Genomic DNA, 249,725 nt, shown 5'->3' on the forward strand with positions numbered 1-249,725 from the left:
TCAACCCAAAGAAGAAGGAGAAGGCTAGTACTAGATCTAGATCTAGTCGTGTGGGAAAGGGCGAGTCGAGCACAGCTAGCAGCTCGGCACCGACATACACCGCGGCCTGGCATTGCCCTGGCCCACCGGCGCGGCGGCTTAATTGAGTCGAGAGCCCTAGACCGAAGGCCTGCATGGGCCGCGGCCGCAGACAGGTGAACCTGAAGTCAAGCAAATTTTGGGCACCTTATTTTACATATCATAGACAGTACATTTACGATAATCATGATAGTTGCCTGATAATATTTACTACTACTATATTATTATTAGAATATAAATGTGTATTCTTACCAGTAAATGTGCGTACAACTGACTAAAAAAGCATGACAATTCAATAGAAATTCTACTTTTTCGTAACTCGGGCCCGCAGTTCTATTATGGTGGAGTGTACGATTGTTGTGAGAAAACAGAACAGGAAAAAACATTGAAGATCGAGCGCGGCGTGCAGGTTGATTTAACAGAAATTGGCTTCCTGACAATACGATGTATTTATATTTTGATGAAGAATCTCAATAATGTATTCGAAGTAATTAATTCGAAGTATTAAAGGAATTGGGTAACTTTGTTTCAGATTCTGAAACATAATTCTGGATTTAGCTCATGCTGCAATGATAATTATAAACCTTTATAGGTCAGTCATGAACCCCACGAGCTGACTTTTACAAGCCGATCGCCTGTCTAGATATTTATGATTGGAAATCAAAATCAAATTTGCGTTTTCCTGACGGTTTTCATAACACTACAGTCTATTTGGGCAAACGAGTATGGTAACAACACGGTCACTCAAAGATTCTTACTTTTTTTGAGGGACTTCATGATCATTTTGAAGCGCAATTCTTTTAGGGCTAATATCACGACAATAACAATAGGGCCATGCAACCCAGATTTAACATTGTTAAACGATGCCTTTAATCAATCATCATTCATTATCTGCAATATAGAATCTTTGACAAAATTAACATACTGGTACCCCCCCCCCCCCCTCCCCAACCCCCTAAGTCCAGTGTGTAAAGTCAATAGGCCTACAGGCCGATTTTTGTGTGTGTATTACCAGCCGGACATAATTGTTGCGTGAAAAGTACCCCTTTACCAGAGATTTTGGGAACATCATGAATGAGGTTCCTCAATTCCCGGAGTGGGGGGGGGGGCGCCAAAGGCATCAACGCCTTTGGCGACAGAGCTCCCTGGAGTTAACCCTATAACACAAGCTAAATTTGACTTGCCTTAGCTAGCGCTATATATTTTAATCAGGATCATTTCCGCATTATTAATGATTTCACCATCTGTTCAGTATATTTTTAGGGAAGTTTGAACCCCCCCCCCCCCCCCCAAGTAAAAGAAAAGAAGAAAAAAAAGGATTCCAGTGTGGCCCATGTAGAAAATTAATGCAAGAACCTCCAAGGCGCCTAAATTATTTTGAAGCTATGCTCGTATCTTTTTTATACAGCATCTCAATTTCTTTACATAACAATTGAATAAATTTAAGGGGATCGAATAAAAACAAAACAAAAACATAAAATAAAGTCATTATATAGGATCTACTTCCCCTTGCCGTACTACACACAACCAACCAAACATAGCTTCTAACAGACTACCGGTAATTATAACACACTAATTCAATGCAACATGCGCTAAATAAAATGTTGTATCAATAATCTTTATTAACATTCTCTGAAACAGAATTATATCTGTATAAATCTGAATTATACAAGCCTTTTACACCATGTGGATTATATCCATATACTATCACAAATTCAAAAATGTAACAATGAAATCCAGATTACCATGAACATAAAAACAAGCTGTCTATTAAATCCAATGACCAGAAGATCATCATCAACAGTGGGTTTGTTGTACAACATTCAGAAAATATAATTAATGAGATTTTACAATTTCAATATATGTCCCAATTGACATATTAAACGGTCATCCCCCTAATTTTATCATACTTGTTCAATTCATTCCATTCGAGATTTCATGCCTCGTTGAGACAACTGAATGTTCATATATTGGGATGAGACACAAGCCTATGATATGGTCTGTTTGGGGCCAGAATGGCATTAACTCTGTGTTACAGTATATGATGTAATGCCCTTCTTGCTTCAATTAAGCGGACAATACATGAACTGTATTATCATCTTGAAAGGGGGAACCTTATCCATCTCTTTTTTCCCTCAACCACACCCCCCCCCCCCCCAACCTTGAGTAAAAAAAAAAAGAGTACCGAAGCTGTGACATCATAAAAATATATTTTTAGAATTTCTTTTTCTTCATTTTCCAAAAGAGCATAAAAAATGATGTCCAAATGTCGAAAACCAATTGAATATGTTAAGTATTGGCCGAGATATGACCATCTGAATAAATAATAATAATAATAATAACAATATTTATAAAGCGCAACATATCCATCTCTAGAGATGCTGGTAATCATAGAAAATAAATTCTCTCAGAATCCAACAAAACTGACAATGAATGTTCAAGATTACAAATAAATGATATGTGCCAAACGATTTTGGCAGAAATGTATAGAGGCCGAGGAATGAGCAAACAAAGATAAGAAAACCAAGATAATTAGGGCCTGAAACCATGTGCTTATATACAACACAGGTAACTATGTGCAAATGAGAGTTGTGGTTTTTAAAGAAGATGATTTGCAGCAAGTTTGTTTCTATTTAACTGGTTCAAACAATCCATCTACTGCAGGATAAACAATCCAGAATTAATTATAGCCAAGTTCTCTCGACATATGACTCCCATACCAGAGCTCAAGATTAGCTTTAACATGTATTCTGAAATATGTATGAAAGAATGAAGACAAAGTGAAGAAGAAAGTATTAATGCAGCACACAAGGAAATCACATAGCATTAAAGGGCAAGCAAAGAATACTGTTCAAATCTTGGCAATTTACTGCCAAAATAAAAGTGACAGAGACTAAATACTGACCAGCATAAATAAATAAAATAAATATTTCAGTCTTCAAAACTCTTTGCTAGATGAGTTGAAAAAATAGTGAGTAGATATATGTGCACTTATATTTTTCATTTTCCTTTCTTTCTTTCTTTACAAATTTGGCACAAGACACAAAGAGCTGGGTTGAAAAATAACCATACAAAGCAACCTAATACATCAATTCTACTGCATGAATAGCATTAAAAGAATCTGGGCTAACTGGGACTTCGGGCAAACTCGATCGGCCTCGCTTTTTTGGTCATTTTACCTTAAAGGGATAGATGAGTTCTGTTTTCAGACCTCAAATGCCTTCAAAGTGCATGATTATTGCTCTTATTCTTATCTATGACATTTGTTGTGCCCTTTTAGAACCTAAAATTGCTATGAAGGTAATTTTAGACCCCAAAATGTGTGAAATGTAGCCAATACGATCATACCAATTCAGCTCCACTTTTAAAAAAAACATGGTGACCTAATTGCAACCCTGAAGCCTAACCGTCTTTCTTTGGTGACAAAAAGACCAAGGCAAATGTTGTCTTATTGTGAGGTCATCATGCACGACTGTCCCTGATTTGAAGCTAAAGGTTTACATTGCCTGACAATTTAACTTTCCATCTACACCAATCATCAGATTTCAAATTTTTTGAAATTTAAACACGGATACAAGTTTCCTATCCAAATCTGTTCAAATATGGGGCATATAGTATGCAGAAGGCTTTATATAAGGACACATATCTTGTATCACTTCTACAACAACTTTCATTATCTAATTCTAAGATCATTGAAACAACGAAACTTGGTGGACATACTTGATGATTACATAACAAACATTTAAAACAAGTCCAAATTACTTTATAATATGAATTTAGAACACCATTACAACTGTCCCAGAATATTGGCTTCCATAACTAAATGTCTTTTTAAGCTTCAAAAGAGAATGGCATTTACCAGCCAGTGACAAGAGTATCAAGCTTGCAAACTAAGAAGTATTTATGATAAATTACCTCATACCGCACAGGGTAATCAATTTCTTTATAGATAAATACTGAATTATCTTTTTACTGTGTTGATCATTATCAACACTTAGGGTGGTATTCTCGAAAGCGGACTAACTTAAGTCCATGGTTTAATCCACAGACTAGGTATGTTATACCAATTGTCCATATGAACATATTTTTGAATAATTTGATATGTCCCTAAAATACAATAACATAATTATATCATAGTTATATTGTTGTTTACTAATTATGTTATTACATTTTATTTTAATTAGTGACAGTTCAAAATAAATTCTAAAACATATTCATATGGACACTTGGCATTCCATACTTAGTCGGTGGATGGATTAACTATGGACTAAAGTTAGTCCGCTTTCGAGAATACCACCCTTAGGAGCTTTAAAATGAATAATTGAACTGACATTCCAATACTGCATAAAATAATGATTTAAACCTAAATAATATGGCAGCTATGAAGACAACATATTTAATGCTTTGAGGTGTAGTGGTCTAGTGGATAAGTCACCAGACTGCAGATCACAAGGTACCGGTTTCAAATTCAAGCCCAACACTAATGTCCTTTGGCAAGACGTTTATCTACATTTGCCACTCTCCATCCATGTGTTAAATGGGTACCCGGTAGGATATGACAGATAATGTAGTTTGCTCAGTACTGTGAGCGTCTGTAAAATGACACCTGGCTGGAATGCTCCCCAGGGAGTGGAGAATGTGCATACATTGTGTGCGGGCAAGCCTGAATCCAATGACAGTGGTAAAAATATATCTGTAAAGCAAAAGAGGCATTGTTGATGTATTAAGCGCTACATAACAGCGGAATATTATGGTATTAACCAATGGCTATTTCATTCTAATCAACATTTTGGCCCTAATTCACAAAGGAGGTTTGTCGACAAATGCGTTTTGACACGTTTTTACAAACCTTGGTCATATGACGCACATAAACTTAGGTTTGTTGAAAACCTCCTTTGTGAATTTGGGCTTATGGATTTGATTTTTTTTTTTTCTGACAAAGTCAAATATATCCTACATAGTATATTTGCATCATGCTGTTACCATTAAACTGTCCTAATGAAGTAGATGAACACCACCAGATATTCTATTCAGTCATAATATTCAAACTATTATTGAATATTTTTGTCAAATACAAATATTTCATATGTCAAAATATCTATTTCTCTCTTTGTGTACAAGTGAGATGTGATATATGTACAAAAATATTGATATTCCTTCAGTGGGGTGTTTCACAAAGATCCTAAGTTGAACTTAACTCTAAGTTGGACTTAAAAATTATGGAGAGCCATTTGTAGCCTTAAAATAAAATATATTTGAAATATATGCGAAAATTCAAGTATTTTAGACTTTTTATAAATTCCACATCAAGAACATGAAATCTCCTTGATAATAGAAAATATGAATGATTTAAATCAACTTGTCATGCCTTTTAAAATAACTTTTTCAAAATATTTTCAAAGATGCTAATGGCTTTCCATAAATGTTAAGTCCAACTTAGGATCTTTGTGAAACACCCCCAGCTCTGCTACATATATAATGTTATCTTATTGCTAGTCTATGGCACATTAATTCAACGATGGTGCAATGCAGTGAAAAGAAGTCATTTCAGTTCATATAAATATATACAGTCTATACAAGTAAAATGGAAATTTGTTTTGTAAAAACAGAGTAAATAGGAATAGTTACGGTAAATACAAACAAAAGATCTGTAAAGTCTTTAAGACATAATATTTTAATATGGAATGATGTAGACCCTTTTCATTCTTTCGTTCGCCATGAATGAAAAAAACACAAAAATGAATGGGATCTACATCACTTCTTGGAAAGAAAGTAATCTCAAAAAGAGTTTTCCAATTTCTATTCTTCATCACCACATTAAGAGTACGGCAATAAAATAAATACCTCTCTACGTGTCTCTCTAAAAATGCATTCGTACAGGCCCTTTCACCATATTTGGAGCACACCTAATCTTTCAAGATGAAGTCAAAGAATTTAACTTCTGAAAGAAGATTTAAACAATGGAATTTATTGCTCTTTAGGCGACAATAATTGTGGAGATAAGAAACTAATAACACCGCTGGCTGATTTCAAATTCACAAATAAAATGGCAATATATCCCAGAAATTATTACATTGGCAAGATAAACTTATGAGGTTTCTACATCTTTGATAAACAACAATGACAAATTGAGATTGTGGTCTTATGAAAATACATCAATACATAACCACATTATAGCCCTCATTCACTCTAACATGACGGGGGACTTATCTAAACACCAGCCAAAACAAAACACATGTCCTATCCATAGCAGGTCTCACATTTGTGTATCGGATTGCTTTGGAGCCTTTGTTGCATACATAGCTACCGGTACCTTATTTTTGTATTCCTGCTTTAAAGAGAAGGTTGAGTTCTGGGAAGAGGTGAAAAATAATTTGTGAGCGTTATCATTCTTATTATGCAAGTGTGGAAGAACATCAGATAAGACATGTTCCCTGAAAAGCATGGCTCTTCAAATGCCTTCATATTCTAAATATGTCATGTAACATCGTAAAAATCCAGGGTAGGATTTTTACGCCATGTGTTTGTGTAGTCCCATACGCATCTTTCTGTGTACAGTGTTTGTAACTTTACCAAGACTTGGCCAAATTTCTTATCATTTTGATGATTCCAGAACCTTGCAATACACACAAATTCTTATATGCTAGATGATCAACCTTTTCTGGTCGATTCCACACCGTTTCTTTCACAATGCAATCGCATGACCAGAACTCAACTTCATCTTTAAAAACCAATCATTTGAAAACATAAAATGGTTTTACTGTGCCACTGTCATTTTTGTTACTAATTAATGTTCAAGTTTTAAAGCCCCTTTTCATAAGATTCAGAGCACAGGAAACAAAAATACCGATAAAAACAAAGAAAGAAATAAAACAGTATCATATAAACCTTTACATTATTTACAAACAAAGAGGTATATTACTTAATAGAAAAGATATATTTTCAGACACTTCTTGAATGCTGTGAGAGTATTGGAAATCCTTTAATACAAGGAGTAAAAAGTTCCAGGTTTTGAGGGCAATAATTGAGGCTTTGTTTACAGTGTCATGTTTGAGTGAGGCTCAACTGCGGCATTCACTTTCATTGACAATGAATGATGTCATTCATGTCCTTACCATTGTATATTACTCACAACAAAATTGTATGGTGGAAACTCATTACAACAAGGCCCTTGGGACCAAGGAAATTACCTTGTTATATCAGGAATATTATTATATCAGGGTAAAAAAACAAAAGAATATACACAGCTGGGACTAGCAAAATCACCTTGTTATAACAGATACCGGTGTGTTGGCTCAGTCAGTAGAGCGTCGGCCTCACAACCGGGAGGTCATGGGTTCGAACCCTGGCCGCGTCATACCAAAAGGCGTTAAAGACGGGAGTAGCTGCTACCTTGTTTGGCGTTCCAACAATAAGGGATAGAGCAACGTCGATCTGGCGCTGCTCAGTGGCTGCCGGGCCCACGATCAATTAGGCAAAAAGAATTTCCATTTTTGGTTTAATAAAATTTGGAGTGGACTTTAAAAGATTATTATTATTATTATTATTATTATTATTAAGTTATCAGAGCTCTTTATACCGAGGTGTAATTTATCCATTCCAGTGCTTCTCATTTGTCACAACAAAAACGAGAGGACGTGAGTGTGTTTGAGGAATCAATCATTTTGTCTCCAGATGCAACATCCCTTAGGCTTCCAATGGTTTGGAAGGTTTCAAAGAACTACTAGCAGATGATAACATACCGGTAGTTGATTGGCTATCTACTAGTCTTCCCGTAAGACTGATCTTTACTCCAGTTGGAAACCACACAAACTATAATAAAGCATCTGCACCTGATCTCCACATCTGTGTTGTTTTCATAATCTTACAGCATGAACCTGGGCAGAATCTTTTCACTGTGACAATGACGCTGTCATTGTGACGTTGAATTAGGAGACTGTGACATTGACGCTGTCATTGTGACGTTGAGTTAGGAGACTGTGACATTGACGCTGTTAGGAGTCTGTGACATTGACGCTGTCATTGTGACGTTCAGTTAGGAGACTGTGACATTGACGCTGTCATTGTGACGTTGAGTTAGGAGACTGTGACATTGACGCTGTCATTGTGACGTTGAGTTAGGAGACTGTGACAGTGATGCTGTCATTGTGACGTTGAGTCAGGAGACTGTGACATTGATGCTGTCATTGTGACGTTGAGTTAGGAGACTGTGACATTGACGCTGTCATTGTGACGTTGAGTTAGGAGACTGTGACATTGACGCTGTCATTGTGACGTTGTGCTAGGAGACTGTGACAGTGACGCTGTCATTGTGACGTTGAGTTAGGAGACTGTGACTGCCGAAAGACAGAGGTTGGGTCTCTCAATGTGAGAACCAGGAGTACATGTTGTGCTTGCAGAGCTGTAGCAAAACAAAAATCAAATTGAACAAAATTTTCAGTGTGACAAAATATTTTTTTCAATACCTCCCATATGATTTACATACTCCTTCCTATTACTTGCAAGTATTGAAGGGTTTTCAATGGGACACAACACAGCATAAAGAGTTGCGGGCAATGAATTTTTTGGAGTGAAAGCAAGATTTGTCTTGTTTCGAGTTGATAAGTTGATTTATCTAGACAGTTCAAAATTGCATGTACATGTATAATTCTATTGTGATTTTTACTGCTATAATAGGTAGCAAGATAAATCACTGCATAGTTGAAATTAATTGCTTTGAGCCTTTAGTTCATTATTTACAATATTTCTGGAAAATGTCATTCAAATATCTGCATGTACAGTACATTGCAAACTACAGTGGGAATAAGCTAAGGTAAACTACAAAACAAGAATCATTTACTGTTTAAAAAACAGTTTCTGCATGTACCGTTTTTTAAGAAGCTCCTTTGTAAAATACTCTGGACTTCCTTCTTTTCAAGAAACAAACTGTAAAAGAATCTTTCAGATAGCGGATTGTGTACTCCAAAAAGCACCCTTAATATTTGATTCAAAGATGTTTTAGCTAAACGTCTCCTACTAACTATCCTGGGTTAGTAGATAAAATGTGTTTATTGATCTTTAACGATCCCATTTTCAGCAGAATTTGGAAGAGTCAGGGTACAAATTATGTTGCATTGCCTGTCAAGGAGATTCTCATGCAAAAAGTTGAAATCTCCTCAGGCAAAATTTGCAATAAAGTGTACATTACGTGCTTTTATACAGATTTGTCAAAAATAAGAATTTAAAGTCCATAAAAGTAGAAATCAATCCTCAAAAATATAATTGTGAGTGAACTTCCCAGGGAATAAATCATCTAAGCTTGTTTTCAAAGACCAAAGCATTAAGCAGATAGGACGCAGTTAACCACAGCATTTCTTACATTATTATAGGTTATAAGATAATGACTTGGATCCTAATCAAATGATTGGTTGAAAGCATACACGTGACCAGGCATTTATTTTTGCCTAACGCGTAATTTGGATAATGACCAGTCATTATCCAATTCTAATAACCAGTCATTATCCAAATGATGTTATAAAACATCATTTTATAAAACAAATAAAACCTAATCTTATAAAACAAATAATACACAGCATTTTGTTCGGGCATTAGTCAAATTACCCACACTTGATACCTTCAAAACAGTCCAGACACCCTTAGCTATGACCTCAGGCATGTTGGACTGTTCCAAATGTACCTTGTGTGGATAATTCTTACTAATGCCCACACTGCAGAGCATTATTTGTATAATAATACACTTCACAATTCTGCATCTTATAACACAGAGCTAGCTGAATATGCATTGGACCTTTGTTGCGTACAGTTGCCATTCATAAACACATTACAAACACATGGTACTTGATTGCGGTGTTTTACGGCGTCATATTTGAACGAGCCTCAAGGTGACCTTTACCTGCATGGTTTGAGCTCCATGGAAGCGACCTCTGCAAGGTCAGATAGGGTGAAGGGTTGGGGGTCACTCTTTGACCTCTTGACCTTAGATCCTATTACTATGTTATCTGTATGAGCTGATGGTGATGACTGCATTGGGCTGGTAGTGCTGAGAGAATCTACGAGAAAGAAAAAAAAACCTCTTCTTAGAAACTTTATTCATTTGAGGATGATTAACGATGATGTGGGATACTAGTTATGCACGGAAGGATCCTATACTAGCTTAAAGGTCATGTACAGTTTGGGTGGGCTCTAAAATACTGTGAATTAGATTTCTTTACCTTAAAGGCATTGTTTAACAATGCCAAATCTGAGATGCACAGCCCTACGTGTTAATATCAGGGTCTGTGATGTGGTGTAATATTGAAGCCCTAAAAAAAAACATGCTTCAAAATTATCAAGAAGTGCCTCAAAAAAGTAAAAATCTGTGAGTGACGGTTTTACCATACTCGTTTTCCCCAATAGACTGTAGTGTTTAAAATCCGTTTGGCAACATTTTTTAGCAGAACCTGACCTTTTAAGAATACAAACCTTTAGTTGGAAGGAGATCGTAAGAGAGAAATTGATGACTTTAGTAAATGATTATAATAATGATGTTAATGATAATGATAAAGCTAAGTAATTGTTTCCCTTCTTAACAGAACTCAACCTTTTCAGGATATAGAACTTTAGTTGGAAGGAGATCGTAAGAGAGAAATTGATGAATTTACTAAATAATGATAATAATGATGTTAATGATAATGATAAAGCTAAGTAATTGTTTCACTTTTTAACAGAACTCAACCTTTTCAGGATACAGACCTTTCGTTGGAAGGAGATCATAAGAGAGAAATTGATGAGTTTAGTAAATGATGATAAGGATAAAGCTAAGAAATTGTTTCCCTTTTTAACAGAACTCAACCTTTTTAGGATACAAACCTTTAGTTGGAAGGAGATCGTAAGACAGAAATTGATGAGTTTACTAAATAATGATAATAATGATGTTAATGATAATGATAAAGCTAAGTAATTGTTTCACTTTTTAACAGAACTCAACCTTTTCAGGATACAGACCTTTAGTTGGAAGGAGATCGTAAGACAGAAATTGATGAATTTACTAAATAATGATAATAATGATGTTAATGATAATGATAAAGCTAAGTAATTGTTTCACTTTTTAACAGAACTCAACCTTTTCAGGATACAGACCTTTAGTTGGAAGGAGATCGTAAGACAGAAATTGATGAATTTACTAAATAATGATAATAATGATGTTAATGATAATGATAAAGCTAAGTAATTGTTTCACTTTTTAACAGAACTCAACCTTTTCAGGATACAGACCTTTCGTTGGAAGGAGATCATAAGAGAGAAATTGATGAGTTTAGTAAATGATGATAAGGATAAAGCTAAGAAATTGTTTCCCTTTTTAACAGAACTCAACCTTTTAAGAATACAAACCTTTAGTTGGAAGGAGATCGTAAGACAGAAATTGATGTCTTTTAATTAGTAAATGATGATAATGATAAAGCTAAGTAACCGTTTCCCTTTTTAGCAGAACTCAACCTTTTCAGGATACAGACCTTTAGTTGGAAGGAGATCGTAAGACAGAAATTGATGAGTTTAGTAAATGATGATAATGATGTCAATGATAATGATAAAGCCAAGTAATCGTTTCCCTTTCTAGCAGAACTCGACCTTTTCAGGATACAGACCTTTAGTTGGAAGGAGGTGCATGATGGATGATTTCCTTGCCTTTCTCTTCCCGCTACCGCTGATAGTCATCTCAGTGGAAGACAACGACCTAATCACTTTGCTCTTTCCTTCAAATCAAAACAAACATAACTCTAAAAAGTGAGGTTTACATACATCACAGTCATTCACACACTTCACAATCCAAATATATTGAGATCTGGGGAATGTTGGTGGTGGTGGTGATTATTTTTACCTGACTGCTAAGAAAGCATAAATGCTTGTAAGTAAGCAACCAGATGGTCGACAGCTTTAGGTCCTCTCCCAGGGACCTGGTAATGAGGATTAATGCCTTACCAAAGGGCATTAGCGCATCACCTTCGTTTTGAAACCGGGTCACTGAGCTATCGCGCCTCCTTTGTGTTTCACAAAGACTAAGATCAACTTAAGTTATCACTTGAACTATGGCAGGCCGCTGATGCCGATATTTCCTCTTAACCATTCCTGGCATTGGTTTCTCAAGGGATGTATGGATCATGGTCACAAATCTACAAAATTTACATCTTTTGATAGTTCATTATTGAACGAAAAGATATTATCTAAAGATCATTATTGAGAGACCAATGGTGAGTGAGAGCAACCAGTGGAATGAATGGCCTGCCATAGTTCAAGTCCAACTTCAGTCGATCTTAGTCTTTGTGAAACACTCCCCTGTATAGAAAGGCAACTAAAGGAAGACAAAAAAAATGGTCTTTATAGGAAGCTAGTTTTTCATAAGCAGATTCCTTTAAACTATATTTCGTTGGAAATCACGATGAATTTAAATGAAACAATAATAAAATGTGGTCTTTATTGACAGATGGTCATTCTATACCAGTATTCACTAAAGTAGGTTTGATCGTATAACAGAATCCAGTAGATGTGGGTAAACTGGGATTATCATAATTTATGCAAATCATATCATCAATATACATGGTTCCTTTTTTTGGTCAAACACTTTGAACGACTGTTACAAGATTCAATTTAACACTGTTCGACTCAAAAACATCATGCAAGACTATTGTGCACATTGTTGTCATCAGTGATCTGTAACAATATAAAAATACAGTCATCTAGGTTTGTTCAAATGTATTTCTTTATTAGCAGAGCTCTGTAAGCTCTGTAAGCTCTGTAATTATTAGGATCTCTGTCCAGTTGTGCCATGTTTGTGCCATCGAACTGGATCGACCAAATCAATTGATTCATAATATATATATATATACATAATATTTTTTCCCGTAACATGAGAGTAATTTTAATAGTCTCATACTATTAATTAAATGTAATGTTAACTGTTTTTGTATAATTGTTTAAAATGGGGGCACGCTACAAGAGTCCTATCTCGCATCCGGGGCAACATGTCTGACACGGCCGGTTGTAGCAACTACTCCGAAGATCAAGATACATTAATCTTCATCTAAAGAGACACGAACGGACGATTAGCAGAACAATTCTGGATCTATAGAGCAATTAAATAATCATAAGAAATATTTTTTTTATAGTGCACATATCCACCACGCTGGGTGTACAATACGCTAAAGTGTTCTCTAGCTAGGCTACCAATTTTGGTGCTCACAGCATTCACAGAATCCCCCTCTACCAATACCAATTTATCACCTGAGTGGAGCACTGAAAATTAATATCTTGCTCTGCCAGTTTGAACCCTGGACCTTCAAATCTCAATTTGAAGTTTAATGACCTCAATAATTAAAGGATTATTGTGTCATTTCTTTGGTAACAAAGTAATTTGTTTGCTGTATTTGCTGTTTTTGCTATTTTTTGCATGTTTCACGTTGTATATCATCTTATGTCAAGGCCTTCTTGCCCACCTATTATTATTGTTACGTCCTTCACCATTAAAGCCAGGGTAATTATGCTGCATTATTGTAGAGCGCTTTATAGAGACTTCTGATAAAGTAAGTGTTAGGTGCTATATAAGCAAGGATAATTATTATTATACAATCAAATGTTAGTTTTATTTATGGGAACCTATAATCTACAAGCTGAGCTTTTTAATAGGTTCCTCACATTTCACACTGTATAACCTACTATTGAATACAATTAATTTCGATGTCTTTTCAAAGAATTAATTATATAATGTGACACTTTTAGTATATTTCATATTATGTTCTAATCTTGTCAATTATGTGAATTCTTTTTTGTGAAATGTGAAACAAATAAATTTGAACTTGAACTTGAACCATATCATGAAGCATACCCTGAGTTAATTGCTTACTCCTCTCTTTGATAAACTTAGCATTCTTGTAAATGTCTGATGTCTTCTTATATTTCAAGCCGGTTTTGACTAGAGGTTTAACAGAATTGGAAATATCTGTGATGTTACAACATTATTTTAAACTATATTTCATTGGAAATCAAAATGAATTTAAATGAAACAAAAATCAAATGTGGTCTTTATTGACATGTGGTCTTTCTATACAAGTGTTCACTAAAGTAGGTTTGAATGTTTAACAGAGTTTAGAACATGTGGGTTAATTACTTACCCCTCTCTTTGATAAACTTAGCATTCTTGTAGATGTCTGATGTCTTCTTAGACTTCAAGCCAGAGTTCTTCTTTGTTCTGAATTGTTCTGGGGCATACTGAGGCAGTGTGGCTAGTCTAGCTTCAACGTTGATCTCACCATAGTCACTGTTATGATAAGAGAATAGACGCAGATATATAAGAAATCATTCTAATCATCATCACTACCATCATCATCATCATCATCATCATCATCATCACTACCATCATCATCATCATCATCATCATCATCACTACCATCATCATCATCATCATCATCATCATCACCATCACCATCATCATCATCATCTTCATATCATCACCATCATCTTCATCACCACCATCATCATCATCATCATCATCATCATCACCATCACCATCAGCACCACCACCACCACCATCACCGTCATCAAACACATTCCTTTAATTCATGGTTGCATATCAAATTCTATAAAAATAATAACATTAAGCCTATAAATAGCCAGATAAAATGTATATATCGAGGGGTTCGTGACACAAAGACAAAAACTCCATTTTGCCCATGTTGAGAAAAAGTGGTTTATGTGTCACTGGGCACTTGGGCATCAAGGAGTTAAGTCTATTTTTCACTAGCCATTGACTTCAATGAGGTGTTCGGTGGAGTTAAGTCTTTGTGTTTCCAAAACATTTTGATATCAAATACCCATTTTGGCACAATGTGGAGTTACGACTTTGTCCTAGTCTGCAAGCACAGACCCTAATTTGAAACTTTATCAAAAAATCATTGTGCCTTGAGAGAAGCCTATCCCAGATACCTACTGGTTGTGTGTCAGGAGCAGCTTTAGTACATGGCCTATGGTAGTCTTATAGTGCAGACTGTCTTTTACGACTGACCAGGGTTTGTGCCTGCAAACTAAGGTTATCCCTAGATAAAAGAATATTACTGAGCTGAAAAGAATAGACTACATGTATATTCATTTGGTGTGTGAGATACTACTTACAAATCTGAGCATGTAAGACTAGATCCACTGTTTGTTCTTTTCCTTGGTCTTCTAGTCTTCTTCCCATCCTCAGGTTGGAATACTTCATCCTCAGCATCGCTGAAACCACTCATTCCCTCGTTACTATGACGCCAAGCTTTCTTGCAGTTGAATGGTCTCTCAGGCCGTTGCAATGACTCCAGCATTCCCTGGGAAATGAAAAGAAAAGAAATATTCATCTGAACAGGATTCAGTTGTGGAAGAAATTTAAATGAACTTGTGCATGATCATTAACAAATGCAACATTAAGCATTATAACATGGGTTTCAGAATGTACTGCATGTCTGTTTACGAGGACACTGCTCCCGCCATCGTCTGTGTACACACGTTATTTGTTATGAAAGTTGCAAGTTTACAGTGTTATCGCCTTGCTAAGAATCGATAGTAGACCCACAAATACACGGGTTTGCGTTCATGACGTTATCGGCGCTATTCAGGTATTCACAATGGCACAACATACCATAGTGAATACCCTCATGTGCCGCATTGCCATAACGCACTCACACCTGTGTATTATTTGTATACCGGTAATAGCACTTTTATTATCTTGTTTCTCTATTTTAACACTTTGTCCACTTTGGTGAGAGCAAAAAGTGCCATATTTAAAGTCGATCTTAGTCTTTGTGAAAATTCCCATACCAGGGGGGTGTTTCGTAAAGCTGTTCGTAAAGTTACGCATGACTTCATGAATGACTTATATATGAAAAGCAAAATGGGATGCTCAATCGTTATTAACTGCATCAACTAAAGTTTAACAGTGCAGATGTAGACTAACATTCTTATAATAACATTCATTTTTTAATGCAAAGTATATTTCTTTGCCATAATTTAATTGAGGTTATTGGAAATATAGTCACACAAGCATCAGGAAAAAATGTTAGCGTCCTATCTGGTATTTCATATACAAGTCGTTTCTAAAGTCATGCGTAACTGTACGAACAGTTTTATGAAACACCCCCATAGCTTAAAGATATAGTTGAGTTCTGGTCATGCGATTACAGGTTCATCATTTAGCATATGTATTGATGTGTACTGCAAGGTTCTGGAATCGTCAAAATTTTAAGAAATTTGGCCCAGTCTAGTTAGGTACAGTTATAAGCACTGTACACAGAAAAATGTATATGGGACTACACGAACATGTGGCATAAAAATCTGTCCAGATTTTACGTTGTTACATGCCATATTTAGAATATTAAGGCATTTGAAGAGCTTTTCAAGGAACATTTTTAATCTGATGTTCTTCCACACTTGCATATAAAAATGGAAACGCTCACAACTTATTTGTCTCCTCTTCCCAGAACTCAACGTTTAAGGTTAGCTTTAACTCTAAACCATCAGTACCTGATCAACAAGCTTGCGATAAAGCTGACCCTTGCATGACCTCCTAGACTTTCTCTGTCCTGAAGACTTTGATTCCTCACCATCGGTCAAGCAACTCTCCTTCTCCTTCTCGCCATCCTCCTCCTTCTCTCCATCTTTCCTCGGACTCTCTGTCTTGAGCGCACCCTTTAAAGCACCAGGCCAGCTAAGAGATAAAGCTTTACTAGAATCATTGCTCTTCAAGACCTTCTTCTTCTTCTTCTTCTTTTTCTTGGAGCTCTTCTCACTTTTCCTCTTTTTGTTATTCATCTTTATTTTGGTCATTCCTTCCTCCTTCTCTTCCTCCTTCTCTTCCTCCTTCTCCTCGTCTTTCGCCTCCCCCTTCTCCTCCTTCTCCCCCTCCTCCCCCTTCTCATTCCTGAAACCCACTTGCATAGTCATCTCATCTTCAGCCTTTATATCAGTCCTGTTAATCACGGATCCATTCGATCTGTCCGATGTTGGTTTGCCAGAGGTAATCCTGACGTGCATCTTACTGTTGAAAGGGATTGTATTATTATTGATAATAGAGGCATCCATTGCATTGTCCTTTGAGAAGATGCTTGTATGCTTGACAGGGATCGTCTGATTGCAGAGGTTTATTGAATCAGACGTATCAGATTTGTATTCAGGTTTCATGGCAGATTGATCGGAGCACATCTAAAAAATAAAAAGATATCACAGTTTTACCTTTGCAATCTTACAAATCTATGTTTCCCTTTACTGTATTGGGCTATTTTGAGCTCCCCAAAGATGTCGGCCATCGAATGTCCGATGAACACAAAATTTAGCATGTTTGTAGATATTCACGTAAGGAACAAGATGGTACAATTATTTATCCGAATATGCAAATTCTTGTTGTTAGAGCCTAATTAATTATGCAAAATGCTAACGTTATGCATTTTACAGAAAACTCTACATATTTGTCTTTAAACTTGTGAAGTATCTTAAAATTGTATTGAATAAATGTTTCTTTATTTCAAATTCATGAAGTTTCGTTATTTTTTCATAAATTTTTGTGTAAATTTGCATAAATTATGATTATTATTTTTTTTAAAGTATGTTTAGTACTGTAAGCGAAGCCAAAAACAATAATTTCACCCTCTTTTTCACTGTAGAATAATATTTCTCCCATCTGCATATCACTGCTCATATCTGAAGAAAAATAGTTTGAAATTCATCATTTTATTTTCTTATGTATGTTATTGTTTTTCATTTCTTATTATATCTAATGTTTTATTTCTAATGTATTGTTTTGTTCTGGAATACATCAAGTTACTCTGAGAAACATGTAAAAGCAATTCGATATTAATTTATATCTCCCACTTATGAAGAAGTACATCTAAACCTGTATTCACATTTCTGCTTGTACACAAATATTATACAGTTATTGACCGGCAGGGGGTGTAATATAACATTATTTGGACCGCTGAAGGGAGTAATATTTCCCAAGTGGTTATATTTTCCTGAAGCGCGCAGCGCTGAGGGAAAATATAATTCCCTTCAGGTCCAAAGAATTTTACACTGTATATACCCCCTGTCAGTCAATAACTGTTATATTAGATAGCCTTGGTCCATATTTTATTTTGCCCAAAATTTTAATTTTTTTTTCGGGGACAATCAAAATTACGGAAAAATAATCTGTCGAGATAGTACAAGAAAGAAAAAACCTTACAACAACAACAAAAAATTGGAAAAAAAAAAAAATTCTTTCCTAAAAAAGCATTTTTTGGGAGAAAAAAAAATTACCCAAAAAAGCATTTTTGGGGAAAAAAAGAAAATGTGGAAAAAATAATTTCAAGGGAAAAAAAAATTCATGAAAACAAAATTTCGAAAAAATAAAATGGCCCTCGGTAATGGTGTAATGTGTGTAATTGGTGACATATAGTCCTCAAGAGGGCGACATGCATTGATTAAAAATATATTCATTTCATCAGCCGGTAAAATATAACCAACCAGGAAAATATAACAATTTGGATCCTCGCAATTGATATCACGTGACGAGCTCTGGACCAATAACATCTCGGTATCTGTCTAAGCTATCTAATATATGCATTTATAGCACATTTTTATAACATGCGCATACTAATTGATATGTAACACCTAATACAGGTACACAATTTCGACGAAAATGGTATCAAAATGTGTGTAAGACTTGAGGGGAAAAAGTCATGAAACAACAATTTAAAATTCCAAGTGATTGCAGCAAAATCCAAGGGTTAACCCCCCCCCCCCCAAAAAAAAATAAAATAAATAAATTTAAAAAAAATCACAAAACAAAACAGTTTCCCTCTAGCATATCCAATTAACAAAGAAAACTAAACTCTGAGAATATGTGTCTAAATACACCTACCAACCCTCTCCCTTTCCAAAGAAAAAAAAATGAGAAGAGGTAATACACAAAACAATACATAACAAATTTTGACACTGGTTTATAGCCTGCAAAGTACTTGATATTTTCAACACACACTTTCCATAGAGTCTAGCGTAAGATATCCAAGTTAAACTGGAGTTGAGAGACCATGTCATTTGTGCCAGCAGTGGCAGCTGCCATCAGTGACTCAGTGACTTATTTCAAGTCAGAAATATGCTTCAAACTAACTTTAAAAAACAAAACAAATATTTAGACTCAAACCATGAGAGCGAACTAACCTCTGCAAACTGGAATAATTTTGATTTAATGCTGTCATCATCATCTTCTTCTTCTTCTTCATCATTAGCTGCTGGCTCAGAATTACTTCTACGCACTGTCTTGTGTTGGTCATGAGAGGGAGCTAGACGTTTTTTGCCAGTGTCTTGCTGGCCTGCTAGTAATAGAAGACTTAAACCTCCCATCTGAGATGGATCTGAAAGAAAAATAAAGGTTTTAAAGATAATGGATCAACTTTGAGAGAAGGATAAACCATATCTGATATAAGATGGCTAGTAAAGGGGGGGGGTTGTGATCCAGATGTTCTCTCCATCATTCTCTTCACCTAGTGTAGAATAAATCAGAGTCCAAACCCAACAAAGAGACGTTTCAATTACTACTAAACAGCTAGCTTCCCAAAAGATACGAACCAGTTAACTTATCCATAGTTTCTAATTTGCTCATTTATCAAGAGTCATTAAACTGCTACTTTACCATTAGTCACTAAATAGCTGCTAGTTTACTACTCATAGTTATTTACCCCTGATTGACTGATAATAACTAATCTATTGATTGACCACCAGTTACTAACTACTAGTTTACCAATAGTTACTAACATGCTAGTTTACCAATAGTTACTAACCTGCTAGCTTACCAATGGTTACTAAACTGCTAGTTTACCAATGTTTACTAACCTGCCTGTTTACCAATGGTTACTAACCTGCCAGTTTACCAATAGTTACTAACTTGCTGGTTTACCAATATTTACTAACCTGCCAGTTTACCAATGGTTACTAACCTGCTAGTTTACCAATAGTTACTAACCTGCTAGTTTACCTATATCTACTAACCTGCTAGTTTAACCAAAAGTTACTAACCTGCTTGTTTACCAATAGCTACTAACCTGCTAGTTTACCAATAGTTACTAAAATGCTAGTCTACCAATAGTTACTAACCTGCTAGCTTACCAATGGTTACTAACCTGCTAGTTTACCAATAGTTACTAACCTGCTTGTTTACCAATAGTTACTAACCTGCTTGTTTACCAATAGTTACTAACCTGCTTGTTTTCCAATAGTTACTAACCTGCTAGTTTAACAATGGTTACTAACCTGCCAGTTTACCAATAGTTACTAAAATGCTAGTCTACCAATAGTTACTAACCTGCTAGTTTACCAATAGTTACTAACCTGCTAGTTTAACAATGGTTACTAACCTGCCAGTTTACCAATGGTTACTAACCTGCTAGTTTACCAATAGTTACTAACCTGCTAGTTTACCAATATCTACTAACCTGCTAGTTTAACCAAAAGTTACTAACCTGCCAGTTTAACAATAGTTACTAACCTGCTAGTTTACCAATAGTTACAAACCTGCTAGTTTACCAATAGTTACTAACCTGCTAGTTTACCAATAGTTACTAACCTGCTAGTTTACCAATAGTGATACCAGCCTTGCTCTCCTCTGTGCCTGTGACATGAGGGCGTGTCATGATTTTACCAGGATTGGTCACCTTCCCCCCGCCATGCCGATGAGGACCACTCCATCTATAGCCAGGATGAGCTTTCATGAAGGCTGCCTTACACTGTCAAAGTCAAACACAAAACAAGAATCCAATATTAAGGCTTATCTGTACTAGTTTACAGGAGGGATTAGTCTGCCCTGCAAGGTCACTTGACAGGTGGTTATCTCATCAACTCAGCTCTCAATTAACATAAGAAAAAGAGGATCATGGGGGACCAATGGTCACCGATTAGGCATTGTTTGTTATATAGAGGGCGCAAGGAGCTATAAGTAGTGCAGTGGGCCTTTAAAAAAATTGTGTGAGACGACAGGGCTTGATACTTGGGTGCCCAAAATGTACTTCAACACTCCATAATTGAGAATTGTTTCCACAGAGGCTAATAAATATTGATTCTAAAAAGTTCATTTCTGACCCCCTTCAAAAAAAGGTTAGTGAGGAGCCCTGATAACCATCTTTGTTTTACTAAACCCCTTTACACAATTTGGTAAGACGTATTTTTATTTTTTCATAATTGTTTACATTGTCACCAAATCCCCCACACATTTTGAATTTCAGACAAGGGTTAAATATCCTTGAAAACTATAAGATCAACAGGACGGAGGCAAAGTTAAGAGCAAAGTGGAGACAGTGAGACAGGCAAGGAGTTGCCCGCAAACATAGATTTTAGTTTGAGAAAAATAGAATCTGTGACAAAATATCCCTTTGGCCTGATCATAAGCCTTTTTGGCACTTTAAAATTGTCAAATAAGGGGCAGGTACAATACAGGGCTGATCCATGGAAAGTATATTGTCTATGATTTGTGCCTGATATTTAGAGGGAGAAAGAGGCAGAGAGGGAGGGACAGAGAGCGGGAAAGGGGAATAATCCCACCCCCCCCCCCCACTCAGTGTTATTTAGGGTACGCATATATATGCACGTTCCCTCTCTTTATAAACACCCCCCCCCCCCCCAAGTCTGGTGTGTTAAGTCAATACGGGCCAATTGTTTTTTGTATTACGAGCCAGACTTTGTTGCGTGAAAAGTACCCCTTTACCAGAGATTTTGGGAACATAAAATGAGGTCCCTCCGTTCCCGGAGTGGGGGAGGGGAATAATGCCTTACCTCTCTAGCAAGCAGAGAGGGGGACAGAGAGGGGAGAGGGGAATAATGCCTTACCTCTCTAGCGAACAGAGAGGGAGGGACAGAGGGGGGGGGGGGGGGGGGATAATGCCTTACCACTCTAGCCAGCAGAGAGGGAGGAACAGAGATGGGGGAATAATGCCTTACCTCTCTAGCCAGCAGAGAGGGAGGAACAGAGATGGGGGAATAATGCCTTACCTCTCTAGCCAGCAGAGAGGGAGGAACAGAGATGGGGGAATAATGCCTTACCTCTCTAGCCAGCAGAGAGGGAGGCACAGAGATGGGGGAATAATGCCTTACCTCTCTAGCAAGCAGAGAGGGAGGGACAGAGAGGGGAGAGGGGAATAATGCCTTACCTCTCTAGCAAACAGAGAGGGAGAGACAGAGGGGGGGGGGGGGGGGGGTGAGGGGAATAATGTCTTACCTCTCTAGCAAGCAGAGGGGGCGGGACAGAGAGGGGGAGAGGGGAATAATGTCTTACCTCTCTAGCGAACAGAGAGGGAGGGACAGAGAGGGGGAGAGGGGAATAATGTCTTACCTCTCTAGCGAACAGAGAGGGAGGGACAGAGAGGGGGAGAGGGGAATAATGCCTTACCTCTCTAGCCAGCTGCAGATATTTCTCCTTCTCCTCTCCATCCAGTGCACCCCACATATCAGCTAGCATCTTTGTACAAGCCCTGTTATCTAGCCAGGGGTGCCTAGTTCGCACCACCTGACGGTGTCGTTTACAGAAGAGAAGGAAAGCGTTCATAGGCCTGCGCAGCTGATTGTCATCGTGTGTGAATGACTCCGCAAACAGATCATCAGACTCAAGATGGGCATTAGTGATAGTCGTCGATGAGGAGGAGGATGAAGAGTGCTTCCCTAACAGATTCTCCTTTTATATCCAAACACGTTATTAAGAGGAATGAGAAAAGGATTAAAATAGTAAAAACTTCTTTTTAAAGATAATTCTGGGGGTTGACTTGATGGTATGTTTTATTCCATTTACAAATATGGATGATGATGACGAGTGCTTCACTAGCAGATTCTCCTATTATATCCAAACACGTCATTTAAAGTTATGAGAAAAGGACTAACAATTCATTTTCAAAAGATAATTCTGGGGTTTACTTGTTTGTATGTTTTATTCCATTAATAACCACTTTAAAACAGTGTGATCAAGTACATAGTTTTAAAAAAGATAACATCAATAACATAATGATATATAATATATACATATTTTTTGTTTTGTTACATTGCCCGAAACAGGATATTGGGTTCAGAGTCCAGACTCTGAGGTATAGCACTATAAGTGAAATCCGCTTTTACCTTCAACTTCTTCAAAGGGCTCTTGAAGTCACTGCTCTTTGGCATTTTGGCGATTTATGTTTTTACCTGTAGAAAAAACAATGAAATATTATAATGATTAATTACATGATATCCGCCACTATGACTTAGTATCATTAGTATCAATCATTTATTTATTCATTAATTGATGTAAAAATACTGACCAGCAGCACATGCTGAAAAGAAGCAGAAAGAAATTTTTACATTAAAATTATAAAATTATGAATAGACCTATTTAGACCTAAAGAAAATTATGTAATATAGTCATAAAAGTATAATGATAACAATCCATAATTATGAGATGAAATCCTGCAGAGTGCAGACGTAGACCCTGGACTGGAGTCTAGATCTACTTCTGTTGTGATTTCATTTTCTCCTTTCTTAATTAATTCTTCATCTAGACGTCTATATCCTAGTAAACACTGCTTCTTTATTTGTCTTCCTGTCCAGGTGTCCAATTCAAGTCTTACTCCTTTTTCTGCTCGATTGCCTGATCCTTCAAATTTTTTATTTTCTTCATTTTCAAATCTAAAATTTAAAAATTAAAAGCTCCTTGTGAATTGTGCTCCTGATCGAGTCTTGTCTTCTCAAGTTCTTCTCAAGTTCTTGATTTTGTCTCGATTTAGATTTTAAAATAGTCTAGAAGGCAGAAGAAAAAAGAAACAAAATGGGAGATCATTTCATAAAAAACAAAGAAATGATAATTGACAGATAAAAAGTCTCCCAAGTCAGCCCTGTTCCATAAGACATTCTACCGAATCTATCTCAGTCTCGGCTCATCTCATCATCAACTCTCAAATGTTGTGCTCTCGCCATCTCGGCTTCGCGCACTGCCTGCCAGCTACCCACACGAAACTGCAACGTCCCCAGCCATGCACACACACGAAGCCTAGCCTACGCACACGGGCAGCCGAGCGACTTCTCGACCGCTCAACACCACAATTCGACTACCATATCAAACATGTTTTCCTCTCAAATTCCACTCAAAAACAAAATATATTTGCGATAGAATGGGATACCATTCCCACTAACACACTAATGATCAAAATCTCTCAGACTTTAATATCAATCATCACTTACCTCATTCAATAAAAAACGATGTTCAAAGTCATGTTTCGGAGACGGGATCCAGGCAAGTCAACGCAATCCAGCCAATTTGCATATTTCATATACTTGACCTGAGTTGACCTTTCAGCTAGCTGCTGTCAGCTACTATGCGAACGAGCTCAGGAGATCGAGCTAGGCATCCAGGGATGCACCAACATCTACCTGCTACTGGTAGCTGGGGGGGGGGGGCGACCATGCAGGCACCGCTAGGATGGGGGGGGGAGATGACTGTGGGCCCCCTCCCTACTATAATATGAATCTTCAATTCATGTTTCTTCCCCTTTTTTTTTTATAGATCAAGTTTAATTATTTAGAACTATGACCCCCGTAAAAATAGTATGGCCGGCATGCATGCATCCAAGCCCCTGCTCTCCATTCTTGTTTTAATCCTTGGGTATACGTCTTTACGGGAGTTATCTTTATAGTTACTGTAGGTGTTAATTGCACTCATGTTGGTTTTGAAAGGCTACCTTTCATGGGCAAAATTTGATTTTATTCAAGCAGGTCTGTACAGGTAGTGGGACATTCTTGATTGCCACAAGTAAGATTTTTCAGAATTTAAAAATTAACAGCGCCCCCCCCCCCCCCCCCCAAAAAAAAAAAAAAACAAGTAAAGAAAAAACGAGAAGTGAGAAATATAGGCCTATAATATATAGACGATATTTCAGCTGGCGTAGCATGCATACTGGGTAAAATCTGGAGGGGCGTGATCAGGGGTCATTCTGATTCCCTCCCCCCCCCCCCCCCACTCTCTTCTCTACTCCTCTCTCTCTCTCTCTCTTCCTCTGTTATGATCTTTCTTTGATCTAGATTATATCTCTCTTCCTGAAACACAAAGACTTGCAAACACTACAATTCCATCTTACATAATCAGAATCGGATTTCTGTAGCCAAGACATATATTGAAGGGTACTGAAATTGTCCTAGAGTTGATTTCATGAAAGCCTTTGTGATAAGGCCTATAAATGTTTTCTATAGTGAATTGATTTTCATATTAGTATTTGAAATTAGATGAATATTAATTTGATATAATTTAGGTGTGATGCAACTAATGATATGCTCATGCAGGGCATAATAAAAGGGTTACAACCCCCTCCCCTTATTTCAACTGCAAACAGATGACAAGAGAGAGAGAGAGAGGGGGGGCAAAGAAAGTAGGGAGAACGGGAGAGAGAGAGAAGGAGAGAGAGAGGGGGGAGAGGGAGAGTAGGGGGAGATAGAGAGTAGGGGAGAGAGAGAGGGGGAGAGAGAGTAGGGAGAGAAAGAGAGGGGAGAGAGAGGAGAGGGAGAGAGAGGGAGTGAGAGAGAGAGGGGGAGAGAGGAGAGAGTAGGGGAGAGCGGGGAGAGAGAGAGAGAGAGGGAGAGAGGGAGAGAGAGATTAGGGGAGAGCGGGGAGAGAGAGAGAGAGGGGGAGAGAGGGAGAGAGGGAGAGAGAGATTAGGGGAGAGCGGGGAGAGAGAGAGGGGGAGAGAGGGAGAGAGGGAGAGAGAGATTAGGGGAGAGTGGGGAGAGAGAGAGGAGAGGGTTGAGAGAGAGAGGGAAGAGAGAGAAGGAGAGGGAGAGAGAGAAGGAGAGGGAGAGAGAGAAGGAGAGGGAGAGAGAGGGGAGAGAGAGAGGAGAGAGAGGGGAGAGAGAGAGAGGGGGGAGAGAGGGGAGAGAGAAAGGGGAGAGAGAGGGGGAGAGAGGGGGAGAGAGAAAGGGGGAGAGAGAGAGGGGGAGAGGGGGGAGAGAGAGAGAGGGGGCGAGAGAGTAGGGAGAGAAAGAGAGGGGAGAGAGAGAGATGGAGAGGGAGAGAGAGGGGGAGAGCGGGAAGGTAAGAAATATGCTATACAGTATGCACTGATGGCCGTGTTATCTCACATTTCATTCATCTATAGTAGCTTCTTCAAATGCCTTAATATTCTAAATATGGCATGTAACGGGATAAAAATCGGGACAGAATTTTACACAACATTTTCGTGTAGTCCCATGTACGTATTTCTGTGTACAGTACTTAGACTGGGCCAAATTTCTTATCATTTTGAGGCTTCCAGAACCTTGCAATACACACAAATACTTCTATGCTAGATGATCAACCTTTTCTGGTCGATTCCGCACCGTTTCTTTCACAATGCAATCGCGTGACCATAACTGGTCTTTATCTTTTATACTACATTTATTACCTGATTAGAAAACTGGTAACAGCAGTTTCAACAGGCAGAGTCAAGATGGTTTCAACCATTCTAAGGTGGAGTTTAAAATTAACCAGTTGACTACAGAATTATTTAATTGCCATAGACTTAATCCAGGTTCCAGTAAGCAATGGGTTGAAATAGATTATCACCACAATCAAATAGAGGTTCACATATAGTGACAAGCTAGTCCATACATCACAATATAAATCAAGGGATAATCCATATACAGGGGAAATGAAATTTTCAAAATGACATTTATTAGTATCGTCCATGACAGAAGATAGCTGTCAATGATGCTGCAGAACAACCAAGTATAATATGCAGGTAACCCTGTCCCTAGTGTCCACCTGTTATGGTCAGTGGTCACATGTGCTATCTTTCTCTCTCTCTCTCTCTCTCTATGTTGAGAAACTTTCTACAAAGACCACATGTTTACATGTAAATTGGAAGATTTTTTTGCTATTTCTCTCGAGTGGATTTCATGGACAGGTTTGACTGTATCTCATACTATCAGATCATTATGTACCAGGCAAATACATAAATGTGTTAAAATTGCCTTAAAAACAAATTAATAGATGCTTTTCTGGGGTGGTATTCTGAACATTGTTGTAAGTTTTGTGTTATCTTGTGTTGTATCTTCCAGAGATAACACAGCGCTAATATTGTTGTAAGTTGGTATTCTGAACATCATTTTATCCCTGTGTTATCTCTTGAAGGACTGCCTCTATCTTATCTTTGACCACTGTTGACACGCCCATTGCTATGGACCCTACCAATATAAGCATAAGTAGGTCAACCAATAGGAATACTTTATGCCATATCTGAAGATGCACCTAGCGCATATTAATCTTGGGCGTAATTAGTTATTTGAGCACTTATTACGCACGTCATCATTATGCGCTGTTGAATGTGGATCATGAAGACAAATCACGCTTTCACTATATTGGTTCAGATGAGAGCATTATAATCATCATATCCTAGCATGTAATTTCTTAGAAAGTTCTCATCTGTGATGTTTCCGGTCAACACAAAATCTTCTTTTAACTCGTTTATTGACACAAAGTTGGTTCTGGGCAAGAAATATTGCCGCCATTATGTCACCACGAAAGATACAACAACCCCCTACCTGTTGTAAATATTGTTATAAATACCATGCAAGATAAGATAAGATAAAAGATACAACAACTTTCAGAATAACAATTACCTCGACATATTATCTCTCGTGCGCATATTCAAATGAGGATTAAACGCCACTTTATTAATAATACGCACAATTACAAGCGCACTAAACTATGAGCGCAGGCGCGGCCAATGAGATGAGAGAAAAGATACAACAAAAGATAACACAAAAGTTACAACAATGTTCAGAATACCAACTTTATCTTATCTCCAAAGATACATCAATATTAGAGATAACACAGGGTTCAGAATACCGCCCCTGGTTGTTTTGACATTAGCTAAATTAGGCCATTTCTGTAAAGTAATCAAATTTAATTTATATACATCTTCGTTGCCAGCAACAAAAAATTTCATTCATCTGTAGAATAATTGTATTTCAATATTTAGAATTACCTGTTGCTAGGTAGGGCAAGCCATAATGTGTGTCCAACCTAGCAATAACTGGAATATGCAATTTCGTTTTGATTATTGAATTACAATGATGAATACAGGTGAATGTAATAGCTTATTGATAGGTTAACATGTATGAATTGAAATACATTTTGAAAATGGTCTATAGCTTCAGGTTATTTTTAATCAAAGATGGGGTTAGGGTTCTAATAGAGTACCGAAGTGTGACGTCATATTAGCCTAGTTGTCGAGATTGCTGGTTCCAAACAATTTAGTCCTAAACAATGGCATGGTGAGCACACCAGCGCCAAACATCCGTTGCTTGAATGATGTCGCGGTGAACCTCATGCCTAGACTTAGTTGTTTGGAACCTGTAAATTGAACGATGAGCGAATATGACGTTAGCATCATTCTCTATAGGCCATTTTTTGTAATGTCACCAAATTTATGCATACCGGTATGCCTTTGTGAAGCGCCTCGATATAAATTATTTCATTTACCTAAATAAAGCTAAGCTTTGTATCAGGGGGCCTACATGTACATGTAGGCGTCGTTATTTTCTTAAAGGACTATAAAGGTATTGATGAACATCCCGGGGCCCCCCCCCCCCCACTCCGTGAACGGAGGGATACCATGCGTGTTACCAAAATGTCCGGTAAAGGGGTACTTTTCACGCACCAAAGTCCGACTCGTACATACATGTACACAAAAAAAAATTTACACACCGGACTTAGGGGGTGTTTTCAAAAGGAGGGAACATGCATATGCGTACCCTAAATAACACTGAGTGGATCGAGGGGCCGGGTGTACGTCATTGTACGAGTCAAAGTGTACCAGTCACCAAAACATGTTTTGCTCTTGATGTAAGGGCCCTAGGGCTAATCAGGGGTTCCATGTTGCTACACTCTTATTCAAACTATGAGCTTGAAATATTAATTCTACAAAGAGTTTTAAATTGCAGTTAAAACGTCATGTTGAGTAGAAAACTTAAAGGGATAGTTGAGTTCTGTTGCAGAGGGCGCTTCACAAAATATTTTTTTGTGAGATGATGAAAAAACAGAGTGTCAATTTGAAAGATTATACAAATTAAATGACAAAATCATCTTTGTTTGATCAAAATCAGTTCAGAGACGGCTGAAATATCCATAAATATAACTGTTTCTAATATTTGTGGTGCCCCACAAATATTCAGTAATTTTGAAGCAGCCGTTAAAAAACGAGATAGCGCTTTAAACATCGGCTTTTTGTTGGCTTCTTCGTATTTGTTATAATACGCACAAATAGCCGGCCCGTGTATTATTATTATTATTAATTCATTATCGGTCACCATATTTTTTTTAAAGTGGAGCTGAATTGGTATGATATTATTCAACCTAAATTCACACATTTTGGGGTCTAAAATTACCTTCATAGCAATTTTAGGTTCTAAAAGGGCACTAGAAATGTGCAAGAGCAATAAACATGCACTTTGAAGACATTTGCGGTCTTAAACAAGAACTCCACTATCTTTTTAACGCAAGCTAAATCATTCACACAGAATAGGACTCGCACTGAAAACCCAAGTCCGCCTACCCAAGTCCATCTTGGGTGCAAGCCCTATATGCAGGGTTTTATTTTACGCTTTATTTTCTTTATACTCCTTAACCGTTCACTTTGGCATTCTATAATAAAGAATGCCAGGTAAAAATTGTTAAGGTTGATTTTACACATTCTAACACACCATAAATCATTTTTTCAGGTGATTGGTACACTTCAAATTCAAGGCCATCATTTTCATCAAAATGCAATGCCTGGATGATGTTTTCTATCAACAAATAAAATTTAAAAAAATAGAATATCATCATTTTTCTTTTACAAATAAAAGATGTACAGAATTGAATACAAGAAGTCCATAGCTCAAAACTCTGCAGTGCATGCAGCGCACATGCAGTGACAATATCACTTTTTTCTTTAAAGATCTGTATTATTTAGTAGTTCAAAGTTTTTTCATCAAATCTGCTCAGTCAGTCATCAACTTATGAGATTTAAAAGAAGTTTGCTTCTCCCAGCTCGATAATCATCTTCATCAACATTGACTAAGAGTTTGATGGCTTCGTCTCCTACGGCCGCTCGGAGCGAGTCGGTGATGAAGACATCCTTGAGCGCCGCTAGAAGCGAACCGTTGATGTAGTCTCGCCAGAACGCATCCAAGTACGTTAACTCTGAAAACTTGATGTCGCACACTATGGATCCCAGGTCACGTGATTTCAAGATAGCGCTGGCTTGTGAGAAAAGCTCTAAATGTCGCATCAGTGGATCGCGTTCATTGGAGTGAAGTTGACCTACGAGGGCGCTATCATGACAGCAGTATTCAGCACGTACCCGTAGCCTAATGTCTGTGAGGTAAGAAATATAATAACAGTATTAAAGATAAAGGTGAGTTCTGGTCATGCGATTTCATTGTGAAAGAATAGGTGTGGAATGGATCAGAAAAAGTTGATCAAGAAGCATGTAAGTATTGGTGTGTACTGCAGGTTCTGGAGTCATCAAAATCATATTAAATTTGGCCCAGTCTTGGTAAAGTAACAATCACTGTACACAGAAAGATGTATATGGGACTACACAAAGGGTGTCTGGGCTACTAACCTTGATTTCCTACTCTTTCTATGCTAATTACTCAGCCAGCATACATTTTCTACCAAAATTGTTTGGCAAATGACATTTATTTGTAATCTTGAACATTCAGTGTACGTTTTGTTTGATTCTGTGAGAATTAATTTCCTTTATTTTACCAGAACTCACCTTTATCTTTAATAACAGTATTACAGGCAGGAAGGGCTCAACACTAACGAGCCCAGGACACAAGGACACCTAATATCTTTAATAGTCTTGGGGGGTGTTTCACAAAGATCCTAAATAAGCCAGTTCGTAAATAGCTTAGGAACGCATGACCCCCAAATTACACGATGGATACGTCCGGTCCCATTTGTGCATTTTAGAATAATCACTGCCGAAGTGATTGAGGTGCTTCATGAATACCTTTTGTTTGCCTCTTGAGAAGAATAGATTCTTCTCTTGAGAAGAATACTTCCACCTGTGTATCAGATGAATGTACTGTCGGTGCATAAGAGAGTACTGATTACATAGCTTTCATGAGCCCGATACCAGCATTCGTCTCGCTGGTTTTACTATTTGGGAACGTTTGACCTTTATCTGCCCATGTGCAAATCCTAATTACGAACTCACTTATTGAACATATCTCTAAGTTGGACTGAACAATTATGGAAAGCTGTTAGCATCTATGAAAATATTTTGTAAAAATTATTTTAAAAGGCATAAAATGTTGAATCAAATTATTCATATTTTCTTTTATCAAGGAGGTTTCATGTTCTTGATGTGGAATTTATAAAAAGTAAAAAATACTTGATTTTTTGCTTTTGAGCATATTTTATTTTAAGGCTACTAATGGCACTCCATAATGTTTAAGTCCAACTTAGGGTTAAGTTTGACTTAGGATCTTTGTGAAACACCCCTACCCCCACCTTTCCAAAAAAGTAAGTGTAGAGCCCATATCAGAACAGATAACCTGGGTATTCACTGTTCAAAGCACTGAAAATAATTTCAATATACAGTAACTCTACAGAGGCCTGAATTCACAAAGGAGGTTTAGATTTAACCACGGTTTAAACCCTCATTTACATAACCCATGATTTAAAAATTAGCGCAAAATAAGCGTACATGTACCTTGGACCTCTGACTTGTGTCGTGCTTATTTTGCGCTTATTTTAAACCATGGGTTATGTAAATGAGGCTTTAAAGTAACCATGGGTTAAATCTAAACATCCTTAGTGAATTCGGGCCAGAGAGTTCTACATTATTCTACAAGTATTTATTCAGACTGTTTCCATTATCTGTGATCAATGTAGGTCACTCAATGTTCAAACTATGCCCAGTTCAAACTGGAAATGGTAATTGTTTGTTTGATGTATCTGAGCTCATAAAAATCAATTTAATTTCAAAGTACCATGGTCTAGATCCATTGTTTTACTTTTTACTGGTCAGTTTGTAACTTCATAGAGATTATTTACTGTGTTTTTTTTAATTTGTACGAAATTCTGCAATTTTGTTAGTTGGCCACAATTTTTTGTTTAAATAAATCATTACTACTACATGTATACATACAATTCATTTCATCACCATACACAAATTCTGTAGATGATTGTAAATACTTCCAGGTGTGGTATTCTGAAACTATCTTGTAGTTGTATGTTCAAATTAGGATCAGGTGTGTAGCTTTGTACAAAGAACACATGTGAACAATTTGGTCAACATATCTTTAACTATAATAAGAGGGGGAAAAAACATAATTTTCAGAATACCATACCTGAAACAAAACAAGTTCAAGTTCAAGTTCAAGTTCAGTATTTATTTAATTCCATAGTAAAAAAAAAAACAGTGACATCAAAATATTACTTTTACATAAATATGATTAACATAGTACAATATTGACAGTAAAAACAAACAAATAGGAATTAGGTTGCTGTATAAAAACCCTAGAGGGTTTGTCTGGACAGCCACCAGAAGAAAAACAGTATAGGAATCATACAAATGATATATGGTATTTGAATAAACAATAACAAAAAACAACAAAACAAAACAAATCAAAGTAGAACATAACTAAAAATTTCAGAGTATTATTTACCACATGTATGCTTGGGTCTCTCCCTGGGTAGTCCTCTTGCTTCCGGTGAAATCCCAACTGTTCTCCGACACCTGGTTGTCGTGGCAACAGCTCTAGTGTGCGCGTTACAATCGTTGGGGTCCGCCTCTGCTTCTTGATGAAGCATAGGACAGTGTGTTGCATGGGGTGTCTGGTTACAGCTACATGTGTGTGACGACGATGATGATGAGCCCACTGGCCCCAACGCTGGTGATGATGATGGCGATGATGATGATGATGAGGAGGAGGATGAGGAGGAGGATGATGATAACAGGTGTCCTGCTGTTTGGTCTGATGAAGGAGGAGGAGGAGGTCCTGATGCAGAGGTACATTGATCAAGGTACTTATCTACAGGATCTTCAACGGCTGTTGAGAAAAGGAGAAACAATATTTCTTGTTAAAGGCATCGTTTAACAATGTTAAATCTGAGATCAATGTCTGTGATATGGTGTATTATATACCTCACTTAAGAAATCCAGCCATCTGATTGGTCGAATTGCATTCATAAACTTCAACTGTTCCTGTAAAATTCTCGGTAACCATGCATAAAACATTTCAATATTTTTAATAACCATGGTTATTAAAAAAAGTTGGTCAGCCTCCATGGTTACCCCATAGGTTTACATGTTAAAAAATGGTTTGAGCGATGGAGGATGCCGTATGTGTGCGAAGGATTGGTCGGTAATTTCAATACAATTGAATCTCGATCGATCTTACCGACAATTTTATCTTGCATTGTTGACATGAAGACGAAAATAAACTTCCAAAAACAAAAAAACAACATCTGCCGATAGATCTTGATCTAAGTTCGTGCCAATATGCATTGCAAAAGTAAAAGAAGAGTCCGTATATGGAGCTTTTGCGAAGCATTCATCACACGCGAAGCCGGTTTCAATCCATTTTAATGTATATATTGGAGAAAACTGCCAAGCATGTTAACGGCGGGCCATAGCCGAGTGGTCTAAGCGTTGGTTTTCGGTACACCTCTTGTTGTACGCAAGAGTTCGAATCCCGTCTTCGACAAAAATGATAAATATTTTTAATTTTTCATTTTTTAGTCTATTTTTTTTCGGCATATAAAAGTATTAATGACTGCTTTAATATTCGAGAAATAGTTGTTTTCATACGCTCTCGGGAAGGTTAGAATTGGGCTATTCCCCTCGGCAAGCCTCGGGAATAGCACAATTCTAACCTTCCCTTGAGCGTAATAAAACAACTATTTCTCTCAAAGCAGTCATTAATACTATAATATTGAAGCCCTAAAAAAATTGCGCTTCAAAATGATCAAGAAGTTCCTCAAAAAAGTAAAAAATCTTTGATTGACCGATTTTACCATACTCGTTTTCTCCAATAGACTGTAGTGTAAGAAAAACGTTTAGCAAACGGTTTTCAAAATTTGAAAATCCAATCACAAATATCTTGATAATCAGACAGGCGATCGGCTTGTAAAAGTCATGGAGTTCCTGACTGACCTAAAGATTTATAATTATGATTGCAACATGAGCTAAATCCAGGATTTTGTTTCAGAATCTGAGACAAAGTTACCGGATCCCTTTAAAGATAAGCTTGAGTTCTGGTAATGATAGAGAATAAATTCTCACAGAATTCAACAAAACTTACACTGAATATTCAAGATTACAAATAAATGAAATGTGCCAAACAATTTTGGTAGAGGGCTGTATAGGGGCTGAGTAATGGAAAGATAAGGAAAAGATAAGGAAAAGGGTATTAAGTAGGCCCAACACCATGTGCTTACACAGGTCACTACATGTATGTGCAAATGAGGGTTGTGTTTTTTATTGAAGATGATTTCCAGCAAGTTTTTGTGAGTGTATTTTTATTTTACTAGTTCAAACAATCAATTCACTGCTGGGTGAACAATCCAGAATGAATTATAGCCATGTTCTCTCAACATACGATTCCCATACCAGGGCTCAAGATTAGCTTTAATGGGTGGTATTCTCATAAGTTAAGCCAGGACTAAGTCCAGACTAAACAAGAGTTTTAGTTCACACTTCTATGGAATGCTAGGTTTCACCTTCCTCCTTCAATATTCATGATAAAGATAATCTACCAAAGACTTTGTTGAAATTCACTTCATACTCATAATATCTTTTTCATCCCATTTCATTCCAAAATTAATTTTTTTGGACACTTTTCATTGAAGGATTAAAATAATCTGTACAGGGTAAATTAGTTTGCAACAGGCACTCCATAAAAGTATGAACTAACTTAAGTATGTGCTAACTTAGTACGCGCTACCGGAATACCACCCAATTTTATTATTTACTTGTATGTATCTACATGTACATGTACTCTAACAATAAGAACTTTTACAAACTTTATCAACATTGACCTACATTGTACTGTAGGTAAATAATCCATTTGCATGTGGTGGAAATCACAGGTGACCTTTACAATCATTTCTCATAATTCTGTAACTTCTGTATACAGGTACATACTGTCAAACCTGTCTATAGCGACCGCCCAAGGGAGACCAAGAAAAGGGGTCTTTACAGACAGGTAGTCTTTAAGTACAGGTTCCTTTAGTAAATGTTTCAATAAAAAAACATTTTCAAGGTAACAAAAAAGGTGGTCTTTGTAGACAGGTGGTCACTAAAGCAGGTTTGACTGAACATGTACATGTAAATGTATGCACTAAATGATTACCATAAGTACAGGGGAACGTTTCACAGAACTTATCATTAGTGACAAATGACCATTTTTTTGTTATAAGCTACTGAAATCCTTGCTTCTGATTGGTTATCATCAGCTTTGTCACTGATTTTGTCATGTGTCATTGAAAAAAGGGATATCAATATTAAGCCCCTGTTCTTCGACTTCTTCGACTGTTCTTCGACTTACATTTGCTGAGCCTTCGTTAGTTTAAGTTCAAGTTTTCTTATTCTTTACTTATTCATCACTCATTAATGGTTGACATCCATCCATCATGATCCATTGAATGTCAGGAAAACAATATTTAGCCCCCTGCTGTTCTTGATATATGTCAATGATCTACCTGACTCAATTGGATCGGGAATCAAGCTTTTTGCAGATGACACTAAACTCTATGCTAGATGCGACTCCATGGTTGAAGCTCAAAATCTGCAAAATGACCTAGATAAATTGCAGGAATGGGCAAAGAAATGGCAGCTCAAATTCCACCCTGACAAATGCATTGTGTTGAAGATTGGCAAGTCTCCATCAAGCCACGGCTACTACATTGAGAACAACAATGTAAGGGTCTTCCTCAAACAAGTGGATGTAGAAAGGGATCTTGGAGTATTACTGGATGCAAAACTCTCCTTCAAGGACCAGATCTCTAATGTTGTCTCCAAAGCTAATAAGATACTGTGTCTGATTCGCAGATCTTTTGTCATTATTGATGAGGAAACCCTTAAACTTCTCTTCAAAGGACTTATTAGACCAATCCTGGAATACAGTCAATCAGCATGGTCACCATATCAGCTAGGAGATCAGAGAAGACTTAAAACAGTACAGAGAAGAGCCACTAAGATGGTACCAAGCCTGAAGAACTTGTCTTACCCACAACGACTGAGAAAACTGAAGTTGCCATCCCTTGACCATCGCAGAAGGAGAGGAGACATGATCAAAGTCTATAAGTATTTGCATGACTTATACAATGCTGGTGCAGAATTCCTACATCTTCACAGAGGAGAAAGAACAAGAGGTCATTCACTAAAGCTGGAAAAATCATTCACACGCCTGGATGTGAGAAAATTCTTCTTCTCTCACAGAGTGGTTGACTCGTGGAATGATCCACCAGAAGAGGTAGTTTCAGCTCCTTCAGTAAACTCCTTCAAAAACAGACTAGACAAACACTGGAAGAATCTACCTACCGTCTTTGACCCCGAAGGAGAGAAATATTCAAATTGAGAACTGATTCTGCTCCATGCACACACATCACTATCCAGTTTAAACATACATGTATGTATGAAAGACAAATGATAAAAATTACGCACGAAGAGAGATGGAAATGATTTTAACCCGATGATCAATGAACAGGCATTGCCCTTCAAGCATCGATGGATTAAAGTAAAGCAAGTAAGTAAGAAATTATAGGAACATTAACTGATCAAACTTAAAGCTGATTAACCAGTCATTATTCAATTAACATGAATAGACCCTAGACCTAATTCTTAAAATTCCACTGAAACTAAATTGTGTAGAATCTGAATGTAGACCTAGATCTAGATTATAGATAGATGATCGATAGATCTAGATATTGCTGGCTCTAGCTCCTTGACCTTGTTCGCTGATACCAATAGCTACTTTACCGACTGCCGCCTGGTTCAACTCAAGTACGTTACACATATTTTCTATTGTTAATCCCCTAAAATTAATAAAACGCCCCACCCCTTTTTAAACATTCCCCCGCCATTATTTAATTCTGATAAAATTGAAACTCCAAATCATTCATGATTCACTGACTGATCATCAGGTGATCATCTGATGCAAATTGATCATTATCGACTTATTTTTTTCACTCGATTCTCATGAGAGATCTTCCTATTTCTGGCCGTCACTTTCATTACCTCGTTTTCTCTTCCTTCTCGTCACAAATGGCATCAAATCATGTCTTGTTATCAATCTTAAGAAGTTCAAAATCTCTTTAAAGTTCGAAGAGTCGCATAATCCTGATCTTTCCATTGCGAAGAAAAGGTCGGAAGGAGAGTTGATTCTTCCACGATCGTCGTTCACAGAACTCCCGATATAAAGAGCTTTAAGGACCTCAAAATCATCTAGTGTTAAATGGCTAGAAACCACACAAAACATTTCATGAAGAGAAAAAAGTTCCGTTTCTTTGCTTTCTGATGCAGACATGATGGGACGTTTCATTTTCACACGTTTTTCAGTCAAAGATGAAGATAAAAAATCGGAAGATTCCAAATTCTTCGCCATCTCTGCAAATCTGACGTCCTATGGTATCTTAAAACTGGCAAAATTGAACAAAATTAAATCTGTACTCGCATGACTCCCCTAGGCCTATGAGCTGTGGTAGTCCGATTCCCCTGCCAAATTTGCGAGTTCCATTTCATTAAAATTAATTTTTCTTGCGTTCGAATTCGACGGTTTTACTTTGAGTGCTGTCAGGTATCAGGCGCGGATCCAGGATTTTATTTATTTATTTTTGTTTTATTTTTTTTATTTTTTTATTTTATTTTTTTTATTTATTTATTTTTTTATTTTTTTTTTTTTTTTTTTTTATTTTTTATTTTTTTTTGGGGGGGACCCATATTTGAAATTATGCGAGCCAAATATTGGTACGTAATGCATGGTGACCAGCAGTGATGGAGTGCAATGAGCAAAAACTTGTCTTTTTTGGGGGGGAGGGGCAGAAAAAACATCCGCATCACCCCCACTCTTACATTCAAATTCATATTTAGACTTTATTGATTTCAATCCAAACAGATAGGATCATTCTCAAGTTGTGTACATTGGATAACAAATTTTAAAGTTATAGCGTAACATCACGTGTAAGAGATAACAATAATCAGGAGAGACACAAATTAGCATACTATTTACAGCATGTCTCACCTAAAATATTAATATAGGGATGAGAATAAATTATGTTACTCGTAATACTTTATACAATTTGTCCCTTTTTTCAAATAAAAGGAAGAAAACAAAACATAAATATATATATACGACATGATAGTTAGACAATATGTTTCATGATAACCAAATTTAGCTGATCCTGAAGGACCGGCTAAACGTTTTTCAAAGTGGATGAGGAGAGGGGCGGGGGGGGGGCTGGGCTAAAGTATTTACGATCATGTAGAGCGTAGCGTCAATTGGTATTGAGTCTAGGGGCAAAGCCCTGGCGGGGGTCAAAGGGCGTAAGCTCAGGGAGTATGGGCCGTGCTAAAGCCAGGGTAATAATCGGGAGCGCCAGGAGGGTCAAATCTGACTGACATAAGCGCTATACAAGAACCCACTATTTGGGTTGTTAACCCACTATTTTTCAAATAAAAGGAAGAAAACAAAACATAAATATATATATACGACATGATAGTTAGACAATATGTTTCATGATAACCAAATTTAGCTGATCCTGAAGGACCGGCTAAACGTTTTTCAAAGTGGATAGGGAGAGGGGGGGGGGGGGGGGGGCTGAGCTAAAGTATTTACGATCATGTAGAGCGTAGCGTCAATTGGTATTGAGTCTAGGGGCAAAGCCCTGGCGGGGGTCAAAGGGCGTAAGCTCAGGGAGTATGGGCCGTGCTAAAGCCAGGGTAATAATCGGGAGCGCCAGGAGGGTCAAATCTGACTGACATAAGCGCTATACAAGAACCCACTATTATTATTATTATTATTTAATTACGGTCAGATATTGATATTGATATTGTTATTGATATTGATTTAAGTTCGTCCACAATGTGAAAATATGCTTTCCACCATCATTGAAATAATACAAGAAACAGAGTACAATAATGAAACATGCAAAATAATTATAATAAGCAACCAATTTAAAAACAGAAGAAAATCGCGTCATATTTCACAGAAATAATGTTTACGCCATCCAAATTCCTTTCTGATTAGATGATTCAAATATATCTCCACTGCAACGGGCTATCGGATCAATGAGCATATCATATTTTGATACCTTATTCATATGACATTGGCAGGTCACTAGTTGGCGTGGGGTCCAGGGGTGGAGCCCCGGAAGCTCAGGGGTTTTAGGCATTAAATTATTTTCAGATGAGCATTTAGGGGCCCGCCTTAGGGCCCAATGAGGGGTCCAGGGAGCAGGCCCGGGACTCGCTCAGGGGTTTTAGGCATTTAATCACGGTCAGATGAGCATATTTTGATACCTCATTATTTTGTGACACTGGCAGGACACTAATTGGCGAGGGGGTCCAGGGGGGGGGCCTCAGAAGCTTAGGGGTTTTAGGCATTAAATTACCTTCAGATGAGCATCCACGGGCCCGCCTTAGGGGCTATGTGGAATCCAGCCGGGGTAGAGCCCGCGAAAGCTCAGGGGTTTAGGCATTTAATCACGGTCAGATGAGCATGATATTTTAATACCTCCTTATTAATTTTTTGAAACTAGTAGGTCACTATTTTTTTCTTTCTTTCTCCCTGTTTCTTTCTATTTCTCATTAATATACTTTTTCAAAAAGTGGGGGAGGGGGGACTTGAGGCCTACGAGCCCCGCTGTTCCGCGGGCCCTGATATATAGGCCTCTAACAGTGGCGGATCCAGGGTGGGCACAGGGGGCACGTACCCCCCCCCCCTCCCCCGACCAAAAAAAAATGTTGAAACCAGCCCCAAATTCGCCAAAAATGTACTGGCAAAAAGCAAAACTACAAGAGAGAGAAGGAAGGGAAGGGAAAGAGAAAGAGGAGAGAAATAGGAAAAGAAACAGAAAAGAAAGAAGAAAAGTAGGGGAGATCAGTTGCGATTTTCCCGCAAACAAGGTATAGATCGCGGGGCCCACTGGCGTACTGATGAGGGGGGGGGGGCTATAAATCAAAGAGAAAGAGAGAGAGAGAGAGAGAGAGAGAAAGAAAGAGAGAGAGAGATGGGGTTAAGAGCCTGAGAGAGGAAGGGTGTAAGTAAAAGAGAGAGGGGGTTGTTGGATGGAAACGTCTTGTCTAGGGAGAAAGATACGCATAGATAATGTTGCTGTGTCGGGTCGGCTGTGTCGGTATTCTTGCTCGATCCTCGTTTGAAGTTTGAAGTATTTAAGATGTATAATGTTGGTCCCCTACAAACTGTGGCTTTTTATCCCTTGTGACAACTTCGAGAGAGACTAAAACTATGATACTTGTATTTTCTCGAAGTTTGATCTTCCTAAAATATCAGCAAAAGAAATCTGAGGTTTAAAATTTTCGGGGAAACTGAATTCAGAGAAGGATTAAGAGTCGAGAATGGTACAACAAATCGCCTTCTTTCTCTATACTTTAAAGGTAGGCCTACTATGTCCCTTTTGCAGCCAACCTCAAATTCTGTAGAAATTTGCAGAAATAATGAATATATCATGTATGTTCTATTTGTGAAATTTAAACGTTAACAGTGTCTTAACATTCAAATTATGCAAGGAAACCTGTTTACTTGCTAGACTTCACTGTCAGACACTATTGAGTGACTGACTGGCTTTTTTTCTTCTTTGGTAATAACATACATAAAATTTCGGGACCCCCCCCCCTCCCAAAAAAAAGTGTCCTCATACCCCCCCCCCCCCCTCCCCTTGAAAAATCCTGCGTACGCCACTGAAGAACGGTATGTACGACGATTTGTTTTCTGTCTCTAATAATTTAATGAAACGTCTAGACTTCTGCGCTTCGCGCGGGAGGGGGAAAACTTATTTCAGACAAAGATTTAGAGTCGAGAACGGGACAACAAATCGTCTTCTTTCTCTAATAATCATAATGAAACGTCTAAGCTTACGCGTTTCGCGCGCGAGAGAGAGAGAAAGAGAGAGAGGGGGAGGGGGACGATGCATTCAGACAAAAATAAAGAGTGAGAACAACTTGAATAAACATATTTCGAATACGATTGCCAGGAGTTAATTTAAATGAAAAAAATGACGCCTCGGCAAAAAGTGAAGAAAAATTGTTTCTATTTTGTATTTGTTTGTTTTATTAAATCAAAACTAATATAAAAATATTTACAGGTTATCAATAATGATTGTTCAACAAAAAAAGATAAATATAAAAAAAAAAATTAAAAGGGACAAGAAATACAAGATATATTGAAATCATTAACATATATAATATAATGCGCAAAACGAAGCCACAGAGAGGAATACTGTTCATTATTATCAGGCACGGGGGGGGGGGGGAGGCACGTGCCCCAAAAATTTTACAAGACGGTTTAACTTTTTTAGACCCCTTTTTTACCTCGATCGATTACAATTATGTGCCCCCCCCCCCCAAACATCAAACATCAAACTCTGGCTACGGGCCTGATTATGAATGGGGAGTCCCCCTAGCTGTCAAAACCAAATTCGTCCTGTCAATTGGCCACCGAAGCCTGGACACACTCCACCAAACCACACGATCTGCACGAGTTCAATATTAAATACCACATTGAATGCTCACGGTTGAGCAGTTTCTGAATTGGACAGATCTATGAGACCCTTCTAACCCCCCTCCCCTCATTTAAAAAATAAAATAAGATTGAATAGATAAATAAAAATTGTACTAATGGGTGACCAAAAAAAAGGTGACCTTACCCCCCCCCCCCCCCCTCCCCTCCCCCCATTTGAACGAAATATCTGCCGGCCAATTTTCCAATTTTCAGGACCAAAAAAAAAATGTGCTCCTTATTCCCCCCCCCCCCCCCCCCCCCCCCCCCCCCCGCTTATTCACCGGCTGGCTGAGTCGTTGCGAAATTTTTCATAAAATCCTTGACAAAAAAAAAAAAAAAAATGTGCTCTTATACCCCCTCCCTTATTAATTCAGCGGCTGGCTGAGTCGCCCCTGAACAGAAGAAAGCAATTTTCTCCGTATCAACCGGCCTAACAATTCTTTCTTGATCTATAATAATTAATACTAGTGATGCATTTGCATTGACTGAAGAAAAAAAAGAGTTCATAATAAAGAGCAATAATATACAAAGATCAAAAGAACTCGGAGGCATGCAGGCTTAAAGTAATTATGATCCTGAGAAAATTGCTTACTTCAGTTGCATGATATGATATAGGGTCTAGGCCTTGTCTTTAGGGTTTTTTAAAATTAAAATGAATGTAGGCCTACGTCATGGTTGTCACCAAGACGGTAATTATGACAATTATGAGTTTTCAATCTTCCTTGCCCTTTTTTTATAAGGCACCCAATTTTGTTGTCTCTCTAATTTATTTATTTTTTTTTTTTTTGTCTTCTATACTGTTGACGCGATCGAAAGACAGATTCACTTCTCGAGAAAAAATATGTGAGTACCAAATTCTGTTTTATTCATCGTATTTAACCCACTAAGTTGTTCCGAATTCTCAATTTATTTGCTAATTATTATTGACATAGTAGTATCTTGATAGAATAAGGAATAATAGGAGATGAGCTGACTGCAAAAGGAGCAATTTAAGCTCGGTTCTGTTGTGACCTCTGCTCGATCTGCTACACTGGCACTGCCAGCGCCAGGCCAGGGTACCCCACACACAGCCACAGGGACGCTCAGCTTGAGGCGTACCAGCGCCCAGCGCGCCGTGTGATCCGTACTGAGCTGAGCCTTAGCTGATGACAGAGACAGTTGATTTCAAACAGTAATGTGAAGATGTTTACAAGCAATATTTCATGAATATTTATTTAAAAAAGGACAAATATTCATGGTGGGTAGTGCATTACTCCCATAATTTAATTAGTGCCATTTGTCTTGATGAATATTTTTCATTCAATTATCAAAAACATGAATTCCAGACAACTCGCCACAGAGGCAACCCGCCCCAAGACAACCCGCCCCAAGAGGCCAAGACAACCCGCCACAATACCCTTGACATCTCGCCACACGGCGAGTTGTCCAGGGTGGGGTGCCTTTTCGGACAACTCGCCATACTTTTTTCCCCTCATGATTTCTAGATCTAAAATCCCTCATATTCATCTTAGATCTAGATGAAATTGTCATTTTATAAACACAGTCATTAGACTACTCTAGATCTACAAAGAATAAAGAATAAAGCTGATTTCCCTTGCAACAATAATATAATTTTGACAAACCGAAGGCGTACGATCGCCAGATCATTGGGAAAACTTCTCGGTATTTAGATCTAGAGGTCTATGGCAGCTGCATTTTTCTGTCTCAGAAATTGTTTAATGGTAGGATACTGGAAGCACTGGCATACTGATGGGAGGGGGGGGGGGGGGGGGTGGTTATTTGACCCGCGAAATAAAATTGAAATGCGATTTATTTCTAGATTTTCTGTGTTAGTTTCGTCAGAGGCGGCATTCTTCATTGGGGGGGGGGGGGACACTGTGCCCCCACTTTTTCAGGTTCCCCTAAAGTGCCCCCTTTATCCTTTGTACATGTCCTTTTCCCTTCTGATAATTTTTAATGGTAGGAATTCATGAAAGGGTACTGGAAGCACTGGCGTCCTGATAGGGGAGGGGGCAGTTGACCTGCGAAATAAAATTGAAATGTGGTTTATTTCTAGATTTTCTAGGTTAGTTTTGCACAGTCCAAAATAGATTCTTGTTGCGGGTCTTGTTGCAAGCGCCAGGAAAATCATCTTTATTCTTTAGAACAGCTCTCAAAATACTCACAATTTCCATGTTTCCTGTCATGACTGTGTTTATAAAAGAATAATGAATACATAAAATGACAATTTCATCTAAGATCATGAAGATGAGGGATTTTAGATCTAGAAATCATGAAGGGAAAAAAGTCTGGCGAGTTGTCTGAAAAGGCACCCCACCCTGGACAACTCGCCACAGGCGAGTTGTCCAGGGTATTGTGGCGAGATGTCCAGGGTATTGTGGCGGGTTGTCTTGGGGCAGGTTGTCTTTGTGGCGAGTTGTCTGGACCCCAAAAACATGATCAAAGACAAAGTCAATTGAATCATGAGTAATGATAATGTGATTGTCAAGGCAAAAGAGAAGGCGCTAGTGTACTGTCGTATCCATTTCCGTGGAGATAGCTTACTAAAACATACCAAAAATCATCAATTGTTCAAATAATGGTCATGATATAGACTCTAAAGTCGTTATTTGTCTAACCCCTTTCGTGTCTTGGATACTAAAGTACATTAGCAGCAAAGAGAAGTATGTTTTGTTTGTTTAGTGTCCAGAAACCCACCTCCCTGTCAAACTGTCATTACTAAAAAAGTAAACTAATGATTTACTTTTGCACCTGGTGGGCGTGTGCTTCATTCCGTCACACCCAATTCATGTGTAGAATCAATTGAGTGGCAATGAGGAAACCAATGTGTGTGACAGAATGAAGCATGCACAGTGGCAGTGCGAAAGTATATTATCAGCACCAAATGTGACAGCTTTACAATTTTGTTAAAGGGAAAGTCCACCCTGAAATTAAGTTAGTTTTAATAGGAGTAGAAAAATGAGAGAAACAAGTCAGTGAAAGTTTGAGCAAATTCCGATTAAAAATAAGGAAGTTAGGATTTTTGAAGTTGTGATCAATCAAACACAAATTGGCAACTCTATGACGTATCATGCGAGCTCAACTTCCATTTGCTCAGTACTAAAAAAATCTAAAATTTTCATTTTTTCTCAAGAAAAATTTCAACCATACATGCACCCTAAATATAATAATTTCAAATATGTTTCTATACTCCCCCTGCAAGGAACAAATATATATTCCGTCATCAATAACGAAGAAAACATGATTTTATGGAATATTATGCACAAAGCAAATTAAGGAGAGCTCGTATGGTAAGTCACAGAGTTGCCAATTTGTATTTGATTGATCACAACTTCAATAATTCCAAACTTTCTTATTTTCATTCAGAATTTGCTCAAACTTTCACTCACCTGATTTTCTTATTATTCTGCCTCTATCGAAACAAACTTATTTTGGGGGTGGACTTTCCCTTTAATGTTAATGCAATCCAAACACACAATCCCTTGTCCTACACTACTCTAGGTTGATAGACCTCTATACGTGCATGTACAAATGTGAAATGGTGTTAATAAGAGGAAACAAGAAATGTGGTCTGTATATAAACTTACATTGAGATGGTCTTTTGAGAACTTAAAATACTAAGTTCAGGTTTGATTGTATTAAAACACAGGTGTGAGGTGTACCGAGGCCTGAAGCAACATGGACTACCGCTACGTAGACCAGCAAGGGTCACATAGAACCGGGTCACATGAAGATCAGCAGGGTGGTTTGACACATCATCAGCAACATCTACAACATCTACCACACTTCAGTCATCAGCACTCTCTGCAACCTCCACCACATCAACATATGCACCATGTGTCTCAACCTGTGTTTGTTGCTGCTCCTCATGGCAGCAGGGAAGTTGCTTACAACAGCAGGAGACAGAGCGGGCAAGATCTACAGTCTATCCTAGAAGGTAAGGAGAGTTCATGACCTTCGGAGAGAGGAGATGTGTAGGAGGGGGGAGGGGGGTGGGGTAAGAGGGATGACAGGGAGGCAAGAGATGAGGGGGGGGGGGGTTAAAAGAATATACATGTACATGTAGGTCATCAACCAAGATAGGAATATGCCCCTGCAGGAAATGTGAACACATTCACCCTTGTCTGAAATTGAGTGAAGACAGTCACAACTATACTAAGACTGCTTCTGGTGTTCTTTATGCTACGGTCACAAAGCTTCGTACGAACGATAATTTTGTACGAATCTCCCTGTTTTTCCATTGTCTTCCTAAATTTCCATTGTCTGCAAATTGTTTGTACGGAGTTCGTAGCAGTTTGTAATAGCATTTGTGACCGAGGCTTTAGGTACAGATTGGCATGAGAAACATTTGTTAGTGATACCTAAATCGTGGTTGTTATTGACACGGTGGTCACTATTAACAGCAAAGTGGGTCTCTCTCTATTGGACAATTTTTTTAATTTGATTTTCCAGTGGCTGGTCTTGTCCCTGTAAGACCTCCTCCTCCTGCCCATCTATCTCAACACCCAAACCAACCAGATCAACAACGTCAGCAACAAGCAGACACCAGACCTATGCAACTCATTCCTGATGGACAACTCCAACGAGACTACAGCAGCAACCCTCCTCCATCCCTCCAGCAACAACAAGAAGATTATCAGAGAGACTATGGATCACACCACCAGCTTCAGTCATCAGGCGTCGGCTCCTCACGTCAAGACGCCTCCGGCATAGTGGAGATCGTTGATCAACCCCAGCTGACCAGTCAAGAAACTCAGCAGAATAATGAGGATAGCGACCTGGAGCCACCTCCTAGTATCATCTTAAGAGAGAAGCAACGTCTAGGGCCGTTACCACCGGCTTCATCACCACCTAAACTTCAAGGTAACAAATAAAATGAGGATTATACTCCTTCTTCTTGATGTTGTTGATCCCCATGGAACCTTGTTGCATAGGCCTTCTTTTGCAGGCGTTTTCATTGTTATTGCCATGTGATATTTTGATGTTCAACTTAACCCAAGTTATAGTGGATTGATTCTTATTAGGTGGTCTGTTATCAACAGACCACCTATTGATTTCGTCAGAATTTTCTTTATTATTATTTATTTTTATTTCTCCCCGTTTTTGTGCCCTGGATAACTCAAGTTTGGTTTAGTCAATTTGATTCAATTTTAGCACAGTCATAGGTCATTGTCATGACACGTGACAGGAACATTTTCAAGGTCATCATGTCATCGTGACGTCATCCAGGCGCCATTTTGTGTAATCACATTATCCATCATATCTTCATGATGCGTACTCAAAGTTCATTCATATTCATATCACATATTCTTCAGGTCAAGGGTCAACAGGTCATGTCATCAAAGGTCACATAAAGGTCATGACGCGCGCGTATGTGCGCGTCAAAATTTAAAATTGCTCAAAATCACTTAACTACTAAAGGAGAGTACGAATCAGGTCATTTGAAGCATTTCAAAATTTTCCGTCCGTACTTGTCCCCGCGCGCGGTGCGCGCGCTCACAACGCGCGGAAAAGGTCAAATTCAATTTGTTTACATGATTTAGATTCCTCTTACCGTAAATGACAATTTACATTAATTTCAGTTACTCTTGACTTTTTATAAGGCCGTGAGCGCGCGTCAAAGTTCAAATTCCGCGCGTGCTGCTATGGGCAATATAATGTAAATTTGATCAAAAACATGCTACTTTATAAATCAAAATAGCTCTTCAGATAGTCCGTCGACCCCCGATTTTTATATCATGGTTGGAAAGAGCATGAGTTGGAGATATGATTTCATACCACCCTGACTCGTACAAAGTGTAACAAAGTCAACATATTGACATCTAAACTCAACAAAATGTATTTTGTTGATGACGTCATTTTTGTCTTTGTTTAATTGAGATTATCTCACTTATCGGTCATCGATCTTCTCCCAGATTTTGATATGTTGTAGCTGAGATAATTCTCTATCATTTAGATGACGTCATCATAGTTAAATATTTGATTAAAGGCGACAATGCATAATTTGTCATATTTGCGTGTTATGTCTATGGGAGGTCACTTATTTCAAAACATGAATCTGCATGACAATGTGTTTTGACCAGTATCTCGGTTGTTATTCAACAGTTTTCTCCTAAATTTTAGTATGTTGTCGCAGAGACTATATGTTATCTAAATCACCCCTCATTTTTCCGATAAGATGTCAGCATCACGCTCATGATCATAATCATCATCATTATCATAATGATGATAATCATCCTCATCAACATCATCATGATCATCATAATCATTACTATCAAGATCATCATCATCATAATCATCATTGTTTACATGTCTATATAACTTCTCCCTTTTTCAATATAGTAAATATTATAATCTATTATAAGACTTGAAGACAGACCACCTTATTCGTCTTCGTGACGAATTAAATTTCTAGTGTTAGTATTGTGCTTATATATAATACTAAGGCTGCGACGGGTAGTCGAATGCTCGAGTACCCGCACGGTTGATAACTACTCAGGTACGATTTCTCGTACCCGAATATTCGAGTATTCGCTTGTGAGCCTGGGAGTGTACTCGGGTACCTCATTACACTGTTGTGCACAGCCCTATATGATACAGATGCAAAGGGCTTATATGTGATAGTAGCATTACCAATATAAAGGATTTAGATTGACAAAGTTATGATTTTGGGGTACAATTTATAGAAGTGTTGTGGTCTAGTGGATAATACACCACCTGAAGATCGCAAGGTACGGGGTTTGAGTCCTGCCGCGGCACTAATGTCCTTTGGCAAGACGTTAATCTACATTTGCCACACTCCACCCAAGTGTTAAATGGGTAACTGGTAGGATGCGAAAATTAATATGGTTGGATGAGCAAGTGGCGCTTGTAAAATGGCGACTGGTCGGAATTCTCCCAAGGGAGTGGAGAATGTGCATACATTGTGTGCGGGTAAACCTGAATCTGATGACCGGGGTAATAATTGTATTAAAAACAAAGTATTAGGCGCATTATAAATGTGAGCTATTACCGTAATTAACGTTGTATAAACCGCCCTCGTGTATTAACCGCACACCCTTTTCGCCCTTTTTTGTTGTTGCCAACTATGTCGGCAGCAAGCCAGGTCTGTGTTAAAAAACCCATGCGGAAGGCCTTTCATTTAACTGTGAGGTGCAGTTGAATGTGAAAGATCATTAATGTAAATTAAAAAAACAGTAGAGGACCTAGGATAGAACCTTGTGGTAGGCCTATGTAATAGAAGAAAAATTGGAGGACTTTCAAACCAAGATGACAGACAAATTTGAGTGTTGTTCTAGTTTCCGACTGGTGAGTCAACACACCAATTACTGAGCTGGGAGACATTGCCAGGCATAGCACCAGGTGGAGGGGCATAAATCGAAACTTTAAAAAATAAAAATAAAATTGTACCTGTGTATAAACCGCGCCTCCGACTTTAAATTTTTTTTGGTGACAAAAAAGTGTGGTTAATTACGATATTGTTATTTTGTTGTTGTTGTTGTCCAGATCTTGTTTACTGCTTTGCTGAGAATGATAAAAAGAAGGTGATAGGAGTGAAGGCCGAGAAGACGTTTGAGAAAGGTTATGAGTTTGGATCTTTCCTGGGAGCTCTGGTAGATGAAGCCGCTGGATGCGTAGAGGAATCATCTTGGGAGGTAAGTACCATGAAATATTTATAACTAGACCACTTAGGGAAACAAGAAGATGGTCTTTATAGGCAGGTGGTCTTTCTATACCAGTGGTAGTTTGACTGTACCATAAAACCTATTCAGACCTTATAATTACTTGATTTTAAAAAAATCCTGATTTTGTTTTAATTTTTAATTTTTTTTCACCCAATTTTGTTCTTGTTCTTGTTCTTCTTCTTCTTCCCGATTTTATCCTGATTTTCCCCTTATTTTCTATATTCTTGCCTATTTTTGCACAATTTTCTTACTTTAAAGGGGGAAATGTTGTTAGATGCCATTCCCCCCCCCCCCCCGAATCCTCTTTTTTTTTTTAAACTCAAGGGGGGGGGGGGGTCATGGTTGAGGGAGAAAAATGGTCTTTGATTATTGGGGGTCTGGCTTGGTGCACAAATTCTTTGATCAGTTGAGTTTTGGATGCCCATGTGTCCCTGTCAATGTTGAGCCCTGATCAAATGTGAGTTTTGTTTTAGATGCTGCTTGTAAGTGTCGGCTTGCATGGTGATGTAGATATTCAGTAGGCTTGCGGGTGCTCTCTCTCTCTTACATGGTGCACCCACAAGCCTACTGTATATGAGGTTTGTTTTGTTTTGTTTTTCAGCTTTGCCTGCAGGGCAAGATTCTCTACTATGTAGATGGCAAGTACAAACGCAATGAGAACTGGCTGTTACACGTACAGTGTGCAAGGAATCTAGAGGAACAGAACATTGAAGCGGTGCAACGCTACGGGTACATTCACTTTCAAACTATCAAGGTCATAGAGCCAGGAACTGAACTGAGGGTCTTCTACAGTAAGGAGTACGCCAAGCATGCAGGTTTCAAGGTCAAATTAAATGACCTCTGCTATAAGAAAGGTACATGCATTCAGATCATGCTGAGTTGAAGGTCAAATTAAATGACCCCTGCTATAAGAAAGGTACATGCATTCAGATCATGCTGAGTTGAGGGTCAAATTAAATGACCTCAGCTATAAGAAAGGTACATGCATTCAGATCATGCTGAGGTGAAGGTCAAATTAAATGACCTCAGCTATAAGAAAGGTACATGCATTCAGATCATGCTAAGGTGAAGTTCAAATTAAATGACCTCTGCTATAAGAAAGGTACATGCCTTCAGATCATGCTAAGTTGAAGGTCAAATTAAATGATCTCTGCTATAAGAAAGGTACATGCCTTCAGATCATGCTAAGTTGAAGGTCAAATTAAATGATCTCTGCTATAAGGAAGGTACATGCCTTCAGATCATGCTAAGTTGAAGGTCAAATTAAATGATCTCTGCTATAAGGAAGGTACATGCATTCAGATCATGCTAAGTTGAAGGTCAAATTAAATGACCTCGGCTATAAGAAAGGTACATGCATTCAGATCATGCTGAGTTGAAGGTCAAATTAAATGACCCCTGCTATAAGAAAGGTACATGCATTCAGATCATGCTGAGTTGAGGGTCAAATTAAATGACCTCAGCTATAAGAAAGGTACATGCATTCAGATCATGCTGAGGTGAAGGTCAAATTAAATGACCTCAGCTATAAGAAAGGTACATGCATTCAGATCATGCTAAGGTGAAGTTCAAATTAAATGACCTCTGCTATAAGAAAGGTACATGCCTTCAGATCATGCTAAGTTGAAGGTCAAATTAAATGATCTCTGCTATAAGAAAGGTACATGCCTTCAGATCATGCTAAGTTGAAGGTCAAATTAAATGATCTCTGCTATAAGGAAGGTACATGCCTTCAGATCATGCTAAGATGAAGGTCAAATTAAATGATCTCTGCTATAAGGAAGGTACATGCATTCAGATCATGCTCAGTTGAAGGTCAAATTAAATGACCTCTGCTATAAGGAAGGTACATGCATTCAGATCATGCTGAGGTGAAGGTCAAAATGACTGATTTTGTTTAAACTTTCACTGATCTGTTTCTCTAATATTTTCTGATTCTACTACAACCAACTTTATCAAGGTGGACCTCTCCTGTGAGATATCACAAAATGAGGCGATCGTCTTCCATTCCTATGACTTTGTTGATAGATAGTGCATCAAGTTATTCATGAAACAGCAATGTACGAGAGCTACAATATCAAGAATGTGTTTTACAGTTAGTTACTGTTCAAGAATTTCCTCATGTTCCATTGAAGAATGTACAACAGTGTAGACCAAAGAGTGGTTCATTCTGAATGCGCTCTTACCCTACTACACCTTGTTTATGGGTGGAAAAGAGGGTCATAATTATTATTACTAGGGAGTGTTTCACAAAGACTAAGATCAAGTTTAAGTTGGACTTAAATATGGCAGGCCGTTCATGCCACTGTTTGCTCTCACCATTTACTGGCAATGGCCTCTCAAGGGTCGTACAAATCATGGTCACACATCTACAGAATTCAGCTTTTTTTAAGGTTCATTATTGAAGGAAAAAATATGATCTAAAGATCATAATTGAGAGACCAATGGTGAGAGCAACCAGTGGCATGAATGGCCTGCCATATTTAAGTCCAACTGAAAGTCGATCTTAGTCTTTGTGAAACACACCTCTGATGTCTTTTGTCTTACAGAGACATATTTAAGTCCAACTTAAAGTCGATCATAGTCTTTGTGGAACACTCCCCTGATGTCTTTTGTCTTACAGAGACAAATTTAAGTCCAACTTAAAGTCGATCTTAGTCTTTGTGGAACACTCCCCTGATGTCTTTTGTCTTACAGAGACATATTTAAGTCCAACTTTAAGTCGATCTTAGTCTTTGTGAAACACTCCCCTGATGTCTTGTCTTACAGAGATATATTTAAGTTCAACTTAAAGTCGATCTTTGTCTTTGTGAAACACTCCCCCGATGTCTCTTGTCTTAAGCCTCGGTCACAAATGCCATTACGAACTGCTACGAACGCCGTACAAACGATTTTCAGACAATGGAAATTCCGGAAGACAATGGAAAAACGGAGATTTGTACGAAATTAGCGTTCGTACAAACCTTTGTGACCGTTGCATTACAGAGACATATTTAAGTCCAACTTAGAGTCGTTCTTAGTCTTTGTGAAACACTCCCCTAATGTCTTTTGTCCACTTCTTTTCATTCATACAGAGACGGACAATTTCCAGTGCAAGGAGTGTCAGTGTTTCTACAAGTCTGCTAAGCGCATGATGAGACACATGAAGCTAGCCCATGACAGGGAACACACAGGGGAAATACGACCTCTCTTTACATGGGAAGTCAAGAAGAAGCTTACTGAAATCAGGCAAGCGACTGCGACCCATCACATCAGGAGTGCGGACAACCGTTTCATCTGCGTGACGTGCGGTAAAGACTTTCCTACCGGAGGCCGGCTAACGGCCCACGAGACTTTCCACGATTATGCGGGCGGAATGTACGTCTGTGACCATTGCGGAGAAGCATGCGAGAATGCGCAGATATTGACTAAGCACATCTTGAAGCATCAAGCCCGTCCATTTAGATGCGAGGTATGCAGTAAGATATTCACGTCCAAGAATAACTTACGCAGGCATGAACGTGAGATGCACGGTTGGAACAGTAACAAGTTCTGTTGTCAGAATTGCAAGCAGGAGTTTGAGGATTTAGCAGAATTCAAGAGACATCAGTGTAAGGACACCAGCAAAGTGATGCGGAAAGAAGATGGAATAAAAAATGATAAAACTACAGCCGCTGATAAGGTAACGGATGAAGACGGAAAGGAGAAAGTTTCAGATAAGCAAGCAGAAGCAGCTTCGGCATTTCCCGTTGATATGCTTGGAAAGCGCTTCTCTTACTTTGATCGTCCGCGACCTTACAAGTGTCGCCATTGCGGCATGAAGTTCCGTCAGTACAACCAGAGGAAGTATCATGAGCAGGAGGCCCACGAAGGGAAGGGTACCTACCAATGTCCTCAGTGTTCACAAAGGTTTGCTACACGGTGTAACCTCGATGCTCATCTCAAGAAACACAACCCGGTCAGACCTTTCCAATGTGAGCTGTGCCCTCGCACCTTCGCGTCGGCCAGCGCCTTGACCAACCATCAAGGAGAACACACAGGATTGAAACCTTACAAGTGCACTGTGTGCAGTAGAGGCTTCCGAACGCAGAAACTCATGGGTAAGCATCGCACCCGCATGCACGGCAAGCGAGAGAAGCGCTTCTCCTGCAGCTACTGTGACAAACGCTTCATGGAGCGCTCTAGCTGGCGGAACCATGAGAGGCGTCATAAAGGTATCCGTCCCTACGTGTGTCTGGTGTGCGGGAAGGGGTTCTCCAGTAAAGATTCTATGGTGGTTCATCAACGTGTTCATACGGGAGAAATGCCATTTAAATGTGAAAAATGTGGGAAACAATTCAGGAATAATCACAACCTCACAGCTCATCTATTACATCATACTGCAGAGGGTCATTGAGTGAGTTCATACGACAGAGAAGTAATCTAACAGCTCATCTATTACACCATAATACAGAGGGTCATTGAGTGCGTTCATACGACAGAGAAGTAATCTAACAGCTCGTCTATGACACCATACTACAAAGGATCATTGGTTGTGTTCATACGAAGTGTGGAAAGTTAAAGAATAATCACAACCTCACAGCTCATCTATTACACCATACTGCAGAGGGTCATTGAGTGAGTTCATACGACAGAGAAGTAATCTAACAGCTCATCTATTACACCATACTGTAATTTATAAAAAGTCTAAAATACTTGATTTTTCACTTTTTATTATATGTTTAATTTAAAGCTACAAATGGCTCTCCATAAATTTTAAGTCCAACTCAGAGTTAAGTTTGACTTAGGATCTTTGTGAAACACCACCCCCTGGTGACAGTCACCATGGAGGAACTGGAGGTTGAATGTGTTCTGACAGCAGGAGAGTGGTTAAGAGATGATGAATAACCACAGTTTTATGCAGCTCACTGGATGTTAGAGAAGGCTTTGGATGTGTTCATAGAAAAGAAAAGTTGTATACCAATTAAAGTGACTCTGTAACATTGTTGAAGGTTGATGAAAAAAATGCATCATTTTTGTATGAAATTTTACTTATTATATTCCTTCTACTGTACTAACCCTCTAACATGCACAGAATTCTCAAAAAAATCTCAAACCACAAAGATATTTATGGTTTTCTTTGAAGGCGTCAGTGTGCGACACCCTCTAACAGTAAATTCTCCCAATAATTTTTGAATTTTCCCAACCGTTTTTCAATGAAAAAAATGACATAAAACAGGCTTTTTAAAAATCTTTCAACACTTAAATGTCTGGATTGGTATAGAGCCAATTCAGTGCTTTGTGACAATTTACATTCACGTAAAAATGTAATTAAATTGTAATAATATAGTTGGGAGAATTAAGGAATCGATCAGATCAGTGTTCCCCAATTTTTATCATTGATAATGGTCCGTTTTCACTCAAACTTTTAGATTATCTTAAATTGAAGTCACTACCTTAGCACTATTTTCTCTCATCTGAACAATGCTACCAAGTCCCTTTAAAGGTACTATGTCCCATTTGCAGGCCAAAAAAATGAAAAGATTAAATTCCAACGGCATTTGAAGGATAATACTAATTTAGAACTTCCCTAAAAAAGGTGGGGCTTGAAAATGTCTTCAAGTGGGAAAATAACGACAATTAGTTGTCAAATCGACTTAGGAGCTATAGAGCCAATAAGTAATAGTCTTGATTTTTAGACCATTGTACCGAATGGTCATTCGTTTTATGCTGTGCAAAGATTCAATCAGTTTAATTTTGGCCATCAGAAGAAGTGGGTTATTGATGTAGACAAATGCTCATGTACCCTTTTCATCTCATTTTATGTATGTTATTACCAAAGAAGAAAAAAAAGCCAGCCAGTCACTCAATAGTGAAGTCTAGCATGTAAATGGGTTTCCTTGCATAATTTGAATATTAGGACACTGCTAACTTTTAAATTTCACAGATAGGACATACATGACATATTCATAATTCCTGCAAAGTTCTAAAGAATTTGAGGTTGGCTGCAAAAGGGACATACATGTAGTACCTTTAAGAATGAATATTTATTTCCATTTCCCCTCTGCACATGGTAGACTTTAATAAACTATTTTGTATAAATAGTGACTTGGTCATTTTTTAGATATGCCCGTTAGAAATTCATAATTCTGAGCATTTTAATAAATTATCCAAATCATGAAGTGTGAATTGATTTCATAACTGTGTATAGTTATTTCATACTCCAAACTCTGAAGTGAAGTGAGCAAGGGATAACTTTTATGATAATAATAATAATCTTTTAAAGTCCACTCCAAATTGTATTAAGTTAAACCAAAAATGGAAATTCTTTTAGCCCAATTGATTGTGAGCCCGGCAGCCACTGAGCAGTGCCAGATCGACGTTGCTCTATCCCTTATTGTTGAACGCCAAACAAGGTAGCAGCAACTCCCGTCTTGTAACGTCTTTTGGTATGACGCGGCGGGGGTTCGAACCCACGACCTCCCGGTTGTGAGGCTCTACTGACTGAGCCAACACACCGGTAGTGTGTTGGCTCAGACAGTGACAGCGAAAACTCCAATACTCAGCATCAAATGCCAAGTTCAGTGTCAAATTCGAAATACACATACAGTACAAAGCAACAGTGTTTTATTTCAATATTTGATACAGGTCAATGACTTGCATTCATTCTTGTTACATGTATGTCTTTAAATTACCTGTTGTTGTGAATTATTAGTTGTGTATAAACCGGTTGTTCGTGTACTCAATAATTCACAAAGAATTTCATGCTGTGCTATGAATAGTCAATGAAACTGGGTCGTAGTGTCTTGTACTATTGTGGAGGTCTGTTTGATATTACTTTTCATCAGAATTTGTGCTCACATTAGCAATAAGTTGTAGCAAAGTCTACATCCTTCTTCACACATACATGTACCATTTTAAACCACCTGAACGAAAATGACAGTGCAATTAATAACATTTAATGGGTATGTTCAACTCTTAATATGCCACACAAATACCGGTAATCCCAATTGTATTCACCATGGATAGATACATGTGTATAACAAAGGTTTCTAGGGAAAGATTAATGAATACCAGTGTTACAAGGATTGTCACTATGAATATGACGGACAAAGAAAGCGGACAAAATATACAGTTCCTCGGGTAGACAAAGGAACATCCCTTCACTGCTATTATGTAAAAAGTTAATATGCATGTGACACCTGTTCTACACATTTTTACATAAGAGCAGTGAAGGGATGTTCCTTTGTCTACCTGAGGAACTGTATATTTTGTCCGCTTTCTTTGTCAGTCATGTTCACAGTGTGTCATGGAGCTTAAGTCTAGACTGTGCAAAATTGAACTTGTGGCAAACTAGCAACTGTAAAGCAACCAAAGTCTTCATGACTGAAAACTCTCTATAGTTCGGACATCGGTGTATGCATGTAAATGTACTCTGTGACAGAATATTCACTCTTAATGAAAGGAATGTTTATCAAGCAAGTCAAAATTCTAGCTAGTTGTACATGTGTACTTTCATCATAATTAAGCAATTAGTTTGCATGCTTTTATTTATCACCTAAAGGTAGAGAGTTGATATACTGTACATTTGTACCTAGCTGGTGGTGTTGCTTCATATTTATGATCATAAACAAAGTACACAAATAATCCTCTAGTAATTGCAGACTTTCAAGAACATTTCTACAAAAGAAGACATTTCATTTCCCTTTGTGGCTCTGTCTTCCCCCAGGTGACACCACCTGGGAACCATTACACAAAACTTGTCATCAGTGACAAATGACAGTTTTTGTTATAAGCTGGTGAAGTCCTTGCTTCTGATTGGTTATCATCAGATTGGTTATCATCAGATTTGTCATCGATTTTTGTCATTGTCATTGAAAAAAGGCTTTGTGAAACAGGTCCCTGGCTGAATGGCAGTATTATGCATTGGATCCAAGGTATGTCTTTAATGATAAATGTTGAGTGACTACTTTTTACATACTTCATTTGTTTACTTGTATGCTAGGTGTAGTACATTCTTTTATACAGCAGCGTTGTTGATAGTCGGTGTGAAATAAATTATTAAAATTGAAGGAAGGACTCAGAATTTATAAAATACATACAATGACTGCCTATGTTATTTTGTTTACTATTTGTCTTGATCTTTCTCCGTTTCCCTTTGTCTTCCCCTCGTTCTCCTAATCTCTCTCTTTCTTTTCTCTCTTTATTCTCTCTCTGCGGTAAATGTTGCCGTAAATATGCCCACTTTTAAAGCAGAAAAGTTTTATGAAACTGATAGTGGCCACTGGAAGTTTTATGAAACTGATAGTGGCTACTGGAAGTTCTATGAAACTGATAGTGGCCACTGGAAGTTTTATGAAACCGATAGTGGCTACTGGAAGTTCTATGAAACTGATAGTGGCCACTGGAAGTTTTATGAAACTGATAGTGGCTACTGGAAGTTCTATGAAACTGATAGTGGCTACTGGAAGTTTTATGAAACTGATAGTGGCTACTGGAAGTTTTATGAAACTGATAGTGGCCACTGGAAGTTCTATGAAACTGATAGTGGCCACTGGAAGTTTTATGAAACTGATAGTGGCCACTGGAAGTTCTATGAAACTGATAGTGGCCACTGGAAGTTTTATGAAACTGATAGTGGCCACTGGAAGTTCTATGAAACAGATAGTGGCCACTGGAAGTTTTATGAAACGGACGGTGGCCACTGGAAGTTTTATGAAACGGACGGTGGCCACTGGAAGTTTTATGGAACAAGCCCTTCAGACTTCATGCACATATTCTTTCCACTAGACATGGAGTCTGAAAATATATATTTTTTTAAAATATGTTTTTTAGATTCAACAATAAGCACAAGAAACGGACATCTTTTATGTTACATGAGATTGTTTTAATGCCTAGTAATGAGGTAATACATGATCTATAAAAGGCTAAAAAATTACAAGTTTGAAATTCACACAGAGATGAATTAATATTTCACATATTTGGCAAGCGCTGTTAATCACCCAGCATGATTAGATACGATTAGATTACACAGGTACACTTGTATGTATCAAACTCCAGGATGGTCCGCAAGGGATTGTAACGTGTAAAAGTGACAGGTTTGGAAATCAGAGACAATTAAAATGCCAAAGCAACACGAGGTTACATGAAAACTATGACAATGATTTTTGAAATACATGTATGAGTCAGTTATACAATCCCCCCCCCCCCCCCTATTACAAGCATCATGGCAAAGTGACCAAATTTTGGGTGTGTAAACAAATGGCAAGAGATGGGATGTGAACGAGGTTGTGTACTGTATGAACCAGGCTTGGTTCACGAGGTGCACAACTTTTTGAATAACTTTACACATCTTTACACAACAAATTTACAGTGTATGCACTTGGAGAGCAAAATAATGATTCTGTTTTATTTACTTACGTAAAGCGCTTTTAGCGTATTTATTTCAATTTTAAAGGCGCTTTATAAATATCAGTATGTACGGTATGTATGGGTTTAAAGTACCGACACCTGCTCGCAGTAATTATGTATGTGAAGCACAGATACCGGTTTCTATATTCAAGGTGGTTTTCTACTTCATATTAGAACAAGGATTAAAGCGCTCTCGTTTCTTCAAACAAGAAATCATACATAATGTCCACTGTTGAGCTTAGGCTAAAAGGCTACAAAGAAATGGAATCCACTGAAATCAAACAGTCACAGTTATGAGAAACATGCCATGGACTACAATACAATGATAAATGTACATTCAAGCATGGTATAGTAAATATATACAATTGATGGCAAGAGATATCTGATATAAAAAGAGGTTCATCATGTAATATAAAGGAAGAGTGGGCTGGGGTAATAATGAGTTGTGCCATTATAAGTTGTGATTTGTAACAGTTTTTCAATAACACAAGAATAGCTGCATTTACAATGCAAGCAAAAACCATTGGTTGGTGTTCTCACATTCCGTAGCTCTGTCAGAAGTTGCTAGGCAACTGCCCATAAACCAGACGCAAACCCAAATTGAAAAGAAACAAACCCTCTAGTGAGTCTATTTTTTTTAACACCGGCCAAAACTCCAAAGGTTCCTGTTCACATGACCCTACTCAATTTGATGCTAACGCATGCAGAGCAGCGTTAAATGGTGCATGCGCACAACTCGCAATAAACCAGAATAAGCAAACATCAGTGGATTTTATGGGTTTTCCAATACAGGTAGTGGAAATGGTACGTTTTTTCTACAATGTTAATGGGCCTAAAGATCAACTTGCCTGCTCAAAGACACATCTTCTTCTTCTTCTTCTTCTTCTTCTTCTTCTTCTTCTCCTCCTTCTTCTCCTCCTCCTCCTCCTTTTTCTTCTTCTGCTTCTTCTTCTTCTTCTTCTTCTTCTTCTTCTTCTTCTTCTTTTTCTTCTTTTGCCTCCTTCAGGTTTGAAAGTTCTAGCAGATACCTTCTCAAGGGGTATCAGGCACCATTAGGATGTTTACCTGATCACAAGTATTATTAATCATCAAGAGTGGACTACACATCTTTCAACATGTCTTCAATTCAATTCAATTCAATTCAAGGTTTATAAAAAACATGACTGGCAATCACAGACTGAATTGTATTTACAGTGCAAGTAAAATACACAAATTGCAACAATAAGAAATTAGAAATTATGCAATGCCTATAATTTGGAATTTCCCCACTGTATATCTTTACAGTGAGCGTGGGTTAAGTACCTTATTATACACTACATATAGTTATAACTCTGGGGAGTGTTTCACAAAGACTAAGATCGACTTAAGTTGAACTTGAACTATGGCAGGCTGTTCATGCCTCTAGTTCCTCTAACCATTCCTGGCATTGGTTTCTCAAGGGACGTACAAATTGTGGTCACAAATCTACAGAATTTACATTTTTTGATAGTTCATTATTGAAGTAAAAAAATATATTTAAAGATCATAATTGAGAGAGCAACAAGTGGCATGGATGGCCTGCCATAGTTCAAGTCCAACTTTAGTCGATCTTAGTCTTTCTGAAAAAAAAACCAGGTTCACAGTCTCTATAGATGATTCATAATTGCTGCTGGATTCAATATTCTGCAGTACAAAATTAAATACATACATCTCTTGATTAGAGTGTGATCAATTTTTCAGCATACAAGATCAAAAGGAGAAGAGTTCATTTCAGTTGTAATTACTTTCACTTCACAAAAACATTAAATTCTTCCATTTGGATAGATTAATTTGAATTCAACATCATAATTTTCCTACATTTTTGCTACCTTGGCTTGAGCATATAAGCCATATACACAGTTTACATGATCTCTGCACTTCGTGCATCAAAGAATACTTTCCATACAAGTATACATGTAGATCACACAATCAGGACTGTAACTCATCCTCGTTATCAAATACGTTTGTATATATTTTTGAATCGTTAGTACTGGAATGTGTATTGTTACATGGAACATTTCAGGGGGGGGGGGGGGGACAACAATCCATCACTTCTTTCACGATAACCCATTGACTACAGGTGGTTCCTGCATTCAATAATATGGGAATGATGATAATAATAACAATCTGGATATACTACACTTAATACTGTCTCTCAAGCGCTTTGTAGATATTATTATCCCAGTCATTGGATTCATTCATGCATAATGTGCACCATCTCCACTCTCTGGGGAGTATTCCTACCATAAGGACACCATGGGGGCATATGACGAACAGTAACTCAAATGCTTTTGTCATCCTACCAGGTTCCCATTTCTATCCAGGGTATGGAGTGGCAAATGTAGATTAAAGGTACTATGTCCCATTTGCAGGCCAAACAAATGAAAAAGTTAAATTCCAACTGCATTTGAAAGATACTACTAATTTAGAACTTCCCTAAAAAAGATGGGGCTTGAAAATGTCTTCAAGTGGGAAAATAAAGACTATTAGTTGTCAAATCGACTTTAGGGCTATAGAGCCCAAAAGTAATAGTCTTGATTTTCAGACAATTGTACCGAATGGTCATACGTTTTATGCTGCGCAAAGATTCAATCAGTTTAATCTTGGCCATTACAAGAAGTGGGTTATTGATTTAGACAAATGCTCATGTACCCTTTACAACTCTTTTCATGTATGTTATTACCAAAGAAGAAAAAAAGCCAGTCAGTCACTCAATAGTGTCTGACAGTGAAGTCTAGCAAGTAAATGGGTTTCCTTGCATAATTTGAATATGAGGACACTGCTAACGTTTAAATTTCACAGATAGGACATACATGACATATTCATAATTCCTGCAAAGTTCTACAGCATTTGAGGTTGGCTGCAAAAGGGACATAGTACCTTTAATGCCTTGTCTATGGACATTAGTGCCATGTCAGGGAGCGAAACCCATGATGACCTTTGCATTTCAAGTCATCTTTGGTGAGAAGAATGTAAATGGATGTTCCCAATTTGAAGAAGATACTTAAATTTATTCATAGTTTCTGAATCTACTCAGAGTCTTTTATTTTCTTCTCCTATGGGCTTATGCTGTCCTTTTTTCTTGTGCATGAGTACATGTACATTATGATGATGACTGACGCTAGATCTCTTTCCACATATATCACACTCATAAGGTTTCAGCTTCTCATGGACGGCACGTACGTGTAACTGCAGCGAATGCTTGGCAGTGAATCCCTTCCCGCATATTCCACACTCATGCGGCCGGATACCTGTATGCCGGAGCGCATGTTTCTTCATGTCCCACTGCTTAGCAAACCTCTTGTTGCAGAACGAGCATGGAAACTTGAGCTCTACCACACTGTGTACCCTGCCTACGTGTGCTTTCACTAGTTCCTTCCTTCCGAAGCCCTTCCCGCATACGTCGCACTTAAATGGTTTCAGGCCTGTGTGTTCCCCATGGTGGTTCTTCAGGGCATTCTCGGATGCGAAGGAACGTGGACATTCTGTACACTTGTAGAGTTTGTCTGTAACGTTGTGTTTCTGTTGGTGAATTTCATAACGACAGCGATCCACAAACTGCTTTGGACAATACAAGCACTTATATCTCCCCCTGCCTTCGTGGATCTCTCGCTCATGGGTCTTCACACAGCTAACAGAGGTGTATCTCTTTGGGCAATATTTACACTTGAATCGAAGCGAAGGATCCTGAAAATAATCTGGTTTCTTGCCAAGCATATCCTTGTTGGAAGTATCCCCATTATCTTCATGTACAACATCCATGTTCCGTATCACTCTTCTTGGTTTGTTGACTTTGTTCAACTTTATACGTTTGTGGGTCGTCCTGTTCTCAGGGTTGACGAGTTCCTGGATCGTGAGTTCTCTCTGTGGCGCCCTCTCTTGGTTCCTCTCATGCTCCTTCTCGTGTTCTCTCATCCCATGTTTCCATCTGAATTGCAAAGGGCACATGCTACAAGTGTAGTACTTGTCCGCCTTCCTGTGAATTTTCTGTTCATGGCAATACAAGGATTTGGGTGAGAAGTATGTCTTAGGACACTGCTGGCATTGGTAGATCATTCTTTGATGGCTAGCCATGTGTCTCACAAGCTTATGCTTACTGGATTGTGTTTCTCCGCAGATTGGGCAATTGTGTTTAGTTGTGAATGTATGAAACATCATGTGTGCTTGAAGCCTGCCCTCTGTGGTGAACGTCTTACAACAAGTCACGCAAACAAGATCTTTCCCAGACTTGGTGGCAGGCTTCACATCAGGTTTCACTTCATGAGTTCTACTTTCAATATTCTTGTTCAATTCCCTGGAAGACTTTGATGACTCCTTACCTTCCAGAGTCTGTCTGTGGGTTTTGTGGCTAGTTGAAGGTGGAATGTGGCTAGTTGAAGGTGGATTGTGGCTAGTTGAAGATGGATTGTGGCTAGTTGAAGGTGGATTGTGGCTAGTTGAAGATGGATTGTGGCTAGTTGAAGATGGATTGTGGCTAGTTGAAGATGGATTGTGGCTAGTTGAAGACGGAATATGGCTAGTTGAAGATGGAATATGGTTAGTTGAAGATGGCATATGGCTAGTTGAAGGTGGAATATGGCTAGTTGAAGGTGGAATCTCGCTTGAATTTCTCCTCTCCTGCTCAGTACGGTGATTAGCTACAGGCTTCAGAGGTTGAGTTGCGCGTCTGAACATCTTACCCTCCTCTCTCAGCGCTTTCTCCAAAGATTGCTTGCTTTCTGAAGTCTTGCTTCTAGTTTCAAAGGTAACGACAGGTCGAAGGTCGGTAGATGATTTGCCTTGGTGGGATAGCTTGATGTGTCTTAGCATAAGTTTTGGGTCGGTGTAATGAATATCACATCGAGGACAGGAGAAGGCATTCAATTCTGTATAGGAATGGTAAAATCAGAACAGAATGTAAGACAGTGTTGCAAACTTAACCTTTGATACTTGTACGGGTTGCTTTAAAGCCACACTGTACTACTTGTAGGTACTTGCTCCCTCTATATAGAAAACTTCCCCAATCGGTGCCTGTTGGTCCCCCATGATCCTCTTTTTCTTATGTGAATTGAGAGCTGAGTTAATGAGATAGCCACCTGTCACAGTGACCTTGCTGGCTAGGTGTGTTCGCTAATCCCTTCTTGCTGAACTAGTACAGCTGGCCTTTAATACAATTGAATTAATTCATTTGCTCCTGCCTCTATTTCTCCAGGCTTTATAAGTTATAGGGTTAGGGTTGCAATTGCAATTGGGTCTTAGGTTAAATTTAGTGTTAGGGTTAGGATTATTATTACTGTTCGGTCCAGGGTTGAAGTTTGCAATAAGGTTAGTGTGCAAGAATGACAGCGTAGCAATTGTTGCTGGAGCATAAATGTTGTACGATATAACTCACAATGAAACTTTTTATTTTGGGTGCATCATATCAAATTTTTCAGAAAGTTTTTTGAGGTTCATTTTCGACTCTCATGGGCTCCTTTTTCCATTTTGGCGGCTACTTTTGTCATTAAATCGTCATCCCATCCACAAAATTTGTTGAGGTTTTTAAGTACGCGTGACATTGTAAAATGTGAGGGATGGATGGAGTTATTTTTGACTAAATTTCTGTATACATTTTTACACAGAGGTTCAGCGGCAACCAAAAAATACACACAATGACTGCAAAGCTGGGAGAGAGCAGCCGCTCATAGTCGTGCATCAATTGTTACAGGGGCGATTTTTGATAATTTCTTTTTTGAAGTCGCCCCCGTAATTGCTTTTTTTCTTTTTTTTGGGGGGGGGGGGGGCTCTTTTTGGTATTCCTGGGACAACTTCACCCGCCGCCCCCATGTATTTTTTCCCCCTGCATCAGCAGAAAGCTAAGATCTAGGCTACCTACCTGAGTGGAATGTGAGTTTCCCAAGGTCGGTATCGAACCCAACATGGTTTGAATACTCCTTGCTGTAGAACACCCTGAGCTCACTTCCTGGTTCAATGCACTTTGTAGTCCTGTAGTAGATGTTTCCATAGAGCTGTATTGCTTCCATGTTCTGCTCAGCTTGCCTCTGTGTACACTGTATATGAGATAGCCAGTCTGACCCACCGTCTATGTACAATAGTACATTGCTTTTGGTGCACAGCTGTATCCAAAGACAAACATGATTTCTGTGAAAGGACAACATTTTTTCTGTTTTGAAATCTTTTTTTTTTAATTGTTTTGCAAGTTTCATACTCTTGTTTCTTGTATTATTGTAATGCTGGTGGGAAGCATATTTCCACATTGTGGACGAAATAAATCAATATCAATATCATGACTCTATGAAAATCTTTTGCACTTTACTACAGTGTACAAAAAAAGAGAGAAGCTCTATAGGTTTTGTTTACAAAGAAAACTAGGAAATTAGATTGTTAGTATCATATATAGGAAAATATCATTATCATGCATACATACATTATACAGCAAACCTGTCTATAGCAACCGCCCAAGGGAAACATAAAAAGTGGTCTTTGTAGGCAAATTCCTTTAGTACATGTTTCAATGAGAAACCATTTTAAAGGGAAACAAAAATCTTGGTCTCTGTATATAGGTGGTCACTAAAGCAGGTTTGACTATATATCATATCTTAAATTCTCAACAGAACATTGCCATTAGTTCTCATGCCCGTATGGGTAATGCTTAGTATCAGTGAACTGTAATCAAAGTCAACTGCATGCAGGTACGCAATTAATTGGGCTGTAATTATTCCTGGACTTATGGTTCGGTTGGATCTATTGCATACTATTCAGACCGACAGTATTCATTGCACAGGCATACAAGAATCATATGACCTTTTGTCTAGCTTGAATTTTGTGCAAAGAAACAGTGTGTAACCAAACGTTGCAAAGCAAAATACATTTTTAAGCATCATTTCTAACAAAAGCTTGACAAAGAATCAGGGTCCCGATCTAATCTGCCCTATCGTCCAAAAAAAATTGTTATCGCAAGCGTGAACTTGTGATTAGATAGCTGTCATGCTATCGACCTTTTCAAAATGAGTATCTTTATGACTTTTCTTTTTATATGATGTTGTTTTCTGGTCTGTACACTCCTTACGCAATACAGTCAAACCTGCTTTAGTGATCACCTGTCTTTAAAGACCACAATTTTTGTTTCCCTCGAAAACTGTTTCTCATTGAAGCATACTACTAAAGGGCCTTTACATGAAGACCACTTGCCTTTAAAGACCACTTTTCTTATCTCCCTTGAACGGTCTTTGTATACAGGTTACACTGTACAATGATTCTTTATATGTGATGTTTCTTAACAAGGGTTTGAATGAATTTTGTTTAGTCTAAACAGGACTCTCAAAATTAGTATCTTTATGATATTTTTTTAAAAATACGATGTTGTTTTCTAGTCTGTACACTCCTTTTGAAATACCATGATTCTTTATATGACGTTTCTTTACAAGGACGAAACGTTGTTTAGTCTTAGTATGACTGACCTCCCAAGATGACTGTGACAAGCACCCCTCATCCTCTCCCACCAGTTCACCTTCCAGCGGTCCATACTGTTTACCAGCAGGGATCTCCTCCTCAGCGGTCACTCCAACGATCTTCTGGTCTTCATCACGACGAGATGAGGAAAACTTGTACCAGAATCCCTCCGGTAATGGTGGAACATCCAAGTCTTCTTCTTCTTCATCCTCCGTCTCCATCTCGTCATCATCCCACTCCTGATAGCTATCATCCTCATCAGCGTCCTCATCGTTCTCCTCTTGCTTTACCTCCTCCTCATAATCATTATTATAATCTTCACCTGTCTCTAACTCACTTATATCTGACTCTAGACTGTCATCATCATCATCATCATCGCCGTCACTGTCATCCTCCTCCTCCTCTTCCCTCTCCTCCTTGTCTCTTCTTTCCTTCTCCTCTTCCTCCTCCTCATCATACCACTCTCCATCCTCCACCCATTCATCTTCATCCCCCTGCTGTGATGAGGCATAACGGGACCAGTCCTCAACACCTTTCTGGTAATAATAATAATAAAATCAAAATTAGAACATGAAATTTGGTTATTTGGTACATTTTTATTCTCTAAATATGCACTATGCAATATAAATTTGGTTAGTACAAAGATTAAGAAATACACTTTTGCAAGAAAAGATTCTGTATTAAAGGTAATACAAAGTTTTGGAAAATTTTGAAAGTTGGGTGGATTGTGATTCTTTACAATTTTGATATATTTGGAGGCCCCTGTGGATGTACAGTATTATAAGCACAAAAAATGTAGCCTCTAAAACACTTCTGCTTTTGAGAAAACTTAATTGTAAAAATTTACCGGTGCTCCCGGTTAAATTTGATAAATTTCAAATAGCGCCTACGGGCCGCTCTACAATGATAGCTGCGACCATGAACATCTCAGAATATGTATATATCTTCTTCTTCTTCATGAAAAGTGCAGGCTTCATGAAATTAAGATTAACGCACTGTGATAGCAGTTATATCATGCTTTACAAATTCAGTGGGATATATTTTTGTCAATACATGAACTAGATTAATATTTCAACTTGAACAAGAGCCATACCTCAATTAGTTCCTCTCTTTGTCTCTTTACAGGTTTCACATTACTTCTCCTCCTCTGGGCAGCTGTCCAAATCTTCTGTCCATACACCGTCCGATCTGGGGCCATAGCAAGTGGCCTGATGTTCTGTCCATTCGACGTCCTATCCCTGACCATAGCAAGCGTTCTGGTCTTCTGTGTACCAATGGTCCTGTTTGTAACCGTAGCAATTCCGCTTTTCCTCACACTCTCACTCTTTGACCCTTGATGGATGTTCTGAACCAGTCCACTACCGCACTTTTTCTTGTACCGTATAATCTTCTTTTCTTGAGAAGCTGGCGGTAACTTTGTCCGACCTGGATCTCTAGACAGTGTCTCTGGTCTTTTATTAGATTCCATGATTCTACCCCTAGCACTTCCCTCATCTTTTCCAAGATGTTTTGTAATATCATCAATGATACCTGAAGATAAAATGAGGACAGTGTCTCCTTTGCTACTAAGTGGTTTAGTTTGTCCTAAGCCTTTCGATGCACCAGAATTGCGCATCCTTGAAGAATCTTGTGGAAGACCATCATTGGTTCTAGCAGTGCTTTGACCTGCACCTTGCTGTCCTAACCCAGTCCGATCAAAAGCCATTTGTGTTTGAATCTTCCTGGAAGGCCCATGGCTACTCCAACCCGTCGACACCTGACTGGCGCTAGAGGCCTGATTGTTTGCTGGTAACTCTTGCTTCAAGATACCAGATGGTCGTTGTTGGGGTGGTTGACTGGCCGATGTCGGTGTTTGCATGGTAGTGGGTGTGGTTGCAGGAGCCACTGAGCTTGGAATAACTGGAAGACTGGGGCTCATCGAGTGCTGCCATCCTTTTTCAGCTAGTTGGCTGGCAAACGACATTTGTCCTGTATCTGTAAAAAGAATATGAACCCACACATGTACATCAATAATAATGATAATCACATTTGTATAGCGCTTGATACTACGCACTATTAGCACCTTTCTTTGTAATTATTGTAAATTAGGTCATTGCATTCAACCGCTAATCCGCACATGATAGCTAGTGCATACACTCCGCTCCCCGGGGAGTATTCCAGCCAGGCGCCACTTTACAAGTGCACACCTGCCCATCTAACCTCATCAACGTTCACATCCTACCGGCCCATAGTACCAGGTACCCATTGAACATTTTATATGCACAAACTGTTTTTTTTTTATTTTAACATTTCTGTCAGTTGACATTATTTCTATATTTCATGCAAGTGCCATTCTTCGAAATCTGATCAAAGTTAGTGTATAGTGTGCTGTGGGCCTCGTAGATAAACCATCACAACAATCATTTTCTTTAGGAAAGTACATTCAGGATCGGGGGTTGTCTGTAAGATCGTGTGTGATTCATGGAACATTAAATGGAAACTAGTCCAAATTAGAGTTTCAAAATATCTGTCAAGATGTACGGATACACAAGCTGTCCAAAGTTAGGTCATATAGCCTTACCAGCCTGAAATGTTTGCATGGTTGCTTGACTGCTGGTTGCATCAACAAAGGTGGCGGGATGTTGCTGCTCATGTTGCTGCCCATGTTGCTGCCTATGATGTTGTTCATGTTGCTGAGATGTGTACCCAGTGGGTTGGTAGATGAGATGTTGCTGGTAGTGAGAGAGTGGTTGATGAGTGGTATCGTGTTGTAGCCCCTCTCCACCGTAGTAGCGCTGATGATTCTCCTCCATACTCCCATGTATTCAATCAAGATTAAACAAACTGCACAGAAGATAAAATCACATCAACCAATTAAACCTGGTCCATGCGTTATAATACTTGTTATATAACCAGGGCCCCATTTCACAAAACTTGTCTCAGTGATAAATGACAGGTTGTGGTAAAAACTAGAGAAATCCTTGCTTCCGATTTGTCACTGATTTTTGTCATTTGTCAGGGAATAAAGGTTTTGCTATTGCATGAAAGAAGGGGTTCCATGTCGTATTCAAACTATCTAGTGGGGTCTATGAGCTTCAAATAATTTCTACAAAAAGAAAAAAAAAAAAAGGATTGTTCTACAAATACCCTCATATTCAAAATATGTCAAGAAACAGCTGAAATGTTTGGACAATACACAAAAATCTACCCCCCCCCTCCAAAAAAAAAGGAAAAAAAAGAAAAAGAAAATCATCAAAAAAATGATAGACTTTCACCGAGGTCGATTTCATTGTTTTTCTTTTACAAACAATAACTTTGAATTCACAATCGATCAAATTAGTAATTTCATACATATACATTCATCTACTTTATGTGTTTGCAATGCTGTGTGTGCGTGAGCTATGTGTGAAGTGTGCCACCAGCTGTTAAAAGCAGGGCATCTCAAAATCTCAGCGGTGTCTAGACCGAATTTTCCGTCTCTTTCGTTCGTTAGCCTCTTATTGGGGTAGGGTCGGCTCTCTCTTTAGAGACGGAAACCGTCTATACACATTCCCTTGATAACGCCACGGCCATTTCAGGTCGTAGCGTTTTGCCCCCCAAATCCCCCAAAATGTCATTTTACCTCGTGCATATCCAAATGTAAATTAGGCCTAGATGTCTAGGCTATAATACATCAGTTCCACTTAACAACTTGACTGAAATAATCAGTTTAATAGTCCCTTTTTAGGAAATTATGGGTCAAAATCGAAATCCATTTTGAAAATCTTTTTCAACAAGTTGGTAAGTGGAACTGATTTATTATAGCCTAGATCTAGGCCTAATTTACAATAACATGCACGAGGTAAAATGACATTTTGGGGGATTTTGGGGGCAAAACGCTACGACCTGAAATGGCCGTGGCGTTATCAAGGGAATGTGTATAGACGGTTTCCGTCTCTAAAGAGAGAGCCGGCCGACCCTACCCCAATAAGAGGCTAACGAACGAAAGAGACGGAAAATTCGGTCTAAGCGGTGTCGTGACGTGTCACACATTAGTTTAAGTAACTTAGTTTTATGTTTTAATTGACTTTGCCATTGAACTTAAGTTGCGCTGAAGTATAAGTAGTTACCTGTTGTAGATCTAGAACTGGCCCTCTCTCACTTAAATTTGAAGCCACTCGAGCGGATCGATCATGTGATTGTGAATGTGAATGTTGGGAGCGACTCCCTGGAGTCATCCTGTAATGACCCGGTGCAAAACTCCCCAACTTAAAGGGATCCGGTAACTTTGTCTCAGATTCTGAAACAAAATTCAGGATTTAGCTCATGATGCAATGATAATTATAAACCTTTAGGTCAGTCAGGAACCCCATGACTTTTACAAGCCGATCGCCTGTCTGATTATCAAGATATTTATGATTGGAATTACAAATTTTGAAAACCGTTCGCCTGACGGTTTTCATAACACTACAGTCTATTGAGGGAAACGAGTATGGTAAAACCGGTCACTCAAAGATTTTTACTTTTTTGAGGCACTTCTTGATCATTTTGAAGCGCAATTTTTGCAGGGCTTCAATATTACACCATATCACAGACACTGAAAACACGTAGATCTAGGGCCGTGTATCTCAGATTTAACATTGTTAAACGATCCCTTTAAGGTAAAGAAAGCTCCTCTACAGTACAAGTCATTACTTTGTCTTAAGCGCCAGACTAGCCGAGCTCGAGTAGACCTAGGCTAGAGGCTAGAGCTACATGAAAACCCATCTATGTCAAAGTTAAAATAATAGAGCCATGGCGCGGCGTCGCCAGCCAGGCCCATGGGCCATATTTTTAGGCTTTGCGCCACCCGCCCGCCCGCCTGGCCCGACGGCGGGGCGGAGCTCTTTGTGTGACCTAGGCTATAAATCTTCAAGTTCACTCCTGCTTGGCCTTGGATGGACTGAGTTGGACCTGGGTGAGCTGCGTCGAGAGCTCTGTTTTGCTTTAAAAAGTTAGATCTAATGGCCTAAATTATACCAATGGCTTATTTAATGAAATGATCCAGTGGTTTTGTTTTTTTAAAGAATGAGAACTTAATAGAGTCTTACATTTCTCTTCGACAGCAATTTCTGGTGTGATTTCCAGGCATCACGGCTTTGGATGGACATAATTGTAAGCTCTAAAAGTCGAGTCCGGTACGTACGGGTACGCGGCGCGCGATCGCGAGCGCGCGTTTTCGGCCGGCTCAGTCAGTCAGTGTGTGTCGCGCACAGAGATATTTATTGTTGTGACAATTTTAGAAGAAAAGTAAGTTTTCTTTACCTAATAACTTTTGTATTTTATTAATTTATTTTAAAGTATTTTCATTTGTATCAATTTGAATGTTTCCTATTCTTCTAGATGCCGCAGAAACATAAAAAGAATTTGTTATTTCAACACATGTTCCCATACACTTGAATTTGTGTTTGTTAAAGTAGACTAGATGACTAGGCCTAGAAAAAGTAATTGAACTATGAGGCTGAAGAAGTAGATGAGTGAGTGTGTGTGTAATTTAGGTTTTACAGACGTGTTTCAATCTTCTTCTTCTTCTTGTTCTTCCTCCGCTATTTCGAAGATCAGCGATCCCATGGGCCGCAAGACATATAGATCTAAGTTAGTCTGTAGAGTTTTAGTAATTTAGACAAAGAAAATAATGTAGATCTAGACAGTAAACGTAGAGGGCAGACGCTGCCAAACATAAGCAAGCACAGGGCCAAAGTTAAATATTATACTTCGTTTTTGTCTCGCCTGCGTAGCAAAAAGCGAGACATAGGCGCCGCTTTTCCGGTGACGGCGATAGCGACGGCGATAGCGACGGCGACGGCGGCGGCGGCGGTGTCAACATCAAAAACTTAACCTAAAGTTAAGTTTTGAATTTTTGATATAATTTTTAAAGTATAAGTTCTTAGTCGATGAAACTTTGACTATAGGGTAATCAAGTATCTCCAATCATGTGAGTAGAATTTCAGATCACAAAGTCAAGGTCAAAGGTCATTTCAGGTCAACAGACTTGGACTATGTTGTAGCATCATCATCATCAAAAACTTAACCTAAGGTTTAGTTTTGAATTTTTGATATAATTTTGAAAGTATAAGTTCTTAGTCAATGAAACTTGGACTATAGGGTTATCAAGTCTCCCCAATCATGTGAGTAGAATTTCAGGTCACTATTAAGTTAAGGTCAAAGGTCAAAGGTCAAAGGTCATTTAAGGTCAACAAACTTAGACTTTGTTGTGGCATCAACATCAAGATTTTCAAAATGCTTCTTTGTTATTTTTCAACCGATTTTGATTTGGTTTGCTTAATATTGTAGAGCTAACTTTTGTACAGTAAACTTCTACACAGAATTTTGAAATTGTTCTCCATTAATTAATTATGGTATTTTTTGCAAATTTATTCCAAAAATAACAAAAATTGCTTCTTTTCCCTCATTTCTTGACCGATTTTGATTTGGTTTGCCTTATCTTTTAGAGCTAAATTTGGAACACTAAACTTCTACACAGAATTGTGAGATTTTGCTCCATTGCTTATTTATGGTACATCATGCAAATGAAAAGAAATTATGTCCCTTCTAGGGCATCAAATTTATATTTTTTGACCAGTTCAAAAGTGTACCACATAAAATTTACGATATTTGTTGTTGGAGATGCAGATGAGCGCTACCTCATTGACGTTCTGGTTTATCATATTGAATTGCGTTATGCAGGCGAGACCACCGAGAGCGTTTCCCTTGTCGAGTTGGTTGCTAATAACTTCACAAACAAATTACGTCTGGGAACCGACCGACCTTTAAACGTCACCATCCAAAAGACGTGACTCAGTTTCGAACCTGCGTCTTCGGCTGAATCAGTTTGTATTTTGTAACTTCCATTTTTAGCTGGATTAGGCCTAGACCAAATTTTTCTGTCTCTTTCATTCGTTAGCCTCTGATTTGGGTAGGGTCGGCTCTCTCTTTAGAGACAGAACAGCCCTATACGTTTTAGTGTTCTCGCTTTGTGTAAAGAAACGTTACACCAAACTTGGCAAAACTACCGGCCAAATTCCATATTTCACAGGATGCATATCCAGTGCATCTTATTTTGACAATTAGGTCTAGGCTTAACTTTTTCGGTTCCACGTACCAACTTGACTGAAATAATCCGTTGAATGGTCCCTTTTTAGGAAATTATGGGTCAAAATCGACATCCATGATAAAAAATCTTGCAGAGGTAGTATAAAACTCTCGCTGAGCATGACGTCATCTAAATCTCATCCCTTCTAGTCTATGATTATGAAGGAAAAACTGTGCATTACACGTACGGGCTACGAGTTCGTAATGACATGCACAGTTTTTCCGTTATATGTTCGTTTTCCATTCGTGATAACAGATTTTTGAAATTGTACAGATTTTTTGAGATAGCGAAGTACTATATGGTCTCTGATTCTGATTCTGATCATTGACCGTTGTTCCACTGAGAGTATGTCTACGTCTTACTCAACTGAGCGCCTCTACACACAGAGACTGTAGTACATCGTACAGGTTATTGAGGGGAGTTTACACATGGCAGTTTTTATGTGATTGCCGTCTGTGTACGTGGGAAGGTTGACAATCAAAGGGACAGCAAAATTTTAGACTACAAATTAGTGCAAAAAGAAAATTCATCAGCAAAATAATTCCTGCAATATCACGATCTAAAAGTTTGATGTCGGCTCAGAATGTGATACAATTGAAGATGATATCATAAAAATGAATTCTGACCCAAACAAAAGTTTACTGTTGATTTATCTTCCCAAAACTAAGATAATTGCATAGATTGATAGGAAAAATATCATACAATCTTTTCTCAAAATTAGATTTTACAAAGTTCTTTTCTTTCAGGAGGCAGTGTTCACATTTCACAAGACCTCTCTCAAGATCACTTTTTTTAGCGAAAGAAAGAGTAAAAGATACCGGTACCTCCCTTTGATCAGGGATGCCAGTTTTCAGGCAACAGCCTGATTTCAGGCCATAGTTAAGGCTTTTTTGTGTACAGATACAAAATAGCTCATTCTAGATGATTTTCAGGCCCTCTGATCAATTCTAACTGGCATCCCTGTTTGGTTAATATGTAGACCTAATAAATCCTTTTATTTACCAGAGCTTCTTTTATTTTTGCAGAGATCTGTGAGCTTTCCAGAGCTCAGTCACTGGAGTGGGGGTGTAGAGACTGAGATGGAGCCTAACTACAGAGAGAGCTGCAGGGAGGGATACTTCACCGGCGAACGAGATGAATCAAGACAACATCCTCAGCATCAGATGACGCACTTTACCCACCAGCTTCCGTACCACTCCAATCTTGTCTCATCGCTGCAGCAACCAGCTATCGTCTTAGAGCAGTCAGATGTACAGAGGAATAGAGAAGACTTCACTAGTAACCATGCCAACCCCTCCATGCTGCGCTCCATATACTCGGGTAAGATGCAGTACTTATCTTTGTAATAATTGATATTATTTTTATTTTTATTTTATTTTTTTTTGTAATACAGTTTCATTTCCAAGGCAAGTTATCACATTTTCTGTAAAACCGTTGCTTGCAGGAAATTTTTGCCTATTTTGAGGGTGGTTCAGATTTTTCAAATTGTCAAACAATGCACCAGAAGACTATTGTATACACTTACTACTGGCCCAGTCTATAAAGAGTTGTGATTGATCTTAACTTATCTGCCATTGATATCAATCATAACTATGTACATAAGAGATAGGGGATTGAAAACTTGCGATTGATTAGACGACTTACGGTTGATTTGGAGCAATCGCAGTTCTTTATAAGACACAGGGTCCAGGTGTTATAATGAGATAACAGAATGCCAGAAAATCATCTCGTACTCATATCACTGTCTCTCTTTCAGGTTCAGGGTCTGTGCTACCTAGTCCTAACATCCTTCTGCAATCAACCAATCATTTCACGTCCAACAACCAGCATCCTCAACAGCAACAACATCAGCAACAACAACAACAGCAACTCAGTCGTCTCCAGCCAACATCTCGTTCCCATTTCAGTTCCCCTGGCCCAGCTCACCTAGCCGCCTCTGCTCTGACTGAGGAACCTGCTGTGGCTCACCATCCCAACCCTGCCCCTGGTGTGGAGAGAGCTGAGCCTTCCAGAGACTCCCTAGGTGCTACCATGAACGAACCCCTGGAGCTAATAACTCACAGGCAGCACCAGGCCATCAAGACAGCAGTCCTCAAAGACAAAGAAGTAGTGCCGCCGAAACTCCCCAACCCCATCCTCCATCCCAAGCATCTCAACCTGTTGCCTCGGCTTCAACCGAAGAGCCTCTTGCCACCACCTCGAAGCAGGGACAATGTGCGACGCAAGTCAAGCGCTCAGCTACCAGACTTTCTCTCTTTCAAGTATCTTCGTCATGAGAAGGAGAATATAGTTGGAGTTGTAGCCAAGGATAAAGTGGAGGAGGGGATAGAGTTTGGACCGTACAATGGGAACTTCCTGGATGAAGAGATAGGATCTACCAAGGAATCAACGTGGGAGGTAAGCAACAATCATACCAGGCCGACGCTTAGCGCTGGCATGGTACCGTCTGTAAAAATGTTTCCCAGCTCAATCACTGTCAAACTCACCACTCAGAAACTAACTTCAACCCTGGACCAAAGACTACCCAATTTTGTTTACATTGTGAGACATGAATAATTCTTATAAACATTGAAAAATGACCAGAAGTGGAAATATACTAACTACGGCCCATTTAATCACTCTCGCATGACGAGCTGTTGACCAGCCACACGTTTTGTATGTGTAAGAGCAATTTAATATTTTACAATAACATTTCATAGTGCAAGCTCTAATGAAAATTTCATATTTTTGTAATGAAATTTGAATTGTAAAGAAATTTCACTGAAATATAACTTTAAATAGTTTTCAGTATATCACCAATATTGAGCTACCGGTGTATTATGATTTCATGTTGATATTTTTCTTGCAGCTATGCACCGGAGGTAAGGTGTTCCTGTACGTGGATGGTAAGAAGAAAGATCAGCTCATCTGGATGTCTTACGTTCAATGCGCTCGCAATGAAGAAGAACAGAATCTAGAAGCATGTCAATACTACGGGCAGATCTACTTCAGAACTACAAAGTGCATTGAACCAGGAAGTGAGCTCAGAGTGTTCTACAGTAAGGAGTATTCAGAGTCTGTGGGCTTCAAGACTACACTCAAAGACTTGAATTATAATGAAGGTAAGAGTATCTAGAGTCTGGGCTTGAAGACTACACTCGAAAACTTAATTCATAAGGCGTAAATATTCATAATTGAATGACACATGCCCTTAAGACTAAAACAACAACAACAACAGTTCTAATGAAGGTAAGAGTATTCAGAGTCTGGGCTTCAAGACTACACTCATAACTCAAAATATTGAAGTAAGATTTTTGTAATACCTTTACTTCCGAGGTAGTAGAATCATTATATTTTGAGGTTGACTGATCATTAAAATTTGAGAATCATTGAAAGTTGAAAGGTCAAAAGGTTATAAATTTGTTTTTAAAAAAATGGCCCAAAATATTTCTTTATGCCGTGCTTAACTGTAAACCTCTGAAGCAGTTTTTAACATATTTGTTCTTATCATCATGAAATTCTAAAGAACAATTTGAGCCACAAAATTAACTGAAATTAGGAATAGGCATATTGGAGCTGCAGTCAAATTTGTTTCTTGTTCCATATTAAAGATAAAGACCAGTTATGGTCATGCGATTGCATTGTGAAAGAAACCTTGTGGAATTGATCAGAAAAGGTAGATCATCTAGCATATACATGTAAGTATTGGTGTGTACTGCAAGGTTCTGGAATCATCAAAATGATAAGAAATTTGGTCCAGTCTTGGTAAAGTTACAAGCACTGTACACAGAAAGATGTATATGGGACTAGGCACACGTGCGCGACACGTGTGTTATATCTTTCAGGTCCAAATAGATATAATAATTTACTAAATATATCAATTAGGAGGCGGTTTCTCAGCAAAATTTGCATGATCACGTACATGTATTAGTCAAAAACATATTTTTTCACATTATTGGTAATAAGAGCTTCCATTTAATTTTTTGAAAGTGGAGCGTTTCCAAAACTGGTCTTTACCTTTAAGTGGTCTAGTTGGGCACAATGACATTGGCTTTGGATGATATCTAGATGCACAAAAATCAAAAGTTATGATTGATTTGTGATTTTTTGTGTGTTTTTACTCTAAGGAGCTGAAAAGACGATCTTGTTATATTCAAATGTGAATGCTATTGCTTTTCTCATGATTCTTCATCATTGTTCATTTCTTTCTTGTTACAGAAGAAGGCAACTTTCAGTGCAACTCCTGTGAAAACCAATTCCCAACAGCGAAGCGAATGTTACGTCACATCAAGTTTGATCATGATCACGACGTTAGCGACGACCTTCGACCTGTCATTATCTGGAAGGTCAAATGTAAGACAGAATGTGCTAAGCCTGAAGACATACCATCATCGGGATATAGGAATATAGAGATGGAAAATATTAAGGGATCCTCACAGGTGTATTCGCCTAGGCAGTTCATCTGTACGGTATGCGGCAAGAAGTTTCCTACGGAAGGCCGGCTCGAAGCTCATGCCATGTTCCACGAATTCAGCGAAGAACACACGTGCCTCCTATGTGGAGAGAAGCAACGCAACTCCAAGGCACTCACCAAACATATGGCTAAACATGAGTCGTGCCCTCACAAGTGCCGCAAGTGTGACAAGTCCTATAAGACTCAGAAAAGCTTGCTTCGTCACAATCGGGAGGTCCATGTCCTGGGTAGGAAGAATGCTTGTCGGATATGTTCCATCGTGTTTGTGAAGGAGAGCGAGTGCTTGAAGCATGAACAAACCCACAAAGAATACAGCAAGGATGATGCCATGCCTGATACGGTGTGGAAGAAGAAGAAATACAGAAAAAGTCAGAAGATAGAACCTGCTCCAGGCATGTCAACAGAGGTCCCTGGAGAAGTAAAGACAATCAGTGAAAGCAATGTGGGTGCAAGGGCTGCTCCCAGGAAGAAGGCTTTCAAGGGAAAGCCGGCTCCAGAGGAACCCAAAGACATGCTTGGTAAGACACTTACGTACTACAACAGACCCAGACCTTACAAGTGTCGACACTGTCCCAGGCGGTACAGATCTCGAATGGCAGCCTATGAGCATGAGAAGGAGACACATGAAGGGAAGGGATCATTCAAGTGTAACCTGTGCCCTCGTGTCTTCATGAAAGAAAGCAACTTCTTTCAACATTACCAGTGTCACGAGCAGAACCGTCTCTACCGCTGCTCGCTCTGCCCACGAACCTTTGCGTCTGATAGCGCCCTCACCAATCACCAAGGGGAACATACAGGCCTCAAACCGTTCAAGTGTGAGATCTGTGGGAAGGGATTCCGTATCCGCAAATGGGTATGTGCTCATAAACGCAGGATGCATCAGACTCGAGAGCTGCGCTACTTCTGCTCCTTCTGCAACAAAGGATTCACGGACAAAGGACCGCTACAGAAGCATGAGCTTCGACACAAGGGCATCCGACCGTTCGTCTGCATGATCTGTGGAAAGGGGTTTGGAGTGAAGTACGTCCTGGAGGTTCACATGCAGAGCGTTCACTCGGGGGAGAAGAAGTATGATTGTGAAGTTTGCGGGAAGAAGTTTTCATTGAATCAGCATTACGTGACTCACATGTTTAAACACAGAGCACAAGGAGAAGACATTCCAGGAGCATCTAACGTCCAGGACACTGAGGAGGGTCAACAAGGTTAAAGGTCATCTCAAAGTCTAGGCAGTCTCATGTTATGGGAATGTTTTGCTCGTCCAAACATCAATCAATTTCATTAATGATAATTTAGATCAACCCTGTGGGAAACTCAGCTCATACACAATGGAGAAAACTTCTATATTGTAACATTCTGCACTTGTAAACAGTATTCAAATTCGTTAATTGTATGATATACATGTATGTATTTATTTATTCATGTAAATTGAGCTATATAGATATGTGTATAGTGCTTGCCAATTCAGAGAGACTCCATCATGTAGTTACTTTAAAGTTGCTCATGAGTGGGCATATAGAGGGCAGCACATGGACGTACGCACAGGAGCGTAATACCCATTGGCTCTGTGTTATGTAGTGATCGCTAAGTTGCCTACTTCATGAACGACTATATACCCACGCATGGACATCTTTAAGGTTATTATGTCCAGAAACATAATCGTTATTTCAGAGCTTTTGGAAGTTGGGTCTCAAATTTTTTATTATGTCATGATTGTAGTAAGAGTTTTACTATGTGTACTTGTGTTGAAGAGATTATGTTTAGAGTATGAGGGAGACGTTGCCTTTCTTGCCAAGTTTTCTTTTAACATCCTACAATTTATGTGCCAAATTGATAGTAATACAATAACACCTGTTTTAGCAACCACCTGTACTGATATAAACCACTTGCCTATAAAGACCACTCGCTCACTTCCCTCTCTCTGTCTATCTCCTCCTCTCACATTCATACACACACGCACACATACACACACACACGCACACACACGTACACGTTTCTGGTGTTTGTTTGTTTGATTGATTTTTTTTCTGCGTTCATATACAAATACAAGGTTATACTTTTTTACATAAGTATTACATAATAGCAAATCACGTTTTATGATATTATACAATAACCATAATACAAGCATACAAACAAGTGTAATGGATATTTGTACAGTATATATATATATTTTTCATTGAACTAAAGAGATAAATTTCAGAACGCAGGAGACCACCATCGTTAGCGGTTAGGTGTAAATTGAGGGTTGGATTTAACACATCAGTGTGTCATTACATGTTAGAGGACACACTTCCTTTCTAAAAATGAAATGTTGTGAGGACGATTTGAAAATGTACTGTATAACCAAGGACTTACTTGTACCTTTTCCTTGCAAATGGAGCACCTAAATAAACTAACATGTATATGAAAGCGCATCGATTTCAAACACTAATTTACAGGGGTTCTCGAACCGAGGACATCCTAGTTTTGCGAGTGGTCTCCTAAGAGAAGGTACAGTACTTATGAGTGTCCTCTATACCCACGCATCTGCCCCGCCCCCCACACATACGTTCTCCTTTTTTTTTATCTGTCTTGTGCAAAGAGATGAAACAAAAAACATTAACATGTACCAGATTTAAGGGATATTTTATTGAAGAAAATACAAAGTCATGTATGTGCGATTCCATTCTTTGCTCGAAGTAAAACTGTACTTTAACCTTTAACCCTTTAGACAGAATAATTTTGCAAAATTCATCAGTGTATTTGTATGTTTTTTAAAATTTCTATTGGAATGTGTTAATTGTGCAAGTGACAGTCTTGTATTGCGTACACTAGATTTCATGCATTGTGTATTCAGAGCAAATTTCTAGACTTAGTAAATTTGAGTGATTTTGATGTCAGTGTATGGTTAAAGATAAAGACCAGTTATGGTCATGCGATTGCATTGTGAAAGAAATTTGGCCCAGTCTTGGTAAAGTTACAAGCACTGTCCACAAAAAGATGTACATGTATATGGGACTACGCGACACGTGCGAGACACATGCGTTATATCTATCAGGTCCAAATAGATATAATAATGTAACTAACAAATATATCAATTAGTAGGCAGTTTCTCGGCAAAATTTGTATCATCACGTATTAGTCAAAACATATTCTTTCACATGATTGGTAATAAGAGCTTTCATTTTATATTTTGAGAGGGGGGCGTTTCCAAAACTGGTCTTTACCTTTTATCTCACACTTGTTTCCATGCAGTACAAATGTGAATCTTTTATCATGTGGAATTTATAAATTGGAGTACGTGTATACCTGTATGTAGCCAGCAAAATCATGACACAGTCATTGGAAATGCAAATAGTTAATCACGTTTATTACAAGCAAATTAGTAAATGTGGCAGATTTGTATTTCAGATATATGTAGTGGAAAATCTAGAAATATGACTTCAAAATGATCATCTGTACTAGCATCATCATTGTCATATGTATGTAGGCCAAATGGAAAAATGATTTGATGAGGTACCTTTGAAAGATTTTCCTGCAAGATGTGTTTAGCATAAGGTCTTCAGACATGATAGATATGAATGTTATTTGTACCTGGAATGAGTTCACTTTTTTTGTTTGAATAATAATTATTAACAAATGGACAATAAAATGTGAAACTTATTGTATCTCCTCTAAACATTAATTTCTAATTGTATATTCAGTTCTGTGAGTTGTGACCTAGCTTTTTTGTTGTGGCTAGTAATATTGTTGGCCCTGTTTAGAAGCCTTAATGAATAATTTGCATGGTAACAAAAAAGGTGTGGGTGATGAAGGCATTTTCTAATCCTCCCCCCCCCCCCCAAAAAAAAAAAAAATAAATAAAATAAAAATAAAATAATAATAATAAATAAATAAATAAAATAAAAATAAATAAAAATTAAAAAAAAAAAAAAAAAAAAATCAAAGATCATGCCTGTAAGAAGTGTAACAGAACAATATAAAGACCCTGCATATTATTTCAAATCTTCTGTTTTAGGAGGAATATAATAACGATAAAGACGGTGCTTATAAAGCGCTTCCCACCGAAGTCTCTATAAGTGCAAAATATCTCAAAATACTGTACATGTAACAATTAACACTCTACAAAATAAATACCTGCTGTATGTGTTTGTGGTACGCGAGAGGAAGAGAGCAAAGAGACAAGAGAGAAATGGAGAGAAACTAAGAGAGAAGGAGATGAATGAGAATATAAAGTGAGACAGAGAGAGAGAAATGGAGAGAAACTAAGAGAGAAGGAGATTAATGAGAATATAAAGTGAGACAGAGAGAGAGAAATGGAGAGAAACTAAGAGAGAAGGAGATGAACGAGAATATAAAGTGAGACAGAGAGAGAGAAATGGAGAGAAACTAAGAGAGAAGGAGATGAACGAGAATATAAAGTGAGACAGAGAGAGAGAAATGGAGAGAAACTAAGAGAGAAGGAGATGAACGAGAATATAAAGTGAGACAGAGAGAGAGAAATGGAGAGAAACTAAGAGAGAAGGAGATGAACGAGAATATAAAGTGAGACAGAGAGAGAGAAATGGAGAGAAACTAAGAGAGAAGGAGATGAACGAGAATATAAAGTGAGACACAGAGAGAGAAATGAAGAGAAACTAAGAGAGAAGGAGATGAACGAGAATATAAAGTGAGACAGAGAGAGAGAAATGGAGAGAAACTAAGAGAGAAGGAGATGAATGAGAATATAAAGTGAGACAGAGAGAGAGAAATGGAGAGAAACTAAGAGAGAAGGAGATGAATGAGAATATAAAGTGAGACAGAGAGAGAGAAATGGAGAGAAACTAAGAGAGAAGGAGATGAATGAGAATATAAAGTGAGACAGAGAGAGAGAAATGGAGAGAAACTAAGAGAGAAGGAGATGAACGAGAATATAAAGTGAGACAGAGAGAGAGAAATGGAGAGAAACTAAGAGAGAAGGAGATGAACGAGAATATAAAGTGAGACAGAGAGAGAGAAATGAAGAGAAACTAAGAGAGAAGGAGATGAACGAGAATATAAAGTGAGACAGAGAGAGAGAAATGGAGAGAAACTAAGAGAGAAGGAGATGAACGAGAATATAAAGTGAGACAGAGAGAGAGAAATGGAGAGAAACTAAGAGAGAAGGAGATGAACGAGAATATAAAGTGAGACAGAGAGAGAGAAATGGAGAGAAACTAAGAGAGGAGATGAACGAGAATATAAAGTGAGACAGAGAGAGAGAGAAATGGAGAGAAACTAAGAGAGAAGGAGATGAATGAGAATATAAAGTGAGACAGAGAGAGAGAAATGGAGAGAAACTAAGAGAGAAGGAGATGAACGAGAATATAAAGTGAGACAGAGAGAGAGAAATGGAGAGAAACTAAGAGAGAAGGAGATGAACGAGAATATAAAGTGAGACAGAGAGAGAGAAATGGAGAGAAACTAAGAGAGAAGGAGATGAACGAGAATATAAAGTGAGACAGAGAGAGAGAAATGGAGAGAAACTAAGAGAGAAGGAGATGAACGAGAATATAAAGTGAGACAGAGAGAGAGAAATGGAGAGAAACTAAGAGAGAAGGAGATGAATGAGAATATAAAGTGAGACAGAGAGAGAGAAATGGAGAGAAACTAAGAGAGAAGGAGATGAATGAGAATATAAAGTGAGACAGAGAGAGAGAAATGGAGAGAAACTAAGAGAGAAGGAGATGAATGAGAATATAAAGTGAGACAGAGAGAGAGAAATGGAGAGAAACTAAGAGAGAAGGAGATGAATGAGAATATAAAGTGAGACAGAGAGAGAGAAATGGAGAGAAACTAAGAGAGAAGGAGATGAATGAGAATATAAAGTGAGACAGAGAGAGAGAAATGGAGAGAAACTAAGAGAGAAGGAGATGAACGAGAATATAAAGTGAGACAGAGAGAGAGAAATGGAGAGAAACTAAGAGAGAAGGAGATGAACGAGAATATAAAGTGAGACAGAGAGAGAGAAATGAAGAGAAACTAAGAGAGAAGGAGATGAACGAGAATATAAAGTGAGACAGAGAGAGAGAAATGGAGAGAAACTAAGAGAGAAGGAGATGAACGAGAATATAAAGTGAGACAGAGAGAGAGAAATGGAGAGAAACTAAGAGAGAAGGAGATGAACGAGAATATAAAGTGAGACAGAGAGAGAGAAATGGAGAGAAACTAAGAGAGAAGGAGATGAACGAGAATATAAAGTGAGACAGAGAGAGAGAAATGGAGAGAAACTAAGAGAGAAGGAGATGAACGAGAATATAAAGTGAGACAGAGAGAGAGAAATGGAGAGAAACTAAGAGAGAAGGAGATGAACGAGAATATAAAGTGAGACAGAGAGAGAGAAATGGAGAGAAACTAAGAGAGAAGGAGATGAACGAGAATATAAAGTGAGACACAGAGAGAGAAATGAAGAGAAACTAAGAGAGAAGGAGATGAACGAGAATATAAAGTGAGACAGAGAGAGAGAAATGGAGAGAAACTAAGAGAGAAGGAGACGAATGAGAATATAAAGTGAGACAGAGAGAGAGAAATGGAGAGAAACTAAGAGAGAAGGAGATGAACGAGAATATAAAGTGAGACAGAGAGAGAGAAATGGAGAGAAACTAAGAGAGAAGGAGATGAACGAGAATATAAAGTGAGACAGAGAGAGAGAAATGGAGAGAAACTAAGAGAGAAGGAGATGAACGAGAATATAAAGTGAGACAGAGAGAGAGAAATGGAGAGAAACTAAGAGAGAAGGAGATGAACGAGAATATAAAGTGAGACACAGAGAGAGAAATGAAGAGAAACTAAGAGAGAAGGAGATGAACGAGAATATAAAGTGAGACAGAGAGAGAGAAATGGAGAGAAACTAAGAGAGAAGGAGACGAATGAGAATATAAAGTGAGACAGAGAGAGAGAAATGGAGAGAAACTAAGAGAGAAGGAGATGAATGAGAATATAAAGTGAGACAGAGAGAGAGAAATGGAGAGAAACTAAGAGAGAAGGAGATGAACGAGAATATAAAGTGAGACAGAGAGAGAGAAATGGAGAGAAACTAAGAGAGAAGGAGACGAATGAGAATATAAAGTGAGACAGAGAGAGAGAAATGGAGAGAAACTAAGAGAGAAGGAGATGAATGAGAATATAAAGTGAGACAGAGAGAGAGAAATGGAGAGAAACTAAGAGAGAAGGAGATGAATGAGAATATAAAGTGAGACAGAGAGAGAGAAATGGAGAGAAACTAAGAGAGAAGGAGATGAATGAGAATATAAAGTGAGACAGAGAGAGAGAAATGGAGAGAAACTAAGAGAGAAGGAGATGAACGAGAATATAAAGTGAGACAGAGAGAGAGAAATGGAGAGAAACTAAGAGAGAAGGAGATGAACGAGAATATAAAGTGAGACAGAGAGAGAGAAATGGAGAGAAACTAAGAGAGGAGATGAACGAGAATATAAAGTGAGACAGAGAGAGAGAAATGGAGAGAAACTAAGAGAGAAGGAGATGAACGAGAATATAAAGTGAGACAGAGAGAGAGAAATGGAGAGAAACTAAGAGAGAAGGAGATGAATGAGAATATAAAGTGAGACAGAGAGAGAGAAATGGAGAGAAACTAAGAGAGAAGGAGATGAATGAGAATATAAAGTGAGACAGAGAGAGAGAAATGGAGAGAAACTAAGAGAGAAGGAGATGAATGAGAATATAAAGTGAGACAGAGAGAGAGAAATGGAGAGAAACTAAGAGAGAAGGAGATGAATGAGAATATAAAGTGAGACAGAGAGAGAGAAATGGAGAGAAACTAAGAGAGAAGGAGATGAATGAGAATATAAAGTGAGACAGAGAGAGAGAAATGGAGAGAAACTAAGAGAGAAGGAGATGAATGAGAATATAAAGTGAGACAGAGAGAGAGAAATGGAGAGAAACTAAGAGAGAAGGAGATGAATGAGAATATAAAGTGAGACAGAGAGAGAGAAATGGAGAGAAACTAAGAGAGAAGGAGATGAACGAGAATATAAAGTGAGACAGAGAGAGAGAAATGGAGAGAAACTAAGAGAGAAGGAGATGAACGAGAATATAAAGTGAGACAGAGAGAGAGAAATGGAGAGAAACTAAGAGAGGAGATGAACGAGAATATAAAGTGAGACAGAGAGAGAGAAATGGAGAGAAACTAAGAGAGAAGGAGATGAACGAGAATATAAAGTGAGACAGAGAGAGAGAAATGGAGAGAAACTAAGAGAGAAGGAGATGAATGAGAATATAAAGTGAGACAGAGAGAGAGAAATGGAGAGAAACTAAGAGAGAAGGAGATGAACGAGAATATAAAGTGAGACAGAGAGAGAGAAATGGAGAGAAACTAAGAGAGAAGGAGATGAACGAGAATATAAAGTGAGACAGAGAGAGAGAAATGGAGAGAAACTAAGAGAGAAGGAGATGAACGAGAATATAAAGTGAGACAGAGAGAGAGAAATGGAGAGAAACTAAGAGAGAAGGAGATGAACGAGAATATAAAGTGAGACAGAGAGAGAGAAATGGAGAGAAACTAAGAGAGAAGGAGATGAATGAGAATATAAAGTGAGACAGAGAGAGAGAAATGGAGAGAAACTAAGAGAGAAGGAGATGAATGAGAATATAAAGTGAGACAGAGAGAGAGAAATGGAGAGAAACTAAGAGAGAAGGAGATGAATGAGAATATAAAGTGAGACAGAGAGAGAGAAATGGAGAGAAACTAAGAGAGAAGGAGATGAATGAGAATATAAAGTGAGACAGAGAGAGAGAAATGGAGAGAAACTAAGAGAGAAGGAGATGAATGAGAATATAAAGTGAGACAGAGAGAGAGAAATGGAGAGAAACTAAGAGAGAAGGAGATGAACGAGAATATAAAGTGAGACAGAGAGAGAGAAATGGAGAGAAACTAAGAGAGAAGGAGATGAACGAGAATATAAAGTGAGACAGAGAGAGAGAAATGGAGAGAAACTAAGAGAGAAGGAGATGAACGAGAATATAAAGTGAGACAGAGAGAGAGAAATGGAGAGAAACTAAGAGAGAAGGAGATGAACGAGAATATAAAGTGAGACAGAGAGAGAGAAATGGAGAGAAACTAAGAGAGAAGGAGATGAACGAGAATATAAAGTGAGACAGAGAGAGAGAAATGGAGAGAAACTAAGAGAGAAGGAGATGAATGAGAATATAAAGTGAGACAGAGAGAGAGAAATGGAGAGAAACTAAGAGAGAAGGAGATGAACGAGAATATAAAGTGAGACAGAGAGAGAGAAATGGAGAGAAACTAAGAGAGAAGGAGATGAACGAGAATATAAAGTGAGACAGAGAGAGAGAAATGGAGAGAAACTAAGAGAGAAGGAGATGAATGAGAATATAAAGTGAGACAGAGAGAGAGAAATGGAGAGAAACTAAGAGAGAAGGAGATGAATGAGAATATAAAGTGAGACAGAGAGAGAGAAATGGAGAGAAACTAAGAGAGAAGGAGATGAACGAGAATATAAAGTGAGACAGAGAGAGAGAAATGGAGAGAAACTAAGAGAGAAGGAGATGAACGAGAATATAAAGTGAGACAGAGAGAGAGAAATGGAGAGAAACTAAGAGAGAAGGAGATGAACGAGAATATAAAGTGAGACAGAGAGAGAGAAATGGAGAGAAACTAAGAGAGAAGGAGATGAATGAGAATATAAAGTGAGACAGAGAGAGAGAAATGGAGAGAAACTAAGAGAGAAGGAGATGAATGAGAATATAAAGTGAGACAGAGAGAGAGAAATGGAGAGAAACTAAGAGAGAAGGAGATGAACGAGAATATAAAGTGAGACAGAGAGAGAGAAATGGAGAGAAACTAAGAGAGAAGGAGATGAATGAGAATATAAAGTGAGACAGAGAGAGAGAAATGGAGAGAAACTAAGAGAGAAGGAGATGAATGAGAATATAAAGTGAGACAGAGAGAGAGAAATGGAGAGAAACTAAGAGAGAAGGAGATGAACGAGAATATAAAGTGAGACAGAGAGAGAGAAATGGAGAGAAACTAAGAGAGAAGGAGATGAACGAGAATATAAAGTGAGACAGAGAGAGAGAAATGGAGAGAAACTAAGAGAGAAGGAGATGAACGAGAATATAAAGTGAGACAGAGAGAGAGAAATGGAGAGAAACTAAGAGAGAAGGAGATGAACGAGAATATAAAGTGAGACAGAGAGAGAGAAATGGAGAGAAACTAAGAGAGAAGGAGATGAACGAGAATATAAAGTGAGACAGAGAGAGAGAAATGGAGAGAAACTAAGAGAGAAGGAGATGAACGAGAATATAAAGTGAGACAGAGAGAGAGAAATGGAGAGAAACTAAGAGAGAAGGAGATGAACGAGAATATAAAGTGAGACAGAGAGAGAGAAATGGAGAGAAACTAAGAGAGAAGGAGATGAACGAGAATATAAAGTGAGACAGAGAGAGAGAAATGGAGAGAAACTAAGAGAGAAGGAGATGAACGAGAATATAAAGTGAGACAGAGAGAGAGAAATGGAGAGAAACTAAGAGAGAAGGAGATGAACGAGAATATAAAGTGAGACAGAGAGAGAGAAATGGAGAGAAACTAAGAGAGAAGGAGATGAATGAGAATATAAAGTGAGACAGAGAGAGAGAAATGGAGAGAAACTAAGAGAGAAGGAGATGAACGAGAATATAAAGTGAGACAGAGAGAGAGAAATGGAGAGAAACTAAGAGAGAAGGAGATGAACGAGAATATAAAGTGAGACAGAGAGAGAGAAATGGAGAGAAACTAAGAGAGAAGGAGATGAACGAGAATATAAAGTGAGACAGAGAGAGAGAAATGGAGAGAAACTAAGAGAGAAGGAGATGAACGAGAATATAAAGTGAGACAGAGAGAGAGAAATGGAGAGAAACTAAGAGAGAAGGAGATGAATGAGAATATAAAGTGAGACAGAGAGAGAGAAATGGAGAGAAACTAAGAGAGAAGGAGATGAACGAGAATATAAAGTGAGACAGAGAGAGAGAAATGGAGAGAAACTAAGAGAGAAGGAGATGAACGAGAATATAAAGTGAGACAGAGAGAGAGAAATGGAGAGAAACTAAGAGAGAAGGAGATGAACGAGAATATAAAGTGAGACAGAGAGAGAGAAATGGAGAGAAACTAAGAGAGAAGGAGATGAACGAGAATATAAAGTGAGACAGAGAGAGAGAAATGGAGAGAAACTAAGAGAGAAGGAGATGAACGAGAATATAAAGTGAGACAGAGAGAGAGAAATGGAGAGAAACTAAGAGAGAAGGAGATGAACGAGAATATAAAGTGAGACAGAGAGAGAGAAATGGAGAGAAACTAAGAGAGAAGGAGATGAATGAGAATATAAAGTGAGACAGAGAGAGAGAAATGGAGAGAAACTGAGACACGGAGACGGAGAAAGATGTGGAGGGGGGGGGGGGGGGTAAAGGCCTACTAACTTCTGTTTTTGTATACAGGACAATGTATCTCCGACGAATGGAGACCATCTTAAAAAGAATATATTACACAATGTACTATATAGCGGAAGAACAGGTTGAACTGGGACCCGTGAGAAATGAAACACGTACCTCATCTTACTGAAAAGTTAATACAGTTCATACATTTGATTTAAACCTTCAAAATGTCTTACATGTAAAAAAAAAATGAATTAAACAGCAATACATTTAGAATTAATAATGAATCACAAAAAAACTTGATTTACTCAAAATGTGGGCGTTGCCTATATTTCAATTTGTTTCTGCACCATAAATATGTCCATTAAATCATTAATTCGTGATTACACAGATAAAATATGTAGTCAAGTTACAGCCAGGAAAGAAATGTTGAACAAATATTGCAACGAAAAGTCATTTTATGGCATTTCAAACATTGTCAAATAAATTGATATCATTTTACATGACAGTTGACACGCAAGTCCCAATTTGCAGCGGGAGAGCGCCATCTCATGACGTGAAACATATAGTTTACTGGTTCTTTTTTTTTTTACGACTTGAGGTCACTGGAAATTGCTCGATTATGGAAGAAATTGGCATTGTTGTTACGCCTAAGAGGGTATGTATAGGAATGAGATGTTATTTAGATATGTTATTAAGATATTAGTTTCATTAAAAAATTCAAGTCGACGGATTAAATGTCGTTTTAGGAGCAAAATATATGAACGAACATTTGTATGACAAAGCAATATTTCACTTTACTTCAGTCCCATGCGTTTATATTTATGATGGGGGTGCAGGTGATACTAGCACTCTGGTTTTTGCTGGAACTTGGATTTAAGTTCTTGTCTTGTCATGTCTTAAGGGTCTATACTAGCTAGGTGATGGTGTGAAGTATGATATTGATATTACCTAGCCTGAATTGGCACCCATAACCTGTGTGAAGAGGCAACTTGGGAGTTCACTTTCATGACTTTGACTCATTGAGTTTGAAATTGGTCAAGAGTTGAACAAAAATTTGAAAAATTCACTTGTTTTTACCACGTATCCTGAGCGCGGAGTAATCGGGCGCTGGTCCGAGAATAAGCATCGCCCACAAAAACAAGGATCGTCTCTGTAAATTAACACGGACAGATGTGTCCGCCAAAATAAGGATTGGACACATTTTGGCATAGACCTAGACCTAGTTTCATAATTCTGAATCTGATCTGCACGTTGGCGATACGAAAAAGAGAATCCGCGATGAATTTCGTGATGCATTTTACATTGAATTTTTTGCTGACGTGTCTGTCTGCGTTTACGTAGACGATGTGGATGATCCTTATTCTCGGACCAGTAAATTTGACTTTGGCCACATTAAAAAATATCAAGTCTCTTCAAACTCTAAGATTTATTAGATGGAAAAATTAAAGGTTCCAGATCAAGAGGGAAACCAAGCAGTAACTCAGAGTAGAATTACACAGTAACTATGAGTCAAGTATGTGTGTACTATAATGGCAGAAAACAGAGATGTGTGGAAGATATTTACAATCAATTGGAGAAGATACCAGGATAGATACTGTAGACGGAATAAATTACGGGTTTGATTTATGGAAGTATTTTGGCCAGCATCTAATTATGAATTGAACTATTGTTTTTATGATTTCTTTTAATGTGTAGGAGGTAGCTTCTCCCAGTGAATCATCGAGACCAACATCGACGGCTGCGTCTGGACTAGAGAACATTGCTACAGATGATCTCTACTCAAGATACAAGGTATGATCTCTCCCTCAACAAACAGGGCATTTTTTTAATTTTAATTTTTTATAAATGTAATGCTTCCTTGGAGAAATTTCAATAGTTTAAACATATTTGTGGCTTACACCGAGTAAATAAGATCGATTGATTGATCTGTAATTCAAAAACAAGTCAGAAAAATCTTGGAACCATCGGGATTTGAACCTGCCATCTACTGCTTGCCGGGCAGCAACTCTACCACCAGGCCATCACTGGTCCATGTCACAGTCACGATGAATTAGAAACAAATACCCAATCTCTCCTGATTCATTCTGACTTATTAATATTCATTAGTCCGCCATAGGACAATAACTTTTATAAATGTAATGCTTCCTGGGAGAAATTTCAATAGTTTAAACATATTTGTGGCTTACACCCGGGCAGTGTTTCACAAAAACGTTTCAAGTACAAGTTTGCCAACAACCCATTAAAAATAGACCAGTTCACGGTTAGCACCTTACTGCAATGACCCCGAATATCCACAGATCTTCAAAATATGAAGAAGTCCCACTTTGTACATTTTGAAATAATCACTCCTACAGCGATGGAGGTGCTATATAAATAGCCTTTGTTCCCCCTTTTCAAAGAATACTTCCACCTGTGTACCATGAAGTGCACTGAATGTGCATGAATGAATAATGTTACATAACTTTCATGAGCATGTATCCAGTATTTCGTCTCCATGTATTTTAAAATTTGTTCTGCAATGACCTTTATCTGCTCATGCTCAGACTGCAACCGTGAACTGGCTTATTGTGTATTATTGAAATTCAACACACGATTCAGTGGGATATCAATGAACTTGTTCTGTTTTGTGAAACGACACCCTGGGTTTTTACCACTCATGAGACTCAAAACTTTGATACTCACAACTTTACTTACGCTCTAGTTAACCCTTTGCTTACGGAAACCTGGTGGTCTCTGTGTTAAAGCCTATGGGACCTATACAATTCAGTAGTCAACGGGTTAAAAAAGAACATTAAAATCATTGGAAGCAGGATATAAATTATTAACATTTGTAGTATTACCTGATGCAGGCATATCTCAATTTTATACTCTTAATAATTTTCATGTTTCTATGTGGAAAATGAAATTGTTTTCCTCTCTTCATGTACAACATTGGTTATAAAATATGGCCAAGAAGAAATAGGGTGAAAATGTTCAAGTATTCTAGTGATTAAATAGAAGAGAATAGTGGATGTTGGCTTTAATTTTCTAAAAGATAACTTATTTAACATATTTCAGATTTAAAACTCAATGTCAAGTCTCTTCAAACTCTTAGTTACACCCTCATGGTTATTTTTGCAGTTTGGTTTTTAAGGTTAGAGTTTGGAATTGAGGAAATCGATTGCAGACCCATTGTCATCAGAGGGTGTGTCATTAAACTTAATATACCAAAGGTAATACCAAAGGTCTACTAAAAGTGTTGTTTCTCTGTGATTGGTTTACTTTGAATGCAGAAATTACAGCAGCAGCTTGAGTTCTTAGAAGTACAGGAGGAGTACATCAAGGATGAACAAAGAAATCTCAAGAAAGAATTCCTTCATGCCCAGGAAGAGGTCAAGCGTATTCAGAGTGTTCCTCTGGTCATCGGTCAGTTCTTAGAGGCGGTTGACCAGCACACTGGCATTGTAGGATCAACTACAGGTGAGTGACCAATGTCATTAGAAACTCACTTATTGGTCAGTTCTACTATTAGAGTAGAGAGAGTTCATAGGTCAAATTTATAGAGCACCAAAGTACTTTCCTCCTAGATGGAGATCGCATGTGGGAGGTGAATATAGCTCTGTGAATATTCCTGTAAGCGTGTATGCATGCGTATGTCCTAATATTATATCTCTGTCCCAAATAAATATCTGTATACCCCATGGTTGGTTGGTTGGTTGGTTCCTTCCTCAAGGTCCAAACAGCCTAAGATTTTCCCTTCCGAGACCAAGACCAAGATCTCTAGAAACCAGGACTAAGACCAAGACGTTGGTATTTCCGTTTGATTGCATTGCAGAAGTGACCTATTGGTATTTCATATTATTATGTGAATGTTCTTTGGAAATTTGTATTGTAATTCATGTTCATTTCAGTTTTTAACTGCCAGACACGAAGATCTGAATAAAATCCATTTATCTATCTTATCTATATATCTAAGATCTTGTGAAAATGGGTCTCGAGACCTACAACGTATTTGGTAGATGTTATATATTCATGGTACTCTTAGTAATAGGCCTACACTCATCCAAACCCAAATCATACATGAATGTAACATTCTTTTTCATCACATGTAGGATCTAACTCGTACGTACGTATCCTGAGCACCATCGATCGTGAGCTCCTGAAACCAAGCGCCAGCGTCGCCCTTCACAAGCACAGCAATGCACTGGTTGATGTACTACCTCCAGAAGCTGATAGTAGTATCATGATGCTGGGTGCAGGTTAGTCTGTTTAGAAGCCCTCAATAACCTGTCATGAGTAACGTTAGCTGACAGCCCATTAGAATGCTCAATTTAAATTGAACGTGCATTTTCTTAAGATGTCTGTGAAATTATACTTACTATGGTTTCGTGGAATGCTGCCCTGGTAACTTACTATCTGATTCACCTGCTTTGCATAATGGAATCTCTATAGATGGAATCAACTTTGCATATTGTATGTTACCGGTTGCTATGTTCGACAAGGCTTTGGACAACTTTTGAGTTGTCAAAGAGAAGCTTTTGTTGAAGAAGCATGTATGAAATTAATAAACGGCATATTCGTAAAACCTTACTAAGCCTAGTTGTCAACTATCTGTGTACTACAGCCTTTATAATTGGTTGACATTCCTGAACAATCTGATGAACAGAGATACAGAGCAGATGCAAATAATTATGCATGAAATCAAGGGTACCATAAAAGACCAAGGTTGTCTTGTCAAGACAGTCTTTTTATGTAGTAAAGTAGAAAGTGATTTAATGCATGATGAAAGGATATTTACACACTTTGGTTATGTGCAAAACAGAAATGTTAAAAAATATGAAATGAAACTAGGAACAATATATATAAGATAAAGATCATCAACCTTGGACAAAGTTTGGAAACAAACATTAACAATTTGAGAGTGAAAAATCAGAAGAAATTTCTTAAATTTCCTCTTAAAACTGTTATTATTAATGTTATTTTTTAGATGAGAAGCCTGACGTGGTGTATTCAGACATCGGTGGTATGGACATGCAGAAGCAAGAGATCCGTGAAGCTGTAGAGCTCCCTCTCACGCACTTTGATCTCTATCAGCAGATTGGTATCGACCCACCGAGGGGTGTGCTCATGTTTGGACCCCCGGGATGCGGGAAAACCATGTTAGCTAAGGCTGTAGCTCATCATACAACAGGTGAGCCATTACATAACCAGGTAAAACCATGTTGGCTAAGGCTGTAGCTCATCATACAACAGGTGAGTCATTAGATAACCAGGTAAAACCATGTTAGCTTAGGCTGTAGCTCATCATACAACAGGTGAGTCATTAGATAACCAGGTAAAACCATGTTGGCTAAGGCTGTAGCTCATCATACAACAGGTGAGCCATTACATAACCAGGTAAAACCTTGTTAGCTAAGGCTGTAGCTCATCATACAACAGGTGAGCCATTACATAACCAGGTAAAACCATGTTGGCTAAGGCTGTAGCTCATCATACAACAGGTGAGCCATTACATAACCAGGTAAAACCATGTTGGCTAAGGCTGTAGCTCATCATACAACAGGTGAGTCATTAGATAACCAGGTAAAACCATGTTAGCTTAGGCTGTAGCTCATCATACAACAGGTGAGTCATTAGATAACCAGGTAAAACCTTGTTGGCTAAGGCTGTAGCTCATCATACAACAGGTGAGTCATTAGATAACCAGGTAAAACCATGTTAGCTAAGGCTGTAGCTCATCATACAACAGGTGAGACATTATATAATCAGGTAAAACCATGTTAGCTAAGGCTGTAGCTCATCATACAACAGGTGAGACATTATATAACCAGGTAAAACCATGTTAGCTAAGGCTGTGGCTCATCATACAACAGGTGAGTCATTAGATAACCAGGTAAAACCATGTTAGCTAAGGCTGTAGCTCATCATACAACAGGTGAGACATTATATAACCAGGTAAAACCATGTTAGCTAAGGCTGTGGCTCATCATACAACAGGTGAGACATTAGATAACCAGGGTCGTCGAGAAAAATATCTTAAATTTGTCTCTCCTAAGCGCCTTCTCCCTTGGGGCACTACTCAAAGTATATTATCTGTATCATATTATTATAGGTCCTCCAAAATAAAAGACCCTCCTCAGTAATACATTTTTGAAAAATTTACATTTCTAGTAATGTTTTAAAACAAATGGGAGAATTGTCTGCAACTACATCACAGTCTTCACAGTGACGTTGCCGATTCAGCTAAGGCCTAAAAAAAAAAATTGATGACTTGGCGTAACGGGTCACTGAAAATTAGGGTAGGTAGGGCGATTTTTTGTTGTTGTTGTTGTTGTTGTTGTTGTTGTTGTTGCTTATATTTGCATACATGAAATTAGCCATTCATACACATACATACATACAGTGGCGTAGGTAGGTCCTCAGACCTTGGGGATGATCTGATGAGAGGGGTAGACCACAATATGTTCAAATAACTCCACGCACACACACACACACACATATATGGACACACACACTGTGTGAGCAAAGTGAGCAAGAAATTGTTGAAATCTTGATCACCTTGGGACCTGGGGGATGCATACATACACCTGCCCCCCCCCCCCCTGCATACATACATGTACATGTACATACACCCTCATGCACATAAAATGCAAACATACGAACGCATAGTGACACTGTTTCAGACAACAGCAAATCAGAAAACGGACCACAGTTTTCCTTAAATGGCTTGATGTTCTTAACCACAAAATTATCAGCGGCCAGATCTTGAACGATTTCTCCAATTGTTGCTTCAATGTCCACCTTCCGAAGAACGCTGAATAAAACGTGAGCACCAAATTTACCCGTGAACTGAATGCCATAGGACGCCATGTTGGGGATACAATCGCCTAGCGGTACTACGGCGTACCTGCCCGCTGCACTCGGCGCGCGAGCTGGCCCAAACACGGCGCGGCAAAGTTCAGAACGAAAGCAACAAACATCCGGGTTTTCCCCACTGCGATATCGATATTTACGCAATCGCAATCGGATCAAAAAAAATAAAAAAGCGTAGGGTCGGCGATAAAAATAGGGTCGGGCGGGTTACGCCAAGTCATCAATTTTTTTTTTTAGGCCTAATTTAAGATTCCTTTACTTTGTGTGATTTTAAATATGAAAAATTAACAGCTTTCTTAATGTTTGTTCAATTTTGTTCAAACTTACACCAATCTATTTTTTCTGCTTTCCGTCGGAGCAATTTTCTTTAAAGATTGAATTTACAGTCAAACATGCCTTCACACCCACCTGTATAGAAAGACCTCTTGTCTACAAAGACAACCTGTCTACAGACACCACATGTTTTGTTTCCCTTGAAAATGGTTTCTCATCGAAACATGTACTAAAGGAACCTGTACATGAAGACCACCTGCCTATAAAGACCACTTTTCTTGTTTCCTTTGGGTGGTCTTTATAGACAGGTTTCTGAGTTATAGGTTTAATTTTTGATAGGTAATTTACAATAAATAAGAACATGGCCACTATATTTGGCTCAACTTTTTGACTTCTATTCCCTTATCTTTCAGCTGCTTTCATTCGAGTTGTTGGTTCAGAGTTTGTTCAGAAGTATCTAGGAGAAGGTCCACGTATGGTGAGGGATGTGTTCAGACTGGCTAAAGAGAATGCTCCTGCAATCATCTTCATCGATGAGATCGATGCCATCGCTACAAAGAGATTTGACGCCCAGACAGGAGGTGAGGTCCAAGCTTCAACTGAGTAAAAAAAAAAAAGATGTATTGGAATAACCCAGCCAATCCTAAAAACTTTGTAATTGTAAATATTATTTGGTAGCGAGATAATTTTTTATTTTTTTGTTTACAGTAGCAAAAGTTGTAAACCAGTGTCACTACTAACTTTTTTTTAGTCAATGTGGGCTTTTTTTTTTTTTTTTTCGATTCGTGGGTGTTCCGTTTTGTGTACAAAGCAATAGGAGTAAGAATATAGTTCAGGTATCCCATTTGCCTGCAGGAAAAAAAAGGACCTACCGATTTTGCCAATAGTACATACAGCTTACCAAAAGTCATAATCTTCTTATTTTTCGTCCAATTTCAATAAAACTTTCACAAGTCTGCTTCTCTGATATTTCTGCTTCATTTATAGCGGGCCTAATACGTTGTTTACTACTGATGTCGGATTTTCCTTTAAATTTTCCTTTAACGGTCACTCACTCAAGACTGTTGTATATTTGTTATGTTTCAGCTGATCGAGAGGTACAGAGGATCCTTCTGGAGTTGCTCAATCAGATGGATGGCTTCGATCAGAATGTCAATGTCAAGGTCAGATATCTTTCTTTCCTTTTTTTAAACTGTACATTTTCAATTTCAAAACAAAGAAAAATATCCTGTATTTAAATGAATGGGAAATGTTTCAGAGTTTCACACTCCTGTAACCAGAAAGTTTTTATGAAGTTCAATTCTGTTGCAATATTCAGGCTGAGGATGCATTATGAAGCTCAGAAACGTTTCATTCATTGCTCAATGATATGGTCTTCAAGATGCTAAGATTTAAACTTGACACAGGGCTTTAGCTACTAATCAATATTGGGTTTAACAAGGGGACTATAAAGGCAAGTGTGAACTTCAATAATAATTTCAATATCATTTAACTACATCAAAGTACCTTTTAATCTGCCTTTTTGCAGGAAAAGAAGAATTTTCAACAATTATTGCCTAGTGCTTAGGAACCTCTTACATGTTCCTTTGCTTGTGTAGTTAGATATGTATCATCATCCTTATCATCATCATCATCATCACCATCATCATCATCACCATCATCATCACTACCATCATCGTCATCATCATCATTTTTATTATCATCATCATCATTATCATCATCACCATCATCATCACTACCATCATCGTCATCATCATCATTTTTATTATCATCATCATCATCATCATCACCAAAGTTATCATTGTCATCTATGTATGAAACGCAGTTGCAGAGGGTTTAAATGTTGAATGTGATTTTGTAATTGTAGGTGATCATGGCAACGAACCGAGCCGACACCCTTGACCCCGCCCTGTTGAGACCGGGTCGTCTAGATCGTAAGATTGAGTTCCCTCTGCCTGACAGGAGACAGAAGCGTCTTATCTTCAGTACCATCTGTGCTAAGATGAATCTCTCAGATGAGGTTGATCTAGAAGATTGTATCCTTTACCGAATTAAGAGACATTTTGAAAAACAACTTGTTTTCCGTTTGGCCCAAACTTATGTCGTAAGGAGACACGACCACACCAAAAAGACTGTATTAAACCCTTCCATGGTACAAGAGTGAAGGGGGAGAAGCAAGGCATGTAATTGGCACTACTGATGCAAATATAGCTATTCATGAGCACCACTCCCAATGTGGGCGTGTCTCCCAGAAGCATTTATAAAAGTGTAAAGACAACATATAGCACACCAAGCAATTACAAAATATATTGATATTAATAAAAAGGCAAGAATATTATTGCTCACTATCTATTCAAACAAATAAGTCGTTATATACTCTATTAGTCTATTCTTATATTTAGAAAGGGACATCCAAAGTTTCTTGAATTGGTTCGACACACAGAAACAAAGATAAAGGTTCCTTAACTATTCTTTCCCTTCTCAGACGTAGCAAGGCCAGATAAGATTTCAGGAGCTGATATCAACGCTATCTGCCAAGAGGTAAGGACTCATGCTAGTAAAAACATACCAAGTTAAAGGGAAAGTTGAGTTTTTGGAAAGTTCTGTGAAAAGTGTAGATAATATTTTTATGTTATGCTTGGATGGATTCAGATACAGATTCACAGTAATTTGTGAAACAAGAATTTAAAATCAGTGGTGTTCTTCATCAATAATGTTGCGGCATGAACTGTCTCTGCCTTTAATCCTTAAATTTGTATTGTTTTTAATCAAAAAAAGAAACTGTACAATACAAATGTGTAGTTTTAAGATTGAATTAATCTGTTGTGTTTTTGTTTTAGTTTTATTGGAGTGTATCATTCATTTATGAATATTTACACCCTGCTTTATGTGGTGCTTAGCCTTCATTCAATCCTCTTTCTATTTAATCTATGTTTCTGATCCACAGGCTGGTATGCAAGCTGTACGTGAGAATCGCTATGTAATCCTGGCAAAGGACTTTGAGAAAGGCTATCGGAACAACATCAAGAAGGACGAGACTGAGCATGAGTTCTACAAATAGACCATCCTAGATATCAATTAAAATTTGATACAATTAAACTTTACCACAGTATTGCTTCTACTACTACTAATCTATTTTAAAACATTAACAGCCACAAGCAGTGTTAGATAGGGGAGGGATTGTTGTAAACCCTGTTTGAAAACGTTCATGATTTATCCATGATTTGTATATCTTGTCAGCAAGCAAATCACAAAATTTATGAACAGTTTGCATTTTAACATCTTAAAATATATCCTTTCCTTTTATAACTTGTCAGCACATCTGGTCCAATTGGTTGGGACTCCTCCCCCCCCCCCCCCATTCAAACAAGTGTAGCTACGCCCCTGTCCACCGTGGAGGTGCCATGGTATAGTGCTTTATTCACTTGACTCTCATTCCTAGGGTCAAGAGTTTGAATTCCAATCTGGCACTAATGTCCTTTGGCAGGCCGTTAATCCACATTAATTGTTGCCACTGTCGCCCCAGGTGTTAATAGGTACCTGATATGCCAGAGTGCTACAGATTTGGCAGATTTGGCCGAAATCAGTCAAAGTCGCATAAAATCTTGACGGTTTTATTTAACCCCCATGAGATAATCCCTTTTACAGAATGAAATACACTGACCATATACATCTGTACAAATCTACCATTCTGATGTTCTTGTTGCAGTCAGTTTATAGAGATGCTCAATTATTCATTTCCTATTGCATACATGTAGGATGGTAATCACTGGAGAAGTTCATCTTACTTTCAAATTAGTTCATTCTTCACAATCAGTAAAAAAAACCTACTTGTTTCAGTAAGCAATCATTTGCTGTGCTGCAAGCTACTTCAGACCTATGTCGTATCTGGTGTTGTTGCTGATGCAGTACAACGTTACTCTTTCACCAATGTACAGTCAAACCTGTCTATAGTGAACACCCTAGCAAAACACAAAAAGTGGTCTTTGTAGACAAGTGGTCTTTGTAGGCAGGTACCTTTGCTACATGTTTCAATGAGAAATAATTTTCAAGGGAAACAAATAATGTGGTCTTTGTAGACAGGTGGTCCCTAAATCAGGTCTGACTGTATGATCCCATTCTACAGTATCATTGTATTGTACATTGCCATTGATTAGGAGAGTTTGGACACCCCGGTTTGAGTTGGGCATCAAATGGTGAATACTGCTATGTTGGGCAAGCACACGACTAAAAGAATATTATGCCTTGCTGTGACCAACTGAAAACCATGTTGGCCAAACTCTGTCTATAGAGGGCTCTGGTACTGCCACACAGAGAACTAAGTCTCAAAAAGCTTGCAGTATGATAAGTGAAAGCGCATTTAAACAGGTAATATTTATACCGATTGTGAAGATAGAACTATTTTTCAAACATGGTAGTATTATTGTAATATTGTTAGAAAAAAATGTTGTTGAGCTGTAAATGCCACATGTTCATGAAAGTACATGTATAAAAAGGATGATTTTCCCAATATTGCTTTAAGATTTTAATGACGGTTTTCAGTCAGTAAAGATGTATGTTAAAAACAAATATGCTGTTCAAAATTTGTACTCTATGTCGATGTTTTGGCCGTTAGTTAGTGGCTGTTTGTAAGGTAAAATCACCAATTATGGAAATGATGGAGAAAATGGAGAAACGTGTGATTTAAACTGAATGAAAACAAAAGTTATCAAAATTAAATGATGAATACAGTGATACAAGTATTGGTTGTGATGTTTACACATAGTATGGTAGTGGTAGTAAAGGGGTATACACAGTGATGATGATGATGATTATGGTAGTTATAAGGAGTATGATAAGTAAAGTAGTATTGGTAGTGATGATGATAGTCATGAGAATGTGATGGTGATGAGAGTAATGGTGATGATGATGATGATAGTGATGATGATGGTGATGATAATGCTGATGATAGCGATGATGATGATTATAGTGATGATGATGGTGATGGTGATGATGATTGATGGTGATGATGATGATGGTGATGATGGTGATGATGATGATGGTGATGATGATGATAGTGATGATGATGATGATTATAGTGATGATGATGGTGATGGTGATGATGATTGATGGTGATGATGGTGATGGTGATGATGGTGATGATGATGATGATGATGATGATAATAGTGTTGATGATGATGATAGTGATGATGATGATGATGATAGTGATGATGATGGTGATGATGATGATAGTGATGATGATGATGATGATAGTGATGGTGATGGTGATGATGATGATAGTGATGATGATGGTGATGATGATGATGATGATAGTGATGATGATGGTGATGATAGTGATGATGATGGTGATGATGATGATGATGATGATAATAGTGTTGATGATAGTGATGATGATGATGATAGTGATGATGATGATGATGATGATGATAGTGATGATGATGGTGATGATGATGATGATAGTGATAGTGATGGTGATGATGATGGTGATGATGTTAGTGATGAAGATGATGATGTTGGTGATGATGGTGGTGATGATGTTGGTGATGATGATGATGATGGTGATGGTGATGATGGTGATGATGGTGGTGATGATGTTGGTGATGATGGTGATGGTGATGGTGATGATGGTGATGATGGTGATGATACAGATTCTGATGATGATGATGATGATGATGATGATGATGATGATGATGATGACCATCTCGTACTGGGGTATATCTAGTTGGTACTCTGTCTGAGTCTCATTTACATAGGCTTGTCAAAAATTGCTTCCTAATCTTGGGAAAGCTCATTCAAATGATAAAAGAAATAATGATTGCTTCTATAAAGTATTGCATCAAATGCTCTATCTTGGGTAAAGGGCAATCATTTTCTTTCAATAGACAGCGTTTGAAAGGAGATTGCAGACACTTGCATAATTCATGGAAATCATCTTGTTTTTCAGAGACTTGACTTCTATAAAAGTAAAAAGGCCATTTTAACCGCAACCTAGTTCATTAGCTTTTCATATTACTGCATTAATAATTCATCCTAGGCTCTGTCGTAGGTATCTGCAATCCCTTTTTATCTCTTTCTGATGTCTCTTCTCCCTATTTTGACGGTTTTTCATAATTTTTCTGTGGTGGGCGTTTATTCTCTCTCTCCCCCTCTCTCTTTCTTAAGCACCCCCTCTCTTTAATATTAAAATGTTAAAATGGAAAGTGTATACACTTTCCATTTTAACATTTTAATATTTTGCTCTTGCTTCTGTCCTTTTCTCTCTCTCTCTCTCTCTTTCTCTCTCCCTCCCCTTTCTCTCTCTATCTCTCTTCCTATCTCTCTCTCTGTCTCTCTCTCTCTCTCTCTTTCTCTTTCCCTCCCTCCCTCCCTCCCCCCCCCCCTCCCTCTCTCTCTCTCTCTCTCTCTCTCTCCCTCTCTCCTCTCTATTCTCAGAACATTATCGAACATTAACCCTGTCCATTCTGCCATCTTGCGATTGCTAATTAGAAGCTGTATTGGTCAATGCATCTCTTCTTATATCTCCATGGTCAATGATAGGTGTACATACATTTAGTAGCGGCCGGCCGGTTCTATAGATTGGTCCCCCCTTCCCCCCCCCCCCCCTAAAAGAAAAAAATATATATTCAAGCCTACGATTCCCTTCAAAATTTGTAAGCGGCATACTTATGTAGAAAACCAAAGCAAGAACCCCAAATTAAGCCCCCCCCCCCTTCTAGATCTACTTCTGCATAATACTAGATCTACAAATAAAGTAACCTGAAGTAGCAAATGGAATATTCAATTCAAAAAACCAATTAGCTGAGAAAAAGAAGGGTTTGAGCTACAGAGCTCACAATGATAAGCATATCAGCCTGGCTGTCATAGCCAGTGGCGGATCCAGGAGGGGGTCGGGGGCCTGCCCCCCTCCAAGCCACTGAACGAAATATCTGACGACGTAATTTTTCCAGTTTCCAGGGCCAAACAAAAAATGAACCCCCCCCCCCCCCAGCAAACCTAAAAGATAGAGAAGGAAGGGAAGGGAAAGGGAAAGAAGAGAGAAAGGGCAAGAAAAAAAAGAGAAAGAAGAAAGGTAAGGAGATCAGTTACGATTTTCCGCCAACAAAGTGTAGATTAGGGGGGGGGGCGGGGCACTGGCGTACTGATCGGGGAGGGGGCTCGGGGGAAATGAAATTCAAACGTGGTTTATTTCTTATTCCATAACGGTGGCTTACACATAATGCTGAAATGACATAATTTTCCGAGATTTTTCCTCAATTGTTTGTGAATTATACTTGTTTTATGCGTTTGTTGTAAAATGACAAATTCCTAAATTTACAGCCAGGCAAGACATGCTTCTTGAGATGCCTACATGTCAGGGCCCGAGGAACGGCGAGGATCGGGAGCCTCCAGCTCCCTTCCCCTCCCCCTCACCCTACTTTGTTTGAAAAAGTATATTAAAGAGAAATAGAAAGAAAGAGAGCAAGAAAGAAAGAATAGTTAACTGCCAGTGTCACAACAAAATAAGATATCAAAAAATGCTCATCTGACCGTAATCAAACGCCTAAAACCCCTGAGCTTCCGGGGGCTCTGCCCCCTGGACCTAACCAAGGGCCCTAAGACGGGCCCCTTGATACTCATCTGACCGTAATTTAGTGCCTAAAACCCTTGAGCTTCTGCATGGGGGCTCCGCCCGCTGGACCTCACGCCAATCAGTGTCCTGCCAGTGTAACAAATAAGGTATAAAAATATGTTCATCTGACCGTAATCAAATGCCTATAAAACCCCTGAGTTTTCGAGGTTTCCGCACCCTCGACCCCACCAGGGGCCCTATAAGGCGGGCCCCTGAATGCTTATCTGCCGTAATTTATTGCCTTAAACCCCCGAGTTTCCGGGGGCGGACAAGGTATCAAAATATGTTCATCTGACTGCAGGCGCGTAGCCAGGGGGCGGTGGGGGCGCCCCCCCCACCAAAAAATAGAGAGGAAAGAAAAGAAAGAGGAAGTAGGAAGAAAAAGGAGCAGACAAAAAAAAACATTTTTGAAATTCAGACGAGGATTAAGAGTCGAGGATTTAATGAAACGTAAAAGCTTCCGCGCTTCGCTCGGATCGAGGGGCCAGTGAAACTGAATTCAAACGAGGATTATTTTGAGAACGGTACAACGAATCGTCTTCTTTCTCTTATAATGAAACGACAGCAAAGCTTCCGCGCTTCCCGGAGGAAGGGGGGGGGGGGGCTGAATTCATACAAGGATTAAGAGTCGAGAATGGTAATTCGAATCGTCTTCTTTCTCTAATGATTTCACTGAACGTAAAGGCTTCCGCGCTTTGCGCGGGAAGGGCCTGGAAAACTGAATTCAAACGAGGATTGAGAGTCGGGACCGGTACAACGAATCGTCTCCTTTCTATAATGATTTAATAAAACGTAAAAGCTTCCGCGCTTCGCGCTGGAGGGGAAAAACTGTATCCAAACGAGGATTATTTTCGAAAACGGTACTTCGAATCGTCTTCTTTCTCTAATAATTTAAGGAAACGTCAAAGCTTCGGAGCTTTCCGGAGGAGGGAGTGGAAAAAAGCTCCTCCCTGCTCCCCCCCCCCCTGGTCACCATTACGTACCAATATTTGGTGGCAAAATTTCAAATTTGCCCCCCCCCCTAGGAAATCCTGGATCCGCGCCTGGTCATAGCATAATTACATGAAGGGCCTTGCTTGATGTGACCCCGATGGAAGCCTTCATCGTTTTGACGGGGTAAGAAAAACTATAGGACTGGTATGTATAACAAAATCCCGCCGTATTATAATCAGGCACGTAGCCACGGGGGGGGGGGGGGGGGGGGGCACGTGCCCCCCAAACAAATTCTAGGATCGATTGAACTTTTTTAGACCCCTTTTTTTTTTACCTCGATCGATTACATGTATGTGCCCCCCCCCCCCCCCCCAAACAGCAAACTCTGGCTACGTGTCTGATTATAATGATTAAAATTGGAAGATTGGAGTCTTATTATAAATGCCGAATGTGTCACAGTAGTCCCCCTTCGTTCCCACCCCTTATTTCGGTGACTATATTTGAAAACCTTTACATGATTTGTTTCATTGTCATCATTACGTTTAGTTATTATAATCACGGAAATTCATTGTAGCTTAGACGGTTGTTTTTCAAAAAAATCTGTTAACTCAATACAAAATAATTCAAACAAAAACCAGTTTATTTGTGATATCAAAGCTCAAAACAGCGCTGAAATTCGAGCGAGTTATAACTATGTGTAGTTAACCAAATCTTTTATTCGTTATGACTGTGCACTCCAGAAAATGTTGGCATTGATGTTGTGCTGTTGGCAGGATGGGGGCTGTCCATTAATGGACGTTAGACTAACATTCATCCCGTTGGCGAATAAAGTAGGACACATAATTTTTTTTTAAATAATTCTATATGAAAGAAACTATAAGACTGAATGCGAGTGGGAAAGGGAGAATGAATGTATTGGTTTTAGAATGATGACCGACAGAGGGGCCAGAAATAATGAACGGAAACAGGGGAGGGGGAAGGGAGGCCCAGTCATTACGGTAAATATTATATTAACGAATAATGAGAATATATAGATTAAATATGAAAAGGAGCTACATTGTAACAGCTTTTCCATTGCTTTAACTGGCGTACAGGCCTACTGATGGGGGAAAGCTAAAATCACTCATATCAAATGTTGCTGAAATATCATAATTTTCCAGGATTTTTTCTCAAGAAGAAGAATATGAAGAAGAAGAAGAAGAAGAAGAAGAAGAAGAAGAAGAAGAAGAAGAAGAAGAAGAAGAAGAAGAAGAAGAAGAAGACTGAGAAGAAGAAGAAGAAGAAGAAGAAGAAGAAGAAGAAGAAGAAGAAGGAGAAGAAGAAGAAGAAAAAAAAGAAGAAGAAGACTGAGAAGAAGAAGAAGAAGAAGAAGAAGAAGAAGAAGAAGAAGACTGAGAAGAAGAAGAAGAAGATCAGAAGAAGAAGAAGAAGAAGAAGAAGAAGTGGAAGATGAAGGACGGATCGAGGATACAAAAAAACGATGTGCATTTCTTGTAAATGTTGGGACAAATAAAGAAAAAAAATGAACGGATAGTCTGAACCTGTATAAATGAGACAAAAAGAGAGAAAAGAAAAATAATTTGAAGGACTCGTCTCATGCACCGCGTGAGTTGTTTGCACTTATGATAATCATCCTAATTATGTCGGGTGTAACTGAAACTAATAGGAAATCACTTCCGGTTAGTTCCCCATTCATTTGTACACACCGGTATTATCTGACGTACGCGAGTTCCACGTCGCTAAACCAACCGAGTACACACACCCTCACCGCGCCGTAACTGCTCGGTAGCAGGAGTGAGCTAAGCTAGAGGACTGTCTACGGTTTTTCTCATTCATAGACCGTTAGACGATTGGATTAGCGTTTCGCCAAGATGGCTTCTTTTCAGCGGCAGAGTTCCGCTATTTCAAACGCTTCAAGCTCATCTTTTATGGACAATTCTGTCCTGTTATCAATATCAACACTCAGGCAACTTATCATCAACAATATTGAATATTTTCAGAAGCTTCGAAGCAGTACAGGAGAGAAATTTTACACTTTGTTTTGCGTGATTGAGCAAGAAGCGGATGCTATGCGACCGACCGTGGAAGCGCTTGAACGAATATCTCACAACTTCGATTTTGACCCCAAAGTACCGGGCAATGGATACCGAAGTCTAGTGCAAGTTGTAGATGCATGTGTTGATAGACTCATCAAGGTTGTCAGAAGTATATCACAAACTCGTGAAAGTTATTTGTTTCGAAGTGGCTTTCACCTGAAGGAGTTGGAGTCGTACGGGGCGGTACTGGGCCAGCTACGGGTGATCCTCGGGTACGCTCAGAAGCTGGTCGCCTACTCGGAGCCGGGCAATTTATTCCCAAACAATGATGAACAGTTTCCCGAAAATGTAATGCTAGAGGTTCAGGCTTTGGATCGAGAATGTTTTTATGGCAGATGTCTTGGCTTCCAGGTAAGTAGATCTAGACTAGATGATAAATACATTCATTCATCAGAAAAATGTAAACCGGGCCATGCATGCCTCGGCCTCCTCAGTCCCCACTCAAATTCAAAATTGTTTCAAGAGTTTGGCCTAGAGGCTAGAAAGGTCTACTTAATTATGGAATTAACCCATCGATTTTTGCACTTTATTTCTTTGTTTTACAACTTTCATTTTTCCAGGTACAGCCAGCCCATGATATCTGTTTTCTTTTTGTACATTTTGTTTGAAGACATAAACCCAGGTTAAAATTTTCGTTAATCCTGAAGTCTGTAGGCCTAGACCTAGACTAGATCTATCTAGTAGGCTACAACTATGAACTACAAGCCCAATGTTATTTAACTAAATTTGTTGTTATTCATTGATTTCTTAACCGTCATCCTGTCCCTGTAGACCTAATCCCCCAACGACCAAAATGCACCCTGGGATGAGCAGGTGAGTCATAACTCATATGACGATTTATCTCAAATTTCATACAGCAAAATGGCAAATGAGGACAGTCGCTGTTCAATCGTCAGTTTGCATCATTGTGAACTCTGCTGTCATCATGTCATGTATTTTGTTCATTGACTGTCCTCATTTGCTCTATGATTTTGAAATTGTAGATAAATCGTCACATGACTCACTTGCTGTCATCATTATCATTTTATTTGTTGTGATTATCGTTGAGTAGGTCTAGACCTCTAGAAGAAAAAAAACAAGGCCAATTTGGGAGATCTATAGTCTTTCAAAGTTCAAACACATCAGAGACTTACTTTTACTTTACTTTTAATTTAATACACAATGTAGGTCTAAGCCTGTTCATCGATCCAGGATTCTTCCATGGTTACTGCTATTTGTGGAGGGAGGAGGTTGTGTAATAACATGTGCATGTAGATGTATTGCATGAGAATGATAAGAACAACGTAAACATCAACAATAAGGCAATTTTTCCCCTGCCAAATTTCTGCCTCTCTGGGGCCAGGAGCCCATCGGTGTTGAGTTCGGTTTATAACAAAAACTCATAATGATATGAAAATTATATAAAGGAGACAGCAAATTATTAAAGAAGATGGTCAGAGCGTGCAATTTTTCATGAGGAATCTGCTCATCAAATTTTGATTTTGGGCTGAGGTAAATCCCTTTGCAGCTAATGTAAATAAAGGAAATGGGAGACAGTCTCCCAAATAGGAGATAATTCTTCCATACTGCCCTTGCGCCTCTAATGTCAGTAGTATTATATGAAAGAGAGAGAGAGAGAGAGAGAGGGAGACAGAGAGAGGCATTAAAAAGTGAATGACATTGTAATCCTCTCTTTGGCATAGACTTTGAATTCATATTCAATCCTCCTGCCAGCCTAAAGTTATATGGCTTATTGGATTACATTCATTGCCATGGTAATATGTAACTCACCCTAGATTCATATCTTGCATAACATGTCTGTTGACAATGATATTAATGTACATGTATACAGTCTACTGTATATGTGCATGTACAGTAGGTTTAATAGATACATGTGTGTTAAAATGTAATTTTAATTATATGAAATTGAAAGTGGATGACAAAGACCCAATTGACCTTGATGAGGTGGGTATGAATGGTCCGCTTAATTGGCGGGGCGGCTTCTAGATTGACACAGGAAATTAAGAGGCTTCTGTCAGATTCAGAGAGGAGAGCATGCTGTGATACATGTCATCAAATGTAAACAAAAACAGCCTACATGTAGAGCTACAAATGTATGAAACTCTGAAATTCACCAAATTTGTTGTGAATTTTAATGGAGGATATTTACATGTACATGTACTGTACATGTACATTTTCACAACCCCTGCATACAACATACTGTACATGTACATTTACTGTAATATACACATCAAGTATATATGCCATGTTGGCTTGATCAATGCTTACAAGTACACTGTACATACATGCACCACTATCACGTGGCAAACTATGAGACAGGGCATCAATTACTTAATGATTACTTGCAAAAGAAAGTGAGAGTTCTATTTGCATACTTTGTTGCATTTCTATAGGCGCGTCTTCATCATCTCGAGATTGCCAAATAGCCTGCTATTTGGGAAATAATCCCGAAGTAACAAATCGCGTCTTTACTTTCTCGAGATTCGACCTCGAAACTCGAAACTCGACCTTGAGAAATTAGCTCAAGATATTTTGCTCAACGTTAGCCTGTATTGCGAATCTTCGGTCTAGTGAAGACGCACGAGACAAATAGCTGGATATTTTGCAAACTATCCCAAGAAATCTTGGGATGACAATCCTGACCAAATATCCTTCTAATTGCTACTTCGGTCTGATGAAGACGCAAATTAGCTGGATAGTTTGCGATCGGGATAGTTCAAATAGCTGGATATTTGGCAATCTCGAGATAGTGAAGACAGGCCTCATGGGAAGTTTGGAAATTTGATATGTAAGTTTCAGTCACATTTTCTATGCTCAGCTCAATTGCTCATGTACAGGTACATACAGAGATCATATTGCTCATGATTGTGCCATACAAGATACAATGTACACTAAACAGTAACTGATTGTTTTGTATACAATGAACAATGTTCAGATCACATGTGTTCATTGTGAATTAATAGGGACTTTTAGATTTGCGTGGACTGCTACATGTAAGTGTGACATCCTTTTGAGGCACTGGCACTGGCAGCACACTTAGCAGTCCACGTTGTTGTCGTGCGAATCTAAAAGTCCCTGTTGTAGGCCTAATACATGTATGTACATGTACTGTACATCAATATCATAGGCCTCCCATACAGAAATTAATTGTATGGTTGTGAAATTGAATCAAAATAAAAGTTAGGCCTTTTTATGTAATTTATTGAGAGTGTTTATTACGGAGGGTACTACAGTTAATACTATCTGGATGTGTACATGCACAAATTGACTAATTAATTAAAACAAATAAAACATGTACCTGGTATACGTTATTATAGACCTCCAATATTTTAAATTTACTGGTTACAATCAAAATAAAAGATAGGCATTTTTATGTAATGTACAATGTTCAGTAATTGGCTCCAAAACATGCTGGAAAGCCTACTGTATTCAGTATTCTACATGTGTGCACATAAAAGTACTCTACGTGTGGGCAGATGGGGATTTTTAATGATTAACTTGTGAACGTCACGGTTTAGAGAATGCATGATCCATGCTAATGCAGGATTTTCATGAAAAACAATATAATTCCCCCTCATTAGAATTTGTGCAGCCAGGACATTTCTTACAGCGTACAGTGTACAGTACATGTATGTAACTATTTATTAGAGTTTGCCAGCTGGGCAACCCAGTTGCCAAAATGAACTTAGGTTTGAACTGCACTCAACTCTCATGAAAATGAAACACTGTTTGTAACTTTGTATATTGAACATATTTCAATGGCCTTTGTTCCTCAATCTAAATCATGGGGGGGGGGGGGGCATCCTGTTTCAGTCAGAGTTATTAAAATGAAAGGGTCTGGGCCGCCATAGAAATATGTTTTGCACAGGGGGGGGGGGGGGGGGGGGAGGGGGTCCATGTTTGCATAAATTTTCAGGGTATTGTGCATGAGGTACCTGTTAAACAGTTATCAAATGAGGGGTAGAGGGTTGGGGGAGGGGGGCGGGGGTAGGGGATCACAGGGTTCAATTTTCAATTGGGGGCTCTAGACTCAATCCAGAAAGTTGGAAAGGTTCCTTCTGACTTGCAGCCTCATTTTCCTTATAAACACACCACCAAGTATCGAGCCTTGCCATTGCTTTAGAAAATCTAGATTTTTTTTCCTTCTAAGAGCAGGGTAATTTCTACCCGCGGGGCATTGAGAGTTAATTCACATCCCTATCTCCTCAATCACAACCGTCACAGTGCAATAAAGAATCCCGTAATGTTTGGAGCGTGGCTAAGGACATCACAGCCTTGGTTTGAGCTAAACGAGCCACCGCACGGCAGGCAGGCAGGCAGGAGACTGTTTTGATCTAAAATGGATGAAAATTACTCGGAAGGTGAAGTACCTTAATGGCTGCTGCCTCCTAGTCTCCAATTTGTAATCAATAATTGGTGAGGAGGTCAGAGCGGTTTGCTCGGGGCGTCCGTCCATCCACGCTCTCTGAGGATGTGCATCTGCGCATCTCTGATTCAAACTAGTAAGAAATGGGTTTGCCTTGCTATGCTGTTATTGATCATCAACTCTGGATTGAGATAAATTCTCAATGATTGACCTAGAAAAATTCACCTGTTGGTGTTTTACAAAGAGTAAGAACGACTTAAAAGTTTGACTTGAATTATGGCAGGCCATTCATGCCACTAGTTGCTCTCACCATTGGTCTCTCAAGGGACGTCACAAATCTAGAGAATCCACAATTTTTGATAAGCTATTATTGAAGGAAAAGACATTATCTGAAGATCATAATTTCAAAGGTTTTTTTTACTCTTATTGCACATCTGGTTCAAGACTTTTAAAGGGCATAAATCACCTGCCACAGTTCATGTCCAACTTAAGGCAATCTTAGTCTTTGTGAAACACCCCCCCCCCTGGAATCTAGTCTCTAAATCCAGACTCTGTTTTTACATATGACACAAATCCTCCCCTACCCCCTGGACCCCCTCCCTTAGAATGCGGTTTGCCCTTGCTCTACCTTTAATGCTGTAGACAAATTCATGCTCGAAATAACATCCAAAATTTCAGACTTCCCAAAATAAATATACATGTACATGTACTGTAAGAACAGACTTGTCTCCTGTTTACCCAATTTTAAGGTTTGTCAGTGTTTGTAACAGGTGGATTCTCATGTAATTTCAGAATGAGTAAAAAATATTTATTTAAAGTCTCTGAAACCATTTCCCCCAAAAGGTGATTTGCTTTCTGGATAATGGGGTACGATAGTGGGGTTCGATAGTGGGGTACGATATGTACATATCTAGTGGCAAGCCTAGATAAACGCGCTCTTAAATAGGGCTCAGTCTGGATCCCCCTTCTCCTCCAGTTGAAAATATTAAGCTTAAAGGTAAAGACCAGTTATGGTCATGCGATTGCATTGTGAAAGAAACGTTGTGGAATCGATCAGAAAAGGTTAATCATCTAGCATCTAGCATCTGCAAGGTTCTGGAATCATCAAAATGATAAGAAATTTGGCCCATTCTTCGTAAAGTTACAAGCACTATACACAGAAAGATGTATATGGGACTACCCTATATCTATCACAGACCATGAGAGAAACAAATTTACCAAATATATGAATTAGTAGGCGGTTTCCCGGCAAATTTTTCACCATCAGGTATTAGTCAAAACATATTCTTTCACATGATTGGTAATGAGAGCTTCCATTTCATTTTTTGAAATTGCAAGGTACTGGTCTTTCCAATACCGGTACTGGTCTTTACCTTTAAAGGGACTCATACATGTATGGCCCTATCCAGGGTCCCTTCTTGCGATTGACCCAAACTAATCGCAAGTCCTCTAATCAATCGTAAGTTTGCAGTCCCCTATCCCCAAAGAAATCTCGATTAATCATCAAAGATGATTTTATAAACCCCTACAAAAGGGGCAGTTACACTGTCATCCAAACACGCCAAAAAATGCCAAACCGGAGCCTGGCCGCGATGTTACCAAGGGCAACTACGCTTTACCGGCAGACATGCCAAGCCCCAAACATTCCAAAACGAAGTGTGATCTTTTGGCGTGTTTTGGCGTGTTTTGGCGTGTTTGGCAAGTATAACCGCTCGCAGTTGTAACATCGCGATGTTAGGCACGTGACTTCCGGCACTTCCGGATTGTTACCCGCGCTCTTTTAAACCACGTTCTTCCCGTGTGATATTTATAGCATTTCCATTGTCGCGCGTGTTATCCGTTCATTCAGCTCCGTTTGTTCCAATTCCGTTAACTCATCCTTTATTCAATCTTCGTTATTCCCGTCTGGCCATATCTGTCTAGTAGTAGTATTTGAGTGTTTTGTTAGATTAATTAATATGGAAGTGAACAATTCCCATTGGACTGATGATGAGATGAAGTTCTTGATTTCGATGCGGAGGCAGGGAGAGCTCCTCCACCAGACTTCCAAGCGTCCCTGCAAACGTGGGGAAAAGGGCTTCAGAGAAATGAGTGAAAGCATGAAATTAACAATTAACAACGATGATTTTCTTAACCTTCCCATATCGTTTTTACTACTAGATTTCGATTGAATTTAGGAAAACTGAATCAGCAGCCGTAGTCCGTACTTCGTAACTTATCCACTCTTGCCTCAAATACTACACGCGAGATAAACAAAACATATCGCATGCATGCGCATGGGATGTATCGCTATTTAGCTAGCTATAGCGCTAGCTGGAAATTGCGCGCGCTAAAAATCTTATAGCAGGCCGGGGTCAAAGGTCGGGAAGACTGCACATGCGCATTACCAACCGAAACACGCCAAAACATCGCTGAACAGCTCCGTCGGTGATGTTTCAGCACAAGTGTAACCGGGTGCACGAAACATCGCGACTTTTCAAAATGAGGTATTTGACAGTATAAATGCGCCTAAAGTTTAAAAGTGTAGAGCCCTGCCTTGCACAGTTTGTCGCTAAACCTTTAAAGCTTATCTGCCGTAGTTTATAGGAGGTATTAGACTGCCCTGCAAGGTCACTGGACAGGTGGTTATCTCATCAACTCAGCTCTCAGTTAGCATAAGAAAAAGAAGATCATGGGGGACCAATGGTCACCGATTAGTCATTGTTTGTTATATGTAGAGGGCGCAAGTAGCTACAAGTAGTGCAGTGGGCCTTTAATTTGCAATCACTGCAATCTCACTGAATATCAAGTTTATGAGCAAGTAGTGATTGGATGTAACATGCTACTCTCTCATGCTGATGAAGGAAACCTTACCTGAGTCTGTCTAATACGTTTCCCCAGTGCCAATCATTCCTAGCAATTGGAAAAAAAAACTCTCTGAGATACATAGGCCTGTTCACATTTAACATACAGTATGTAGGGATTGATGTGTGTGCGTTATAAAACGTAGGTACATGTATTAAGTGGACAATATTTGGTGCTCTCAACACAATAGCAAGTGTTCGCTCAGCGACGAGCTTTTACAATGCGGGAGCACTCGGGGTTACGGCCGTCCCTCGTTTCAATAAGCGGTTCCGCTTTTCGGTGAACGCGTACATGTGTACATGTGTACCGTCACCGCAATACAGTAAAGAGTCCACCTGCACACACCCCAGTATAGTACGATAATACTCTGTAAAGAGGTATGTACTCAAAATGGAAGAAGAAGAAGAAGAAGAGGGGAATACACGACTAAGCCACAAAGCCTTCTTTAGTAATCACACAACACTATGTTTCATAGTTCATACTGCTCCTAGATTCAGGCACAAGGCATGGACATGATGTGTATACATGTATGTGAATGGGGTTAGGGGTGATTCATTGCGCATCACTCAGAATCTTTGATCTTGTTCTGAAAATTATACTGTATTGAATAATCAGTGATGTTGTCCCCATTCAAATGACCTCCTTTATATGGTCTTAATCGTTCATCCTCATTCCGTTTTATTTCCCTGTTTGGGGGGGGGGGGGGGGTTGGGTTGAAGAACTTGTCTATTTTGCTTCATTCCTGTGAATAATATAGAGGCTTTTATAGAGGGCTCTTTCACACCAAACAAATTTAGTCCATTGTCTTTGTACATGCATGTATAAAATGTACACATTTTCTCCCTTGTGAAAGGGGGGTAGCATGATCTGTTCAGTGACATTGTCAATCTTACGGAGGAGTAAACTTATACGGCAGAATAGTCACAAAATTCCGCTCTGAAACACTTCCCAAGAAAAACAATCAATATGACCCTTGGCCTGCGATCATCAATCCTGTGCAGAGTGCGATCAAGAGACTAGCTCTTCCACTATCCACATGCTTCAAGCATGAATACTTAATTGCCAAGAAACCGCATTTTGAGAGACCAGAAAAAGGGGCTAAAAAACACTTTCTGGGTGGTTGATCTGGTAGTAGATCATTTTGTCATCGTCATTCATGTGTAGGGGTGTTGTTGTCTAGTGGATACGTCACCTGACTGTAGCACTATGTCCTTTGGGAAGACGTTAATCTACATTTGCCACTCTCCACCCAGGTGTAAATGGTTACCTGTTCTGGTATGCTTGAGCGCTAGTGTACTTTGGCAGCTCGGCTATAACCAGGGTGATATGTGTAAAGCGCCATGAGCATCAGAGCCTGCCGAATACCGGCGCTTTATAAATATTATTATTAATATTATTAATATTATTCAGCCAATTTTACTCATTTATAGATGAGAACTCTTTGTACTAGCTTGGAGATTAAATTATTAAAATTGATTCCAATATTAGGTCAAATTCATATCAGAAAATAATGTTCTATTGATCTCCGAGACAACACATCTCCATTAAAGACATCATATGGAAATTATCCTTTTTTTCTTTCTTTTCTTACATACTGTACATGTAAAGTACCACCTGAAGACAATGACCATGAAATATTTGCACGAGCCTGCTATAATTCAACTTGAGCTTCTTAACTTGAGCTCGGTGGATTTTCATTTGCATCACATAACTTGGATTGAAATTCAGTAGAATTTATTGTTTCTCCTCATACATTGGCGATACATGGGAACGGCCGCTTGGACTAGAATAGCTAGAGACAGAAAAGAATGGAAATGTTATGAGGAGGGCTTTGTTCAACGTCTGGATGAACTATAGCCTGATAGATACATGTAGATAAATAGATTGGTGATATTTTGTGCCATGGGCAAAATATCAAAGCATGTCATCTGAGTTCTTGACTTTGTCTTGCATCAGCTGAAACTAACCAGCATCATCACAGAACGCCATACGTGTATATCTCCTCTTCTCTACTTGTTGTATACATGTACATGTACATGCAGTATCTATCACCTTTAAATTTGATTGCAATAAATTAAAAGCAGACTTGATACTTCCTCCCAGTGTGAGTGAGAGATAGAGACCGAGCAGGTGATGCAGTACGATACTGTGTATATCACCCACCCACCCAGCTTGGTATCTATCTTAGCGCTCCTCGTCATCTGTGCGTGACTATCGGTTACCATGGTTACCAGAATGCATGCAGACAAGAGACTGGGGTTTAATAGCGATAGGGAGGCATCATATGAATAGATAGACAATAGTCTCTTTCTCAAAGTCAATCAGCTTGATTCTTCAAAGGTAGTACATTGTACACTGTAGTAAAAGCTGGCGATTGTTTTATGACCATTGCTTATATTCATAAAGAGAGGACTTGTGATTGCAGTTTTAGATTTTTTAATTGAGCCTCAAAGTGGCTTCTAATTGCCTCATGGCCCCTGTAGGCTGTACCACACAGAGATCAGAGGGTGACCTGTAAAATAGGCGTACAGTATATAATTATAAAATTTGCATTCTAAATATAGGCTGGCATTGTTTAGAAGCATACTACACAATGTTTGTTCTTATCCCCTGTAATATAGAGTACTCATGTTGATCAAAAGTAGACTGAGATGAGATGAGAAAGTGAGAGAGAGAGAGAGAGAGAGAGAGAGATAGAGAGAGTCGGAGGGGGGGGGGGGTTACTGTAAATACATACATGTAGGTAGTGAGAAGTAGATGAAATTAGACATAGAAAGCAATTCAATTAAAGTCGATTCAAATTTTATTGATTTAAATCCAAACAAATAGGATCAAAAGCAAGAGAGAGAGAGAGAGAGAGAGAGAGAGTACAGTACATGTACAGTGTAGGAATACATTTCATTTAGCCTCATGTGATGTCGAGGACAAATTTTCATCATTCTGCATCCATTTTTCCCCATGCTTTCAATGTCATGGCATATTAATAGTTTCTCAAATGCAAATGTAAAGGTTACTAGTTCATATAGGCTTGCATGCAGTATATCATATTGTCCGCTTAGAGCCAGAATGGAATTATTTCTATTTTTAGAGTATGCATGTGAAAGAAAATGTCATTTAAGACACAGTTCTGCAAAGATCCCCCCCCCCCTCAAAGAAAAATGTGTTTGAAGACTCATGTATACCTGTATATTGATAAAACAAATACATAATTTGGGTTTTGTGTTGTACGCAGAAAACCTAAATGTTGTATTTTATCATCGATATTCGACTTGAAACACATTTGTTTTGAAAATCCTTGGGGCTCCCGAGACTTTAGATTGGCTTACACTTCAATGTAGACCTAATGTTCATTGAAGTGTGCAAACAAGAAACAGGATCTATCTCAATCTAGCTTTTGTTTCGTTTATGAGACTCCCTCCGTGTAGAGTCATGTAGGCTCTTGTGCTATCTCGAGACAAAAAGAAAAGTAGAGAAAAATTGAAGGCAAACATTCCTCACCCCTGAGTAAAGACAATTATCAGCCATTAGTCAATACAAGAATATTTAGGGTCATGCAGAGATGTTTAAAGGTAGTCATCACGTGTCCCATTTCACATATTCTCTCATAGACTCCTTGGGTACTTGAATAGTCATGATATCACAAATGCTTTAGCAATAATTCACTTTAATCTCATGACTGTCTGCATTGATCAAGCTGATAGTGATAATATTCTGCTTTTATAATAATTAGCGCTTATTACATCAACGATGCCTTAAAGCACTTTACAGATATATTATTAACCCGGTCATTGGATTCAGGCTTGCCCACACACAATGTATGCACACCCTCCACTCCATGGGGAGCATTCCAGCCAGTCGCCATTTTATAAGCGCACACTTGCTCATCCAACCAATTAACTTTCGCATCCTACCACGTCCCCATTTAACACCTGGGTGGAGAGTGGCAAATGTATATGCACACCCTCCACTCCATGGGAAGCATTCCAGCCAGGTGTCATTTTACAGACGCTAACAATGCTGAGCAAACTACATTAACTTTCGCATTTTACCGGGTAGCCATCTAACACCTGGGTGGAGAGTGGCAAATGTAGATTAACGTCTTGCCAAAGGACATAGTGCTACAGTCAGGTGACGTATCCACTAGACAACAACACCCCTACACATGAATGACGATGACAAAATGATCTACTACCAGATCAACCACCCAGAAAGTGTTTTTTAGCCCCCTTTTCTGGTCTCTTGCCAAAGGATGTTAGTGTCGAGCTGGGATTTGAACCCTGTAGTACTTTGTGATCTGCAGTCGAGTGACTTATCCACTAGACCACAACACCTCTATGGAAGCCCTACTCGAGCTTGAATCAGATTAAACATGAAATGAAATTATATTTCAATGTCAATTTATTTTTACAATTCAATAATACAATTCTGTAATACATACTTGGTAACGTATTGGTATTTCTTGGGATTTGCCCAAGTAGCAGAACCAGTTAAAAGGCGAGATGCACTTAGCCATAGTGCATCCATACTGCAGCCATGTTCATGTCATGTCACTCTACATGAGGAATTCATCACTGCATGTGAGATGAATTCATTCCTAATCAAATCATTCTGAATTAATGAAATTGGCCCCATCTGATCAACTCACCAATTTAATTTAGAATGATTGTATTACTACTAGCAGAGGTCAGATCAGTCTGGTATCTTCATTGATACTGATTTGTTTGTTTTAGCCTCATATCGTAGGTTAGTTTGATTTGGGCCAATGCCGTGTTCACACGGGTGAGGCCACGTGTACTGGAATTGTGTTTTTCCAGAACTCAGTGTGAATAGGCCAAGGCTGTGTTCACGTGGACTACATGTTGTATGTAGGCCGTTAAGTACTGGAATTTTTTTTTTTTTTTTTTTTGGGGGGGGCCTTGATTTAAATGGGCCGGTGCTGGGTTCACATCGAGTAGATGTATGAAGGCTATTAAACCACTTACTGGATTTGTGTTGTTTGAGGTCTGTCTGAATTAGATAAGTGCTGTGTTTCTACTGAGTACATTTAGATGTAATTTATACTGATTTGTCTGTTGCAGTGCTGTATTTGTCGAACCAATCCTATGGTCACACGTGTATGGCATGTACTGTACATGTATGCGTCTGCACGTACAAATGGATTTTAAACAGATTTGTTTGTTTTTAGGTCTGTGTGATTCGGGCCAGGGCTGTGTTCATATTACCTACATGTGTACATTGTTCATTGTACATACATGTACATGTATACTGTACATGTAGTTTAAACTTATTTGTTTCAATGCTGTCTGCATTGGCCCTTATGCTGTGTACAGCATTGTTAAAGTGCTACATGTGTACAGTATGTGCAAATGCTATGTCAAATTTCTGCAATCATACATATAAATTGTAAGTGATTGTAATATAAGGGTGTTTCACATTGCTTGGAGATGTATTTATTTCTCTATCTCTCTCTCTCCTCGTTTTCTTTCTCTGTATCTTCCTTTCCTTGTTTCTTTCTTTTCTGGACCCCTTTAAAGCTATTAGCCGACAAGGGCAATCCAACCCATGAATGGTGAATAAATAAATCATATCGAGTCAAATTCTTTCTCTCTTTAAAATAAAAACATATGATAGCTTTTATTTTGTGTTGTCAAATGATGTGCAGTATGTAATCTCTATTCCCTCAGAAACATTGTAATTTCATTTTGAAAATACCGTGATCTATTTAAAGTCACAAATTGCAGTGCAAACACTCTAGTCAGTGCATGCATGAGCAGCAAAAGGCATTATTGAATGGTCAATATTGACACGATCAATTAACCAATGTGCACCAAGTTTTGTTACAAATGTACATGTATGATTGAGCATAGGAAAATGCTAGTTACCGGTATGTAAACAGTCAGACTGGATTTTTAGCATGCAATTAATGATGAATAAAGGAGAGAACTTGAAGAGAGAAAGAAAGAAAATAACACAAATAGATGACATACCCCACCCCCACAGTCTCACCTCAATTAATGATCTACTTCATGTATTTAACCCTTCCAATGCCACACACATGATGTCCCTGTACCATATTGTATTCATCATCCTTAGGGAAACTGTCAGTTATAATGCAAAAATGCTTCAGGATTATTAAAATGTTTTCAGTGCAAGATTAATCCATACTGGTGTTCGAAAGATTGTCATCGAGCTAAGCAAGACCATAAATGGGTAATTTGCAAAGCAATTGTGTTGCACAAAGCAATCCTCCCTACTCTTTTGTGCAAAACTGCATGTGTGGCACACAAGCGACCCTGCAGAAAGGCAACAAGCTACCGAAGTGTTAATCTAATTCTGCGTAGTAATATCAGTGTGCCTGTAAACAAGCTGTGATGAAAAATTAGAAGTGAAAGGCAAAGCTATCATTCATGTACATGTAGCTAAAGAGAACTTCCCTCTTTTGAAATTCTATTATTTCCTTTTCACTATTCCCTTTTCACTTATTCCCAGTCTTTTTCTAATGTAAAACCTTTGATGAACATTGATGTAACCTTAAACTCAAAATCTCAATATCACTTACATGTACAGACATCCAGATCTAGGACATCATATTTACATGTAGTGGCACGCTTGCACGCCTGAACATTTCATAAATATTAATCTGGCATTTATAGTTTATATGAAATGAATCCTTATTTCTTAGACCTCTCTGTGGTTTTGATTTCGAATTGTAAGTAGATCGAATTGTTTTGAATTGCTATGAAATATATTCCCATGTCTTCGATTTTTCAATTGAATCAATATTGGAGTAGTTAGGTTTGATGTTATTGTAGGGAGCTAGTCTGTGTGTGTCATGTTCCTAATTTGACAGTTGATTGAATCGCTATGGTAACTCCTCCGCCTCATGGAATCGGATGTAATGTTTTTCTATACCCTCACAGATTTCATCCAGATATTACCTTTTTCTCTGTCTCTGTTTCACTGTCTGTCTGTCTGTCTGTCTCTTTGTCTATAGTCTCTATACATACACCCTCTCTTTTTTTCTGTGTCTGATGATTTTGTCTTTTTCTGTCTTTTCTCTCTCTCTCTCTCTGTCTCTGTCTCTCTGTCTGTCTCTCTCTGTCTTTATATATATATATATATATATATATATATATATATCTCTCTCTCTCCAACATGATTGCCAAGATTTATTGGAAACATCAACCTAAAGCAAATGCTTTGTTTGAACATTATGTAACATATTATGTGATCCTTATACCATTTCTACTTTCTCTATATATACACACAAAATGGTATTAAAATTGCCTGGGGCAGATTTCTTGAAAGTCTTCACGATCATGTTGTTTTCTCTGCCCCCTCTCTATTCTCCTCCCTCCCTTCCCCTCTCTCTCTTTCTCTCTGTGTTTCCCACTGCCTCACTTTCCCCTCTCTATCTCCCCTCTCTCTCGCCCCTTCTCTCTCTCCCCCTCTCCTTCTATCCCACTCTCCCCTCACTCACTCTCTCCCCACTCCCCTCTCTCCCCTCTCTCTTTCCTTCTATCTCTTTGCTGCTCTCTCTCCCCTTCTCTCTCTCCCCTTCTCTCTCTCCCTCTTCTTCTATCCCACTCTCCCCTCACTCTTTCTCTTCCCTCTCCCCTCTTCCCTCTCTCCCCTCTCTCTCTTTCCTTCTCTCTCTTTCCCCCTCTTCTCTCTCCCCTTCTCTCTCCCCTTCTCTCCCCTTCTCTCTCTCCCCTTCTCTCTCTCCCCCTCTCCTTAACCCCATTTCCCCTCACTCTCTCTCTTCCCTCTCCCCTCTCTCCCCATCTTTCCTTCTCTCTCTCTCTCTCTCCCCTCTCTCTTTCCTTCTCTCTCTTTCCCCTCTTCTCTCTCCCCTTCTCTCCCCTTCTCTCTCTCCCCTTCTCTCTCTCCCCTTCTCTCTCTCCCCCTCTCCTTAACCCCATTTCCCCTCACTCTCTCTCTTCCCTCTCCCCTCTCTCCCCATCTTTCCTTCTCTCTCTCTCTTCCCTCTCCCCTCTCTCCCCATCTTTCCTTCTCTCTCTCTTCCATCTCCCCTCTCTCCCCATCTTTCCTTTTCTCTCTCCCCCTCTCTCTTCCCTCTCCCCTCTCTCTCCATCTTTCCTTCTCTCTCTCTCTCCCCCTCTCTCTCTCCCCCTCTCTCCCCTCTCTCCCCCTCTCTCTTTCCTTCTCTCTCTTTCCCACTCACTCTCTGTACTCATTTGATATTGCAAAACTGCAACTATTTAAAAATCATATTGGCCTTAGGATTCCCCCCAAACTCTGAACGACACCACTGCCTTTCTAGAGCCCCTATCATCGGAAGCACACTTCCTTGCCTTTACCATCTTACTACAAAGGTTTATTTATATTCAAAGACCAAACCTTGTTTAATTATTTCCTGAGAGACAGGATACCCTTCTGACTTGAATGCTATCTTGTTTATCAGACTATCAAATCACCATGGTAACGCCTTGATATAATGATGTAATAAGAGAAGCCAATGTAATCCCCTCCCACTCAAGATCTTGCTCTGTATATTGAAGAATGAATTTCATTTTGCAGCATTGTAAATCAAGATGGTTTAATATTAAAGCTTCCTGTCAAACTATTGCTTCCAGTATTTTGCTTCTATCTATTTATTTCTTTCGCTCACCACCTTTGACAGACACTCTGGCCCGAATTCACAAAGGAGGTTTGTATAGACAAACCTAGGTTTATGTGCGTCATATGACGTGTTTGTCTGAACCTTGGTCTGAAACGCATCGAAACGCGTCATATGACGCACATAACCTACATGTAGGTTTGTCGACAAACCTCCTTTGTGAATTCGGGCCTCAGTGTTCCTTTTACTATTCATTATGACCCTCATGTTGTGTTAAGTTTGTACTCCATTTTTTATAGGCTTCATATAAATGTAGTTGTTCAATCAAACCTGTCTATAGCAACCACACAAGGGAAACACAAAAATGGCCTTTGTAGACAGGTAACTTTAGTTTATGTTTTAATGACAAACCATTTTCAGGGGAATAAAAAAAATGTGGTCTTTGCAGGCAGGTGGTCACTAAAGCAGGTTTGAGTGTACCAGGTTTTGGAATTAAAAAGCCACTATTATTATTATTATTGTCTGTTATTGTGTATATTATGTGAAAAGAAATGAAAAATAAATTTGCTCTGTATAGAGCTACTGCTACTACTACTACTACTACTACTACTACTACTACTACTACTCCTACTACCTTTTGTAGAAATAACCATTCATGATGATATTTTTTTCCTTCCTTTTTGCAGTTTTGTGAATCGCTATGGCAACCCTTGCAGACTGTAGCGGTAGCTTTAGCGTCGTATGCAGAGGGGTATCAGAAATATGAGGGTCCCTTCTCAAGAGTAGCATCATCGTTCTTCCACAGGTAAAAGATTTACAATTCACAACTAATTTCACCAGGGCCCTGTAACATACATGTATAAACCGACACACAATCACTTATCAGTCATTATTGTCTTGTTTCATATAAACCAACGAATCTGTCATATGTGCAGTCAAACCTGTCTATAGCAACCGCCCAAACGAAACACAAAAAGTGGTCTTTGTAGACAGGTTCCTTTAGTACATGTTTCAATGAGAAACTTTTTTCAAGGGAAACAAAAAATGTAGTCTTTGTAGACAGGTGGTCACTAAAGCAGGTTTAACTGTATTACTACATGGATTCGTTGGGGCAAATATGGATGACGAATTGTATCCTGCCGTGCATTGTACATGTATCTGTCTGTAATATCAAATTGATCGTCAATTGTAAATTTATGATTGGCTGAAGGAGATACAATTAGTCATGACATATTCAGAGATGCCAACCAGTAGGATTAAATCTTATTTAGTACGATAATAAGAGTAAAATATGATCTCGAAATCTTAAAATACAATTTTTCATCTTTCCCCCTCCCCCCCAAAAAAAGTTATTTTTTAACCCATACAAAATAGTGGAATCACATAGAAACATGTACAAGTAAACCCCACAACCCCAACAAAAACTTTGCTTTGAAATTTTCTCATTATATTTTAATGAAAGAGCAAAAACATTTTCCTGAAATTTTACTGATTTTTTAGGATAGTCAGTCTGTTTTTTTGTGTGTCAAGAGGTTGGCATCTCTGCATATTGTGTTCCAGAGCCCTGATGTCTTTAGATTGCACAGCTGATGATTTATATAATTCTACTGTTCCAACAAGTCCTCGATCATATCAGATTTCATGAATAAAAAGACACACAGATTGCATGCATACCAACATTTAGTCGTCAGACTATAAAACAAAATGTTCTTTTGTTAATGTCTCTGTAATATGTAATGAATTTTCATAGACAAAGTAATGTATGTTTTAGATGTGGTGTACACAACTGTATCAAAGTTTCAATGCCAATTATGTCAGTTCTAAAATTTGCACAGTGATCTAAAGCAAGAATATCAAATTTTACACAAGATACATGTAGAAACATATAATTACTTTAAATTTGTGATGTACACTTGTATGAATAAAGGGTACCAGTACACAGTCAGAATGTTAAACCAGTCTGCATAATCATGCATTTACAATGTTCAATATGTACATGTACACATTATTATACCAACTACACTTGTTAAAATTACATTTACATGTACACCTTACTTTATCAGATTCAGGCCAAGACAATCAAAAAGGTAATGCTGATATAATGCTTACCAATTATAATATATTTCATATATACTCCATTCTACTTATGATTGTACAGGGTGCAGCATTCAAAGGGCAATCCAACTGTTATGAAAGCAGAAAATAAAGAGAAACAGAAGGAGAAAGTTTGAAACAAATTGGACCAATAATAAGAAAGTTATGAATGTTTTTAATATGAGATCACTAGGTGTATGTGAATCTCAAATTGGCAATTTGGTCCGTAGACGACTCTTCCATTTATTATGTAAAAAAATATCAATAATTTCTGTTTTTCTCTTTTAATAGCGCCTTCTTCCTTGGAGCACTACTTATTTTGTTCATATTATTATGTATGTCCTCTAGAAATGAGAATCAAAACCTCCTGAGTTTCATATTTTGAAAACTTGATGTTTTATTTATTTTGTGTGTGAGAACAAATAGGAAAGTTGTCCGGCACTACATTCAGTATCATACCAATGCAGCCAATTTGAAATTCCCGTAAATAATGATCACAACATTTAAAATTTCACAACTTTTTTATTTTCTGTCTGATTTCTTTCAAACTTTCACCAGTCTGCTTCTCTGATATTCTGTTTTCTTAGAGAACAATTACGGTTGGATTTTCCTTTACATCTTTAACTAAATTCCACTAATAGTGTAGAGTCCTGTATCAAATATTCTTTTCAACTGGACATTAATACCCAACACGTTGCATTATATGGAAGAGGCATATTAAATAAAAAAACTAATCCTTATTATGAGTATTATGGGCTGTATTGGAAATATCAATTTAACCGACTCTGTGTCCCTTGGTGGCATATTCCTTAACAGAATTAGAAAACTGCACTCTTATGTTGTTGTTTTTTTTCTTTGTGAAATCTGAATACATATATGTACATACATGTATAGGTGTGTACATCAAAAGTTTTGTTTTTATGTTTACCCCATGCTAGTTGTAGTCAAAGTAACTGTGAAAGTAATGAAACAGAAGGAAAAAATGAGAATTAATACACTATAGTGGCACATTCAGGTTTAATATTATTAAAAAACACTATTTTAAAACCTTATAGGCCTGAATTCCCTAAGAAAGTTTAAATTTAACCCTGGTTTAAATCTTCATTTCACATAAACCCATGGTCTAAAATTAGCACAAGATATAAAGCGTACCTTGCCTTGCGCACGTCTAATGTCAGACCTCTGTTTGCGTACGTGATGAATTAAGCTAATTTTAGACCATGGGTCATGTAAATGAGGATTTAAACTATGGGTTAAATTCAAACCTCCTTCGTGAATTTGGGCCTAGTCGCCTATATGATCCACGTTACACAGCATGCATGAGCAGAGAGAGGAATTAATCCATACTTGATCTGATTGCCTTCAGTTGCTTGTCTGTTTGGAGCCAGAAGGCTGTTTCTCCTGTGTTAAAGTATAGGAGTTTATGCCCTTCTTGCTCCAAACAGACAATGTATGTAAAAAGTATATAAATTTACATTTTATTAAATTAAATATCATTTCCCTTTGAAAATGAAGCTTTTTATTGGTTGGCTAATTTTTGTTTTCTTCAAATGATTCCATTACAACTTAAAATAATTACAATATTGCAATTTCTATTCTGTAGAAATGCTCAAAGTTGTTCCTGATTTGAGCTCATGTACATTTATGTGTAGGTCACAGAAAGTACAGCAGAACAATAAATATCCACTATTTTCCCCCAAGTTTCCCTGCTTATTATATTGCTACTCTCTGAAGTATATCAATATACAATATAAATTAATTTATCAATATTTTAGATACAATGCATGCTTTATTTTACTTTCTCAATCAATTTCATTATTAGAACGTGTATTCATTATTGTACATGTTTATGTATTGGTGAACTAATTACTTGTAGACTAGAGTAATGGTATATTAAGTTCGGTTTGCTTTATATCAAAATAATTTGTTCACTAACATAAAATATTGTGACTTTTCAGAGGAGAGAAAGAGAGGGGTATTTTCTTGGATCACTATTAAAAAAACTTTACTTAAAGGTAATACAAAGTTTTGGGAAATTTTGGAAATGGCTGGATAGGGATTCTTTACAATTTTGATATATTTGGATGCCCCCGTGGATGTATTATAAGCACCAGAAACTTTAGCCCCTAAAACTCTTCTGCTTTTGAGAAAAATTGAATATAAAAATTTATCGGTGCTCCCGGTAAATTTTGATAAATTTCGAATAGCGAATACGGCCGTACAATGGTAGCTGCGACCATGAAAATCTCAGAATATGTAGTTGTGATATATAATTTCCAAACAGGAATAGCTAATCAGTCGATTTTAGTCAAGAAACATTGTTTTATAGCTTAATTGATATATTGACCTTGAGAGGGAGCTATACAACATAAACAGTTTATTATCTAACATTTCACAACTTTAGACTCGATTTCGACTGCGACAACGATCACTGTATATTGTAGGATCGCATAATTATGCTTCCAATATGTTCATTTGAACCAAATTCATGACCCCATACCAAAACTTTGTAATACAGTTAATGTGGTCTGTGAAGGTATTCATGATGAGAAATGATACAGTAATATATAAAATAGAAACAAAGAATGCATGGACATTACTAACAGTCACATTGCAAACACAACAACCTACACTGTTATTATATTTCTAAATTGTCAGATGATAGTACTAAACTCATGACCACATTTGGTATTTTCATTCTCGGTGTTGGGGTTTGGTGAATTCTAATAAAATTAGGCTCTACCAGTGCTGTTGAGATTGAGGAGGCTGTATTGTAACACAGCAGTTTGGTAGCTGAACACAGCACCCTAAAACGATGGTGTTAGCAGCATTTTTGATAAAGGAATAAAATATATTAACCAAATTGATCATCCACCACCATTACAAAAAGTTATTACACTTTCACTCAGCCTCATCAGCCTTATACATGTACATGTACATAAGATTTATCATTAACACTACACTAGACGCTAAACCACCTTTATTGTGTCAATTTGTACAATGGGATTTATTATTTAAAACTAACACCTGACACCACGCAAGCCCCCTTATTTATGAAAATTAACATTGGGAGCTACATGTATATATCCTGACACTTGAATATCATTAACACTAACACCCAACACTACACAAGCCCCCTTCACTGTGTCAAATTGCACCACTTTCTGGTGCTTATTTCTTTCTGGTTTTTAGCGGCAGGTACCTGACGAATCCCGAAGCGAGAGGCAAGCAGATCTTAGACATCACCAATAAGTCGGACATCAGGTTCTGCAAAGCATTCTGGTCCATCACCGAAGGAGATGTCATTGCTGTAAGTAAAATTCTCATTATTATTTCAGCCGTCTCTAAACCGAATTTGAAATTATTTTGTGTAGCGCCCTCTGCAACGGAACTCAACTATCCCTTTCATATAAATTATTGAATGTTTATGGGAGTGATCAGTTGTTTGTTCCAGATTACGTAGACGGACAATTGATATATTCTGAAGATGGGACATCAGAGCGTATGTGGAGGCACATGGGACTAGGAATTATACCAAGTACCAAACGGTACTCACGCTCTTTGGAGAATACAATAACCTGATTTGTATGGTCTATGTAACAAGGAAAAGGACAATTCACTTGAGACAAGATGTTAATATGAATTATTGAATATTTATGGAGTGATCAGTTGTTTGTTCCGGATTACATAGAGGGACAATTGATATATTCTGAAGATGGAAAATCACACTGGATTTTGGAGCACATGGGACTAGGAATTAGTCTTTGGACAATATAATAACCCAATTCATATGGTCTATGTAACAAAGAAAAGGCCTTTTCACATTGATAACAAAATATGAAGGCAAAAAACAAAATATTCAGCAATAGCTTTTTATGTGACTAACCCTACTCTTTTACATGGACAAGACGAACAAATCAAGCAATTCCCTGAATGCCTTACTAGTCGAGGAGATTGTCTGATTGTCTGTGTTTGAGTATCAAAGATAAAGTTGAGTTCTGGTCATGCGATTGCATTGTGAAAGAAAAGGTGTGGAATGGATCAGAACAAGTTGATCATGTAGCATGTAAGTATTGGTGTATACTGCAAGGTTCTGGAGTCATCAAAATCATACTAAATTTAGCCCAGTCTTGGTAGAGTAACAACCACTGTACACAGAAAGATGTATATGGGACTACACAAATTGTGTCCGGGGGGGGGGGGGGGGGGGGGGGCTACTCACCTTGATTTCCTTACCTTGATTTCCTTATCTTTCTACATGTATGGTCATTACTCAGCCAGTATACATTTTCTACCTCTACCAAAATTGTTTGGCAAATGACATTTAATTGTAATCTTGAACATTCAGTGTAACTTTCATTTGATTCTTTGAGGATTCATTTTCTTTTCTTTTTACCAGAACTCAATTAACCTTCATTTCTGAACAATACAAGTCAAACCATTTCATCAAACGAACATCTAGCTGATGGAATCATTATATCAAAAGTTCACACACAATCTAGAGCACTCTCTCTCCCCTGTGTATTAATACTGCTCACCTACCGTCCACTTCATAACCTTGCCTCTCCTTCACCCCTCTTCAACTATACATTGTAGTTATTCATTCTGAACCCTCATCCACCAACCACTGAAATGAGTCCTGGAAAACCGCGTGAGAACACCATCAGCAAGTGTGTCATGTGATGACTTAATGACGTATCTCATACAGCGTGTCTCTATTAGTTATACTGAATTTATCTGTTTAGAAATGTTCCCCAGAAAATAGCGTATAATGCCAGGGAAGGGCAGTTTCTATCAACGCGCATTATCTGGATAAATACACTGCTCCGATTACGCGGGTGAAAACTAAAAGGCCATGAATAAAGTTTCATTGAACTCTGGCTAAGGTCACCACAAAGTATTGTGGGACTGCTAGGTCAAACTGGGATTTTAGTTTTGTGTGCGTCGGGGTAAATATTCCGATCACGTGATCACTCCGATTTTCGGTTTCTCTCCGTTATATGCACTCAATTGAAACGGGGTGTGTTTCTACTTACGTTATCCAGTTAGCTTCCCCTGCATTAGCCTTCTAAAAGAAGAATAATTTTGCTCGTGAACGCGTCACAGCTCTCACAGCCATTACCCGGATAATGGCGGAGAAAGTGAGTGTCTATTAGGCAAAATTTATCCCTTATCGGTCATTAACCGGATAATGGCTTCTAATAGAAACATGCTGATAGTCAAAATACATGACAGCTGACTTCACAATGATGCAAAGTGATGCTTACACTGCTTTTGAGTCTTTGAGTCTTTGATGATGTCTTTGATGATGATTTTCCACAAATCTTAAAGAACCCAGAACAAAGAGGAGTTGGGATGACTTTGGATTCTTTGGAACTCTAAAATTGCTCCAAAGAAAGTTGAAAGCCTATCTTATGTCAAAAATAAAAATCTTTCACTTAATTTCCATAATTATTTGTCTGATTATTATCTATTGTTATCTGTATTTTCTGCACTGTTATTCAATGTTTTTGAACATTCCTTTTGATGGATATGAGTGCATCAGAAATGTTGCTATTATTATTATTATTATTGTTTTCATTACTACTATTAGTATTGTTATTATTTATTATTACTATTATTATTGTTATTATTATTGTTACTACTATCATTATTGTTGATATTCTTCTTCTTATTATTACTATTATTATTATTATTATTCTGGGTACATGAATCTATCATCTAGTTGGAGCCAACACGGTGCTGACTCTGTGTAAACTGATACAAGTTAACACTGTTCTGTCTCCAAACAGCCGATATACATGTACACTCCTAGGGAAAGCTGTATTTATTTGTCAATGGGTGCGTTTATTGACCAAATTTTTGGTTAGAATCGGGTTTCTCAAACGCCTTTGAGGCAAATTTAGAAGGTGATAAACGCAAAGCCTTTTTTTAAAGGTCTTTTGATATGGGCATATCTAAAGACGCAAAAAGGTGTGTTTTGAATGTGACATACAGTTTTGAACCCCACATACAAAACGGACCACCCAGATTAAGGGTTCGGAGGCTAGCGCGTGCCATGTGTTGTGTACAAGCATGTGTGTGTAGTTGATCTCTGAGAAACTGTCTGCTTCCCGGGTCAAAACAGCTGCGCAGACACAAGGCCTTTATTTTGAATCGTGAAGAGACGATAAACGCGACATCCCGCAAATCACTTTCGTATAGTGGGGTACGATATGTACATGTATATGTACATATCTAGTGGCAAGACCCAATAAACGCACCCAATGTGAAGTGGGTCTGAATCACCCTCAGGCCTGGTGATCAAGATTAAACCCGTTCACAGTCAACTCCACGGGGATTCCCCATTATGTGGTATATAACCTGTCTGGTATGCAAGCTAGACTGGATTAATGGTGCATTGGACCTTACATGTAGGTCCCACATACTGCGTTTTGTGTACATGTAAGCATTCCAGTTTGGTGATGTTAATGCATCTTGACGTGTGGGTCTACTAGTTTATTTTAACGTTTGTAGACAGAAGAGGAAAGAAGAAGGTCGCATTCACCAGATCGTATGCAGCCACAAATCCTAACCTTTGTTCATGATACTATCAAACATGGGGCTCAAATTTAAATGACACCAAATTAAGGCTCATTCATTTTATTGCGCGGTATATAAATAGCTGCAAAAAAAAAAGGTTTTGTAAGAAAAACATGTAAATGAATGGCTACTGTGAATGGCAACAATTATTCTACACTGTACACATATACTCAAAGTTTTGTGTTATAAGATGAGAGTGTGCAAGAGTTAAAGGAAAGAGAGAGCGAGATAGAGGAAAGAGAGAGAGATAGAGGAAAGAGAGAGAAATGAAGGAGAGAGAGAGAGAGAGAGATGAAGGAAAGAATGAGGTCTATGATGGAAAGAGAGTTAAAGGTAATACAAAGTTTTGGGAAATTTTGAAAATTGGGTGGATAGTGAATCTTTACAATTTTGATATATTTGAATGCCCCTGTGGATGTATTATAAGCTCTAAAAAAATTAACCCCTAAAACACTTATGTTCTTGAAAAAAATTGAATATACAAATTTAATGGTGCTCCCAGTAAATTTTTGATAAATTTCAAATAGCGCCCACGGCCGTACAATGGTAGCTGCGACCATGAAAATCTCAGAATATGTAGTTGTGATGTGTAATTTCCAAACGGGAATAGCTAATCGGTCGATTTTAGTCAAGAAACATTGTTTCATAGCTAAATTGATATCTTGACCTTGAGAGGGAGCTATACAACATAAAGAGTTTATTATTTATAATTTCATAACTTTAGACTCGATTTCAACCGGGACAACGTTCAATGAATATTGTAGGATCGCATATGCTTCCAATATCTTAATTTGAAGCAAATTCATGACCCCAAACCAAAACTTTGTAATACCTTTAAGAGAGCTAGAGAGTGAAAGTTATGATGTAAATGAATCCATGCAGCTGCTAAGCTGGTGTTTGAGTCACTCTTAGATTGATATAATGTGACCAAACATTGAGGCAGTCATATGAAGTATGATACGTTCAAGTTGATTAGTTCTCTCCCTGATTGATTTTATGTGGGATGAGAAGCATTCAAGTGAAAGCAATAAGTGATAGCAGTATTATGCCACCTTCAGATATAACGTGGCAAAACCACAGTGTTTTATTAAGTGTAATACACTTCACGTTTCTGTATCTTATAATTACACAGAGATAGGGAATATGTACAGGACTTTTGCTGCTTGCAGTTCCCATTCGTTTGCACGTAAACAAACTTGATGCGTTTTACAAAATGTTTCTACAGGTCACACATGTGTATATGTATACAGGCATCCCTGAAGTTGAGTTCTGGTCATGTGATTGCATTGTGAAAGAAACGGTGTGGAATCGATCAGAAAAGGTTGATCATCTAGCATATAAGAATTTGTATTGCAAGGTTCTGGAATCATCAAAATGATCAGAAATTTGGCCAAGTCTTGGTAAAGTTACAAACACTGTATAGAAAGATGTATATGGGACTACACGAACACGTGGCGTAAAAATCCTACCCCCGAGTTTTACAATGTTGCATGCCATATTTAGAATATAAAGGCATTTGAAGAGCCATGCTTTTCAGGGAACATGTCTTATCTGATGTTCTTCCACACTTGCATAATAACAATGATAACGCTCACAAATTATTTTTCACCTCTTCCCAGAACTCAACTTTCTCTTTAAATGTTTATTTTGATACACATGTTTCAATGAGATGTCTGTGAGCTTGTAAATTTGATGGTTTTGTGAATAGTGCCCAGGCCTTCATTTGGTTTTGCTAAACAGAGAGAAAAATGAATTTGTAATTGAAATAAACAGGAGGGAAAATCAAATTCACGGTACTATTCTACATACCTTTTTAAAAAGAAAATGTGGAAATTATACCTACCGGTACTTGTACATTTATTTGTTTGAAGTTGAAAGATCAGAAAATGTGTGGCAATCAGGAGAGAATGACACAAGGTCCTGTTCAGTTTAGCAGCAGAAGAAGAAATACTGAAAAGAGAGTTAGATGAGACAGCTATTAGAAACGGAAAGCCTAGCTCAAATATTATCTTCTTTTGACTGTGAAGTATTTTTAAACATAAATGTCTGCCATCTTTTAGAGGATATTGATTTCAGAGAAATGATAAATATGCCTAGCTTCTCTAGACCTCCCACTTGTCAGACACAAACAAATTCATCAAAAGGGATTTTAGCCGCACATTATGAAACAAATCTGTGGACTAAAGAAATATAAAGGTTGAGTTGATTCATTCCCTGAAATGCTGAATATTTTAGAATTGCAACAGCATTATCTTCAGCCTTGATAAAAGCCTCTGACATTTGATGTGGTATTAGAAATATCTTAGAAACTGATGAACTTCTTTCAATATAATCCCATACATGTACAGTATAAATGATCTTTCACTGGAAACTGTTTGTACATGTTGGTTTGAAATTCAACATGTTGGTTTGAAATTCAACATGTTGGCTTGAAATTCAACATGTTGGTTTGAAATTCAACATGATGGTTTGAAATTCAACATGTTGGCTTGAAATTCAACATGTTGGCTTGAAATTCAACATGTTGGTTTGAAATTCAACATGTTGGTTTGAAATTCAACATGATGGTTTGAAATTCAACATGTTGGCTTGAAATTCAACATGTTGGCTTGAAATTCAACATGTTGGTTTGAAATTCAACATGATGGTTTGAAATTCAACATGTTGGCTTGAAATTCAACATGTTGGTTTGAAATTCAACATGATGGTTTGAAATTCAACATGATGGTTTGAAATTCAACATGTTGGTTTGAAATTCAACATGTTGGTTTGAAATTCAACATGATGGTTTGAAATTCAACATGTTGGTTTGAAATTCAACATGTTGGTTTGAAATTCAACATGTTGGCTTGAAATTCAACATGTTGGTTTGAAATTCAACATGTTGGTTTGAAATTCAACATGATGGTTTGAAATTCAACATGTTGGTTTGAAATTCAACATGTTGGTTTGAAATTCAACATGTTGGTTTGAAATCCAACATGTTGGTTTGAAATTCAACATGTTGGTTTGAAATTCAACATGTTGGTTTGAAATTCAACATGTTGGCTTGAAATTCAACATGTTGGTTTGAAATTCAACTTGTTGGTTTGAAATTCAACCCCTTTTACTTTAATACAGGCACACATTTTACAATTATGAAATCTTTTCTTCATGAAGAAAAACTTTATGAAGTGAATCTTCAGGAAGGAAGATTTATGTGGTTATGAGAAAGACATGACAGATGGCAGTTAATGCAGCAAAGAAAGAAAGGTGAGCTCATGCGGTAGTCTCACCGATCATGTTGCATGGCGAATTATGGATTTATGGAAATTGAAGTCAGATTAATGGTGAGGTTCATCAGGAGACAGGGAGGAAGGTCATGAAACAATAGAGGGACGATCCATGCTTGATGGACTGAGGGCAGATAATTGAAAAGTGAAAGTGAGATAGACACTGGTAATATATTCATTTAATACCAATTTTCATCAAGTCATACGATTTTCATTACCAGCATCAATATAATATCCATTAGAGGTCTGAATATGATCACAATTACTCTAACTTATCAACTGACTGTGTGTATGTGTGTAATTGGTTTTTTATACAGACATGTATCAATCAGATATGATTAACTGAAGGAAAATTTCAATATTGATGGTATGCTCTGTATAAATCATACCATTGTCACGCTAGTACATTTTAATAGGTGGTGCAAAAGGCAAGTGAATTCTTTTTAATTGCCTTTGGTTGATTTTTCAAAAAAAGTTGCTATTGCATTAATTTTCTTGAAGGTTATAAAAAAACAACTCTTTGCAAGACTTCCAAGTAATTCATTGATAAGCACAATGTACATACATTTTGCATAGGATGGATTTATATATTATCTGTCGTGAGGCAATCAGAATTCTGAAAGATCTCTGGTAACACAGAATGTGAATGCTTTGTGCAAAGAACTTCACATCTACTATAGACAGCACACCTAAAATAGACAGAAATAACGTTCTGGTATATAGACTATGGGGAATTCTTTAAAACTGACATTTTCAACCTTCCCCATACACAGACGGTAACCCTTGCCACACGCACAATTGGGGGGGGGGGGGGGTTACTAGCTTCGCTGGAATCTGGCAAACAGTTTGTCTTCGGATTTGTCTTTTCTAGACTTTACAATTTGATATACAGGCCTGATAATTACATGATTTTAATCGGTTTCTTGATTTTTTTTCTTCTTCCCGATTTTACACTTATTTTCTTATTTTTCCCTTCTTTTCCCTATTTTTCCCTTTCTCTCCCTATTTTTTTCTCCAATTTTCTTACTCAAAAGGCAGGGAATGTTGTTAGATGCCATTTTTCCCCCCAAATCTTTTTGTTGTTTTTACCCAAGGGGGAGGTGGTTGGGGGAAAAAATGGATATAGAAAAAAACTGGGATGAGATGTGTTGTGACAGCAGACAACAACAAAAGGGTGTGAAACACCAATATTGAGACTGGAGCTTTCAGACTAACCCTGAAAGAGCTTTGGTGAAAAAAAAGTATTTCACCACTGCTGGCAAATATGTTGATTGAAAGAGCCTCAGCGACATTTTCCAGTCACATTGGCTTTATCATCCTACTAGGGTCCATTTCCTTCCTGGGTCTAGAGAGGAAATATCTAGTAATGCCTTGCTAATAGCTTATTGCTCAAACTGATAACTTTCATGATTACCATTTGTTTTGAGAGAAACAGAAACTTGAGAATTAATACTTTGCATGTTTAGGCCATGAGACTGATAGAGTTGTAAATCATTATCATATAACGTATGAAAATTAAGATTCCTAGTTTAAAACAATGAAGGAAGAAATAAAGCTAAAAACTGTACATTCAAATCCAAAGTCATGCAATTTATCCTCTAGACCACTACATATACATGTATACTATGTGAGAGTAAGGATGTTTCTCAAACTGAATGTTCTTTTTCCTGCTCTCTCCCCTCAATGAAGAATCATAATTCTGACAAGCTTTTAACATGAAAGCCCCACATCAACGATTTCTGGTCTGAATGTTCTTTTTTATGGGCGGAACGATAAAGCTTGTCTGCTGAAGTAGTCTGTTGATTGATGTTGCTAATAAGCATCTCACTGGAGAGATCATGTAATGGCTGAGCCGGAGAGAGACCAATCACATCTATTTCTCTCACTTTTCTAACAATGCCTTCCCATTATCTGTAACAACCCTCAGCTTAAAGAGATAGTTGAGTTCTGGTCTTGCGATTGCATTGTGAAAGAAATGTTGTGGAATCGATCAGAAAAGGTTGATCATCTAGCATACAATGTATATAAGTATTGGTGTGTACTGCAAGGTTCTGGAATCATTAAAATGATAAAAAATTTGGCCCATTCTTGGTAAAGTTACAAGCACTGTACACAGAAAGATGTATATGGGACTACGCGATATCTATCCAGGCTGGATCGATATGATAATTTACCAAATATATCAATTAGTAGGTGGTTTCCTGGCAAAATTTGTATGATCACGTATTAGTCAAAACATATTCTTTCACATGATTGGTAATAAGAGCTTCCATTTCATTTTTTTGAGAGGGAGGCATTTCCAAAACTGGTTTATACCTTTAAGTAAAGAGACTGATCAGCTCTTCTTCAAGAAAATAGGGCGTATTTTCAACTTTATCGTCCCAATTAGCCCGAGCCAAGCAAATCCCTCTTTGGGGATGAATTAACTCAAGCTTCAGATTATGGCACAGTCTATCTAGGTGCATTAGTACTCATTGGCCAAACTAGGACCCCGTTTACAGTGAGAAAAGGGCCAGGGCCTGGCCAGGCCTACTCGGCCCCGCAATTTTGTGTGTTTACAGTGCTATAGGCCAGGCCGCAGCCTAAATTGTAACCTTTCAATATTTTGTCAGAGTGGCGCTCTGCATGTAAACAAACGATTATTTGGGGGGTCACAGTGCAGATCCGGTCGCGCGCGATTTGCAGTGAATCTTTTCCCCAATTTCCTATACACAGCGAACTTTCACTTCCGGGGTACCAATTGGGCCGCGGCCTGGCCCTGCGTGCGTTTACAGTGAGAAAATGCCGGCCGAGACTACCTCCAGAGCAGGCGTTTTGCGCGTTAACAGTGCTAGGCCAGGCCTTTTGCTCACTGTAACAGGGTTCTTATGCTCTAACACAGACAGTCTGTAAAGGACACCCAATTATTATTATTGATGTTATTATTTATTTGGCAAAGACAAAATCAAGTAAACTGTGAATACAAAACAACAGCAAAGTTTGGAGAAAGTCATCTTCACTGTGAATTTGAACAAGCTAGTTGTGAGGTGATAAGACATTTGCTCTATTTACAATTCCACCAGATTTTCTTTCCTCTGATCAGGGCCGTCTTTCATAAATGCGTCTCATTTCTATAACCCACCTGCTCATAGCCAATTAAATCCAACAACTCCAGTAGCTCATAACAATTCTTAAACCAGTTCATGTGACTTGCTTTTCATGACACGTTTTATGAAACAGGGTTCAGAATTAGTGGGCTGTTGTTCAGACATCTCTAGCTAAGGAGGATATGCCTGAGGGGGTACATGTAGAAGGGGGGTTCTTGTGACGTCTTCATGTACTCCCACATTCTGACATTTTGATATACAGTAGGTTGTGTTTATGAGGATACTTAAGGCTCTCTTTGGTGTATGCAGTGGTTATCATTATGGTTTATCACAGTGGTTTTATTTAATTAAAAGAATGGCAAGTGAAATGAAAACATTAGCTGCATGTACATACATGTATTCCTTCACATATATGTGTGTATTCTAAGATACAAACATGTGGAGCATACATGTAGTATGCTTAAAGAGAAGGTTGAGGTCTGGGAAGAGGTGAAAAATAATTTGTGAGCGTTAGCATCTTTATTATGCAAGTGTGGAAGAACATCAGATAAGACACGTTCCCTGAAAAGCATGGCTCTTCAAATGCCTTCATATTCTAAATATGTCATGTAACATCGTAAAAATCCAGGGTAGGATTTTTACGGCACATGTTCGTGTAGTCCCATATACATCTTTCTGTGTACAGTGTTTGTAAATTTACAAAGATTTGGCCAAATTCCTTATCATTTTGATGATTCCAGAACCTTGCAATACACACAAATTCTTATATGCTAGATGATCAACCTTTTCTGGTCGATTCCACACCGTTTCTTTCACATTGCAATCGCTTGACCAGAACTCAACTTCATCTTTAAAGGCATTGTTTAACAATGTCAAATCTGAGATGCATAGACCTACGTGTTATCAGTGTCTGTGATATGGTATAATATTGAAGCCCTAAACAAAATTGCGCTTCAAAATGATCATGAAGTGCTTCAAAAAAGTAAAAATCTTTGAGTGACCGTTTTTATCATACTCATTTTCCCAAATAGACTAGTGTTAATATAAGAAACCGTTAGGATAATGGTTTTTGAAATTTAGATTTCCAATCATAAATATCTTGATAATCAAACATGCTATTGGCTTGTAAAAGTCATGGGATTCACTTTTTGACATGAATGTTTATAAGTATGATTGCAGCATGAACTAAATCCAGGATTTTTTTAGAATCAGAGGCAAAGTTACCCAATACATTTAAGAATGCTTTATACAACTCTGCAGTAAACCATGACATATGTCGACGAGCCTTTAGGATGATATTCTAGAAATCTTTTAAAGTTCACGCTTTTGGATTTCCATTAAGCTGTATTAAGTGGCTAGTAGATTTGTCAATACCTCTTTCTGTGGTTGGTTGTTAGTAAGGGCCTGATGAGGAAGGGCTTACCAATACTGCATAACATGACCTTTAAACATTGACAGAATGAGGTATGTCTTACTTAGCAACGACTTACACAACCTCAATTCTGACAATTGAAAATTAACCCGTAAACAGTTGAATGCATTATTCTTATCATGGCGGCGGGTCTTAGATAGGAGCTTTTATAAGTTGAATTCACACTTTAAAACTAGTTCATTTAAAGATGTAAAGCTTTCTTTCTATCTTTCCATATTCTTTGTTTCTTCCTTCTTTTACCTTCTTTTATGTTATTCTTTGTTTTTATTATTCTTTGTTTCTTCCTTCTATCACCTTTCCTTGTGTAATATTTTGTTTTTATCGTTTTATCATTTTCTTCCTCCCATTCTTTATATCATCCGTGTAGAGCCAAAAGATAGTGAAATCTATCGTAAAGTTTGTAATATTGATTTCAATGCTCTTCTGGCTTCAAATAAGGCCCATTTACATTGCAAAAAACCAAATTTTAAAAACCATCATTTCGTCCTTGTTTTCACGAAGTGACGGTAGTGAGGAAAATCGTAACGCAAAGTGAATGCAATTTTTTTTCACTACCGTCACTTCGTGAAAACAGGGACGATTTGTTAAACTACTGGAAATAACCCATTAAAAAAACATCAGTGTTTGAATATCCTTTTTTTTCGGGGGGGGGGGGGGGGTGTTGTTGAGTTGTTCACTTGTTCCACTTGTTGCTGCTCTGCATGCATTAGCATGGAAGGGAGGAGAGTGACCCAAAAATGTGACCCCAAACCGGTATAGTTCACTGAGTGTTTGGATTATACACTGCAAAAACATAGAGTTTCAGCTAGGGTTATAAATTACCACACTCAAGAGGTGGGGTTTTGGTGTTGTGTTATTGGGACCGACCAAATTCCTTAAAGTGAGAAAAGCTAATGTTTTTTTTTATTGCAGTGTGAATACTCCAATAGAGGATATTAACATTCAACTGACTGGGTCTTTGTCTGATCTGATTCCATGGATGATTCTAGGTTCATAGCATGATGATTTATGGCCAGTCATTACTTCATTCTCATACCTTCAGTGCCGCAGTCCATGTCATGAATCATATCAGGGATCATATTACAGATCATATCACAGATCATATCACAGATCATATCACAGATCATATCACAGATCATATCACAGATCATATCACAGATCATATCACAGATCATATCACAGATCATATCACAGATCATATCACAGATCATATCACAGATCATATCACAGATCATATCACAGATCATATCACAGATCATATCACAGATCATATCACAGATCATATCACAGATCATATCACAGATCATATCACAGATCATATCACAGATCATATCACAGATCATATCACAGATCATATCACAGATCATATCACAGATCATATCACAGATCATATCTCAGATCATATCACAGATCATATCACAGATCATATCACAGATCATATCACAGATCATATCACAGATCATATCACAGATCATATCACAGATCATATCACAGATCATATCACAGATCATATCACAGATCATATCACAGATCATATCACAGATCATATCACAGATCATATCTCAGATCATATCACAGATCATATCACAGATCATATCACAGATCATATCACAGATCATATCACAGATCATATCACAGATCATATCACAGATCATATCACAGATCATATCACAGATCATATCACAGATCATATCACAGATCATATCACAGATCATATCACAGATCATATCACAGATCATATCACAGATCATATCACAGATCATATCACAGATCATATCACAGATCATATCACAGATCATATCACAGATCATATCACAGATCATATCACAGATCATATCACAGATCATATTACAGATCATATCACAGATCATATCACAGATCATATCACAGATCATATCACAGATCATATCACAGATCATATCACAGATCATATCTCAGATCATATCTCAGATCATATCTCAGATCATATCTCAGATCATATCTCAGATCATATCTCAGATCATATCTCAGATCATATCTCAGATCATATCTCAGATCATATCTCAGATCATATCTCAGATCATATCTCAGATCATATCTCAGATCATATCTCAGATCATATCTCAGATCATATTACAGAGCCCTGTTTGCATCAGACATTGTGCTCTCTGAATTAAGACAGCAGAAAAAGTCTTCCCTCTTTGAATAAGCATTTAAAAATATTCCTTTTATATTCATATAATTTATATATTTCTTAATTTTAGATTATTGTAATCGGAACATTTCATTTTGAAAATGTTTGGTTAGAAATCAATTCAAAAGGTAGTGGGCAAGAAGTTGAACAACTAAAATACATGGACTTCCTTTTTATAGCACTAGATACTAATAGTCGTTATGCAGTGTGTTTTAGCCTGCACAATTCTGACCTGTACCACATTGTGAAGATACCTCTGTATTCTAAACTTCAGAAGACAGAAGTACATGTATGTGGAATTTCAAATAATATCAAATTACACCAAATGAAATTGATTCCTAGTTTCTTCAAAATTTCAAAAATGAGGAGGGGTTCTATGTTATTTGTTTTTTCTGTCCATAAAAATGTTATTTTGGCTATTTTATTTACATCTAGACATGTACTACAAAGGCTAAAACAGGAATGAATTGCATTATATTAATGAGTTTTGTTGACCCCATCGTTCCTACCGTGTAAAAGTACTCAGACTAATATATATTCAATTTTAGAAAGAAAAAAATTCTAATACAAAAACTTGAGGCCCCGCCAAAAAAAGGGGGCAGTAGGAGGGGATGAGAAACTGAAAAATATTTGTTATTTGGGCTTTACTAGTTGCATGAACAAACACAACATTTCCCAGTAAGTGATTCTTATTTTGGACAACATAGGATAGTACAGTTGCGTATTACCTGAATTAATGTTTTTAATTCCAATGAGAAGGATTGGATAAGAGGTATAACCATGGTAACGGGAGTGCAGTATTATAGTCTGTGGTTGTTCAATTAAGGATGTGCATATTTTCCATGGTGCATAATACATCTCTGGAGATAGATTTGCACTTACATGAACAAGATTTGCATCACAGCCAATTTGAAAAGTTGTTGGTCTCATGAGAGTGCTTATACATGTAACATTGTTAGTATAATGGTTAGACTACCGGTAGATGAATAATCCTGACATGTTTTAAGTGTATTGGACATAGTAGTTATCGTCTTGCTTTAGTTGCAGTGCTAAAATGTTATCAAGTAAAAGTACATTTCGTCATACGGCTGGCGGAAGGGTTCTGGTATGACTTCAAACATGGATACGCACAATTGCATTAAAGGAACTACAAAGTTTTGGTATGGGGTCATGAATGTGGTCCAAATGAACATATTGGAAGCATATGCGATCCTACAATATTCAATGATCGTTGTCGCGGTTAAATTCGAGTCTAAAGTGATGAAAGTGTAAATAATAAACTCTTTATGTTGTATAGCTCCCTCTCAAGATTGATATTACTTTAGCTTTAAAACGATGTCTCTTGACTAAAATCAACTGATTTTCTATTCCCGTTTGGAAATTATCTATCAGAGCTGCATATTCCGAGATTTTTGTGGTCGCAGCTACCATTGTATGGCCGTAGGTGCTAGTTGAAATTCAATGGGAGCACCGATGTTGACTAATGTTAAAGGTGAGAAAGCAAAGAGAAAGTACATGTATCACTTAAAGTACAATTATAGATAAAGACCAGTACCAGTTCTGGTCATGCAATTGCATTATGAAAGAAACGTTGTGGAATCGATCAGAAAAGGTTGATCATCTAGCATATAAGTATTGGTGTGTACTGCAAGATTCTGGAATCATCAAAATGATAAGAAAATTTGGCCCAGTCTTGATAAAGTTACAAGCACTGTACACAGAAAGATGTATATGGGACTACCCCCGCACTTGCGCGACACATGCATTATATCTATCAGGTCCAAATAGATATAATAATTTACCAAATATATCAATTAGTAGGTGGTTTCTCAGCAAAATTTGTATGATCACGTATTAGTCAAAACATTTTCTTTCACATGATTGGTAATAAGAGCTTCCATTTCATTTTTTGAGAGGGGGGCGTTTCCAAAATTGGTCTTTACCTTTAAACGAAAAGAGTTTCAAATATTGGTATTATCCTGTTGCAATCCTGTCTTTATGCTTCCAGTGCTGCTTTATTAATTCTTTGAAGCTCACAAACGAGATACTTTACATGCATTAAAACCTTCTGTTATTTGATGCATGAGTGGTCTGAATTCATCTAAGGATTGTATTACAAACATTTAATTTGTGCAGTTCGCCAAAAATTCAGGTTGCACAGCGGAAATGGCTGAGAGTTCTATACAAATAAACATGCTGAAATCCATCAGGTTCATTCATCTTGACTTAGATCTACATTGTACCCTGAGGATTGTGAGTAGTAAGAGAGTAGAAGCATATTTGAAGAGTAGGAGCAGACTATTTGTAAACCTTCTCGTTTTAAAGATACGGTAAGCTTAAAGGTATAGACCAGTTCTGGTCATGCGATTGCATTGTGAATCTGAATCTGATCAGAATAGATCAGAAAAGGTTGATCATTTAGCATATTGTGTACTGCAAGGTTCTGGAATCATCAAAATGATAAGAAATTTGGCCCAGTCTTGGTAAAGTTACAAGCACTGTACACAGAAAGATGTAAATGGGACTACGCTATATCCATCCAGACCAGATAGAAGGCTGGATAGATATGATAATTTACCAAATATATCAATTAGTAGGCAGTTTCCCGGCAAAATTTGTATCATCACATAGTAGTCAAAACATATTTTTTCACATTATTGGCGATAAGAGCTTCCATTTCATTTTTTGAGAAGGGGGTGTTTCCAAAACTGGACTTTACCTTCAAAAGCTTAAGTTCTGGTATTGATAGAAAATAGATTCTCACATCATCTAACAAAACTCATAATGAATGTTCAAGATTACAAATAAATGACATGGACCAAAGGATTTTGGTGGAAAGTGTACAGGGGCTGAGTAATGAGCATAGACAGATAAGGAGATCAAGGTGAGAAGGCCTGACGCTATGTGCACATGAGAGTTCTGTTGTTGTTTTTTTGTTGAAGATGAATGATTTCCAGCAAGCTTTTATTATACTGATGAGCGTATCCGTCGGGTGGAGACGCAATATCCCGAGTCTGAAAACAGCAGGTTATTTGGCAAACTGGAGCTGATGAGGCAGGCCTTATGTGGCCTGATGTGGACAGGTCTTGCGAGTGGTGATGTAAAACCTAAGTGGATTAGTGCATGGTTTGATGGTTTTAATCATTGACACTCATACAGCGTGTCCACACACAAAACAATTTATCCCGAAACTCTATAACGAAATGTCGTATAAAGAATCATCGTATAAATTTCAGAGTGTCCACACACAAGAAACGTCGTATAAATAATCATCGTATAAATTCCAGGATGTCCACACACAGAAGAAAGTAATCCTGAAAATCTACAGCGAAATGTCGTATACATGTAGGTGCGCAGTTTGCTACTGCGGTCATGGAATGGAAGCGGAAATGAGAGGTCAGGTCTCCTTTTGCACGAGGTCACGTTCAGCCCCGCCCAGTTAGTTACACTAGTTACACTAGTTACGTCCACATACAACATCTTCTGTGATTAGGCGTGATTAGGCGAGATTCTTTATTGAGTTCTAGTTTGAAACGATGCCCAAAACTGCGTTTCGTTAGACTACGTTTTGTTATACGACGTATCGTTAGTGAGCGTTCACACACACCATTTCATCGTAAAACTATTGCGAAACGGTATTCTAGTCCGGCCTAATCACGGAAAATGTTGTGTGTGGACAGGGGGAAAGTGATGTGATAGGAACACTGGGATGAATGTATCATCTCAACCATGACATGGTATGATGAGGCGGTCAGTCAGTATGAACTCTATGGAGTGGCATCTAGCTTCATAATAATGTCCACCGGTACTAACAATCTACTCATCAATTCAAGAGAGAAGAAAAGTCAGTGTGCGTGTCTTTTTAATCCCGTAATATCTGTTTCTCTTTCCTCTCTCAGTTTCTCTCTATCACCCCCCTCTCTCTCTCTCTCTCTCCCTCTTACTCTTTATTATGTCCATCTCTATCTTCATCTTTTTATGCTAAACTAGCCTTCTTCTAGCCTCATTCTCCTTCCATCTCCCCTATCTCCCGCCATCTCCTTTCCTCCCTTCTCTCACTGTAAATCCTTTCTCTTCTCTTTCCCTTGTTCTCCCCTCTCATCCTTCCTCCCCCCTCTCTCTCTCTCTTTCTCTCTTTCTCCCTCTCTCTTAATCTCTCCCTTTCTGTCTCTTTCTGTCTCTTTCTCTTTCTTTATCTCTCTCTCTCTCTTACTTCTCTCTGTGTTCATCCATTTTTATAATATGAGTTCACACCATTCTTATTCTCAGCAAACCATGATTGCATTCAAATTCAACCCTTCTGTCTCTCAACGGACAAATTGCTCTAAAGGTGATGAATATACAGCAAAACCTGTCTATAAAGACCACCCAAGGGAGACAAGAAAAGTGGTCTTTAAAGGCAGGTGGTCTTCATGTACAGGTTCCTTTCAGTAGTACATGTCTCAATGAGAAACCATTTTCTTCAAGGGAAACAAAAGAAATGTGGTCTTTCTATACAGGTGGTCACTAAAGCAGGTTTTATTTATTTATTATATATTAGTCTTTTTTTTAGTAGGGTGGCTCCATCAATAGTTAAATACTGTTTTCCGTGGAGGCTCTACAACAAAAATACAAAATTTACAAACATACAGAATGTAAATAAACCAAATCGAAACAAAATGAATTCAGTTACAACATTTTCGAACAAAAGAAAAAGAGAAAAAAACAAACACAATGGACCAGTTCAATGATTTAAATTATTATAGCACCAAAACAAAGGAGTAGATAAAGAATTTGATGGTTTGACTGAGTGTCTAATGATTGTATTTCATTTTTCTTCTTTGTTATTATAGGAGATGTGCAACCTGATGGCTGGGTCGGTAGCGGTCAATAAGTTAATCCAGATTCAGCCTCATAACTTTGAGATGGAACGAAGCGACGGTGAAGGTGAGACAGCTACCATCACACCCCCCTGCGCTCATACAGGACCAGCTCCGGTTCAGATCAGATTACTATGCTTCGTAGAGAGAGAAGGGCAGGTAAGATACATTTAGTCACTTTGTTATACAAATAATTCATGTTTGCGAGGGCATTAGTGAATGTGCACTCCAGGCAGATTAAGTCAGATAAAGCTTATTATCAGGTCCATTGTGACTTAACCAAGTGCAGTGCATGTATGCATGAGCAGCATTACATGAAATATTTGTTTTATGAAATATAAATATATGCATTGCAAGTAGGCATTATGACTTTTAGTCCACAAGTAAGCAAAATACCTCATCAGAATGCGAAGAGCCGCAAAGTCGTTTGCCTTAAATGGCACCCCAGAACATAAGCATAGCCAATCAGTGTGGTACATGTTTCAGTGTGCGCATCAATGTCCTTGCCGTTTGAAACTAAGTGCATTTCATTGTTAATTATGTATGCGTCAGAGACATGCATCTCAGCCGAGCATTATCACTTTTAGCCGTTGGTTATCACTTTCTAAGGGGAATTTTTTTTAAAAGGTAGGCGAGCCTACACCAACACAACACAGACACCAGGGCCTCGTCTTATAACGAGTTGCAATTGATTTGAATGAGTCGCAACTTGAAATTATTCACAACTCCTATCTTGTATTAAAGTACGCAGTTGCGATTAATTTTAAGTTGCGGAAGACTTGAATCAATCGCAACTCTTTATAATACTAAGACAGCCTTTTTACCAATATCCATAATTGCGAATGATCCAAATTAATTGCAAGTTACTATTGATATCAATCACAAATAAGATGTGATTGATATCTACTCTTTATGAGATGGGTCCCAGTTGATATTGTATGTTATAAACTGAGTAGGATGCACTCCACTCCACGGCACCTGAATTTCTCCCATACTCTTTCACAAAGAGAGCAGTTGGTTCTAAATATACATTTTAGTTGGTGACTTTCCTCCATACAGGACCACTATCTAATGTCCTATTCAAAGAATAGAGTGTTTTACACTATAAAGTTTTTTCACTGCTTTTGTAGAACAAAAATTGAAGGCTTTAGTTGAACCCATGGACTGGGATCAAGCCCATGATCTATGATTCAACAGACAGATGATAACAACTGAGGCAAATCTTCTTTCATTTCATTATTCAATTCAATTCAATTCAATTCAATTCATTTATTTTCCTCTTTCAATCGTTCATATTTACAATGATATTTATATACATATAGATCAATTTGCACAATACAATACATTAAAAATATAAACATGAAATTGAAAGGGAAGGAGGGCCGACTAAAAAGCAGAGCTTGTAGGGTGTAAGCCCCCCTGTAAAAGTAATTATTATGAATTATTATTTTATGAGAAAAACAAAACAACAATAACAATAACTGATTCAGTAATACAACAAAACAAAAAATCATTTTTAAATACATACATGTTTATAAAAAGAAACAATCAAAGTTGCATAAAGTCACACTACAAATTATATTTGATTGGGGAATGCAATAGCCTAGTAACTATTCAGAAAAAAGGGTCCTTTTGAAAATTTGTATTGAATTACACTGTATAATATCATTTTTGGACCTGTAAAAAAAAAAGTCTTTTGTGCAAAAGATGTTCTATTTAATGGTAGGTGAAAAGATTCAACTAAGGGCGCGTTCATGCTTGATTTTGACGGCCAGAATCAGGCATCTGTTACGCGTTTAGTTTAAAACACGATTGCGTTCATGCTCACTTTTGTAGAATCACCGAAAAACGGCGATCACGATCGCCGATCGTAAACTCACAAAAAGATGCGTTTACAATTTGTAAACGCGTTTAAATGGGGTCAACGCACTGACCTCTAGTGGATCTACGTAGCATGCGCACACAGGTTTGCGAATCCAGCTGAAGGCCACCCAAGGAGAATTGCCTGGAGAAGTGAGCATGAACAGTGCACCGTGGAACTGCGATTACGATGAGCGTTTACGATGAGCGTTACAAATCGCTCATTCTGCCTTCAAAATCAAGCATGAACGCGCCCTAAGTGTGCAGGTTACTTTGCCCTTTCTCTTCGTCCTTTTCTCCTCTATTCTTTTTTCATCTCTTTCCTGTATTCCTTTTCTGCTACTCTCTACTTCTACTTCCATTCTTTGCCTGAATCTCTCATTATGACCCCCTTCCATTCTCTTTAATGAGCATAATGATTAATACAATTGAAATAGTAAACAAAAAACATTTTAATCACCCAGCATTCATATATATTTTGGTTTCATATTTAGTTTTGCTTTTACCAATACTATATTACATTGGTGATAATCTTTTGATCAGTGTAGCTGATTGTGTGATCACTCACTCCCTTTGTTTGAAATTAATGATAGCTCAATTAAGACTGATTCGTCACTGCTTCTATAGACATTGCTCACAGGCAGAGAGAGAGAATTTCAAAATATGATTGTAATTGATTAACTTCATTATTTACTCTGGATGGGTAACTTGAGCTCTCTTCATCATAGAATGAATGTAGGGCAGCAGACTTTATGGCTGCTGGCTAGTCTGCTTTTAATGTTTAATGTGCACCAATCACCTAATGAAATCATTTATGTACAGCTAGAATGAATAAAATAAACCTTACAGAAAAACAAAAACATTTACTTGGCATCCAATAGATTACATAGAAATGTTCAATGAATGCAAGGGATGACTATTGGAGCAGAATTGTATCGGTCTAAATGTGCGTTGTGGTCCAGGGATAAGTCCCCTGATAGTGAACCACAAGGTACACGGTTCAAATCCATGTCACACCACTAATGTCCTTCGGCAAGACATTCATCTACATTTTCCACACTCCACCCAGGTGATGTACATGTTGTAAACGGTATTAATTCTTTAAAGTGCAAGAGCGCTGTAATGGCAGCCATGTTAAAGCCAGGGTCATAATAATAGAGTGCCAGGAGTGGCAATGTGCCAGGTTATTGTCTATACATGTAGTTGCACAAATAAAGTCTGAAAGAATCTCAATATTCATAGATTGAAATAGATCGAACGACAGGATTTACACATTAAAATCCAAGATGATTGTGTCACCAGAAGCCAGATGTTCATTGACTATTTATTAAGTGCACTATTCATGGAGTCAATGCTCTCCATTCTCTCAGCTTCAGATGCTTAATCTTGTCAATGTTTGCAGAATTTACATGACTGTATGTACGGGCTTAGACTTGGAGACTCGGTTGCCTGTTTGTTTCATGTCTATTGAAGCAAATGAACTCATAAAATGAACATGTTTCTCAAAATAGCCTACAATCAGAAATAAAACCATCTAAACCCCATATATTCATGGGTAAGATGTCACACGCTTCATTTCAATTAAGGAAATGAGTCTTAACATGTTTCTGCCTGGATGGCTCTCTCTCTCTCGGCAATTTATTGGTAACTTGTAACCATGGCAACCTTTTAACAATAACAGTCTCCATGTACGTGCCGAACGGGCGAACATTTGTTTGTCCAATTGATCATAGGATGAATCCTAGTCATCTAAACGCAGCAAGGGGATTGATCGAGAGCCTCACATTTCTAGGTCGATGATGAAGACGATGAAAATAAGGGTGTTATTGTTCAGCTGTATGGGTAGATCTATGCACATCTTTATTTAGCCTAGCTGTGCGGAGTTAAAAATAAACCTGTTATCGGGTTTAATACGGCTTTTTCTGAAATGTGATTGTGTTAGAATGAAATTTCATTTCCTATTTCTAATGTCTGGGGGCTAGACTCCTGTAGGAGATACATGTAAACCTCATTGGAGATTCTTAAATAATACTGACCTGGTTGAAGTATATTTATTTTTGTCCATCCTTTTAGATTTTTGTCTACAACATTACTGAGTTGGTTTTGCCTACAGTATTCCGGTTGATCAGAGATACTATTTTATTATTAATTCAATGAAGTAGTGTAATTGGGCATTGATCTAAAAGTGTTTTTAAATGGTGTTTGGAATCAGAAGGGATTTAACTCAGTTCATTTCACACAGAACTCACTCTCTTCTGGCCCTAAGCAGACGATTCTGAACCACTTGTCAAATGTTTGAATATTTAATTTCATTTATGTCACTCTTTTTAAAAAACCTCAAAAGTATATACATGTTTGTTTGTTATGATGAACATAAGATAAAAGCAAGTGGGGATTCATAAAGGCCACAATTGGCTTGATTAGAATGATTCCCAAATAAATACATATCATAAACAAGATACAAACTTTGTATATAAACAAACAATGTATATTCTCAACAACAGAGGACAGAGGAAAGATAAAGATAAAGATAAGATAAGATAAGATAAGATAAGATAAGATAAGATAAGATAAGATAAGATAAGATAAGATAAGATAAGATAAGATAAGATAAGATAAGATAAGATAAGATAAGATAAGATAAGATAAGGTAAAGACAGTTACAGGAAGATAAGGAGAAAGAGAAGATAAGACGAAGGAATGTACAACTTGAGTTGCAAAAGTTTGTAGAGGTTTTCTAATTCGTACATCTTGAAAGGAAACTGTGCATTGTCTGTACCTACATGTTGAACCCCAATGAGATGCGTAGTGGAGAGAAGAGGGTTGATGGTCATCATGATTAAAATAGACTCTCCCCCTCTAGGCACAGGTGACTCCCAAGCAATAATAACATTCTGACTGGCTTCAAGGGGCAATAGTATGTAAATATTGACTGGGATAATACAAACTATATTGCCTAGCTACAATATATATGTGCACTTGCCCATACAGGTTCATCTAAGGACAAAAGTCCACGGAGGTCCTGGTAGCAAACTAAAGACAATATGACTTATAAACAATTTGTTAAGACTGTATTTAACCATCACTGTAATTGTCTATGCTCATGATTATTTATTTTTAGTAAATTGATCTGCAAACATTTAGCATTGAAAAAGGGAATATCAAATGTACACTGTATGGTAGATGCTTACCGGTAATGTTGTTTTTTATGAATGCATTCAAATTTTTTCAGATGTATTTAGTGAACAGGAATAAATAAGCTAAGAGCCTAAAGGATGGTAGTTATCTATAAAATGAGATATCGCCGATCCGGCTCTTGGCAGAAAAAGTGGTAAACCCATTCTATTTCTATATGTTAGTGCTGTAAATTATTATTGTCTCTTTCTCTCTCTTACATTCTCATTCTCTCTATCTCTATAAAAAAAAATAAAAAAATTCTCTCTCTCTCACTCTCTCTCTCTCTCCCCCTACTCTCTCTCCCCTCTCTCTCTCCCCCCCCCCTCTCTCTCTCTCTCTCTCTACCCTCTCCTTCTCTCTCTCTCTCCCCCTCTCTCCCCCTTCTCTCTCCCTCTCCCTCTCTTCCTCCCTCTCAGGGATGGTTGAATGAAGCTGAAGAGATAGCATTCCAGCAGATGGGCAAGAGCTCCAAGAAAGCCAAACAGAAGATAGAGAAACCTCCCAGCCCCATGTCCAAAGGTCTTCTTATTCACATACATGGAGGAGGCTTCGTAGCACACACATCAAAGTCACACGAGGTATGTATAACACGTAGTCCCGTTTGTGGGTTTATTTGTTTGTGATGATGTCTATTCCTGTCATTTTTAGCAAGGTACATTTTATTTTTGATTTCATTTTGCTTTAAGTTGCTAAAAAGTTTTTATGTTATGCATTCAACCTCTTTTAGCGTCTGCCTTTTTAGAAAGACCACTTGTCTGTAAAGACCGCATTCTACCCTGGACCTTACTCTAACCTTCTAACCGTCTAACCTTGACCCTGAACTAAGCTAAACTGTTTTTAAAGGCTTTTTAAGATATATGACACAGCAAACTGTAGTGGGTTATTTTATATAAAGACGTTAAGTATAATTTGCGTCACAATCCTGTGCATGTATTTCATAACCATGATAACACCTAGCTCAGTGAATGTGTGTAGGACAGTGGAGGATTTTTTGCGGCGATTTTCGGCCTCATATCTGAACGACCCTCAAAACCCCATTATGGCCCTATTCTTATCCCTATATCTTTGAAGAAACAAAGTCCAGGGGAGTGTTTCACAAAACTTGTCATCAGTGACAAACTACAGTTTTTGTTAAATAAGCTTGTGAAATCCTTGCTTCTGATTGGTTATCAGCAGATTTGTCACTGATTGTTGTCATTTGTCATTGAAAAAGGCTTTGTGAAACACCCCCAGAGCATGCACTATGTGATACAAGCTGCTGTGTTCATATCTAAAGTAGATAGTAAAGAATTTTTAATTTTTTTTTTTATTTATTTTTTTTTATTTATTTTTTATTGGGTACTCAACATAAAAGCCAACAGGCTATTTACAATCATGTACAGGAATGTGAAATGACAAAAATATCATGAAGACCACTAAAACTCAAATACTACTTTTTTTTAAATCTCGGCTTAACCTGTCATGCTTAGCTGCAATTACATATTCAGATTAAGACTTAATTTTTATCAAAGATATAAGCCCATGACATTTTGGTTTTTCTTTCTTAAATTTGCTGCAATATGTAAAATCTGGTACACAATAGGAAAATAAAAATTGATGTTGGTTACAGTGATCATGATGCTGGACTGCAGAGAAGACATGTATGTTCTTACTCATTCATTTTGGTTCTTACTGGTTCCTTCTGGTTCTGAGTGGTTTTTACTGGTAATCAACCAGAGGATTTGTGGTTTGGAGTCCATAACAATTTGGATATGTGACATTGCATTAGACGGGATTCCCCTAAAGCATAAAATGTGATTAGAGAAGTAAAGTGAATTTCATCCCAGAGCATTGTATTATAGAGGTAATGGCATATTCAGGGGGCTCGGGGGCACAATCCCCATCCCCCATGCCAATAAGAGAGTGAGAAAATGGGGGGGGGGGGGAGAATCAGAAATAATATCAGGAAGAAAAAGGGGAGGAAGTTGACCTTTTACTATTATATTTGTTTGCTTTTCTTTTTGCTTGTGACATAATTTTTTGGATGTTTGCATCCCCCCCCCCCTCCCTGCCAACCAGAGATACGTTGATATGCCTCTGAGAGGATGGCTGTTAAATATATCTCAATGTTACATGATGTAGAGGCAGGCAAAGGTGATTGCATTGCCCTGCCAACCCCTCTCCTATAGAATAACACTTTCAGCAGTGTTTACAGAAACTCAACCCTTCTCCAAGTTTCTTCCTGTAAGGCACATCTTTTATATCTCTTTGAATTCAAGATTGAAACTCCCTGGCGAGGTTCCCCTTTTTCAATTATCTTTAATGATTTTATTCCATTTCAATTGATTTGAGTCAAATAGCAACCAATCTTTACCAGAAGGGAAAAAATAAATTGTCTGATGAGAGATAGAAGGGGTCAACTCTGTTCCATAAGCAAAAGTTCAGTTTCCGTAACGTAATAGATGGATTGAGAAAAAGACAATAAGATAGAGAGGTATATATGTTGGTAGATGGGGGGGGGGGGGAGGGTGCAAGCGAGGGAGAGGGTAGGAGAGGGGGGAGAGAGAGAGAGAGAGAGAGAGATAAAGGAAAGGAGGGGGAGGGAGAGAGAGGTAAATTAGAATGTAGTTGTTTGGCAAGTGAGAATCAAAAGAAGTAGCTGCACGCACCAAATCTGCTTTGTATACAACTTGTCTATCTGCACATTTGTCATTATCAAAAGCTGTAGTTTGATACAGAAAACTTTTCATTGGTTGGGGTGATTAGAACATGTAATTTTTTATTTCTAACCAACCTTAATATTTAGAAGGCAATCTGTGATCCACTCCTGTGGACTCTCTCAAGCCCGGTGATTCTTCACTGGGTTTTTTGCTGCCTGCTGCCTCAAGATGAAGTCTTATTATGTATTATGTGAAAGAACCTTTCAAACTTTGTGGGTGGATCCATTATCATCTTGTTTCTGTAGGGATTTAAGTTTTCTCTCAGAATGACAAACTGTTCATTTGAGGAGAGAGATTTTCATCACCTTTATCCTTTTTAAAATTTGTTTTTTAGATAACTTTTACTCCCACACTAATAAGCTAATCTATCATTTTAGTCCAAAGAAAATTGGATCTATAGCTTATTATCTTCTCAATCCATCATCCTGCTTGCCCCCGCATCTCTTTACATGCTATTATGTCATTGGATATCTTTGTTTTGACATGAAATAAGGAAGATTCAGAGCAAATCTAGACCTGCATATTTACTTGCAGAACCTGTTTATAAAGACCACCAGCTGCAAGTAAAGACTTCATCTTATCCCTCTTGTGCAGTCTTCATATGCACGTTTCACTGTATTAACCTGTATAGAAAGACCACCTGCCATTAAAGGCCTTTCTTGTATCTCCCATGGGTGGTCTTTGTATACAGGTATCTCTGTATAATGGAACCTGTTCATAAAGACCACCTGCCAATGAAGACATCAACCCTTATCTCCCTGCAGCAGTCTTTACAATGTTGACTGTTTGAAAAGGAACCTGTATATAAAGACCACCTGCCAATGAAGACCATTCTTGTGTTTCCCATGAGCATTCTTTGTGTATAGGCTTGTCTGCAATAAAGGAACTTGTTCATAAAGACCACCTGCCCATGAAGACGTCATCTCTAATACCTCCCTGCAGCAGTCTTTATCTCAAGGTTTCTCTGTATCTACAGAATGGGTACTCTCTTTGCCTCAGAGCAATTCTATAGTTTCAAGCTACTTTGCTTATTTCTGTAGCCCTCCTGCATCTAATGTATGTTAATTATGCATTCAATATATTTGTTTAAATTTGTTCATTATCTGTATAAAATTATATACACTTAAAATATTGTATCAAACCATATTATGTTCATGAAAATGTATGATGAAAAAGAAAAAAAAGATGCAGAAACCAATAAATCAAATCAAAATCAAATCAAATCAAATCACTGTATTAACAGAACCTGTATATAAAGACCTCATCTCCTCTCCCGTCTCTCTCTCTCTCTCTCTCTCTTCCTCTCTCTCTCTCTCTCTCTCCCTCTCTCTCCCTCTCCCTCTCTCTCCCTCTCTCTCTCTCTCTCCCTCCCTCCCTCCTCCCTCTCTCCATCCTCTCTCTCTCTCTTTTTCTCTCCCTCCCTCCCTCCCTCCCTCCCTCCCTCCCTCCTCCCTCTCTCCATCCTCTCTCTCTCTCTCTCTCTCTCCCTCTCTCTCCCTCCCTCTCTTTCCCTTTTTGCAGTATTAGGGTTTCACTGAATTAAAGAGAACATATTTTATCTTCCTTGATCGATGTTTATCTCTAGGAGTCTCTGTACTGCCAAACTAGATACCGTCTGTGCCTTAGAGCAATTCATCTCATCACCCTCCCAATCTAGTCTCATGTATCAACCCTCCTAGCCACTAGATAACACTCTGCAATACTTCAAGAGCCTACTTCATACGTTACATGGTCAACCACCACCTCAGGAACATGCAATGTGCATGTGCATGTAGCAAAATGTGGTGGTTTAATACATGTAGTACTTACGCAGCTGTGTCTGTGTTTTATTAAAAGGCAATTTAATCTTTGTAATGAGGTCATTTGTATAAAAGCAGATAAATAAAAAACAGAATGGCTGAAGTTTGAATTAAATCGGACCAATGATAAGAAAGTTATGGAAGTTATGAATGTTTTTCAAAAAAACATTTTCATGACTCGGCGCGAGCGACGGTATAACACACATATAAGGTATAGCGGTTTTTTGAAATCTAACACGTACATTGTGCTTGAGAGCGTTTTCAGAGCCTCGAAATGCGTGATGTCACTGATGCCTAATGCGTGACACATGGTAGCTCTGCAAGTATATGAGATCACTATTAGTCTGTGGGAACACAATTTGAAGAGCCCATTCCTATGATGATTACCGAGCATATTTTGCAGTTTGAATGAATTTGATAGGATTGAAAAATCTCTTTTGAATCTAAATGAACCAGGGCCCCATTTCACAAAACTTGTCATCAGTGACAAATGACAGTTTTTGTTAATATGAGCTAGTGAAATCCTTGCTTCTGATTGGTTATCAGCAGATTTGTTACTGAAAAAAGGCTTTGTGAAACTGGTCCCGGGTGACCTGAGAGCAGATTCTAAAAAAATCTGATGCCATGAAACCTGTTGGGGGAGGCCCTTCATAATGGGAAACAGGAATAAAGTGTCAACTGTACACGTAGATGTAGATATACTAGAGAGATGGCCTTTCTGGACAGGCTCAGCTTCACTTATTTATAGTCGGGTAGTCTTTGGCAAGGCATTTATCTACATTTGCCACTCCATACCCCAGAGATAAATGGGGACCCGGTAGGATGACTAAATTATTTGTGTTAGTAATTGCCTATGCCCTAACAGTGACTATATGGTAGGAATGCTCCCCAGGGAGTGGAGAAGGTGCACATTGTGCGTGAATGAATCCAATGACTGGGGTAATAATATCTGTAAAGTGCTTAGAGACAGTATTCCGTATTACTGGTAAGCGCTATATAAATCCAGATTTGTATTATTATTATTTATTGAGAGATGGCCGCTAACAAAAGGTTACATTGTAGAATGATCTGAGGGGAAACGAATCCTAATAATAGTAATATAAGTGACATCATGACATGTATGTTGTTGGTTTGTCAGCTAAAATGGTTTTGTTTGTTCACATCCTCCTACGCCACTACTTGAGAAATATTTCCTCAAGGGATTTTACACGAAGCAGCAGATCATAAAGAGATCAAGTCCCTTACCAGTCTTCTTGTGACTGTGCTTCAAGGAAAATTTCCTTTTCTGATTTGAATTCAGATTATTAAGTGAGCTTTGAGTGGCAGTATAAATATGAAGGGTTGCATCCGGCTGAATGTATGGTCATAGCTCTAGGATATGAGTTGATGGACAGGACTTACAATAGGCCTGCCTTCACTAGCTCGAGATTGCCAAATATCCTGCTATTTGAACTATCACGATCGCAAACTATCCAGCTAATTTGCGTCTTCATCAGCCCGAAGTTGCAATTAGTGGGATATTTGGTCGGGTTTGTCATCCCAAGATATCTTAGGATAGTTTGCAAAATATCCCACTATTTGGCAAAATATCCAGCCATTGACTTGCACTATGCGCAAACGCTGAGCAAAATATATCGAGCTAATTTCTCAAGGTCGAGTTTCAAGTTTTCGAGGTCGAATCTCGATGAAGATGCAATTTGTAACTTCAGGATTATTTCCCAAATCAGAAATAGCGTGCTATTTGGCAATCTCGAGATGATGAAGACGCGTCTAATAAGCCGTTCATCTGTTACCTTTGACCATCCTCCAGGGGTAATTTAAAGTCGTGTCTTGGTTGCTCAATATCCCATATATCAACTGTAAAAATCTTGCAGTTATTTATTGTTCCAGGTTTGTGCTGTATACTTTGCTTTATATGACCACCACAAGTGATGTTAGCAATCGTCTAGGTTACGCGGCTAGCCAATGCTCATGTAAATGAAACTTGAAGTGAGTGCTTTCATGGAAATATTTTGTTATGGTGATATTATCCTACATGTTTTGTATTACATCTTCATTGCTTCTGACTTTTAAGGATTAGAATTGCCTTTGGTTTGTTGGGTTCTGATCTTTCTCCAGTCTGTCTGGGAGTTACAATATGGCAATCACTTGCCCCCCCTCCCCCCCCCCCCCCCCCCCCCCCCCCCCCTGGCCACAGAAAGAAGAAAAACAACAGGAGAGAGAACAAAAGCAAAAAGACTTAGAGGAAATAAGGGTGCAAAAATAGTATAGAAATAATGACTGCTATGAGAGACATAGTTGTTCTTATACGTTCAAGGGGAGTTTACATCACGTGCTATCGCCCCGAGGGGTGCCGAGGGGTGATAGCACGATGTAACCTCCCCAAGGGGCTATAAAAACAACTATGCCTCAAATATTAAAGCAGTCATTATAACTTTTATATACCGAAATGGGTCATACATGTGCGACTCACCAATCATGGTAATCCAGTTTTTTTACGCTATTGAGACCTAGTCTTAATAGGGTGTCTGATCTCGCACACTCGAGTTTGAGTGCTATTAATAGTCTTGTGAATGTTTACTTCATCCACCGAGTACAAACACCCACCCGTGCACAGGAGGTTGCCGGTACCCCCTCCCACTATAGTTTGCCATTACAGAATCTATTTTGACACTTTACAACAATTCCTAAAGCCTTGAGCAGAGCCTAACTCTGTCAGTCTCCAGTCTGTGTACAATACAGAGCCTATGCAGTATGCTGTCTGTCAGCCTAGTCTCACAGTGCAGACAGGGGTCTGTGGCTGCAGACTACTCCCAGGCCCTGGTTACTGAGATGAGTGTTGGTGAGCTGCAGAGCTTGAATGCTATCAAGATGACTTTCGGTTGTCAGTATCATGAAAAGGAAATTGAGATATTTTTCACCATCTTCATCTGACTGGTATCTCGCTCATGATCGATCTTCATTACCACCCTCTTCATCATCCTCTTCATCATCCTGTAAGTGATGCGCTTCTTTTGTGCCTTGTCCGAATGACCTCTCATGTTTTTGAGTGGTACATTTACACCCAGCTCCCTTCTCACCTAACGCAGGGAATATTTAACCTATTTTCCTCAGGTAGCGGAAATCAGACAGGCCTGTGCTAGAAATTCCTTTGTTTTTCTTAATTATCGCCCGCAAAAACTCATTCTAGAAGCTGTAGGGACACATGACATCTACTGGAGCCAGAAAGGCTTTAACTTCTGTTTTTTAACAAAGAGCTAACACCCCTCTGGCCCTCAAGAGATAAGTACAAATCAAGTAAAACGCCATGGGCAGGGTAGTGGTATCATGTACATGTATGTATTTTGAATGCAAGAAAACTAGTTTTGGATTGTCGTGTTGTGATCGTCCTAGATTGTGCTTGCTTAGCTTACTTTCTCATAACATGATAGCGTCTGTTTGGAGCCAGAGGGTGTTGTTCCTATCCCTTTATCACTGTGCTAATGCCCTTTTGGCTTTGACGAGATGATGTGATGAGAGGGAAAAGGAGAAGAGAAAAAAGAAGAGAATGTTTTGTTGAAGGTAAATGGAGAACCAGAGTGTGTGTTGGTGAAGCAAAGCAAGAGATTATAGTATAGAGGTTGACAGAGAGAGGGGGAGGGGATAGGGAGGAGGTGGGGGAGGGAGACGGGGAGAGAAAGAGACAGACAGAAAGAGAGAGAGGGAGAGAGAGAGAGGGGGGGGGGGAGATGAGAGGGAGTGGAACGAGGGAGTAGAGGGAGGGGGGGTGGGGGAGACAGACATAAAGAGACACAGAATAAGAAAAGAGAGGGGGGAAGAGTTAATGTATTAGTTCTGTTATTGTCCTCTTGGTAATAATTGCAGGTTTAATTTCATAGTTTGGTTTTACAGTGTATTTACCAACCATATCAACTAAATTTTGAAATTGATCAAACTTTAAAAAAAAAATTGAAAGCGGTTACTGTGCTTACGTGTACGTGTATATCCAGTTCTAGACTATTTGTGCAGTCAAGGCTAATTTGAAATTCAGCCATTATGTATTTTAATTACTCATATTTGGTGACAAATTTGATATAGTTCTCTGTTTTGAGTAGCTGTTATCATATTTCTGCAGGTATCTCATTCGGATACTACATGTAGTTGTACTAGTCACTCAATACATCTAAAGGAGCTATTGGTTTGTGTGTGATACACCCTTTCCCAATCACTTCAAAACAGTTCCTCTCCCAGTGCAATCGCTTGACCGGAGCTCTACTGAATCGTTATCGTTGATTCTTCCCTTTAAACTCTTGTCTCTAGTATTCTCAATGGGATAGCCAAGTGGTCAGCTCAGCTTGAGAGAGGTTTGAGCGATAGCCCAGAGGCCCAATTTAAGGATTTCTCTTTCAATGTTTTTATTCTAAAATCAAGTACGACATTGACAAAAATACACTTTAGATTCACATGGAACAATACAGACCATAATCATTAAAATATTACTGTGATTGTAGGTTCAGCGACTGTCTGACCTTTTATCAAATGGAAATGATATGCCTAGGGGTGTTTCACAAACAGCCTTTTCACACACAGCTAAAATTCTATAAACATGATTAGTATAAACGTGTTTTGAACGTGTTTAAACTAATCACGAGCCTTTCACACACAGAAATTTCGTTGCGATCGTTAATAGTTTCGTGATTAACTACTGCTCGTAAAATGCGCAGTAGTGCCATTGCGCATTGAAGGTCATGTCATGTCAATCAAAGCGCACGCTTCATCCAGTTTAAACACGTTTAAACACGAATTTCCTTTCACACACAAAATGTCAAGCTCTCTAGATACGAACTTCGTATCTGCAGCCTGCTTTTAGGGGCGTATGGATCGCGACTTCGTATCTATCCCAACATCGTATAAACGATGTTCACACTGGGAAATTTTGTCTATAAACATGTTTAAAACTGTTGAGTGATTCTAATCATCTCTAGATACGATGAATTTTAGCTGTGTGTGAAAAGGCTGTTGATCCCAAGTTGATTTTATCTCTAAGTTAGACTTAACAATTATGGAAAGCCGTTAGCATCTCTGAAAATATTTTGTACAAGTTATTTCAAAGGGCATAAAATGTTGATTCAAATCATTCATATATTCTATTATCAAGGAGATTTCATGTTCTTGATGTGAAATTAACGAAAAGTCTAAAATTCTGGAATCTTTGCCTTTGAATAATATTTTTCTAAAGGCTACAGATGTTTGTTCATAATGTTTAAGTCTAACTTAGAGTTAAGGTCGACTTAGGATCTTTGTGAAACACCCCTCGTGTCTTGTGTATGCCCTGCTATCCTATGATTCTTATGAGGCACTTCTAAAATCTAAATAAAGATTTATAATTGAAGATTCTTCTTTTCTGAAATGCCATTAAAAGGGCTAATGTGTACGGAGGATGCTGAGCTAGCCAGACAGCCAGTCACCCTCAGGCTGTTGTATTAACTCAAACCTCTACACTAAATTAGACCCATATTCAAAGGCCTGTTTTCATCAGACCAAGTTGGCCATATAGCCCGCTCTTTTGTTACAAATCACGTTTTCATCAGCTCGAGCTCGAGCTCAAGAAATATGCTCAGTGTTCACGCATACTGTAGTGCGAGTCTTTGGGCTAGTGAAGATGGACCACAAATGGCGGGCTAATTTTGCAAACTAGCCCAAGATATCTTGGGAAGATTTCCCGAGCAAATAGCCCGCTAATTTCCCGGATCAGAAATAGCGGGCTATTTGACCAACTCGGGCTGATGAAGACAGACCTATAGGATGTAATTCCACTCTACATGTTAGTAGGAGGGTTCAGCTGATTTTCAGGGCAATCATGTTAGCCTACATCAAGAACTCTTCAACGTAACATTCAGATTTAAGAGACATGGATGAGGAGCTGTAAACAAAACTCTTCCACATTTAACATTAAAGGGATCGTTTAATAATGTTAAATCTGAGATGCACGGCCCGACATGTTATCAGTGTCTGTGATTTGGTGTTATATTGAAGCCCTAAAAAAAATTGCGCTTCTAAATGATCATGAAGTGCCTCCAAAAAGTAAAAACCTCTGAGTGACCGGTTTTACCATACTCGTTTTCCACAATAGACTGTAGTGTTATGAAAACCATTTGGCAAACGCAAAATTTGATTTTGATTTTCAATCATAAATATCTTGATAATCAGACAGGCGATCGGCTTGTAAAAGTCATGGGGTTCCTGACTGACTTAAAGGTTTACAATTACCATTGCAGCATGAGCTAAATCAAGGATTTTTTAAAAGGATCTAAAACGAAGTTACCGGATCCCTTTAAGAGACGTATAGTTACAGAGCAGTAAAAAGAACCACAAATACGTGGGTGTAATAAGGAATGTATAGCTCATGAAGCAACAAACCTTAAAAGGTCTTCTTTTTTGTTAACAGAAAGAAAAAGCAAACATTGAACATTTGAAATAAGCTTTTGTGGTGAAATATCAATTTCATAAATGCAAATAAAAAACATCTTGTGAAACAATGTTTTTCTATCAAACCATGGCAGAGCTTTTAGTTTGCGTAAAGCCTCTCTAAAGTGTTGGGAGCCCAACAAGTTTGATGGCAAACATCACTTCAATTGTATAATGAATTGAAATAGGATATCGTTAAACACCGACTTCTGCAAGGATTTTTCAGAATAAATGTGTTTGAGGATGAATATTGATAAAAGAATGTACAAGGTAAATACTTGAGGTTTCCTGCATACAACACAAAACCCAAGTTTGTTATTCTTTCACCAATATTTGTCTTCAAACGCGTTTGTTTTGAAAATCCTTGCAGAGCTGAGTGTTATATGACATCCTCTTTCACATCATTACACAATTTAAGTGAAATTTTGCCATCAAATTTGTTAGCGAATTTGGGGCTCCCAACACTTTAGAGGGACTTCAAGGCACAAATGGGGCCAGTCACCACGAAATGAGTCCAGTGTCGCATTAGGCTCAGTCGTAGTAATAGCGATGTATAGTGTGTATGTACTGAAAATTGACCCACCTACCACATTTAAGATTTTTCCAAAGATTGACTTATTATTTCTTTGTTTGTTGAAAGTTTCATTGAAATCGAATGATGGGAAGTGTGTTGTTGCTATGTTGTTGTTGACCAGACTATAATATGTTACGCATCATTAACTTTACACCTAATTATCTCAAAACTGGGTAATCCCATTGTTATAAAGTCCAATTAGGTTTTTGTTCATATTTCTGGATATAATTTATCAATTTTAATGTGTGACCCCTTAATTTAAAGCTTACTTAATGTAGATTCATATAATACTTAAAAACAGGAATAAAATTTTTGACCAACTGGACTCATTTCGTGGTGACAGGCCCCAAATATCTCATTTAGGTAACATAAAGACACATCTTTTCATGAGTCTTGGTTTTTAATCAATATTCATGCAACAAATGAAGGCTATCTTTGCTCTGCCTCACCATGCGTTTATATGTTGCTTGAACAAAACCTCAAAAACAGCCTTCCATGGTTATAAACATTTCAATCTGTTATGATAGTCATAATTGATTGAATCATCAATGAAACAAAATACATATTGGTGTCGGGGTGACCAATAAATCCTTCCTGAATATGTTTTGTTTTCTAATTAAATCCAACCATTCCCAAGCACATGTAGAGATTATTCTTTCATAAGTGTATCCAAAACAATCAGGAAATCTATGAAATTTCTTCTCATTAATTTTCTCTTCTACTAGCACTATGCTTTAAAGAGAATGTTGAGTTCTGGGAAAAGGTAAAAAAATAATTTGTGAGCGTTATCAATGTTATTATGCAAGGGTGGAAGAACATCAGATTAAACATGTTCCCTGAAAAGCATGGCTCTTCAAATGCCTTCATATTCTAAATACGACATGAAACATCGTAAAAATTGGGGGGGAAGGGGGTAGGTTTTTTTCGCCATGTGCTCGTGCAGTCCCATATGCATCATTCTGTGTACAGTGCTTGTAACTTTGCCAAGATTTGGCCAAATTCTTATCATTTTGATGATTCCAGAACCTTGCAATACACACAAATATATACTAGATGATCAACCTTTTCTGATAGATTCCACACTGTTTTTTTCACAATGCAATCACGTGACTAGAACTTAACTTTATCTTTAAGTAGTCGAGTGAATTGCTTCAGGTTTAGTAAGATATTGTGTTTTGTCTTCACATTGTTGTAACATGCCTTTGAACACAGCCCTATATATTCACATTCTTACTGGCGCTATTTGAATTTTGTCAAAAGTTTTTACTCCAGTTTAAAAAAAAAAATTAATCTCAAGTTATTCCTTAGTTTCATGTTGTACTATTGTACTAAGCCTCACTGGGAACTACGCCATACAAGTTTTTATAAACTCCAGAGAGGAACCATGTTTGCCTCAAAGGAGGCTTTGACATTTTTACAAGATTGCAAGGATGTTTAGGAATTGACAAGAAAATACAAGAGAGAAGACCAATTATCAAGATTTCAATTTCATGAATTTAATCATGCTAATGACATAATGTCATCATCGCCTGTGGGGGAATTCCCTATGCACTGACTCCCATGTGTTGATGTGCCTATAGGGGACTTCCCTATTTACCAAGTCACATGTGATGATGATGATGATGATGATGATGCGCCTATAGGGAAATTCCCTAATCACGGAGTCCCATAGGCTGATGTGCCTATAGGGGGAATACCCTGTTATTTGAGTCCCATGTGGATGTACATGTACTTTCAATGCTTGATTTGAGGACAATTGAATTCATAGGATTATTTGAAATGCCATTAGCATTGTATAAATCTATGTCTGCTTTGTAAGGGGTTTAATGAACTTCAGTCTACTTGAAGCAGAATGATGAAAGGTATATCAAATGAGGAGAGAAAAAAGAAATAATCTATACATTTAGTAGGAGAATGAAAAATGAGAATAGGCAAAGAAGAAGGATAAGGAGTTACATGTGAGGATGAAAAGAGAGAAGAAAATATGAATAATGAAGAAGCAGAGGAAGATGGTGTATATTAGATTATTAGAAGGTGTCCTGGGCCCCATTTCACAAAACTTGTCATCAGTGATGAATGATAGATTTGTTACAAGCTATTGAAATCCTTGCTTCTGATCGGTTATCAGCAAATTTGTCACTGATTTTTTGTTGTCATTTGTCATTGAAAAAAATGTTTGTGAAACGGGTCCCTGGTATAGTGGTTCACTCATTTGATTCACTTGAATCTCAATCCAAGGGTAGAATCTCAGCCCGGTACTAATGTACTTTGGCAAGACATTAATCCACACTCTGCCCAGGCACCCAGGTATGAATAGGTACCAGGGCTGCTGGGGTAATACTAATTGCAGGGCCCTCGGGAAGAACAGCATGAATTTTTTATATTTATTTATTCATTCATAGCAACCAAAGGGTTGGATTGATAATACATACATTTTCAACATGGTTATGAACATAATTAAATTGAGTACAATAAAATTGATAAATTATGAAAATAAATACATGTAGATCATTACAAAGAACATTACAAATCATTCAGTTATATCATATTACAAATAAATAAATAATTACAAGAAGAAAAAAAAAAGAAAAAAAAAAAGAAAAAAGAAAGCTGATGAGGGTTTCCTGAGTAGTCTGATTTTGGTTCTATGACAAACATGTTGGTGACAATTGCTACATGGCCAATTTCCTATACCATACCGAATTCTTGACATCAACTCTGGGTAAAACATTATGCCGAAACCTAACCCCAACCTTAACCTAAACCCTAGCCCTAACAAATGCTAGATTTTGGAAAACCACCCATCATCTTGGTTGATGATCTTAATAACGTTTCTATTTACTGATGATACTTTCTTGTCTTCCATCATAACAGATCTATCTGAGATCGTGGGCCAAGGACTTGGGTGTACCTATCGTCTCTATAGACTACTCTCTGGCTCCTGAACAACCCTTCCCTAGAGCCTTTGAAGAATGCTTCTTTGCCTACGCCTGGGCCGTCAAGAATGCACCTTATCTTGGTAAGATTTGTTATCATTAACTTCTCTTGTTTAATTTGTGTACTGCTGGTCGATCCTTCAAATCTAAAATGTACCTTATTTATAGTCATTGGTTGTGTCTGCTTAGTCATATGTATTCTTTTAAATGAAGATCAGCCTTCATGTATTAAAAGAAACATAGGATTCTCTCGGCTCAGAGTTCTCACAAAGGTAAATGAGCTACGATCAAGTTGTATGTATTACAAGATTGATCTAACGCGGAATTGCACAGAAATTGTTTATAGTTTTTGGTCAAGTGCACCTCTGTACCTGAAAGCATCCATGCATGTACATGAGAGGACTGGCAATACTTCAAATGAATTTTCAAGTTATTTGTTGTGTTAACATTGTAGGGTCTTGTTATTCATTGTCTTTATATTCAACATTCATTTTGTTTATTCTGTTGGATCAAATTACTTTAAGAAAAAATTAATCTCAAATTATTCCTTTCATTTTGTATGATTAATTTTTTTATATTTTTAAATTTTTTTCTAGGATCGACAGGAGAGCACATCTGCCTGGCAGGAGACAGTTCTGGTGGTAACCTCTGCACAGCTGTAGCTATGAGGGCAGCATCCTACGGTATCCAGGTACCCGATGGGATCGTCACCATGTATACACCCTTCGCGGTTCATCACTCCGCATCCCCATCCAGACTACTGTGCCTTCTAGATCCTCTCTTGCCGTTTGGGGTTCTGATGCGATGCCTCTCGGCTTACGTTGATCTCAAGGAAGAGTTCATGACGGAGGAGAAGGTGACGTCCATGGTGGACAACGCCAACGATCGTATCCTGGGATCCCCGAAGAGGTCTTCCATGAAGTCAGGTGAAGGTTCACCGGTCGTTGGAGAGAAAGAAGAGAAGATTGAAGAGGAGGAGAACGGTAACAGTACTAAAGTGACCACACCCACGACAACGAAGGAGGGGGTCAACGGTGACATCATCGTGCCACCACCATCGGACAGCGTCTCTTCGTTCATGGAGGAGGTACCTCCAACAGACATTGAGAAGTTAGAGCAAGTCAGTGATGCCATTGACAATGCAACGATAGGTCAAGGTGACGGTCAAACAGACACCAACGGTGAGCAGTCCAGTCCTGAAGCCATCGCCATCTTTGACCCTTCTCATCCTCCCAATACAGCTGATCATCCAAACAGTCTTCCTGCAGACATAGATGCCATCTCGTTGGACTCCAAACCTGAAGCGGATCGTGAGGAGGAGGACGAGGAGGACTCCGTGCCTCTATCACCAAAGAGCAGAGAAGATCTCCACCTTGATCTCAAAGAGGAAGGATTAGCAGGAGATGAAGAAGTCCAGACACCCACGTCCTTTGTGAATTCCCCCATCAGGGTGTTTAAGGACGCCCCTATCATGAGGAATCCTTACGTGTCGCCTCTCTTCTCCGATGAAGAACTTCTCAAGGGCCTTCCTCCCGTCCACATTATCGTAAGTCACTTCCTTTCTTAACCAATTGTAGGGTGCCATGTCTTTGGACAGTTGCCATTTAACCTTCAAGAATTAAGATTTGACTACTACTGCTGCCATTGCTGCTGCAGACTTTGCTGCTTTTGTTTACATTGTGAAGCCTTATCAGCATCAGTGTTGTTTTTCCTGATACACCTGCACTAGACCAGTTCGTAGTTAGCACATGGGTCATATGACCCCAAATTTCCACATATCTTTTAAACATAGATGAATCCAACTTTGTGCCTTTTGGAATAATCACAGCTAAAGTCATGGAGGTGATTCTTTGTTTGCCCTCTTGAAAAGATTACTTCCACCTGTGTTCAAAAGATTGCATCACAGGTCCATGCATGAATAATGTTTACATATCTTTCGTGAGCATGTATCCAGTATGAGTCTCACTGGGTTTTACAATTTTGTTCAAGTGACCTTTATCTGCGCATGCTCAGATTGTATCTACGAACTGGTATATTATCTTTACCCCAGTAATTGCCAAGTACCCATTTTTATGCAATGATGGAGAGTGGCAAATGTTGATTAATTGTCTTGCCAAATGGTGTTATTACCAGGCTAGATTTGAACCCTCAACCCTTGGACTAAGAGCCAAGTAAAGGAACCACCACACAGCCACACAAACTGGAAGTCAAATTTTCATTTTGGCAACACTCCCAAATATTTCATGCTTTTTTTTGCCAATGAAAAAAAAAGTTAAACGATTGTTTCAATGGTGAAGGATATGAAGAAAAATAACATGTTGTTGTCTCTGTGTTAGAGGGGCATTGATATCTACCTGAGATATGAACATCTCATTAGAGTAGTTCTGGGTTTATAGGAAGAAAATAAAAGATTTTTTTCACTCTTATCCTGAACACATTTTTTGAGCACTTAATTTCTTGGGTAGAATCTAGTGAACAGCATGGAAGGGGCTTTGCCAAGATGCTTTTACTTTCTCCAGATTGTAATGAAAGAGAAGGTTGAGTTCTGGGAAGAGGTAAAAAATAAGTTGTGAACGTTATCATTGTTATTATGCGAGGGTGGAAGAACATCAGATTAAACATGTTCCCTGAAAAGCATGCAGATTGTAATTAAGTTATTGCACAAAGCTATCCTTATCCATTTTCTTTTCTATTTTCCTCATTTCTCCTGACAATAAACTGTCTGATTGCCTATATCTGAGAGGCATTGTCTGTCAAGTGAGAGACACTTTGGCTGCCTACTTAGGCAAGAACATTTCTATAGGGCCAATATTGAATTGAGATGAAGTGGGGAGGATAAAGGCAGGACTTGTAAAACAGCATCTTGCGTTAGGGTCGCTTCCATCACAGATGATGCTTCTCACCAATGTGCAATTAACAAACTATTGTTCAAAAAAATTGAAAAAATTGGATGTTACTTCACTTAAGTGCCTAATGATAATAAATAGAGTCTCTGGTCACAGTTAATGCTTCTCACAAATGTGCAATGAAAACTAGTCCTTTATCAAACAGAATGAAGACAGTATAGGTACTCTCAAATTGAATTGCACAAAATAATTACTTTTCTTTGATATTTGTGCAGATGGCATTGTGTTAACAAGTTCCATTGAAATACAAGTACCTTTCACTGAAATAAAACATGAAAATATATTCATGAAGTTTTTAGAAAAACACTAAAGGATTTCATAATTAGTCCTGGCTGCGAGAAAAAGAAGAAAGGATCTGTATACTACAGTACTACGATAGGTGATTGAGCATTTGCTTGTGCAGCCCCAAAACTCTGGAATAACTTGCCATTTGAAGTCAGGAAATCACCATCTGTAAATGTCTTTAAATCGAAACTGATCACACATCTTTTTAATTAACTGTAAATCCAAGCATATCAGGAGCTCTTGTAGCGTAGTAGAATGTATACTTCATGTTGGATAGTTTCTGCGCTCTATAAATGTATTATTATTATTATTATTATTATTATTATTTGATCATGTTTTAATGATTCTCCTTTACTTTGTGTCTCTGACAGGGTTGTGCTTTAGATCCGCTGCTAGATGATTCTATCAGCTTTGCTAAGAAGCTTCGTGGTATGGGCAAGCCTGTGTTCTTAGAGATCGTCAATCAGCTTCCTCATGGCTTTCTCAACTTCTCAACGGTCGGTAAGGAGTGCAAGGAGGCTTCCATGGTGTGTGTGAGGCATATCATGCATGTACTCTACGGTTTCCAGGACAACGATTTTGAGAATTTAGGCGACTGATTTAAAATAGCTAGTGGAGCTACAAATCCAGAGAAAATGTCAAAAAGTCATTCTAAATTGTTTATCATGATGTGTTAGCGTGTGTTGTTTTGATTAGATGAATGTAAACAAAAGTGTAAAAACCTCACTGACAATTGTCATACGGTGGATTCACTAACACAGATATGCCTGAATGGGACTATGTATTCTATTGCCGGCCACAAGTAGACTGATTTATCAATCTTACTTTGCTTATCACTGAGCTACTGTAGGAAACATATTATTATTATATATATTTTTTTCATGGGGGGGGGGGGGGAGAGAGAATGTGAGGGCTTAGTATACCATATGTGAACAAGTGTTTGCTGTAATTGAGTAAGATGGGGTATTAAACACATAGGCATAGGAGCCATGGGAAGACCAGTTGACATCCATACTGTAGTTCTCATTGTACAAGATTTAAGCTGAGACACGCTTAAACCTGAAATTTAGTCAAAGACAACCTCCTTGTGCTATTAAAGCCAATGGTATTCAAGATTTCATCTAACTTGTTGAATTAGAGATTATGATAGGCTAATTACAATCAAGTTTCCTTAATCACCAATTGAATGAAAGGCTTTGCTTGGCCAATCAAAATTGGTGTTTCTTGTGATTTATCAAATGAAGGATTCTGATTAACCAATCAAAATGGATGTTTGGTGTGACTGGTTGAAAGAGAGACTCTGATTAGCCATTCAAAATGGATGCTCCTTTAACTGACCAATCAGCAGAGGTTTCATGAGACGTACGTGTAGTGGAGCTTTGCCAATTTGTAATTTGAGTTTAATCATAACTCAACATCCCCTGTCGTTTGAAGGGATCAGATCCCCACCGAAAAAAGACAAAAATCTTAAACTTTCAGATTATCGTTTATTGTACATTTAGCATTGACCTCACTGCCTTGACATCATTTTTCTCTCATCTGAACAATGAGTTCCTGGGGTGACAAATATTTCTCAAATTTAGAATTTAAATGCAACAAAAACTTCTTCTACTGTCCTTCAACGTAAAAATATTCTAAAGTTTACCCCCGTAATGAGGCACTGCCCCCTTAACCCCCATTTAATATTCCTCCTTTTTGGGGCACAATGCACACACACATATGATTGGTTTTATACTGTACATTGGATATTACTCAGAAGCATATAAAAAGGATGAATTTGCTAAGCAATACAGCTTAGCCTTTGTGGATAGATTTATTATCTTATTTGATATGTAGACATTGTAGATGAGAATCAATATCACTTTATTACAGCTGCCTTGATTATATTTATTTTTTCTCAAGTTTGAAATAAAGACAAATATTTTATATATTTATGCATGCAAGAAAATATTTCTGAATGATACAATCTGTAATTCTATTATATATTCATACTTTTACATTGTGTTTTTCTGTATAATTTGGTTCTGTGAGCTTAAGGGAGAATGTAAACATATTTTCAGCTCTGTAAATTTCATTTTGTTGATTTGTATTAAGAGATGCAAGTACATAATGTATTCTGTTTGAACTTTTGATGATACTTGGGAATGTTTCAATATCTTTTGCAATGTTGTGTTTTGCAGATGAAGCACATACTATTGTGTTCTATTTTTTGGGAGATTTTCTTATTTATTGCCTTAAACCGTGAGCATTTGGTGTACATGTTTATTTTTTTACAAGCAATTATGTTATTCTCATGAATCTATGATTGGCAATATGATTAAAGGCAAATTATTTCTGTAAATGGACCATTTTCAAAATGTATTCGAAAAGCGCCTCAGTACAAACCCTCAAGAAAGATTACCGAGAGTCCTTTTCAGGACTCTCCAATCCTCCCTCTCTCTCATATGGTGCACCCGCAAGCCTACTGTATATTCAAACTTATACACAATTTCTTCAAAACAAGCTATTACATTCACCTGTATATTATTATCTCAAAAGTCAGAATGCAAATTCCATTATTTAGTTGTTGCTGGCCGGACACATATTTTGGCTTGCCCTACCTAGCAACACATACTACATCCAATTTACATTCTGCCTATTGTAACTGGTGAATAGATAGTTTGTACTGAGGCACTTAGGAAAGATGTACCTGTATACATGCATTACATTTGGTAACATTGTGAAAATGGTCTATTTAAACATTTTCAAATGTTGAAACATTTTATTGACAGATGTGTCTTCTTCTTCGTGTTAAATTCTGTTCAATAAGAGACCTTTGCAGGTATGACTCTGCGTTATAAAGGTATATATGTAAACAAAAATGATATTAATTTGAGGATAAAAAATGGCTATTGTGGATAGTTTTGAATAAGTTCTTTGAGACGTTGAAAACTGAAGTACTTGCGACATTGTCCATGTCTTAGACGTGAATTGAACAATTGTCACAGGTAAAGAATTCCTAAGATGCATCAGAAATAATTCATTCACAAAATATACACCATTTTAATGAATTGTTAAACAAAAGTATATATTTCATTCATAAAAACTCACTTCCCCCCTCTTTGAGGAACAGTTTATTATAGGATTTCTTATTTTGTTTGTTCATTCCAGGTATTGGAAGTTTGTGACAGATTCAACTTTGTGATATGAATCGTAACCCCTCCCATGCCTTGCATGGCAAACCCACCCAAGAATAAGAGGGTTCAACATTTTACTTGGACTCAGATTGGCAACAAATTCTTCCTAAAAAAAAATCCTGAAACCGTCATAAGAACAAGTTCATCAATATCTTATTAAAACTCATATTTACTGTCAAACATGCTTTTCAGTGGGTTGTTGGCAAACTTGTACTTATGAGGGTTTCATGAAAAGATGCCTGGCTCCCTCCATTGTACATTTTATTCTAATGTTTTTTATTTATCAACAATTAACAGATAACATTTTCACTCAAAGTCCATATATGAAACTTAGTTCGTTTATTAAAAAAATGCTTGAAATATTGATTTATGGAAGGGATTAAAATCTGGAGTCATTCTAAATCATAGTACACCCTGTCACATACATACACAGGAAGCACGATACACTAGTGTGTACCCATTTGTAAATATTTCATGCACAACTTATGAGTTACATAAAAATTATCTAGTACTTAAGATATTTATGATTTACAATTGCTCACCATAATGTTTATCCATGTATTTGCTATTGGACACACGTGTTACAATTACACGGGGGAGGGGTAGGGAGGGGTAGGGATTGGGGGGGGGGGGGGGGTAAGGAGTGTGTTTTGATTGAATTGCACATGCTACACTGTTTTTTCTTCTAGTTTGTGTTTTTTTTTTGCTAATGATTTTTTTTTTTGATTTTACAGCACCTGCAATTTTGTTTTTGATGAAGAAATTAACCTGCAAGTATTCAGAGATGAAAAGCATTAAAGATGATGATGATGTTGTACATGTTTACTGATTGTAATGAATGATGTATCATGTTTGGAGCCAGAAGGCTGTTAACTCCAATCCTTTCACACAGAGTTAAGATCCTTCTCGCCCCGAGCAGGTGATGTCATGCTCTAACAAACCACCTTGCATTGAATATTTAGAATAGATGCCTCAAAGCCCCACTGTCCAACTTGTAGCTACTTGCTCCCTCTATATAGAAAACAATGCCTAATCGGTGACCATTGGTCCCCCATGATCCTCTTTTTCTTATGTTAATTGAGAGCTGAGTTGATGAGATAACCACCTGTCAGTGACCTTGCAGGGAGGTCTAATCCCTCCTGGCCAAACTAGTGCAGCTGGCCTTTAATGTATGAACTTAACATACTCTCAGTTCAGAGCCAGTTGGGGGTTAACTCAGTGTGTAAGTGCATGAGTTAATGCCCTTCTCGATTCAAACAGACGATTCATCTCTTAAGATATTTCTCTTCTAAAATCATAAAATACACAATTTTTAGTTGAAGTGAACACGAAGTGCAAATCAGTTGGAATGTATTCCATCTGATCATATGGGAATTCCAGTTACCTAGAAGGAAAGCAGAAAAATAAGAGAGATAGATGAAAGTTAGAATCAAATTAGATAAACAAGACAGTTAGGAACGTTTGAGAATTGAGATCTCATGGAAAACTGAACTTTGATAATGGCTTTGTCATTCAACTGTGACATTTTAGGGGGAAACCAATTCTTTTGTTCTACACTGTGTTATCAGTAATGTCCCCCTTTTCTTCTTCTCTTAATTACCTTTTCCATCGGAGCTGTATGATGTTTTACAGGTCCTCTAATAAATGATAAAAAACATAATTAATGACAAAAAAGTATATAGGTATATATTTTAGTAATTGTATGTGTTACAATTACTTGAAAAGTTGGCAAACAAACATCACAGGAATATTTGTAATTTGCCATTTTGATATTTTGTGAATTTTAACTTCAAAAAGTCTTATTAATTTTGATTCATCTGGTTTTGTTTAAACTTTCTCAAATTTGTTCCACTCAATTCTGTGCATTATTCAATGCAATTTTGAACTTACTTTGTCAACTATATTTTCTATTGTGCAAACAATTGATATATGAAATGGAATAAATTCAAATCAATCAATCGATCAATGTCATATCTCAAGATTGGATTGCTGTGATAGTGCAGCAGATACGTACTTTCTATTCTTTTAAGAAGTACAAAACTGAAAGTGAAGTGAGTTAATGATTATGATTTCCGATGTAAATTCTAGAAGCTGCAATTATCACAAATGATTGTTTAATGATGACTGTTAATGATACTATTAAACATTTCGTCCTTGTTTTCACGAAGTGACGGTAGTGAGGAAAATCGTAACGCAAAGTGAATGCAATTTTTTTTCACTACCGTCACTTCGTGAAAACAGCGAGGATTTGTGGTATCTTATGGTCTATATTTGATGGGTGTGTTTCCACCGAGGCATTTTATTTAGTGCGTTAACACTAATGAGTAGCCAGCTTCTCCACACAATGCCTTTTATTTTCCTTACAGAATGCATGCAGCCCTCAGATAGTGTGAACACTCCTTACATGTAGAGGTAGCATGGCAACATGGAATTAAATTAGATCAGTGTAAACACACCCAATCACACGGATCAGTGTTTCGATATGTACAGTGTATATACCCATTTGTCTTTCTTTGATTGTGATGTGATTGTACACGCAGTAGAACGATTCATCTACTGGCTGTCAATGGAGTATTATATCAGATGTGAACAGGGCTATATTGTTTCTAAGCCTAATGTGAATGAAGCTGTGTTCCCACTGTCAGTAACCTCATATATTTGCAATTGCTAAGATCCACAGCTTGGAGCCAGAAGGGCGTTAACTTTGTGTTATATTATATGGGTTAATACGTTTCTGGCTCCAAACAGACTACATGCAATGTACAGTTAACAACTAAGTTATTCTGTATTTTTAAAGAATGTGAAAAATTGATTTTTTTTTTTTTTTTTTTTTTTTTTTTTTTTTTTTTGTCCAGATTTATACTTCTTGAGAATGTAACATGTTAAAGCTTACATCTTAAATTTTTCAACAAATAGGCCATTTTCGTAATGTAACCAAATTTAATGCATACGTCTTTGTGAAATGCCTCAATACAAATTATTTCATTCACTTGATAAGAATAATAGTATTTCAATTGTCAGAATGCAAACTGCATATATTAAGTGTTGCTAGGTAGGTCAAGCCATAATGTTTGTCCAACCTGACAACACTTAATATATGCAGTTTGCATTCTGTCTATTGAAATACTATTATTCTTATCAGGTGAATGAAATCATTTGTATTGAGGCATTTCACAAAGACGTATGCATTAAATTTGGTTACATTACGAAAATGGCCTATTAGTTGCTAACTGTATATGTGTCATCAACATTCGTTTGGATGGTAGAAATACTTCATAACAATCCAATACCCTTACCAATGATTGATCAACTACAAGTATTCTCAACTGTTTACTGGCAGTGGGAATACATCATGAAATATTCAATAAAATGAATACAAGCCTACTCTCTCACCTCTCCCTACTTGAGATTGCCCAAACTATTATCATTCCATAGAGCCTGTTCCCATAGCAACGATGCTCATTCATGGTATGGATGAATGTGGTCTATTGATGATGCACAGCCAAATCTATCGAGCAGTAAGAGCCTTACTATACCCTAGTCATTCTAGCAAGACCAGTGTCTGATAGTCAGTAGACTGAACAAAGAAAATGGCATTACCCTGAATTACCCTGATTCTCCCTGATTCTCCCTGATTCTCCCTGATTCTCCCTGATTCTCCCTGATTCTCCCTGATTCTGTCGATTTGTTGTTCCCCATATTCCAGAGGGCATTCAGAATTTGTACGCGCTGGCGGACGGTGCTATAGCTGCCTATTGACATCAACAGAATATGGCTCTTACGCAGATGGCATGTTCCGATAACTACATTGGCGGGAACGTGCCCCTTTAAGGCGCGTTTAGATATGTTGCAGTAAACCGCCACAAAAAAATGTGACACATTTTTACATGTAAATGAACGGCAACTGCAGATATTCACTTTGATAGCTCCATGTTACATAATACAGAAATGTTATTCTTTTGGGCAATTAAGCATAACACTTTTGGAATTAGAATTCAATCCCAAGATTGAATGAATGTATTAAGCAGGGAGAGAGTGGTAGGTTTGTCTTTATACTTGATGGGAAGTGGGGGTTTCTTTTTTATTTCTTTTTCCTTGTCTGTTTTTTTTCTTCTTCAATCCAGATGAAATTATTGTCACTTGAATAAAAGTCACTGAATAAATTATGTTTATTTGTCATGTCATTTTGTTGTCTTGTGTCCAAGTCTTGCAACTTACACATGTGACCATGATCTTTGTTTTGAAATAATGCGTGTATAATTGTGAAGTACATCCGCTTCATGCAAGAGGTTTTGTTAAAACATATTTGCAATGATTATTGCTAGGATGCCTGTATGACTTAAAGGTAAAGACCAGTTTTGGAAGCGCCCCCCTCTCAAAAAATGGAATGGAAGCTCGTATTACCACAATCATGTGAAAGAATATGTTTTGACTAATACATAATGATAATAATTTGCTGGGAAACCGCCTACTAATTGATATATTTGGTAAATTAGTTTTTTCTATTTGGACGTGATAGATATAACGCATGTGTCGCGCACGTGTGCGTAGTCCCATATACATTTTTTTGTGTACAGTGCTTGTAACTTTACGAAGACTGGGCCAAATTTCTTATCATTTTGATGATTCCAGAACCTGCAGCTAGTACAAACCAATGCTTATATGCTAGATTATCAACCTTTTCTAATCGGTTCCACAACGTTTCTTTCACAATGCAATCGCATGACCAGAACTCAACCGTATCTTTAAAATTGTTATCAAGAGAAAATAGAAATTCATGAGTTTTTAAAGTATAGAGCAAATGGGAGGCGACATCACAAGGTACGTCAGAGTTGCCAATTTGTATTTGATTAATATCAACTTTCAAAATTCTTTATCGGATTTAGCTCGAACTGTCATTGATCTCTTGCTCCCAAATAACATAATATGAAGGTGATGGACTTCCTCTTTGATAGCATCATTTACGTTTGACACAGTAAATCACCTCAAACTGATTAAAAAAAAGATTAAACAAGTGATCAGGCACATGCTTAATTGAGAGCTGATTTGATGAGATAACCACCTACAAGTGACCTTGCAGGGAGGTCTAATCCCTCTATGCAAAACTATATAGTGCAGAGGGGCTTTAAAATGAATTGAAAATAGAGATGAAAATATTAGGTGTGGCCGAGTGCAACATGCAGTAGGCCATGCAGTAGACCCTCACACATACATGCAATTAACATACACAAACGTGAAGCTAACTATTGAATGCTTCTGCCTTTAAAAAAAATTATTATTATATTTTTGTTGGTGCCGATGTAGTTATTTTAAGGTGAGCCATGCTATACACTGGACGTGCAGATAGCTGGGCTTATTGTATATTCTAAAGGCTGATATGTGTTGATATGAGGGGGATGCCATGTTGCTCTAGCTGCCTTACTCAGCACCCTTAGGCAATCAATAAACAACCTTGATCGAGAGAGAAAGAGAGAGAGAGAGAGAGAGAGAGAGAGAGGGAGGGAGGTGGAGCGGGAGAGAAAGAGAGAGATAGAGCAAGGGCGAGATGGGATGGGAGATGAAGCGTGTGTGTGAGACAGAAAGCAAGAGAGAGTCAGAGAAAGACAGACAGAGAGATCGAGAGAGAAAGAGAGAGAGAGAGAGAGAGAGAGAGAGAGGGGGAGGGAAAGGGGGGGGGGGGGGGTGGAGGTCTAGAAGAGACAATTTCATATATTTCAGATCAGGCGAATGAAATAGAATGTGGCCGAGGAGTCGATTCAAACTGTAGAGGGCGCTATAATGCTAATTTCCATAGAGATACTAATACAGGATTTCTTTGCTAATAGCATGAACTTTTTTCTTATGCCCCAATGTTATGTAATGTATTTTGGAACAGTGTAATAATATATACATGAATGATGGAATGAACAAAAATATTTTGATAAATTTATATTGTGTCTTTGATATTATTAAACATTCAACAGAAGAAAAAATGGTTATAGGAAGTTCAAGAGTGCGCCCCTCCCTTATGGCCCATTTCTTATAAGTACCATTTTACTTTTGTGAGTTAGGGTTGAAAATCTCTTTATAACATGATGGAAACCAGCATTATAAATATTGGTTTGACAATGGCATACAATTCCTTTTAAAATAATCTTCTAATGTGATAACTATGATTCGTAGATTAATTTTGTGTTAATTGGTGCACAAATTTATTTTGTATTATTTCACAATGATTGATCTTTTCTTTATTTAAAAAAAATGATTATTCTGGTAATGCTCAGGGTGTTTTATTCATATGATATCATTCTAAATCATAATTGGTGTATGTTCATAGTTGATAGTCAAGTTCCGTTTTTCAGACCGCAAATGCCTTCAAAGCGCATGGTTATTGCCCTTATTCTAATCCATGACATTTCTAGTGCCCTTTTAGGACCTAAAATTACTATGAAGGTAATTTTAGACCCCAAAATGTGTGAAGTTTAACCAATACGATCATTCCAATTCAGCTCAACTTTCAAGAAAAATATGATGACCGTTAATTAATTAATTAATAATAATACATGGGCCGGGTGGTTGTGCGTAATATTTTGCATCACGAAAAAGCCAACAAAAAGCCAACATCGGCGTTGGCTGAAATACAACGTAAAAGGCACTACCAGTATTTCGTTTTTTCAACGGCTGGTACAAATTATCATATATTTGTGGTGGTACACAAATATTAGAAATAGTTATATTTATGGATATTTCAGCCGTCTCTGAACCGATTTTGATCAAACAAAGATGATTTTGTCACTTAAATTGATGTTCTTTCAAATTTGACACTCAATTTTTCATTATCTCACAAAAAATTGTTTTGTGTAGCGCCCTCTGCAACAGAACTCAACTATTCCATGCAGATTCACATACCAGAAATAAGAAACAAGGACAAAGAGTATTGATGACATAAGAAGACTTTTTATTCTCTGAAATAAAGCTATGATTGCACATTTAAATATTATAGCTCTCTAAACAAACTGAATGAATTCATAAAGCTTTGAACATATAATTGATGAGATTCAAAATCTACACAAACAATGATTACTTGAATACAGTGTATATTTCATTCAACGATTAGATATAGGAAAGGCACTGTATGAAGGCAAAGTTAACTTGGTATATTGCTGTTTGGTCTACAACCAGTTTGTCTATTCCCATATGGTCTACTATTTGATTGATTTGATTTGATTTTTATTTGATTCCACTCAAATATCCACAAATTAAAATGACATATATTAGATTAGATATAGTAAAGGCACTGTATGGAGACAAAGTTAAATTGGTATATTGTCGTTTGGTCTACAACAAGTTTGTCTACTACCAATTAGTCTACTATTTGATTGATTTTATTTTGATTTTTATTCATTTCCACTCAAATATCCACAAATTAAAATGACATATATAAACCATATACCGGTAGTATTACAATATATAATAGAAAAAATGAATTATACAAGTAACAAAATACTGATAAGTATGTACAAAATAAAATAAGTTTACAGAGTGAATTTAAGTTTGAGAATGAGACAAAATATTTTATATTGCTTGATTTAACTGAGAGGGGAAAAAAGGGAATCTCAGAAAAGCTAGGCTTGTTGAGCAAGATTCCCAGTATAAATTAAGTACTACTAGACCATCCACATGGTCTCATAATCATTTTGTCTACTTCTCATTTGGTCTAATGACCATTTACGCTCATAGTCATTTGGTCTATTGTTCATTTTGTCTACCATCCATATAGTCTAATAATCATTTAATCATAAATAATCAAATGAATATTAGACCTTATGAATGGCAGACGAAATGGGCATTATACAAACTGGAAATTAGACCGACCAGCAATTAGACCAAATGAACAATAGACCAAATGGAAATTGGACCAAATGATGAGCAGACATAATGATTATTGGACTAGTTGTAGATCAAGCTGTTATATATAATAAAACCGCTCAATTCACAATCTTAAAGGTAATACAAAGTTTTGGTATGGGGTCATGAATTTGGTTCAAATGAACATATTGGAAGCATATGCGATCCTACAATATTCAGTGATCGTTGTCGCGGTTGAAATACAGTCTAAAGTGATGAAATTGTAAATAATACGCTCTTTATGTTGTCAAGGTCAAGATATTAATTAAACTATAAAACAATGTTTCTTGACTAAAATCGACTGATTAGCTATTCCCGTTTGGAAGGCGCTCAACAAACTGAGCACATTAATGACACTACCGGAATGTTTCTACTATATATACGTCTCTACTTAACACAATCATTACACAATCTAAACAAATGACCAAACATCACCAACGCCACTATGCCTCAATATAAAGATAATTATTGATAACAAAGTGCATTTCAATAATGAAGTAAAAAATAGAAGTAATGATATAGCCATGGACCAATCCCTGACACACTCAAATCAAAACAACAAAAGCTATAAAAAAACATGCAGATTACTCTTCGCAGAACATAACTTTCAATAAGTAGAAATGATTGTTATTTTATACTGTATGTCAGTGATAGCGAATGGGAAATATTGATTCAAATATTGGAAAGAGAATGTTGATTTCATTCATGATACAATACAGTACTGGTATGATTAGGTAGATTTCAAGATTTAATTTTCATAATTACAAAATACCTTTGGGAAATTGTACACAAACCACCTTAATGCCCCACTGCACCACTTAGAGCTACTTGCGCCCTCTATATAGCAAACAATGCCTAGTCGATGCCTGTTAGTCCCCCATGATCCTCTTTTTCTTATGTTAATTGACATCTGATTTGATGAGATAACCACCTGACAGTGATCTTGCAGGGAGGTCTTATCCCCCCTAGCCAAACTAGTGCAAACCACCTTTAAACAAATGCTGTGTATTTCCAATGCTTATGGTACACTTTAGCAACATTTCAAACCTATGAACTTTTACAGTACAAGAACATGTAATACATGTATTATTTTTAACTCAAACACCACAAAAAAAGGATCTTTTTTGTTGTTGTATAAAAACAGATTTAAGGCACTAGTTGTGAACTTTTGTAAAGGTAGAATAATGTCCATTTGAATCAGATCCTAAACATTCAACACTTAAACTCACATATAACTTAATAAGTGAATACTAACTCATACTTCCTATCCATTTCAGTTCTCATCCAAATTTTACATGAGTTTGTCTTCCAATTTCCAGAAAACAAGACACATTATTTGGTAGATACTGGATTCCATAGCAAATGTCAACATGTATGGGTAATTTAAGGCTCTCTTCATAATTGAAACGAAAGTCCATTCAAAGTGTGTGTAACTTTCATATATTAGTACATAGTTATTCTACACTTTATAAAATATACTTTCAACAGTTTCTCATAAAATTATTGTTTGTACAAGATTACTCAGCTATGTGATAAACACACAGCACTTAGAGGTACTATGTCCCTTTTGCAACCAACCTCAAATTCTGTAGAACTTTGCAGGAATTATGAATATGTCATGTATGTCCTATGTGTGAAATCTAAACGTTAGCAGTGTCCTCATATTTAAATTATGCAAGGAAACCCGTTTACTTGCTACACTTCACTGTCAGACACTATTGAGTGACTGACTGGCTTTTTTCCTTATTTGGTAATAACATACATGAAAAGAGTTGCAAAGGGTACATGAGCATTTGTCTACATCAATAACCCACTTCTTGTAATGGCCAAGATTAAACTGATTGAATCTTTGCGCAGCATAAAACGTATGACCATTCGGTACAATTGTCTGAGAATCAAGACTATTACTTTTGGGCTCTATAGCCCTAAAGTCAATTTGACAACAAATAGTCGTTATTTTCCCACTTGAAGACATTTTCAAGCCCCATCTTTTTTAGGGAAGTTCTAAATTAGTATTATCTTTCAAATGCAGTTGGAATTTAACTTTTTCATTTTTTTTGGCCTGCAAATGGGACATAGTACCTTTAAGTAGGAATGTTTTAACTTCTAAACATTGAAAATATATTCTCCATTAATCACATAACAAATCAATTTAAAAGAAAATACATACAGTTCACAACTAAATTATTCATACCCTAACTAAGTTTTGTAATGTTTTAAGTTTGTGAAATATTGATTTGTCCTGGTTTGGAGTTCTTAAGAAAAGAATGTAACATATTAAAAGTTTACATCTAAAAGTATTCAACAAAGGTCCCAATTCAACCACTCCACCTTTCTTTGCTGTGTTATGAAAAACACAAAAAACATCAAATTTACGAGGGGTATGAATAATTTAGTTGTTAAATGTATATACCGGTACCTTTAAAACTTGCACAATTAAAAAAAACAATGAGAAAAGAGGTTACAGGCCATAAACTCTGGAAGAGACCAGTTTTGTACACAATTCTAAAACAACTGTTATGTCAGAATACCTGTGACAAGCTTTTGAGGTTGGCAAGAGCACATTTTGAACACAAAACATGCATACAATTTCAGCATGTAATACAAATGGATTCTTATAGAAGCAAGGACACTTAATCTTTCATAAGGCTTGTAAACAAGAAGCGAATAATATCAATATAATTAAAAAATGTATATATAAATATAATAATACATTACAGATAATCAGAAAAATAGGACTGTTCTACAGCTTATGTTAGGGCTTATTGTCTGATGGCAAATGCTGCAGTGCAATAAGAAAGATTTTTCATCGCGAGTGCTTAAACAACAAACTCCCTAACACAACTTATGAATACAAACGCTACAACAACACTCATCTACATGCACATGTATCTAATATACACAAGTATAATATTATCATCAATAATAACTACATGATAAAAATATTCAAGGAAAATATTCAAGGAAACTATGTAAAACCCTGTTTGTAACACTCAGTCTCTACTCAACAAATTTATTCCCCCAAAAAGGAAAGAGCAATGGTTGAGTGCACTGTAGAGAGTTCACTGAACAGACTTTCCAATGAGACAAACAACACTCCCTTATTTTCTCTAGATTATATACTCTAAGTATCTGCTATTCCGGCAGAGTAGCTTCTAAACCACTTATTGATGCAAATGGATGATAATATTCCACTACCTCCAACTATTATATATTAAGATATGCAACTACAGAGACAGAAATAGACCTTTGAAATGTAAATCACTGTCTCTTCCTCATATTGAATCAAGGTCCAGTGACACAAAGACGTAACTCCATATTTTGCTGAAATGAGTATTTGATATCAAAATGTTCAGAAAAATGTGGGCTTTCCAGGAAACACAAAGACTTAACTCCATCCAACACCCTATTGAAGTCAATAGCTAGTGAAACATAGACTTAAGGCCTAAGTGATCAATGACACATGAACCACCTTTTTCTCAAAATGGAGTTACGTGTTTGTGACACTAACCCCTCGGAATGAACCACATAGAGAAGGCACACCCTGGCAGTAAATAAGACTCTCTGATTGGATGACATGATTATTGTAATCAAACATAATCAGGAGACATCAGTCTCTGACATTATCTAATCCTTTTATATATAAATGTAATGCTTCCTGGGAGAAATTTCAATTATTTAAACATATTTGTGGCTTACACCCAGTAAATAAGATCGATTGATCGATCTGTATTGAAAAAAAATACAGATCGATCAATCAATCTTATTTACTGGGTGTAAGCAACAAATATGTTTAAATGATCTAATCCTTATCTTAACACATTGACTGCTGGAACCAGACGGCTCCTGTATTAAAGTCTATGGGATTGAGAGAATTCAGTAGTCAAAGGGTTCGCACATAAAACTGTGCATGTCTTTAAAGTGACTTTAACACTCTCTCTGCCGGCTACATCTAACTTTGGAACATGCAACTGAACGCTTTAGTGGAACTTTGTTATATGAAATATGTAATAGTATTTGTCTATGAACCAAATTAATGAAGAAACCAGAAATTCAGTCCCGAGCCCCCTGGTATAAAGAGATGTGATTGATCCAAACCAATGGCAAGTCCTCTAATCAATCGCAAGTTTGCAGTCTTTATGTAAATAGTTTCGCAAATAAGTGCTGATTAATATCAAATCTTTATAAGACGGGGTCCTGGACATGAGAAGGGCATCTATCCTCACAAAGACCCTTCATGATTATATCATGCACAACCATCATTCTATGTTGTTCCTTTACATCTCCATACATCTCCATAAGTATATCAGCACAACAGTCTGCTTAAAGCTTTCCTTATTTTTGAGTGTGAACACGTTCTGACGTAAATCTCACAAAGACTCCTCACTTTTATACCAATCAACCAAGCAGAAACATGATTCTAAGATGACTCGCAGCATCATTTCCTTCTTTCTCCATCAGTTACATCACGACAATCCATTAGCAATCCAATGACATGAGCGCTACACAAGAACCCACTATTATTACTATTATTATTAAAACGCTCTTCTTGAAATAGTGAGAACAGCAGCCACCGTCACACCTCACAAAGACTCTCTCAATTATTGGATGACATGGCTATTCCAATTATTCCAAGAGGCACAATTCTAAGACGTCTCGCAGCATCGCTTCCTTCCTTCTCCATCAGTTACATCACGACTATTTTAAACGCTCTTCTTGAAGTACCGGTAGTGAGAACAGCATCCGCAGTCAAATCTTCCAAAGACTCTTCCAAGAGGCATGATTCTAAGACGACTCACAGCATCGCTTGCTCCCCTCTCCATCATCATTTGTGAGGTTGAGTGAGTTCTGGATCTCTTCATCTTCTTTGAGTAATAAGAGCTTGGACATAGAAGTGAATGCCTCAGTCACATTAGAGCCGGATTTAGCACTCACTTCGTAGAAGTCACATTTATAGGACTGAAGAAGGAGAGAGAGAAAAAAATATATACGACAGCTAAAATATGTACATAGTCAAACAAAGTGCTAAAAGAATCTTGAATTCGTCATTTCTCTATCTTTGAAGTACAATGTACATGTGCTAGTAGAATGTACTTCACTTGAAATCTACTGAGGACCCCAAATAGAATAATGATAGTACAACATGACTTTCATTTATTATAAGTGTTTCGGGCAGATTTTTCAATGTCTAAAAATACTTCTAGAACACATGGGATAAATTCTGGTTTCTTGGCTGGAGTTTGTTAAAACATCATCTAAAGTAGAATATCACCTTGCACGACACAAAAGCAACTAGATTTAAAAGCAGACCTGAGCCTACTAGAAAAAAGATAACAAATAGACGAGACAAATACGACTGCATCTCCTATATGCCTCCGCCCTAAATTATTCATGACATATCACGATGCAAACAAAAAGTCTATAATTAAATGCCAACTGACAACTATGATCTTGACCTACTAGCCTCAAAATGTAATTGGACCATCTTTCTAAAGTAATACTGCCACCATGTTTGGATATTGAGACAGCAAAGCTAAAAACCTTTAATTTCAGAAATTTAACTCTGTGACCTTTGACCTACTTACCTTAAATCTTATGAGACTATCTTCCTATGTTGATACATACTATCATCAGGTTTGAACCCCATATCTCTAGTGGTTCTTAATATATCGCAATAGCAATGCTAAAACCTTAAGCTTAAGAAATTGACCTCTGTGACCTTTGACCTATGTATCTAAAATCTTATCAGTTCATCTTCCTATGTTGATTCATGCTATCACCAAGTTTGAGCCTCATATCCCTAGTGGTTCTTGAGATATTGGGATAATGAGAAAGCGGGACAGACAACCAGTGGGCGGAGGCATGTAAAGACACAGCATCAGATGTTCCTGCACTGTTTTCAGACAGTTTAAGGAATCGATCAACTCCAGCCAGCCATCCAGGTCATACATCCCAAGGGCTTACCTCTGACAAGCTATGACCCACTTCCTCTTTGATCTGTCTATCCTCCGTACAGTCACACTTGTTGCCTAGCAACATCTTCACCACATGACCATCTGTAGTCTCCTGCAAGATAGAAACACTCAATCAGTTTTCTTCATTTTCATCTCAATTTATATCTTTTTGAGTTTCAAATATACATTTACATAGAGAGGAATAAAATAACATGGGGGGGGGGTACAACTACTGTTTAAAGTACTCCGTATGAGGTATCATAAATGTACAAATCACCACCATTAATATACGAACACAAATGAAACGTATCAATGGAACTTCAATATCAATGCAAATCAAACTTTTATATTTAAATAGTGGTTGTTAAAGGCATTGTTTTTAAAACAACGTTTCAAGTTTTACAATTCTGAGATGCATGGCCCTACGTGCTATCAGTGTCTGTGATATGGTTGTTATAAAAAACTGTTGGGAAAACGGTTTCTAAACTTTTGAATTCCATGCCATCATAAATATCTTGATAATCAAACATGCGATTAGCTTGTAAAAGTCATCATGATGGAGATTCATTCTGACCTAAAGGTTTATAAGTATGATTGCATCATGATCTAAATCAAGGATTTTGTTTAAGAATCAGAGGCAAAGTTACCTAATACCTTTAAAGGAAAAACATTATTATACCACTAAAGTTTATTCTTGACAACCGTAATGTCTAAGACCAAATAATGATAAAATCAACATATCGTTTACATTGTTCTTATTTCTTTTAAGATCTTTCACATTGGGCATTTACCTCGATACTGTTCATCCAGTTTCTGATATTGAGAAAAGATGTTTCTGATGTGACATCATAGAGAATCACAATCCCATCAGCCTTCCTGAAGTAATGCCTTGTGATGGATCTGAATCTCTCCTGACCGGCCGTGTCCCAGAGCTGCATGGCTACGATGCTACCACACACTGAGAGAGACTTCACCTGAAAGTCAACACCTGTTAATAGGGGGAGAGCAGAGAGAGAGAGAGAGAGAGAGAGAGAGAAAGAGAGAGAGAGAGAGAGAGAGAGAGGTAGAGAAAGAGAGAGGTAGAGAAAGAGAGAGAGATAAAACATAACAACAACAACTCAGTTCAGTTCTGTTTATTAAAAAACACATGGCATAGCAATCATGACGAACAAACATGATCCAAATTGAGACCCCAAAAAGCAATGCTTGTGAGTGGGGCCTAGTGTTCTAGGCTTAAATTATACACAGCTACCACCTAAATTATTCATACCCTTTTAAAGTTTCATACTATTTTAAGTAGGTAAAAAATATAATCGTCCAAATTTATGTTTCTTGAGAATGTGACATATTAAGGCTTACATTTAAAAGTATTAAACAAAGACCTTAATTCAACCAGTCCACCTATCCTCAAGGGGTATTATGATTTAGTTGGTAACTGTAAATATTTAGGATTTGGGTTAGGCTCGTCATTGCTTGGTTCGTTAGGTAAACTTTGGTTGGCATTTCAAATTGACCTGGAGCAATATTTGGCGAAGCAAGCCACTATAATATTTCAGAGATTTGGTAAGGAGAAAAATAGATAAAGGAAGAGATAGCGATGCAGAGAGAGAGAGAAAGAGAGAAAATAGAGAAAAGAAAGAGAGAGAGAGGGGAAGAAACCAGACACAGATACAACTAGCCAGGAGTGTCAAGTCTGACAGATATGAGTGCTAAACAAGATTATTACAATTATTATTATTATAAGTCAAGTAGAGAAATAAAGTGCGCTAGCAAAGTATATATGTGTGTGTGTGTGTGTGACAGAGAGAGAGAGAGAGAGAGAGAGAGACGGACGGATAAAGAGGGAGGGAGACGGAGAGAGAAAGAGGGAGGGAGACGGAGAGAGAGAGAGAGAGAGCACTACTCACCTATTGTAGCACTGAATGAGTCTGTGAATGTGTCTGTACAGAACCTATGAATGATGCTCGTCTTCCCTACTCCAGAGTCTCCTACAAACACCACCTTATACAGTCTCTCTGGGGTTCGGTTCGCTGCTACCAGCTGTAACTTACAATCAAACACAAACAATTCAATCATCTCTTCATCAGCTAAAACCCGTTCAGTACAAATCAGGACCCATATTCTTAAAACCTTGAGCAACAACAGTTTTCAAGAAACTGAAGTAAGTTTTGAAGTACTGTACACTTCTCTTTATTCTAATTAAAATTCTTTTGTCATGAATTGTGAAAGTTTGATTGGTATGTTATAGCATCCGTAGAAAGGTTTATAGCTAGTGGCAGTGTGCATGAGCTTCACCTTCGCACCGCCCAGCCGGCTGGTGACTTTTTTTGCATTTGGGGGAGTGCGGAATCTCCTTTGAAATTTGGCGCGCCGTTCATGACTTAGCATCACGCTTACTTCCTGTGGACGTATATCGTCAAGTAAAATCTAAAAGATTTCTATCTGTAGTCCAGGCAAGTGTATAACTACGTTAAAACGCATGATCAGTGGACTTGACGCTGTTCTCGTCCACTCAATCTAAAATTCTGTAATGACAGGTTACTTTAAACAGTGCACATCTGTAGTGAGACATACCTTCTTGGCTTCAGCTATAGCCTGGTCTATGGGTGTATGAGCTCCTACTGGTTCAGCTCTCTGGCCCTCTGGACTACTGCTTGGTGTGGGCTCGCTACGCTCAATACTGAAAGAGAACATCATAATTGAGAAGGCTGTTTGGATGGATAGAAAGCACACACGTACACACTGCAAGAATCAGTCTGCAAGTCTTCAACTGTGAAGGAGGTAGACTTAACCCCAAGAAGAAGAAGCAGATTGTTTTTGGAAAGGGGTAACCCAATCTCCAAAATTTAAAAAATACTCAAATATGGAGGCATTTTGCAGACCTACATATACGAGACTCAAAAAAATCATACTTGAGTCTTAAATTAACAGTTCTGGGGGGCGTTTCACAAAACTTGTCATCAGTGACAAATGACAGTTTTTGTTATAAGCTACTGAAATCCTTGCTTCTGATTGGTTATCAGCAGATTTGTCACTGCTTTTTGTAATCCTATGATATATTAGTGCATAGAGAGCTATGATTAACTCCTTGACTACTGACTTTAAGGGAAACAAAAAATGTGGTCTCTCTATACACGTGGTAACTAAAGCAGGTTTGACTGTAACTCATGTTACTCAAATAAAGAAACATTTTGTGACTTTAAAGCCCCACTGCACTACTTGTAGCTATTTGCTCCCTTTACCGGTATATAAAAAAAACAATGCGTAAGCGGTGCATGTTGGTCCCCAATGATCCTCTTTTTCTTAATATGTTAATTGGGAGCTGAGTTGATGAGATAACGACCTGTGAGTGACCACGCTGGGTGGTCTAATCCCTCCCGGCCAAACTAGTGCAGACAGGATTTCATAGGTGATGCATGTACTTACGGACTGGACTTGGTTTCTCCGACCACCTGCCTATTGAAAGCCTTTCTCTTGTCACCTGCCGACGCCCTATCGGTCGACGCCCTACTGGCCGACGCCCTATCAACCGATCTCCTCCTGACGACCTCACTCCCTCCATCAAACTCATCCTCTTCCACCTCATCATAGACGACCCTCTCCGTGTGCGACGTCAGCCCCGATGACAGCAACCCGCTGCTCTCCAGGAAGGCATCGTCGACCTCACACTCCCCGTCATCATCGTACATGAAGCTTTGACTGAGCTGGAGATGATGGGCGAGGTCCCTTGAGAAGGTTCGACCGTGTATGCTGGGACGCTGGACACTGTGACGACTACTCCTACGACTAGATCTACCCCCGTCTAGAGAACTACTCCCTACTATGTGCTCTCCTCCGTCCCCCCTAAGGTTAATTGGCAAAGAAAAAGATGAACATCGTTTTGGAGAGTGATCTTAAATTCCATTTTACAGTGCATTAATCATGGTATTGTACCAATTGCTAGGACATGTATTTCATTTAAAGAGGACTGTAACTAAGTACTTGACATTTTTCAATCAAAATCTGTAGAACACATGTCAATTTGTATCTAAATTCTCTTTGAAATCTAGTTTATATCTTAACTACCAAAATAATGTAAATGACCTTTTAATTTGCTCAGAACATCTTTGAAAGAACAATACCCATTGCTTAACAAATGTTCAATAATAATCTCCTAAAGTTTAACAGTGCAAATATTTTTTTAAATATGATAAACTTTGAATATTGATATTACTCATACATGACTTGAACACTATTGAAAACAATGACATATATGTAGGTGTAAAAATGAACTGAGTTTTCTAACTAGCAACAACTAACTGACCTTTTCACTCTATCTTTAAAGGTATTTAAGATATGCTAAATTGCTAAGCTTTCAAATAATATTGATGATAAATATCTAGCTACAGTTTACCTAACCTGCCACTCCTCAAAGCTAAACACACCTGCATCTACACAGATCATGGAATATATCATGAAGTATTCTGGAAGGTACACGGTTGATTTTATTACAAATCTCTAATCAAAGTTTCTATGTTAATAATCACACTTTAAAATGAACACATACAGGGGTGTATGTACAAACAAATGCAAACAAATGTATATGTATGTAGGTGTGGTAATGCTAATCTCAAGGCTCTACTTTAATAAATTATATCTTTAATACGTTTGTGGTGAAATTGTGCATTAAAAAAAATCTCTAAAAAAGAATTTAAACTATTTATTAGGGACCAGACTACTATAACACTGAGTTCCCATACATGTAGGACATATATTTATTCAGATGGTCATATCTCAGCAAATACTTAACATATTCAATTGGTTTTTGACATTTTGACATTATTTTTGATGCTCTTTTAGAAAATGAAGAAAAAATTGAGAAATTCTAAAAATAGATTTTTATGATGTCACAGCTTCGGTACCCTATAGCATTTGTTACAAACTGGTTTATACAGTATATATATCATGAGGTAGCTAAAACAGTAAAAAAAAGACCGATTTTGATACCAACATATTCAAGTTTATGAATTTTTCTTTCCTGGGGACCTAGTGAGGAGTTATTCCATTAAAGATAAACTTGAGTTCTGGTAATGCGATTGCATTGTGAAAGAAAAGGTGTGGAATGGATCAGAAAAGTTGATCATATAGCATGTAAGTAATGGTGTGTAATGCAAGGTTCTGGAGTCATCAAAATCATCATAAATTTGGCAGAGTCTTGGTAAAGTAACAATCACTTACATGGAAAGATGTATATGGGACAACACACATGGTGTCGGGGCTAGTACTACCCTGATTTCCTTATCTTTCTATGCTCATTACTCAGCCAGTATACATTTTCTTCCAAAATTGTTTGGCACATGACATTTATTTGTAATCTTGAACATTCAGTGTAAGTTTTGTTAGATTCTGTGAGAATTCATTTTCTTTTTTTACCAGAACTCAAGTTTATCTTTAACCTGTTATCAATGAATGAACTGCAATACTTGGAATCCAGTATTACTTGTTGCTATGTCAGTCATTTATTTATAAAGTAAGCATGCAATTTGAATATGTTAGTAGACCAGTCTATTTTCATCATAAAACAAATTTTGTACAAAATATATCTGGAGAAAACGGCTTTAAATTTCAATTTAGTAATCTCCCATCACACCGATAAATTGGCAAGAATCCCATAGAACCAACTTCTGCTACTAATTCTTCTACTACTTCTACTACAGTGGTTCTTAACCTGGCTTTCATTTTTCTTTCCAAATTTTTTTATTGGGGAAATATATGAAGGGGATCGACATGAGTGAAACAAAACCCTTTCTGTGTCTTCTATTTTTATACCCCTCAATCAATCTAATAACAATGCCATTCAATTCAATTCTATTCCTTTCAATTCGATTAACATTTATTTAGTTTCCATTGAAATTAAATCATTTTCATTTCAATTCAAATAATTTCTGTTAAATTGATTTAAATTTTAATTAATTTTGATTCAAATGTACATTCAATTTAGATGTTTTATGTACTATTGAATGACAGGGGGCAACATTGACCGAGACTTGCCACGAGGGGGTCACTGCACTTACAAGGAAGGTCAGATAAGGTCAAAGGTCAAGAACCACTGTTTAGCTACATGATAGTCACCTGACATGTTTGATTGGTCGATGCAGGAAGGATCATGGATGGAGGGAAGGGAGGAATTATGATCCGATGGAGGATCCCTAGGATGGTTTGAACAAGATGGAGAGAGATAGAGAGATAGAGATAGAGATAGAGAGAGCGAGAGATAGAGAGATAGATAGAGAGATAGAGAGGAGAGAGAGAGATAGAGAGATAGAGAGAGAGAGAGGGAGAGAGACAGAGAGATAGATAGAGAGATAGAGAGATAGAGAGGAGAGAGAGAAATATAAAGATAGAGAGAGGGAGAGAAAGAGAGAGAGAGAGAGGGAGTGAGTGAGAGGTAGGGGGAGTTACAGAAAAGGGGGTGGGGGTAAGAGATTTAAGAGAGAGAGAGAGAGATAGAGAGAGGGAAGAGAGAGAGAGAGAGGGAAGAGGGAGAAAGAGAGAATGAGAGAGAAGCGGGGAGGGGGGGGGGGTCGGGTGAGAAATAAAGATAGATAAAGGGAGAGGGAGAGAAAGAGGGAGAGTGAGAAATATATAGATAGAGAGAGGGAGAGATAGAGATGGGAAGGGGGGGGGGTGAGTGAGAGATATAAGATAGATAAAGAGGAGAGAGAGAGCAAGAAAGAAAGAGAGAGAGAGAGAGAGAGAGAAGGGTCAAGAGAGGAGAGGTGAAAATTAAAGAGTATACGAGATGTGAAATGGAAAATATAGAAAGAGGAATAACACAAATGTAAATAGAGAAAGATCAAGAGAGACAGGGAAAAGAAGGGCATAGAGGGCGGGAGAATGATATAGAAAGAATGAAGAAATAAGATGACAAGAAACGGAAAAGAGAGAGAGAGAGAGAGAGAGAGAGAGAGAGAAATGTGGGGGGGGGGTGGATAGATATATATTGAAAGACAGATCAATTGAGATGAAAGGAAGAAAGAGATACACAGACAGAATTTAGATGCGGGATGGGAGAGAAGTTTATAGACAGAGACAAAAAGGAATAAAGACAAAGAGATAGAATTTGAAACCATCAATTGCCCGCTAACAGATAGATATAACATGCACAACACCAGCTCAGACATATAACCTACATTAGATGAGAGAATACTTGAAGGAACTAGGCATAAAAGAAATTGCATTTATGTATATATGCACGCATCCAAAGGCCCTGTATTATTGAATTGGTTTGATAATGGAATATTAAAATGAGAAGATTACAAAAACTGCCTTATACCATTTATGACAAAAAGATTGTTACAGAAACATAATAAATAGACTGATTAAAAGGTTTGCTGCATGCGAGTATATGTTTAAATATCTGTTCCAAAACAAACATTTATTGTGATCCCATAAATTTCACAAGTTAACAAGTGTTTAAAATTTTTTCTGAAAATAAACCCCAGCATAAAAGTTAGTGCCCAGATACAAGTATTTGCCATCCCTCCATTTTTTTTTAACAGTTCCTGTCTATAACTTCATAATTTTCACTTTGCATTTTTAATATTATACTTTGAGTGTCATGATGGAATACTAAATTTATGAATGTACTGTACATGAAACAGAGAATATACGCACAAGATTTGGAGTGAAAATATAAACACACGAATACAAGGCCGAAGAGTGCAGTAATGCAAATACACAAATAAATGCAATTTGTATAAAGAATCTCAAAACTTAAAGCCAAATTGAAACATAAATATTGAAAAATATATATCCGACACATCCCACAACATTTTAAAAAGTATTTTCTGATAATAAACATCAGCATTAACCAATCACTAACTAAATTTATTTTATGTAATACATCATGTGTATACAATATGTTGTATGGAATGGGTACATGCAATACAAAGAAATCCAACCATGGAATATTCCCAGCCTAATTCACTGAAATCTAAACATTCTGCCTCTCATAAACTACTTTTATTTTGATTTGAGAATATATATATTGCATGCAACTATTGGGAGGTGCAAGATTGGGCTATTCCTCTAGCGACTAAATCTATGTCGTCCCATAATAAATTGAAATGAACTGAACTAGTCAATGTCACACATTCGGATACATATCATCAGGGGGTGTTTCACAAAGATCCTAAGTTGAACTTATCTCCAAGTTGGACATAAAAATTATGGAAAGCTGATAGCATCATTGAACAAAAGTTGTAAAAGTTATTTCAAAAGGCATACAATGTTGATTCAAATCATTCATATTTTCTATTATCAAGGAGATTTCATGTTCTTGATGTGGGAATTATGAAAAGTCTAAAATACTTCAATTTTTGATTTTGGAAATATTTAATTTTAAGGCTACAAATGGCTCTCCATAATTTTTAAGTCCAATTTAGAGTTAGGTTCGACTTAGGATCTTTGTGAAACACCCCCCTGGAGTCAGAAGGGTGTTAACTCTCACTATGAACATGACAGACAATGAAAGCGGACAAAATATACAGTTCCTCAGGTAGACAAAGGAACATCCCTTCACTGCTATTATGTAAAAATGTGTAGAACAGGTGAATATGCATGTGACACCTGTTCTACACATTTTTAGATAATAGCAGTGAAGGGATGTCCCTTTGTTTACCTGAGGAACTGTATATTTTGTCCGCTTTCATTGTCTGTCATGTTCATAGTGTCTGTGTAAATACGAGTTAATGCCATTTTGGCTCCAAACAGACGATATACTTTTGTTTTGAGAGTATGAGCACATCTCCTTTAGACCATGAAGGTGATACTTACCCGATAACTCCCTCTTCAAAGTAATTAGACATGATGGAACCTTGCTTGACAAGGGTCTTCTTCTTTTCATCCTCTGATGGGTCAGATAACTGATAGAGCAAAAGAAGGAATGAAGGAAGAGAGAAGAGAAGGAAGAGAGAAGAAAGAGAAGAAAGAGAGAAGAAAGCGAGGAGAAGATAACGGAGGGGAGAGAAAAGGAAAGAAGAGAGAAGAAAGAGAAGAAAGAGAAGAAAGAGAGAAGAAAGAGAAGAAAGAGAAGAAAGAGACGAGAAGATAACGGAGGGAAGAGAAAAAGAAAGAAGAGGGAAGACTCAAGAGGGAAGAGAAAGAGAGAGAAGAGTAAAAGGGCAAGAAGGGGAGAGAGATGAAGGAAGGAAGGAAAGAAGAGAGGTAAAAAGAGTGAAGATAGAGAAGAGAACATAAGATGAGGGGAGAGAAAAGAAAGAAGAGGGAAGACTCAAGAGAGAAGAGAAAAAGAGAGAGTAAAAGAGCAAAAAGGACGGAGCGTAAAAGGGCAAAAAGGGAAGAGAGTAAAGAAAGGATGGAGAGAAAAGAGGTTTGAGAGAAAGAGAGAGAGAGAAAAAGGACAGAGAAACAGGGAGAGAAAAGGAGAAGCGAGGAAGAAAGAACATAAGATGAGAGAAAAAGGAGAAGAACGAGAGAGGAGAGGAGGGCAGGGAGAGGGAAGTAGTGAGATAAAAAGAAGAATGAGATCAAGAAAGAGACAAAGACAGAAAGATGGAATAAGAACGAGAGAATGAAATCAGAGCATGAAAGGAAAATCAGTGAAATAATAGAGAGAGAGAGCGAGAGGAGAGAAAGAGAGAGAGAGAGAAAGAGAGAAGAGAGAGAAAGAGAGAGAGAGAGAGAGAGAAAGAGAGAGATAAGAAGCGTAAGAGAAGGATTACAGAAACGAAAATGAAATATAGGAAACATGAAAAGATAGGGAGAGAGATTCAAGTAAACAATTTAGGACTACATGAGTGTGGACTCATAATGCATTCCCAGATACATGTATCTCAGTCTAATTCTTTACTATGTCTCATTTCTAACGAGATCAAGTCAATTAAAAAAAACGAAATCAAACAAGGTCCCCACCTTCTTCTTCCACATAGCTAATTTCTTTAATTTGTGTAATGCTGTATAGACTGTAGCCACTATGGTACTTCTTGTGTATATTGTAGCATACATGTACATCTGAATCACGACCAACCTGTTTTATATGCCTGTTGTTCACTGTGGACCAATTACAAATATATTGTTAAGTTTCATTGTTTTACTATGTACAATGCAATCCCATGTACTTTATTTTATTTTGTTGGAAATGGAAATAAACGAGAACAAAAATGACCACTATTATAATAATTATAATCTGTTTTTTTTATATAGCGCTCAATACACCGATCCAATGATGTGCCTAAGCGCTTTACAGATATATTATTACCCCGGTCATCGGATTCAGGCTTACCCGCACACAATGTGTGCACATTTTCCACTCCCTGGGGAGCATTCCAGCCAGTCGCCATTTTACAGGCGCACACTTGCTCGTTCAACCACATGAACATTCGCATCCTACCGGGTACCCATTTAACACCTGGGTGGAGAGTAGCCAGTGCAGGTAAATATCTTGCCAAAGGATATTAGTGCTGTGTCGGGATTTGAACCATCGACCTTAGCATCTACAGTCAAGCGCCTTAAACCATTCGACCACGACACTCCCACTATTATTATTATTCTCATCATCATGAATCTTGGAAGACTGAACTCACCGATCTGCTCAACCTCATATCTCTGTCGTCCTGTAGCTGCTGATTCATTGCCCTGTGTGAAGAGAGGAAAACAAAAATGAGTGCTTTGCTCAACACGCCCATCAGAAAGATTTTAATCAGTAAAATAAAAATTTGATTTATATAGCGCCTTTTTCAAAGGTTACAAGGCGCTGCTCTCCTAGACTTTCGACAATTTAAGAGGAGTTGTACAGGTAAGTTTTCAGATGTTTTTTGAAGAAATCTAGTGAAGTACTGTTACTTAAGAAAGAGGGGAGTTTGTTCCAGAGACGTGGGGCTAAGGAGTGAAAGAATTTGAAACCAGTCTGTTTACAGGATTTGGGAATGACAAAGGTAGGAGCTGATGAAGACCTAAGAGAATAGGATGTTCTCTGTTGCTGAAAAAGTGAGGAAATGTATACAGGAAGGGTGGTTGACATAGTTTTGAAAGTTTGAACAAGTATCCGGTATTGTATTTTATCAGCAACTGGGAGCCGGTGTAGTTCCTGCAACAATGGGGTGGCGTGAGACCATTTTGGTTTTTGATAGATTAGACGGGCACATTTGTTTTGCAGACGTTGAAGTCTGCTCAGGTCCTTCTTACTTATACCCCCAAGTAAGCATCCACCATAGTCAAGCCTGGAGAGCACAAGTGCTCTAACAACATTAGAAATGACTGCTTTGATATAGCCAAAAGTTATTTAACTGTGACAGAATCGCGTGTACAGGAAGGGTGGTCGACATAGATTTGAAAGTTTGAACAAGTATCCGGTATTGTATTCTATCAGCAACTGGGAGCCAGTGTAGTTCCTGCAACAATGGGGTGGCCTGAGACCAATTTGGTTTTATGCAAGATTAAGTCAACTTGTGATTGATCGCAATTCAGATCAAACGCAAATATCAAACGCAACTTGCAATCAAACGCAACGTGCAATCAAACGCAACTGCGCAATGCAAAGAGAGTTGCGTTTGAATTTCAAGCGCAACTTCGCTTTCGGTCATACATCTATTATAAAATTGCATTTGATCTGGAAAAAATGCGCTTGAAAGTTGCGTTTGAAATCACACGCAACTATTGATTTTTAGGACTTGTGTTTGATTTTCAGAGTTGCATTAAACTGATAGTTTATAATGCAGTGAGCAATTGCCAACCGGCTTTTTAAACAAAATGTGCTCTATCAAAGCACTGTATGATAAATTAACCTGCATTTATTGCATTGGCATCGCATTCAGAGCCATGAGTATTCATTCTTATCTTTAATTTAACAAATGTGAAACTACAAACTATCGGTACTTCAAACTTTGATCAAATATCGGCCCATTGAACAGCTCAAGTTATATCAAAGGAGAGAACTTGCTAAAGGAAAATGTTATCATCTACAATGGGTTACTATTCAATAAAATATCCTTTTTTTTCTTTTTTACTTTTACTTACTTTAATTTCTCCAGTTGTACAGATAAACTCTCTCTTTCCTGCATGATTCCCTGTGCTATCTTAACATTGCTCCTGTAATAAAAACAGTACAAGCAGGATTATGATATTATAACAAGGGAAACAGTACTCCTGAAAAAAAGTTTGAAATTTGTATGTTGATATCTATTACTACATTATCATATTTGATGTTGGTTTCATTGAAAAGCATGGTTATCACCTTCACAATAATGCCCCATTTGTAATGATTATGTAATCATGGACTATGCAGTATACCCGAAAGTGGGGCAAAGTCAATAGTGAAATGTGCAAAAATAAACGATGTAGAATATAGAGTAAACTACTAAATCATTCATATCCCTTGCAATATGATACATGTAGTTATTGTGTTTTTCGTGACTCAAGCGTGAAAGGAGAACTGGTTGTATTAGGGCCTGTGTTTGAATACTTTTAGATTCAAGCTTTAATATGTCACATTCTTCAGAAACATAAATTGGGAGAAAAGATTTTTTCACAAACTTTTTCACAAAAATGACATAACTTGGTAAGGGTATGAATACTTAGTTCTGAAGTGTACATTAATTATTGATGCTTGCATTGCTGTCTCTAATATGTGTATGTTACCACATATGCCACGATCTAGACTTTTACCAATGATTTGTCCCAATTCAGATTTTTCATAATGATATTGACGATAGTAATAAAACTAATAGGCATTTCTAATATGCCATCTACATGTATCTAGAACTTCTTTTCCAATGACAATGAACTACCTTTCACTAGCATAAAATATATAACAGTTTTCAAATAACCATCTCAGATATTTGAATAGTACTCATGGCAATCAATGGCATTCTGCATGACCCTATTGTATACTTGACCCAGCAGTCTAGAAAGTTCATTATGAATCTGTATCATAAACTACACTATAGGTGTGAGCTGAGCCTTGAATACGGCTCACATGTGCAGACTAAACCCAGCTCAATAAATCAATACTATTCATACATTACCATCAGGAATGGCATACTTTCCCATAACATATACCTGTGTGGTTAATATTGCGTACAGTTTCCTTGTACATACTTCCCCATTACAGAGAATAGGGACATATTAAATTTGAGAGAATGTAATTGCAATAACAGAAAATAAAAGTCAGTGCACCTATACTTTTTTTTGAGGGGGGGGGGGGGGTAGTATAATTTGGTAAATCAGGCCCTCCCCCTCCCAAACTTGAACCAAAAACCTAGCTATGGGTTTTACATGTTATAGATATCAACTATTATAATCCACATACATGTACTAAGAATCTTGCTCTACGATTGGTCAAAAGTAAATAATGTGATGAAAGATAGTTCGCCCATGAAAGATAGTTCGCCCATCATAGATAGTAGTACTATCTACACATTGCATTGCACTTTCACTGAAGATAGAAGTACTATCTACACAGTGCAACGCACTTTATTTGTATACGTTGCGTATAGCACTCCTCTTTATGCGCTATATATTAGAGTATGGCATATCATTATTATCATTACTGTACCACGTGGTAAATAACATATTATTGAAAAGTAAACACTAGTCAGTTTAAAAAAGTAGAAAAGAAGCTATATACATGTACATTTAACTACTAAGTTATTCATACCCTAATAACAATTTCTGCAATTTTTCAAGTATGTGAGAAAATGAAGTCCCGATTTGTGTTTCTTGAAAATGTGACATAATAGCAAACATATTCAACAATTGTTCTTATTTTACCAATCCATCTTTCATTCTAACAACAAATTTACAAGAGGTATGAACAATTTAGTTGTTCAAATAAAACTCAAATAAAACACAAAGACAAGAGGCAAGACTCAAAATGAAGGACAAATATATCACAGTTAAAACAGAGACAGAGCAATACATACATGTACATATAGAAGGAAAAAAAGAAATAATGAAAATAGAAAGACAAATATACTTACTTGACTCTTTCTCTCTTATCTTTCAAGTGTTTTTCATTCATTTCTTTGAGGTATGTCTTGGATTCTACAAGCTCAGTCTGAGAGGAATCAAGCTTCATGGATAAATGTTCATTTTGCTGCAAAAAAAAAAACAAACAAGAAAATTCATCTCTTAAAGAACCAATCCAATTTTTGACTAATAAGGATAATTTTGATAATTTATCTTTTAAAGGGGAGGTGTTCTGGTCTAGTGGAAACATCACCAGACTGTGGATTGTATGTGTATGTGTTATGCTTTGAGTCCCGCGGCAGTACTAACGTCCTTTGGCAAGACATTAATCTACATTTGCCACTCTCCACCCAGGTGTTAAATGGGTATGAGAAGTTTAATGTGGTTTAACATGTAGACATGTGTGTGCTTGTAAAATGGCGCAAGGCCTGAATATTCCCCGGTGAGCGGAGCATGATAAGCGCTTACAAATGTGACTGTTTTGACTATTATTATAAGGATAAGAAACAATAAAATTGGTCCCAAATCCTGAAATTTTGTGTGAAACAGATGTGCGTTGCAGGTCCAATTACCCAACTTAAATAGTGATAATCTTAAATCTGGTCAGAAACAGGTCGACTAGCAACAACTACAATAACCCAAGTATACAATCTGCATTGTGCTTATTGAAATGCAATGCTCTATAATGCATGAAGCAATACATGTAGTTTGATTGGATTGGATTTGATTTGATTTACCAACAGCAATACTGTAATACATTCCATACAATGTCTTTACATATATATACATTGAACAATCAATTTTGAAAATATGCTAAAAAATTCAAAATCTTGATGTTGATGCCACAACAAAGTCTAAGTTTGTTGACCTAAAATGACCTTTTACCTTAACTTAGTGACCTGAAATACTACTCACATGATTAGGATACTTGATAACCCTATATTTCAAGTTACATTAACTAAGAACTTAAAATTTCAAAATTATATAACAAATTCAAAAACTTAACCTTAGGTTAAGTTTTCGATGATGATGCCACAACATAGTCCAAGTCTGTTGACCTGAAATGACCTTTGACCTTGACTTTGTGACCTGAAATTCTACTCACATGATTGGGAATACTTGATAAACCTATAGTCTAAGTTTCATTGACTAAGAACTTATACTTTCAAAATTACATCAAAAACTTAACCTAAGGTTAAGTTTTTGATGTTGACGCAGCCGTCACCAGAAAAGCGGCGCCTATGTCTCGCTTTTTTGCTACGCAGGCGAGACAAAAGGAGCCAGATAAGAAGACATTTACCAGTAGAGCCTAACCCTTTAAACAAGCTAAACAAGTATTTTGGTACAAATCAATTTATAACTACTAGGCTCCAAGGTAAATAGCACATGTTCATTTAGATATCTTTATGACATGGGGGTGTCTCCCAAAGATCCTAAGTCAATTCAACTCTAAGTTAGACTTAATTACTATGGAGAGCCGTTTACAGCCTTAAAATAAAATATATTCAAAAGCGAAAATTCAAGTATTTTAGACTTTTCATAAATTCCATATCAAGAACATGAAATCTCCTTGATAATAGAAAATATGAAAGATTTGAATCAACATTTTATGCCCTTTAAAATAACTTTTACAAAACAGTTTTCCATAATTTTTAAATCCAACTAAGAGATATAAGTTCAACTTAGGATCTTTGTGACACATTCCCCTGGACTATTGATAAACATGTTGTTCAGAGTTGATTAGGCAGTTGAAGTTCATGGGTCAAATTACACGTAAAGAAGGCCTAGAGAATCAAATCTTGCTTTGACAGGAAAAATTGTGGGAAGAAAGAGGATACTTTGGATGGACAGTCTGCAGAAATTGTTGGAAGAGAGAGGAGTGAAAGAACTGGGAGTGGTACTAATACAGAAGGCTAGGAGCCGAGGGTTGTGGAACAGCATGATCACCAAAGTCAAACGATATGGCACTTTAAGAGAGAGAGAGTTGTTCACAAACAACTCTTTGGACACATATATGAAGTTTATTAGTCTTGATTGCAGACTTACCTCTTGAAGAGACTCATTTTCTTCTTTGACCTCCGTCTCAGTCAGACTCAGTTCATATAGCTTCTGTTCCAGCTACATACATCAGTCAATCAGAAATGAAAAGTGATACAATAGTTGGAATATAATTTGACTAAATTCCTTGACACACCTACATTTAAAAAAAATCTATTTCCTTGACACACCTACATTTAAACAAATCTATTTGTTATAATACCGGTAATAATAATGATAATGGGTTCTTGTATAGCGCTCATGTCCATCACACTTATTACCCTGGCTTATAATAAAAGATTATAACCATTAAAGGTAGCAGGAAAGAAAAAGGAATAAAACATGTTCAATGTAATATCATTCTCGATTCCCATCTCTCCCCCCCCCCCCAACCAAAAATAGGGGGAATATTTGAAATATTTATAATTAAAAAGCATAAATGAAAAGAAATTTTAAAAAAGATCTACATATTCATCACCTCTATTCTCATACCCCTTTTATTTGGTATGATTTTTTTTTGTCTTTTATTTAGAAATATCACTATGAAGGAACAATATTTGAGGCTGATATTTTAAACGTCAAAAACATGCAACCTCAGCAAGACAATGAGAAGACAAACAAGAATGCCTGATGGGTCCCCTCTATGGAACCTGAGAAGGCATGCCTTCATCAGCTTCATCAGCTCAAGTTTGCCAAATAACCCACTATTTTCAGACTCAGGATATTATCCCGAAGCTCGAAATTGCGCCTTCACCAGACCGAGATGCTCATCACAGACAAACTCAAACGGGCACAAATTAGCCCGCTATATCCCAAGTGGCAGGATATTTTGGAAACAAGACCAAGATTTCTCGGATATTTTCTCAAACAAATAACCCCCTATTTGCAACTGCGGGCTGATGAAGACGCAAATTAACTGGCTAATTTGCGATCTGGATAGTTGAAATAGTGGGTTATTTGGCAAACTTGAGCTGATGAAGACAGGCCTGTAGAGTCAGTGATTTACTGATGCTAAACGTACCTCTGCTTGTTTGTTGAGTAATGAATTCAATTGCTCGTCTTTGGTTTGCATATCATGCTCCAGCTGCTCTCGGATTTTTCTCTCCTTCTCCTTTTCCTATTAGAGGATAGATAGATAGATAGATAGATAGAGAGATAGATAGAGAGAGATAGAGAGAGAGAGAGAGAGAGAGAGAGAAAAGAGAGAGAGAAAGAGAGAGAGAGAGAGAGAAAGGGGGGAGGGGGAGCAGAGAGACATGGGAGAGAGAGAAATGAGAGAGAGAGATAGAGAGAGAGAAAGAGAGAGAGGGGGGGGGGGCAGAGATACATGGGAGAGAGAGAAATGAGAGAGAGAGAGAGCGTGAGTGAGAAATGAGAGAAAGAGAAAGACAGAGAGAGAGAGAGAGAGAGAGGGACAGAGAAAATAGAAGAGAGAGAGGATAAGTGAAGAGTGAAAGAAAGAAATAGATAGAGAGAGAGAGAGAAAGACAGAGAGAGAGAGATAGAGACAGAGAGAGAGAGAATAAGTGAAGAGAGAGAGAAAGACAGAGAGATAGAGAGAGAGAGAGAGAGAGAGAGATAAAAGAAGAGAGAGATGAAGAAAGAAATTGAGAAAAAGTAAGATTAGATAGAGACCGAGAACAAGATAAACACACAATGAGAGTGAGGGAGAAAATATTCATGGGATATTTTCACTTGATAGTTTATAACTTTTAGATCAGGGATTGGTTAGGATGGGAAACAGGAGAACATGTCAGGTAATTTCCAATAACTTTTGGGGATGATTTGCAAAGCTTGTTATTCATTGTATATCAACATCATTAGTATAGTTAGTGAATATGTTTGTAAACTAGCTTCTAAGCCAGGCTCTCCCTCTAAATCTCAAAAGGAGGATTTTACGATGATTTACCTCTGAAAGGATCTTTTCTTTCTCCATCCGAATCTGTCTCTCCATCTCCTCATACAGATGCTTTATGTCCTGCTGGTGTATGGTGTCTCGGCTGAACAAATAAGAAAAGGAAAATGACATTGCATTGGAAGTCATTAAAACTCACAAAATATATTTCTAGGGAAGGTACTTATTATGTGAGTTTCAGCAATAAAGTCAAACCTGTCTATAACGACCGCCCAAGGGAAACACAATGAGTGGTCTTTGTAGACAGGTTCCTTTATTACATGTTTCAAGAAGAAATTTCAATAAGAAACAATTTTCAAGGGAAACAAAAGATGTGGTCTTTGACTCTGTGTAGACAGGTTGTCGGTAAGCAGGTTTGACTGTATCATGAATTTTGAATTTGTGTGGAAGTTCATTTTGTCAGATAGGGTAGCTTTTCCCCTCCTCTTCTAATTAAAGGTAAAGACCAGTATTGGAAACGTCCCAATTTCAAAAAATAAAATGGAAGCTCTTTTTACCAATCATGTGAAAGAATATGTTTTGACTAATACATGATGATAAAAAGTTTGCCGGGAAACCGCCTACTAATTGATGTATTTGGTAAATTAGTTTATCTAAATGGTCTGTGAGAGATACATGTAAACGCACGTGTCGTGCACGTGTCGTGTTAACCCAATAACAGGTGTTGTCAATCACCAGTGTTAGCCTTGAGTTTTATGACCATTAGACCTTATGTAATGCTTTGCTTTTCCCTCACACGAAGCTCTCCGAGCGATAAGGGGTAATTCTTGATGGGCCAACAGGTTCGCTGTGTGCACATTTGTACTCCCATTAACGGTATTTCCACCAAGACTGGTGTCAGCGAATTATGAACTTCTGCACATGGAACCTGACGACCCACTCCCTTTATTATTACCTTTTGAGTGCATTCTCCAGTTCGCCTGTATTGAGTTGTGAAGTCCTCTTGTCCAAGCACACATGTTGGATGAAATCCTCAAAGTTTGTCAGAAGACCTGGCTCATCTTGATTCAGTTTCTTCCACAGATCCTTGACTGAATCATGTCTAGAATCAAAGAAAAAGAACATCACAGAGATGCACATCAAGGAACATGTTACATGTACAGTTAAAGATAAAGTTGAGTTCTGGTCATGTGATTGCTATATGAAAGAAACAGTGCGGATTGGTCAGAAAAGGATGATCATGTAGCAAATAAGTATTGGTGTGTACTGCAAGGTTCTGGAATCATCAAAATGATGATAAATTTGGCTGAGTTTTGGTAAAGTAACCAGCACTGTACCGGTACACAGAAAGATGTGTATATGGGACTACACGAACATGTAGCATAAAAATCTGTCATGATTTGTTATGCTGTTACATGGCATATTTAGAATATGAAGGCATTTGAAGAGCCATGCTTTTCAGGGAACATTTTTCCTCTGATGATCTTTCACACTTGCATAATAACTATGACAACGCTCACACACAAATGATTGTTCACCTCTTCCTAGAACTCAACCTTCTCTTTAAACTACTCTCAAAGGCTGTACAACTAAATTACTCATACCCTTTAAATTAATATGAATTTTTGTAACTTTTAAAATACTGATTAAAGTTTCTTGGGAACATGACATACATGTATTAAAACTTACATGTATTTATCTACAATTAATCAACAAAGGATTCAATCTTCTTTGAAAAAGAAAATTAAGGTAACTATAAGTACAGTCCCGCATTAATCGCAAAACTGTAAGGTGGGGAACTATTAAAGCTGTCATAAGACAGGGGTACTGATGTCTCAAATACATTTCAGTTAGATACCTGGGGGGGGGGGGGGGTTTATAAAGCTGTTTGTAAAATTACGCATGACTTTAGGAATGACTTAAATATGAAAAGCCAAATGGGATGCTCAATCCTTTTTAACTGCATCACCTAAAGATTAACTGCGCAGGTGTAGATTAACATTCTTATTATAACAAAAGAATTTAATGCAAAGTATATTTTTTGCCATAATTTAATTTAGGTTATTGGAAATATAATCACACTTTGATAAAACATCAGGAAAAGCTTTGGGCATCCATCTGGCACTTTATTCAAGTCGTTTGTAAAGTCATGCGTAACTTTACAAACAGCTTTATGAAACACACCCCTGTACTTAAAACAGTTCCTACATACATGTACATGAAGCCCACATTGATAGACTGTAGATGGATGACTTACTCAGCTATGACCCCTGTAGCACCGATGCTTTCCATTGCATGTTTGAAGTCTCTCTCTATCTCATCATGATCTCGATTCTCTGTATACTCTCCATCGTCTGTCTCAATGTGATCTATAGGAGCTGACTTAAGACCAAGAAATCCTCCTGGAAATAATGAGATCAAGGGGATGTTATCATTATTTCCATCATCATCATCACTACCATCATGACAATCATCATCACCATTACCATCACAATCGTTCACAACCACAATCCTCATTTTACTACCATCATCATCATCACCATCAACAACACCAGCACCACAATTATAATTATCCTCATCAGCACCATTAACATTGTCAACCTCATGAAATTCATTTTCCTCCTCCTCTCAACATTCATCATTGTTATAATCATCACCATCACCATCATCATTGTTATAATCATCACCATCACCATTATCATTGTTATAATCATCACCATCACCATCATCATTGTTATAATCATCACCATCACCATCATCATTGTTATAATCATCACCATCACCATCATCATTGTTATAATCATCACCATCACCATTATCATTGTTATAATCATCACCATCACCATCATCATTGTTATAATCATCACCATCACCATCATTGTTCTAATCATCACCATCACTATCATCATTGTTATAATCATCACCATCACCAACATCATCATCATCACCATCATCATTCTATAATCATCACCACCATTTTCGTAACCATCACCATCATCATCATTACCATCATCATCACCAACATCATCATCATCATCACCAACATCATCACCTACATCATCACGATCATCATCATTACCATCATCATCACCATACATAATCATCACCAACATCATCATCATCATTATTACCATCATTAAAATCATCATCACCAACATCATCATCATCATTACCATCATCATCCTCATCATCATAATTACCATCATCATCATCACCACCATCATCATTGTTATAATCATCATCATTGTTATAACCATCACCATCATCATTGTTATAATCATCCCCATCACCATCATCGTTATAATTATCACCATCATCACCACCACCACCACCAAAATCATCATCATTACCATCATCATCACCATCATCACCATTGTTATAACCATCGCAATCATCATTATTATAAGTAGCACCATCACTGTCATCCAATTTACTACTCACCGAACCCCTCAGTAAACTCCTCCAGCGTCAGGTATCCATTCTTATCGTCATCCAGGGAATCAAAGACTTCCTCCAGCTGATCAGGCATGAGAGGTAGTTCATCGACGAGCCGCTGCATGTCTCGCTTGCTCACAAACCCCTTCTGCTCCACATCGCAAACCATGAACAGCTCCCTCGCTTTCTGCTCTACGATCGTCTTGATCTCGTCGTGAGAGGGGAACGACTCCCCGCTAGCCAAGCCCTCATCATAATCTCCCATTGTTCTTTGATTCAGAGTCTACTTTGCTTCAATGTTCATGTAAATCATACAGAGCATGCGTATCAGTGGAGCTTCAAGCTAACAACTATTTTGATTGAATTAACTATGCTCACTCCTCAAAAAGCAAGTAAAAAACTCAGATGTATGGTACTATTTCACAAAGAAGTGTCTTGAACTGGCTTGAACAAAAATTACCGTAATTGAGTTAAAATGAAGATTAAAGATGATAAATCTCTATTAAAAATCCTATTAAAGTAATCTTTGTAAAAATAGATTTTCTTTAAAGGATAGATATGCCATAAACTTTTGAAATTTAATATGAAATAAATCTTGTATTGCACAAAACTAATGTTTGTATTTATATTACATTGATCTAATATAAAACTTTTCTTTAATGAAAAAAAAGGCACTTAATCCCTGGAATTGATGATATTTTTAAGGAAGACTAAATGCACATAAATATATTCACACATTAGCAAAGAGAATGAAAATTCTATCTTTTGCAGTACTGTACTAGACAGAATGAATAATATATCGATTGGATGACAGTCTGTTATGAAAGACTAGCATACTTTGATCACATATTAAACCCTAATACAAGGTGGAAGCTCATTGATGGTTTGAATTCACGGAAAACGTCCACAAATATCTACTTATCAATCAAGATTGCAAGTATGCATGTATGTGATTATCACATGTATATTATTACGCTTCTCTCTTTGCAAGTTCGCAAGGTTATCATTGGATGCGTACAAGAGATCTCAAGACTTGTGTAGAGACCTTATAATCCACTGCTAGCGTATGTCCTAGAGTATGTCCTAGACTATGTCCTGTAAATTCCTCTGGACCTCAATACTCATGAATATTGAGAACTGCTTTATGACTGTACAAAGTTACCTTGAAGACCATCTTTCTCTTCTAAATTCAATTAATGTCTACAGAGGACACAGGCACTGCGCATGTACATGTAGGTGAAATCAAGTATCACTACTTGATTTAAAGCTGTCGTGTTGCAGTCAACCAAGCACTCTCCACTTGAGAGTATTCAAAGGAATCCAATATCCACTTGAATGTATCTCTCTCTTAGATCCACTCAGCAGCTATCCTTTCCAAAAGTGCACCTGCTGGTTTTCTGGGCTTTAATTTCTTCACATGTCATCGTTCAATGTAAGTAGGCCCAAGTTGAAGTTCAATTGCACAATTCCAATACAGTATCCAAATGATCTAAGAACAAAATTAAAGCACTGAAAGTCGCTGGTATATGTCATACATTGTAGATCTAGAATACGAGTGAACTGCCTTGACGTGTTCTCCTCAGATATTAAACATATGTTGAAAATTGTTTCTCACATGATTTCCAAAAATATTCTCACGTTTCCGTCACTTTCATTCACAGATCTGATTCCAGTGTGAATGATTCCTGAGAACAATGCCACAAGGTCCTCCGCGCAGAAAAGAACAGCATTCAATTATTGATTGGTCCGTTATGAATCATCCATCGGTAAAACTCACAGATGGAGAGAGAGAAAGAGGGATAGAAAGAGAGAGAGAGAGAGAGAGAGAGAGAGAGCGAGAGAGGGAGCGAAAGAGAGAGAGAGAGAGGCAGAGAGAGAGAGAGAGAGAACTGGCTATGATTGTATGTGCATATAAAAGGTAAAATATTCTGATGCTGTTTTCCTTGAACTTGAAACCAAAATAATGCAGGTACTTCAGTAGTTGTCTCTCACTTACTGTATGCTACAATCATGATCGTTCCCTCAAGGTCATGATAATACATATTGCAGTCATCTTTTATTTAATAATACATCCTCATACTAAAATGAAAAATCCATTGCTAGCTCGAGTCCAATTTCAGATTGATAGAAAAACTGGGAGAATTCCTGGTAGCAAGTAGTTCTTTTCTCCTCTGGCACTCTTTTGGGGGATCTCCAATGCTGAATCGCTATCCATTCACGAACTCGACTGAAATCAACAGGTTGTTTAGTAGTCTCAAAGCTCAGACTCTAATTTGACACTATACAAAGTAAATTATGTCCATGGTGAAGACTAATCAGGCTTCCATTGGATGTTTCCTTGGTAGATACATCTTTAGTACAGGATCTATGGAATGCAGTCTATAGTCTCAATGTTCAGACACTGTGTTCTGAATGACGACTAGCAACGGTTCATCTACAATGCAATGAGAGTCAGTCCACTCATCCGTGTAGACTTGAGAGGGTTCCATGCAGTGTGTACACGCAATTAATAATCAATCACAATTAGGTGTGTCTCTGTTTGATTTTCATGTTTGTCTGATTTGACATATTTCTGAGGTCAAAGGTCGATGGGTTCAATCACATATGTAGCTAACTCCAACAGATGAGATGCTGGATCAGTAATGCAGGCAGAGATGTGGTACATATAGTACACAGGTGGAGCTAGATGGAGGCCTGTATGTCAGTTCATCTGTGAAAAAGAATAATAAACCAAAAGATTAATAATAAAATAATCTAATTTAATTTTGCTCATAATTTACATATAAATTGAAATATTTCATGCATGATATTAAAACAACCATCTGGTATGCAAGGTTAAATCAATTGTAAGAGGATATTGATAAAAATATATAATACATGAATATATTTACCGTAATTAACAGTGTATACATGTAAACCGCCCACGTGTATTAACCGCACCCCTCTTTTTAACCCTAAAAAAAATAAAAAAATAAAATAAAAATAAAAATAAAAATTCTGTCGGCAGCAAGCCAGGCCCGTGTTAAAAAACCCACGCGGGAAGGCCTTTCATTTAACTGCGGGGTGCAGCTGAATGTGTAGGATCATTAATGTAAATTTTAAAAAACAGTAGAGGACCTAGGATAGAACCATGTGATGTGGTACGCCGTGTAATAGAAGAAAAACTGGAGGAATTATTATTATAAACTACATATTGAGATCTATCAGAAAGATTACTTTCAAACCAAGATGACAGACAAATTTGAGTGTTGTTCTAGTTTCCGAGTGGTGATTCAACCAGGCCCCCCAAGCTCCGCCATTTTGTCCGGATCCATTAGAAGCCAAAATAAGCCCCCTTGCATAATTCATGAGCCTTATGAATTATGCATTCTGTAGGATGCTCCCCACGAAAAGTGTACTGGAATTATGTTCACTACATGGTAAAAGACAATACGCGTATCAGCGTAATTAGAGAGGTCAAATAATCTACTGTACGGAATTATGGGTAATTTATTCATCACGCTGCGCGCTCGCAACGCAAGTGATTCAGCGAATCAGCGTGGATTATTCTGATGCGATCACCGTTAGGTGAAATACGCGCTCGAACTTGTATTATCGATCACCAGTATAACAGCTGGTTTACCCAGGATGCATCGGGAAGTGGACCTTAAAAGTTCCTCTCGTTGTTGTGTTGTTGTTGTTTTTTAATATGGGGGAGTGGCCTTAACTTCATTGAATAAGAAATACTGATATTCTTAATGTCTCGATCTTATTTCCTTTTTAGTCTATCAATAACTGGGTCTGTTTTTGTTTTATTGAATCAAACATGCTATAACCTATATAACAACATGATTCTCTGGCTATGATTATACATTTCAAATATGCTAATGTATAAAGTTTCCTTATTTTAGACAAATTATGTGGCTAACGGGATTGTTTTTCTCCACCCACTCTCATCGTACCTTAATGATTCCCTTTCTCTCTCTTTCTCTGTCTTTCGTAAATTATCTTCTGCATGCAACTAACGGTTCGTTGTCTTGACTGAACAACCTGTTGCAGTTCCTATCTGTCTCACTTTCAGTCGTAATACCATTCATTTACATTTACTCGTTATCAACTACGATCAACCATTGATCCATATTCACTCCATTACTGTCCACATTTCACTTGGATTATCTTCACTTTTCCTTTTTGCAGCCTTTGCAGGAGCTTTGAACATTTTTAATGTAGAGACCAGAGAGATCGGACTGAAATATGATAATCATTTTATTTGAATTGAAAACGGAAAGTGAAACATTGTTTTTCAACATCTTGACATATTTTTTGTTTAAAGACAATGGAATTTAACACTGGAAATTTTGAATTGGGGCGCCCCCCCCCCCCCCTCCAAAAAAAAAAAAAAAAAAACCCAGAAGTGGTACCAGGGTTAGTTAGTTGGGAGGCCCATGTCCTTTATAATTTTATTTTTAGGAATAGTTTTCTCTTTGTTATCAATTTGACATTGGCATACCGTTAATTTCACTGGGAAAACCACCCCTTCCCTTACACATCAATACTGCCATTACTTCTAGCAACAGTAATTCTATAATTCAAAACGTTTTCATTTTCTAAATCCTTCTAATATAAACAAATAACAAATATAATATTGTATACACTTTTGCAACCTATTACATGGTCCATTTAGAAACAGCACCAGGAAGAGGATAACAAGCCCCCCCCCCCTGTTTTCTTAAGCTAGGAAGTATCAAAACATGATTCTATTAAAATTAGCAGTTTGGATACAACAGGCAATAATGATTAGCAGTTTTCATATTCAGTGCATTTAGAGGGTTGTCTTTCAAACCTTCTTACATACAATACTTGAAGCAGCAATAATGTAATAATCTACAAAACTTCAAATACAGAAGTCCATAGACTGAGGTAAATGAATTTCAACATGTATAATTATAATTAAAATATCATTGATTGATTCAATCTTTGATATAGACTGATAAATCTTTATCACTCAAATTTCAAGGAAATTCTTTCTGCCCAGCACTCAGTTTCATCCTATAAGATGGTAGTTGACATTGTTAAAATGTCATTAATGTTTATTCATTGATGATTAGTTTAATTATTTGAAAGTTGACAAGATGATAAATTCATTAGCTTTTTTTAAATGTGGTATTCTACAAACATATAATACAAATAATAAATAAATAGTATGTAAATATTCAAGTTTAAACCCATCTCTACTGTCCTCTTTCATTATATGAGGGGGCATCTTTAAGACGTAGTCCCATGTAGATGTCTTCTGCATTCATTGATGAAGTTGTAGGCTAGTTTTCAGAAGAAAGGGCTGTGATGATAACCCAAGTCTGTTGAATGGAAAAATGAAATAAGATACAGTGTATAAGAAAATAAACAACAACTAATAACATACACCATGATACCTGCTCTGACAAAAAGAGGAAGGACTAATATTCACTTGGGGTTCTAGTGGGAAAACCTAAACTTTTTTTCCTACAAGACTATTTACTGACCACATGTTAGATTATTTCTGATGATCCCATTAAGACAATAGGCCTGATGGAGCTTGGATCAGACAAGTATGAAATAAGTAATACTGGTACATGTACAATGTACTTGTAATGTAAACTCGTGGTCATAAATGAATAGTACTCGGTTTACATAAAATGACCAAACAACTTGGAACAGAGAATGTACAGGAAATAATGCTATTGAAACATACGTTATGTAGACTTATATTTCATGTATATTGACATTTTAGTTTTAATCTAAATCACAATTGTGATATTCAGTCAAGTATTCTTTTACAAGTCAATGGACAATGAAAAATATAATTGTCAGATCTATAACTTTCTGCATGATAAATGTGTTCTACAATAGTTTATTGGGGGTACCTACATGGTATATTAGCACACTTGCTTGTATGAAGTGCAGTAGGCCCACATCTCTAGATATGATTCTGTCAATATCTGTTCTTTATTCCTCTCCTGGGTTTGTAATCAGCATGCTTTCATCATCCACTGTAGAGAAGCATCATCCTACATAAGAGAAAGCAATGTAGGTGATAATAATAGATACATATCAACCATAATTCATCGTATAAACAGACTTTCGTTAATCTTATGTTGTGTTCTTCTTCATCTTCATTGCTCAAGAAGTGAAAGGACCACTTACAAAAAAAAAGTAATGAGGGGTCCTGTGTATACCCTACATGTATGATCATTATCATTATTATGTAGTGCTTTGAATGTGCATTAGACATCGTTCTTCTACACACAGGACCTCCTGTAAATAAGGACAAATCCCTTTGTAAACAAAGAAAGGGAAGAACTAGAATAAAATATTCCCTCCACTATACACACTTGAAACATACACTTAGTTCCATTTCCTTTTTAGTGAATTAATAGGTGGTGGTTTAATATTTGTGTGCTAAATATCCTGAAAATTTTACCTGCATGGGACTTTCAGCTTCATCTTGAAAATAAAAGAAATGTTGTAATGTCTACTCATCATTTAACTCCTTCCAGCTCTTCATCAGTTTCCATCTGTTGGAACAAAAAGAAAACAAAATCAATACGACAATCAAGGCGTCCATTTCTCCTTAACAAAATAAAAATAGATCTAGCATAAAAGCTATTTTTCATGTCATGGTTGGCCTTAATTTTGATATAGTGTGGAAATCAACATTCCAATTTAATGGACCACAGTACAAAGTAAAATCAAATGGAAGATTTAACGTGTGCCTCAAAAAGTGCTTTATATGGCCTATAAATATAAAGTAGTCTTAAGTAGAATTGGTTTATTAAGACAAGAAGAAGTAGACTTCATAAGTAAACATAATTGTGGACAAGGGGTCTTCTCTTACACAAACAAATAGATTTATCAACATGAACTGCACAATTCAGAGAAAAAAAAATCTCTAATATATTAAAAGTAATAACAGGAGTCAGAAGCGTACGCAGGGGGGGGGGGGGTAAACCCCCCTACCTTCAGTTTTTTTTATGTGTATGTTTTTCTGGAAACCCCCCCCCCCCCTTTTTTTTTTTTTTTTTTTTTTTTTTTTTTTTTTAATACAAAAAAAATCCAAATGGATGACCTAACCCCCCTCCCCATGCTTATTTAGTGGCTGGCTGAGTCGTTGCGAAATTTTTGGTCCGATTTCAAAATGTTAACCCCCCCCCCCCCTCCCCCTTGAAAAAATCCTGCGTACGCCACTGATAGGGGTCTAGATCTAGATCTAGTAGTAAGGTCAAGGTCTAGACTCTAAATGATAACATGACAAGCATGCTGGACCCACACAAAATCTAATTATTACATAAACAAATCCTAGTGTTGATGTGTTTTTTTAATACTTTTTATTAATAAGTTCCAGGTTTACATCTAAATGAAATAGGATTTGGAGTTGTTTGATTATCAAGGGTCACAGATAATTTTGGTCTAGATCTAAATAAAGTTGACACGGATGCAACTGAGCGAACGGATGGCACTGATAAGTAAAGCCATCAGAGTCAACATCTACTAAAGATTTTAACAAGAATTAAACCACTTGGATTATCAAAAAAATCATGCTTCAGAGATTATTGTAAGATGTAACGTTAAATCTAGATTTAAATTAAATCGATGATTGGTGAATTAGATTCATGATGACGATCAAATCTGAAATAAAACTTGATTAGAAAGTTTGATCTTGATGCAGATGAGCACCGAAATTCCCCGGGGTGGGCCTGCCGGAACGGCCGGGCCCCTAACAGGAGTACTAGGGTGAAATGACGGCAAACTGCAGTCAAACTACTTCATGACGATGAAAATCAAAGTTCAATTTCAAGAGCAATAATTTCCTAGTCTTTTCCCCAAAAATCTGTTGAGAACGGTCTCACAATGTAACGAAATTACCGTAGATCACAAAGACTATTGCAGCTTTTTCAAAATTGATGACTAAATTCACTTAATCTACTCATATTTCAAACAATTACTCACCCATTCTCAATGAACTAAATCTTCTCAGTTTGTGCGAGTAGCCTGCGTCGTGCATAAATCTGCATAATTAAAGTGACGCAATGAGGTCAAATATATTATCCGGTTTCTTAAACGATACTATCGATAAAATACATATTCATGAGGCTCATATCCAATCAAAAAGCCGCCTCGGGTGCTTATTTTGTCTTCAAATGATCCAAAAGAGGCGGAGCCTAATCACATTCGTCTGCATGGTTTCCGCGCGTGCTGCTTTCCGTCTAGTAATTATATTTAAACGTCTTTGGATTCAACACACCGATTACTGATTACATTGCCAGGCATAGCACCAGGTGGAGGGAAATAAATCAAAACTTTTTTTTTTTTTTTTTTTGGTGTACCGTGTATAAACCGCACCCCCCGACTTTGAATTTTTTTCGGCGGCAAAAAGGTGCGGTTTATACACCGTTAATTACGGTATACATGTATTGACATAAAGTGTAACAGGCCCTCTCAAGTAATGTCATGACACTATATACCTCTAGTAAATTTGATGTTTTTTGTGTTCTTCGTAATTCCAGAATGAAAGGTAGACTGGTTGAATACTTTTAGATGTTTAGTATTTCACATTCTCAAGAAACAAATGGGAGAAATCAATTTTTACTCATACTCAAAAAATTACAAACATTATGAGTAATTTAGTTTTTAGCTGTATATTACATGTTTACAATCTGCTCATAAAAAGACAATATCACAGGTCTCATGCTTTTGAGTTGCCAGCTCAGGAACCTACATTATAAGATGACGGTCATTTTAGTTTGCAAATTTCATTTTTTTTTTTGGTGGTTATTTCTAGTGAACTGCACAAAATTCATTTTCACATGTGCAAAAAATAAAGTTTCCTCATGGATTTCAGATGGCCTCCTGGAACTGCAAAATTTGAACCATGCAGCAAAGAGGTTTCATATAGCAGGCAATAGTTTCCAGTTAATTGTACCTTTTCCCCTCATTCAGGTCTGAAACAAGATAATTAAGAATAGTTGATACATAGCAACCAAATAGGACTGTATAAACATGTGAATCACGATCTTCCTCCACACATTAAACTCTACATGTAGTCCAAGAGACCAACACAACTCAAGAGTTTATGTGTGCAAAGTGTCACGGTTCCAATATGATCTGATATTTGATATTTAATTCATTCTTTTACATGTTCATTAGTTTACTTTGAATTGTATTGTATCTGTTATGAAGATTGAATGTTATAATGAACAACAATTGTAAATATTTTTAATTTGAAGCAATACATAATAAAACAATAACAATTTTAAACAAATTGTCACTCTTGGTTCACACTGACTGGAATATGGTGGATTTAATAGAGCTATTAAAAAGAAAGTAATAACTGCTATTTCATCTCGACTTGAAGGATTTGGGTTGCAACCTCCAAAATATGCTCATCACAAATCTGTAATGGCACTTTAATAGAAAGTATGCCCCCTTTAATATTCAAAACAAAAACATACATATGCAGTAGGCTTGCGGGTGCACCATGTGAGAGAGAGGGAGGATTGTGGAGTCCTGAAAAGGACTCTCGGTAATCTTTCTTGAGGGTCTGTAGTCCTGAAATGGACTGTTGATGGTGCACCCGCATGCCTACTGTATATCTACATCACCATGCAAGCCGATACTTACAAGCAGCATCTAAAAACATATACAGTCAATCGCCAAACAGTTCATTTACAAGTGTTCTTGGATTTCATTAGGATATGTTTTGAAAGGATTACAACATCTAACTGTTTAGTCTGCTTCCATTCAAACTAACAGCCTTTTCACACACAGGTAAAATATCTAGAGATGATTAGTATAAACGTGTTTAACTCAACAGTTTTAGACATGTTTATAGAAAATTTTCCCTGTGTGAAACATCGTTTATACGATGTTGGGATAGATACGAAGTCGCAATTCATACGCCCCTAAAAGCAGGCTGCAGATACGAAGTTCGTATCTAGAGAGCTTGACATTTTGTGTGTAAAAGGTTATTCGTGTGTAAACGTATTTCAGACGTGTTTAAACTGGATGGAGCGTGCGCTTTGATTGATATGACATGACCTTCAATGCGCAATGGCACTACTGCGCATTTTACGAGCAGTAGTTAATCACGAAACGATTAACGATCGCACCGAAATTTCTGTGTGTGAATGATGTTGTATGTTCAGGTGATTAGTTTAAACACGTTTATACTAATCATGTTTATAGAATTTTAGCTGTGTGTGAAAAGGCTGTAATACTGATCTACTTTTCTGATTTGCTGCTTTCATTTTGAGCAACTTTTAACATATTGAAAGCTGATTTTAAAAAAAAATAGAATTCTAATGGGATAAGCACAGGGACAATCTCGGTCCAGCTAGTAAGGTTATTGAGTTCTGGGGTGAGGTGGAAAACAATTTGTGTGTGAGCGTTGTTGTTGTTATTATGCAAGTGTGGAAGAACACCAGAGAAACAATATTCCCTGAAAAGCATGGCTCTTCAAATGCCTTCATATTCTAAATATGACATGTAACAGCTAAAATGAGGATCTCATTTTTATGCCACATGTTTGTGTAGTCACATACGGTATATACATGTACATCTTTCTGTGACAGTGCTTGTTACTTTTACCAAGACTGCATGGGTCAAATTTCTTATAATTTTGTTGATTCCAGAACCTTGCAGTACACACTATATGCTACATGATCAACTTTGTCTGATTTCGTTCAAATTGCAATCACATGACCAGAACTCAACTTTATCTTTAAGGGTAGCTTCCCTTCAAAGGTTAGTCTCCTGACAGAGATAATCAGATTTACTGTCTGTAAAATCCCAATTATACAGACAGACATGCAAACATAGGTACAGTACAAAGAAAATATATATCACTGAATAATCTCAGTGATCTGACAATTTAATAATGGAAGTTCTGTATTAAAGCCATGTTATAATAGTCTGCAGGCAAAAACTCTAATCTCAATGCTTGTTTTTTTGTAAGAAGCCTCTTTCTTTATACCTTTAAAAGCTTATGAATGACAAGTAATTTTGAGTTTTGGTAAAGTGGATTGGTAAGAATATAGTACCGAAGCTGTGACATCATAAAAATCTACTTTTTGAATTTCTAAATGTTTTCTTCATTTTCCAGAAGAGCATAAAAAATGTCCAAATGTCGAAAACCAATTGAATATGTTAAGTATTGGCTGAGATATGACCATCTGAATAAATAGATGTCCTATAGGAACTCAGTGTTATATTGCTCTGGCTCGTAATGTAATGACAAGTAATTCTACTGTGGGTCACACTACTGGAGTGAATGATTTTATGGCAAAATGTTGTTTATCAATATAACAATATTGAGATTTATCATTTTGTATAAAGCCAATCATGAAGACTAGTATGATCCATCATAGACTGTGCACTTAAATTACAGAGAGTGCCGTCAGTAGCCTGGTTTTTGTTGTTGACAGTCTATCACATGTATAACAATAAGCTAGACTTCTCTTTTTAAAGGTCAACTATCTAATCCCCTGTTCATACAAGGCCCCATGTCTGACAGTTAAATGTGTACGTGGGTGCGTTTATCGTGTCTTGCCACTGATATGTACATATCGAACCCCATACGAACCGGAAATTAACCTGGGAAGGTCTGATTTGTATGTGGGGTTCAAAACAGCTTTGCATTTATCATGTCTCAGAAACGTGATTCTGGCTGTACATGTACTAGTCACATTTAAAACACACTTTTTTCAATGTTACAATATGCCCATATCTAAAGACTTCTGAAAAAGGCTTTGTCACTATGAACATGTCGAACAAAGAAAGCGGACAAAATATACAGTTCCTCAGGTAGACATAAGAACATACCTTCACTGCTATTATGTAAAAAGTTAATATGCATGTGAAACCTGTTTTACACATTTTTACATAATAGCAGTGAAGGAATGTTCCTTTGTCTACCTGAGGAACTGTATATTTTGTCCACTTTTTTTGTCAGTCATATTCATAGTGTGTGTTTATCACCTTAAAAATTTGCCTGAAAGACATTTGAAAATGCCGATTTTAGGCAAAAAATTTGTCAATAAACGCACCCTATGTAAGTCTGATATTCTTTTTTTTCTGGTATGAATGTCGACTGCCTCACATCATGTACATGTATAAAACATTTTATGTACCGGTATTAAACACAACAGATCTTTATAACAGCCTAAACAGGTGCAAATATTCAGGTACTTGTCGATTTACCTACTAGTCTTTCTTTTAAATTAAAATCAGATTTAGAGTTATATACATTGTACATGCTACCTATACATGCTATATACATGTATATTGCAATGATGAACATAATAATGAAGAATTCTGAAGCTTTTGATAAGCAAAAGCAAGAATGAGATATTCTGTTGCCAACAAAATAATATGATGATAAATGTACAACATTGTAGAATTTACACCTACATTTCTTTTTAGAAAACAATCATGAACACCATTTAGAGACACAGTCAAAACGCCAGTTAATTCCTACACACACACCTTTTACCACGATGTACAGCCATTAACCTGTTTGAGGAAAAAAAATTAGAATTTTTTTTACCTAGAACCATGTCAATCTCAAAAAATTAGAATTTTTTTTACCTAGAACCATGTCAATCTCTGTGTAGAAGTCTAGTTGAATGAAGAACGAGCAGGCTATCTTCATTAGCTTGCTATGGATGGAGGCCCGTATGTAAACACACTCTGTGAGATCAACAGCTGTGAGGGAAAACAGACGGTGTTTAATTACAAGGATTCATCAGGTGGAAGGATATTAGGGCCGGGGAGCCGTATCACAAATGTTTGCATTTGAAATGAAGGATAATAAGCGCTAGTCTTTGTACAGTGGCTATTGATACCAGCTTGTAATATCCTCCTTGGTATTACAAGTGTTTTTTAGGGAATTAAGGATGATGGCTATGGATTAAAATTGAATGAATCCTCAAAAAGATGGAATTTGAGATTAATGAGTCTCATCTGGCACCATGATGTACATGTAGTGCAAATCTGTCTGATGCATTGTATTAAATACTTGGAGAATAAACTGTGAATTTAGTGATTGGGGGGGGGGGGGGGGTCCAGGAATCTTCTTTTGTCAATTTCTCTCGAATTGTTCCACCCCTCGATGGGTAGGGGGAACGTGCCCCTTGCCTCCCGTGGCTACACCACTGTCTAGACTTTTTGGTTTAACATGCAAAGTGTTAAAGCATAAGATAAAACAGGATTAGAAAATGTCATAGTCATACAGGTACATTTCATTTACAGGTGTACACTGTATTAGTGTTTAAAGTGTACATTGGCAGGAACATTGTAAAGGAGTCCGGGAGTTGAAATACTGACACAGAAATTTAAGTAAGAGAGAGAGAGAGAGAGAGAGAGAGAGAGGGAGAGAGAGAGAGAGGGAGGGAGAAAGAGAGAGAGGGAGGGAGAAAGAGAGAGAGGGATGGAGAAAGAGAGAGAGGGGGAGAAAGAGAGAGAGAGTGAGAGAGAGGTGTGAGAAAGAAAGATATACAGTATATACAGATAGACAGAAAACAAAATGAGGAGAGTCAGAGAACCGAAAGAGAGAGACAGATAGAGAGGAAGAGAGACAGGAGAGAGAAAGAGAGTTGAGAGACAGACAGAGAAAAAGAAAAGGAGAGAGAGAGAAAGAAAGAGAGAGAGATTTTATTGTTCTGTTCCAAATTAATGACCAACAACAACATTTTGTGGCCTTGGGTTTTGTCAAAAGGTGAAAATCACTCTAATTAAAGATTCTATTCGATTCTATTCATAGAAGTGGTAAATACACATGTACACATTCTACAACGAATATGGGGATATCATAAATGGGAATTGAGTACATATAAATGCACAATGTATGGAGGCCTGCATGGTTTTAAAGCCTGTCATTACTAGTGTAAAGGAAGGATTAGACCACACTGCAAGGTCACTGGACAGGTGGTTATCTCATCAACTCAGCTCTCGAATAACACAAAGACTAAGATCGACTTTAAGTTGGACTTAACTTTGACAGGCTGTTCATGCCACTATTTGCTCTCACTATTTACTGGCACTGGTCTGTCAAGAGACGTACAGGTGTATAAATCATGGTAACAAATCTACACAATTTACATTTTTTGATAATTCATTAATGAAGATAAAAAATATTATCTAAAGATCATAGTTGAAAGACTATTGGTGACAGTAACCAGTGGCATGAATTACCGCACTGTTGACAACTACTCAAGTACGATTTCTCTTACTCGAATATTCGGCAAAACAATAAAAAATCCCAGGCCGACGGTTACCCGTGCCAGGGAGAGCAGCGGCCGCTGGCATGGTGTCGTCGGTAAAAATGTTTCCCAACTCAAGCACTGTCAAACTCACCACTCAGAATCTGGGACCAAATGTCCAGATTTCTGTTTGGATTATTCTGCCATCTTTGGTTTTTAAAACAGCATTGTTTACTGTTATTATTATTATTAAATCTGCGCCTTCAACTGCAACTCAAAGTAAAATTGCATGCGTTTTCGGCGACGGAGCTGGTATACTGGTGGTATGGTGGTGGCAAAAATTTGTTTAAAAAAAAATCAAATATTCAACAACAAAAAATTCAACAAAATTCAACAAAATTCAAAAAATTATAAAAAAAACATGGCGTCCGAATATTCGAGTATTCGCTTGTAAGCCTGGGAGTGTACTCGGGTACCTCATTACACTGTTGTGCACCGTCTTATGAATGGCCTGTCATAGTTACATGTACAGTGTACATGTACAGTGTAAGTCCAACTTTAAGTCAATCTTGGTCTTTGTGAAACATCCCCCAGGACACGTAATGTAAACTACAAAATAATTAAGGACTTGTAGGGCCATTAACAAAATAAACATGTTTAGCGTCCCCGCCCGCTCCTTTTTTGAGGGCTGCCTCCTATTTTTATTTTATTTTATTTTATTTATTTTTTTTTTTTTAATATTTTTAATTTTTAAAATATTTTTGTAAAGGAAAAAAAACATGAAAAACACTGCTAAAATGGATCTATTTCTGATTATAAAAAATATATAAAAAAATTTTGACGGCCATCTAGAAAAATAGCTTGACTATGAGGGAAAATGTACCGAGCGGCCATTTTGAGCGGCAATTTTGAAGGAAAAAAAAGGGCCTCCTCCTTCCTATTTTTCAAAAAAGCAGGACGCTAAACATGTTTTTATTTTATTTTGCCTAGTACAAAATATTCTGCATGGTGGGAAACTGAACATCTGGTTCATCTTATAATCCTACAACACAATATCCATAGAGAATACAGCATGATAAGATAGCAACATGTAAAGCGGACTAGCTTGTACGCATTATTTACATTACCAGAACCTCATTCACACTTGCACATGCACTTTCACTGCACCCACTTGATCAATTTTGCGTGTACAATTATATAATTTAAGAGTTTGCCGCTACTCTCTTGAGGCCGCAATCGATTTCAAGCTTACCGCTCATGATGGCCGTCTCCTGCGTTTTCTGTTATTTATCCACTTTCATTGAAAAATATTTGTGTTTGTATGCATTTATTTAATGTACTTAAAAATGTATAATTATGTAAAATGAAGACAAATTGTTACTTTATGTATGATTACCGGTATGTTCTATTTTGAAAACGCAGAAATAAAAACTAACTATGATGAATAATTTCTTTTGTGTAACTTTTTAACAAGTTTTCCCTATATTTACATGTAAAAAGGGGAGGAGGTGGAATTTACTTAACCATGACATGGTATAGGATACATTGTACATGTACAATGCAGGTCCCTCCCCTCCTCCCCCACCCCCAGCAGTAAAATTGTAACTGCATCCGGTAGCAGCAAAGAAATAATAGTAATAACATTATTTATAAAGCGCAACATATCCATCTCTAGAGATGCTCAAGGTGCATACAAATAATTTACATTAATATTGAACAAGTTAAAGAAATATTAAAAGTTAACTTACATGTACATTAGGTCACACAACTTCATGGTGGCATGGTACATGTACGTACAATGTGGCACAGTGTGATTATTCGCTTTGCATGTATTGTATAAAAAGAACATTGAAATTTGACAATATATATGCATTGAACATCAGGTGAGTTTTAAGCCCAGTTTTGAAAGTAGAAAGAGGGGAAAGAAGTATACGTAGTACTTTCTTTATAGATAGATAGATACTGTAGATAGATGTAGATAGAAACGGTTTATCAAACAGATCATCGCAGCCAATGGCTGAATTGCGATCCATTTCACAAAGATACAATGCAATTGCAATTGCAATTCAATTAAAACAAAATACGACATAAATTAAAAATCAAACATTTCATACAAATTCCTTGATAAAATTCAATTTTTTTTAAAGAAAGAGAAAGGGAGAGGTGTGGGAGAGGGAGAGTTAGAGCGATGAGAAAGAAAGAGAGAGAGAAAGAGAGAGGGAAGGGGGACGAAAGAGAGAGAGAGAGAGAGAGAGACGGGGAGAGAGAGAGAGAGACGGAGAGAGAGAGAGAGAGTCTCTTTATTATGTAAAATATTATATCATGTGTCTTGAGTGGTTTTGAATAAATGAGCTTAAATTTGAACTTGAGATGACGGGGGGGGGGGGGGGGGGGGGGGGGGGGGGGGGAGACAAAGGGAGTACTTATATTACAGATGAGGGGAGATGGCAAGAAATGTTCAGAAATGCAGAAAATCAAGATAAATACTATCAAAAGTCATTCACATAGTACAAACATGAACTGTGAAATTACAAAAATATAATTTAGATCTATGTTAGTATTACATTTTTATTAAGAAGATTTATAAAGTATGAAAGGGACCTGCACAGGAGGCATTTGGTTTTACAATGGTATTGTTTAAACTTTGATTGTGATCTTAGCGCAACGTAAGTTCAATGGCAAAGTCAATGCGTAATATTACGTCACACGATGGAGATTTTGACACGTCCTGCTTTAAACAGATAACGAACTTCACAACATAACTGATGCACACACGGCATTGCAGACACATTAAATAGAAAAATCAACGAACATCTCAGAATAAATTTCTAGTTTGTACCTTAAATATGACGAAAATGAGAATTGTTCAAACTTAAAAAATAGTTAAGTGAAACTTAAACTTAAGTGAAATACTTAAGTAAAATACTGAAGTGAAAAAATCATAACATAGAGGGTTTGACTGAAATATCATAATTTTGGTATAACAAAAAAAGGAAAATCGCAAGCTTGCTCCTCGCACAAATATCTTATTGCATTGAGTGAACAGAGAACAGCGATAGCCAATCTGAAGGGCCCATGTCGGCTAGGCTGGGTGCCAACTTACGAAAATGAGGCTGAGATCGGATGAAGGAGGGAGGACGTGTAAGAGCACACTTTTTTTTTGGGGGGGGGGGGGGGGGTCCCGAAAAAAAAATCGCAATGACTCAGCGGGGGGGTGGGGGGGGGGAGGGGGGGGGGGGGGTAAGAGGAAATTTGGAAATTGGAGATTTTGCTAAGGTCACCTTTTTTAGGTCGGTCGTGGGAATGATTTTTTTTTTATTTATTTATTTATTTTTTTTAATTTAAAAAAAAAAAAAAAAAAAAATCAAAGGGGGGGTTTTAGGTTTTTTTAGGGGGGTTTACATACACAAAATTACCAAAGGGGGGGGGGGGTTAACCCCCCAAACCCCCCCCCCCCCTGCGTACGCGCCTGGCTGCATTACTATCCTGGCTGTGTATTAAAAGCTGACGTGCTGTTGATTCTCAACATTTCAAACACCACTGTACAAAACTCAACTGATTTCACTCAAAATTGGTACATTAGTGACGATTGATGACACCTAAATAGCAGGAAAATATAATTTTTCAACTTTCTGATGTTAGAAAGAATAATTAAAAAATTCAAATTGTGAGTCCACTGTCAAACATGCTGATCATATCATATCAGCCGCATCGGCATCATTGTGTGCATCTGCGTGTTATGTGTATTGACTAAATTCATGTATTCAAATGCTGCCTATTAACACGTAGTGCAGTGCTAGAACTCCATACGCATTAGCATTGACTCGCCTCTCTTTGCTTTGCTCGAGTGATGTACATGTAAGCTAAAGTTCTTCTTGCCTCATTCAGATATAGATCTGTAGTGACTTGACCCTTAGAGAACTTTGCATTTGTAAATATTATTGTCTTGTCTTTATTGTGTGGCTTGAAGTCTAGCCTTTTATTCCATTGTCACTCATTTCTTTAGTGACACCTGTTACATTACTAGAGTGCCACACATACTTATTCTGGCAAGCACATTCCATACCCTATGGGTTGGGATGTGCAACCACCTAATGTACTGGTATAGCTTATACTGTACAGGCACATTACACTTGCTTTATTTGCCACACATATTTTCATCACTTCTCCTGAGCTGTTCATATAGAGCACACGTATTCTAGAGAGTCAATCTACAGCAAAGCTAATTCAGCTTCATCTTAATTCTTGTCCTATTTCTTTGCTTGTTTCTCTACTCGGTTCCGAGGCCTTATTACTTTATAGAGATTATAAGTTTCTTCTTCTTTACTTAATTCGCGAAGAAGCGTCATTACTTTGTACATCATGGTCTTACATAGACCGAAAGCTTCAGTCTCTATAATCGTCGGTTGTTCCACTGAGACTACGTCTGGCTCCACTAGACCTCCGGTTATAGAGACTGAACGACTGCCTATGCCAGCCTGTGTTGAACTTATTCCGCTAGATTTTAGCCGCTAGGCCCCTCCCACAAACTTGCCACGGCCGTATTGTTATGCCCCCAAAATCCCCCAAAATGTCATTTTACCTCGTTCATTTCCAATTTTAAATTAGGCCTAGGCTATAATACATCGGTTCCACTTACTAACTTTATTGATATAATCCGTTTAATGGTCCCTTTTAAGGAAATTATGGGTCAAAATCGACATCCATGTTGAAAATCTTGCAAGCCGTGTTAAACTCTCGCTGCCGTCAATCTCATCCCTTCTAGTCTACGCCGAAGGCAAAATGATTATGAAGGAAAAACTGCGCCATCTACATGTTCGTAATGGCGTTATCACAGTTTTTCCTTCATAATCATTTTGCCTTCGGCGTAGACTAGAAGGGATGAGATTGACGGCAGCGAGAGTTTAACACGGCTTGCAAGATTTTCAACATGGATGTCGATTTTGACCCATAATTTCCTTAAAAGGGACCATTAAACGGATTATATCAATAAAGTTAGTAAGTGGAACCGATGTATTATAGCCTAGGCCTAATTTAAAATTGGAAATGAACGAGGTAAAATGACATTTTGGGGGATTTTGGGGGCATAACAATACGGCCGTGGCAAGTTTGTGGGAGGGGCCTAGCGGCTAAAATCTAGCGGAATAAGTTCAACACAGGCTGGCATAGGCGATCGTTCTGTCTCTATAACCGGAGGTCTAGTGGAGCCAGACGTAGTCTCAGTGGAACAACCGACGATTATAGAGACTGAAGCTTTCGGTCTAGGTCTTACATAGATCTATTCTTTCTACGGGTGCTGTGCAATATTTGAACTACTACTTGTGATATAATATAGGTCTATGTTCCAAGTATCTGTACTCAACAGGTGTTTCTACGAGACAAGGTAGGAAAGAAATCTATTTCTATTTCTTTTATTTAGGTGATTAAATTCCCTAAAGATCTATAGTCTATGAATCGAACTTGACTAGATCTAGACCTACATCAAAATAAGCACGTGGGACACAATACAAAACTTTAATGTGAATCACTAGCTGCTTTAAACAATACACCAGTTTACAGTTGTGTGCGCCATTTTAAACAAGGCCAATGACCTAGAGGTCATGTATTTATGCGTAAATTAAGATTGCGCCCATGCAAATTATGATGATATCACTGCCTGCGCGCTGCGTTGTGCGCGCATATCATCATTTGCATGGGCGCAATCTTAATTTACGCATAAATACCACTGGTCATAGTTATTGGCCCCACTTCCGGGGCCAGTGACCCCGCTTCCGGGGCCAATGACCCGAGGTCAACTGTCTGCGCATGCGCACTGATACAACTGTAAACTGGTGTATTCCAACCTTACATAACATCTAAAACCAACAAACAGACAACCACTCATCACATACAAACTGCATTTTACACGATGAACCTGGCCTGGATTAGTCTATAAATTAATAGACCTACCTTAAATTGATTGCCATCACCATCGTCCACGATCCACCGACCTCCGGACAGAAGTTTGGAACAGCTGATCAACAACGCAATGATCAACAACAACCACGACCAGTTTTTCGAAACCGTACCGGTACGGTACCGTAAACCAGTGCAGTGTAAGTGGGGTGAGCTACTTCGTCCGCTACGTACTACCGTACGTGTTTCACCCGTTTCACGGAGCCCTCTTTCCCAAGACCAACAGCGCCATCACATTTCATGGCTAAAAAGGACAAGAAATCCTCCAGCTGTGATCTTTCTCGCATTTGCAGGGAGTCAGGCGCGTACGCAGGGGGCCCCCTTTTGGGTTTTTATGTATGTATTTTTGAGAACCCCCCCCCCCTTGTTTTAAATATTTTTTTAAAATAATTAAATTAAAAAAAATAACAAAAATTATGGTAATGGTGACCTAAAAAAGGTGACCTTACCCCCCCCCCCCTCCCCCTCAACGCAACGGAATGAAAGGTCGTTCCGGCATATTTTCGGGACCCCCCCCCCCCAAAAAAAAAGATATCCTCTTACCCCCCCCCCCCGCTTATTCAGCGGCTGGCCGAGTCGTTGCAAAATTTTTGGGACCCCCCCCCCCACCCCCATACAAAAAACAAAAAAAAATATATCATCTTCACCCCCCCCCCAGTTTTTCATGAGTCGTTGCGAAAATTTCGGCCCGATTTAAACATGTTAACCCCCCCCCCCTTGAAAAAATCCTGCGTACGCTACTGCAGGGAGTTATCTTTTTTTTTAATATTTGGAAATCTTTTGAAAATTTGCCATGTTTATATTATAAGGCCCCGATAATAAGGCTTTTTCCACCGAACTGATTATACGCGTCAAATGGCGCTTTCAGATGCTTGCAATGTAATTTCACCTCTGATTTTCAATATTAATTGCTCTAATCCAAGTCGTCGGCGGTCATAGTTTTAGAGAAAATCAGAAGTTTACCGTAGATTATGCACATCTCATACTTTTAAAATTCAGTTCATAACTAGATAATCAGTGGTAGATGTTGACCTGTTATAGAGACTGCGCAGATGTAGTCCAATGTAGTCAGAGCCGATGAGATCTCGACGAGCAGAATAACATGTAGGCTATTTGTGTTTAATGTGTGCATGGGGAGGGACGGGGCTGAAATCCCCTTCCCGGGCCCAACCATCCTCGGGGGCAATGACCCCCTCCCCAGGGAACAATTACTACTAGGACAATTCCCCTGCCAAGGACAACCAAGGACAACCACCCCAATAACAATTACCCACCGCCCGAAAATTACCCCCTGTTCATTGAAGGGGAAGTCCACCTTGAAAATAAGTTGATTTCGATATTGGCATTTTTCTTTGTGGGGGTGGGGGGGGGGGGGGGTGAGAGGTGATTATCCACGGGTGTAATTTTAAGGGGGAGGGGGAATAGGCCTATGTGCTTGGGGGTGGGGTCGTTCACGGGGGGGGGGGGGGTATCCTGGGTAATTTACCAGGAGGTAATTGTCCTCTGGGGTAATTTTTCGGGGGGGGGGGGGTTATTGTCCTACTGGTCATTGGCTGGGGACGAATGTTTAGGGTTAAATTTTCCTACAATTATTTTTTTACAGAAATATGGCTTGATACTGTTGGTTAGCGCTGTCTGCCAAATTCCAATCTGCTTAAGAAATCACACGAATTAGTTTGGTTAAAAAAACATTCAAGAGCAAATTTACGAGTTTACTGAAAACTAAAATGAGTCAGTTTTTCATTTTGTATTCTTTATTGTTAATATTCCTTGATGTTTGCTTATGGTGTGTTCTATGATTCTTGCTATAACTATTCACATGTATTTGTGCTCAAACATCCTCTACTCATATGGTAATATACTAATGCTGATTTGGATTGCATCGTCTAATTCTACTACTTGCCTTTTAATTCTACTATATACATGTATTTACATTTTTACCTAAACATCCATCCTGACATAACACAATGCTTTCACGTTGGTTTCATTGTGCATAGTCTATGTCTTTTACATTTTTATATTTAAATTCAGCGTTTACACCATAACAACTTATTAATTAACTTGAATTCCACTGCTTAGTAGAAGTAGTAGTATTAGTAATAGTAGTAATAGTAGTTGTAGTAATAATAATAACAATAATAGTAATAATATGAACAATAATTATGCTAATAATACAAATATTTGATGGTATATTCATTCTTTTACATGATGTCAAAAAATGTTTTCCACCAGCAATAACAGGCGTTAAAGATAGCAATCAATACATATAAAAAGGAACAGTATAATATAAAAGCGTTCTTACCGATATCTCAAAACACTATTAACATGATGAAATATGCTTTCGTACTTTATGGCATACGTGTATACAGATGACTAAATAAATTGTCCTTTGTATTTGTACCTGCATCGAATCATTCCAAACATATCTTATATTTCTAAAATCGGTTTCATTAGATACCTCTGCAGATAGAAAAATGAATTCAGTTTTCGAAATAAAATCATGTTTTGTTGCTCCATGATGTAAGAGTTTTTGTTATACATCAATCACATTATTAAAAAAATGACGGTACTGCAATGACGGAAGATCAGTATACATGAATCCATTTAAAGAAACTAGTCCCGTACCCTGACTTTCACGTTTTGATGGGACCTAAGGTCTTCAACTTATTTACCCAAATGTATCAGACTACTGCCAACATGGTATTTTACAGAGAATCTTTCTACTGATCGTCGATATCAAGGTTTCTGGGAATAACACGAGTAGACATTGTGAAAACGAAGGAGGAGCACAGGATGAAAAGAAGTCATGATATTTTTTGATAACTTTTCTTCCTTATGCATCAATTACATTATTCAGAAAATAACAATAGGAAACAAATTTCAATGAAGAGGATATTTGTATTCTATTTGGATACACGAGAGGAAGCGCCCAAGTGCATCAGCATAGATATTTTCTCTCCAGTTTTTAAGATAAATGTTAATATTTCATTATAATTTTTAAACATGGTTTCATCTTCACGGAATAATTGATACATGGACATATATTATGCAATGAATTAAGACTGAAAATATTTTGTCTCTCAAATTTATAAACAACCTTTTTTTTTAAAATCAAAATTATTATGATGGACTTGGATCTATCTTCTTCTCATGTATTCAATTCTTAATCAGCCCAATAACACTTTATTTTGTTTTATCATAGTATCGTTGACATAATTTTTCTCTTTGGCATCATTCACTTCTTCGTAGTTAGCTTCTTGGTAGGTATGAGGGTCGACATTATCATCGTAGCTCCGAACATCGGTATTACAATCTTGGTAGGTATGGGTGATAGTATTCAGGTCTTGGTAGGTATGGGCGTCTGTCTGTGACTGATCAAATACAGGGTTCTCATACTGCGGAGACGAATCGGACTCCTTCCCTTTAGACTTAGTAGTGGCTGATTCATTGCTGAAAGATTACATTATAAAAGCATAGATAAATTGCATAAATAAAATACATGATCTGAAATATCATCACCTCCCGGTAAATAGGTATATAGAAACATATCAACATGAGATGTGGGTATTAGTAGGGTACTTTGAAAAACATGTAATTTACATAATAAGTATTTTAAACAGGAAGCCATTACATTTGAAAAGCGTTATGCTTTGAAATATTTACATTGGACAACATTACAACAAAAGGAATTAAATAACTTAATATTTGTTTGTGTATAAAGTACATTCTTAATTCAGCTTGTATTTTCATAACCTTACGGTTTAAGCCCCTCGCGTGGAAGAATATGGTGATAATGGACTGATGAGAAGGACGGGTTAATATTAGAACGAGGTAACTTTCTAACCTTCTTCGCTTGTAAAAGATGATGATGAGAACTATAATGATAACAATCCCAAGAATAGCACCAACAACGCTTCCTATGACAGTTGCTATGGAACTTGAAGAACCTCCAGCGGAATTTGATTCTGTTGGAGAAGAAACAGTAGGTGAAGAGGTTGTTGTGGGAACTAGGATGGTAGTGAAAAGAATGACATAAATTAGAAATACCAAGGTAGCATCACAGATGATGGTTACAAAATAAATAAAGACCCGATGACTCGAAATAAACCATTTTGAAAGTCTTGGGGTCGTGTTTAAACCAAATTAATATCTCGATACAATGTCAAACCTAGTTTGAACATATTTGTGGCTTACACCCAGTTTATAAGATCGATTGATCGATCTGTAATTGAAGAAAAAGTCAGAAAAAATCTTGGAACCAGCGGGATTTGAACCTGGGTGTAAGCCGCAAATATGTTCAAACTATTTAAATTCTCCCAGGAAGCATTACATTTATTTAGAAAAAAATGTCAAACCTGTTTGTGATTCTGTGCTTTGCGGAGTAGCTTGCGTAGTAAAGGTGATTGGCGTCGTAAGCATTATCTCTGAAAGGAATCGTAAACCAGACAAGATAAATCGGTAAACAATTTAGGTAGATCATAATGAAGGGTGTTGAAAAATATGGGTCTTTTTTAGTTATGATTTATTTGACCATTTGTGCAAAAATACCATATTTGATGTAATTTGATGGAGTTGTATTCTGTTATATCCAACATTTATTTACAATGAAAATGTATGAACCAGTATTAACGTTTAATTGGTACGATGAAAAAGAAAACTAAAATATCTAAAGTAATTCCTAAATTATGCATTGATTAAATAATTCCAGTTACAATTTACCAAAGAAAGTGGAACTCAATTTTATTGGAACCGATTTTGGATTGGAAAAAATGGTAAGTTTATCCCTTTAAATATGCTCTATCAACAAAATTGTTTTAATTATTACATAATACTCTAGGGGTAAATCAATATTTGAAATTGGTAGGTATAATACATTCTGATCAATATATATTTTTTTTAAATAGTGTTGGAATAATCGCACATTTTTACTGGGAATGTCCAATTTACATTACAATTTGAGAAAACTCTTGATATAATAAAATTATATTGACCATGAATACCTTTATATTTGGAACTTCTGGGGGCAATTTCTGTCACTTGAATTTTGTTATTTTAAACACGAAATACTATTATATTCTCTACAAAATGTAAACATAGTACATTATATTTTGCATTATTTAAGAAACAATCGGAATATTATTTTAACCTTGAACGAATAATCTATCCAAAACGAGACAAATTCGTTTTATTTAATGATAAATGGCGAGTTGTAAAATTGAATTGAAACATGTTATAACGCTTACTGTGTTATTTTTAATTTTTAATACTGTGTACTGCGTATTGCCATCACATTCATTATTTTGTGTTGCGTACTTAGGATATATTATTATTTGCTTTGAAAATTTAAAATAATTTTATTTGAAGACAATTTTTTTGATGCCAACTGCATGATGCTATTAAAGTAAAATGTAGTTGTGGTGCTTGCATTGTGGCAAGAAAAACCCTAGAAGAAATATGAAAAATGTAATTTCATTAACAAAATTGAGCGAAGTACAGAGGTTTAGTAAAAATAGGGTGGACTCGGTGCATGCCTCTCTTTTTAATCTTTAAATACCGCCAAAATGAATTAAACATGCAGATGCTTTATGGCACACGCATTTTACCTCCAGTGCCAAGGTTACAAATTCTGAAGAATGATAATATATATGATAATAAATAGCCTTAGGTGAAACCGGCGTAACCCTTCGATCTTTGAAGCTTTAACCCCTGAGATAAAAACGTTCTGGGTACATCTCTGATGGGCTTGATCCCTGGAAAAATATGGATCGTCACATATGTTATTTTGTTGTCCCTCTGACAAGCTTTTATCAAATCATAGGTGTCGTGGCAGAGCGGTTCATCCACTTGACTCTCAACCCCCAATGGTGGAGGGTTCGAATCCCAACCCTACACTAACGTCCTTTGGCAAGACATTAAACCACATTTGCTTCCGTCCACCCAGAAATATATGGGTACCTGCAAATAGCTTGGTATTAAGAATGTCGGGGCCCGCATTAAGAATAGCAGGCCTATTAGTAATGGATACCCTGGAAAAAAAAAGACTTGAATTTAAGTATACATTTGTGTGTTTCCATCCGGTATTGTTATGACACATTTTGTACACATGTTGGTATTGTTGTTGGTAAACCAAGCAGTCAATCAATGCCTTACCTTCATTGCACGTTGGATCAATGTAGCCTGGTGTACATGTACAGCTGAATGACGATTCATCTACGTCTGAGCAAGTACCTCCATTCATACAGGGGCTGCTGTTACACGGGCTGAACTCTGGGAAGAAAAACATTATTACGTTGCACAGAATCAGTAAAAAAAAAGAATTATCATGGATTTTATTAGAAAATACAAATAACATTAAACTATACAGCACAATTACATGAGTTGAAACGGCAAACTTGTTTGCATCTCTAGTGATCACGTTTCTTTTCGGAACCTCACATCTATAAAGTAGAAAGTGAAATTACAAAGAAAAGAGATATTCTTCGTAGACTCTAGTTCCTGTTTCATTAAGATGAATGCGTTTTGGGGGATGTATCTTTCTCGTATAACTTGGGGTAAGTTTGAGTAGGCTACAATGGGGGTCTTGAAAATTATCCGTTGAAGCTAGATACTGGAATATCTTTAACACGATCGCAAAGACCTTCGAAATAAAATCAACATTTACCAGTTTCAAAAGATTTGTCCATTCCCTTTTATACTGTGCGAATATAACAGAGAAGTATTAAGTAATTAAGCGTGGTTTAATAAAGGGTATAAAATAGGGTATTGAAATGGTATTTTCGACAGTGTTTGCAATCGCCGTAAATATATATCAATGTATACAAATTAACTATATCTTACCTTCTTCACACGTTGGACCAGTGTAACTTGAAGGACATGTACATGTGAACGCTGATCCATTCACGGTGCAGGTCCCTCCATTAAAACAGGGGTTACTGGAGCACGGGCTGAGTGCTGGGAATAGAAAACAATATTAGTATTATTAGGTAAATACCATCTCTCTTGGAGAGGACTAAAAGACGTTGGTCACCTTTTCCTTACTTACAAGCAGACGTATGCTATCTTAGCAGTCATGTTAAATAAATCAACAAAACAATCTACCTGCCGTACACACAGGGCTCTCTTACAAAGTATTTTAGATGTTGTGAATGGTCTACTGTGACTACCGTATACAGAACTCAGAATAATTAAATGAATAAATATAACAAAATGAACTAATAAATGAGTGAATAATAAATAAATAAATTTACAATTAAATAAATAAATATCATCTTACCTGAACAAGTAAATTTAGGGGTACTCCATGTGCCTGAATGCTGACAGAAGCTGATTGGTTCATTATCAGGAATATAACCATCTTGACAGGTGTATAGAGCTATATCTTGATACGCTGATCCTAGTATCATGGTGGATGCAAGGGCGACCTCTGGTGGGCTTCCCTCACACTCGACAGCTATTCAGGAAAACAGGAAAGACTAGATGAATATCATGCCATTATTCATAGTTCAAGAAGTGATGCTATCTTTCTCTTGACATCAAAACATAGTGTTGGTACTTATTGAAAATCTTAATGTTGTTTATTTATTACTAGTTCTGAGATGAGAATACCTTTAATACTGTAATTGTTCGTAGTGATGCTATGTTTGTCTTGATTTGGTTTATTTATCTCTAGCTCTGAGAAGAGAATACCTTATTGTAATCCTTCATGAATAACAATTCTATTGACGGTAATAATTTAGGAAGTTTCTACGACGCCTCGCTTCATGATTTCGGTATTAAACAAATTTTCAGCCGCATATTACTTAAGTTTGATAGCTGTCACAATGCTAGCATTTAAAGCTCTGTCTCGAAGCATGACTACATTTAAAGAATGTTTATGAAATACGTGATATCTTCTGCAAACGTTTAAACGGACCTTAATTACGTTTTGAAGAACGAAATATGGTAAAGTAACGTAGTTCATTCACTTGACTCTCATTTAATTCGTTGAGGGTTCGGATCTCAACCCGGCATAAGTTTTTTAAATATTTTCCAGTATCCAGCCACGTGTAAATAGGCTCTTAGCAATTGCAGGGATAATAATTATTCGAGAAGCTACATGAACGTGAAAAAGGGCAGTATTAATGCTGATGGGGCTTCTCTGTGGGTAAATAAGATTCAAATATCATTTCTTATTTATCATCATAACAATCACTTTACATTCACACGATGGTCTTTGATGATTCCATGCTCCACTATTCATACAACTTAAAACACTTTCTCCTGATAATGTATAGCCCTCCTGACAGGTGAAATGAAGAGTAGCATTGACAGAGTAAGTTGTTCTATCGTCTGGTAAACGATAGCCATGCAAAGGTTCACCTGGGTCACCGCAGGCAGGAATTCCTGAAAACATATGGAATATATTGTATATATATTTTTAAAATCCTGTCTAATCGTGCTCTCATTTTGACAAAGGAAAACGTTAGATAAACAATGCCAATAGAATTAGATTCCATTTATTTCGCAGTCCCACTAACGAGACAAACACCAACCCGATAATAGAGCGAACAAAAATTGGATCATCAGAGCCAGTTAGGCGTTACCTGAGGTATTTAGGGACGTTATAGACGCATAAAGGTGTTTGCTCTCATGGGGAATTCGACACCTTTCGGGTGCTTACCAAATAACAAGTGTTGTCAATCACCAGAGTTAGCCTCCAGTTTTATGTTAAACAGGCCTTATATAATGTTTGCATTATACACCCATTAATGGTATTTCCACCAAAGCTGGTGTCAGCAGATTGTGGCCTTCTGCACGTAAAAACTGACCTCCCCCTACCTAGAAATTATAATCATATTTAATAATGCAAAAAAGTTATTGGTAAGAAAAGCTAAGATACGTTAGAATAATAATCATAACTAGACTTTAATTCGTCACTTTGACGAATTAGGTGATACGTGCTATTTTGTTATCATGAAATTGTGCCGATGATGATCTAATGATAATGATCATAAATACGATAAAGACCATGATTAAGAGTGGTATAGCGCCTACTTCAGGTATTCGATAGAGATTTGTAGAATCAGGATTTCAGAAAAAGTCGCCTAACACGCTAACTAAGAAAATTCTGACATGTCGCCTTTAATTGAAATTTTCACTAAGATGATGTCATCAAAATGATAAATGATGTACGTCAATATTGAAGATAATTTATTAGCTACACCGTATCAAAATTTGGGAGAACATAGAGTACTCATAAGCTAGATAGTGCTCAAAGATCAATGTCATGAATATTCATGATGTGAACAAAATTCACCTTCCATAGACATAACACGCAAATTAAGAAAATTCTGACATGTGGCCTTTAATTGAATTTTGTACTATGATGACATCAATTAAATGAAAATTGGTGTAAACTGATCTCAAAGACGATTGCCTCGACTACAACATATTAAAATCTAGAAGAGAATCGATGAATATTAAGAGAAATACACTAAATTTCCCATAAACATAATGACGTCATAATATGCATTTTTGTATTTTTGACTTCCAAGGCCATTATGATGACGTCAAGATGTACTTAATGGCCAAATGAGATATGAAATCATACCTTCGACTCATACTCTATCTAAATATGAAAAAAAAATTGGCAATCCTTATTCATCCCAATGGACTTTTTATAGGCATGTTTTTGCCCGTATATGCTATGTATTACAAAAATCGCGAGTGCGGACGGTTATCTTGAACGGACGCTCATTCCGTTATTAATAGTGATAAAGAGATAAACTTGGTATCAAATTGTTCGGAAAATTATGAGGAATATCCTGTCAGAAGTTTTTGCATAGGAATTATTTTTCGTTCGGCCGTGACGAACGAAAACGCGCAAAAATGCGTGTTTTGCGCGATTTTTTATGAATGCTTATAATGGCCTGAAACGTATGCAAAAAAAATTTAAGACGATTTTGAGCAATATAAAATTTTACGCGCGCATTAACGCGCGCACGTACGCGTACGCGCATTTTTGAACGCATTTATTGACCTGAAATTGACGGGACAGATATTGACCTTGATCGTGATAAATATGAATGAGAAATGGCTTTCTGTTATGAAGATATGATCATGAGTTGATTTTCACAAAATGGCGCCTGGATGACGTCACGATGACTTTGAGTCTTTGAAAAGTCACACAGTTCTAAGTTAGACTAAGATCTATCATCATTGAAAGATTCATGATTATGGCTTTTTTCATTCTTGAGATATCCTGCGAACAAATTCATGGCAGAATAATAAAAATAATAAAGAAAATCTTGACGAAATCAAAAGGTGATACGTCTACGTACGTATCACCTAATAATAATTATTATTGTTATAATAATAATAATATTCCGCTTGTATATATATAGCGCTAATACATTTACGATGTCTCTAAGCACTCAACATATATACCATTACCCCGGTCGTTGGATTCAATGCTTGTCTGCACTGCTTGCCTGAAAGTGCGCTTCATAAATGCAAATATTACAGATTTTCTTTTCGAACACCTTGAATGTTTGTTATCACAACTTGCATTTTTTTAGTTTAAAGTGAAATTTAGTTTACAGTCCCTAAATAATAATTGATTACATGTTTAAAAAGGACTTCCATCATGTTATGCACAATTAGTGCGCATGCATATTGATATAACCATGGTGACAAAATTGCTAGTTATAATTATACACGGTTTGTTATCTATATGTACTAACCTATTTGACATAACGTCCGTTTTGTAGCAGTACAAGACGAATCATCCCACATGTAGTTATTAAACTCTCTCATTTCTACACAGTGACGATCGTTGTTATTAGGTCTGTCCGCGCGCCATGACTCATAGATGACTCGAGTTTCTGAAGACGGCAAAGCAGAAGAATATATTATACATGTAAAAAAATATGATATTAATCAGCAACAAGTCAATTCATATACAGTAGGCTTGCGGGTGCACCATGTGAGAGAGAGGGAGGATTGTGGAGTCCTGAAAAGGACTTTCGGTAATCTTTCTTGAGGGTGTGTAGTCCTGAAAAGAAATTAAACTAAAAATGACGATTGTATAGACTTGGATCACTATTGTATTCAAGGGTACTTCACTTTAGAACGTTTACAGTTCACTTAAAATTCATTATTCTGGTTCAAATTTCAAGATTTCTATAAGAAAATTCAATTAAGAGAAATTGCTGTTTTAATTTCAAAATATTCTCATATATATATATATATATATAATATATGTAATTATCATATCGCATGTTTTGCGATTATCATTTCTTGATAATATCCCAAGCAAATTTCTTACTAATTTTGTTTGTTATACTGTGGAATTTGAAAAGTAGTTATAATTATTGCTTTCTGGAGAGAAAAAAAAGGAGAAATATAAAGAGATAAAACCGGTATCTTTACCTTTACCTTTACCCGAGATTCTGGAAGAATGCTGTGTTCTCAGCAGTCGGGCTTCCAGTATCAATCTAGTTTTTAAATTTATCATCGATGTGTGTGCTTAAAAGGCAAATCTACTTCGAAAATAATTTACTTTCAATAGAAGCAGATCAATCAGACAAACCAATCAACAAAAGTTTGAGCAAATCGGATAACTAATAAGAAAGTTATGAATTTTTATTGACATGAAAAACCTTTAAAATCACAAGACAAATTGGCAACTATGCATGAGTCTGTGACGTCATTGCCTCACTATCCACTAGTTGTTTTCTTTATATCGATAACATAAATTCCCAATTTTCCCCCTAACAAATCTTATTTCTTCACACCAGGATCCAAGTTATATTGATAGTAATTTGTGTTTGTGTGGAAGCAATAATATAGTATTTTTTCCAGATAAATCCTGAAAAATATGAATTTAGATAAATTATTTATACAAAAATCAATGATTATGAATATACAATATTCAGAAAAAAGTGCCAATTCTTCAAAGTTCTTAAAAGATTTTGTGAAATGTCATGCACGCAGTATGATACAAATCATATAACCTGGGCAAAGATATGGGAAATTAATTTCATGGAGATAAAATGGGAAATTAATGGGATAAAAGTATATAAAGCAATTGATAAATAGTGAGGCAATGACGTCACAAACTGTAACCAAATTGGCACGTGTCGTGATTTTCTAAGTTCCATAGTTTTTCATACTTTGTAAACAAAATCATAACTTCCTTATTAATTATCCGATTTTACTCTATTTTGTTTTTGCTCTGTTTTTCTGCATCTAAAAAACAAAACATTGCTGGAGTGGACTTAGCCTTTAATAGAAAGTAAACATTGAAAATAAACTAATGTTCCGTTCACAAGCTTATAGTGATACTGGTGAACCCCATATTATGTCATTGAAGAAAGACGCGTTTGCTTGGTACTCTATACTGCTTAAAATTTGACTATCATAGTATGAGGATATAATTTGTTCATCATGACTTACTATCAGACCAATACCAGGACCGTCCGGAATTTTCGTCATAACCACCGATCCACCAGGCCGTGTTTACGCCTAGGTTTCTCAGATACAGAGCTCGGTCCAGCAATAAAGCATTAGTGCTCTCATCGAGTATTTCACCCAGAAATCCTCCTCTCCCATTACACTCTCTGGCCCCATCATCACAGCTCTTCGAAACATCCAGGAATTGGAAACAGGTGTCCATGTATTCTAGTACCATGTCGGATTGGTTAAGACCAACACTCTGACAAGACCGATCTAAAGATTGCACACACATAACTCGACAGATGCATGAACTTTCTTACAAAAAAGAAGACTTCAACAAACAATAAATCGTGAAAACAATAAGTTGATCAAACACATAAAAGAGTTGCCAATTTATCATCAGCGTCCTTAGGATATATCTGCCTTTAATCAACTTTAATTTCGGCCAGGATTGGAACTGTTATGCTGTTATGACATACACAGTACAGAAATTTAAAGTTTCATAACAGTTTTTTTTTTAACATCTTTTGATTGGAAAATATCATCGGGTCATTGTATACAATCTAGTAATGTATCCACAAATGTCTAATTTTGTTTACTATTCCAAACACTCTAAATTGGAATATCTTTATAGTTAAATCAAATCTCGTATTAATATCATATTGTATACTGTAACAATGGATAATTAAGTAACGCCGTACCCTCTCGTCCGCTCATCTCCTTGCAAATCTCCGGGATATTAACAAATTGTAAGAAAATCAATACGAAACAAGACAATTTCCAAATTTGCGGGAGGTTAGGATTCTCCGAAGCTTCCTCCTGTACTGAAGTAATGAATCACAATAACTTGAGTGCCGATATTCGTGAAAGTAAATTTCATGCCGCGAGAACGGAGGTCATTAACAAAAGTGATTAGTTCTAGTAAGAGCCAAAGTTGCTTATACTCACCATATTGGCATAGCACACCAATCTCGTCTCCAGGTGACCTAGGAGTCCATGCGAATTCACCTGAATTACTCTGATATGATAACTCGATGCAATCTCCCGAGCTTGAACCAGGGTATGCTATCTCCCAAAAGAAGCGATCGATGTATGTGTCACCTGATTAATAAATATTGATAAACACTGTCAGATCTCTTATGAAATGGTTAGAAAACCATCTTTTCTTAATTCCCATCGTAAGGGTTAAATAATCAGGTATAAAATGACTTTGCATAATTATCCGCTATTTTACTCTTGGTGTACAAGATTGTGTCATATACGTGTATCATGCATAGGTTTTTCACAAACACAATTTCCAAAAACATGTCAAAGGTACTGAAGTTGCTAAACTGAATATCAACTGTTAACTGTCCATTTCTTTGAAAATGAAAAAGGTTATAAAGTTCTAAAATGCGAACATCCCGAAATTGTTTGTGGATTGATGACATGTTTTTTTTCCCGTTTGTATGTATAATGCAAACGTACCATGAACCCATTACGACTGGATTGAATATTGAATGTGCTTACTACAAAGAACTTACTGTCTCTCCATTTCCAATCTACACCTTCCCTTGCACCGATCCAGACATTATCATTCGGGTCTTCTTGAATAAATTGGGCAATAAAGTTCTGCATTTCAACATCATTTACTGTGACAAGTAGCTCCCCGTTATCATAGCAGAAGTCAAATGAGTCTTCCCACGTCCTCTGTGTATCACTTGTACGAAAGCAGGTGAGATCAGTGTAACGTCTAGTATCGGCTGTATCACACTTTCCTTTGAGATACAAAACATATGATCGAATAAATGGTTAGAAAAAACATTTGCTTTAAAAACTAAAAACATCGTACAGAATACAATACCATGGATGAAGTGAAAACCCATTCTTTCTCTGCTAAAGTTTACAGTAGTTTCTCGTTCGATACGTCTGTGCACTCTAAAAATAGAGTGCAAAATTTTGCTGTGCAAAATCGCTGTTTAAAAAAGTTGGGTAAAGTATTACCCAACCTTGTGCCAAACACCAAGTCCCTTCGAAATTTCATTACACTTGCCATAGTGTCATATCAAAATTCGACTGCGCGCATTTCCGGGGTAAGAAAGTAACGATGCAGATTAATATTTGAACCACGCGTTGGGTAAACACAAGTTTTGACACCTAATCGTTGGTATTATGACACAACTGATGTTAAAAAACTATGATTGAAGCGCTAGCGTGGTCGGTCGTTCCGAATTAGCTGTTCATCGAATTAATCGTGTTCAAGATCGACAGAGGATGGACGACTTTGTTCGAAATAGACTACGATCATGTACTTGTGTCTTTCCGCAGCATTTATTTGCATGAATGCGTGTAAATCTTCTCAATATGGACATGAAATTCCTCATAATTCTGGACAACACATTATTCGTATGGAGAATGTCATCCGCGATGCAGTGACCTACTGCGAGCACGCCAAGCGAAAGACTGTCTAGCCAAGAGAGAGAGAGAGGTCTGCTACTTATACACTACACTACATATAGCATGTACTTTTCCAGCCAACTCTTCGGACAAATTTTCTTTTTTACCCAAATCTGTGTAAAAATAAAAAATCATACAATAAGGTTGGGTTAAAATTTTACCCAACTTTGGGGTAAAAAATTACACAAGAACAAAGTAAACGAGTACCCAGGATGAGTTGGGTAAAAATTACCCAATGTTGTGTCAAAAAGGGAACATGGTTGTCGTTGGGTAACATTTTACCTTTTACATTGGGTCAAATATATTGCACATCAGTTGGGTAAAACATTAAACATTTGCTGGGTAAATTTTTACCCAACCGCCCCTGTGTCAAATTTTACCCAACAAACATGCATGTTCCCTTTTTACCCTCGTAAAGTGTAAAATTTTACCCAATATTGGGTATCTTTTTTTTAGAGTGTGTGTGGAGATGCCATGGTAAAGGGGTTCATTTACTTGACTCTCCATTAAACTTTTGAACTTTTAAATACTTTTCCGGGATAAAACGTCCTAATATTAAGATATTTATCCACATTTGCCACTCTCCACCCTGATGTTTGAAAGGCTGGTGCATCACTGAATTATAAACATGTGCGTTATCCAAGAAGCCACTATTATTCATTATTATCACTCTTAACAACATGGTAACAGCAACCTCTGTTTGGAAAAACTATGGAAGAGGAAGATATATCTTAAGGCTCTATGTAAATATTATAAGAATTTTCACTTCGAAATTTACAGGTGACGTAAACTACGGCACGACCGGTAACTAGGTATAGTCAGTTTTAAGAAAAATGAAAGAGGAATCATGTCCCTCCCCGTCATTTTCAGTACATTGTACAGATTAGACCCTTTCTTATTCATGTACATGTTTCCGTGCAAATAGATGAATCAATTCGTGCTTCTAATGTCTTAACCTAAAAGCAAGAACTGTGCCGTTTTCTAGAGTTCTCACAAAGTTGGTGATATAATAAGCAAATTTAGCCTTATGTCTTATCTCATAATAATGTGTCCCAAAAGACAGGTTAAAGGAGACTACATGTATCAGCCAATAGTAACAATACACGTTGCCACGTTGATCTCGGTTTTGATTCTTACTTTGACAGACGGGAGGATCGTTCTCCCAAGTGCCATCTTGTAGACATCTATTGACGTTACTTCCAAGCAGAGTGTATTCACTGCTGCTGCATGTATATGATATCGTCTGGTTTGCAATGTGTGTGTCAGCCAATACAGGATCGAATTCTGAATAAGCAGCGATGGGAGGCGTAGGACACTCAATAGCTGCAAAAACAAGAGTTATGATTGTCAAACACGATCGGAACTGCTTTCGAAAATTCAATCTAAGGCAATAGACCAGTTTACTAACATTTTCAAATTTATCGATGTTTCCCTCCTGGAGACCTAGTGGCGAGGTATTCCATTGACCTGATGTTGATGAATGAACTTCAATACATGGAATCCAATCTACATACATTACTTGTTTCTATGTCAGCCAGGCCTCGGACAAGCTCTCATGTTGTTAAGAACAACCTTTCTTTAAACAGTATGCATCATATTTGAATAATTATGTTTGTAAACCGGTTTATTTCAATAGTCTTGTATATACGTCATCTTCTGAAATATGCCAACATTACTTTGACGTCTTACGTAATTCGAACCTGAAATCTAATGCCATGTAATAAGGGAGTTTCCAGATAGCACATGGTACAAATGTCCCCAAATATCCACAGATCTTTTACACATGGAGAAGTTCCACTTGGAGCATCTTAGAATACTAACTGCCAAAGTCCCAGATGTGCTCCATGAATACCTTTTGTCTGACCACTTGAAAAGAATACTTCCACCTGCGTATCATAGAATGTACCGTTGGTGCATAAATGAATAATGTTACATAACGTTCATGAGCGCATATCCAGTATTCATCTCTGTGGGTTTTACCATTTTGGTACAAATGACCTTCATCTGCCCATGCGCAGATTGTATCTGTGAACTGGCTTATATGGCATTGACACTTTCCCTAAGTTGTTTACCCGGATCTTTTATTTTATTATCACTATATTACACTGACATCGACTATATATCACCTAATCTAAGAAATCCGTACCGCTTATTAACAGTACGATGTTAACATGATTAATCTGGTAAAAATGAATATCATAGCTATAGAAAACAGAATGTATAATCTTTCAAAGTATTGTTGTAGGTATAATTCATTGTATTCCATAATTCATAAAGATGAATTATACAGGGGTCCAAGGACTATAAGACACAAATACAATATCTTCAAAATACAATTTGATACATGTCTATTTAAACAAAACTTGAGTCAAGCATAGTGTTTTTTTACCTTCTGAATTCAAAGTATCATATATTTTCTTTAAATTGTCTATATTATGCGCTGATTTAAATTGAATGCTATGAGCATACGAAATACTTACCTGTGCATATGGATGTATGACCCAGCCAAGACCCGTCCTCTAAGCACACCCATACAGCAGTGTTTGTCAGGCCATCCATCATGTATCCATCACTGCATTCCCATGTGATATAAGAACCTGTATCCAGTGTTTGGTTCGGCAACGTTGTTATGGTGTTAGGTATGGGGCCTGGCATGGCACAGCTAGCTGATATCAAACCTGTGGAGAGGATATATGATAGGGAAATGATCGCAGCTACTATCGAGAAATCACCTTAAGGACAATTTCAATAGGCTATATCGTTGTCCCATAGAAATCATGTTCAGAAATTCCAATATAAGACGTACGAGGCGATTGAAATTGCCTTATGTTGATTTTGTTTAAGTAGTTGCTATAAAAAGGAAAACAAAAAAAACCCACCCCTAGAAAAACACAAAGGTTTACACTTCCTTGATGTCTTTTTGGGGGGAACAAGGTTTCCCCTTAATATCATCACGGACCAATTGACACCTGACCTGGATGGAGAGTGGCGAATTTAGAGAAACGTCTTGTCAAAGGACTGCAGTACAGGGCTGGGATTTGAACCCTACAGACCGGTGACTTGTCCACTAGACAACAACACGTCTACGCTGTTATTATTATAAGCTTTCTGTTCTGTGTTTTTAATATCCACGTGTGTCAGATAATGGGGGGGGGGGGGGGGGGGGGGTTCGCGGAAACGACTCTGGCACCTGAAACTGTGCCCCCCTCTCCGCCACCAAGTTCCAATCGTTTCAGTTTGTTTTTGTTTGGTGAGTTGCTTTGATTTGATTTAATGTTTATTTATTCCATATAAATCAATATTTCTAAATTTACAATCTTATAACTTTAGATGCATGAAAATTCCATGGTATATAAAAAAAGACGGGTCGTCTTAAGCATAAGCTTATAGTGACGTCCTCTAGAAAATTAAATAACAAACGATACAATAGACAGCAATGCTTTTTTGTTATTGTTGTCGTCATGTTGTTGTCTGTGTGTTTGTTTGAGGGCTAATCAAATTATCATTATCATGGTATAAATTGATTTATCTTCATCTCCTGTGTTTATATAACTTTTCATGGTAAGGAACTTCACTACACACAAACAACAACTACCTAAATAAGAACAAAAGCCAGTGCCCCTTAGAAAGTGGTGGCCCCTCCCTTAACTTCTACCTCCATTCAGACATAAGCAAGGCTACTCTGCCATCTAACTGATAAAATACAACACCCTCCTTGCTGTTATAAAAAAATAATCATTAAGAATAATACAAATTTCGTCATATAAATTGTCAAGGTCAACAGTCAACCTAATACATGTAATTATGATTAAATAAATACAAGTGCATAGTCCGGTTATAAAACCTTGAGAGACTTTTCTTCTTCTTCTGAATGTGTTTAATATTAAATACATTCATCAGTACACTTAATTAGAGAAAGAGTCATTAAAGTAAATTTATCTATTCATAACCACCCACCCACTTGTTAAGATCCAGAAGTGTAAAATATATGGTAACTAAGTTATTTAACTTGTAATACTTAGGTAGCCCCCGTACATTCTCCATGATTTGGCCAAATGATATATAAACTTAGGATATATAAACTTGTTGTGTGTGAAAGAGATGGAGATACTTAACAAATAACTTGTAATTGCGTTAATCTATAATATATATTATGAAGAGAGCTCACATAGACATCTATTCAGCTACATAAACACAGAAATAAGCCATTATTATTAGTAGTATCATCAATACAGGTATTATTATTCTAATTTTGTTTGTGGTTTTGTTATTATCATTATTATTCTTCTTATTATTACTCATTGTTATATAATAATAACAATGTTTTTTTAAATTCAAGAATATGCTTCGCAGCCCAGGAGCTAAATTGTACAATATTTTTACAAAGGTATTGACATGAAAATAAAAACGCTATATATAGTCATTATAATAAATGTAAACAGTATTCTATTGTAAAGTATGCAACTGAGATTGAGCGCCTGACTGGCCGCCAGCACTGTTTTACAGCTCTACAGATTTGTCTACAGATTTGTCAAGTTTTGCAGTCATCTACTGATTATTATGTTTCTAAAGCTAAACTGAAGTTATATCGTATAGCAAGGAACTAACACGACAAATTTTAGTTGATTTCATGACAAGGAGAAGAAGATATATTTGGAGACATTTTTTCAAGTTTTTACATCATCTGATTCTACATTAGCTGCCATGATAGTACACATGCACTGTCTGAAGATCAGTGTTCGCTAAAGCCTATATTCTTAACAAAAGACAGTATAGTTCATTGTGCATCAGAATTGTGACTTATAAGGTATGGAGCTTTACTGTTTTCTTCTTTGTGTCCTTATATGTGGAGTGCATTCTGGTTGGAATGAATCAAATGAAGAAGAATACTACTTCAGACTTAGTGATGTCAACCTCAAAGGGGTAATTAGACTTCATCACAAAGGGTTTTTGAAAGCTAACATTCCCTACTATAGTAATTGTTGTGCTAGTTTCAACATTAAACTCCTTGTCAGCGGGGACATTCAACCTAACCCAGGCCCCGACAACAGCCCAACTATATTGACAAGTGAATCTCTGAAGAAATCTAGAATAAAATATTCGAGAGAAGAACTTCAGCAACATCAGTATGGAAGGCAGGCGGTGCCATATAATCTTAGTGCTGATGTATGGAGGAAGATCACAGACTTGAGGATTTCGATTAAGAAACCTACTCATAGGGGGTGCCGTGGTGGATCGAGAAAACAAAGGAAGAAAGTCAACAGAGAGCTACAAAGCAAGCCCATTCCAGCACTAGTCTCATGTCCAAACAGTCGACCTTATCGACTAAGTCATTCCAGAACGCCTTGTCTGCAAAGGGTTACAATGGCAACAGAGGCCAGCCATACGGACACCTCACTTCCATCGGTGTACATGGCAAATGCCCGATCGTTAAATAACAAATTCGACGAATTCTACTGCATGGTCCAGGACATGGAGATTGATCTGGTGTGCGTCAGCGAGACATGGTTGAAGGACGAAATCCCCCAGAGCGTCTTCAGCATTCCAGATTATACTATGTTCTGGAAGAACAGACAAGCGAAGCAGGGTGGAGGTGTTGCCCTGTATGCCAAATCTTACCTGAACCCTACTCCCACCCAATTCACCATTCCTGAGGATCTTGAAATTTTGTGGGTACAACTTCGTCCTCGCAGACTACCTAGGTCCATATCATCTATCTTCGTCGCTGCGATCTACTCGCCCCCAGACAACGGGAATAACCAAACCTTCATCCAGTCTCTTGTAGCTTCTCTTGATGACATTTTTACCAGCCACCCAGGAGCAGGTATTATCATTTCAGGGGACTTTAATCGTCTCAACATAGCCCCACTACTTAATGCCCACAGGCTAAAACAGGTAGTAAATCTCCCGACTAGAAATGAAGCAACGCTGGATAAGATTGTGACAAATATGGCCTCTCTCTACAAGCCTGTGGAACTCGTATCACCTGTGGGACTAAGTGATCACAACGGGGTATCATGGCGTCCTAGAAGACACCAGATCCAGAAAAATGAAGTCAGACGGAGGGTTGTCCGACCAGTGCGTGAATCTGGTATCAGAAGCTTTGGGGATTGGATAACGCACAAAGATTGGACAAGCATGTACACCCAATCTTGTGTTGAAAGAAAGTGCGATCTCTTTTACTCGGAACTGAACTCTGCAATTGATCTATTTTTCCCCAGTAAATCAGTAAAAATACATGTCTCTGACAAGCCATGGATAACCACAAGGGTGAAGGCGCTGATAAAGCAACGACAGGCCGCATTCCTTCAGAACTCTCCCAGCTGGCATACCCTTCGCAACAAGGTTCAAAGACAGATAAAGCGAGCTAAGAAGTCATTTTACCACGACCGAGTCCAAAATCTGAAACAAGAAAATCCAAGATCGTGGTACCAGTACATAAAACTAATGACTTCCAATGTGCAACAGGAAATGTCTCTTTCGATCCCAGGAGTTGATCCAAGTGATGTGGGAGCTATAGCTAAAGCCATCAACTCACATTTTGTTGGTGTATCTGATCATTCACGTTCATTAGATCCGGTCCATCTCCCAGCATTCAGACCCTTCCCAGCAAATACAATTCCCTCCGTTCAGCCGTTGACCGTCTACAGAGAATTGTCGAAGGTGAAAGTTGGAAAAAGCGGAGGCCCGGATGGCATTTCTTCTCGACTGATCCGTGAGTTTTCCGTAGAGCTTAGCTCTCCATTGTGCCACATCATAAATGCCTCATTTGAACAGGGCGAAGTGCCAAGCCATTGGAAGAAATCTATCATTGTGCCACTTCCGAAGGAATCAACACCATCACTTGAAAAGCTACGCCCAATTGCTTTAACAGACCACTTTGCCAAACTCCTTGAACTCTTTGTATACCGATGGTTCATGGCAGATATTGGTGAAAGTATCGATCCTCAGCAATTTGGCAACCGCCGTGGTATGTCTACGAGCCACTATCTACTGAGCCTCATGGATTACCTACAGTCAAGTGCTGACAAGCCCAACACTGTCACCTCTATAGTACTTACAGATTTCTCAAAAGCGTTTGACCTTGTGGACCACAATCTCGCCATCAACAACTTGTATGCCATGGGAGCTAGACCTTCTCTCATCCAGTGGTTGTGTTCGTTTCTCACTAAACGCACTCAGCAAGTGCGCTACCGAGGTCAGCTCTCACCCCCACTTACTACCAAAGCAGGTGTACCTCAAGGCACACGGCTCGGTCCTTTGATATTCTTGGGTGTTGTAAATGAAGCCCTTAGATCATCTAAAGTCAGAAGATGGAAATACGTTGATGATCTAACTTTTGCCCAAAGCTGCCGGCTAGATGGACAAAATACTCTTCAGGGTAT

General features: G+C 37.6%; 11 protein-coding genes across 14 annotated transcripts in view; 4 read left to right on the forward strand and 7 right to left on the reverse strand.

Moving 5' to 3' along the window:
• Positions 1-428, reverse strand: part of LOC575317 (39S ribosomal protein L40, mitochondrial) — a 7,903-nt gene extending 7,475 nt beyond the window's left edge. The window contains exon 1 of the mRNA XM_030977330.1: positions 331-428. The gene's annotated coding sequence lies outside the window, so the exon portion shown is untranslated. The remainder of the gene's footprint in view (positions 1-330) is intronic.
• A 7,179-nt stretch (positions 429-7,607) lies between these two features.
• Positions 7,608-16,906, reverse strand: LOC752324 (HMG box transcription factor BBX). The gene is made up of 6 exons (XM_030977336.1): positions 16,600-16,906; positions 15,220-15,407; positions 14,223-14,368; positions 11,703-11,810; positions 9,971-10,127; positions 7,608-8,479 (listed from the first exon to the last, which is right to left on the reverse strand). The coding sequence occupies exons 1-6, from the start codon at positions 16,900-16,902 to the stop codon at positions 8,401-8,403; spliced, it is 981 nt and encodes a 326-aa protein (XP_030833196.1). The 5' UTR covers positions 16,903-16,906; the 3' UTR covers positions 7,608-8,400.
• Positions 16,907-29,466: 12,560 nt separating this feature from the next.
• Positions 29,467-37,751, reverse strand: LOC587260 (death effector domain-containing protein). Its single transcript, XM_786999.5, has 3 exons — positions 37,326-37,751; positions 32,752-33,135; positions 29,467-30,445 (listed from the first exon to the last, which is right to left on the reverse strand). The coding sequence occupies exons 1-3, from the start codon at positions 37,690-37,692 to the stop codon at positions 30,081-30,083; spliced, it is 1,116 nt and encodes a 371-aa protein (XP_792092.3). The 5' UTR covers positions 37,693-37,751; the 3' UTR covers positions 29,467-30,080.
• A 7,556-nt stretch (positions 37,752-45,307) lies between these two features.
• Positions 45,308-54,066, forward strand: LOC115920767 (zinc finger protein 678-like). The gene is made up of 5 exons (XM_030977367.1): positions 45,308-45,763; positions 46,279-46,689; positions 49,333-49,481; positions 50,113-50,365; positions 52,586-54,066. The coding sequence occupies exons 1-5, from the start codon at positions 45,505-45,507 to the stop codon at positions 53,884-53,886; spliced, it is 2,373 nt and encodes a 790-aa protein (XP_030833227.1). The 5' UTR covers positions 45,308-45,504; the 3' UTR covers positions 53,887-54,066.
• A 7,687-nt stretch (positions 54,067-61,753) lies between these two features.
• On the reverse strand, positions 61,754-71,437 carry LOC115918409 (histone-lysine N-methyltransferase PRDM9-like). 3 transcript variants are annotated; one of them, XM_030977360.1, is made up of 6 exons: positions 71,378-71,437; positions 68,890-69,152; positions 67,423-68,297; positions 66,338-66,865; positions 64,753-64,993; positions 61,754-63,763 (listed from the first exon to the last, which is right to left on the reverse strand). In XM_030977360.1, exons 2-6 carry the CDS (start codon positions 69,119-69,121, stop codon positions 61,932-61,934), a joined length of 3,708 nt encoding a protein of 1,235 aa, XP_030833220.1. In that variant the 5' UTR covers positions 69,122-69,152; positions 71,378-71,437; the 3' UTR covers positions 61,754-61,931. The 3 variants fall into 3 exon arrangements, with proteins under 3 accessions (XP_030833220.1, XP_030833212.1, XP_030833217.1); XM_030977352.1 differs by having other exon boundaries at positions 67,423-68,303; XM_030977357.1 differs by lacking the exon at positions 71,378-71,437 and adding an exon at positions 70,418-70,491 and having other exon boundaries at positions 67,423-68,303.
• A 79-nt stretch (positions 71,438-71,516) lies between these two features.
• LOC100893772 (zinc finger protein 93) lies at positions 71,517-79,823 on the forward strand. Its single transcript, XM_003727026.3, has 5 exons — positions 71,517-71,576; positions 74,445-74,739; positions 75,176-75,816; positions 76,268-76,520; positions 77,617-79,823. The coding sequence occupies exons 2-5, from the start codon at positions 74,499-74,501 to the stop codon at positions 79,077-79,079; spliced, it is 2,598 nt and encodes an 865-aa protein (XP_003727074.1). The 5' UTR covers positions 71,517-71,576; positions 74,445-74,498; the 3' UTR covers positions 79,080-79,823.
• A 9,964-nt stretch (positions 79,824-89,787) lies between these two features.
• On the forward strand, positions 89,788-101,113 carry LOC115920770 (26S proteasome regulatory subunit 6B). Its single transcript, XM_030977385.1, has 10 exons — positions 89,788-89,909; positions 90,950-91,045; positions 92,527-92,713; positions 93,346-93,492; positions 94,221-94,424; positions 96,793-96,960; positions 97,466-97,542; positions 98,247-98,415; positions 98,865-98,920; positions 99,327-101,113. The coding sequence occupies exons 1-10, from the start codon at positions 89,874-89,876 to the stop codon at positions 99,438-99,440; spliced, it is 1,254 nt and encodes a 417-aa protein (XP_030833245.1). The 5' UTR covers positions 89,788-89,873; the 3' UTR covers positions 99,441-101,113.
• A 5,493-nt stretch (positions 101,114-106,606) lies between these two features.
• On the forward strand, positions 106,607-169,883 carry LOC585712 (hormone-sensitive lipase). Of its 2 annotated transcripts, XM_003727024.3 has the most exons (9): positions 106,607-107,368; positions 123,495-123,613; positions 124,872-124,895; positions 128,095-128,212; positions 146,280-146,465; positions 151,760-151,921; positions 165,737-165,881; positions 166,395-167,344; positions 169,361-169,883. In XM_003727024.3, exons 1-9 carry the CDS (start codon positions 106,793-106,795, stop codon positions 169,586-169,588), a joined length of 2,508 nt encoding a protein of 835 aa, XP_003727072.1. In that variant the 5' UTR covers positions 106,607-106,792; the 3' UTR covers positions 169,589-169,883. The 2 variants fall into 2 exon arrangements, with proteins under 2 accessions (XP_003727072.1, XP_790622.3); XM_785529.5 differs by lacking the exon at positions 124,872-124,895.
• LOC373495 (WEE1-like CDK tyrosine kinase) lies at positions 148,048-159,352 on the reverse strand (the record flags this gene model as incomplete). The annotated part of the gene is given in 2 exon segments (NM_214631.1): positions 148,048-148,427; positions 159,339-159,352. A coding segment is annotated over 1 exon segment (14 nt), but the record flags the coding sequence as incomplete, so codon positions are not given.
• Positions 169,884-184,340: 14,457 nt separating the features above from the next.
• On the reverse strand, positions 184,341-227,564 carry LOC591923 (ras and EF-hand domain-containing protein). Its single transcript, XM_030977405.1, has 18 exons — positions 227,464-227,564; positions 219,902-220,018; positions 207,308-210,011; positions 206,124-206,268; positions 204,822-204,968; positions 203,921-204,011; positions 203,033-203,128; positions 202,021-202,092; positions 199,986-200,101; positions 198,025-198,096; positions 196,593-196,644; positions 194,824-194,912; positions 189,433-189,849; positions 188,581-188,686; positions 187,914-188,046; positions 186,798-186,994; positions 186,017-186,118; positions 184,341-185,011 (listed from the first exon to the last, which is right to left on the reverse strand). Exons 3-18 carry the CDS (start codon positions 207,564-207,566, stop codon positions 184,838-184,840), a joined length of 2,268 nt encoding a protein of 755 aa, XP_030833265.1. The 5' UTR covers positions 207,567-210,011; positions 219,902-220,018; positions 227,464-227,564; the 3' UTR covers positions 184,341-184,837.
• A 1,637-nt stretch (positions 227,565-229,201) lies between these two features.
• On the reverse strand, positions 229,202-238,302 carry LOC105444691 (delta and Notch-like epidermal growth factor-related receptor). Its single transcript, XM_030977415.1, has 8 exons — positions 238,191-238,302; positions 235,666-235,851; positions 234,743-234,919; positions 234,307-234,420; positions 233,620-233,736; positions 231,825-231,893; positions 231,314-231,434; positions 229,202-230,919 (listed from the first exon to the last, which is right to left on the reverse strand). The coding sequence occupies exons 1-8, from the start codon at positions 238,261-238,263 to the stop codon at positions 230,637-230,639; spliced, it is 1,140 nt and encodes a 379-aa protein (XP_030833275.1). The 5' UTR covers positions 238,264-238,302; the 3' UTR covers positions 229,202-230,636.
• Between the last annotated feature and the right edge of the window lie 11,423 nt (positions 238,303-249,725).

The sequence above is a fragment of the Strongylocentrotus purpuratus genome, unplaced genomic scaffold (genome assembly GCF_000002235.5).
Source record: "Strongylocentrotus purpuratus isolate Spur 01 unplaced genomic scaffold, Spur_5.0 spur5_scaffold_1, whole genome shotgun sequence".
In the NCBI taxonomy this organism is placed as follows: domain Eukaryota; kingdom Metazoa; phylum Echinodermata; class Echinoidea; order Camarodonta; family Strongylocentrotidae; genus Strongylocentrotus; species Strongylocentrotus purpuratus.

Coding starts and splice junctions, on each gene's coding strand:
- LOC752324 (XM_030977336.1), bottom strand. CDS start 16,902: ATGACCAAAATAAAGATGAATAACAAAAAGAGGAAAAGTGAGAAGAGC. Junction 10,128..11,702: donor GCACCTCCTTCCAACTAAAG/GTCTGTATCCTG, acceptor TCTTTCTCGTAG/ATTCTCTCAGCACTACCAGC. Junction 8,480..9,970: donor ATGGAGCTCAAACCATGCAG/GTAAAGGTCACC, acceptor GTTTTGCTACAG/CTCTGCAAGCACAACATGTA.
- LOC587260 (XM_786999.5), bottom strand. CDS start 37,692: ATGGCGAAGAATTTGGAATCTTCCGATTTTTTATCTTCATCTTTGACT. Junction 33,136..37,325: donor GAGAAGGAAGAGAAAACGAG/GTAATGAAAGTG, acceptor TTTTCTCAACAG/CCGTTGAAGATCCTGTAGAT. Junction 30,446..32,751: donor GAGACCCAAGCATACATGTG/GTAAATAATACT, acceptor CTTACCTCACAG/ACATTAGGCTACGGGTACGT.
- LOC115920767 (XM_030977367.1), top strand. CDS start 45,505: ATGGACTACCGCTACGTAGACCAGCAAGGGTCACATAGAACCGGGTCA. Junction 46,690..49,332: donor ATCACCACCTAAACTTCAAG/GTAACAAATAAA, acceptor GTTGTTGTCCAG/ATCTTGTTTACTGCTTTGCT. Junction 49,482..50,112: donor TAGAGGAATCATCTTGGGAG/GTAAGTACCATG, acceptor TTTGTTTTTCAG/CTTTGCCTGCAGGGCAAGAT.
- LOC115918409 (XM_030977352.1), bottom strand. CDS start 69,121: ATGGAGGAGAATCATCAGCGCTACTACGGTGGAGAGGGGCTACAACAC. Junction 64,994..66,337: donor TGTCACAGTCATCTTGGGAG/GTCAGTCATACT, acceptor CTTTGGATACAG/CTGTGCACCAAAAGCAATGT. Junction 63,764..64,752: donor GAAACTCACATTCCACTCAG/GTAGGTAGCCTA, acceptor ATTCCTATACAG/AATTGAATGCCTTCTCCTGT.
- LOC100893772 (XM_003727026.3), top strand. CDS start 74,499: ATGGAGCCTAACTACAGAGAGAGCTGCAGGGAGGGATACTTCACCGGC. Junction 74,740..75,175: donor GCTGCGCTCCATATACTCGG/GTAAGATGCAGT, acceptor TCTCTCTTTCAG/GTTCAGGGTCTGTGCTACCT. Junction 75,817..76,267: donor CCAAGGAATCAACGTGGGAG/GTAAGCAACAAT, acceptor TTTTTCTTGCAG/CTATGCACCGGAGGTAAGGT.
- LOC115920770 (XM_030977385.1), top strand. CDS start 89,874: ATGGAAGAAATTGGCATTGTTGTTACGCCTAAGAGG. Junction 91,046..92,526: donor ATCTCTACTCAAGATACAAG/GTATGATCTCTC, acceptor CTTTGAATGCAG/AAATTACAGCAGCAGCTTGA. Junction 93,493..94,220: donor TATCATGATGCTGGGTGCAG/GTTAGTCTGTTT, acceptor GTTATTTTTTAG/ATGAGAAGCCTGACGTGGTG.
- LOC585712 (XM_003727024.3), top strand. CDS start 106,793: ATGGCTTCTTTTCAGCGGCAGAGTTCCGCTATTTCAAACGCTTCAAGC. Junction 107,369..123,494: donor GCAGATGTCTTGGCTTCCAG/GTAAGTAGATCT, acceptor TCCTTTTTGCAG/TTTTGTGAATCGCTATGGCA. Junction 123,614..124,871: donor GCATCATCGTTCTTCCACAG/GTAAAAGATTTA, acceptor TTACTTTATCAG/ATTCAGGCCAAGACAATCAA.
- LOC591923 (XM_030977405.1), bottom strand. CDS start 207,566: ATGGGAGATTATGATGAGGGCTTGGCTAGCGGGGAGTCGTTCCCCTCT. Junction 203,129..203,920: donor AAGAAAAGATCCTTTCAGAG/GTAAATCATCGT, acceptor ATCCTCTAATAG/GAAAAGGAGAAGGAGAGAAA. Junction 198,097..199,985: donor GATAAGAGAGAAAGAGTCAA/GTAAGTATATTT, acceptor TTTTTATTACAG/GAGCAATGTTAAGATAGCAC.
- LOC105444691 (XM_030977415.1), bottom strand. CDS start 238,263: ATGAGAGAGTTTAATAACTACATGTGGGATGATTCGTCTTGTACTGCT. Junction 234,421..234,742: donor CCCTAAATTTACTTGTTCAG/GTAAGATGATAT, acceptor TTCTATTCCCAG/CACTCAGCCCGTGCTCCAGT. Junction 230,920..231,313: donor ATCTTTTACAAGCGAAGAAG/GTTAGAAAGTTA, acceptor GTAATCTTTCAG/CAATGAATCAGCCACTACTA.